The sequence below is a fragment of the Symsagittifera roscoffensis genome, chromosome 5, assembly GCF_963678635.1.
Source record: "Symsagittifera roscoffensis chromosome 5, txSymRosc1.1, whole genome shotgun sequence".
NCBI lineage: Eukaryota > Metazoa > Xenacoelomorpha > Acoela > Convolutidae > Symsagittifera > Symsagittifera roscoffensis.
Window position 1 is genome coordinate 30638264 of NC_087066.1, and position 266129 is coordinate 30904392.

At 36.4% G+C, this 266129-nt stretch overlaps 6 protein-coding genes, 1 long non-coding RNA gene and 1 other non-coding gene across 14 annotated transcripts; 5 read left to right on the forward strand and 3 right to left on the reverse strand.

Annotated features, from left to right (window-relative positions):
* Positions 1-8691: 8691 nt before the first annotated feature.
* Positions 8692-9654, forward strand: LOC134846694 (short-chain dehydrogenase/reductase family 16C member 6-like). The gene has a single exon (XM_063864080.1). The coding sequence runs from the start codon at positions 8692-8694 to the stop codon at positions 9652-9654; it is 963 nt and encodes a 320-aa protein (XP_063720150.1).
* A 23423-nt stretch (positions 9655-33077) lies between these two features.
* Positions 33078-70212, reverse strand: LOC134846047 (PR domain zinc finger protein 5-like). Of its 2 annotated transcripts, XM_063863224.1 has the most exons (5): positions 69989-70212; positions 66938-67216; positions 57184-57426; positions 36303-36677; positions 33078-34344 (listed from the first exon to the last, which is right to left on the reverse strand). In XM_063863224.1, exons 1-5 carry the CDS (start codon positions 70175-70177, stop codon positions 33205-33207), a joined length of 2226 nt encoding a protein of 741 aa, XP_063719294.1. In that variant the 5' UTR covers positions 70178-70212; the 3' UTR covers positions 33078-33204. The 2 variants fall into 2 exon arrangements, with proteins under 2 accessions (XP_063719294.1, XP_063719295.1); XM_063863225.1 differs by lacking the exon at positions 57184-57426.
* On the forward strand, positions 35632-35738 carry LOC134847038 (U6 spliceosomal RNA). Its single transcript, XR_010162852.1, has one exon. It is a non-coding gene; the product is annotated as a U6 spliceosomal RNA (small nuclear RNA).
* An 8113-nt stretch (positions 70213-78325) lies between the features above and the next one.
* LOC134845893 (uncharacterized) lies at positions 78326-87083 on the reverse strand. Its single transcript, XR_010162767.1, has 2 exons — positions 87005-87083; positions 78326-79127 (listed from the first exon to the last, which is right to left on the reverse strand). It is a non-coding gene; the product is annotated as an uncharacterized LOC134845893 (long non-coding RNA).
* Positions 81835-140806, forward strand: LOC134845892 (eukaryotic initiation factor 4A-III). The gene is made up of 7 exons (XM_063863014.1): positions 81835-81858; positions 136067-136219; positions 137325-137517; positions 138104-138370; positions 139172-139399; positions 139716-139971; positions 140435-140806. The coding sequence occupies exons 2-7, from the start codon at positions 136074-136076 to the stop codon at positions 140545-140547; spliced, it is 1203 nt and encodes a 400-aa protein (XP_063719084.1). The 5' UTR covers positions 81835-81858; positions 136067-136073; the 3' UTR covers positions 140548-140806.
* Positions 140807-140949: 143 nt separating this feature from the next.
* On the forward strand, positions 140950-150301 carry LOC134846696 (eukaryotic initiation factor 4A-III-like). Its single transcript, XM_063864081.1, has 3 exons — positions 140950-141172; positions 149320-149466; positions 149930-150301. The coding sequence occupies exons 1-3, from the start codon at positions 140950-140952 to the stop codon at positions 150040-150042; spliced, it is 483 nt and encodes a 160-aa protein (XP_063720151.1). The 3' UTR covers positions 150043-150301.
* A 7948-nt stretch (positions 150302-158249) lies between these two features.
* LOC134846149 (putative complexin-1) lies at positions 158250-176611 on the forward strand. The gene is made up of 3 exons (XM_063863378.1): positions 158250-159673; positions 172182-172357; positions 175733-176611. The coding sequence occupies exons 1-3, from the start codon at positions 159643-159645 to the stop codon at positions 175943-175945; spliced, it is 420 nt and encodes a 139-aa protein (XP_063719448.1). The 5' UTR covers positions 158250-159642; the 3' UTR covers positions 175946-176611.
* A 20956-nt stretch (positions 176612-197567) lies between these two features.
* LOC134846925 (potassium voltage-gated channel subfamily H member 1-like) lies at positions 197568-258223 on the reverse strand. 6 transcript variants are annotated; one of them, XM_063864363.1, is made up of 16 exons: positions 257059-258223; positions 243050-243280; positions 242266-242394; positions 240215-240447; positions 239602-239658; positions 231229-231258; positions 230042-230155; positions 227913-228036; positions 222320-222495; positions 221437-221662; positions 204735-204984; positions 204271-204400; positions 203759-204011; positions 203254-203450; positions 199177-199423; positions 197568-198936 (listed from the first exon to the last, which is right to left on the reverse strand). In XM_063864363.1, the coding sequence occupies exons 1-16, from the start codon at positions 257135-257137 to the stop codon at positions 197747-197749; spliced, it is 3666 nt and encodes a 1221-aa protein (XP_063720433.1). In that variant the 5' UTR covers positions 257138-258223; the 3' UTR covers positions 197568-197746. The 6 variants fall into 6 exon arrangements, with proteins under 6 accessions (XP_063720433.1, XP_063720432.1, XP_063720436.1 ...); XM_063864362.1 differs by having other exon boundaries at positions 239602-239661; XM_063864366.1 differs by lacking the exon at positions 239602-239658.
* Between the last annotated feature and the right edge of the window lie 7906 nt (positions 258224-266129).

Consider the following 266129-nt stretch of genomic DNA (forward strand, 5'->3'; position numbering starts at 1 on the left):
TTGAGGTCAAACTTTCCACTTTTCACAGTTCCTCCTTCATTCGATATTTCACATCTGTAGGCCGCAGTTCCAATGTCAGTCAGATCTGGAACTACCATCGTCGCAGTTCCGTCTTCGAGGTACGTTATCTTATGTATCTCATCGTCCTCAACTTCTTCGTTGTTCACAAACCACTTAACAGCAGGTCTCGGATACCCAGCGACCTTGCAACTGAAGGTTCCGGTGGTCTTCTCAATCTTCGGCTTCAGTGGAATCTCGAAGGTCGGCGGAATTATGTCTTCCCCACTAGCAGTTTTCTTCGCACCCCCCAAATTGATGTTGATCTTCCTGCTCACAGTTCCAAGTCGGTTAGTCAGCTCGCACATGTACACCGAACTCCCAAACTCGGAGATTTTTTCAACAGTTAGCGAAATTTCACCCGTTTCTTCGTTGGCGTCGATTTTGAACCGATCGTTGCTAGAGTCGATGAATTCGTCATTGATGAACCATTTGATTTCCGGCCACGGGTTCCCACTGATCGCAGCCGAGAACACCGCGGTGCCCGAGTCAATTTTTCCCGCAAGGGTTTTCTCGAACACGGGTTTTACAAACGCCATTCTTTGTGAACGACGTCAAAACCTAAACAAAGCGAACAAAAATGCCGTCTGCTAAAAAAAACAGTCGCAATCGGAACAATAAGCGTACACCACTTTGTTATTGGTGCTCTATATTGGCATTTCCATACGAAAATTAAAATTCCAAATAAACGCTGTCAAGTTAGCGTTCAGAGTGAATGATACCAATATTTTTATAAAAAGGTGAGCAAAACAATTATGAAAAATATTGGATTTAAATTATCTGCACCATTATAAAATTCACAAATGGCAATCAAAATAAATGTTGGAAAAAGTTCATCTTCAAAGAACCAAGATGGGGAAACAAAGCCGACATAAAATGACCAGACAGGGGGTATAAAAAATGTTTGTTAAAAACTACTATTTTGACCGCCGAAAATTGACTGAATAAAAAAACCGCACCAAGCTTAAATATTCCGTTCTCTTCGAATGTCGGAACAATAATTGAAACTGGTTTTCATTTGATTTTTGAAATTTAATTTTTATCGAAAGTTTATCTAGTAAAAACTATTAGAGACCACTTAAATATTAGTAAGATGATACAGGACGATGCCCTGAATTACTACGAGCAGTCTTGTTACTAAAGTAGACACAGCATTTAAATTTCTATTTAGACTTTTAGGAAAGTGAGCTACTCGGAAGCAGGAATCTAATTGGCTGTATTTATATTTCTTCTTCGAATGTCGCCAATTTGCAAAACAGAAATTATAAAAACCTCTGATGAGGGTTTTAGGGTTATACCAACGCTTCCAGAAGTGACATATTTATATATTATTTTTTCGGCCTGAAAGCTTCCCAAGTTTTTAAACGAAGCAGAGTAGAGCTTCAAACCACCTGTAATAAATCACAACTATGACATGTCAAGCTAGCCAAAAAGAAAACTAGATAAAAATCCTTCAGTAGAAAAAAAACTGATCCGAACAAAAATTGAAAAAAGTACCAAAAGTACTCTTCTCTTGTATAAAACTAATTTCGGGGCGAAAAATTCAAAAAAGACAATTATCTTAGCATTGATATTATCTTAGCAGAAGCTTAGCATTGAACAGTATTTATGAATCAGTAACTAAGCCCACATAACAATGATAGACGTTTTTTCAGTCGAAAAACTTCAAATCTCAAAAATTTCAATATCCAAAAGCGACGAAGAAAAAAATTTATCGCCAATCAATCGATGCAATAGGAGGTAATCAAGCCAATCAGAAATTAGCTGACACCATTCAAGCTGAGTAAACACTTTTAGCTACAAAACAAAAGGGAGATAATGAAAATTCAGTTGGTATGCAGCCACCTACATACAAATTGCAAGTTGTATGGGAGTGAGTTCGAAATGCAAATATCCTCAATATGTATATGTTTACCTGATATTGCTGCTGGAAAAAATTCAGTGACTTTGTTAATGTTCTGATTTGATGACACTAACGTAATTAAGAAGATATCGCCTCTCGGAATTCGAATGTAAAAATGCATTTACCAGCAACGATTTTTGTCAACTAATAGGTGTTTCATCCTAGAAATGGCCAAAATTTCAAACTTCGCCATGTTATGTCGTTATATATGCGTCCTTCGAAGACATATGATGCTGAAACAGCGACGCGAATTATTTATACTGCACTCAAAATCGTTTCAAATTGAAAGAAGAGTTCTCGCATCAGGTCAGCGCCCTGTTTGTTCCAATTACCCTTCAGCGTCGACGACAAGCTTTTGCCTTTTAAAAATTTGCTGAAGAAGGTGCAAAAAGAAAGTTAAAAAAAAAACATTTATTTTTTGAATTGCTTCAAAGTTTTATTTCTTAAGTTTGTTCCTCTAAAAGCTATGCTGAGTACAAAATGAGATAACTTGCCTCTGATAACGCACTGGTAAGAGCCAACTGCTGGCCTCAATTCAATAAAAGATTATTTGATTTGCCGCTTACGCTTATATAGATCGAAATATATTGCGCATTAATTATCACAAATTGAATTACTATAGCCAAAGTAGTCCCAAGTTTAATCCCTCAAAACATAAAAACAACGAATCGCCAGTGAGATGCTTCGCTAATTTTAAGCTATCGACGTCAATATTTCTCAGATGGTTTTTTTCAAAAACTGCCAAAAATGGCCTGTTAAAAAGTCGATGTCTTGAGAAAAAATTAGGTTTTCAAACGAAGCAATAAGAGGACATCAAATCGACATAAAAAAGCCGAAACCTATTAAGCCTAAAAAACGGAAAAGATGGAAGTTTTAAAAAATTGAGCTGGTAAATTTACAACCAACATAAAAATTAAGTTTCGATTGAGCCAGATAATGCTCAAAAACTGTATGTTGCAATAAAAAAAACCCAAGACGCTTTTCATAACCAAAAAGAAAATCAAAGAGAGACAAACTTCGCAAAACATCAAAAAGACAAAAAATGGAAAATATGAAACGTTGCGACTTTGAGACTTACGTTAGAAAAGTTGCATCGTATTATCACACTATGCTCCGGTAGTGCAAGCATGGAGCGAGCTGTAAAAACTTAGTTTCACCAAGAAATGTCTCCTTTACAATTTCTGGCTACAGAAATAACACCAGGAACGAGAACGCAGAATGCCTTTAACTATGTCTGAGCTCAAGTATATATATCCATCGTGAAATGAAACATAGTTAATATTCTTGAGCTCAGAAGCAAAAAATATATTTTTGAATCTAAATTTTGACCAAACAAGCTGCACTATGGAAGATGATGCATTAAACGGCGGCCAACTTGAGAATCATATTTATTTAAAGTTAATGAGTTCATTGGTATTGATAAAACCTGGCAAAAAATTGGTGATCGGAAAGCTCTCTGTTATGCTTAAAAAAGCTTACAATGTCTCTGTTATGCTTAGAATTTACACCTTGTTTACATTTTCAAGAAACACTCTATTAGAACCATGTAAAAATATTCCAGTAAATTGAAAAATTCAGGAAAAGAGACACATGAAAAGATTTCAAAAAAAAACAAGATAAAGGTCTGATTTCTTGTTTTACCTTTCAACTTTAGAATATCAAGTTACATATATATGGATTTACAGCTTCGTGAAGCTTCAGATCAATCTATGATTGACGTCTGACCAAATTTGAGAGAACTCGATCAATATTCTAAATTTTTTCATTTCTCTGGAAAATCGTAAAATTAAAGTTCACTTTCATAGCAAGAAGTCGATCACGTTTGTTCACGCAAAATCCGCTATCGTAGTTGGAGAACGCAATAATCCTTCCTTTTCACAAATGAATTTGAATTGAACGTAAAAGGAAATCGAAACTCAAAAGATCAACAAATCTTCACAACCTATTGAAGTATCTTCACTACGTTCACTGACACTTGACACAAAAAAAAATAAGAAAAAAAGTACATGGAAAGTGTCGAAAAAATTTATCTACCTAAAATTCATTTTGTCTTGAACGATGTTCAGTTTGAGGAAAACATATCAAGAAACCTTATAACCAGTAAATAAGCATTCTGAATCATTACCCGAGCGACAAATGAGCCGGTTTAATACAAGTTGACGCCCTATGAGGTGGAAACCAAATGATGTCTTGAAAAGTTAAAGCTATAAGTTTGAAAGTAGAAGTTTCAACGCACTTCCGGAAACACACAGAAGCGTATAATCCTGCCAAAATCCGATATGAGGTGACTGGACATTTATCGATACCGTTCAAGGCTTTCAGTGAGAGCCTAAAAAATGCTAGAATTAATAGAAAAATCCATGATTTGGAAAGTAAGCTCACAGACGATACTCAGACAGTTCAAGCTTTCCCAGACCAAACTTTTCATTTCCATACGCATACCTATCATAAGAAAATTCTGGTACTCAAACCCGGAAACTAATGATCCCACGGCACAAGCTTTACTCCTATACCAAGAGGAAAGAGACCTGGAAACTGTTGAGGTTTCGTAATAAAACAATATCAATTTCATACAGATTTCTAAAAGTTAACTTTGGGAAAAAGCATAGTTCCCGAATTTACATAAACTCGAAAAAAAAATACAATTAAAAACTCGAATTTCTCGTCAGAGAACATTGACGGCAGGCGACAAATGATAACACTTCAAGAAGTGACAATTCGTCATAATGCTTAAATAGGCTACGCAATTTTTTTTTGAAAAATTAATTTCAAAAAGCACAGCAACCAAACGTCCGTCTTTGGCGGCCGCGAAACTCAGTATGGATCATTTTACGGAACTCCTAGGGAAAGAATCCTGATTAAGTTTCATTGCGACGAATGATCACTTCTCTAACTGCGACGTGTCCAAAATTCTAGATTAAAGGCTTACTTTTGAAGAGTCTTAGTTCAAAAAAAAGTAGTCCATCGCGAGAAAGGGGAAAGGGTGACCTCTACCTCTCTTAATTCAGGAAAAGAAAGCAACATTAACCAAAGTCTGAGGAAAAATTTATAATACTTCCCTTTCCGACAAGCGAACCCTGAAAATGTTCGCATTGTCAGCTATTTAAACTAAATTTATGCTTTAAATTTGCTTTAAAAAAATATTTATCATGAGAAACTACCTTACCTTTCTGTATTATTTCCCATAATATACCTACTTTATCCAAATAAAGTATAAACTCAACCGGCAAAGTTTTTTACGATTTCGTCTATTAGGAGGAAGTTTTTAGGATAGAAACGCACTTACCTTTCTGTTGTCAGCCGTACCCGAATATTAAAATATGTAGACAACTTACCCTAACGATGTTTGCAAAGAACCAAATGATAGACAATGATCTTTCAGTAAAGTACGCCTCAAGTACGGCTTTTGTTTACTTATTTGATTCAGTATTGTTTGCCAAGATCTTTGTCCTGTTCAGGAAAATTGGCGCAAAATAACTTTCCCGGCTAAGCGTGGAGAACAATTAAGGCACCCAGAATATATTTAACTGAATACTGATACCATACTAGAAGGGAACAGAGAAAGCACGTACTTACCAGTTTATAAACAAATTCACAACACTTACACTGCAAAATGGCAGAATATACCCCGCGGTTGACCAGTGCCGCCGTGGGCTAAATATAACTACAGGCTGATCTTTAAAATGTACAAGGACTCTTTGTAGATCTAATCTTTAACTCAAACTTGTAGATTTCATCAACTTCACCACAAAACTTGGAACAAAATAAAAATAACTATTGGAACCCAGATGTATATTTTTTCACAAAGAAATTATAATTTCTATATGACAAAACCTTAAGTTTTTTGCCCACCCAACTTTAAGCCCATTGAGCTTCGCTTTAATAAAAATCCGGAAGTTTCACGAGCCAACCAGACAAGTGAGATAACATTTCAGCCAACTTACCTTCTAACCGAATATTGGTCTCAGTGGGATATAAATTTGATTCTAATGTGAACACTTTCCTCAAATTATCGATCAATTCTGACCCACCAACTATCAAGCTCTGTGTTTCGGGGAACTTATAGGTGCTTAATCTGCAAATCTAGACGTCTTAAATTTCTGAAAATACAATCTTTTTATAGCTCCTAGTTGACCCTCGGGAGAAATATTTTGTATACAGGCCTATCAAAGATACAAAATCGACTTTTATATAAAATTCCCTTTTATAGCAATTGATACAAAAAGTTTCTCCAAACTTAAACAGAATTAGATAAACACATATTTAAACTCAGAGAATTAAACCCAGTCAGGACGTCTTGAGCTTGCTACCGACAACCGCGTCGTATAAACTTCTGTATATGGTATAGCCCAAGCTTATAATACTCAACCCAAACAAATGAATTCATTTTTGTATTCCTTAGTTCCCTCGAAAGATAAGAAGCCTTACCAAGTATCAGGCACTCTGAATAATGGGAAGTACCTTCTAAAGCTAAACTGCCTTCTGTTATACACACTCCAACAAAATTTAGCAATAAAACTTAAAAACAGCATTCTTTTATACTCCGACAAAATTTAGCAATGAAACTTAAGAACGCCCATTCTACAGTTTACAGTTTCTCCCATGAAAAGCTCCACGTCACTGTTTCTTCAAACAATCCCACGAATTATTTAAAGACTTCGACCTAAACATGTACTCTTAGTGGAACCCAGTTGTGCCAACACTATTACACCGCACTGATAACAACTCATGCAAACGCATTTTCACTCTGGGATTGTTGATAAATTTTATGAGAAGTTAGGAGGGTACAATTGTAAACCGTACCAGGAGCCCTGTGCTGCTAAACATGCTCTTAATATCAACAACACATATACCATGGCTATGAAAGTGAACTAACTGGTCGAGGGAAAAACTCAGGTATTTCAGGCACAACAGAGAGCACCCAAATAACTCAGAGCTGAGTTGTTTCCACCTTAATATAAAACTTGCTAATCAGAAGAGTTTCAACAGATCAACGCTTAAGGGCTGAGGGTTTGTCGAATTGTCCAAGTATACATCTCAATTGATTTCTTATATGAGCTGCAGTGATTGAATAAAGGGGGCAGATCTATTAATTTTGCGGGACAGTGGCGTATTTGAAAATCAGCCAGTAATTAAAAATCAAAATCGAATTATAATTTCTCGTAAACAATGATACTGCCAAAAAACTTTAAGAAAACGCGTCGACCTGTTCTTCAAGTCGATTTAATTCATTTTCGAAGCTTTCCTTTAACCTATTTTGATAAAATATATGAGCCGCAGCCATATAGCGAAATTTGCTATTTGCCGTTTTGAGCACTTCTTAAAGGATCTAACTAAAAAATCACATTGTTCAGCACCTTCAAAAATAGTTCAAAATTCACTTGCGTACCGGTACCTTATCTTGTACACCCAGGTTGACCTCCATGCACAAAACGAAACGCTTCCATTGACTTTAATGAAAAAGTGTTTCTGGTATAACGTTGAGTGAAATTTAATTCATCAATTCTCATAGCAAATCTTTAAACGTAATTCACCTGTGCAATGCTTGCCACTTAAACTATGGGTTTTCTTGCAAAAGAGAGAGAAAACCTTGGTTATTGTCTTTCCGAACATAACGTAAGCCGAAGCGAAATTCTTTAATGGAGAAATGCTTGTTATACAATTTTCATTTAAAGAAAAATGGTGATCATACAACTTCCATATACGAGAAATTGCTTATCGTAGAGTTTATTTACAATTTTCCATACGTATGGAGTTGTACGAAAATGTATGATGAGCCTCTTTCCTTCATGTGGAAATTATATAACAAGCATTTTTGGTCAACCCGGATATCTAACCTCGTTTACATCGTAACTTTTTTTCCTATTCAAGTTTACTAGACTAAGTTTTAAAAAGTTTAAAAATTAAACTTGCATTCACATTAACATTTGAAAGCTTGCAAAAAAAACACAACCAATGCCCTTAAAAACATCCCTTTGGCAAATAGTTTGATCTTTTTCACGAAATATGCAACGCTCAACCATGTTATTTGAGCACCGTGGCTGAATTCGAAATAAATGATGATAAACAGTTCGTAAAAACAGTTCGTAAAAATATATAGGAAAAAAAATCGAATTGTTTTATGATGCGGTATCAAAAATGATCCTGTGCATTATTTACAAAAAGAGCTACTTATTTGAAGTTCAACATTTATTTCGACTTCAGTGCTTCAGAAAATTTCACTGGCTTTGATCATAGGAGGTCTCAATTAAAAGTAAAACTAATTAAATTAGTCAAAAAAAAATTCCAAACTTACACGTGCAATGGAAATGAATTGCAAAGGAAACGTAGAAGTCACTTAGTTCATTTTCGACATTTTTGCTTTGGGAAACCACATTGGGAAAACCACATAGCCCTTGGCACTTCTCGTATTCTTGTGCAAATAAAAACAAAGATTCACGGTCGTAAGATTATATTATCCTACTCGAGGATAACCCACACATAAATTTATATCACACACAATAATTATATGCATAGGTTAGAAAATCACAATTGATCTTCTTAATAAAAAACCCAAAACCTACACAAATCCAGAATCTCCGCCATTTTCTTGAAAACTAGGAGTGCAGAAATCGCTCCAAATAGAATTGCCCACATGTAGTAATTTTTTGAATGAACTTAATGAATGCCTTCAAAATCACCTAAAACTAGAAGTCAGAAGCATTCCTATACATTAAAATTTTACTTACAACATGCTATCGATAATTCTGCTATTTACTAAAATAGTTTACGTTCTTGGCTACATTCTCTATGAATACATTGTGAAAACTTTCCGTCTGGTTTACAAAAGACCACCTAGGCATAAATGCTTCCAAGGACAGACTGTTTTGATAACTGGTGCCGGTGGAGGTTTGGGGCGACTTATGTCCATAAAGTTCGCCCAACTAGGAGCTTATGTTATAGGGTGGGACGTAAACCACGAAGGTCTACTCAAAACCGAACAACAAGTTAACATCAATATTGAAAAAAGTTTGCATTTTATTAGCGACAGCTTTTTCCAATTTCAATGTTTTGACATTTCGGACAGGACTCTTGTGTACGAACACGCTCGTTCAATTGGAAAAGTTGACATTTTAGTAAATAACGCAGGGATACTATCTAATAATAATTTCATTTTGGACAAGAAAGACTTAGAAATCATAAAGACGTTTGATGTTAATGCTCTCGCTCATTTCTGGACTGTGAAAGCATTTCTGCCGAGAATGATGGATGAACAAAATGGTCACATAGTGACAATATCTAGCGTTGCCGGAATGATTGGTACACCTCGTCTCTCAGATTACTCGGCAAGCAAGTTTGCAACTATAGGATTTCACGAAGCTCTTGATTTGGAGCTCAGAGCACAAGGCTACGCGAACAAAATTCACACAACTTTAGTTTGTCCTTATGTCCTAAACACCGGATTGTTCATGGGCGCGACCAAAAATAGCGTGGATTTGTTCATGCCCATTTTGGAACCGGAAGTTGCAGTTGACCGAATTATCATAGCTGTTTATAACAAACAAAGCAAAGTTGTGATGCCTGTTTTTGGGTCTTTCGTCTCAGCTTTGAAACTATTGATGCCTTGGGAGTCTTGGACGAAAGGAATTGAATTGTTTGGTATCCACAGAGTTTTCGCCAACATAACCCGACGGAATCTCACCCTAGTTGTTTGAACTCAATATTATTTTCAGTATAGTTAATAGCAGGGCGCGGGAAATAAGTAACATTCACAAGTACTTTTTAATATTTTTTGGTGCCCAGAAAGTGAAAAAAAGTACGTACAAAAACCTTCAATTTTGTGTTATAAACGTATAAACTAACACTTTTGCACCTTTTTCATTTGCATTTTCTAATCACGCAGTTTCTGCTTCAAAATACTGAAAATTGTTTCAACTTTTTATTTTATCCGCGCATGAGTTTTTCATCATCAGCTTCAGTTTTTGGTTCAAAATTTTAAGGCTCTTAACATTTTTTCCGCTCTCTGGTTATTAATTTTAATCGGTAAAAATTATTATAGAATGGACAATCAGTTTAATTCGTCTGCTTTTGTTTCAACTAATTCAAACAGAGGAAATTGATATCTAAACTCAGAGGAGAATAAGATCTCCGCATCACTTGCTTATATTTTTGAGAAATTTAAACGCCCAATTTCAAGTTAAGAGTTCAGTTAATTTTGAAAATTTCAATCAAGCAATAAACTCTAAAAAAGAAAATAACAGAAGAAATAATTTATTCCTCCTGATCATATTCATAAACACCATCAATTTAAAAAAAAACATTAACTATAAATCAAATGAAGCTATCTTATGCAAAATCTGAGAAAGAAATAGGTTGACAAACAATTTAAAAGCACCCATCGAGAGCCTATCTCATCAATAATGATTATAAACATTTCAATTTTTTCAAAAACGAGAGAAGAAAAATCCAAACCAAATTTCTTAAGAGCTGAGCAGAATCACTCAGTTTACACAGTTACCGGTTTGAACTGCTACAAAACGAGACAAAAATTATTCAAAATTTTGAAAATTTGCAATAATTCAACAGCAAGACGCGAATGGCTAATCAAATGCCCACTTCAGATTGGCACTTCTAATCCACCAATTAGTAAATTTCAATCAAACAGATGAAAAAATTTTATCCATTTAAATTTTTTTACAACTCTCGGGAAAACTTCATTTCTCAAAAATTGCGAACGCTTCGAGGTTCAATTTTAAGGTCGAACACATTGATTTTCCGAGCTCTCCCAGAGCAATAAAAAGACCCTTTTTTGCCAAATTTGCTGCGCCGCAGGTCCAGTTTTTAAAAAACAGTCCAAAAAAGCGTTTTTAGGCAGTTTTAGAGAAAAATTTACAACAAAAAATCGCGTTTTTGGAGCGCGCGCTTACAACTAAAATTTATTCAAAATAGGCGCCAAAGCCGCCTGTAGGAACACTTGAGTTTTCCTCAAAAAAAATGGATATCTCAAGATAGCACAAAGGGGGACAAATTTAAGTACAAGGGGGATTATGCTTTAGCGGTATTTATCCTAAAACTGCAAGTCAGCAGAACTTTGATACTTTCAACTAGTAAGCACGTCTTCATTAATCAATCGCCTTGCAAATAGCAATGAATCCTTCAAATAATTCAAACGTATTTTAGGTAGAACCGGGGTAGAAGTATGATAGTAGTCCCAGGAAAAAATAGAATGAAAGATCGGGGAAAAGAAAAAAGAAAGGGGAAGAAAAGAAGTCAGGACTAAGTAAAGATAGCTGTTTTCATTCATATTGTTCCGCAGCTAGAATAATGACATCGCAGAATGTTCTAGAACTTTTTACTAATCTCTGCTGTTTTGATTTCTCTCCCTTTTCTAATTAAATCCACACTTATTTTGGTTGAATGGAAACGTGTTTTACATCATATGAAAGCTATTAACCTGACTAATTTACTGAACATGTTAAAAAGAGCAAGGAAAGAACTGATTTTATATTAACTAAGCAAAAACGACTCAGCTTTTTTCAGTTTTGTAACAGAAAACATAAAAACAGGCCTAAATAACTTGGTTTTCGTTCCGGTCGAGCTTAATAAAATGTATCTAAAACATATCAAATCACATCACTACGGACACTACAGAGCCAAAAGAGAGTTGAATGCCTTCTTAAAGTCTTAGTTTTTAACAATTTGATTTTTCCTTCGAATTTGAACTTTGAATTTGATCTGATCAACCGAAGCAAAAACCAAAAACGTTCACACCCCCCAGTTCTGAATGCAAGTAGATTTGCAACCCAAAATAAGCATAAAGGAAAGCAAAAAGCCTTCTCTAAACAAGAGAAAACTAAAAACTGATCTGAAAAGGTAGTAAAGCAAGTTAAATTCAAACTTCGTATCAATTCAAAATTAACAACAATGCCAAATGACGCCAAATCGAAAGAAACTTGGATCACAGATCTACGAAAATTCGCCAATGGCACGCCTTTTACAAGAGGGCAAACTCCTCGGCCCTTGACGTGGGCGGGCGCTGAAGTAGAAAAAACTAAGAACTGCGCTCTGTCCTCGGGAATCACAACTTCTCGCAATATGGAGCCAAGAAGATGCGCTTGCGGATATCACAGTCCCCGACTAAAAATGTGCCGACAGCTTCCACATCCGCTACAGGTAATAAACCCGTTCTTAGTGACTCTAAACTGAGCGAAAACTTGCGTGATCGTCTGCCAAAAGGTTCGCTTGATACCATTGATCCTATAGATCAAGAATGGATAGGAAAATCGCTTTTCACTCAAGAAAAAAAACTCGTCAGCTCGATTAATTTGTGGTGGTATCCACCTCAGCCAAGGCATCGGGGTTTCCTCTAGCCGGAATATTATTTCGGTAGACACCTTTTCCTCTGGGCACCTTACCAAATGTGGCAAGTGCAGTTCAAGTGTCCAAGGTGCCCCAAGAAATTAGCAGGAAAAGGGCTATATAACAGAGTGCGGACTGTGCTAGACCTGAAAAGCGCGTACTATTTAGCGAGTGAGTACCTTGAGTGCACCGATTGCAAAGGAACTTTCCAGACATGGGATCATCGTTTGGTTTCCCAGCTAGCAGACCATGTGGCAGCTCGTTTTCCCTGCATACTGACACATACGTTTGCATGTGACAAATCAATTGTCATTGCAATGCGAAGTCGAACACTTGGCAAATCAAATGCGAGCGTTAGGAGGAGAATTGAAGAATACCATAACGAAGGCTCCATAAAAGGACACCTACAGTATCTGGGCGACTATGAAAGCTATCGATCCCATCGAAAGGAACTTCGTTTAGACATCGCCGAGTGCCGACCACCGCCTCCTCGACAAATGGTTGCTAGTCCTAAATGGCTTCTGGCGACATACGTCCGGGATATGTATGTGAGTCTAGGTTTGAAAAGCAAACTTGCTGATGTCTACGGAGAAATCCTGAAGATGGATTCAACCAAAAAACTCGCAAAAAAGCTAAGCGGAAAATGCAAGCAATCAGCTGCTTGGGTTACTAACATTGGAAATGAACACGGACAGGTACTAATTTCAGTCTTTACTGAATCAGAATCGACGGATGGTCTTCATTAAATGGCCAAAGGGTTGACTCAGAGATACCAGAAGGCCAAAGTAGAGCAACCAAAAGTCTTGTATGTTGACCGAGGATGCTGTACATCAACCAGCATGCCAAGCTCCATCAAACAGTTGTTCTCAAATCTGCCCAATCTGGTGGTAAGAATGGACATCTACTACCATTTCATGCGGAGGATTGCAAGTGGATGTACCAGTGAAAACCACCCACTATATGGGTGCTCCATGGCGAGCTTATCATTCTCGATTTACGAGTGGAACCCGAGTGATCTGGATGCCATCTATAAAGCGAAGAAGGAAGATTTTGTACAGAATGGCGGAACAAACGCGGACAACTATGACCCGGAAAAGCATGTGACGAAACAAGAATTGGCGCGACACTGCCGACTCACTACTAGGAACTCAGAGGAAATGAAAAAGGTCATATCACAGCTACTAGAAACTTTCAAAAGCGCAAGAGACTCATTAGGTGCTCCGCTTCTACGTCCTGAAATCGATGCAATTTGGAGAGCAATAAAAAACATTGCAATTGCATTAGTGACCCTGAGAGTGTTAAGTTGTATCGGATTGTGCGAACACTACAAAAAGGCGACACGCAGCTTCCTGTCTACAGGTGTGCGAGAGGTTCAAAACTTGCTAGACTCTACTGATATAGAAAATGTTTTAAACAGCGATTCCGATTCATAAACTGTAATTTTTTCATTATTGTTTGATCTTTTGTTTAATCTTTTGTTACATGTTATGTTTCATTTTTCTTTCATCTTTTGTTTCATGTTATGTTTGATCGTTGTTTCATCTTTTGTTTCACGTTATGTTTCATCTTTTGTTTCATGTTATGTTTCATCTTTGTTTCATCTCGAGTCGTAAATGTTTCATGATATAATTCATACAATGTTTCATCTTTGTTTCATCTCGAGTGGTAATTGTTTCATGTTATGTTTCATGCAATGCTTCATCTTTCGTCTTGCAAATAGCAATGAATCCTTCAAATAATTCAAACGTATTTTAGGTAGAACCGGGGTAGAAGTATGATAGTAGTCCCAGGAAAAAATAGAATGAAAGATGGGGGAAAAGAAAAAAGAAAGGGGGAAGAAAAGAAGTCAGGACTAAATAAAGATTGCTGTTTTCATTCATATTGTTCCGCAGCTAGAATAATGACATCGCAGAATGTTCTAGAACTTTTTACTAATCTCTGCTGTTTTGATTTCTCTCCCTTTTCTAATTAAATCCACACTTATTTTGGTTGAATGGAAACGTGTTTTACATCATATGAAAGCTATTAACCTGCCTAATTTACTGAACATGTTAAAAAGAGCAAGGAAAGAACTAATTTTATATTAACTAAGCAAAAAAGACTCAGCTTTTTTCAGTTTTGTAACAAAAAACATAAAAACAGGCCTAAATAACTTGGTTTTCGTTCCGGTCGAGCTTAAAATGTATCTAAAACATATCAAATCACATCACTACGTACATTACAGAGCCAAAAGAGAGTTGAATGCCTTCTTTAAGTCTTAGTTTTTAACAATTTGATTTTTCCTTCGAATTTGAACTTTGAATTTGATCTGATCAACCGAAGCAAAAACCAAAAACGTTCACACCCCCCAGTTCTGAATGCAAGTAGATTTGCGACCCAAAATTAGCATAAAGGAAAGCAAAAAGCCTTCTCTAAACTGGAGAAAACTAAAAATTGATCTGAAAAGGTAGTAAAGCAGGTTAAATTCAAAGTTCAAATCAATTCAAAGTTAACAACAATGCCAAATGACGCCAAATCGAAAGAAACGTGGATCACAGATCTACGAAAATTCGCCAATGGCACGCCTTTTACTAGAGGGCAAACTCCTCGGCCCTTCTACTTCAGCGCCCGACGTGGGCGGGCGCTGAAGTAGAAAAAAACTAAGAAATGCGCTCTGTCCTCGGGAATCACAACGTCTCGCAATATGGAGCCAAGAAGATGCGTTTGCGGATATCACAGTCCCCGACTAAAAATGTGCCGACAGCTTCCACATCCGCTACAGGTAATAAACCCGTTCTTAGTGACTCTAAACTGAGCGAAAACTTGCGTGATCGTCTGCCAAAAGGTTGGCTTGATACCATTAATCCTATAGATCAAGAATGGATAGGAAAATCGCTTTTCACTCAAGAAAAAAAACTCGTCAGCTCGATTAATTTGTGGTGGTATCCACCTCAGCCAAGGCATCGGGGTTTCCCCCAGCCGGAATATTATTTCGGTAGACGCCTTTTCCTCTGGGCACCTTACCTAATGTGGCAAGTGCAGTTCAAGTGTCCAAGGTGCCCCAAGAAATTAGCAGGAAAAGGGCTATATAACAGAGTGCGGACTGTGCTAGACCTGAAAAGCGCGTACTATTTAGCGAGTGAGTACCTTGAGTGCACCGATTGCAAAGGAACTTTCCCGACATGGGATCATCGTTTGGTTTCCCAGCTAGCAGACCATGTGGCAGCTCGTTTTCCCTGCATACTGACACATACGTTTGCATGTGACAAATCAATTGTCATTGCAATGCGAAGTCGAACACTGGGCAAATCAAATGCGAGCGTTATGAGGAGAATTGGAGAATACCATAACGAAGGCTCCATAAAAGGACACCTACAGTATCTGGGCGACTATGAAAGCTATCGATCCCATCGAAAGGAACTTCGTTTAGACGTCGCCGAGTGCCGACCACCGCCTCCTCGTCAAATGGTTGCTAGTCCTAAATAGCTTCTGGCGACATACGTCCGGGATATGTATGTGCGTCTAGAAGGTTTGAAAAGCAAACTTACTGATGTCTACGGAGAAATCCTGAAGATGGATTCAACCAAAAAACTCGCAAAAAAGCTAAGCGGAAAATGCAAGCAATCAGCTGCTTGGGTTACTAACATTGGAAATGAACACGGACAGGTACTAATTTCAGTCTTTACTGAATCGGAATCGACGGGTGGTCTTCATGAAACGGCCAAAGGGTTGACTCAGAGATACCATAAGGCCAAAGTAGAGCAACCAAAAGTCTTGTATGTTGACCGAGGATGCTGTACATCAACCAGCATACCAAGCTCCATCAAACAGTTGTTCTCAAATCTGCCCAACCTGGTGGTAAGAATGGACATCTACTACCATTTCATGCGGAGGATTGCAAGTGGATGTACCATTGAAAACCACCCACTATATGGGTGCTCCATGGCGAGCTTATCATTCTCGTTTTACGAGTGGGACCCGAGTGATCTGGATGCCCTCTATAAAGCGAAGAAGGAAGATTTTGTACAGAATGGCGGAACAAACGCGGACAACTATGACCCGTAAAATCATGTGACGAAACAAGAATTGGCGCGACACTGCCGACGCACTACTAGGAACTCAGAGGAAATGAAGGAGGTCATATCACAGCTACTAGAAACTTTCAAAAGCGCAAGAGACTCATTAGGTGCTCCGCTTCCACGTCCTGAAATCGATGCAATTTGGAAAGAGCAAGTGAAACATTGCAATTGCATTAGTGACCCTGAGAGTGTTAAGTTGTATCGGATTGTGCGAACACTACAAAAAGGCGACACGCAGCTTCCTGTCTACAGGTGTGCGAGAGGTTCAAAACTTGCTAGACTCTACTGATATAGAAAATGTTTTAAACAGCGATTCCGATTCATAAACTGTAATTTTTTCATTATTGTTTGATCTTTTGTTTCATCTTTTGTTTCATGTTATGTTTTATTTTTCGTTCATCTTTTGTTTCATGTTATGTTTGATCGTTGTTTCATCTTTTGTTTCATGTTATGTTTCATCTTTTGTTTCATGTTATGTTTCATCTTTGTTTCATCTCGAGTGGTAAATGTTTCATGATATAATTCATGCAATGTTTCATCTTTGTTTCATCTCGAGTCGTAATTGTTTCATGTTATGTTTCATACAATGCTTCACCTTTCGTGGTAATTGTTTCATTTTAACGAAATTTAGTTTCATCTTTCTTGTTGTTTCATCACAGAGAAGAACTTTCTGCCTTAAAAATTTAGGCCGGGGGAAGAACTTCTCTGTTTTAGGGGGAACAATGGGGGAAAAGAAAAAAGAAAGATGGAAGAAAATTAGTCAGGACTAAGTAAAGATTGCTGTTTTCATTCATATTGATTCGCAGCTAGAATAATGACATCGCAGAATGTTCTAGAACTTTTTACTAATCTCTGCTGTTTTGATTTCTCTCCCTTTTCTAATTAAATCCACACTTATTTTGGTTGAATGGAAACGTGTTTTACATCATATGAAGGCTATTAACCTGCCTAATTTACTGAACATGTTAAAAAGAGCAAGGAAAGAACTAATTTTATATTAACTAAGCAAAAAAGACTCAGCTTTTTTCAGTTTCACAAAAAACATAAAAACAGGCCTAAATAACTTGGTTTTCGTTCCGGTCGAGCTTAAAATGTATCTAAAACATATCAAATCACATCACTACGTACATTACAGAGCCAAAAGAGAGTTGAATGCCTTCTCAAAGTCTAAGTTTTTAACAATTTGATTTTTCCTTCGAATTTGATCTGATCAACCGAAGCAAAAACCAAAAACGTTCACACCCCCCCCCCCCCCAGTTCTGAATGCAAGTAGATTTGCGACCCAAAATTAGCATAAAGGAAAGCAAAAAGCCTTCTCTAAACAGGAGAAAACTTAAATTTGATCTGAAAAGGTAGTAAAGCAGGTTAAATTCAAAGTTCAAATCAATTCAAAGTTAACAACAATGCTAAATGACGCCAAATCGTAAAAACTTTACTCACAGATCTACGAAAATTCGCCAATGGCACGCTTTTTACTAAAGGGCAAACTCCTCGGCCCTTCTACTTCAGCGCCCGACGTGGGCGGGCGCTGAAGTAGAAAAACTAAGAAATGGGCTCTGTCCTCGGGAATCACAACTTCTCGCAATATGGAGCCAAGAAGATGCGTTTGCGGATATCACAGTCCCCGAATAAAAATGTGCCGACAGCTTCCACATCCGCTACAGGTAATAAACCCGTTCTTAGTGACTCTAAACTGAGCGAAAACTTGCGTGATCGTCTGCCAAAAGGTTGGCTTGATACCATTGATCCTATAGATCAAGATTGGATAGGAAAACCCTTTTTCACTCAAGAAAAAAAACTCGTCAGCTCGATTAATTTGTAATGGTATCAACCTCAGCCGAGGCATCGGGGTTTCCCCCAGCCGGAATATTATTTCGGTAGACGCCTTTTCCTCTGGGCACCTTACCAAATGTGGCAAGTGCAGTTCAAGTGTCCAAGGTGTTCCAAGAAATTAGCAGGAAAGGGGCTATATAACAGAGTGCGGACTGTGCTAGAACTGAAAAGCGCGCACTATTTAGCGAGTGAGTACCTTGAGTGCACCGATTGCAAGGGAACTTTCCAGACATGGGATCATCGTTTGGTTTCCCAGCTAGCAGACCATGTGGCAGCTCGTTTTACCTGCATACTGACACATACGTTTGCATGTGACAAATCAATTGTCATTGCAATGCGAAGTCGAACACTTAACAAATCAAATGCGAGCGTTATGAGGAGAATTGAAGAATACCATAACGAAGGCTCCATAAAAGGACACCTACAGTATCTGGGCGACTATGAAAGCTATCGATCCCATCGAAAGGAACTTCGTTTAGATGTCGCCGAGTGAAAACCACCGCCTCCTCGTCAAATGGTTGCTAGTCCTAAATGGCTTCTGGCGACATACGTCCGGGATATGTATGTGCGTCTAGAAGGTTTGAAAAGCAAACTTACTGATGTCTACGGAGAAATCCCGAAGATGGATTCAACCGAAAAAACTCGCTAAAAAGCTCAGCGTAAACTGTGATTTTTTCATTATTGTTTCATCTTTTGTTTCATGTTCTGTTTCATCTTTTGTTTCACGTTATGTTTCATCTTTTGTTTCATGTTATGTTTCATCTTTTGTTTCATGTTATGTTTCATCTTTGTTTCATCTCGAGTGGTAATTGTTTCATGATATGTTTCATACAATGTTTCATCTTTGTTTCATCTCGAGTGGTAATTGTTTCATGTTATGTTTCATCCAATGCTTCATCTTTCGTGGTAATTGTTTCATTTTAACGAAATTTAGTTTAATCTTTCTTGTTGTTTCATCTCAGAGAAGAACTTTCTGCCTTAAAAATTTAGGCCGGGGGAAGAACTTCTCTGTTTTAGGGGGAACAATGGGGGAAAAGAAAAAAGAAAGGGGGAAGAAAAGAAGTCAGGACTAAGTAAAGATTGCTGTTTTCATTCATATTGTTCCGCAGCTAGAATAATGACATCGCAGAATGTTCTAGAATTTTTGACTAATCTCTTCTGTTTTGATTTCGCTCCCTTTTCTAATTAAATCCACACTTATTTAGGTTGAATGGAAACGTGTTTTACATCATCTGAAAGCTATTAACATGATTAATTTACTGAACAAGTTAAAAAGAGCAAGGAAAGAATTAATTTTATAATAACTAAGCAAAAAAGACTCAGCTTTTTTCAGTTTTGTAACAGAAAACAAAGAAACAGGCCTAAATAACTTGGTTTTCGCTCCGGTCGAGCTTAACAAACTGTATCTAAAACATATCAAATCACATGATTACGGACATTTAGCGAGTGAGTACCTTGAGTGCACCGATTGCAAAGGAACTTTCCAGACATGGGATCATCGTTTGGTTTCCCAGCTAGCAGACCATGTGGCAGCTCGTTTTCCCTGCATACTGACACATACGTTTGCATGTGACAAATCAATTGTCATTGCAATGCGAAGTCGAACACTTGGCAAATCAAATGCGAGCGTTATGAGGAGAATTGAAGAATACCATAACGAAGGCTCCATAAAAGGACACCTACAGTATCTGGGCGACTATGAAAGCTATCGATCCCATCGAAAGGAATTTCGTTTAGACGTCGCCGAGTGCCGACCACCGCCTCCTCGTCAAATGGTTGCTAGTCCTAAATGGCTTCTGGCGACATACGTCCGGGATATGTATGTGCGTCTAGAAGGTTTGAAAAGCAAACTTACTGATGTCTACGGAGAAATCCCGAAGGTGGATTCAACAAAAAAAACTCGCAAAAAAGCTCAGCGTAAACTGTAATTTTTTCATTATTGTTACATCTTTTGTTTCATGTTCTGTTTCATCTTTGTTTCATCTTTTGTTTCATGTTATGTTTCATCTTTTGTTTCATGTTAAGTTTCATCTTTTGTTTCATGTTATGTTTCATCTTTGTTTCATCTCGAGTGGTAATTGTTTCATGATATGTTTCATACAAAGTTTCATCTCGAGTGGTAATTGTTTCATGTTATGTTTCATGCGATCCTTCATGTTTCGTGGTAATTGTTTCATTTTAACGAAATTTAGTTTAATCTTACTTGTTGTTTCATCACAGAGAAGAACTTTCTGCCTTAAAAATTTAGGCCGGGGGAAGAACTTCTCTGTTTTAGGGGGAACAATGGGGGAAAAGAAAAAAGAAAGGGGGAAGAAAAGAAGTTAGGACTAAGTAAAGATTGCTGTTTTCATTCATATTGTTCCGCAGCTAGAATAATGACATCGCAGAATGTTCTAGAATTTTTGACGAATCTCTTCTGTTTTGATTTCGCTCCCTTTTCTAATTAAATCCACACTTATTTTGGTTGAATGGAAACGTGTTTTACATCATCTGAAAGCTATTAACCTGATTAATTTACTAAACAAGTTAAAAAGAGCAAGGAAAGAATTAATTTTATATAAACTAAGCAAAAAAGACTCAGCTTTTTCCAGTTTTGTAACAGAAAACAAAGAAAAAGGCCTAAATAACTTGGTTTTTGCTCCGGTCGAGCTTAATAAACTGTATCTAAAACATATCAAATCACATCATTACGGACATTACAGAGCCAAAAGAGTGTTGAATGCCTTTTAAAAGTCTTAGTTTTCAACAATTTGATTTTTCTTCGAATTTGAACTTTGAATTTGATCTGATCAACCGAAACAAAAACCAAAAACGTTCACACCCCCCCCCCCAGTTCTGAATGCAAGTAGAATTGCGACCCGAAATTAGCATAAAAGAAAGCAAAAAGACTTCTCTAAACAGAGAAAACTAAAAATTGATCTGAATAGGTAGTAAAGCAAGTTAAATTGAAACTTCGTATCAATTCAAAATTAACAACAATGCCAAATGACGCCAAATCGAAAGAAACTTGGATCACAGATCTACGAAAATTCGCCAATGGCACGCCTTTTATTAGAGGGCAAACTCCTCGGCCCTTGACGTGGGCGGGCGCTGAAGTAAAAAAAACTAAGAAATGCGCTCTGTCATCGGGAATCACAACTTCTCGCAATATGGAGCCAAGAAGATGCGTTTGCTGGTATCACAGTACCCCGACTAAAAAATTGCCGACAGCTTCCACATCCGCTACAGGTAATAAACACGTTCTTAGTGACTCTAAACTGAGCTTAAACTCGCGTGATTGTCTGCCAAAAGGTTGGCTTGCTACCATTGATCCTATAGATCAAGAATGGATAGGAAAATCGCTTTTCACTCATGAAAAAAAAACTCGTCAGGTTGCTTAATTTGTAATGGTATCAACTTCAGCCGAGGCATCGGGGTTTCCCCCAGCCGGAATATTTTTTCGGTAGACGCCTTTTCCTCTGGGCACCTTACCGAAAGTGGCAAGTGCAGTTCAAGTGTCCAAGGAGCCCCAAGAAAATAGCAGGAAACGGGCCATATAACAGAGTGCGGACTGTGCTAGACCTGAAAAGCGCGTATTATTTAGCGAGTGAGTACCTTGAGTGCACCGATTGCAAAGGAACATTCCAGACATGGGATCATCGTTTGGTTTCCCAGCTAGCAAACCATATGGCAGCTCGTTTTCTCTGCATACTGACACATAAGTTTGCATGTGACAAATCAATTGTCATTGCAATGCGAAGTCGAACACTTGGCAACTCAAGTGCGAGCGTTATGAGGCGAATTGAAGAATAGCATTGAAGAATACCCTAAATGGACACCTACAGTATCTGGGCGACTATGAAAGCTATCGATCCCATCGAAAGGAACTTCGTTTAGACGTCGCCGAGTGCCGACCACCGCCTCCTCGTCAAATGGTTGCTAGTCCTAAATGGCTTCTGGCGACATACGTCCGGGATTGTATGTGCGTCTAGAAGGTTTGAAAAGCAAACTTACTGATGTCTACGGAGAAATTTTGAAGATGGATTCAACCAAAAAAACTCGCAAAAAAACTCAGCGGAAAATGCAAGCAATCAGCTGCTTGGGTTACTAACGTTGGAAATGAACACGGACAAGTACTCATTTCAGTCTTTACTGAATCGGAATCGACGGATGGTCTTCATGAAATGGCCAAAGGGTTGACTCAGAGATACCAGAAGGCCAAAGTAGAGCCACCAAACGTCTTGTATGTTGACCGAGGATGCTGTACATCAACCAGCATGCCAAGCTCCATCAAACAGTTGTTCTCAAATCTGCCCAATCTGGTGCTAAGAATGGACATCTACCATTTCATGCGGAGGATTGCAGGTGGATGTACCAGTGAAAGCCACCCTCTATATGGGTGCTTCTTGGCGAGCTTATCATTCTCGATTTACGAGTGGGACCCGAGTGATCTGGATGCCCTCTATAAAGCGAAGAAGGAAGATTTTGTACAGAATGGCGGAACAAACGCGGACAACTATGACCCGGAAAAAGCATGTGACGAAACAAGAATTGGCGCGACACTGCCGACGCACTACTAGGAACTCAGAGGAAATGAAAGAGGTCATATCACAGCTACTAGAAACTTTCAAAAGCGCAAGAGACTCATTAGGTGCTCCGCTTCCACGTCCTGAAATTGATACAATTTGGAAAGAGCAAGTGAAACATTGTAATTGCATTAGTGACCCTGAGAGTGTTAAGTTGCATCTGATTGTGCGAACACTACAAAAAGGCGACACGCAGCTTCCTATCTACAGGTGTGCGAGAAGTTCAAAGCTTGCTAGACTCTATTGATATAGAAAATGTTTTCAACAGCGATTCCGATTCATAAACTGTAATTTTTTCATTATTCTTTCATCTTTTGTTTCATGTTCTGTTTCATCTTTTGTTTCATGCTATGTTTCATCTTTTGTTTCATGTTGTGTTTCATCTTTTGTTTCGTTTTATGTTTCATCTTTGTTTCATCTCGAGTGGTAATTGTTTCATGATAAGTTTCATGCAAAGTTTCATCTTTGTTTCATCTCGAGTGGTAATTGTTTCATGTTATGTTTCATGCAATGTTTCATGTTGCGTGGTAATTGTTTCATTTTAACGAAATTTAGTTTAATCTTACTTGTTGTTTCATCACAGAGAAGAACTTTCTGCCTTAAAAATTTAGGCCGGGGGAAGAACTTCTCTGTTTTAGGGGGAACAATGGGGGAAAAGAAAAAAGAAAGGGGGAAGAAAAGAAGTTAGGACTAAGTAAAGATTGCTGTTTTCATTCATATTGTTCCGCAGCTAGAATAATGACATCGCAGAATGTTCTAGAATTTTTGACGAATCTCTTCTGTTTTGATTTCGCTCCCTTTTCTAATTAAATCCACACTTATTTTGGTTGAATGGAAACGTGTTTTACATCATCTGAAAGCTATTAACCTGATTAATTTACAAAACAAGTTAAAAAGGGAAAGGAAAGAATTAATTTTATATAAACTAAGCAAAAAAGACTCAGCTTTTTCCAGTTTTGTAACAGAAAACAAAGAAACAGGCCTAAATAACTTGGTTTTTGCTCCGGTCGAGCTTAATAAACTGTATCTAAAACATATCAAATCACATCATTACGGACATTACAGAGCCAAAAGAGTGTTGAATGCCTTTTAAAAGTCTTAGTTTTCAACAATTTGATTTTTCTTCGAATTTGAACTTTGAATTTGATCTGATCAACCGAAACAAAAACCAAAAACGTTCACACCCCCCCCCAGTTCTGAATGCAAGTAGAATTGCGACCCGAAATTAGCATAAAAGAAAGCAAAAAGACTTCTCTAAACAGAGAAAACTAAAAATTGATCTGAATAGGTAGTAAAGCAAGTTAAATTGAAACTTCGTATCAATTCAAAATTAACAACAATGCCAAATGACGCCAAATCGAAAGAAACTTGGATCACAGATCTACGAAAATTCGCCAATGGCACGCCTTTTACTAGAGGGCAAACTCCTCGGCCCTTGACGTGGGCGGGCGCTGAAGTAAAAAAAACTAAGAAATGCGCTCTGTCATCGGGAATCACAACTTCTCGCAATATGGAGCCAAGAAGATGCGTTTGCTGGTATCACAGTACCCCGACTAAAAAAATGCCGACAGCTTCCACATCCGCTACAGGTAATAAACACGTTCTTAGTGACTCTAAACTGAGCTTAAACTCGCGTGATTGTCTGCCAAAAGGTTGGCTTGCTACCATTGATCCTATAGATCAAGAATGGATAGGAAAATCGCTTTTCACTCATGAAAAAAAAACTCGTCAGGTTGCTTAATTTGTAATGGTATCAACTTCAGCCGAGGCATCGGGGTTTCCCCCAGCCGGAATATTTTTTCGGTAGACGCCTTTTCCTCTGGGCACCTTACCGAAAGTGGCAAGTGCAGTTCAAGTGTCCAAGGAGCCCCAAGAAAATAGCAGGAAACGGGCCATATAACAGAGTGCGGACTGTGCTAGACCTGAAAAGCGCGTATTATTTAGCGAGTGAGTACCTTGAGTGCACCGATTGCAAAGGAACATTCCAGACATGGGATCATCGTTTGGTTTCCCAGCTAGCAAACCATATGGCAGCTCGTTTTCTCTGCATACTGACACATAAGTTTGCATGTGACAAATCAATTGTCATTGCAATGCGAAGTCGAACACTTGGCAACTCAAGTGCGAGCGTTATGAGGCGAATTGAAGAATAGCATTGAAGAATACCCTAAATGGACACCTACAGTATCTGGGCGACTATGAAAGCTATCGATCCCATCGAAAGGAACTTCGTTTAGACGTCGCCGAGTGCCGACCACCGCCTCCTCGTCAAATGGTTGCTAGTCCTAAATGGCTTCTGGCGACATACGTCCGGGATTGTATGTGCGTCTAGAAGGTTTGAAAAGCAAACTTACTGATGTCTACGGAGAAATCTTGAAGATGGATTCAACCAAAAAAACTCGCAAAAAAACTCAGCGGAAAATGCAAGCAATCAGCTGCTTGGGTTACTAACGTTGGAAATGAACACGGACAAGTACTCATTTCAGTCTTTACTGAATCGGAATCGACGGATGGTCTTCATGAAATGGCCAAAGGGTTGACTCAGAGATACCAGAAGGCCAAAGTAGAGCCACCAAACGTCTTGTATGTTGACCGAGGATGCTGTACATCAACCAGCATGCCAAGCTCCATCAAACAGTTGTTCTCAAATCTGCCCAATCTGGTGCTAAGAATGGACATCTACCATTTCATGCGGAGGATTGCAGGTGGATGTACCAGAGAAAGCCACCCTCTATATGGGTGCTTCTTGGTGAGCTTATCATTCTCGATTTACGAGTGGGACCCGAGTGATCTGGATGCCCTCTATAAAGCGAAGAAGGAAGATTTTGTACAGAATGGCGGAACAAACGCGGACAACTATGACCCGGAAAAAGCATGTGACGAAACAAGAATTGGCGCGACACTGCCGACGCACTACTAGGAACTCAGAGGAAATGAAAGAGGTCATATCACAGCTACTAGAAACTTTCAAAAGCGCAAGAGACTCATTAGGTGCTCCGCTTCCACGTCCTGAAATTGATACAATTTGGAAAGAGCAAGTGAAACATTGTAATTGCATTAGTGACCCTGAGAGTGTTAAATTGCATCTGATTGTGCGAACACTACAAAAAGGCGACACGCAGCTTCCTATCTACAGGTGTGCGAGAAGTTCAAAGCTTGCTAGACTCTATTGATATAGAAAATGTTTTCAACAGCGATTCCGATTCATTAACTGTAATTTTTTCATTATTCTTTCATCTTTTGTTTCATGTTCTGTTTCATCTTTTGTTTCATGCTATGTTTCATCTTTTGTTTCATGTTGTGTTTCATCTTTTGTTTCGTGTTATGTTTCATCTTTGTTTCATCTCGAGTGGTAATTGTTTCATGATAAGTTTCATGCAAAGTTTCATCTTTGTTTCATCTCGAGTGGTAATTGTTTCATGTTATGTTTCATGCAATGTTTCATCTTGCGTGGTAATTGTTTCATCTTAACGAAATTTAGTTTCATCTTTCTTGTTGTTTCATCACAGAGAAGAACTGTCTGCCTTAAAAATTTAGGCCGGGGGAAGAACTTCCCTGTTTTAGGGGGGAAGAAAGGGGGAAAAGAAAAAAGGAAAGGGGGAAGAAAAGAAGTCAGGACTAAGTAAAGATTGCTGTTTTCATTCATATTGTTCCGCAGCTAGAATAATGACATCGCAGAATGTTCTAGAACTTTTTACTAATCTCTGCTGTTTTGATTTCTCTCCCTTTTCTAATTAAATCCACACTTATTTTGGTTGAATGGAAACGTGTTTTACATCATATGAAAGCTATTAACCTGCCTAATTTACTGAACATGTTAAAAAGAGCAAGGAAAGAACTAATTTTACATTAACTAAGCAAAAAAATGTATCTAAAACATATCAAATCACATCACTACGTACATTACAGAGCCAAAAGAGAGTTGAATGCCTTCTTAAAGTCTTAGTTTTTAACAATATGATTTTTCCTTCGAATTTGAACTTTGAATTTGATCTGATCAACCGAAGCAAAAGCCAAAAACGTTCACACCCCCCAGTTCTGAATGCATGTAGATTTGCGACCCAAAATTAGCATAAAGGAAAGCAAAAAGCCTTCTCTAAACAGGAGAAAACTAAAAATTGATCTGAAAAGGTAGTAAAGCAGGTTAAATTCAAAGTTCAAATCAATTCAAAGTTAACAACAATGCCAAATGACGCCAAATCGAAAGAAACGTGGATCACAGATCTACGAAAATTCGCCAATGGCACGCCTTTTACTAGAGGGCAAACTCCTCGGCCCTTCTACTTCAGCGCCCGACGTGGGCGGGCGCTGAAGTAGAAAAAACTAAGGAATGCGCTCTGTCCTCGGGAATCACAACGTCTCGCAATATGGAGCCAAGAAGATGCGTTTGCGGATATCACAGTCCCCGACTAAAAATGTGCCGACAGCTTCCACATCCGCTACAGGTAATAAACCCGTTCTTAGTGACTCTAAACTGAGCGAAAACTTGCGTGATCGTCTGCCAAAAGGTTCGCTTGATACCATTGATCCTATAGATCAAGAATGGATAGGAAAATCGCTTTTCACTCAAGAAAAAAAACTCGTCAGCTCGATTAATTTGTGGTGGTATCCACCTCAGCCAATGCATCGGGGTTTCCGCCAGCCGGTATATTATTTCGGTAGACGCCTTTTCCTCTGGGCGCCTTACCAAATGTGGCAAGTGCAGTTCAAGTGTCCAAGGTGCCCCAAGAAACTAGCAGGAAAAGGGCTATATAACAGAGTGCGGACTGTGCTAGACCTGAAAAGCGCGTACTATTTAGCGAGTGAGTACCTTGAGAGCACCGATTGCAAAGGAACTCTCCAGACATGGGATCATCGTTTGGTTTCCCAGCTAGCAAACCATGTGGCAGCTCGTTTTCCCTGCATACTGACAAATTAAGTTTGCATGTGACAAATCAATTGTCATTGCAATGCGAAGTCGAACACTTGGCAACTCAAATGCGAGCGTTATGAGGAGAATTGAAGAATACCATAACGACGGCTCCCTAAAAGGACACCTACAGTATCTGGGCGACTATGAAAGCTATCGATCCCATCGAAAGGAACTTCGTTTAGACGTCGCCGAGTGCCGACCACCGCCTCCTCTTCAAATGGTTGCTGGTCCTAAATGGCTTCTGGCGACATACGTCCGGGATATGTATGTGCGTCTAGAAGGTTTGAAAAGCAAACTTACTGATGTCTAGGGAGAAATCCTGAAGATGGATTCAACCAAAAAACTCGCAAAAAAGCTAAGCGGAAAATGCAAGCAATCAGCTGCTTGGGTTACTAACATTGGAAATGAACACGGACAGGTACTAATTTCAGTCTTTACTGAACCAGAATCGACGGATGGTCTTCATTAAATGGCCAAAGGGTTGACTCAGAGATACCAGAAGGCCAAAGTAGAGCAACCAAAAGTCTTGTATGTTGACCGAGGATGCTGTACATCAACCAGCATGCCAAGCTCCATCAAACAGTTGTTCTCAAATCTGCCCAATCTGGTGCTAAGAATGGACATCTACCATTTCATGCGGAGGATTGCAGGTGGATGTACCAGTGAAAGCCACCCTCTATATGGGTGCTTCTTGGCGAGCTTATCATTCTCGATTTACGAGTGGGACCCGAGTGATCTGAATGCCCTCTATAAAGCGAAGAAGGAAGATTTTGTACAGAATGGCGGAACAAACGCGGACAACTATGACCCGGAAAAAGCATGTGACGAAACAAGAATTGGCGCGACACTGCCGACGCACTACTAGGAACTCAGAGGAAATGAAAGAGGTCATATCACAGCTACTAGAAACTTTCAAAAGCGCAAGAGACTCATTAGGTGCTCCGCTTCCACGTCCTGAAATTGATACAATTTGGAAGGAGCAAGTGAAACATTGTAATTGCATTAGTGACCCTGAGAGTGTTAAGTTGCATCTGATTGTGCGAACACTACAAAAAGGCGACACGCAGCTTCCTATCTACAGGTGTGCGAGAAGTTCAAAGCTTGCTAGACTCTATTGATATAGAAAATGTTTTCAACAGCGATTCCGATTCATAAACTGTAATTTTTTCATTATTCTTTCGTCTTTTGTTTCATGTTCTGTTTCATCTTTTGTTTCATGCTATGTTTCATCTTTTGTTTCATGTTGTGTTTCATCTTTTGTTTCGTGTTATGTTTCATCTTTGTTTCATCTCGAGTGGTAATTGTTTCATGATAAGTTTCATGCAAAGTTTCATCTTTGTTTCATCTCGAGTGGTAATTGTTTCATGTTATGTTTCATGCAATGTTTCATCTTGCGTGGTAATTGTTTCATCTTAACGAAATTTAGTTTCATCTTTCTTGTTGTTTCATCACAGAGAAGAACTGTCTGCCTTAAAAATTTAGGCCGGGGGAAGAACTTCCCTGTTTTAGGGGGGAAGAAAGGGGGAAAAGAAAAAAGGAAAGGGGGAAGAAAAGAAGTCAGGACTAAGTAAAGATTGCTGTTTTCATTCATATTGTTCCGCAGCTAGAATAATGACATCGCAGAATGTTCTAGAACTTTTTACTAATCTCTGCTGTTTTGATTTCTCTCCCTTTTCTAATTAAATCCACACTTATTTTGGTTGAATGGAAACGTGTTTTACATCATATGAAAGCTATTAACCTGCCTAATTTACTGAACATGTTAAAAAGAGCAAGGAAAGAACTAATTTTACATTAACTAAGCAAAAAAATGTATCTAAAACATATCAAATCACATCACTACGTACATTACAGAGCCAAAAGAGAGTTGAATGCCTTCTTAAAGTCTTAGTTTTTAACAATATGATTTTTCCTTCGAATTTGAACTTTGAATTTGATCTGATCAACCGAAGCAAAAACCAAAAACGTTCACACCCCCCAGTTCTGAATGCATGTAGATTTGCGACCCAAAATTAGCATAAAGGAAAGCAAAAAGCCTTCTCTAAACAGGAGAAAACTAAAAATTGATCTGAAAAGGTAGTAAAGCAGGTTAAATTCAAAGTTCAAATCAATTCAAAGTTAACAACAATGCCAAATGACGCCAAATCGAAAGAAACGTGGATCACAGATCTACGAAAATTCGCCAATGGCACGCCTTTTACTAGAGGGCAAACTCCTCGGCCCTTCTACTTCAGCGCCCGACGTGGGCGGGCGCTGAAGTAGAAAAAACTAAGAAATGCGCTCTGTCCTCGGGAATCACAACGTCTCGCAATATGGAGCCAAGAAGATGCGTTTGCGGATATCACAGTCCCCGACTAAAAATGTGCCGACAGCTTCCACATCCGCTACAGGTAATAAACCCGTTCTTAGTGACTCTAAACTGAGCGAAAACTTGCGTGATCGTCTGCCAAAAGGTTCGCTTGATACCATTGATCCTATAGATCAAGAATGGATAGGAAAATCGCTTTTCACTCAAGAAAAAAAAACTCGTCAGCTCGATTAATTTGTGGTGGTATCCACCTCAGCCAATGCATCGGGGTTTCCGCCAGCCGGTATATTATTTCGGTAGACGCCTTTTCCTCTGGGCGCCTTACCAAATGTGGCAAGTGCAGTTCAAGTGTCCAAGGTGCCCCAAGAAACTAGCAGGAAAAGGGCTATATAACAGAGTGCGGACTGTGCTAGACCTGAAAAGCGCGTACTATTTAGCGAGTGAGTACCTTGAGAGCACCGATTGCAAAGGAACTCCCCAGACATGGGATCATCGTTTGGTTTCCCAGCTAGCAAACCATGTGGCAGCTCGTTTTCCCTGCATACTAACAAATTAAGTTTGCATGTGACAAATCAATTGTCATTGCAATGCGAAGTCAAACACTTGGCAACTCAAATGCGAGCGTTATGAGGAGAATTGAAGAATACCATAACGACGGCTCCCTAAAAGGACACCTACAGTATCTGGGCGACTATGAAAGCTATCGATCCCATCGAAAGGAACTTCGTTTAGACGTCGCCGAGTGCCGACCACCGCCTCCTCTTCAAATGGTTGCTGGTCCTAAATGGCTTCTGGCGACATACGTCCGGGATATGTATGTGCGTCTAGAAGGTTTGAAAAGCAAACTTACTGATGTCTAGGGAGAAATCCTGAAGATGGATTCAACCAAAAAACTCGCAAAAAAGCTAAGCGGAAAATGCAAGCAATCAGCTGCTTGGGTTACTAACATTGGAAATGAACACGGACAGGTACTAATTTCAGTCTTTACTGAATCAGAATCGACGGATGGTCTTCATTAAATGGCCAAAGGGTTGACTCAGAGATACCAGAAGGCCAAAGTAGAGCAACCAAAAGTCTTGTATGTTGACCGAGGATGCTGTACATCAACCAGCATGCCAAGCTCCATCAAACAGTTGTTCTCAAATCTGCCCAATCTGGTGGTAAGAATGGACATCTACTACCATTTCATGCGGAGGATTGCACTATGTGGGTGCTTCTTGGTGAGCTTATAATTCTCGATTTACGAGTGGGACCCGAGTGATCTGGATGCCCTCTATAAAGCGAAGAAGGAAGATTTTGTACAGAATGGCGGAACAAACGCGGACAACTATGACCCGGAAAAGCATGTGACGAAACAAGAATAGGCGCGACACTGCCGACGCACTTCTAGGAACTCAGAGGAAATGAAAGAGGTCATATCACAGCTACTGGAAACTTTCAAAAGCGCAAGAGACTCATTAGGTGCTCCGCTTCTACGTCCTGAAATCGATGCAATTTGGAAAGAGCAAGTGAAACATTGCAATTGCATTAGTGACCCTGATAGTGTTAAGCTGTATCGGATTGTGCGAACACTACAAAAAGGCGACACGCAGCTTTCTGTCTACAGATGTGCGAGAAGTTCAAAGCTTGCTAGACTCTATTGATATAGAAATTGTTTTCAACAGCGATTCCGATTCATAAACTGTAATTTTTTCATTATTCTTTCATCTTTTGTTTCATGTTCTGTTTCATCTTTTGTTTCATGTTATGTTTCATCTTTTGTTTCATGTTATGTTTCATCTTTTGTTTCGTGTTATGTTTCATCTTTGTTTCATCTCGAGTGGTAATTGTTTCATGATATGTTTCATGCAATGTTTCATCTTTGTTTCATCTCGAGTGGTAATTGTTTCATGTTATGTTTCATGCAATGTTTCATCTTGCGCGGTAATTGTTTCATCTTAACGAAATTTAGTTTCATCTTTCTTGTTGTTTCATCACAGAGAAGAACTGTCTGTCTTAAAAATTTTATTTTTTTATGGAGCGTTAAATAAAGCTTCCAAAACTAATTTTCTTTTAAATAAAACCAAGTTTTGTAGTCAAAATGGCTGAAACTTGTGTAATTCGCACGTTACTCGATCGCTTTCCTTTCTTTAAATTTGACCAAACCTACGAAACTGTGAACCAATTTTTCTCGATTTCTATGTCGTTGAAATTACGACTGAAAGTGCTTCACTATGATATATCACTCAACACGGTGTGGGGGGTTGTTTGTGTTACCTGATTTAGCGTGGATAACAAAAAAAACACCCGAAATCTAAGTTCCTCTTATTTTCAAATGTCGGAACGAAAAATGAATACAAATTCGCGACATTTAAAAAAATTGCAAAGAAACCTTAGTGTTTTCTCATGTAATTAATAATCTACTTGAGAAATTTATTAAAGTAAACCGACTTGGCAGTTTTTTATTTTGAAAAAATTATTCCACTAGAGGTTATTTTTGTTAAAATGGTTCAGATATGCTGCCACTTAAGAGAGATATAGCACCACTACACGAAATTTTTCTGTAAGTTCATCAAAAAAAATGATATAACTATCTCGAGCCTGATACATATTTACTAAATTTGTTTTAAAATTTTTTCAGCAGCCTTGATATATTTTTTGTCGTTTTTTGTAATCCTGCTATTTTCAGTTTGAATTTCCTTGGTAATAATTCCAAAGTTCACTCAAATCATTCCTCAAATCATTTCTACTAAAAAAAGTTGCATTTTATTCTTAAATAACTTTTGTTGTGGGCAAATAAAAATTAGTTGGTTTTCCTTAACCAGTTTATACGATAGCAAAGAAATGCTATCAATGGCCAAGACCAAAACGATGCAGAACAAACTGTTTCCATATATGGCCTTTAAAGTACCCATTTTAATCGATCAACCTTGTTTTTTATCTATCAAATTGAAAGAGACCTTTAAAAAATGCTTGAAAATTGGCAAATTAAAATAAAGCTAGCTGGCAAGAGCGTTTGGCGTCTTTCAGAAAAATTCAAAAAACCAAAAAGCAGACCTGCAAAAGTTTGATGATTATTTTTTCACATAACGCTACTGCTTTTCCGCAAAGTTTTCGCTTCAGCCCAATTAAAGCAGTTATCACTACCTATTTCTCGCAAATCAGACATATTTAAACTTGGACATCTTTCAGTTGCAACACACAAAATATAACATTTCAGTGAACAAAATATAACATTTGAAAGTCGAACTTCAAATAACGTGGCATATGACATGCAGTTTATGAACCTGAGCGTAATGAGTCTGCAAGAAGTGCCAAGTTGAAAATGCTTCAAAGCAAATTTTACACACGGCATGACTTGGCCGACTGAAATTAGTTTCACCAGAAGTCGAAGAATCAAAGGTCAAGAGGTCATCTAACCCATTGATAGAATAAGACTGAGCGTTGATATCGGATGCACAAGATGTTGTATAACCAGGCGCTGCACGTCTAGCAAATTGATTTTGGAAGCTAATCGCAGAAGATTTAGACGATGTTTGCGATCCCAATGTTTGAAGCAGAGATACCACATCCTGATTCGGATCCAAAAATTCTTTTGGCTCCTCGACTGATGTCGTGACCTCCACTTCATCTTCAACCAAATTGTCGTCCAGAAGTATCGGCTCGTTTTGTAAATTACTGTTCGTTTCCGCAACGTCATGGATTCCATTTTGTGAGAATTCATCAACGTTCATGTTATCAACTGCTTTTTCATGAGGTGTAGTAAACTTCCTCTTTTTTAACGGAGATACATCAGCCTGAAGTGAATTTATTTCATCCAATGCGTTTCCGATTTGATGCCATGATGAGGACCTAATTTTATGAATATGGTGGTAGTGATTCAGCAGCGCAATTCGTGTCCTGAATTTTTTGGTGCACAGAATACAATTTTCTGTCAATATCCGCTTACTTCTTCTTTTTCCTGGTTCAAAAAAATCATGCAAATAATCTTGAGACAAGTCTCGATGACATTTTTCCATGTGATTCCGCAAATGACCTTTCGTCGTGTACTGTTTTGAGCATACATGGCATAGAATCTCTTCAGAAATTTTACTATCAGCTGTTTTTGTAAAGTCTTCCTTGTTCACACTTTCTAGCTGGTCCTCATTTTGTTCTGAGTCATCGATTTGCAGTTCGCTCAGCTCCTCGACATCTAGATTCTTGTCATGTTCTGTTTTGTAGTGTCTCTTAATAGCACCAACCGTCTTCACAATCTGACCGCAATCTTCACATTTGAATCTGGCAAAGGATCCCTGGATGTATGGCTTCAAGGCGTCCACCTGGTCCGCTTCATCCAATTCGGACTCTGATGCAGGAACTATCTTTGCACCTTCGGACACCTTGTCCTCGATCTATAACAAAAACTAATTCCGTTGAAAGCTTGATCTCAAGTCTTCTCATATTGAACATATATGGCCATAGCTTAAATTTTATAAGTATGTTCAAGTCACAGACACTACTACAACTTAGAGACTTAGAGGTCCGCACGATAGGAGACACACAAATATGACTGAAGAGGATGCTGTGCGGTACTACTATGAAAGAGTGGTCCCTTGAAAATAACCAGGTCTTGAGAATAAGACACCTAGAGCTCTCAAATCGTTTAATAATTATGATTACGCCTTTCAGAAAGATATCTGGCAGTTTATTTTCAAACAAATTTCATGTTTTGTTACCTCTTAAAACCTCCCCCTCAACATTTTAAGGTTGAAAATTTAAAAAAAAAAACGCCAATAGTGGGTTTTGATGTCAAATAAGTCAACCCAATTATATGGTTGTTGAACCGTAAAATAAAGTAAAGCGAGCAAATTTCAATGTATAAACAATAGTGATTACAATTTTCAATCTGAAAAGTTTCTGGCTGAACATATTTAGCAAGATTTTTGAAATGAATAATTTATACACAAACTTGTTTTCAAAATTATAACATGCGAAATGCATGCGGGACCTGTCTATCATAGTTGCTTTTTCGAGGGACCACTCTATCATAGTTAGTACCTGCTGTGCACCTAAAAGTAGAAGAAAATATAGCTAACATGTTCTAGAAATAAATTGATCCGAAAACCGTTAAATGTTCTCCTCAACAGAGGAGCGGTCTTGACTGTAATGAATCAGAAGTTTGGTCATAAAGACAGACATACAGTACAGTAGTAGACATGAGTTTTACGTTTCACCCTCGGTAAAATTGCTGCAAACGATTTTTATAATTGTCTGTCGTCTGACGACATTCGACCGCGTGACATAGGTCTCTCTCTGAATGAGGATTCGAATTATTTATCACGGATTACAATAGCCTATATACTGTAGAAACAAAGCATTGCATTTTGCTTTGAAAGAAAAGGCATTAAATATGTATATAAATTCCGCGCTTTAAGTAAGACTAACAATATTTATAGAGATAGTCACAGGCCTTTATAATTTTGTATGCCTCGATTGATAAATTATTCTTTTCAACATCGCCTTATACCATGAGCTTCGTCTTACGGGAAAGGCAACTGTCTGAAAATACTGTTATATAATTAGACTCAATCGATGTGAACTCAAAACAATATGTTAAATTAAACCCAATTCAAATATTATAGCTGTTTTGTCTCTAATACAACCACGCTTAGTCAGTCTTTTGCAACTTACAATCTGACGTGCTAGCCTCGGCAGCACATATACTAAAATTGGAACGATACAGAGAAGATTAGCATGGCCCCTGCGCAAGGATGACACGCAAAATCGTGAAGCGTTCCATATTTTTCCACAATTTATGGTCTGAGATGGATCAGAATACAACAATGATATGTCGCCAACAAGCAAAAAAAAGAAAGTAAAATGTTGAATTCCACATTTAACGCAAGTAAACAAGCACACGTACGCGTGAACGTTCTCAAACATTTTATTTAATATTTTTTTCATAATATCTATCGAATTCCAGGTAAAAGCGAAATATTCAAAAACAGCACTAAAAATGTTTCGAAATTTTTAATTGCATGCTCGATAGTTTGAAGGGCTCCAATATCATTCAGGCCTCTACTATACAAGTAATCATAGTTGGTTCCCTGAAAAAAAAGTGCGTATGAAAGACAGGTCCCGGCGTATTTTTTCAAAATTGGAAAACTCAGTTAAATAAATGCATGCTGTTTCCAAAGAATTTGAGAATGAAAAATCACATTTTGTATAGACATAACTAAGTAATGACGCAAGCTAACTATCAACACATCGCTCATTCCCCTCCCGAGCCATATCACACCTCCATTCGACATCAACGATTTTTATTGCGTCCTCATTGATCAGTATAGTTGAAAATGAAATTTAACTGTACCTTGTGGCTAGCAGCGACATGCTCCTTCAAAGCCTTCCATGTCGTGAATCCCTCGCCACAAACACGACATTCACGTGTATTTACGGGAAAACACGTGATCGAATGTTTGCTCAGGAACACTTTACTAGCGAAGTCTGCATTGCACAGTTGGCATCTGAATCTCTTTTTGTTCGTTTTGGTCTCTTTTTGAGGTCTAACCTCCCTTTCAATCGATCTAGCTCTTTGCTGCATTGGCGTTGATGACGATGATGCAGAAGCTATGGAGATTGCTGAGGGTTCTTCAATAATTGCACTATCAGGCATAGTTTGATCTATACTGGACATCATGTACTGGTACTGTTTAAGGCTGTCTGGAACATCATCCTCTGCGATACGCTAAAACCAAAATAAATTTTTTAGTGCGTTCTTTTGATTTTTGATAAATAACACTAGCAAGAGCGTCTCCATTAAAATGATTTCAGACAAGCTATTCAAAAATGGAACAATTGAATAACTTAAATTGGTTCACAATAGTTTTTCAAGCAATGAAACTTCGAAAGAAATCAAATTTTTCCATAGAGCGAATAGGTTCGCAAAGGCTTCGGTTTTTCAAAGCAAGCTACTGAAGCGATGAAACTTTGATATATGTCAAGCTATTTCTCAGAGCAAAGAAATTACTAAAAGTATAATTTTTCCAGCAAATATTCAAACAATGAAACAGAAACTTTTCCAATCATTTCAATGCAGAATCGGTTCACAAACAATTTATTCAAAGCAATCCAAAAAACTGATTAAACCCCAAAATATTTCAGGTTATTTCATCGAGCGAATCGGTTCGAAAAAACTACAACATTTCTAAGATAGCTATTCAATCGATCAAACTACTTTGAAATTTATAAAGTTAATTCATAGAGGAAATCGGTTTTCAAAAACAAAAATTTCAGTGAGCATTTCAAGTAAAGAAACTTTTCATTTCAAAAAACGAATCGGTTCGCGAATAGCTAAATTTTTTCTAAGCAAGCTATTCAAGCGATGAAAGTTGGAATAATTTCAATTTTTTTCATAGAGTGAATCAGTTTCCGATTTTTTTAATGCTTTTTTGAAAGCATCGTTAGATCTTCCATATCATCTAAGCTACAAGCTTTCAGGAAATGAGGTTTTGGCATTGGAATCACAAACAAAAACTACAAACTCGCTCGCATTCAAGCACGGCTACAAAATTTTGAATTTTGAATGTTTTGGAACTTTTTGAAAAATTCAAAATCCTCAATGTCTCCTAAGCTACAAGCTTCAGAAAGGCCAAGCTTAGACACAAACTCTAGTTTAGACACAAACTCTAAACTTCATCCCGTTAGCATGCAATCACGAGTACAAAATTTTAAATCTATAACTTTTTTTTGTATTTTTTCGTTCTAAGAATTTTTTGAAAGATTATTTAAAGATTATTTAAAGATTATTTAACGATTATGTAGTATTGAGAAATACTACACAGACAAAAGACCATTGTCTTAAATGTTTATTCTAAATTGGAGCGTGCCATTTAAATTAAAGCCTCTTTTCACTAAATCAGATATTGACTGATTTACTCTTATTAGGACTATAAAATCTTGTTTTGAAAAATCCACTCCTTTTTAAATACTTGTCCAATTTTTCTCATTTTTTCATGCTCAATATTTTAAAAGGGCGGCGATTATTAATACGTCCCTTTTAACTTAACTTGAAACAAACTGGATAAATATTCAGCAGTCTTGCCGGCTGCACTGATATTCTCCTTGCTTTGATTAAGCAGAGGTGCACCTGCAATATGATGCATCAGAGAGAATAATATGAATTTTTAATAAGACAAACTGAAGGCTGCGGTTTTTATCAAAGGGGACTAATAAGTTAAAGATATTTGATTTGAAAAAATCAAATAAAAACTAGTTGAAAATTCCCTTATTAGAAAGGGAGAACAAAAGAGCAGGTGAAACCTGAATAATTAAAGATTGAATCAGCCGCCGGTTTATGCTTACGAGCAAAAGGACTGGCCTGAAATCTTCAGTGTTTCATTTTGCTCAGTCAGCAGCAAGTTAGATATCTTCAGTTAATCCTTTTCAAAAAATAAATAATTTTTCTTTTCTGCATTTACAGTAAAATTAAACTAGTCTTTTTTCACAAATAAAACAGAGAATAAATTCTCATTTCAAGTTCGATAAAATTATAAAACGAGATACTCGAGATAACCCCATCTGAGGAAGTCTGGACTACAAGTACCCAAAGGACTACGGCAAGACGAAACTGACAACCAAACCAGAAGTGCCAAGTGGACAACATCAAGGCAACCCAAGAAATACTACTCAGTCATCGACCTTAGTAAGAAGATAAAATATTGATGAACAAAATAAGATTAACTCAACCTCCCCTCATAGGTATATTTCTTTAAGCTGTTCGATTCGCTTATATAATCTAATTACCCAGTGCTCTGTATTTAACCAACTAATTAATTCATACCTTTTCTAACTATTGTTTCTACTCTACTTTTTGTCAAGACAATTTGACGATTTAAGGTGACACTTATAACTTAGGATAAAATTACTAAGCATTCAACCAGCAATGAGCGCTTAGTAAAACTGGTGCGACCGCAGCAGAGAACTAATCCTTAAGAAAATCCTTTTCCAACAAACTAGAAACAGCTTTTAAAATTCCAAAAAAATATATTATTATTAGGATCTGTGAGTATTTGTCAGATTAGTTTCCAACCTCAAAAAGCCAGAGACAATGGGTATGTTTCGATAGAAACACAATTTCATTGTCTTCTACTTGACAGATATTCCTAGTAGGGTTCTTGCGAAAGCATCCCCTGCGCTAGCAGTCGCCCACGATATCCCTCCATCTCGAGGTCTATTAGACGGCTTTCTAACTGACATTAGCTCATGAACTTAACTATTATCTATTATTATAATAATATATAAAATTTCTGAAAGAATCGTTCTCTGCCTAAGTCCGCTAGTAAGATATACCCATTTTGTCCAGTAATCCACTAAATTTTTGCCGAAACTTCAGTTTAAAGTTATCATCACTAAAATTAACGAAATTCTGTATTAAACTAAAGTGCTCAAAAACTTATTAAATAACTTCAATTATTTTTTTGAGGGGGTTAAGTGGTCATATGTGCGATCTAAGAGTACCCTAAATTGTATGATAAATTGAATTCTTCATCACATTATCTCAAACCATCCACGCTTGTTGCTATTTATTCTAATCCTTCATCATTTCTCGAGGCTTATCCTCATTTTTTCTTAAACTAATTTTAATTCTATCCACCTTAACATAACTTAAACTTAAATCATCCATCAGTAAAACTACCAATTACTGAAACTAAGGAAGAAAATAACAAAAACCACGAAGGAAGGAACGGATTTGGGTGTTCTTTAATAAACTATTAGTTTTTTTAACACAGTTTAAATATACACCTAATAAACAATAAGATTACGCACTAAAACCAATCTTAAACGTTAACCACATAACACCAAACACCAAGTTTTAGTTTCAGCACAAAAATATCAGGTTTCACAACAAAAACTAAGTTTAAAACACTGACACATCCACTTTATATTGATAAAATAGGTTTCATATGATAGCATAAGCACTAAAAAATTGATTTTTACCAGCCAAAATTTTTGGTTTCAGTCTAGGTTTCAGTTATAGGGTCAAACGTTTCAGTTAAAATAAGTATAGTTTCCGGTCAAAATTTTAAGTTTCTGTAAACAGATTCGGGTAAAACAGCAAAAGTTGAACTAGTCAAACCCAAATTTGGATACCATAAGTCAAAAACCTGGTCTTAAATGGTACGTTTTTGTTAGTTTCAGGTTTCAGAACACAAAAATTGAGTTTTTGGTCTCAAAATTGAGCTCCGAACGCCGAATTTTGACTTTCTAGAGAAAACTAACGGTGTTAAAACCCACCAAACCAATTTTAAATTTTGGTTCCTAAGGCTGAAACGTACGTTTCAAAATTGGTGTTTTTGGTTTCAGAACCAAAAATCTTGCTTCCCAAGTGAAATTTTTGTGAAATATTGAAAGATAATAGGAATCCTTAATAATGCACTAACAAATTTTTGAACTCAAAAAACTTCTAGAAGGTGTTAGTTTGAGCCCTCAAACTTATAGTTTCAGAAAACTAAAATCGTCGTTTTAGGCTAAAATTTTCATCTTTTTGGCAATTTTATTGCTGGAATAGAAATATATTAGAGAGACCAACCTAAATTTTTAATCTCAAAACTCTAAAACCAAGTGTTCAAACCATAGTTTCAGTTCTAGAAATCATAGTTTCAGCCCCAAAAACTTAGGTTTCCGTATACAAAATTTTAATTTTGAGGTTGCAAACCTGTTCCAAATTCTAATTTTACACTAGACCAGCTATCAAAAACCACCTTTTTATTTTCATGCATCGAGTTTGAGAGAGTTTAAGAGTTTTAGGTTTGAGATTTCAAAAACTAGATTTAAGATATCAAAAGATTCGGTTTTCTCGAATTTTTTTGCAAGATAAAGCATAAACTAGGTATACTAAAGCTTCTAGACAATTTTAAGATTAAAAAACTCAACTTCAGCTACCATAGTTTCAGGTTTCAGATTATTGTTTCAGTCAAAAAATTTTTAATAAAAAAAATTAAGTAGTGAGCTAATAATAGCCCAAAAAGGCATATAGTTATATTTTTAACCATACCAAAAGCATCAATTAATCTTATCTTGAAGAAAGTTTCAGGTTTCAGTTAAGGTTTCAGCGAATAAAAACTTGAAAAACTTAGAAAAAATTTTAGATTTTTTTCCAAATTTTTTTTTTTTATTCTTATTTTTTTATTAATAACCTTTGTTAATATTCAATGATTCCTAGGAGGTTTTCATTACACTGAAACAAACTAATCAAATAGTACAACTTAGCTTAAGAAAAAGAAAACATCGTAAAAATTAATGTCAACACATTTTAAAATTGACGTCAGTACAATAAATTTAAAACTCAAATTAGGAAATAAAATCTCTAACATCATATGGTATATCACTAACACGGAAAAAGATCATATTAGTATACTAGCAAAACACCCTAACGACGATAAACACGAATTATACGTCTTTTTTCGACGATACACTCCAGAAATTGACACAATTCTTCAGCAAATAAAAATACCAAATAATATAATTTATATACCGCAAGAACGATTAATTGCTTCACTCCCGATTGCTTTTTGATATCATAATATACCTAAGCACAAAACTACTTGCATTTTGATCAATTTTTTATTAAACACAAATTTTTCCTTAACAAAAATTAAAAACATAACAAGTTCATTCCAAATTGATTTGAAAAATTTAAATATTCTTTATATTGTTTATCATTCCCTAAATAAATATTTATGTCCCTAAAATGATGTAAAATGCTATGACCAACTTTTATCCAGTAAATACAACAGCATTTAATTTAAAACTAAAATTAAAAAATAAATCCACAAAAATTATTTGGTATATCACCAATATCCAAAAAGATCAAATCACAATTTTGTCCAAACACCCACACAAAAATATTCACGAATTAACCATTCTTTCCAGCAGCAATACCCCAGAGATAACTTCTATTTTAAAAAAGCTTAAACAGTCCCATAGCACTATTGATCTATCTAACAAAAATTCGTATTTATTGAACCCAGCAAACTTCCTTGTAACTTAAATACAATTATTTCAGTCCGTACAATTGATCAGTACACAACACATCCAAACCCTTTATATATTGTTAACAAAACATTGCGTGAATTAAACAAAGATGGCAAACGTAGTAGCATACCCAGATTTAGCTCTCGAAAAGTTTACCGGCTTAGATCCGAATGAAGATGCAAGAGATTTTCTTGATATAGTAGAGAAAAAGATAGCATTTTCCCTAGGCACTAGACCAGGAGATGCAGGTGACGAACAAGACGCATATGATAACAGACAAAGAGCCTTATTTGGTTCAATATTAAGAGGTCCAGCCGCTCAATGGTATCAGGGATTAGCAGCAAACTTACCTTGGAATGATATAAGAGATCAATTCATAGATAGATTCACTGATGATAAAGATAAGTATAGGAGACGAATAGAAGCAGAAAACATAAAAAGACAACCTGATGAATTCATTAAAAGCTACATACATAGATTAAGCACCGCAGTAGACCGTCGATGGCATAATCCAACTTTTAATGATGATCAAAGAACAGCAAAGAAAATGATATTCTTTGTACGCGGCTTAAGCCCGCCAGGCTTGAAACAAAAGGCTCATCAATTCCTAATTGAGAATCCACCCGCAACATGGCAACAATTAAAAGATCATATTGCAGTAAGTAGTGAGTTTACTGGAACAGCCTCAAGTAAAGTTGATAATAAGTTGGAGATAGAAGGAATAAAGATCATAAAATAAATGCAGCCTATAATCCAAATGAACCCAGAAATAAACAAAACCATACCCGATTTTGTAAATGGTGTCGTAGGTCAGGTCATACTATCAGTGTTTGTTTTAAATATAGAGACCACAAAGATCAAAACAGAAAACCACTTCAGTATCGTGAAAAATTCTCAGACAATTATAATAGGAGATCTAGGCCTCGAGAAGAAAATAGTTATAACAATCGATACAATGGCTATAACCAGCGAAATAACATAACAGACCATATTCTCCGTATCCTAGACAGTTCAATATTAGAACAAATAGTTTCGATAGATCTCGATCTCAAAGTTTTGGATCAAGAGATAGAAATTTCAATAATAGATTTAACGATCAAAATAACCCAAATCGTTATAATACTTACAACACAACCTCAAATAACTATAATCAAAATAGGAACAGAAGCAATTCTATACCCGATCGAAAAAGAAGATCATTTTCACAAGACAATTATAGAGCGCAATACCAAAACAGACCTCACGAACATAAATTCCCATCCTACAATAATCAATCAAGATCCCTAGGTGATTCAAAACCAACCTCCAGAGAAAATAGTCGAGACAGAAACCCTAAAGTACAATTTAGTGAGAATAAAATCCATGGCTATTACAGCGATGACGAAGGCGAGGAACTTACTTTAAACTAGAACAGTCTCCGCAAGATAAAAAGTCACAAATGTATATTAATCTATATCAACATCCCGTCGGAGACAAAAATAAAAATAACGGCCTTGAAACCCAATTTTTAGTAGATACTGGAGCAACTTGTTCACTGTTAAATTATGATACCTATTTAGAATACGCAAAAATACAAAAGTTGACACTTACTAAAGCACAATCCAAAACATTTGCTGTTAATGGACAAAAACTCAAACTCTTAGGATATACAAATTTTAACGCTAGTTTTGACAGTAAAGGTGATTATTTTGTAAAAATTCGAGCATGGGTTGCGGCCAAGGACGGATGTAAACTTAATATATTAGGTATGGATTTCCTCTCTAATTCAACTAAATCGATCGATTTTTCAACAGCAAAACTAGAACTTAAATTGTACCCAGGAGTATCAGTCGCTATAAGCAATATAAAAAGCAAAAGCTATCCATTTATAAGTAGTTATCAGAATGTACTTTTGGACCAAACTATAACTTTAGCACCAAAATCAACTCGTGTCATTTCCATATCCCCAGCTGACAAAGTTTTTAAAAAAGGAACATCGTTCAAACTTGATAAAGACCTACAACAAAAAGGAATATACACTTATAACACATATTGTAATCATGACGAGAAAACGTTACCTATAATGTTAAACAATCCTAAAGAATCGAAGGTCATTATATCCAAAGGTTCAATTGGACAAACTTTCGAGGACATTGAAACTGATTCAAAAACAATCTACAGCGTCGCAGACAATATAGCTTTTATGGAAGTTTTGTTCAACAAAAACGAACATCTTGATCATATTTTTCATGTAAGCGAGCAATCAAAAGATCAACTGTTTTTCAAAAATGCATCAATTGGTGAAAATCGTAAAAATTCAAAAAGGAAAAACAAGGAAATTTTTAAACAAAAAGAACTGGATTATACTAATAAATACGAACTAGAAACAGATTTCAGCAAGGAATTGAAGGACCTGAAACCCAAATCTGAAATAAACTCTCAAACACATTTTACAAATATACAAATTCATGAAATCCAAAAAAAATTTGACAAGACAAAACAAGAGTTTCTAAAAAAATTTGACTTTACTCACTCTGATATAGACCAATATCAATTACAAGACCTAATGAATATGCTATTACAAAATAAAGACGTATATTCACAACATAAATACGACGTAGGACTAATAAAGCAAAAATTCCATGTAAAGCTTTTACCAAACTCTGTATTGACTAAACAAAGACCATCAAGAGTTTCATTGCATTACCAAGAAAAACTGAATGACTTACTAGACCAACTATAAAAATCAGGAATAATTAGAGAAATGGGAAGTAATAGAATGGGATCAGAATTTATAAATCCAATTATAATACTTCCAAAAGGGAACATAGTCAAGCTCGTTATCGATGCGAGATACCTGAACTCAATAACTGACTTAAGTCGTTATTCATGGCCATTAGAACCAATAGGATCGCTCATCACTAAGCTAAAGGAAATTTCTTCACCACGAGTGATTTATGCTCAGCATACAATCAAGTACCTTTCACAGAAGAAACACAACAATTAACAAGCTTTGTAATTGGATCAAAACAATATACTTTTAAACGAGGTTTTTACGGATAATGTGGTCTACCAAATTTCTTCAGTAGAATAATGACAATACATTTTGCACCCTTAAAAAAAGAAATCAAGCAGTAACCTATATAGACGATACAATAATGCAAGCACAAACTGTAGAAGAAATGTTCGACATCATTGCTACATACCATGACTTATTAAGAAAATCAGGACTAAAAGCTCAACCAGAAAAAACAAATTTTTTTTTGAGAAGAGTACAGTTTTTAGGACATGTAATAAGTAAAAATGGCATACAACCAGTCAAGAAAAAGGTAGATGATCTCAAAGCATTGAAATCGCCAGAGAACAAAAGAGATGTAATGAGAGTGTTAGGTTGTTTAGGATTCTATAGTATGTATATAAAGAATTTACATGTAGACTCAAAACTTTTCTATGATTTGATACGGAATGATACAGTTTTTAAATGGACACAAGATCATGAAAAACTATTTAACGAAATAAAAGAAAGAATTAGCGCAGATACAATTTTAGCAATACCAGACACAAGATATCCTTCCCATGTACACGTAGACTCATCATCAATAGGAATAGGTTCAATATTGGTACAAGAATTCCCAGAAGGAAAACGTATAATATCCTTTAATTCAAGAGTATATAACAAAGAGGAACAAAAAATGTCAACAACAGCTAGAGAGCTTTGCGGTGTTGTATCAGCTCTACAAACATACGAACACTATTTATTAGGTTCACCACATCCAATAGATCTCTACACTGATCACGAAGCTTTGATTTACCTTTGGGGAAGAAGAGGTAAACTTTCCCATAGATATTTTAGATACCAATTGGTTATATCACAATTCCAAAATTTGAAAATTATTTGGACCGAAGGAAAAAACCTAGCATTCCCGGATATTTTAAGCAGAAATGTAACAACTAAAGATTTAGACAAACACCAATTAAAACATAAGAAAATTCCCAAAGACATTCTATTCTACGACGAAAATGGCTACGAAGAAAAATACTTCATAGTACATGATACCGAAAAAGGACCCAGCGACGAATTTTTTCCTGTCAATAAGCAAAATAAGAACGGTGTAACTAGATTCAAAATAAACAACGACAAATTAATCAAAATACCCAAGGAAACGAAAAAAGAACAAATTTGCTCACCAACTGATATAAGTTCTTGCTTTATACAAGGTTCAGCTATCAACCAAGTTAGAATGATTCAAAACAAAATACCAAATAATAATGCAAATGACGAAGAATCAGATCATAACTACTCTGAATTGTCCTTCGAATTAAACACTAACCCAACCCAATTTGGGGATTATATGTCAAATTACGATATTTAAGTCCAGTCCGACGTCCTACACTTTGAAACGATTGATGAACAAGATGAAATCTTTCAAGAATGTTTGCTAAACGATGAAATTGCACTATGTGAACAATTAACCAATAAACTAGAAAACAAAAAAATTGCAACCAAACTGCCTAACGAAACACTTACAAACAAGGATAACCTTACTCAGATTTTCACTAGTTTCAACAACCTAGGAAAAAATATAGATTTAAACACGGAACTTATTACCAGAGAACAAGACACCGATGCAGTCATAAAAATCGTAAAAGAATTAGTGAGAAACAAAAACAAAGACTCAAAAAATATACATTATAGACAATCGAAAGCTTTATCTTCATATCTAAATAAATTTGAAACATTATTATTATTAGGAAATATTCTTTGCATCGAACAAACACCAGATAATCCTGAAGTGAAAGAAATTAAAATTTGTGTACCTATGTCACTTTTTATAAGAACATTTGAATTGGCCCATACAGATCAATTAGCAGGTCATGTAGGAAAAGACAAAACCATTGCGAAAATAAAACAATTTTTCTTTTGGCCAGGCATGTATAAATGGATAACCCAGTTAATAGCAGGATGTCTTGACTGTCAAAAAAATAAACACAAACGTCACGATCTTAACCAAGCACCGTTAGAACAATGGACGGATACAGTACCTTTCCCGTTTCATACTGTACACATAGATCATAAGGGACCAATTAATCCTACATCAAACGGAAAGAAACACAGTTTAGTTGTGGTAGATTCATTTTCTCGATTCCTCCAAGTATATCCAGTAGCTAACACTACCGCACTTGAAACAAAAAAAACTTTAGAAAAATTTATTCTCACATTTGGTATTCCACAAAAACTAGTTTATGATAAAGGAACAGCTTTCATGAACGAAGATTTTACTAGTTGGCTTCATGAACTAGGAATAACACATGCTCCCAGAACCGCATATTCACCATGGACAAATGGTAAAGTGGAAATACAAAACAAACATCTAGGAACACATTTTAGAATTTTCTTTGATCAAGCAAAGGGAAATTGGAGTGATCTAGCTGCGAAATTCGCTTTCGCTCATAACACTACTATCAACGCAAGTACTGGATTAATACCATACGAAATTGTTTTCGGACAAAAACCTCAAATACCAATCTCTTTAAAACTAGGATTACTCCGAAATTCAGAATTGACGTGCAACTCTGAATTCTGTGCTAGTCTCCCATTACACAGACATTCTTTACAAACATCATCAAATAAAGCTATACAACCATTATTAAAACCAAAAATTAACACTTCACTACTTATCCGAGAGAACCAATTTAAATACATCTATAATACAGCTTACAAGAAAAGTCTTGAAAACAACGCCAAAATCCACAAATATCGAAATAAATATAAATTAGGAAAACCCTTAGAAATAGGTCAAAAAGTACTGATGGAAAACCATTCCATAGAAGATGGCAAATCAAAAAATTACAAGAACTACGATCAGGCCCATATACGGTAACAAATAAAGTAACGAATGTAAATTATGAAATACAATTAGATTCAGATCAAACTATAAAAAAGACAGCTCATAGAAACCATCTAAATGAACACTTTCCCATTGAAGAAAAAGCAAAGGAACTGGTGAATGACTATGTTTTAAAAGACCAGTCCTACAAACCATTCTATGAAAATCTAATAAAATTGTCAATACACCACTCACCAACAAATCATTTCAAAACCCAATGGGTTCATCAGAATATTTACCTGTCGAAACACACCATAGACGAGAAAAAAATATAGAACTACATGAAACTGAGCAAGAAAAAACCTTAACGAATATTGACTCAGGATTTCAAGAGCACAACACAGAAACTATACAAATGCCACATACACCAGGATTAGCTCAGAGAAGGCTAACCTCAACACCTCTTTATCCAAACGATAGGAATGGTAATAATTTCGATGAATTGTCATATATACCATCTACATCAAGCCAAAACCTCCAAAACGGACAGACATCTGTTCAAACGGGCTCGACAAATGAAAGAATTCAGAGACATCGGCGACAACCTAGCTTCTACCAAGCAGAATTCAACTAAAAAATCTCTAATAATCTTCACTAGCTAAAAAACTCATTTTGTAATCTCCGGGCCATCAATTTGGATACGGAAGATTATTCAAACTATGACCCCACACGTAATGGTCAATCAAACTAGTCAATTTTTTTTAAAAAAACAATGGTTTCTTCCAATAAAAACCAACCAAAAAATTTACTATTGCTAATTTTTAGCAACTTCGCGATAATGATGAAATTTACTACTCTACTTTCAACATTTATACCTCTTGTCATTCTACAGAATGATGATTTGGAAAACGTATCGAATTCTCTCAAAGTTACTCACTATGACTGTTCTAGCATGCAGGAAAATAAAATGTATGCTTTAAATCAAGTGGCCCCATGTAAAGTTAGCCAAGAAAAACTTTACACTACCGATAGCAAAATTAGCGTATATCAACGGTCTTATAGAACATACGTGAACGCAGTTATGTGTAAAATTAAAACATTTCCCATTCGTTATAATTGCGGAATGTGGGCACATTCTTCCATCGTTCACAATATGAACATGATAACCTATGAAATTAATATACCACCAGAAGATTGCGAAAAAGCAGCAAAGAACAACAAAATTACAGTGAATGAAGATGGATACACCCATGAACTAATTATAAAAATGGATGAAAGTATTTTACAACACAGAAATGAAGGAACATCATTAGAAGGCGACAGTTCGACAGCATGCAAGAATAGGGGACAAATCAAACACTATAGCTACGAAACGCACATGCAAAAAGTTCAACTCAAAGTAATTTTAGAAACAAAACAAGTACAAAATCCTTACGGTATCCCATTACCATGCACAGTACTCGAAGGCGGATGCGAATCAACATCATTAGACCCTTATGCTTACACTTGGGACATGCCCGAAAATTGCGTAGTCACAAAATTGTTTTCTCAAAAAGCGAAAATGGTCAAGTACGCTAATAAGTTGGACCACCCTCAATATCATATACTGAGTGAGGGATCAGCACCCAACGGCTTAGACCTCAAAATTCGCATTTACAACAAGCAGCAAGAAGTCTGCAGCAGGCCAGGAGCATTATATAAAACAAATTTTGAGTCCTTGTTTATTTCTTATTCAGGCGGTTTTGATATGAACACTGGTAAATCCAGCAACATACGACACGATGATAGAAATTACTATCAAATGCAAATAAATGAGAACGATCAAATAAGAGTGAAACCTTTGAACTATCCTCTGGTATCAGGTAATTTTTCATTCCTCCATGATGAACGTAACAATAAAAATCGGGATCCTCTTTGGCGCCATGTAGGTACCGATGAAATTGATAACGAACTTCATCTGGGTGCAAAGTTAGATTACATAATGTATTTTAATGCTAAACAACTCAGACATTCTGAAATGACATTATTACAGAATCAATGTGAACTCGAAAGAACACAAATTCTAACAATAATGATGTTAGCTTTACAAAATACCAGGCTTGCAGGATATATGTTAACCGGCAATCGCTCTATGTTTTTGGACACCGATGGAGCAGTTGGCTGGCTGTATCACTGCCCTAAAAAAGTTTCACCTCTTAAAGTTCTCGAAAAATGCTTTGATCGAATACCGATCTTTTACAATGAGCGAACAATGTTTGTCGACCCTATTACCCGCCAAACTTTTCCTTTTGCCAACGAAATACACTGCGTTGGTGGCTACAAAAATGCCTTTCAACTTGATTTAGATGATAAATTATCTTGGTACCAATTAATGCCGGCTCCAATACCTTTCAAGACTCCTTTAATGTTCGCTCCACAAGATATAGGCCATATTACGGAATTTCCCGTATACGATTCGCGACGCGCAGGCATGTGTACCCCAAAACAATTAAAAGCTTTTTGGGATAACATTATTCATAACACAGCATCAACATCTATCTCAAAAAAATTACAAGAACTGTTCTCCAAAATGGACACATGGATTATGCAAATAACCGCTGCAATGGGTTTAAACCAGAAAATTTATCTAGATTCTCTGCTCTCACCAGGATTTTTTATGAATAGTTTCATCGGAACATTCGGTTTTGTTGCTTTTTTCTTAGAGAAAATCGGAATTTATTTTGCCTGTTTTCTTTTTTTCAAATTCCTGCTAGAAATAATAGTAACAATTATTAAAGCTTTGGAAATTAATAAGTTAACAAATCGTACTATGAGCTTCTGGAAGATAATATTAAGTGCAACGTATAACCTTTTCGTTCTATCAGTTTTTACTTCCATTTTCTCAAACGAAAACTCCAATCTTGAATCATCAGATTCGCGAAACTCAAGACTAAAACAAATACGGCAACAAAATCGTAATCAAAATATTTACCAAGAAAGCACTGCTTCAATACCTATGGTAGAGCGAAATGAGCCTGCAGTACCCTTAATGTCACCAGATTCGCGAAACGAACCTGGTTTATACCCAGACCTAAATAACCAAAATGAACATTTAGTACGGACCAATGTAATAGGAACAATCTCTAGCTTAACAATCCCTCATCCAACCACCAATAACAACACTATAACGCCAATCTAAGCAACAATTTTCTATTTCAGAATGCCCGCAAGAAAACTGTGCATCCCCATAGACTAAATGCTAGTCGATATTTTAGACAGACAAGTTCCTTTACTGATTCAATTTCCCACACTTACAAATTAACTGTTTACACGAATAGCAGCTGTTGACTTACCTCAATTAGAAACCAATAATTTTATACGCCTCATGCTAATTGTTTATCCAGGAAAAGTGATTCATGAAGCTGTCATTGAATCATCGAATCCCAAATATAATTATATTTGTTCGTTTCTTCAAAGTAACGAATCTGCTATCATAAAAATTACTTCAGAAGGAGTTCATTTTTGTGTATGAAATACCACGATACAAAGAATTTACTTGAACACAAACATTTAAATGTTGGTAGGAATTTTGGATCGAGACATTCGTTTATTAATTCAACTCCCAGGTTATGCAAACAAACTACCAGCATTAATAGCATCAGCAAGATTACCAAAAACCAAACCAAATGATTGTATTCACCTTATGATAATAACTTATCCTGAGGAAACTGTTCAAGAAATTGAAATTGACTCTTCAAACAAAAAATATGATTATATTTGTTCTTTACTGGAAGGAAATAGCTCAGCAGTCGTCATTACCGATTTCGAAGGAATTCACTTCTGTGTATAAGTATTAAACCAGAAACAACAAAATTGAATGGATACTTTCCAAATATAAAATTTGGAGAAAAGTAAATGTTCCTTGACACACTAAATCAAAATTTCTGCTTAATCATATCTTGTCCTCAGTTCCCAAAGAAATTCTATTCCCGAGTCACAACAGCAATTTTACCATCCGTAGAAATTGATAACAATTTACACTTAATTATCAACGACTTTCACCATAATCAACATTACGATATTATCCTAAAGCAAACCAATCCTAGATACAAAGATATTATTCACATCTTAAAGTATAAAAATTCAGCCATATTCGAAACTGCTTGTGAAGAAATTATTTTTTGTGAGTAAAATAATTGAACATAAACTCATGTTATTTAAACACAACAATCGTCACGTACTCCTTTACCAAATAGAAAAATCCTTCGACGCTTGAAACGGTTCATATTGTCCAAAACTCATCTTATATTTCGATTATTGTAATACTTGGGAAGACGGAACAATTGAAGTCTTCCACAACTCGCCATATTGGAACTTTTTTCTAGTTTTGTCGAATACATGCTTAAGTCATCTGCCAAAAGACATCAGCGATTTCCATTCAAATGATCTCACTAACCTCTCGTAATCTGTTTATCCGGTTACCAAACCTACGTTACTCACTCATTGGAGTAGAAAAACACTCTGAAAACTTTTTTCTTTTACATGTGAGTAAGGTTAACTCCAGTATAGCAACTACAATAACAGTTCCAGGAAATCACCCTAATTTCCTTGAACTAAGTCATTTTCTTGCTTTTGACACAAATGCAGAATTTTTTCTAAATCCACCTATTTTCTCTAATTAAAAAAAATTATGTTTAATATCAACGACCAACCAGTTTCAGTTATTCATATAAAGAAAACATTTGAATTACAACCACATTTACAAGTTTACATGATAGCTAATGTTCGATACATCGAAACAGGTACTTTTGAGGAACTTAGTATTTACCCCGCTTCCCGATATGGGCCATTCTTTCTTTTTGTATCTGATCACCCAGAGTCTTGTCCGACCAATATTGAATGTGAACATTGTACCTAGAATGATAATTTTTTACGAAGGAACCTTTGTCCAAATTAAAGTTCCAACGCTCCTTCATTCTAGCAGAAAATTTCAAAATAATCCCCATTTTTATAATTCATTTCGAAACGCTTCATAATGGCGAACTACACAGCACCATTATTAAACCAAGCAATAAATACTGGCATTTAATACTATGTCTTGCAAATAGCCTAACATTTCCCATTCCCTGCGATCTAGACCAGATTGAATGAGCAGTGAGAATGACAACTGAATGTCCTATATGTTTGGAAATTTGCGATCAAATGAAAAAATTACACGGAAATTTATCTCCACAACCACCACATTTAGTTTGCGTTAATTGTTATAATAAACTCAAGCTAAGAGCTAGTACACCATTCGCAAAATTTCCTTGCCCCATTTGCAGGCAGATTATTCATGTAATTAATATGACAGAATACGATGTCTGTAATATCTGCAACCAATTAGTGTTATCCAGAAACAAACGAAAGGGTGAACATATGATAGTTAAGCACCCTTATATTACTGTATGCAATAACTGCATTGAGAAATGCAAAAACATCTGCCCTATCTGTTTTTCCAAAATTGCCTTTGATGAGTTTTGGGCATAACTTCTTTTTATACAATGGCAAACGAATGCCCCGTTTGTCTAGAATTGAAAACAACCCTTCAATTAAGAAAACTTCACAAAAGAAAGTATCCACAACCCTTTCATTTTATTTGTAATGAATGCTACATGACTCTCAAAACCAAAACTAACTTAATTTTTGACAAATTCTTATGCCCAATATGCCGCCAGGATGTTCACGTACTAAATTTTGAACAAATTAACAAATGTCTGACTTGTAAAGGCAATAAAAAAATGAATAAACAATTATGCTGTTTGTTTAGGAAGTCGCAAAATGTTCTGCTTGGTAATGGACATTGATTTTGTCCTTGGTTATAATCTCCTCGTCCAAGTTGACGGTTACCAAGCGCGCACAAACCGTATTTATATTCATCCCGATCAACAGCAGTTGGATATTTTTTGCACACGTTATAGTCCTGGCTTCCACGATGAAGAAAAATTTACTGTCAAAAGCAGCAGTAGATTTTTTAATATTATCTTAAATGCATTCAACAATGACGAAGATGTTATCGACATAAATTTCCAAACCTCCAATCGACTTATTTTTTAAATCTTTCCTTCTTTAAAAAAATGATTCAGATAACTTTACCAGCTTTTATATGTAAAATTTTTCAAGCTTGTTATTTTTATTTCCAAAGTTTTCTTTATGTTTCTCAACCCATACTACAGTACTTCCGAAAAACCATTGAACAACCCACTCTTGAAAGCCCAATTTGCTACTTACCAAAATCCAAATTCAAGAAACAACATCATAACGAGCCACATCATACACCACACTTTATCTGTATAGACTGTCATGACCAAATTGTAGCCCATTTTTCTAAATATGGACAGATTTTATGCCCCATTTGCCCAGTCCCAAATTATACCCAATCACTTTCATATTACTCCCCTTGTTGTTCATGCGATAGTATGGTTAAAAGCGCAAATTGGCGAAGTACCCAGACCCAAATTATGGCAAGCTATCAACATCTTACTATTTGCCATCAAGGTATCACTATTTGTACAAGATGCCTCCCTAATACTGCAAAATTTTGTCCCTTATGCCACATCCCTTGTGATTTTTCCGACCCCTGGAATTAATTCTCCACACTATCTGATGTCATTATACAATTCCTCTACACTTCTACATTTGGTAAGGCCTCAACCCTTCAGTAATTCGCTCACAATTTATATATCTTTATAAACAACAACAAACACAAAATACCCTTTAACCATGCTATATTATATACTATTTACCCCCCCCCCCCCCCCGGTTTTTTCTAGTCCCTTCTACCTATAAAAGGGGACCCCATGGTAAGCCTGTGGATGACCCCAGGTGGACATACATTTAAGATTAGGGGTTAATTAATGCCCAAATTTCCATTTTTTGCCTTAACTACATTTGCATTTTTGCTTTAAGTTTCATATCTGAGCTTAACTCAGTGTTGTAAAGTGCTTTATTCCTGTGGTTAATAAACACCATGATCGTTTTTCTTCATTTGTTTTCCGTGGTGGGTTTGTGTGAAACCACAAGATTATATGTTCCACCTTTTATATATATACAATTTTACACTTTGTCCTTCATTGTTCAAAACAGTTGATAATTAGCCTGAATATCCGAATGTAATTCGGGATTTTGAATATTTGGTCATTTTATATTGATGTTTAGCAAAATGGAATATGACCCAATTTTAAACTGGAACTGCAGAAATGCAGACCCAGCACCAGAGGAGTTCAAAAGAAAGCTGCCTCTCAGGAAGAAACAACGGAAACCTGTAGCAGTTCAATCTTTGTCAATGGACGACGGGTTAAATAAGAACCCTCGCAATTTTCCCAGTTTAACCCAAAGATTGGAGCTGCAGAAGTGCAGAGAAACCAAATTGGATACGGAAAATCCAAAATATAGAACGAGTTTAAAGTACTCAATAAAGAAAAATTATAACAGATGGAAACTACCATCGTTCATTGAAGTCGTCAACTCAACGACAATGGAAAAGGCGATGATGCCTATCGATTTCATAACCCAGCCAGAAGTGGTTATAAAGAACGAAAACAACTTCTGGAAATTAAAGAAGAGGGAGGAACACGGCTACATCCTCAAGGCAGGAGGCACGCAAGTCACCATCCCGTTTGAGGGAATAACTGCTTTTCTGAACCATAAAAAAAACAGACAGGAAGAACAGGACGACATTCAAGAACTTACGGACGGAATGAGCAGACTACGAATCAAGAACAAAATCAAAAAGAAGAAAATCGTGAAGTTGCAACAAAAACTCGAGGCTTCACAGAGGAAGATAGCGATCCTCAGATCATACAACGTGGAGCTAGAAGCCGGAAGGAAGCTCTAGATAAAACCTAACTTATCTTTATAACTTTTTCATTTGATGTTCTCTTTAAATTTTATAACTATAGTATTTAACCATTAAAGTGTTTAAATTTTCACCATGGTAACTGTAAGAATCGAACAGCTTAATTTTCTAAAAAAAGGGGTGAGTTGTAGTATTGAGAAATACTACACAGACAAAAGACCATTGTCTTAATTGTTTATTCTAAATTGGAACGTGCCATTTAAATTAAAGCCTCTTTTCACTAAATCAGATATTGACTGATTTACTCTTATTAGGACTATAAAATCTTGTTTTGAAAAATCCACTCCTTTTTAAATACTTGTCCAATTTTTCTCATTTTTTCATGCTCAATATTTTAAAAGGGCGGCGATTTTTAATACGTCCCTTTTAACTTAACTTGAAACAAACTGGATAAATATTCAGCAGTCTTGCCGGCTGCACTGATATTCTCCTTGCTTTGATTAAGCAGAGGTGCACCTGCAATATGATGCATCAGAGAGAGTAATATGAATTTTTAATAAGACAAACTGAAGGCTGCGGTTTTTATCAAAGGGGACTAATAAGTTAAAGATATTTGATTTGAAAAAATCAAATAAAAACTAGTTGAAAATTCCCTTATTAGAAAGGGAGAACAAAGGAGCAGGTGAAACCTGAATAATTAAAGATTGAATCAGCCGCCGGTTTATGCTTACGAGCAAAAGGACTGGCCTGAAATCTTCAGTGTTTCATTTTGCTCAGTCAGCAGCAAGTTAGATATCTTCAGTTAGACATTTTCAAAAAATAAATAATTTTTCTTTTCTGCATTTACAGTAAAATTAAACTAGTCTTTTTTCACAAATAAAACAGAGAATAAATTCTCATTTCAAGTTCGATAAAATTATAAAACGAGATACTCGAGATAACCCCATCTGAGGAAGTCTGGACTACAAGTACCCAAAGGACTACGGCAAGACGAAACTGACAACCAAACCAGAAGTGCCAAGTGGACAACATCAAGGCAACCCAAGAAATACTACTCAGTCATCGACCTTAGTAAGAAGATAAAATATTGATGAACAAAATAAGATTAACTCAACCTCCCCTCATAGGTATATTTCTTTAAGCTGTTCGATTCGCTTATATAATCTAATTACCCAGTGCTCTGTATTTAACTAACTAATTAATTCATACCTTTTCTAACTATTGTTTCTACTCTACTTTTTGTCAAGACAATTTGACGATTTAAGGTGAGACTTATAACTTAGGATAAAATTACTAAGCATTCAACCAGCAATGAGCGGTTAGTAAAATTATGAAAAATTATTTAAAGATTTTGAAAAATACACTATCTCCTGCGTTTAAATAAGAGATTGCAATCAAACAGAACCAAATCACCAAGTAAACAGCTTTTTTGTATAAAAATCTTTGAAGTATAACTATATCTCGCCTGAAATCGAAAACATTCTATCGCACACTAGTCTCGATTCACAAACCTCTTGATTGAACTTTGTAGACATTAGATCACACTCACTTATTAGCTCATTTCGAAAAACAATTACAAGGACTGAAAAACTCACAGGCGCATGTTTCAATCCTCTCCTTCTACTTCTGTCTCCAGTTCTGCTGACGGTGAACAAAGACTTGTGTGCTTGTTTGTGATGATGCGTGAGGTTAGTGTGACTGGAGAATGTCTTCAGACACACCACACACTCTGCCCTCTCTTTCCTCCTGCTTCCCAAAAGTGAGCAGTGCCTCGCGTGCATCACCGCCTGCCACTTGATGTCAAATAGCTGCCCACAATCATCACTCACACAAGCGTACTGTAAATTATAACTTTACTTCACAAGTAAAAACAGAATTATCGCATTGTAAAAAAAACTACGCAAATTGATATCAATGAAAATCATTATCTGACGGGGGAGGAAGGTATCGGCGGAATATTGCAGGGGCGAAGCGGAGCTTCAAACCACCTGCGATGCAAAACATTGAGTTTTCAGGCATAGAGAGACGCCATATTTCAACTTTTTGCGTTTTGCAAGACTTAATACGGTTCTGTCTGAGACGCAGTTCCAACCAAAAAAAAAATCATTTGAAAAATAAATTCGAGTGAGATAAAAAGATCATTAGGGTAAAAAGTAAAAAGCACTCTTTTGCTAAAGTATGTTAACGAACTAAATCACTATTTCGGATCATTCAAGACTTTGGGATCAATTCATAGCTTTCTTACAACTATAACCAAATTGAGAAGACAAAATGAAAACAAAATGCTAATTTTAGAAAGAACGTTTTACAAATTTTTGATAAAACCGAAACAGCTAGCGCTTTTTGTTTTATTGAGAAAACGAGTTTGAAACAATGTCGGAGGGTGGGAGGTTAGGTTAATTTTCGAAGCATGCGTGAGATTCCTCAAGTGTGCTAGAAACGTTTTGCTGAGTGCTTGTATTTCCTTTGTGTTTCCTTCGGTGGCAATAAAGAGCAAATCGCAAACAAGGCAAGCTCGCTCGAATAAATTCTCAGATGACAATAAGCCTCGTGATTTCGTTATTAGATGATCTTGAGAAATTATAGGAAGCGGCTCAGATAAATTACAGGCAAGATGATCATTAAGCATACTGTACATTTTTTGTCGATCTGATCCTTCTGCCGAAGATTTCCGATATCGAGAGGAGGACACAACTTCATCCATTAATTGTTTAGAAACACGTTCAACAAGTGTTATATCGGACACAAATGAAGTATTTTCAATAGCTTCGCTTTCTCTAACGATTTCCGTTGTTTACTTCTATTCAAGGTTTGAGCCCTCTTCACTGGATCACTAAGTCGACTTTTTGCTGTAAAGGTCGACTTAGTGATCCAGTGAAGCTGTACATTTTTTGTCGATCTGATCCTTCTGCCGAAGATTTCCGATATCGAGAGGAGGACACAACTTCATCCGTTAATTGTTTAGAAACACGTTCAACAAGTGTTATATCGGACACAAATGAAGTATTTTCAATAGCTTCGCTTTCTCTAACGATTTCCGTTGTTTACTTCTATTCAAGGTTTGAGCCCTCTTCACTGGATCACTAAGTCGACTTTTTGCTGTAACCAAATTCGTAAGTCGTTTTGCCGGATTGGATAGACGATTCTTCGCTCTTTTTAAGCTTTGCAATCGCAAAGTTGGAATACTGTAACGTCATCTGGCTGTCTGTAAGTTCCTTAATTTCTTTGCTGGATCTTGAAGACGTTGCTTTGCTCGGCTAAGATTATTCAATCTGTGCGCTGGATCCAAGACTCGCTGTTTTGCTCGCTGTAAATTTGCAGATCGTGCAGCTGGTTCCAAGACTCGCTGCAAATTTGCAGATCGTGCAGCTGGCTCCAAGACTCGCTGTTTTACTCGGTGCAAATTCAAAGCTCTTTTTACTGGATTCAAAAGTCGTTGTTTACATCTATCCATACTTATTGATCGGTTTTCTGGATCCAAGAGTCGCTGTCTTGCTCGATGCAAATTCGCTAATCGGTTCGATGGGTCTGAAACACGATTTTTAGATCTCAATAGATTGTTCCTTCGAATAATAGGATCTTGCAATCGTGTAATGACATTACGAAGATTTCGCAATCTGGTTGCATTTCATGAAACACAGTTTCCACTTTCGAAGCTCGAAAAATGGTAGATGCGAGATCGAACTCAATAACACGTTTGCAACATTTTTACCTATTTGATGTTGAAGGATTGCAATTCGTTGCTTTTTGTTTTAGGTTCTATAAATGCTAACAGAGGTGAGGTCATCATCTTCACTAGCCAGGGTGTCAACTTCTTCCTCCGGAAATTTCCGTAACTTGGCAAGAGGTAAATCATCGTCAGAATCACAAACTGCGCCTAGTGTAACAAATGAAGGTCCAGAAGGATTACTGTCATTTTTGACTGTGATGATCGGCTCGTAAGGATCATGTTTGTGAATGATGTAGATGTTGGCCACTCCAGTTTGACCAAGAGGAGGTGAAAACAGCAACCAAGAAGACGTGGCATATGAATACACATTAACAGTAACAGCCGTGTTAAAACTAAAAACCATTATTTCCAAACATGTGCCGAACACTCCCAATTGTATCATTTTAGTGAACTGCAAATACTCTTGCACAGAATTGAAGATTCGCCCCGAAGGTAAAATCATGTGATCTTCAATTCCAGGAACAGACGGCATAATGTCACATAAAAACGATCTCAATTGAGGATCACTACTACAACTTCCAGAAACAGCCGCACACAAAGATGAAAATAAACAATTTCCAACAGGTGGCACACGAAACAGTTTAAAAGGTAAACTTAAAGGTACGTTAATTGGAGACTGCTCGTAAAGGTAATTGAGCTAAAATACTTCTTTGCAAAGACACGCAGTTAACGGATGGAATAACGTCGTTGTAGGGGGAATTGAATACAAAGACGGCGGAGCGTCAGGTGCGGTAGATAGGGCAGTGCAGCTCACTAAGTGATCTAAGTGATTCTTACAAAATCGTGAATCGTTTGTAACAAACAGGTTGCAACCTCTTTTTACGCACTTTTTTTAATTCTTCCTTTTTGGCATTTAATATATCTGAAACCTCAAACAACATCAACGGTGAAAAACTTGCACGGCTACACAAACACTTTATTACACACATATATACAAAACAAAAAAAAATACTTGGAATAAAAAAGTTTTATTTCAGAAGACTACGAATCTTCGCTTTCCCCATGATCTTTAAAAATATCGCCGACATCTTCTTGCAACGTCTCAGCTTCGCAGCTTTCTGAGGAAATCGAAAAATTCCGAAAAACGGCCAAAAAACCGAAAAAATGACTTTTCCCAATTCAATAGCTCTTTCTGTAGGAAAATTAGGGACCAGCCGCTTGTGAATGGGAGTTGCCTACAACCTAAGCAATCAATTGAACCCTTAATCCCAAATCTGGACGGGTAGTTTTTGAGGAAATCGAAAAAGTCCGAAAAATGGACAAAAAAGTCAAAAACGAGACTTTTTCTTAGTCTATAGCTTCTCCCCTAGGCAAATTAGAGACCAACCGCTTGTGCAGGGGAGTTTTTTTACAACCTGGTCCATCTTTTGAACCCTTAATCTCAAATCTGGACGGGTAGTTTTTGTGTAAATCGAAAAAGTCCGAAAAAATGGACCGAAAAGTCAAAAAAGTGACGTTTATTAAGACTATAGCCTTTCCCCTAGGCAAATTAGGGACCAACCGCTTGTGCAGGGGAGTTTCTTACAAACTGGTTTATCGTTTGAACCCTTAATCTTAAATCTGGACGGGTAGTTTTTGTGGAAATCGAAAAAGTCCGAAAAAATGGACCAAAAAGTCAAAAAAGTGACTTTTATTAGGTCTATAGCCCTTCCCCCAGGCAAATTAGGGACCAACCGCTTGTGCGGGGGGATTTCTCACAACCTGGTCTGTCGAATAAACCCTTAATCTGAAATCTGGACGGGTAGTGTTTGAGGAAATCGAAAAAGTCCGAAAAAAAACATGCAAAAAGTGAAAAAAGTGCCGAGTTGTGGGGCTTTTCTAACACCAAAGGGAGCGGGATAAGCCGACAGGGATAACAGACAACAAATTCAAGTAGTTCTTGACCACTGAAAAAGACCTAAGTTAAGACATTTGATCCGATACTGGTTCAAACATAGCCAGGAGACAGTAAAAAATGTCAATGAACGCAAGTAAACAGACAACTGACTTTTTCAAAGAAAAAACTGCAAAAACTATTCAAGAACAAATTTTCAAAATTGAAAGTCAATCACGCTTTTGTGACCTTTACACTTTCGCTGTTCGATAGCAGAATTTGCCTACCTTTTAACAAAAAAAATGAATTGAACTGAAGAATTTTCCTGAAGAAAAAAGAAAGCACTAAGACCTATAAAAGAGTCTGAACTAAGTTCATCGACTCTTAGCAATCAGACGTTTAAAAGAGAAGGGCGGTTTTGTTTACCTTTTATTTTATTAGACCAAATTGATTTTCGGAGTAATTCCAGCACACGATAAAGACCCATTTTAACAAAACTTTCGGTGGCGCGGGCAAATTTTGAGAAAAATAGGTCAAAAATTCCGTTTTTGGACGCTTTTTCAAAAAATCGGACCAAAAAATTGCGTTTTTTTGGCGTGGCTTTGTTTTGAAATTCGTATATATCGGCTCCAAAGGCGACTTCAGAAAAACTAAGTTCGTCGGTCGAAAAACGAAGTTCGTCGGAATGATAAAGGGGACCCTTTGATTGGTGAGGAGGTGTGAATCCCTAAGGGAAAGGAGTGGACGCCGTCGACCCCCTAAGTCCGTCCTGCAAAAAAAGAGGAGCCAGCGAGATATGGTGGTTTGACTGGTGATCTCTTGCTTGTCTGGATTTTTGGAGGCAGCTCATTACTTTATGATCTAGGGAAGAAGACCACTTATTCAAAGAACTAGTATTGTAAAAAAGGAGTGAATTTGCGTCCACGCTCAAAAGATACGACCAAGGTGCGGGAAATTATAAAAGGTATAGATCGTGGTAAATCAGTAATAATCTGACACGACGCAGTTTACAATTCAATCTCTGATCATCCCCGAGACCCGCGTGAACCACTAACCGGAGAAGAACTCGAGTCCTCCGAGATTAAAGCTTGACACCAGATATCTGGCATATTTTATTGTGAAAGAGAGAAGACCCTTGAGATTAGTTAAAGACCCTTGAGATTCCCGTGGTGCATATACATTGAAGTTATAACAAACAGAATTCAGAACTTATTGCGAAATACAGAGCTTTTCATCATGAATCCTACCTAGAAGTTAAAACACTGGACATTATGAGAAATTAACAAGTGAACTGGAGAGCAATTAATTTCAAATAGAAAAAAACAGAAAACTTCACAAAAGCAGCGAAATAGATTATAAAAATGGAAAATCATGGTACAGCTACTACTGCACGACAAACTAAATTGCCTACATTGCTTTTTCGCAGAGTAACCCGTCATAACCTGTCAATGAGAACTAAAGTACAAAAAACTAGGTATGAAATTGTAAATGAAGTAAAAGCGAATATATACTGTTGAAACTAAAGCTTCAACATTGAAGTTATAACAAACAGAATTCAGAACTTATTGCGAAATACAGAGCTTTTCATCACGAATCCTACCTGGAAGTTAAAACACTGGACATTATCAGAAAATAACAAGTGATCTGGAGCACTTAATTTGAAGAAGGAAAAAACAGAAAACTTCACAAAAGCAGCGAAAAGCAGCTCAGAAGCGAAAACTCGAGGAATCTTCGAATTAATTAGTTTCCTTCTGTTTCTTCTTCCCTGAAGATAAAAACAGTTTGTGTGACAGAATTGGGCTGAATTGCCCAGGTCACTGGACTAAATTGCCCAGGTGTAGAGCATGAAAAGAATGCCTTCATTTTCTCATTTATTTTTCTTCTCCCTTATTTATTTGTATCATTCTGGAGATAAAATTTAACAAATAGATTATAAAATTGGAAAATCATGGTACAGCTAGTACTGCACGACAAAATGAATTGCCTACATTGCTTTTTCGCAAGAAACCCGTCAACTCCTGTCAATGAGAACTCAAGTACAAAAAACTAGGTATGAAATTGTGAATGAAGTAAAAGCGAATATAGACTGTTGAAACTAAAGCTTGCCTGAAGTTGGCGGAAGCTGCGTAACTGCAATGCTAGAATAGAAAGATGAAAATCAGATCAATTGGTATGCAAGAAGACCCAAGCGAGGGCTTTAATAAAACGATGTAAAATAAGTTGAAAATAGCAAACGCAATAAGCGCAGAAGTTTCCCAGACAGATTTGTCAATAGCTCACCGGTTTCCATCTAAGGGAAACGGACCCAAGCCTATAATTGCTCGATTCTCCAGAGTGGCCGAAAAAAATCAAGAAAATAAAATCTATAGCTCAACATGAAAGTCTAAAGAACGTGCGAAAATTCGAAGACTTGTCAATTCCGAGGGTGAGCTTCTTCCACATGATGAAAAAATATGATCGAATTGGAGAAGTTTGGACTTGAGATGGTGTTATTAATTACATTATTAGTAGACAAAAAACACATTTTGTGTGACGGAGGAGGTTTTCTCAAATACAACATCATTCTTGATGTGATGAGTTGTTTTGGTTAAAAAATTTTTTTTCAGGAGCCAGTCAACCTGATCACATATGAATCTTCTGTGTCAAAACCATGTCATAAAGATCCAGTTTCAACAAGAGAACACAGAAAACTTAAGTATAGAATCATGCTGCCAAATGATCGCTCTGCAAAAAACCTTGAAGATTTGGAAGTACTTCTAAGTAGCCTCGAAGTTCCAATGAACATACTTTGCTTAACAGAAATATGGTTGAAGGAAAATGATAATAATGAAATCTATAAAATAAGCGAATTTCACTCCACTCTCGCAAACAACAGATTGACAAGAGGAGGCGGTACAATCATGAACTTCAATATGTTAATACCATAGAAGCAAAAAATTTCAAATTTTGGATAGCACCGCTACTCATGTTTGAAAATTTTGATTTAAATAACAACAAATATAGAGACATGTCATTTCTGACAAATGAAAGGAAATTTTACACTTTTTTGTCCATTTTAAAAGGAAAGCTACAAAAAATCAAATTTAGTAAACGATAATGATGCGAACTTGGCCTATAAATTGGCTGTTTCCTAATGAATAGAATTAAATTATTTGCCCCAATTAGAAAACCAATATTAAAAGCGAAAGTGCCATGGTTTCAAAAAACACCTACAATGCTATATCAAAAAGAAACATTTGGTATAAATACTGGAAACGTGATAAGGGAAAACGAAACTTAACTTCATTTTGCAACTTAAGAAAGGCGGATATCCTCATTAAGAGTAAAAAATACTATTTTATCATAAATTTAACAAATGTAAAGGAGACTTGAGGCAAGTTTTCAAATTATTAAATGATTTAAATCAATATTGCAGCACTAAGTATTTGCCGGGAAACAGTATCGGAGCCAACTCTAATGTCCGCTGCTCTTAATGATTAGTTTGCAACAATAGGTTCGAATCTTGCCGAAAGTATCACGAATACTTATTATCAATACAATAAAACCGAACATAGCAGCCACTCAATGTATTTGTGCAGCTGCTCCTTTCAAGAAATAATAAATGTGATAATAAGCTTGAAACCAAAACATACCGCCGGTATTGATGAAATAAGTAATATGCTCACGATAGAACGCTGTTATATAATTGCTCCTTGCCTAACGTATCTTACAAATCTTTCATTTATCAGTGGTGTTTTCCCCCGATTCTCTGAAAAATGCTAAAATTTTTGCTTTACAAAAAAATAATAGTAAACTGGATCTGAATAACTCTCACCCCAGTTCACTTCTATGTAGTTCTAGCAAATTTATTTAAAAGGTAACGCACTCAAGATTGTTTAATTACCTAGCAAAGTTAAGAGTACTCTATGAACGACAATTCGGTTACGGGAAAAAATTTGCTACAATTGATGCTCTAGCTGAAATAACAGAAAAAATCAGATTAGGAGTAGATAAAATATTAAATGCAGATTTTTCATAGATCTGAAAAAAACTTTGGTAACACTCAACCACAAATTTCTGCTAAAAATTAGATAGTATTAGGATAAGAGGTATATGCAACAATTGTTTAGAAAATTGTCTATCAGAAAGATATCAGTGTTTTTTGGTAAATAGTTGTCAATCTGATTGGTTGCCTGTTAAAGCGGGATAAAACAACTCTAATAAGTTTTGAAAGAAATCGAACTGCTTCCAATCTCCTTGTTGAGCTTCAAAATGATACATTTCATCCTAAATTTTTGTGCAAAAAATGTCGGTCTTATTGTAAACCAGAAACTTACCTTAATCGGTCATATAAAAAAAATCAAATCGGAACTAGGTCATTATTGCAATATTATACCGAAAATGGGACACTACGCATCGAAAACTGTTTTTATTGAAACATTATGTTTAAAGATGATAAAACCAATCCTTCAATAGGGCTTACTTGTGTGTGGAGGAACAAAGTATGCAACACTTAAAGTGCCAACGTAAAGTTAAAAGAATGATTTATTTCAAAAAAAAATGAAACCATTACCAAATCTTAGGACAACAAAATTTTAACAGTTCAAAAAATGTTTGTAAATGATCTGATTCAGCTTTGCATTCGATCTTTAAACTTCCAACATCCTATTGTTTTGATTAATTGTTTATTTTCAAAGAAATCTTATTCATATTACACACGGAAGTCAAGAAGGCCACTTATATGCATCCTTTTTGCAAGAATAAAAGAAGATCATACTCATTAACAAATAGAGGTGCCAGGCTGTTGAACATTTTGAGTGATTATAGTCTATAACCAGAAAACCTCGAAAACATGTCGGAAAAAGATCACTGCAAACTTGCCATTAATTTCAGAGACAATTGCATTCTTGGAAACATTGAAATGATTAAAAAATAATTTCAATAAACTTTCGTCATATTATTTCAATAATCATAAAAAAGGACTACGCAATGCTTTTTGCTTCACGAGATAAGGCGTTTTTTTCCATCTCATTTTTCAAATAAAATAATTATCAATAACACTAATATTATTATGAATTAAACTTGTTTTCTTAATCGTAAACAGGGTAGAAAATTAGTGGGCGTTGAATTTGCCCTTGATCTATCCTCTCCAATCGTTGTCTTGAAATGATAAAGTTGATATTGTTAAATTGTTGCAAAATGAATTTTGTTTTTTACTTAATTCAAGATTGATTAAAACTGTATTGATGAGTGATTTGGAGAAATTAACTCTTTCAAAAAACAAGTCGAAACGTCCGTTTTTAGGCACTTTTTGGTAAACATTGACGAACAAATCCCAATTTTTTCGGAGCGCGCTCCCCCTCAAAATTAATATATGTTGGCGCTGCGCCGAAGGCGCCTTAAGAAAATTTTTAGGGTCCTTCAACCAAACAAGGATATCTGAAAGTGAATGCAAGTGGCAATAATTTCAGTCAGTGAAAATAGGTCAAGCTATTTAAAATACCCATCATGTTCAAAAAATTTTTGAGAGTATAAGTTGAAGGCAGAAATTTAAAATGAGGCGAAGCTGCACTTCGCAAAGAGGGCACAAAAAAAGGGCAAGATAGTACCCAAAATAATTCTATATAAATAGAATTATCAATTTAGCAAACAATTAACCTTAGAGGCTACGGGATTCAAACCCTGGTCGATCACCCTAGAGTCACTTGGCTTCTCAACCAATTAAGCATGAGTTCCTATTTGCTACAATGTACAGTTTATATTTGTGAAACAATCAAGCAGCAAACCACGAAAGACTCAGTTAAAACAGAGGCGCCTCAGAACTCACCTTTAAAACATTCGGTTCCACTTCGACCACTTTAATGGATGAACTATATGCATCCTGTGGCAGACTTGACTCGGACCCAGTCTTCCTTTCATCTGCGTTGGACTCTTTCAAAACATCTGAAACTTCGGTTTGCTCTTTGGGTTTCTTTGACTCCATTAGGTTTAAAATTTCAGAAGTTTTGAACCATTCAGCTTCATGTTTCAATTTCACTTTTTCTTCTTCACTTAGCTTTTGGTACAGCCGTTTAATTGCAGTAATGTTTTGTATACCTTCTCGTCTCTAAAATACGGTTATACTTTTAATTCGATACACTAGAAATTCATACAAAATCACCTGATGGTTTTCCGATGTATGACATGATTCCCTAACTTAAGTTTCTGACAACGAAACCCAGGGTAATGATTAGAACAGTACTGGCGTAATATGGCAGCAAAGAAACCAAAAAATGGATCTGCAGCTACAATCTGTGATGCTTATCTTTTGTTAAACTCGAGATTGTGATAGCTGTTTTTTTTTTAAGTTATAGTATCAAAACAAACACGTTAATAACAAGTTTTAGAGAAAACAGCTCTTAAATTTGAAATTGTATCAAGATAGCTAATACTTCAATTTAAATAACCCAAATTGCAGCCATAAAATATCTTGTTTCAAGTAGCCCAAAAGTAACATACATTCATTATGTTGTGTCCAGATAATGAAATTTTAACCTTAAAATATTAGAAATGGCTTCAAATTACAACATTTATTTTTGCAAAAATAATATAAGAAAACGTTTTTTGATAAAAAAAATTCAAAACTACCTATTCAATTTGAAATTTTTGGTGCCGGAAATGCTCCAAATGACGCTTCAACAAATCGTTTTCCAAACGATAAATTTAGGTTTCACTCTCTTTTTTGACTTAACTCGCTCTTGGACTAAAAAAAACGTTCGGTTCTTCTCAGCTTTCTTTTGTCAATCATACCACGACTGAAAGCTTTTTAGTACGATATTTTCATCGAATTCACATGACATTTATTCGCTGCTACTGATTTATCGTGAAACTTAAAACTTTGTTGCTCCACCTTCGTGATCGGATGAACATACACTGGCAGCTAAATCGAAAGGAACATCTAATGAATGACATTAAGCCGACAATAAACCTAAAAATCATCGTGTTCTCAAAATAACTTATCCTACAAATTAAACACTATGCATCAATTGTAACAGCTGCACATTAGCCAAAGCACAGGTGAATCACAAATCAATGTTTTTGACATGAAACAAGGATAGCCGGCTGGTGCGCAATGAGCAGAACATTTTCCGACCAAATTGTTTTACGATAAAAAACTCAAAGACCAAGAAAGATTTTATCAGACTAGTTCTTTTTTCGACAGAGAACTTCTTTGCAGTCTATTTTTAAGAATCCTGATCACGACGAATAGGGCTTTAATATAATACTTGATTTGATCCCTTACAAGCGCCACTTGAGGTAGACGAAATTGGCTGGAGCAAATTCATGAAACGGACCTTAATAAATCATTCCTTACCACTCTACGACAGTGGTTAGAACAAAAAGGACAACCGGTTGCTGAAAAAGTAGCCGTGAAAGTTGAAAGTAGCCCAATTCCAACCACGGTTATTTCACAGAAGAATATAAAACACGAAGAAAATTGGTATTTGTTCTCACAAACCCAATTTTCTTTATTAAATATCATATTAAAATTATTGACCGTGGTGCTGAGGATTGGTGCATATCTCTACATCGTAATTACAAAGAGTCTCGATTCAGCAGCCTCATAGAACTTTGAGACGCTTTCTAGATAGTGCTAATAGTAACACTAAAACAATGAACACCAATCTGAAAAACTTTATCTACGGCAAAACGCTATTTATATTGGATGGACAAGAGTGCGCTAAACGAGACACAAAATCTAACACTCATCTTTTGACCAAGAGTTATATTCTTTAACCATAATGCCAAGTGAGCTTAGAAATGCAGTTATTTTCGCTTTGATAGTTCGAAAGATCTGTAGATTTAAACCGTGCTTTGAAATTTTCACGCTTGAACTGAATTTGATTTCACGCGCTTTTTCAAAAGTAAGCATTGCTTTGATCAGTTTGTTCAAATGCGGCATCTTGGTTTTAATTTTTTTGATTAACCTATTGCTATGTTTTAAAGCAGTTGGGATATTTTACTTTGCGTGCACTTCTTTGTCCTGGGTTTTTGTGTCTGCTGGTTTATTTTAGAGTGGGATACTTTGGCGTGGGATAAAAAAGTAAAGGATAATTTGCCATGAAACCGGTTTTCCACAAGGGCTATGCTGAGCTTCGCAAGAAATGAAATACTATGATTAAAATTATATATCAGAACCGCTTTCGTTAACTCAACGAGTTAAGTTATCTGAAAATACAGATCAAGAATGGACAGCCATTTCAAAATCTTAATCTTCCACGAATTGGATGAAGTTAAAGAAAAGTGCGAACAAGATGAGAAACTGCGAACATTTAAAAATTTTCAACAAGTTGTCCCAATGTCGAGACAACGGTTTGAAGTGATTAAGTTTTAGTCTTATTTCGAGCAAAAAGTTGATTTCAGTTAAAAGAAAACTGGTTCTGGAATCTTCATTTAGCGCTCGCTTCCTCGGCAATAAAAGATTTTAAAATTTCTTCTTAACGATTGCAAACAATTAGAAAAAAAATATTTTGATTTTTTCTTTCATTTTTGTTTGCCATTCATTTTTTTAATGGTAGTTTTATCGATTATGTCCAAACACGACACTAATTTGAAAAGAAACAAATTTTGTTCTTTTCTTTCATGAATGTGGTCGGAAAATTGTGCGCCGATTGCACAGCAACCGGCTATCCCTGCTTTTTTGTGGCACCTTCTTTTTTAGAAAAAAAATTGTTACCACACTCCGTAGTTGGCACGAACATTGTTGTGCTATTTAACAAAAGAAAATGCAAGCTGTCCAAGAATACCAGCAAACACACATTACTGGCCATTTTGAAACTTTTACAACTTTCTGAAACTAATGGGATGCTCTTTAGAAGCCATTGTTAACTCAACCTACCTTCTTAATAACAAATAGTGACCAAGATGTGAATTTGGGCCGCTTTAATTTTTCCTTATCTGGACCAGTTGAGCACAACAGTGATTCGATATCTTCATTTGTACACTCATCTCGTCGAGCAGTTTGATTTGCTGCCTGATCAGATGGTGAAACGTCACTCGGCTCTGATCTCAAACATTCGACCTCCATGTTGGTAGATGTATACAGGTTAAACCATTTTGTCTCCTCTAAAATTAGGAGGTAGCACAACTATAACTTTAGTCTTATGACTAAAATACTAATTGTATCAAAGCCCATCGAAGGGCTTCTTTATTTAGTAATCCTACATCTTGAATTGTACAGTATACAAAATTCCGTTAATATATACACAGGGGCGAAGCGATACGAAAACAGGAAAACCAGGAAATAATTTCAAAAAAAAACTGATTTAAACTCAATTCGAAAAATTTGAAACAAATCACCAAATTTAAAAATCACTACCAAAAAATCTATTGGATCTAATCAGACAAAATCAAGAAAAAAATGAGAAATGTGCGTATACAAACAAACTTTTTCGCCCAGAGCATTTAAATATTTCCCAACAAAAATCGTAGAAAAAAAGTTCACAAAATCTTATATTTAAAAATCGGCTACAGGCCAAAAAAAACGCCCTATTAAAATTTCATATTGAAGTTTCAGAAAAGTTCGGCAAAAAGATAACGCATTTTTAGCCAGAGCAAAAAAATGCTTATTTTTTCAACAACAAAACTAAACCTCGTCAATCCAGATGCAATAAAGGAAAAACATAGAAAAATTGTCAACGTCAAATATCCAGCAATGACGAAAAAGTAAGCGATAAAAAAGTATCGAACAAACCGATAAAAACGGATGCAAACAAGATGGAGACATAACCAATGATTGAATTCGCCAAAAAAGCTGAAATGATGCAAACTGCAAACGTGCATTGGACAAAGCAGGAATGCCACTCTACACCAGCTGAGAAGTTACGCCTGCTGATAAAACTTCATTAGGACGTGCATGTAATAAACATGGATCCAGCCCGTAGTAGAAAAACTAACTTAGCTCCAAAATTTATCGGAAAACTTTCAACACAGAGGCGAAGCTGCGCTACGCAAACACTTGCGAGAACACGACCAAAAGGCAGCTCTATCGAGTTAAATAAGAAAAAGTAGAAATAGTAGAAATGAGCCTCGAATTAGCAAAAACTCGGCTACGAGTAGGACTCGAATCTACGACCTACTGCAATTAAAAAACTTTGAGTCTCACGCACTTTACCCTCACGCTTAACAACTGACAAACACTAATCACGAATAAAGCAGCTATATATGCTAACAAATCGCCAATGCGATTCAGCACCAAATACAAATAGACTCAATTTTGCAATTAATAATTGGGAATATAACAAACTGAAGGCATCCACGCTAACTTTGCATGTAACGAATTGCAAAGCATAAAACCACATTAAGTATAAATTATGCATTTGGAAAAACTGCTGGATATATTGAGTTAGAAAATTTCTGAAATCGAGTTTTTATTATTGTGAAGTTGTTTGAAACAAGTAACTTTTTTCGGTTTATTTGATTAATTAAAAATGCATCAATTGTGTTAACTTATTACTATTCAAATTTCATAGCACATGCTATCAAGAAGCCTTAAGGTGCCCCACCATTATTGGGGTGCCGCAAAAATATTTGCGACTTAGGTTGGAAAAAAGAGAAGTTTCGTACTAATACACTAGCTTAGCAAGTGTAAAAAAACTGAATAGCTTTCATCAGATTGTCATAACTTAGCCCAAGAAAGCTCGGAAAAACCCTATAAAAGTTTTCTACTCCGTCCAATATGATTGTACTTTGCAATAAATATTGATGATTACAGCATTGGATACAAACTACATGGCACTACATAAAAAATCTGGACAGCAGTAACTGCTACTGCTTGAAGGCTATTAAACTAAGAACAAAGATTTCTCAAATGTAAACACAAGCACAGCAAAAGACAGTCGAAAAAAGCCAAAAACCGCAAGTAAATAAAAAAATATTGGCTTGATTTTTGAAGAAAAAATTTGAAAGAAAAAACGGATAGCTTTAAAGCTCTTTGAATTTAATTTCTATTTGAATTTAATTTCTAGATAAGATTATGCACGACACTTTTTTGAAAAAAATTAATCCAATTTGAGACAACTGAATTAATCCAGTTTTTTGTAGCCTTTACACTTTTGCTGTAAATTCTGAAAAAGAAAAATTCCGAAACAGAAAAAAAAAATCACCACGACCTATATAAGAGCCTGCAACACGTTTATTAACTCTTTAAAATAAATTGCCAAAAAATAGGATTCAGAACTTCGACCAAAAGCACAATACAAAAAACAGTAGTCTTCGATGAGCAATATACCTTTTGTGTTGCTTGGAAATAAAGCCGAACGAGTAACAGCCGAAAAAAAAGCCTGAAGAAAATTCATTATACACACAATAAAGCCGTTTACAAATTAAACGAAACAAAGTAATCAGTCTTCAGGCGCTCATAATCTAAAATCAAATGAAACATTGAAATGTCGACTGTAGCATGAAAACATAAGCATCTTCAAAAAACGAATCTTTCTTCATTTTTTATTTTTGAAATGGGAGCACGAATTGGAATTTTCAAAAAATACTTTCAACATTCCAGGATATAATCAATACAAACTGACAGTATATTATTTTTTATTTTTAAAATGGGAGGATGAATTGGAATTTTCAAAAAAAAACTTTCATCATTTATCAATGCAAACTGACAGTTGGAAAAACGTAATGAAATCAAGCAGAAAAAAAACTGACTGGTTTTTTGAAAAAAAAAATCATTTTTCTCGAACTTAAAAAAACAGATGGCCTTAGAGTCCTTTGAAATTCATAAATAAAATATAATAGGTGTTTTTTTGGATAAAATTAAGCCAATTTGAGAAAAGTAGATCAATAGGTTAATATTTAATTGAGCTGGGAAATCTAAAAATTAAATTCCACTTTCGAAACTAAAAGTCAATCAAAATTTTCGTGACTTTTAAACTTTCGCTGTTCGATATTGGAGTTTGGCTCCGTTTTAATTTAAAAAATTAAAACTGAGACTGAACTAATTTCAAAGCTTTTCCTGAAAAAAAAGCACCACGACGTATAGAATTCGAGGCCAGCAAAATGGAGCACTGATCTAGAAAAGAAATCATAAATCAAACCGCGAAAAATCAAAACTGAGCGTGAACAATTTTAAGACAAAAAAATCACCGAAACCTGCATAAAAGTATTCACTGCGTTCATTGCTCTTAATTAGAAAAAAAACATTTAAAGTAAATTAGATAAAATTTACCTTAATAAATGCGACGCCGAATGAGAGCAAAATCTGACAAAACGTATTGTAATGTTGCCTGCCGAACGTACACAATAAAAAGAATACCTTCATGTATTACCAGCATCAAACCCAAGAAGACAGTTTCCATTTCTAATTTTCTTGATTCTGTTTGCAAATTGCTTATGGTAAAAAGTCGGTGACATATTACAATAGGTGGCAGGTTCAATTTAAATAGCTGGATCGCTTTTTGTTACATTTCGCAATATTTAAAATTTGTTTCAAAGCCAAACTTTCTGGCAAAAGAAAGGTAAAATGACTATATTATGCCTTATAGTTCTCAAATTTATTATATGCACTATACTTGTAACATATCACCAAAAAGTCAAGTACCCGATTACTCAACCCTTGCTAAATGCAACGGCCAAAATACATCTGCGATTCATGTTTTTACAGACGATAAATGACGAGCGAAAACAAGAAAAGGGCCAGGTCTAAATCCTCTATGAAGTTATCAAAAAGTCAATTAAGGACCTATCATTGAGTTGTTAACAGTTCTCAATTGGGTCGGAATTCATAGTGGGGTTCTTGAAGGGTTTTGGCAGAAATCCTAGCAAAAACAGTCGGCATAATCATACGCCCAACCCATCGTGAGAAATGATTCACATACACTACTGCTCGGCAGCTAAAAAAATGTTGTTGCCTCTCACCTGTTCATATTTAATCACATAGATTTAGTCTCAGTTTTTTGTGCTGAAGGCATTACAAACCACAAATACACCTAAACGTTAACACTAAGAAAGCAAAACAAAAAATAAATTAAAGATAGTTCAACATACAAAAAAAATTAACTAGGGACTATATTTGCAAGCCAATCATCAGTTTCATCGCCTTGTTTTGATTCAGTTTTTACTAATTTGGTATTTTTCTTTGCCCAAAATTCTGAGAACGATTCTTTTCCTTGAAAACCGACAGCTGATGGTTTTATTGGCTCCTTTGAAAACATAACTGCAAAACAAGGATCCAGATGCTTGCTATTTTTTCCCGTGGAATCAACCTCGCTTTCTCTGTAAACAAAATTCTGTTGGTACAAATCAGGAAACTCCTTCCTTAATATTTCAGCACAAACTACAGTTTTAGACAGCTGGGAGTGTTTTGACACAATTTTCAGCTTGTTCTTCTTCTCAGTCGTTAAAATATTTCTCGCTTCTTCAGTCACCATTTTCACTTTACTGTTTTTCTTCACAAATAGCACCTGAATATTCAACGACATTTTGTACACGCATTCGCCGTCTGAAAAATTCAAAAATTAGTTGACTGTCTTGCAAATCTAAATTACAAATCTGCAAGCAGGCTACACTAAATACTCAGTAGTTTAAAAACACATTTTTTCTAACCATTTCACTACATACTAATTATCCACATGATTTCTACCTACCCACTACTTAAGTAGTTCTAAATATTAGGGCTTTATCTTAAAATGTTCAACGCTTTTTAGACGTCTGACACCCGCAATGAATTATTGAATTTATTATAAGTTTTATAAGGTTTGCTTATCACAAGCGCAATCAAGCCAGAAAAAAAATACAACATTTCTAACTGTACATAACTATCGAGCCAGTTGGCACAATTTTATTTAGAAAAAAAAAACGAAAAAAGACAGAAAAAACATCTTCTCTCGACATCAAGTAATAAGCTCCACACCAGGAAGCTCCAAATAAAATTGAAAAATAGCTATTTAGCACATACTTATAGGCCAATAAGTACCCTTCACGCTCTGTCATGTGTTATTGAAAAAAAAACACCCTCAATAATACGTCTTGAGCAAAATTTAAATCCAGTCTGAAAAAAGAGATCATAGTTTTAAATGTACACAAAATATCAGAACCGCTGTATCTGAAGAAGCATTCGATAATCTTAAAAATGATACATCTGGCATACGCCTTGCGACAAATCAGGCACAAAAAAAAACTGACTCCAAGCAAAAACTACAGCATATTTCAAACTTTCCACGCCTACTATAATCGTGAAAACGAAGCTCACTCAAATAATTCAACCCAAGTGGTTTACATGAAATTATGTTCTGAGTTGAAAACGCTTCCTAACTGCAAGCACAAGCATCGCACGCCAGCATAAAAATCGCTTGCTAATTGCGAGCATGATCGGTGCTCATTAATCGACAGATAATTTTTTTTTCAAGAAGTAGAAAAACACAGAAAAATGCAAATAAAAACCTTTTCAAAAAATTAACACTCAAATTTCTAGAAAAACCTTTTAACTCGACTGTCCCCCACCAATGTGGCTTTAGAAGAGGCATTTAGAATTTTAGAAAAGCTGAACCCGAGCCGACAAATAAACAGACGGACGATACTCAGAAAAAGCACAAAATTTATAGTTTGCAAAAAAACAGGTCCTGACCGGCTGATAATCTTAAGCAGGTTGTTACCTCCACGCGAGATGCTCTATTGTTGAACAGATAATGAAGCTCAATTTATTATGAAGCAAGTTGAAACACCTGTAACGCGCGATATCTTGTGAACAATGTTGTTTACGGGAAAAAAATCTAGTACCCGGTTGCACTACACTTGCTAATCGCAGGGGTTATTAATATACGACTACCGCAAAATGGAGTTTGAACTGAGCATGTGGGTTGAAACAACTCGATATGTGCGGAATGAGTGGCTTCAACTGGAAATAATACTGGAAAAAAAACGCTTATGAAAAATTTCAAATAATAGAAAATCTAACAAAAAGTTCAAAAATGGGAACCAGATTTTAACACAAATTGCTACAACCTAACAATGCATCACAAAGTAAGACAGTTATCGTAACTAATAGTCAAATACTCAATAGAAGAACATGATTATCAAAAAAAATCGGCTGTTGAAATACCTTTTTTACATCCACAGAATGTAACAACAAGACTTAACTTGATATTTCAAAACCAATATCAATTCAAGCCTCCTACAATGAAACTGAGTAATCAGAGGCAAAAAAGGCTCCATCCTGCATTGGAAACAACCACAGATGCATAAATGAAAGAAGAATACGTAAACTGATACACCCGTTCTCTAGGGTCCTATGTACTAAGATTGTCTATGGGTTTCCCATGTATTACGATTGGTTATAGGTTCCCTCTGAATCGAAATTGGCTATTAGTGCAAAAGACCGACACCACCACTCGATCTTTCTAATGATAAAGGTAGTGTTTTTTCATCAAAAAAAAATATTTCTACAGTGAATTCATCCCTACTATTGGTTAGGGGCTCACAAAAACAACATAAAACAATCTTTTATTATTTTTTCTGTTATTCTTTCAGTTCTTATAGTTTGCAGTTATTCTCTTCAGGTCAACCATTTTCAGAAAATTGTTATCTACAAATTTCAGTTGTTAATTTTTTCTTTAGTTCTCTTCGGCTATTTCCTCTTTCTCAGCTCTATCAACTACTTCAGCAAAAATTAATCTATTTCTGCTTAATTCATGCTCTCTTCCTCTTATCTCGCCTAGTTAATTTCTTTCTTAGCACCACTTACTCCACTTTAGCAGAATTTCATCTTCAACTGTTTCTTCTAAAAATTACGCTCTCTCAAAAATGACCCCAATTTAACCTCAAAAAAAGTATGCAAAAAATGTCTGGGTTGTTCAAAGCGCTATTACAGTCGACGCAGCAGCCTAGTAGTTAGGACGGGGCACATATGCAGACGGCTTGCTCCTGGCCGGTCTGAAGGACCCAAAAGAATTAAATGAGGGTCTCGATAACACCCGACTGATTTTCGACGAAATTGAGGATAGATTTATAGCAAAAGAAGATGATTGTGATGCAGAGAAGACGACAACGCCCGAGGACAAAGCAATAAGAGAGTTGGTAGAAAACTGCTCGGCAGAGCAGCTGGACACTCTAATGGGAGGCATGAAGGATTGATGAAGAAAGAGTGTCAGCTGTTTGCACAGGAGGTAGATGTGCACAGAACTTGCCGTCACAGAATCGTCAGCGTTATTATTATTTTTTGTTGACTCTGACACTTCCCCGACTTCTCATTTTCCAATCAAAATTATTTTTTCTAAGTATACAAAGATGCGCAAAGAATAAAGACGAGTAGCGATTTTCAACACGCCATTCTCGAAAGAATGTACATGTGCTCAATCCGTTAGCGAGTAAATTTGGACGATGAGCTGGAGAAGAATTTGAAGAAAACAAGATCACGTATGCCAAAACTCCAAGGGGTCAGCAGCTCAGTCACTTGTTTCGGCTAGTCGAGAAGTTTCCCGTTTTTAAAAGTGAATAATGGCTTCAAGCCTTCAGAAATGCTCAACAAGTTGTCAATTAAATAAGCGGTATTGGAGATCAATTCTGAGTTGTCGTCGGGCAATGACGAAGATAGCAGCCGCAATGAGAAGATATGAGTTGTCAAAAAAACTATGAAAAAACTAATGGACTCAACAAACTTCTCGGCCCCAAAACTGAGTGCTCTTGTTTTTTATTTATCCTCAAACGATGCTTCATGTAGTAATAGTACACGCCAAACTTATTATAAGGCGATAAAATATTTAGTTTTTGTTTCTCTCAGTTTTTGTCACGCAAATGTAACCAAAATTTGTCAGGATAATTAACACCTTTATTAACTTAAACTTTGCTCTCATTACTCAAGAAGCAGCTTGAATTGTAAAGACCAGAAACAAAATTGAGTTCAGAGCATTCGGGCATGCGGTTTCGATCTTTGGTTTAAAGGGAGAGAAAATATGTAATTGCTAGAGCAATACAATACGTGCAGATAAAACCTAGTTTAGGGACTTTGAGACTTGCGAATCCACCGCACTTATATTACATGCACCCAAAAATGTGGCACCCAGGACTAGCTTGAATACATCTCGAACCTGTTACATGAGGGGCAAATAATGGGGCCGAGATTGGAGTTAATGCCGAAAAAGATACCGATTCAAACAGGAAAAAGACAGGCCGGCCTCAAACGCACCTACAAAAACCAATCAGCAAGCAATCGTCGCTAACCCTCAGTTAGGGAAACTACTTTCTAAATATTTTCCCGATTTGACAAATAATTGAAAAACAAACATAATTAGGATAATATGGAAAATTTTCAGGCCATTCACTACTTCTTGCGGGTCTCTGGATCAAATATATTTCACCTGTATTAACCTTTAATGAGTCTTTAAATAAATATGTCCAAATGCCGCATCAGCAAGAATCGTATATTCCTCCTTTAACATATTGGTTATTCAGCATTCTCTCAAACTTGCTTGGCTTCGTCGTATCGCCACTCTGAACATGCCCCTCCTTTAATATATTTCCCACATCATCAACTAAGAGAAACTTCCTATAATCGTCATCTGCGCACCAAACTAATTTGAATGCTATTCTAGACTTAAATTGTATGTGAGCGACGTCTTGAGGTCCCTCTTTGTTATTATTGCCAATTATACACGTAGACCAACTGCCACCCTCTCCCTTTGACGGATCAGATTCAGCAACAATAAGCGCCCCTAAGGCGTTTTGAGTTGAAATCCCAATGACCTTGCCATCTGCATTCGAATTGCTTTGAACACTAGACAGCATAGTGGTCAAATCACAATGATTCGCATCATTAAACGAATGACTGGTGCTCGGACCTTCTTTCAGCCCGCCGCATGACAAAATTTTCGATCGAATTTCGGTCCAAGATTTGTCTGTCAGGTCGCTGTCTGCCATTGACTTGACACAGGCAACACAATTCATAAGCCTTTCGCAAGCAGTGCCTGGATACTTATCGTCCAAAATCTGGCCATCTTTGACTTCATGATCGTATGGATACGTCGATTCTTCTGCTGAACCTTAAAGACAACATTGTTGAGTCCAGAACAAACCAAGTATCGATACTGCAAAAGCAGGGTAGTTTAGTCACATTATTATAGAAAAATTCTTAATAAACAATTTCTGCCCCTTCAATTTACAGCATTTGCACTTGATTTTGAACCTTTCACAGATGGCCGACTTTATATCCTTGCCTTTTCGAGGAACCAAAATATCATACTTGTGCACTAAGATCTTTTATCGCCAAAACTCTGTTATCACTAGGATCTGTTATCGCTGTTATACGCAAATAGCAACTATTGTGCAAAAAAAATACCAGTTTATTCTATATGCTGTCGAATTAAAACACATAACTCATTTTAAAAAAACAGAGATCTAAAATGAAGCACACCTTCAATTTCAAAACAATTAACTCAAACGAAAAACAGATATTAATCATCTAAACAATTATAGAAGTTATATCTTTCTTCTATCATTATGTTAAAATGCCAAAACTCTATGGTAAAGAGATGATAAAAAAACTACTCCAAGATACTTGACGAATTGTTTTCCTTCTATTATTTCATTTTCAGAAGAAGAATAAATTCATTCAAGTCAAAACAAATTGATATAACTAAATAAACAATTTAAAGCAATATCTACCTACTTCAAAGGGGTAAATAACGAGATCAGCTGATCTGCTCTAAGCCTACCCTGGCAACTGTAGATCCAAACAAAATTCGGGGGTTGAGAAATTAGACGATAAGCAAATTAGACGGAGGTACTTAAAAGGAAATTAGACGGTTTTGCAAAACTGCAATTGTGAGAAAATAGACGAAAGTGAGAGAAATTAACTTTGTTTGCACACAAATAGCGTTAGAAAAATAAAATTGTTTGTAGACAACAGTTCAATTTCGGTGGTCAAAAACTTTACAGGTCAATCATGCATAATTTATTCAATTAAAAACTCTCCTGTAATATTCAGATTTGACATTTTATGTTCATTTAAACTAATTGTTTTGATAGGTATTGACATTTTATGTTCTTTTTGTATTTGTGAAACTTGACTCTTATGAAAAATTTTTGTTGGCCCTTTCCCTTTCGTCTAAAATGCCAGATCTGTAAAAAATAAATTCCGTCTAATTTCGTTTTTGTAGCATCCGTCTAATTTGCTTATCGTCTAATTTCCTAGGCCCCCAAAATTTAATTTGAAAGTAGTTAATAATGATAATTGAAATAACGATTATTATTTACACAGAGGCGAAGCGGAGCTTCACAACACTTGCAATGCTAAAAACACATTGCGCTACAAAATAGTGAATGAAAAAAGACAAGCCAAAAAAGTTAATGAAAACTGTTGGAAAAAAATATTCGACAGATTTGAAGAAAAATAACTTGAAAAAAATTGAAAAAATTACAGCTACCTAAACTTCATATTTGTATCGGATTACGTTCAGAAACAACCCTTAAAAAAGGAAATCATTTACCGAGCGACAAAAAAGGCGACAAACTTTGGGTAGAACCTGTTGAGTCGAAAAAAAACTGTTGTCATTAAAAATTTCATAAAAATTAAAAGTTTTTACAACCCATCCACACTGAAACAAATAATCCCCAGCGTTTTTCTGCCTTCGAAGTTACGCAAAATAAGCTGACAAAGTCGAAGCAACATACACTGAAACTGCTTGAATGTTTATTTAAAAAAAACGAAAAAATCATACATTGTAAACTTACAAATTTGCGAAGTTTCAGTTTAGTAAAAACCGCTTAAATTGGAAAAAATCCATGCTTTAAAAAGTGCACCAATGGAAACCCAACCGAATAGAAATGCCGTTTAAAAAACGGAACATGAAACGACATAAACTTGGACGAAAACCACGAACCGGAAAGAAAAATTGAGAAACTTTTTTGAAAAGATAATTACAACCTGAAACTTGATAAGATAATTACAAGCTAAAATTACAAAATTTGAAAAGATAATTACAACCTGAAACTAAAACCTGAAACCATAACATCCTCTAGAAGAGGAGATCTTCTAGAAGTGTGGACAAGGTTGTTTACGGGAAAAAAAGTCTAGTACCGAGATTGCCTGCTTTTCTGTATATATTGTACTGTTTATAGCATTCAATTTTAGTGAATTTTTCTTAAGTACGCGATGAAATTTCAACAATTTTGCAGCTGAATCAAAGTGGTGTCCAGATTTTTTTTGGTAAAAAGCATTGCATTGTCAGCGTAAAGAACATTTTACCAGTATTTTGGTAGTCGTTGATTCATATCATTCATGTATAAATCAAAAAAGCGGATTACCGTGAAACCTATCGAAGAAATTTCTGTGTTGTTAACAATTTATTTTTGTTGCCAGTTGCTTACACCATACCATGTCTATTGAACTATATTCGAATCGAAAATTATCGAGTTAAATCTTCAATTCACCAAGTTTAACCAACTATTTGTTTGCACAAAATGTTTTGAACATTTTCAACATTAACCCAGCAAATATATTAACTTATCTATTTATGGTTCTTTTGCATCATCTTATTTAAGGATTGGGGCTAGAATGGCTCTTTTAAGATTGAGTTCAACATTCTATACATAAAAAAGGATCAAAAAAGAAATAAAAGGGTTTCAATTTGGCTTATTTCTCATTCTTTCAGTGCCCAGGCTGGTATCTCAAGAGGGCCCTGGCTAATTTCTATGGCTTGAAATTCCTGGTTTACTTCCCTTGAGAAGCCTAATTGTTGTGATAGCCTAATTGTTGTGATAAACTTATTAAATAGTTTGAGATGGGATGGGCTGGTGATCACCTGGCTGGACGTTGCACACTTCCTGACCTGCCCGAAGTGGACCACTGGTCTTTAGGTAGCGTGCCATCCACGATCTGGTCTCCTGGTGTGGAACCCGTATCCCGATCTTGACTCTGGCTCTCCCCTTCTGCCTTCGTTATCTCTACGTCTGGGTGAGACCCCTCCTACGTTAGGCATGCAATTGTTTGCCTCTTTCTTCTCGACCGTGTTTCTGGTTTTAGCTTTCAACCGTGTGCAGAACGTTCACTCCCCTGTTGGATCTACTCACATGCTGCTGCTGGCTCGCGAGAAACCTGATCCACAATCACGACAAGAACTGCGGTCACGCAAGTTTAAACTCAACTCAAAGCTGTCGTTTTATAACATTTCTATGCTCCTTCTTTTATGCGCTGGTGATATTGAAAGTAATCCTGGCCCGGCTGTCGACCCTACTCAGTTGTTCAGATTTGTTAACGCCGCGGAGATCTTAGTCGGGTCGTCTGTGGCTATCTCGGACCTAACCTCCGGTATCTATGATGCTTCTATCCTCAAAGTTGACAACGATCGCTTCTTTGCTCACTTTCGTGGTTGGAATAAAAGCTATGGCTCCTGGATCAACCTTGATCAAATTTTCCGGCTCCCTGATGGTTATGTTCCGATAGACCGGAATTCTCGCGGTCCTATTTGCCTTCTCGCGCCTCCTGTCTCCAGTCCTATCTCTGTCGCTTTAACGAGTTCTCCTTCTCGGGATGCTCCTGTTAGCTCTGGCCTCTCTCAAGGGATGTCAATTATGACGATCTCGGCTGAGCTCGCCGAAAGCGCTGTGCCGGATCTTTCTGACGTCATGTCTTCCAGAGTTGACACTGTCCAGTTCGTTCCGATTTCTCTTCGTAACGAGTGGTCTGAGGTTGTTGGTCACGCCCTTGACAACTGCGCCACCGCTCCGGACAATCTGAAAAACTGGACTCGGTTGCTCATGCTCCCCAAATGTATCTTGAAAGCCCCTCGCCGCGGAGGCAAGTCTCACGCCGCTAATAACTGCAGAGACATTCGCCAAAGAATCAAGTCCTGGAAGGAGGGCAATATTTCGGACCTCTGGTCTAACGCTACCAAAGGACCTAAAGAGCGAACGAAGAAAAACAGCAAACCTTCTCCTGACTTTAATGTCCGCAGAGCCAAAGAGCTAGCAGGCCTCGGTCAGTTCGGCAGAGCAGCTAAAGCCCTGTGTTCCGATGGCCTCGTGTCCAAAAGTGACGAGTCGCTTAAGGACCTTCGCAGTCTTCATCCTTCCGCTGACCCTCCTGTCTTTTCTGGCCGGGATGAATCCCCTCTTGCCTACCAATTCGAATCTGAGTTCGTTCATAAGTCTCTCAAAAGTTTCCCGAGCGGCACTGCTGCCGGTCCTTCGCGCTGGTTTCCTGAGCACTTTGTTCACGCCGTTGAGTGCCCCACTCCTCAGACTGCTGCCAGAACGTTAGAGTCTCTCAACAGGGTTGTTAATATCCTCGCTGCCGGGCAAGCCCCTTCTAGTCTCTCTCCGTGGCTGTGCAGTGCGAATCTCTTTGCCACCGCTAAACCCAAGGGTGGTGTCCGGCCTATTGCGGTCGGCGAAGTGCTCCGAAGGCTCACTGCTAAATGCCTTGCTAAAGCCGCCAACGCTGAAGCTCGTGATTTTCCGTGTCCTCGCCAGCTTGGAGTCGCTACCAGCGGTGGCTCGGAAGCCATCGTCCACGCTACTAAAATGACAGTCAAAAAGTGCTCGGAACATGGTCACCAAGGCGTCTTAACAGTGGATTTTGAGAACGCTTTCAACACGCTAGACCGCACCGAGATCCTCCTTCAAGTTCGCAACCGTCTTCCCGGTCTCTCCGCCTTTGTTGAGTTTACCTACGGTCACCACAGTCATCTGCTGTTCGAGGATGTCATTCTCAACAGCGAGAAAGGAGTTCAACAGGGGGATCCGCTAGGTCCTCTCTTTTTTGCGGTCACCCTCCACTCTCTAGTCGAATCTCTCAAGTCGGAAGTCCCCGGTCTCACCCTCAACTGCTGGTACCTTGATGATGGTATTTGTGCCGGCGACGAAGACTCCTTGCTCAAGGCTCTCGAACTCATCACTTCCAACGGCTTGCATCTCGGCCTCAAAGTCAAGCACAGTAAGTGTGAGTTGTGGGCCCCTGTGGAGTTCTCCTCCATCCCCGTCTCTATCCCGAGAGCAGCGTCTAATGGCTTCGAGCTTCTTGGCGCCCCCATTGGTGATACTGAGTTCTCAGTTAAAGTCCTGGACAAACGCATCACGAAGGCCACCAAATGTCTTGAAAAGTTACCTCTTCTTGATGACCCCCAGCTCTCACTTGGCATCACTCGCAATTGCCTTGCTGCTCCCAAGCTGACGTACTCTCTTCGCACTCAGCCGCCCTTTCAGCCTGTCGCAGCTTCCCTGCAAGTTTTTGATAAACTCCTCCGCGATGCTCTTTCTGTCATAGTTGGCTCACCTGTTCCTGATCTTGCCTGGTCCCAGTCTTCCCTGCCTATCAAAGATGGCGGACTTGGCGTCCGGCAAGCTCGCGACCAACACATCCCTGCCTTCCTAGGGTCTTCGTGTCAGTCAGCTCATTTGGTCTCGTTTCTTACCGAATGCGACATCACTGATACGCCGGAGTTCCTGCGTGCCTCGAACGACTTCCGTGAACAGTCTGGAAGCGTTAACACTCCCGGTTTTACTCAAGAAGCTTTCCAAGAGAAACTCGATAAGGCCACCTACAACGCTTTCTTCTCGTCTCTTCCCGCGAGCAAGCTCGTCTTCAGTCGCTCTCCCTGCCTTACGCCGGCGCTTGGCTTACTGCAGTCCCCATTAAAGGTCTTGGCCTGCACCTGCTACCTGCTGAGTTCCAAGCTGCTGTCAGATACCGCCTTGGTCTTCCTGTGTTCGCGTCTGCTCGTAGGTGCCCCGCGTGTCCGTCTGGCATTCTGGACGTCCTCGGGGACCACGCTGTCGCTTGTGGGGGGAGTGGTGGCCGGATCTCCCGTCACGACAGACTACGGGACATTATTTTCAATGCTACTTCGGCTGCCTCTTTAGCCCCCATCAAGGAGCAACGGAACCTCATCCCTGGAGAACGGTCCAAACCCGGCGATATTTTAATCCCTACTTGGAGCGCTGGTCGCCCAGCTGCTTTCGACGTCACCGTGACATCCCCGCTGCAGTTATCTCTTCTCTCTCGTGCGGCGGAGACCCCCGGGGCGTCCCTGGAAGTTGCTGAGGACCGCAAATTTTCGAAACACGAGAATAACTGTGAGGAACAAGGAATCAGTTTTTTCCCGTTAGCAGTCGAAACGCTCGGGGGTTGGTCCGCTTTAGCTATCACAACCCTCAAGTCAGTTGCTATCCTCGCTGATGCCAGACGTTCTGGTTCACGTGACGCTCGTGTTGCCCCAGTTCGCCTTCTCCAGAGCCTCTCAGTGTGCCTCATGAGAGGAAAAGCCACTATGATTGTCAGCCGGGCCATCTAGTCGTGTGCAGTTTATTACGTTTTTTGCATTCCCAATTCTGGTGCTCCTTTGTTCCTTTGCTGTTAGCGCAAATTAGTTTTAGTTTTCTTCATTAATTTAAATATTTGCTATTTAAAAAAATATTCTTAACATTCCTGCGATGCAACAAATTTGAAATCAAATAGTTTCAGTTCAGCTTTTTTGGAATTATCGAACATCAAATCGAATAGTTTGAGTTCAGCTTTTTTACGCATTCTTATGAGTCCATTTGCTTTGTTAAAAAATCCGGTCACGTCCTCAGATTAAATTATCAAATGCAGGCTTTCGTCTTTTCAAGGCTGAAGTTTGGGATTTGACACGACATTGTATTATACTCGAAGAGACAAGTACGTATACTCGAAGAGACCGTTACGGATTACTGAAAACTGTTATCCAGTGGGGTATGTGTGCGTGGTGTTCGGTGTTTTCCGTTAAGTATAGTCCACCCTTTCAATTTGATTTATTCAAAGAGAAATGACATTTTAAAACGGATGTCTTGCTCAGGGTACAGTTTTTTTCTCTTCTAGCTGGGTAAAATTTCGTTTCTCCTCTGCTTTTGTTTATTTTTTCCCAATGTTTCTATATTGACGAGCAACGGAGAACCAATGACCGTGCGGCAACTAAGGCGACAAAAACTGGCTCGAACATCGTTAAGTCGAAAACAAAACTAGTCAACAAACAATTTCGAGCTAAATTTTAATACAAAACTTTTACGACCCATCCCTTCTAAAACAGGCAAAAGCCTTTAAAAAATACCCTTGAAACTAAGCAGTATACGCACTCAGCCGATGTTACATCAGTCAAACCCGTTTAACCGAAAAAAAGAACAAAATTATTCGGAAGAAGAGACGGTACATTACAATCTGCAGAAAAACTTTCAATTAGAGTAAAAATATTAAAAACAAGCATTGGACAAAATGGTTTGAAAAGCGGAGAAGACAATACAAATTGCAATTAGAAAAAACGGAGAATCAGCCGACCAAAATTAATAAGAAACCACAAATCCGAAAAAAAACGAAAGTTTCTATGAATATATTTTAAAACTCAATTACTGGCTCAAATGAACTAAGAGAAAACTCTTTAAAGTCAAACAAATTTCCAGAAAAATTATGTTTGATCAAGAAAATTTCAAGACCTTCAGTTAGATAAACACTTGCATTTTCAAAGATTACAGCAAAGATTATCTCTCTTAACAAGTAATTTTACGAGGTAAAGCGGCGTGTGTACCTAACTATAGGAGGACTGCTTGTTACGTTCGATTACATTTTTTGCCAATGAACAATAATTCGGTGAACAGTGATACTACGCAGTCAGTGAAAACGACAAAAAACTTTGGGAGAATTGTTTTGTAAACAAAAATAGCCCTACTGGTGGTTAGAATGCTTTTAGTTATTTCAATTCTCTCCAAATTCCGAGTCCAGAGTAAAATTGCTGAAAAAAAACAAATAAAAACAAAAAACACTTTAATTGCACATCGAAATTAATTTCATATTGTTGTTACTTTTTCAGTTAACCAGGAGGCGACCAGTAATACAAACCCAGTAATACAAACCCAAAAGCTCGACCAGTAATACAAACCCAATGGCAAATCGCACGAAAAACTAACGTACATAATTGAAGCACAGTGCTGCTCAGAGCCATAGCGCAAAAGAACAGATGTGTCTTCAGCTTCATTTCGTCCTGAAAAATGTTATTTTAAGAGATACTCGCAGCATGATAACTCAAATTACCTAAGAGTCACTTACAAAGCTCCACTCGCCCAAGTCCTGGTTAACTGAAAAAGTAACAACAATTTGAGAAGTGCCCATGACAACCTTCGAAAATTTTATCAGTGGAGCGATGAGAGCTATGAATGTTGAAATTTAGTCCAGTAGCCATGAATGGTGAAATTATTCCAGTAGCCATGAATGGTGAAATTATTCCAGTAGCCATGCAATATGATACTTTCCAATTTTTTTGTAAATCAAAGGATCGGAATTTTTATGGTAAATGAAGCTGCTACACTAGTCCTTTATCATTTCACCCAGTCAAATATCCTTGTAATTTCAAACATTAGAAAGTACGAAAAAAAAACTAATGGAATCTTAAACCCTATCGAATCTTGAACCTCATACACGTGATGTTCAGATATGACATATAATCGGTGATGGAAAAAAAATGTGGGGGCATTTTATTACATATACCTGTAGCATTGACCCGAAAATTAAGAGACGATTTAAATTTGTTTAATAGCAAAAAATAATGAGTCAGTGTGGGTTGAACGCAAATCTAATTTTAATGGTGCCAGTAAGGAAAAATGTTAATAAATTTATATTGTTATAGAAGAAATTTTTGCTAAAAAGTAAATTTCAAACGTTTTCGCAACTATGTGCATCGTCAGGATTTTTACAATAAACTACTCTAAATGACGATAAAACATCAATTTACAAATGTTATTTACAATAAATCACATACAATTTGGTTCTAAACCATCATGATAAAAAATTAGCCAATCACAGTTGACCTCTAAATTACTATTAAGATTAAAATACTTTTAACCTCTAAAATTAATTAAACTTTTTAAAATTAATTTGTCTGGAAGTTTCTGAGTCATAATTTCGATTTAGACATGTACGTTTTGAATAAAAAACCAAAAATATTTTGGGACTAAATTTTCAGTGTCCTAAATTAATGTCCCCCGTTCAGTGTCCCAAAAACGATCTAATACCGGACTTTTTGAAGTTTAGGGTCCCCGAGAACGGGTTTTTTTCGGACCAAGCTGTGCATAATTTTCAATTGAAACTACTAAGGACTGAAACTTCTAGGGCAAATGAGGATAGGAAAAGGTACGAAGAGATGCTAAGGAAAGCAAGATCACTGGTGCAAAAAGAAATTGACAAACAGTGGTGGGCATCCATTTTCCGATTCGTGAGGCGTCAAGTTGAGGCAAGGTTAAAGACAACATCAGTAAACCATAGAAAAAAGTTAGAAAAACTGTCCGAGAGACAACATAAACCTCTTGGGGGGAGAAATCAGCGATCAGTTAAGGTACTTGATAAAATTGAACTGCCTGAATGGGTATATGAAGTGCTATCAATGGGCCCCAAGCATCCAATTAGAGACAAATTTAACGAAACACATTTTTTGGCGGATATAGACATTTTCCTCTCACAATTGAAAAATCAAAAAACATCTCGTGAAACGTTATGTGAATTAGAAGCCCTGGCAAAGGCATATGCAAAAAACGTACGGCAAACCCCAAGAGACAAAGCCGTTGAAAAAACGAGGAAATATCTCAAAGATAATGGGTTGCTGGCTGTGCCTTTTGATAAGGGGGTTGGTTTTTGCATAATGAGGAAACAAACATATGAATCAAAGCTGGAATCCTTGTTGCAATCTGCTCAGTTTGTGAAAAAAGTTGCAATCACTGATGAGGAGATACTGAAAATTGAGAAGGAACTTAACAAAGAATTACTAGCCATGAACAAAAGAGACGAGATAAGTGATCATTTATATTCTAAGATGATATCAACAGGGGGGCAACCCGCCCGTTTGTACGGTTTAGCTAAGGTACACAAGGATGAGATACCCCTACGTCCTGTACTATCACTTCCCGGCAGCTCGTATGAGAATCTTAACAAAATGCTTGCAAAGTTTTTTGACAACATCGATGGAGCAAATATAGAAACCAATACTAAAGAGGCTAGAGAAAAAATAGAAAACATTGCTCTAGATCCGGATGAAACCATAATATCTCTTCATGTGAAATGTTTGTACACCAACGTTCCCCTGAAGGAGGCAATTGAAATTGCTTTACAGAAGCTGTACAGCTAGGAGTCTCCTCCTGAAATTCAAAAAGCAACCATGAAAAGGCTTTTGAATATGGCGGTCAGCAAAGTATATTACAATTGTAATGATTCATGGTATGTACAAGTTGATGGTTTAGCAATGGGCGCGTCCCTCGCTGTAATTCTGGCAAACTTATGGCTGAAAGAATACGAATTTGCTCTACGACAACAAATACCGGTGGGAACGGGGGTACAGCAAATTAATGACAGAAACGGCTTGTGCCCATGTTGCAGCAGGAAAGTCACATATAGATCAAAGGGGGTTGAATGCGAGAGTTGCCAAAACTGGTATCATATAAAATGCGGAAAAATATCCGATGAGGTATACGCATCAATAACCGAGATAGTCTGGTACTGTAAAAGCTGCTGCCAAGCTAAGAACAAGGAGAAGGATACTCCCCAGGTGAAATTGTTCCTCAGGTATGTGGATGACATTGTTAGAACAGTCAGAGGGGAGCCGAGTTGTCTTCTCGATGCCGCCAATTCTCTTCATCCAAATTTGCAGTTCACTCTAGAGAAAACTAATTCGGAGGGGAATTTGCCGTTCCTGGATTTGAACATAAATGTATCGCAGGGTAGGCGTGTAACTTGCAGTTGGTATCAAAAACCAACAAATACAGGGACTATACTGAACTATAGAAGCTGCGCCCCAACTCAGTATAAGCGTAGTGTTATCCAAGGCACTGTACACAGGGTTTTTAGGAGTACATCTAGCTGGGAGCAATTTGATAAGGCTATGGTAACTAATAGGGCGCAATGGCTGACAAATAAGTACCCTGAAAATTGACCCACAAAGGTGGCTTCAGACGCCTTGTGCAAGATCATCGAGGGTAAGGGCAAGCCCCTGGATTGTGACAGGGGTTTGTCAGTTCAATCACCAAAGGATGTGAAGCCCGCAATGCTGATGGTGCAATATAGAGGTAACCAGAGCCAATATTTTGCTAACAGGTTACGAAAATTAACTAACGTTCAAGTGGTTTCCACCACAAGAAAACTGCAATCATGTTTACCATCACTGAAGTCAGCATTTTCTAATGACCTCAAGTCAAGAGTGGTTTATAAACTGTCATGTAGTGGATGCACTTCCACCTATGTCGGACAAACTGTTCGACATTTGACCACTAGAATTGAGGAACATAAGAAAACAGAATCACCGGTAGGCATCCACCTTCAGCAATGCCAACTTGAGGGAAATAGCGCAGATCTTAGTTGGGAAATTATAGATAGGTCAAACAACCAAACAAAATTGCTAACACTAGAGGCAATACATATCAGGAAAAAGAAACCGGGCTTGAACACGCGCGATGAGTTTAGGAGCAGGGAGTTAACACTGAAAATTTAGTCCCAAAATATTTTTGGTTTTTTATTCAAAACGTACATGTCTAAATCGAGAATATATTGTTATAACCCAAACAAAATTTTATTAAGTTTCTGGAACAACTTACTTTGAACATTGATAATGAACTTTTTGTCTCTAACCAAATATTTTCAACAGGCATAAACTATTTGAACAAATCGGAGAACGAAAAATTGGATTGAATCTACATTCCATATGGATTGAAGGTTTGTTGTTCAAATGATGCTACACGAGCCAGTGCTTCGTCAAAAACTCATACTGATTATCTAATCGGTGACTTCGAAACAAACAAAAATGAATTTATCTTGGATACACCTTACAAAACAGACTATTTTGTTTCATTTATTTTGACAAACTTTAAATGTGAGAAAAACATGCTAAAATTTATTTTTAACTCAATAACAAAATTACCGAAAACTTGAGTTCTGATAAACTCTTTCCTGGTTTCAATTATATCAATGTACAGCCGCACAAAACATGATTTCAGGGCTGTTCAATTGAGAAGACGTTTTTGATAAAAAATAAATTTCAAACAATTTCGCAATTATGTGCATCGTCAGGATTTTCACATCAAATTAATCTAAATGACAATAAAACATCAATTTACAAATGTTATTCACTATAATTCACATAAATTTTCATTCTAAACCATCATGTTAAAAAGTTAGCCGATCGCACTTGACCTCTTAAATTATCATTTAGATTAAAATGCTTTTAACCTCTAAAATTATTTAAACAATTGTTTTTTTCAATTTATTTATCTGGAATTTTCTGAACCATAATTTCTTTTTAGACATGAACGTTTTAAATAAAAAACCAAAAAATTTTTGGACTAAATTTTCAGTGTTAACTCCTTGCTCTTATACTCATCGCGCGTGTTCAAGCCCGGTTTCTCTTCCGTGATATCTATTGCCTCTACAGTTAAAAAAATTGTTTGGTTGTGTGACCTATCAATGATTTCCCAACTAAGATCTGCGCTATTTCCATCAAGACTGCATGGCTGAAGGTGGAGGCCTACCGGTGAGCATGCTCTCTTATGTTCCCCAATTCTGAGAATGCGTTAAAATTCTAAGTTCAAGCAATTGGTTTCGCACATTGTTGTGCATCTTCAGGTTTTAAAATTCTAAACTATGTGTAAATAATGATCAAAGAAAATATTGAATCAATCACAACATTACAATTGTTGTTGAAATCATGTAACAACTTTTACGTAACAATTTTAAGCAATTAGTCACAAATTTCTGAGAGTTTTCACCTTTTTCCATTTTACAATTTCGTTTTGTCGCTAATTTCATGCTAACATGTAAGTTATTTCAAAAAAAATTTTGTTTTAGCCAGAATTTTTTTGATTCTGGAACTATAGCCTGAGTGTCATCTCCCTACTTCTAAACTCAACGCGCGTGTTAATTTCAGGTGTCTGTCTTTCGTAATGTGCAGCGCCTCTTATTAAAGTAACTTAATGCTGCTGGACTCCTGGTCGATTATCTTCCATTCAAACTCCGACTTACTACTCTCACTACCACACTGCCTCAATTCTAGTGGTCAAATGTCGAACAGTTTGTCCGACATAGGTTGATGTGCATCCACTACATGACAATTTATAAACCGTTCTTGACTTGAGGTCATTAGAAAACGCTGACTTCAGTGAGGGTAACCACGGTTCTAGTTTTCCTGTGTTGAAAACCCTTTGAGCATTTGTTAAATTTCGTAATTTACTTGCAAAATATTGGCTTCTGTTACCTCTATATTGCAGCATCAGCATTGGTGGCTTCACAGCCTTTGGTGATTGGGTTGACAAACTCCTCTCACTATCCACGGGCTTGCCCTTACCCTCGATGATTTTGCACAATGCATTTGCCGCCACCTTTGTGGACCAATTTTCAGGGTACGGATTTGTCAGCCATTGCGCGCTATTAGTTTCCATAGACTTATCGAATTGCTGCCAAAAAGATGTACTCCTAAAAAACTCTGTGTACAGTGCCTTAGATAACACTACGCTTATACTGAGTTGGGGTCAGATTCTATAGGTCAGCATGGCCCCAGTGTCTGTTGATTTTTGATACCATTTGCAGGTTACAACCCTATTCTGCGATACATTTTTGCTGAAATCCAGGAACGGCAATTTTACCTCTAAATTACTTTCCTCTAAAATGAATTGTAGATTCGGATGAAGAAAATTGGCGGCATCGCGAACACAACTCGGATCATCTCTGACTGTTCTAACAATGTCATCCACATACATGAGGAACAATTTTACTTGTGGAGTATCCTTCTACTTGTTCTTAGCGCGGCAGCAGCTTTCACAGAACCAAACTATCTCGGTTATTGATGCGTACACATCATCAGAAATTTTACCGCATTTTAGATGATAGCAGTTTCGGCAACACTCGCAGTTGCCGAAACTGGTATCATCTAAAATGCGGAAAAATATCTGATGAGGTATACGCATCAATAACCGAGATAGTCTGGTACTGTGAAAGCTGCTGCCAAGCTAAGAACAAGGAGAAGGATACTCCCCAGGTGAAATTATTCCTCAGGTATGTGGATGACATTGTTAGAACAGTCAGAGGGGAGCCGAGTTGTCTTCTCGATGCCGCCAATTCTCTTCATCCAAATTTGCAGTTCACTCTAGAGAAAACTAATTCGGAGGGGAATTTGCCGTTCCTGGATTTGAACATAAATGTATCGCAGGGTAGGCGTGTAACTTGCAGTTGGTATCAAAAACCAACAAATACATGGACTATACTGAACTATAGAAGCTGCGCCCCAACTCAGTATAAGCGTAGTGTTATCCAAGGCACTGTACACAGGGTTTTTAGGAGTACATCTAGCTGGGAGCAATTTGATAAGGCTATGGTAACTAATAGGGCGCAATGGCTGACAAATCAGTACCCTGAAAATTGACCCACATAGGTGGCTTCAGACGCCTTGTGCAAGATCATCGAGGGTAAGGGCAAGCCCCTGGATTGTGACAGGGGTTTTTCAGTTCAATCACCAAAGGATGTGAAGCCCCCAATGCTGATGGTGCAATATAGAGGTAACCAGAGCCAATATTTTGCTAACAGGTTACGAAAATTAACTAACGTTCAAGTGGTTTCCACCACAAGAAAACTGCAATCATGTTTACCATCACTGAAGTCAGCATTTTCTAATGACCTCAAGTCAAGAGTGGTTTATAAACTGTCATGTAGTGGATGCACTTCCACCTATGTCGGACAAACTGTTCGACATTTGACCACTAGAATTGAGGAACATAAGAAAACAGAATCACCGGTAGGCATCCACCTTCAGCAATGCCAACTTGAGGGAAATAGCGCAGATCTTAGTTGGGAAATTATAGATAGGTCAAACAACCAAACAAAATTGCTAACACTAGAGGCAATACATATCAGGAAAAAGAAACCGGGCTTGAACACGCGCGATGAGTTTAGGAGCAGGGAGTTAACACTGAAAATTTAGTCCCAAAATATTTTTGGTTTTTTATTCAAAACGTACATGTCTAAATCGAGAATATATTGTTATAACCCAAACAAAATTTTATTAAGTTTCTGGAACAACTTACTTTGAACATTGATAATGAACTTTTTGTCTCTAACCAAATATTTTCAACAGGCATAAACTATTTGAACAAATCGGAGAACGAAAAATTGGATTGAATCTACATTCCATATGGATTGAAGGTTTGTTGTTCAAATGATGCTACACGAGCCAGTGCTTCGTCAAAAACTCATACTGATTATCTAATCGGTGACTTCGAAACAAACAAAAATGAATTTATCTTGGATACACCTTACAAAACAGACTATTTTGTTTCATTTATTTTGACAAACTTTAAATGTGAGAAAAACATGCTAAAATTTATTTTTAACTCAATAACAAAGTTACCGAAAACTTGAGTTCTGATAAACTCTTTCCTGGTTTCAATTATATCAATGTACAGCCGCACAAAACATGATTTCAGGGCTGTTCAATTGAGAAGAAGTTTTTGATAAAAAATAAATTTCAAAAAATTTCGCAATTATGTGCATCGTCAGGATTTTCACATCAAATTAATCTAAATGACAATAAAACATCAATTTACAAATGTTATTCATTATAATTCACATAAATTTTCATTTTAAACCATCATGTTAAAAAGTTAGCCGATCGCACTTGACCTCTTAAATTATCATTCAGATTAAAATGCTTTTAACCTCTAAAATTATTTAAACAATTGTTTTTTTCAATTTATTTATCTGGAATTTTCTGAACCATAATTTCTTTTTAGACATGAACGCTTTAAATAAAAAACCAAAAAATTTTTGGACTAAATTTTCAGTGTTAACTCCCTGCTCTTATACTCATCGCGCGTGTTCAAGCCCGGTTTCTCTTCCGTGATATCTATTGCCTCTACAGTTAAAAAATTTGTTTGGTTGTGTGACCTATCAATGATTTCCCAACTAAGATCTGCGCTATTTCCATCAAGACTGCATGGCTGAAGGTGGAGGCCTACCGGTGAGCATGCTCTCTTATGTTCCCCAATTCTGAGAATGCGTTAAAATTCTAAGTTCAAGCAATTGGTTTCGCACATTGTTGTGCATCTTCAGGTTTTAAAATTCTAAACTATGTGTAAATAATGATCAAAGAAAATATTGAATCAATCACAACATTACAATTGTTGTTGAAATCATGTAACAACTTTTACGTAACAATTTTAAGCAATTAGTCACAAATTTCTGAGAGTTTTCACCTTTTTCCATTTTACAATTTCGTTTTGTCGCTAATTTCATGCTAACAAGTAAGTTATTTCAAAAAGAATTTTGTTTTAGCCAGAATTTTTTTGATTCTGGAACTATAGCCTCAGTGTCAGCTCCCTACTTCTAAACTCAACGCGCGTCTTAATTTCAGGTGTCTGTCTTTCGTAATGTGCAGCGCCTCTAATTAAAGTAACTTAATGCTGCTCGACTCCTGGTCGATTATCTTCCATTCAAACTCCGACTTACTACTCTCACTACCACACTGCCTCAATTCTAGTGGTCAAATGTCGAACAGTTTGTCCGACATAGGTTGATGTGCATCCACTACATGACAATTTATAAACCGTTCTTGACTTGAGGTCATTAGAAAACGCTGACTTCAGTGAGGGTAAGCACGGTTCTAGTTTTCCTTTGTTGAAAACCCTTTCAGCATTTGTTAAATTTCGTAATTTACTTGCAAAATATTGGCTTCTGTTACCTCTATATTGCAGCATCAGCATTGGTGGCTTCACAGCCTTTGGTGATTGGGTTGACAAACTCCTCTCACTATCCACGGGCTTGCCCTTACCCTCGATGATTTTGCACAATGCATTTGCCGCCACCTTTGTGGACCAATTTTCAGGGTACGGATTTGTCAGCCATTGCGCGCTATTAGTTTCCATAGACTTATCGAATTGCTGCCAAAAAGATGTACTCCTAAAAACTCTGTGTACAGTGCCTTAGATAACACTACGCTTATACTGAGTTGGGGTCAGATTCTATAGGTCAGCATGGCCCCAGTGTCTGTTGATTTTTGATACCATTTGCAGGTTACAACCCTATTCTGCGATACATTTATGCTGAAATCCAGGAACGGCAATTTTACCTCTAAATTACTTTCCTCTAAAATGAATTGTAGATTCGGATGAAGAAAATTGGCGGCATCGCGAACACAACTCGGATCATCTCTGACTGTTCTAACAATGTCATCCACATACATGAGGAACAATTTTACTTGTGGAGTATCCTTCTACTTGTTCTTAGCGCGGCAGCAGCTTTCACAGAACCAAACTATCTCGGTTATTGATGCGTACACATCATCAGAAATTTTACCGCATTTTAGATGATAGCAGTTTCGGCAACACTCGCATTCAACCCCCTTTGATCTAAATGTTACTTTCCTGCGGCAGCATAAGCAAAACCGTTTTTTTTTTCATTCATTGGCTGTATCTCACTTCTCACAGGTTTTTCTTGTCTTAGAGCAAACTCGTGTTCCTTCAGCCATAGGTTTGTCAGAATTACTAAGAGAGAATAACCCTTTGCTAGACCTTCAACCTGCACATACCATGAACCATTACACTTGAAATATACTTGGCTGGACGCCATATTCAAAAGCCTTTTCATGGTTGCTCTGTGAATTTCAGAAAGAGATTTCTGGCTGTACAGCTTCTGTAAGGCCATTTCAACAAGGAGAATTTTAGTGTACAAACTTTTTACATCAAGAGATAATATGGTTTCATGCGGATCTAGAGAAATGTTTAAATTGTTTTTCTGGCATCTTTAGCATTGATTTCTACATTGGCTCCATCGATATTGTCAAAAAATTTTGCAAGCGTTTAGTTAAATTCTCATACGAGCTGCCCGGGATTGATAGTACTGGTCGTAGGGGTGTCTCAGCCTTGTGTACCCATGCTAAACTGTACAAACGGGCGGGTTGTCCCCCTGTTGAACTCAACTTAGAATATAATTGATTACTAATTTCCTCATCACTGGTTGACTCTTGTTTCAAAAACTGAGCAGATTGCAACAACAATCCCAGCTTTGATTGATACGTTTCTTTCCTCATTATGCAAAAATCAACCCTGTTATCAAAAGGCACAACCAGCAAACCATTATCTTTGATTTATTTCCTACGGCTTTGTCACTTGGGGCCTGCCTTATTTTTTTGCATATGCCTTTGCCGCGGCTTCTATTTCACATGAAGTTTCACCAGATGTTTTTTGGTTTTTAAATTGTGAGAGGAAAATGTCCATATCAGCCAAGATGTGCGTTTCGTTAAATTTGTCTCTAATGGCATGTTTCGGTCCCATCGACAACACTTCATGTACCCATCCAGGCAGTTCTATGTTATCAAGCACGTTAACTGATTGCTCATTTTGCCCCAAAGAGGTTTAACTTGTCTCTCGGACCGTTTTTTATTTTTTTTCTATGGTTTTCTGATGTTGTCCTTAAGCTGGCCCAACTTGACGAAAGGAAGTGGAAAACTGATGCCCACCACTGTTCGTCGATTTCTTTTTGCACCAGCGATCTGGCTTTCACAAGCATCTCCTCATATCTTTTCCTGTCCTCATTTGCCCTAGAAGTTTCAGTCCCAAGTAATTTTAGTTAAAAATTATGCACGGCTTGGTCCGAAAAAAAACCGTTCTCGGGGACCCTGAACTTCAAAAAGTCCGGTATTAGATCATTTTTTAGACATTTTCTCAGAAACTTCAGTCCATGTACAGATACTTGAATTTTTTAAAGAATTTTATATAGTCTAACACAATTTTCCAGGTTAATATTCTTTTAAACATTTGTAGGAGCCAAACAGCAGGAAAAAATACTGTGAACATTGTTTTGCAGGCCACGGGTAATGAAACTCACAAGGCACCAAGCAAAACAAATCACACTCTACTCACCCCTGTCTTTGAAATGCAGACATTTCCTCTGCTTTCAGCTTCTGCTCCCGTCTTGATTTTGCCTTCACCCGTCTTGCTTTTGCCAAACCTTCCTAGAGCTGCTCCGGGTCGTTTTGTTTGCTCTTGGAGAGTAGCCGCTTTGTTGCTGGACAATGAGCACTCCTGTGCCGAGTAGCTGACTGAACAAGTCGGGAGCTCCTTCTCTTATGCAATAGACGATCGCCAATATCTGCTGCCTCTTCGACTTCAAATAGTTGGTCAGCTCCTCGACACCGGCTGAGCGATAATTGTTGGTTCTATGGCTGCTAATGGTGTTATTCACCAGGTCGTACCACACAACCACTTTTTTCCCCTTCAATGGACTGTCTTCCAGTAATCTTCGGAGTTTCTTTCCTTGGTTCAGCAAATTGTTATTCAGGGATAGGCCAGGATTTGCTGTAACAAGGCTCTCGTATCGCTCTTTCTCACATCTGTTGAGGGTGTTGATGCTGTGAACAGGGAGCTAGTTGCTACAATATGAAGCAATTCGGTAGCTCAAATAAAAATCGGCCATACTCTACATATCGATAAAAAAGAACTATAAAAATTCCCGAGACGTTAAAATTTTAAAGACACTGGCCCTTTAATGGGAAAACAGTTGGAATTTTGAGGTATTCGCTTTTTGGCTTATCGCAAATTTACAAATAAAATTGAAGAAATTTTTTGATAAAAATTTAGTATCTTACGCGCTTCAGCAAAATGCCCCAAGCAATAAGAAACTTGTTTATTGATTCAAGCAAAAATGTGCTGAAATTGGATTGATTCGATACAAAAAGCATAGAAAAACTGAGAGTGAAACAAAAATTACCTCTGGCTTACCAGAACGAAAATTCATTGTAAAATTGGCAAAAACATTGTCTTTGTCGTACCCAAACAGCAGAAATGGTGAAGATAAACAAGAAAAATTTTCGCAATTATGCAATTCGTTTCTTAGCACAAGTAACAGTAGTACGCTGATGTCACATATGAGTTTAAAAGAAAAAGGCCCCATAACCATTTGATTAAGGGTCAGGGGAAAATTCACTTGTGTTTTTGTACCTCATACTGTCGGAGACAATTTAGATTACTTAAGACATGGAAGTTCAAAAGCATGGTACAGGTTAAAGGATACTACCAAAAATACCCCAATGCCAGAAATAAGCAACTCTCTATGGCTAGGTCACTAAATATCTATAACATGCGGACGCCGTTAGAAGCAGGGTTGGAAACTTAAGTATATACCTTTATTTTTTATTGGACAGTTGAGTTTTGATCCATTTCAGATGAATCAACCTAGAACCCGTCCTACCTAAATTTAAATTAACAAAATTCACTATAATGTAACTATGACAACTCAATATTTTTGAAAAATATTAATTTTATCTAAAATAGTTTTTCAGTTCGGACCATTAGGCCGCTCACTAGTAATCTTACCAATCGAGATATTCTCTGCTCCAGTAAAAGCAATCTGATAGCCACTCTCGGTGCTCACTATCGTGATCAAGACTGCTCAACTCGAATAGATTACTAAGAATTCAAATTGCCATATTTGATAATAAAACTAATTTATATTTTGATAATAAAACTAATATATAAAGTTTTTGGTTTTATTATCAAAATATGCTGGGGGAAGACCTGAGACATGCATAACCGTGCGTTTCAGGGCCTGAAACGCACGTTTATGCATGTCTCAGGTCTTCCCCCAGCATATTTTGATAATAAAACTAATTTATAAAGTTTTTGGTTTTATTGTCAAAATATGCTGGGGGAAGACCTGAGACATGCATAAACGTGCGTTTCAGGGCCTGAAACGCACGTTTATGCATGTCTCAGGTCTTCCCCCAGCATATTTTGATAATAAAACTAATTTATAAAGTTTTGGTTTTATTATCAAAATATGCTGGGGGAAGACCTGAGACATGCATAAACGTGCGTTTCAGGCCCTGGATCAAAACTCAACTGGGGGAAGACAGTTGAGTTTTGATCCATTTCAGATGAATCAACCTAGAACCCGTCCTACCTAAATTTAAATTAACAAAATTCACGATAATGTAACTATGACAACTCAATATTTTTTGAAAATTATTAATTTTATCTAAAATAGTTTTTCAGTTCGGACCATTAGGCCGCTCACTAGTAATCTTACCAATCGAGATATTCTCTGCTCCAGTAAAAGCAATCTGATAGCCACTCTCGGTGCTCACTATCGTGATCAAGACTGCTCAACTCGAATAGATTACTAAGAATTCAAATTGCGAATAGCAAATTGGTTGTAGTTCCAATTTTTGGTCCACTTTTTGCGATTCTTTTGATTTTTGACTTCTCATTTCAGTTGCCGCAATACAGAATCCTTTTCACCCCGAAAAGAAGATGAAAAAGAGGACATGACCGACTGGCACATACTCTCCGGACTCAAGATCGATGTCCCTATCGCAGGTCATCGTAATGTCAGTGAGCCTCATGAAGACTCTTCTCAAGATACAGTTCCAGTAGTCAATACCAGAAGTTTGCATCTGAGAGAACTTTATCTACATCCCCAAAATCACAGCCAAACAACATTGTCATTCTACAGCTAAACAGTAATCAAATTTGGCATCCGATTCCACTCAGTGTCTCAGCTAAAAAAATTTTTTCAATCGACCCAGTCAGAAAATGTTCATGCAAACGTTTATATACATATAGATATAATACATTAGAAATCAATAAATCACAGGTTAAAATCTCGTTCTTCTTCAATAGGATTTGGATTCAGCTGAGTTCAAACTCGAGGCCAAGTCTCTTAATTTTATCCAAGACTCAAAAAATTTCCCCTATGACCTGATTTAACTTGTCTCCTCTGCCTTCGAGGTAACAGACGCAGACGTACTCGACATCGTGATCTGCCTTGAGAAAATCTCTTTATCGTAGACTTGATCACTATTTCTTCCCATGTCTTCAGCTGATCTTAAGCCCGCATCCACTTTCTCTGTTTCAGCAGCCTCTTGAGATGGTTCGACAGCTTATTCGCCTTGTACTTCCTCTTCAAGCAAATGGAGGGCTGTAGCCACAAGCTCACGTTCTTCGCTTGATCCTCTAGTATAGACCCCTCGCCTTCACGTTATCCATCAAAACCTTGCCAGCCCGTTTCCAGCTAGTGGGTACTCCCTTACGATGGTTAAGCAGCGGTCTCTTAAGAGCCTGTGGTCCAATTTCCCCTAGACAGTGGTCATACTCTTTCTGGTGCTTTTCTTGTGATTTTTTGTCAAAACTTACAAGCAAGAGATTAGTGTCGTCCTTAACTGCGAGAAAAACCGTATTTGATTCCAGAAGCACTTCACCCCCATCGTTATGTCGAATACCTTGCAAGAAGTCTCCTACAACAGTCGATTGCATGTATTGCTTCTACTGTAGGCGCTTTTTGTCTCCCGAAAATCTATCACTTTTTTCTCGATATATCGCAGTACCAGCATCGAGCTCAATACGAAGACAGTTATCTTCAGTAACCCTACCGCATGAATCTCTTCCAGATCCCACATCAGGCAGAGGTTGCTCTTCTCGCGGTACCAAGTAATCTCCCGACAAACTTTGACCTTATTTTTGATAAACTTTAATTGTGAGAAAAACATGCCAAAATTTACTTTTCATTTCAATAACAAAAATTACAGAAAACTAGAGTTTTGACTAATTCTTCCCTGTTTTCAATTATATCAAATTACAGACGCACAAAACATGATTACAAGGCTGTTCAATTTAGAATCATAAGCTCTTCAGCAAAAATGCCCCAAAAGAAAAAAAAATTGTTCGTAATTCAAGCAAAAATTGTGCTGAAATTGGATTGATTCAATAGAGAAAGCCTAGAACACCTGAGAGTGAAACAAAAATTACCTCTGGCTTACCAGAACAAAAACTCATTGTAAAATTGGCAAAAACATTGTCTTTGTCGTACCTAAACAGCAGAAATGGTAAAGAGAAACAAGAAAAACTTCCGCATTTATGCATTTCTTTTCTCAGCACAAGTAACAGTAGTCCGCTGATGTCACACATGAGTTTAAGAGAAAAAGGCCCCATAACCAGTTGCTTAAGGGTCAGGGAAAAATTTTCTTGCGTTTTTGCACCCCATCCTTTCGGAGCCAATTCAGATTGCTTACGAAATGGAACTTCAAAACTATGTTGTAGGTTGAAGGCTACTATCAAAATGCCCCAATTCCAGAAATAAGCAAATACACATGGCTAGGTCACTAAATACATATAACACGCGAACGCCGTTAGACACAGGGTTGGAAACTTAACAAAGACCTTTATTTTCTATTGGACAGTTGAGTTTTGATCCATATAGATGGATCAGCCTAAAACCCGCCTTATCTCAAACTTACTCTACAACATACATTTTTGAAATTACATTCAGTACTCACAAATTGATTACAATTCTGCAAATGCTTATATAATGTAACTAGGATAACTCAAGGTTTTGAGTGGTTTTTCAGTTTGGACCATTAGGTCGCTCACTAGTCGTCCTCCCTAATCAAGATTTTCTCTGCTCCAGTGATAGCACTTTTTCTATCCACTTTGATCCAGTTACTGCACCCCACATCTTACTAAGAAGTCGATGCGAGTGATGTGACATTCTCGCTTACCGCACACACTTGGTTACTGAAAAGGCTTTGTCGATCATTACCTTCTGACTAACTATTTCCGTCAATGACAAGTGCAAAGGATAGTTAATCCCACAAATGTTTACCATAACTGACCCCTCCAAGGTTTTCGCATTCATCGGCAGACTGTATGCTTCGCTCACCATAAATCCCATCTCTGCTTCCAGGCCCACCTTCCATCCCTTGATATGCTTCTGGATCATCTGCAGCACTCCTGGCTAGGATTCCGCATTCATTGCCTTAACCGAATGGTGTTCAGACTCTAGAATCTTCAAGGACTCCTGACTACACAATCTAGAGAAGAATACCAGTGTCGTCGCCAAGTTCATTGATTTACTCGCGTTCATTGATTTAATCACTTTCTACTTCTTTCGGACATCGCCAAACTACGTGAATAAGTCCCTCCACTAGAAACATTGATTTCTTACGCAAGATCGTCCATCACATGAGTGTCCTCCTCCTCCAGTGGCTAGATCAAGACAAGTGCCCGGCTCCATATTCTGTCCATATCATTTTGTCATCATCTTATATCATCTTACGTTTTGGCTTCAGACTCTTCTTGATGAAGAAATATGAAATTGTGTATTACGTTCAGGTTCTCAAAATCCTCATCCTTCCCGGTAACATCCTTATCCACTCTGTGGTGTGCTCATTCAAGCTTGCTTGAGGATGGGGACACCAAGAAGGTCTCAACAGTTTCTGGTCTCCCAAGTTCGTGATCAAGACATTCTCTTCGCTACCGAGCCTCAATTCAACCCTCTTTTCTGAGCATGGCTCACAGTTAATTTGGGGTTAATTCTCAAGGAGCAAGCTCAAGCTTGGCTTCTCCCTCTCTAGTGTATCAATTCCATTTAAATTCTCCGTCCAAAACTTCAGCAACTCCGTGAATTCAATGTTTAAGCACGCCGCACCTGCTTTTCTACTCAAAAAAGGGTTATAAGATATCCTCATAAACTCCAGAGACATACTGATATCATCACTAATTGGAGGGTTTGAAGTATTCTTCAGCTTGTCTCATAGAACGATGCACATCAAGGATACTGTCGAACATCTCTTTGGAGAACCTCCTAGTCTCATCAATCTTCGCCTGGTTCTTGATAGATTGCCTAAAATCATCGTACTTCTCAATGCCTGCGTTCTGGTAAACATTCAGGATGATGCTCGAGACTCTATTTGCCAATGATCATTTCTTAGTTGCCCTCTGATAACAGGCTGGGATTACTGCATCAGGTATTACCGACATGATTCATTTCAAGAAACACGGGGCATCTTTCTCTCTTTGCTAAGATCAGTCCAGAAACGTCTCAAGCGACATACTGCGCCATCATTCGAAAAACAAATAAACGTTTTTTTTGCTCCGCTTCAACTTACCGCAAGAAATAGTTCTTCCCGTGAAATTCCAAACCTTTCTAAATAAATAGTAAGTGTCTCTAAATCCACTAAATAAAGTCACAACGCAAATTTATAAATGCAAAAAATTCTTTAATCTTCAAAATCAACTTAATGTTTTCTCTTCAGTTTCAATTGCAAACTTAGTTGCTTTGTTTCTCGTTTGAGTTTTTCTCACATAAACGATTCTGAGTTTTAACATCTCCTCCTTTGTTGCTTTTTTGTGTACTTCCTTGTTCACTCTTTCTTTACGTCGTTTAGAACTTCTAAAACTTCTAAATTCTTCTAATTTTTCTTCTTTTTGCATCTTGTTTTTCGGCTATTTGTCAATGTTACATCTCCTACTCCTGCGACATTGACTCCGCACTTTCAGTCTCACTGTCTTGCATCACGTCGTTAGCTATTCTTACGCTGTTGGAGGCAGTCCTCCAACACTTCTGCTCTTCTACTCTTTGTCTACAACAAGGTAGAGGATTAACGTTAGTTTCTCTGTTTCGGCAGAAGCTGTTGTGGATGCACAACGTTACGTTTCTCTCCTAGATTTCCTTCAAAATTTCTCCTCTTTCTCTCCCTTCACACTCACTGGTTCTATACGTCCTCTTTACTGCGGTGGTAGACAAAGAGTAGAAGAGCAGAAGTGTTGGAGGACTGCCTCCAACAGCGTAAGAAAAGCTACCGACGTGTTGCAAGACAGTGAGACTGAAAGTGCGGAGTCAATGTCGCAGGAGTAGGAGATGGAACATTGACAAATAGCCGAAAAACAAGATGCAAAAAGAAGAAAAATTAGAAGAATTTAGAAGTTTTGGAACTTCTAAACGACTTAAACAAAGAGTGAACAAGTAAGTACACAAAAAAGCAACAAAGGAGGAGATGTTAAAACTCAGAATCGTTTATGTGAGAAAAACTCAAATGAGAAACAAAGCAACTAAGTTTGCAATTGAAACTGAAGAGAAAACATTAAGTTGATTTTGAAGATTAAAGAATTTTTTGCATTTATAAATTTGCGTTGTGACTTTATTTAGTGGATTTAGAGACACTTACTATTTATTTAGAAAGGTTTGGAATTTCACGGGAAGAACTATTTCTTAAGTTAAGTTGAAGCGGAGCAAAAAAAACGTTTATTTGTTTTTCGAATGATGGCGCAGTATGTCGCTTGAGACGTTTCTGGACTAATCTTAGCAAAGAGGAAAGATGCCCCGTGTTTTTTAGACGAATCATGTCGGTAATACCTGATGCAGTAATCCCAGCCTGTTATCAGAGGGCAACTAAGAAATGATCATTGGCAAATAGAGTCTCGAGCATCATCCTGAATGTTTACCAGAACGCAGGCATTGAGAAGTACGATGATTTTAGGCAATCTATCAAGAACCAGGCGAAGATTGGTGAGACTAGGAGGTTCTCCAAAAAGATGTTCGAGAGTATCCTTGATGTGCATCATTCTATGAGACAGGCTGAAGAATACTTCAAACCCTCCAAACGGTGATGATATCAGTATGTCTCTGTAGTCATGAGGATATCTTATAACCCTTTCTTGAGTAGAGAAGCAGGTGCGGCGTGCATAAACATTGAATTCACGGAGTTGCTGAAGTTTTGGACGGAAAATTTAAATGGAATTGATACACTAGAGAGGGAGAAGCCAAGCATGAGCTTGCTCCTTGAGAATTAACCCCAAATTAACTGTGAGCCATGCTCAGAAAAGAGGGTTGAATTGAGGCTCGGTAGCGAAGAGAATGTCTTGATCACGAACTTGGATCAGGATGAGGATTTGGAGAACCTGAACGTAATACACAATTTCATATTTCTTCATCAAGAAGAGTCTGAAGCCAAAACGTAAGATGATATAAGATGATGACAAAATGATATGGACAGAATATGGAGCCGGGCACTTGTCTTGATCTAGCCACTGGAGGAGGAGGACACTCATGTGATGGACGATCTTGCGTAAGAAATCAATGTTTCTAGAAGAGGGACTTATGCACGTAGTTTGGCGATGACCGAAAGAAGGAGAAAGTGATTAAATCAAGGAACGCGAGTAAATCAATGAACTTGGCGACGACACTGGTATTCTTCTCTAGATTGTGTAGTCAGGAGTCCTTGAAGATTCTAGAGTCTGAACACCATTCGGTTAAGGCAATGAATGCGGAATCCTAGCCAGGATTGCTGCAGATGATCCAGAAGCATATCAAGGGATGGAAGGTGGGCCTGGAAGCAGAGATGGGATTTACGGTGAGCGAAGCACACAGTCTGCCGATGAATGTGAAAACCTTGGAGGGGTCATATATGGTAAATTTTTGTGTGATTAACTATCCTTTGCACTTGTCATTGACGGAAGTGGTTAGTCAGAGAGTAATGATCGACAAAGCCTTTTCAGTAACCAAGTGTGTGCGGTAAGCGAGAATGTCAATTCACTCGCATCAATTTTTTAGTAAGATGTGGGGTGCAGTACCTGGATCAATCCAATTTCAGCACAATTTTTGCTTGAAAAAAGAACAATTTTTTTCTTTTCGGGCATTTTGCTTAAGAGCTTAAGAGTCTAAATTGAACAGCCTTGTAATCATGTTTAGTGGTTCTGTACTTTGATACAATTGAAAACAAGGAAGAAGTAGTCAAAACTCGAGTTTTCGTAATTTTTGTTATTGAAATGAAAAAAAATTTTGGCATGTCTTTCTCACAATTAAGGTTTATCAAAAATAAAGTCACAGTTTGTCGGGAGATTACTTGGTAACGCGAGAAGAGCAACCTCTACCTGATACGGGATCTGGAAGAAATTCATGCGGTAGGGTTACTGGACCACCAAAAGAAGATAACTGTCTTCGTATTGAGCACGATGCTGGTACTGCGATATATCGAGAAAAAAAGTGATAGATTTTCGGGAGACAAAAAGCGCCTACAGTAGAAGCAATACATGCAATCGACTGTTGTAGGAGACTTCTGGCAAGGTATTCGACATAACGATGGGGGTGAAGCGCTTTTGGAATCAAATACGGTTTTTCTCGTAGTTAAGGACGACACTAATCTCTTGCTTGTAAGTTTTGACAAAAAATCACAAGAAAAGACCCAGAAAGAGTATGACCACTGTCTAGGGGAAATTGGACCACAGGCTCATAAGAGACCGCTGCTTAACCATCGTAAGGGAGTACCCACTAGATGGAAACGGGCTGGCAAGGTTTTGTTGGATAACGTGAAGGCGAGGGAGTCTATAATAGAGGATCAAGCGAAGAACGTGAGCTTGTGGCTACAGACCTCCATTTGCTTGAAGAGGGAATACAAGGCGAATAAGCTGCCGAACCATCTCAAGAGGCTGCCGAAACAGACAGAGTGGATGCGGGCTTACGAGCAGCTGAAGACATGGGAAGGAATAGTGATCAAGTCTATGATGAAGAGAAGTTCTCAAGGCAAATCACGATGTCGAGTACGTCTGGGCCCGTTACCTCGAAGGCAGAGGGGACAAGTTAAATCAGGTCATAGGGGAAATTTCTTAAGTCTTGGATAAAATTAAGAGCTGAAACCAAGTCCTATTGAAGAAGAACGAGATTTTAACCTGTGATTTATTGATATCTAATGTATTAAATCTATATGTATATAAACATCTGCATAAAAATTTTCTGACAGGGTCGATTGAAAAAAAAATTTAAGCTGAGACACTGAGTGGAATCGGATGCCAAATTTGATGCATTTACCAATGGAGAGACTGGCTCTACGGACCGATTTGGTGTGGTCAGGACAAAAAGCAAGACCACAAATGGATCAAACCAGTCAAAAGACTTGGTGACCATGACGATTTTGGAATTGCGATCTGGGAAGAACAGATATATGTAACCGGCCATGTAACCCACCAGCGGATCCAGAAGCGGATTATGAAGAGAAGTCGAGGCAGAGAATTAAGACTCGAGTCTCGAACAGCACCAAGCTGCCTGGAACCGATAGGGAGACACCACCACTTGTGATGCCCTTAGTGGAAAACGGAGAATCAATTGAGAAAGCCTTGATCAACATAATGGACAGCATAGGTGAACAAAATGAACAGATGTCCTTAAGAGTGAGTGAACTAGAGAGAGTTAGGAGAAGCGAAAAACGCTTGAAGAAGAGAACGGATGAACACTTTGCCAAAAACTTGTCGCGAATGGCGAGAGAAGCTGAGCAGAGAGAGTTATGGTTGGGAGATGACACGGAGAAGTTGAGAGTTCAGCAAAAGCAGATTCTTGGGACCCTTGACACGAAGATAGACTTGTCGATGGAGGGGCGAACTCAGGCTATCATGGATAGGTTAGATGGGCTCCTAGGAAACACGAGTGGATCAAAGAATGGGGATAAAAACTCAGGAGAACCCAGCAGGCAGCCGAGAGTGAGTTTCAATGAACAACCCAATAGAAGAAAGATATATGGATCCACTAGAGGAAGGGGCAGTTCACCCATCTATGCCACAGGAAACAATAGGCCACGGGGCCCAAACCTCAGAGGAAGTTCAACTGGCAGCAGAGCGACATCAAACGAACCACCGACGCACGACACAAATGCGACTGGGAGAAGTGATTCCATGAACTGGAATCAAGTGAATCAAGGAAGAAGCCATCCCAGCGACTCGAACAGAAGGGAAAACCCACAGCCTCTATCAGGGGGCAATGATGCTTAAGCGGGGCTTTTAAGGGACGCGAAATCAATGGCCACAGCCTTTGAACCTCTGAGCAGGTCCTTGGAAACATTCCTTACGAGGTTATCTAGAACCAGTGAACGCAGTGAAAAGTCCAAAAGGGTTTTTAAGAAACCAAGATGCTATAAAGATGACTTTGATGGCTGTACTGACACCACACCTGGATAGAGGTAATGAAACTGCATTTTGAAGAGGAGGACCTGACAGAAAGACAAGAATGCAGTGCGCTTACGAGTAACATGAAGGGACAGCCCAAAAAGCAATACCCTGCTGAGACACTGCTGAGAAGATCTTTGAAGTCTTGTAAAACCGTTTTGGCTCAGGGGTACAAGGACAGCAAGCGGTGATGCGCTTCGAAAAATGGAGGCAACTTGAAGACGAGACAATAGACAATATACTAGACGATTTGGAGATGCTTAGAAGGCGTAGCCAATCAGATGAATCAAATAGAAGGATGAACCCAGCAGTGGCCTCAAAATTCATCGATGCTGTGAAAAAATGATGAGCTTCGAAAGATGTAAGCGACACATTACACACCACTTTTGACCAATGCGCCAACACGAGAAGAGTTGAGACTCAAGTCAAAGGAATATCTTTTACTGAAGGCTCCATCGAGATCTGGCTATTACAAAAACAATTATGGCAATTTTAACAATGGACCAGCTAACCAAGGTAACAATTGGCACAAGTCAAAGGACGACATGGACAAGAGACGCTCTTGTGCAAATTGCAGTTCGACGGACCATCATGGGTCAGCATGCCCAACCTACATACAGAAGGTTGTTGGTTCCTGGTGGTAGAGAACTTAGACGAATCAGACCAATTCATCTTGGGCCGTGATTTTGTCCGGATTTTTGATGTGATGATTGACTTGAACAGGATTAGAAACCCGGACCGGAAGTATGTTAAGAAACCGATTAATAGAATAATAACTGATGAAAACAAGGTGCCATTTTTTTGGATAGAAAATTAAAACTACAGCCGGGACAAGCCCTAATAGCAATTTTTAGGTTGAGAAGGAACACACTGGACACCACGGTTTCGATCCAGCGTGGAAAAAAAATTTGTTTACACTTTGCCGATGAAGACCGACTATGAGGAGACACAAAACTTGAAGAGATAAAACGTGAAGAACTGCCCAAATCAAGCTGATAAAGATTTAAATTTTGAAGAGAATTGATGAATTTAAAAGTTTTAATAATCAGTTTTCAATAAAATCCGAAACGCATGACGTTTTGTCGAGCTGCTCGAATTTTCTGGAACGCCCCTCGTCATAAGAACTAGAATCCGACACACCGGTTTTGCCGGAGATGGAAAGCTTGAGAGGGAAAATAGGTGAGGGAGATTTTGAATCAATGAGGGCGGTTTTAAATCGAAACGCGGACGTATTTTCAAAACATAAGGCCAATATTGGTTGTTGCAACTTCGTCGAACACAAAATAGAATTAGAGAAAGGCACCATTACTCATAGGGAAGGCGGAAAACGAATGACGCCTCATAAATCGGAAGCGTGCCGAGCTGGAACAGAAACAAGCCAATCAGGCGGAAATCAAGGAAGGGTTCTCGTTTCTGGACAAAGAAACTTATGAAGCGCTTCCCTTGACGAGATGGTTCGACAAATCTGGACATCCAATTCCGGGACACCTCGAGTTACTGGTGGAAAAGGCAGACGAAATGAAAATCTTATCAAAGAAGGACCCGGTGCCTTTGGGTCTGTTGCTACGTTCGAACCTGGTCCAACAGGTCGAACTCTCTCGTATGAACATAAACAGCCTCTCCTTGCTGGATAAAACGATGCAGGTCACTCCGCAAGTCATGCGGATACTGGATGAATTGTTGGAGAGAGAATTGTTCAGCAACTAGTGTCCTCGATACCCCAAAACGTCTTGACGAGCACATAGTTTAAACGAAAAGAACAGATGAGAGGGACACAAAGGAAAACGGTTACCTTTGAGGATCAGGATCAGAAAGGTGAAGAAGCTGAACAAAACCTGGGGCAAGAAGGTTTGTCCGGGGAGAAGGAGGCTGATGAGGACAGACGATTTAATCAACAAGACCCGGGACAAGAAAGTTTGTCCGGGGAGTCAGGTGTTCAAGGTGAGGAACAAGAACTGGAAGATAAAATTCTGTCCGGGGAGTTCAGATGGTTGATCAGAACGCATAAAATTGATCCCGAAGAAGAAACATGCTCAGTGGCAGATTTTTCCGTTGACGACAGCTCGAGGAATTCAGGGATTGACACTTACTCAGACAAGAACTCGAGCACAGGATCGGAGTTGTCAGAGCTAGCGATCCACACGTTACTAGTGAAGACTCGAGCATGAGACCTGGACAGAGAGGTATATCAAGACCCTGACAGTGATCGCTACCTGCTACCTAGCGAAACAGTTTTTGACAACGCAGATGATCTAGAAATAATAGCGGTTTCTAAGCAATCGATGAGCTTGTTGCCGCAAAAAGAAGTAGTCCAGACTGATCATCAACCGTTCAGACAAAAGGCAGAGCCATAGGCGAAAATTTGGTGCGTGAAGATGGAAGATGACAAGCATCAGCCCGTGGAAATGAATAGTCAATTGAGGGTCATGAAGACATATTTGAATGCGAGATACAGACTTTCGGACCTACTGAGAGCGCAAAGAAATGACCGCATGACGGGCAACTTGAAAAGGTGGATCGAAAAAGGAGCACCAGATAAAGGTGACCTGGAGGAGGACAATAACCGCATTCTGAGACAGTACTTTATGCAAAAGGAGGGAAGGTTATATCTGAACAAAGACGGGATCAAGTCCTGTACAAATAAAACGCGATAGTGTTGTTGAACTCTATCAGAGAGAACTTTTACTCAGGTCGCATGATCAGATGAGCCATCAGGGAATTGACAAAGTATACCAGAGGATTCTGAAGCGCTTTGAATGGCCTGGGATGAAGAAGGCATGCGAGAACTGGGTAACAGCATGTCTGTGATGTCAACAGGTCAAGGACCCAAAGAAATTGCGATTTCCCTTGCAGTCGATCGAGTAATCTGAATTCAACGAGGTGGTGCAGATTGACCACCAGAATATATGTATGACAGACAGTGGATACAATCAGGTCCTGGTTATGATAGACCACTTCACGAAATACACCGGAGTAAGTCCACACATGATGTTGACTGGACACGGGAAGTCTTTGTCCTTGACGTTCTTTTACCCAGAGTATGAGGGAAAGAAAACATCACCACATGTCTACGTAAGGGATGTGATTAGACGTCAACAAGAACTAAACGACTTGTGCAGACGGAACACTCAGCAGGCAGCGGAAAAGGTTCGATAAAAAAGTAGCTGGTGAAAAAGTCTACTCGGTTCATGATTACGGAAGTGCATCAGGAGGGACGGTTTTACGGACTGAGAACCGGCCGAGCCTCGTACTACGAAAATTTTAAGCACACAACCCATCCACGGAAAACTGGTGTATACCTGCAGACATGGATGAAGGGGATTATCTGATGATGGAGCCTGCCTGCGAGGTCAATGAGAAGGGAACCAGGGGAAATATTGATGGGAATGAGATCGTAGAGGAAGGATCAAGTCCACCACTGGACCTGGATTCCAATGAGGTGATTGAAGCAGACGAAGAAACCTTACCCTTTCGCACAAGAGGACTGGCAAGACCCCGAATAGATGAAGGTCCCCAAGAATTTGGAATCAGACTTTCCGTTTACAATACAGACACGACAGAGTGACAGGACAAGACTCAGGAAGAAATACAATCCTTACGCAGATGACTTCGTAGTGGATCTGGAAGAAATAATCGTGTCACAAGACATCGACATAATCGACGACCGCGACGAGGAGTGGATCGATTACCGGTCTAAACCCGAGGTAGAAATCGACGACGAGCAACAGAAATCGTACTAACAAAACTTGACGAACATGCCTGTCTTGGAAAGGCTGAACGAAATGACGTCGGACCCAAAGATGACCAGTGTCACTATTCAAGAGGTAGACCGTGAGAGCATGAAACACATAAAAACCGAAAGGGATGGCAATCACTCATTCCTGCATCCAACCTCAATTTCATATCCGGTATGCGGTCAACGGGGACGTCGATGGTTATTTTTGTCAGAGGAGTGGGGATAGGACTTACCCACACTGAAAAATTATTCATAAAAAAATTCAGAATAGCAAGAGAGACAGGTGATCTAGAAGCAGAAATAAGCGAGGACCCTAAGAAACCTGACATAGGGAGAGTAGTTGAGTCATATTTTAACTTGCCAAATGAGTACTCAAGTAGCATAAAATTGACAGATAGCGATTTTATATTTACAAATGGAACATGTGCGATAGCAATCACAGCGGACATGAGTTTTAGGACAGCGTTAGCAGCAGATTTTGAGAAAAAATATAAAAAAAAAGAATTCCTTTGAAAGCAAAGACCAGGAATAGGCGGCGTAGCAGCCTTGCTTCTGGCGGCTTTGCAGTACCAGGAAAGTATTTATTCTTTTTGGTGACGAGGGCGACGGAGAAGCGGCATGTGCATCCGGAAAATTTGGTCTTGTCCTTGACGAGACTGAGAGACTTCCTTGTGGAAGGGGAAGTACAGGAAATCTTGCTTCCAGTATACGACCCGAGCCGAGGACGATTGCATCCACGGGAGCTATATGCACTGATATACATAATCTTTTCTGATACTAACATACAAGAATACTTACATAAGAAATATTATTTGAGTATAGGTTGAGTTTAGGTTGCATGCAAGAGGTGTCATACTATGTGTTTTGTGTGTGATGTGTTGTGTGTGATATGTTGTGTGTCATGTGTTATGTTAATATGACCCAGTGTACGAAGGGATTAGCAACCATGAATAATCGAATGACGATCTTAGGAACAGATCCAAAGTTTGGACTGTTCATTCTTTGGTCGAATTCCAAATTTTTAGCAGTAATTTGATTTTAATACATTTTAAGCTCGAAATGTTTTTATCTGACTGTTATAAATCAATTTTAATTCAAATTTAGAGTAACGTTGACAAGTTTGATATTCAAGACCCTTTTATCTAGATCCTGATTGATCATTTAAAGCAAGAAGAAACGACGAATGAGAAGAAACACTCTCAACCTTTGTGCCCCCGACCTAGAAACACGTCTGGGAGCGGTCCCAGCCGTGACCTACAGACCGCAAAGCTCCAGCGAGCCAGGGCAAAGAACAGACATACTGGCCGATTGGGAGAAGCGCCAGTAAGAAGAACTATTCATCCACGGCGAAGATTGGGACCTGTCAACCCGACTACGGAGAGAACAGGTACCTCGAGAACGGAAGCCAGATCGGAAACTAGATCGGAAACCAGATCGGAGAATAGATCGGAGACTACGAGTACCAGCCGAGAAGAACGGCGAACAGGCAGAAGCTCTTTGATGTGGTCGAGGCCCATACCTTCCCCCTGGTATGTCTATAAACAGGACCTGATGAAATTGAACCTTCAGACGGTAAGATTTGCAGCCGATGCCATAGGGATGCTGAATGGAGCGAGGCTATCCGTCAACGGACTGTACTCAATCGCAGGTGTGGACTGGTTGATAGCAGCTGGCCTTAACTTCAGCTACACGACCGCCTTAAGATTCGCTACGACCGCCTTGAAATCGAGAAGAAAGACCTGGACGATTCTTGACAACGAGGGCACCAATAGGACAACATGTGAAAATGTTTTAGCAATTACGAGCACCCCCATATCACGTGAAAGAAATAGCGTACACAAAACAGGTGCCTTAAGCAGGCGATGTTCAGAGATATGGTGGGGTGAAGATGATTCGGAAGGACGAGACTATCTTTGCGGCGTATGATAAAGTGGAAATGGGAAAAGCAAAAATTTTGCTAGTCGCGAACTCAAACTTCGCGCATACCTCCAAGTCTCTGTTTTGGCCTGATGTTATAATGCTGGCAGCAGTCAACCTGGACCTAATGCAGTCGGTGTCAATGGCAATCGGGATACAACGACAAAAAGAAATGAAACCGATCACCTGCATAAACGACCATCTATACAGTACGGCTTTCCTGAGCAGACTCAGAGAACCTACAATGGCAGAGGATGCAATATGGCCAGGGAATCTATGGGTGAAACAAAAGATACACTGAAAGAAGGTGCATTCCCGAAGATAACACCGAAAGCTGTGTTTGCACTGTCTCCGGGATATGCACATCTCCCGGATGGACTGAAGTTTGTATTTGCGATGGTGGCGTTGCTCTCGTATCTGCCCCGAATCGCGGAATAGAAGTGGAGAATTTGAGACCATCTAGGGTGGAATTGCCGATAGTGTGGTCTGAAATCTCGAATGCAATGCGAGGATTCAAGGACCATTCATCGCACGTGTTAGTATTAGATGAAGTACTGGGGTTGGAACTGTCCAACTTCAGCCGACAACTCAAACTGAGACCAGGAATTGCCGATGACCATCGAGTAATAGTAGCGTTGTCTAACGACTTATGGTTCCGAGGAATGGAAATAAAAGAGGAAGAAGAAAGAAGGAAGAACTCCAAGGAGACGAGAGCTCACTTGGAAGCGACGGTCTTACGAACAAAACCAGAGGCTAACAAGTGGCTGCACTTGAACCCTCGGATAGCCGCATTGGGCACGGACGCTTTCGAGAGAGGACCACTGATGATCAAGAAGATCAAGCCTACCTGGTGAAAGAGGTGAACCTGGACGAAAATGCTGAAGAGAATTCAGCCGAATTTGTGAACAGAGTAAGCCAAGTTACCCTGAAAGCTTTCTGAACACAGATTGTGAAGGGAGAAGAAGGCTTTGACCAGACTGACAGCATGCTGGAAGGGTTGGGAGCAGGATGGACCGCGTCCTTTCTGGCAAAAGTCTACCCCTCGCTCTCTCGATACCTGACCAGAGAGTTCCTCCGAGCAGTCACAGAGTTATCAATCGTGGAAATACTAGCCCTGTTCGTGACGTTTGGAGCGGAGAACTTTGTGCTTTGTGAGAGGACCACTGGTAATGCTCATTGAAGGAGTACAGAACTTGCGGTTAGATGGACTTCTGACGCTAATTGCGATAACGCGCGGGTACTTGGGAGAATTGATGAATCTGACCCGCTACCCTGAGCAAATGAGAGAGAACGTGAGGAGGTTTCACGTGAAGCGGCCCACTGATTCCTGGACCAAGATGAAAGATCTGCGACATACTCTTATCCAGTACCTCCTGCAGCAGAATCGCTTTGGAACAGGAGAGGATGAGACAATTCAAAAGGAAGGAGACGTGCGACGTCACGCTGGGGGCATGTACCTGTTAACTGACCAGAGCCTGGCCATGAGGACCGTTACCTTAGCACTGATCAGTGGAGCCACGGAGTTGGTGACGGCCATATACGGTCCTGCAGTCACGTTTGCGTTCCCCGACGTTAAGGGGCATACAGAAGGTCGGTGTTGCACCTGAACCTCATATCAGCAGTGTACGTTAATGCACTTAACTGGTGTGAACAGCACGCACTACGAGAAATGATGAAAGAGGACTTGTTGATCGCAAAAAAATCAGAGCCGGAGATGACTGTCAAAAATTTTGATGATCACTTCCGTGATCGTATGGTAGAAGTGGATAAAGGGCACATCGAAGTATTCCCGAAGCTCCGGAATATAAGGCCTTACAATAAGACGAACGGCGAGATTACAAGAATTACGCACGGAAAATTGGGATAATTGATGAATCTAACCCGCTACCCTGAGTCAAGTGCAGTCAAGGAAATTCTCGACTGCATCATTTCACAAATTGAGAGAAGAAACGAAAAGCTGGGGCGACTACAAGAAACTGTCAGAAGAGATCCCCGAAATTCCCTTGATTAGAAGGATGTTGGTCGGAGCAGACTCCGTAGTACAAACCCCTAGGTTGATAAATTTCGAAACCTACGAAAGGAGAGTAGCAAAGTTCTCCGAGATGTTGGACCCGTGCTTCTTGGGCAGAAACGCTGCCGTGCTGCAGTATACGCAGTTTAGCTAAGCGGATGAAATGACGAGGAGACGGATGAATAATGGAGCAATTCCGAAACATGGACTATTTGACGAAGATTGGGTGAAACTGGATCTGGCACCAATGATCATGAGAGGCAAGGCGGACGTGCAAGAAGCCTCACTAATCTTGAAGAGTGTGTAACCGGAGTTAATGATGAGCGGGAAACTACAAATTAGAACTATGCTAGCACCCTTTGGCTGCGAAGAAGTCAAGGTAATGCACGGAGAGGAAGAAGATCGATCAGCTGGCAGACTAAATGTACCGAAGTTTCCAAATGGAACAAGAAATGAAGAGCAAGGGTCCTCGAGTTCAGGACAGAATTCGAAGCGAGACGATGGGCAGGGAGGAAGCCATTGATCGGAAGAGCCTATGCAACAGGATCCTAATCAGGCTGAGAAAGAGAATGACAAGGCTTCCACAGGCAGGATGACCAGCCTGGACTTCAACTTCCTCAGCGACTTTGAAAATGGCACAGACACGTTAGAAGGAACGACTGAGCCAGCAGACGAGGGAACTTCCACGCTGGAACCTCCATCGGCCTTCATGGAAATGAACCGGAATTTGCTGGAGAGCAGCTCTCCGAGCAATTCTAAAAATTCTGCAAAAAAAAGACTTTTCATTGAATCTCCGCGGAGAAGAAGAATAGAAGGCACTGCCATAGTACCTTTCTTGGGAACGTTGCCCGAAGAAGAGTGGGAATTTCATCACAGAGACCACGAGAATAGAACGGGATGTAGTATGGATAGAGTTGCCTTCATGGAAGAGCTCTACGCGGTAGTTCAGATTTACGGTACTCAATCTATGCTGAAAACAGGTCTCAACAAACCACTAATGCGGGAAATACTCGACAAACTCGACGAGTGTGAAAGAAGATCCGTCTGGGAGGAAGGCCCGACTCGAGAGAAAGCTCAAGGAGCAGCAAGAGCAGGCAACTGGGAGCCCCACCGATGGAAGGAGACGAGGAGGAGTCATCCACACCCCAGAGCTCGGTAGTGTCCTCGGTGGTGGTGGTGGACAACAAGAGGACAGAGAGACCGGGAGAGACTAGCAAAGCCCGATATCTAGAAAGAATCAAGGATCTGGACCTAGAGGATCTGGCATGTAGACAAGAGTTGGCGGAGGTTCTGGGGCTTAAGAATGTGTCGCACGAAGACTTGAGCAGGCATCACTGTGTGGATTGGCTAAAGGCCCATGAAGCGCATTTCTCGAGAGCCAAGACACAGGAAACTGCAGATCTAACGGGAATACCACAGAAATCGATAATGGGCCCAGTCAATTACAGGCCCCTCAAGCAGCTAGGGAGTCTGAGTCTAATCGTGGAACCTCCCATTCATCGAACGGGTATAGCCAGGATCAAGGTGGCAATTCCTGCACAACTAAGGATGGTCGAAAAACTCCTTGAGCCGAAGAGCATGGGGATTCCGGACACCGGATACCTGGGCGCAAAGCTCGCCAAAGACCCGATGTATGGTAGATCCTGTGGGAATTCACAGCTAGCAAAAACCTTGGAAGTGTACAATCGATCAGATCCCAGAGCAGCGAGAGCAATCATCGTGGCCGGATTGGACTTTGAGGGGACGTCATCGAAGTTATTTTGGCCAGAAACACTAGTGTACCTGCTGCCTGGAGCGGAATTGAACCAGATGCTGACCATGGTGGTGGCTATAAAATGGAGACCCCGTGCGAGCCAGATCTGTTGCTATTCGGGGGGGGGGGGGATGAATGACCACCTGCATGCGGCAGGACTTCTAGAGCATTTGAAAGGCGCGGAACCAACCCCCAAGAAGATCTGGAAAGCAATTCAGACGCTGTTCGCAGCAATGAATGAGGTGGAGGAGTTGGTAGCTTCTCGATTTGGACCAAAAGCTAGATTAGTGTTCACGTCATCGCCAGGCTACGCGAGCATGCCACCAGCATTACAGTTCGTGTATGCAGTTTTAATCTTGATAGCAGAGGGCAAGGCGTGGCGGATGCTTATGGCCGCTCCGAATCGCGAGTTGGAGCCAACAAACTTGAGACTTCTTAAGTCTGAACTGGCAGCGGCATGGGCGGATATATCTCATGCTCTGAGGGATTCTAAGAGTTAGCAGACATCTTGATTGTGCTGGATGAGGTTTGCTGCCTTGAGGTGTCGAATCACGCCAGACAGCTGAAGTTCAATCCGGAGACTGGGGACTATCGTCCTGTGATAACCCAGCTAACAGCCAGCTGTGGTTCGGGAGCATGGATCTGACGATCACGAGCTCCACCAGCAGTGCGAGAGGACCAAATAATGAAAAGATGTTGCCGCAGCCGAGAAACAATTAGAGTCGATAGGATATCGCTTAACACAGGAAAAAAGGAGATGGCCGTTTCGGACCCCGAGGCTTGAGAATGCGACGGACAAGACGAGGGAGAGTGCTCCACCCCTCGTCAAACAAATATGGAGTTTTCTTGAGGAGCAGCTAGAGGTGGCAGAAGAGAGGGAGATGTGGGTGGGAAGATTTGTCACAGCAGCTAATGAAGTCGCTGTTGAAGGTTTCTGGACGAATCATGTAAAGGCCGAGTTGAAGATCAGGAGGGACCACAAAATCTTGAGATTCTTGAGTTCATGCTGGGAAAAGAATATCTGAAAGAAGTTTTCTACGCAGGAAACACCATCTTTGAAGCGTTCGAGCAGGAGCTCTTGAGTATGCCCATCAACCTCTTGCTGGCTTTGTATCTGGTGTACCCCAGGTACCTGTTCAATATGGGGCCGGCGTACATGTTCAGTAGGGGCGTGGGAACACTGCGGATTGATGGGTATCTGATGCTGATACTCTTGACGCATGGGGAATCGACGGTGTTTCATCTGTTGATGAAGTATGGTGAACCCCTGTCGGTAAGGAAGGCTCACCCGAGTAGGGAGGCCTATTCGTACATGTGTGCTGCCGGACTGAACACATTGCTTGTGGAGTACCTGCTGATGCAAAATCGATACGTGACGGGCGAGGAAAGAAACCCCAAGACTAGAGAAGAGTTGAGAGAGGCGAATGGGGGCATACCCCTCCTGAGTGATTTGTGTTTGGCCATGAGATCTGACCCACTGGGGATGAGCAGAGGCTTGGGGGAAGTAGTGACCTGCGTCTACGGGCCAGCAGTGACGTATGCGTTCCGGGATCCACTTGTGGTGGCGTATCGACACTCGGTGATGCATATGAGCCTGATGGGACAGCACTCAACTGGTGCAGACAAGAAGACTTGCGAGCGCAGATGAGTGAGACTGTGCTTTTTGGAAATGTAAAGGATCCAGAGCTGGTGGTATACAGTTTCAGGGGACAACTGCAGTGCAGAATGGGAGGAACGCGAGGGTCCCATCGAGGTGTATCCCATGTTTTGGAACCTGAGTCCAGTGACGAGGGACAGGAGATAAGTCTTGAGAATCCCAGCGTGGACGAGGAGTTTCGAATTCACGAAGAAGGAATTGGAAATGATACTAGAGCGGGATGTCTTACCCGCTGCAGTCCCCGAGTTCCCGGCGGTGAGAAGAATAACCCTGGGAATGAAAAGCCCCCTGGTAGTCCCTTTCCTTCACGCGAGAGCCGCAGTAGAAAGACAACAGAGAGAATTCACGAATGGTTGGGATCCTTTGTTCATTGGATACTCGGCAGCGGTGTTTTTCCTTACGTGTGAAAATAAGATAAAATCGTGGACTACAAAAACGAAGAAGATGCGAGGCTTGATGCCCCCTAAATTTGAAATTCGAGATGACTTGAGAACATTTGAGGAGGCTGGACTCGAGAACAAACTGCCAATTTATGCCGATGGAAAGATGATCGTGGAGGATGGGCAGGTGGCTCTGAAGGACGATATGATGATTGCCACGAGAAAGTACCGAGCGCCTTATGGTATGGAGGAGTTGGAGTTAAATGGTATGGAGGAGAGGAGTTCCCGTCTTGGAGGCAAGAAGGGAAAAAGCTGAATGCGGCAGGAACCCTGTAAGTATCCCTCACGGAGTATAATACAGCAGACCCGACAACACCTTCACCACCGTCTTTGGGAACCCCAGGAGACAGAAGGAACCTTCCAGTGGAGAAAAGATTCACTGCCGCGATAGAGAGGAACCAGCCAGAGTCAGGAGAGGGGGAGAGCATGGACGAAACTCTCAGCGAAGCTGGAGAGGAAATGGAGGTGGGAAATACGCCAGACGGAGGAGGGGCAACGAGCAGAAAATTCAGCCTCGGCACCACCCGTGAGCCACTACAAGAACTGAGTGGGGCCGACTGGGCAAACACGGCCATCCCAATTTTGGGATTTCCCCGGAACAATCTTGAGCTGTCGCTAACGAGTGAACCATCCATCATGGGTATGGTGCTCCTAGCCGACGAAGCAAGGGAGGAGAACACCTTTCAAGGCATCAAATACATGTTATTGAGCACGTTGGACGAAGAGGCGTGGCGAAGTTTCCTGGATGAGTTCAACCAGAGAGTGGAAAACAAAGTTGGAGTAGATTACTTCAAGGAAGAGCTGTGGAACACAGTAGTAAAGTTTGGAGAGCCAGTCCTGATCGCCACTAGACTGGACGAGAAAGGGAGGAAAGGGCTGCTAGAGAAAATGATTGGCCTAAGGAAGCAGAAGCAGGACGCCGGGGCCAACCCATGTAAAGATAGCTCTACTCTAAACATAAAAACTGACGTTAAAAAAATAAGTGTTGAGGTGGATGATAAAAGTAAGACTAGTAAGATGATTAAAAATACTAATATTCCTAAGGCTAGAGAAGGGGGAGGCAAGAGTCGGAAAAGAAGGACCTAGACAAAGAAGTGGAGTCAGTGATGGTGGTGACAACGCCCCCGAGTAAGGGAATAAGTTCTAGGAAAAGGAAAAGGGGGACGGATGAGGCGAGTCCTTCGGTGGATGCGGTTTCAGAGAGGAATCTAAAAGAGACAGGACCTATGATTCTAGCGCGAGGGAAAACTGCGGCCTACAAGAGCAGCTGAGCACCTAGGAAGCTAGCCGAGGTGCTGAGGGAAATGGAAGCCTCGGCGACTCCGGGAACTGTGGATGACTTCAACCCCAGAAGACAAACACGAAGAGGAGTTCGACTATTGGACAAAGGTGGGAAGTGGACACCCGCAAGAAGTGGCTTTTGTCGCAACACCAGGCCATTGGGAAGCAAGTGACGTGCAATCCTCTCAAGAGAAATGCGACGAGAAATACCGCTCGGCCTTGATGGATAGCTCTAGAGAACACGAAAGAACTGAAAAGTTGCCTAAAGAAGCTTGATCGTGGGGTGTCCTGCAAGCGGCGGCCTTGGGCTACCCAGCAAAAGGCCGTAGTTAACAAGCTAAAGTTGGGAAACCAGTTGGAGCAATCTTGGGAGAACCTGCTGCTTGAGTTTTTTGAAGATGCGATGAGAGCACCGTCATCGGCGTTGCCATTGATGGCGAAACCTTTTGTCCACATATCAGGACAGTTAATGTTCACGTGGAGTTTTACGGGAGTGGCATTGGAGTCGTTGACGTCGCACGATAAAATTAAGCTGGGCGGAAAGAGTCTTCAGGTGTACCAAATGCTGGTCGAGACAACCAAATATTTCTCGAGACAACTCGGGAATAAGCCGAGCGGGAAGAAAAGTTGCCAATTGTTTCTTGAGATGGATTATGTCAGTGATATCCGACACTACTGTACAAATGTGCCACCAAAAAGCGAAAGGAAGTAAAACCATGGAAAGGAGGTTCTCCACTGTTATCTTTAACGTGTATCATAGTACTCGAATCGAAAAAGAAGAAATCTCAAGGCATTCTTTAGAGAGTCATGGTAAACTTGATGAAATACGAAGGTTCTACAACAACAAATTCGAGGAGGGGCATGACGTACATCGTAACTTAGCCCGAGCAGAAGGATATGCGAAAGCCACAAAACGTGGAGAACATCAATATGTGTCTTGAGTGATGGGGATAGCTTACAACCCCTTCTTAGACTCGGAGGCCGGAAACGCTTTCATGAATTTTGAGGTGCCGGATTTGTTGAATTTCCGGACGTAGAAAATAATCGAGATCGATCCGACGGAAAGGGAAAGGCCAAGCCTGGGTCTGTTACTTGAGAAGATGCCAGAGGTAATTAGCGTGCCGCGCTCGCACAAGAGAGTGGAACTAGAGATGGGAAATGAAAACGACATGTTGGTCACGAATTTGGGGACTGTTTGGAAGTTGCTGAGACCCTCTTGGTGCCCTCATCCCCACGCGATTCTGATTGAAAAAATCACGGAGCGAGTGAGATTGTCACCAGCAAAGGATGAAGATTTGGGGATCTGAATGTGGTGCACAAACTAATCTTACCTCATCGAAACGAGTCGGGGGAAACGACGAGCAAGCAAAAAAACTGATGAAGAAAATGGAACCGGGTAGTTGTCTGGACCTGGTGTGCGGAGGCGGACAACATTCCTGTGATGGACGATCCTGCGTCAGAAAACAATCGTTTCAGAAGGAAGGACTAGCCACCTGGTTTAGTGACATCACAGAGAAGGAGAAAGTGAGGTGCAGATAGTGGCTGAGTGCTATGCGAGCACCACGGTGAATATAGCGACGGCATTGGGATTCTTCTCGAGGATGTGCAGCTTGCAATCACTGGAGATGCTAGAACCCGAACACCAACTAGTGACGGCGTTGAGCGTGAAGTCACAGCCTGGACTGTTGCAGATGGTCCAAAAGCACATCAGAGGATGGAAGATTGGTCTTGAGGAGGAGATGGGGTTTCCCGTGAGTGAAGCCTACAGTTTGCCAATGAATGCGAAATCTCTGGTGGGATCGGTAATGGTCAATCTGTGTGGAAGCCACTACCCATCACATATGGCGATGGTGGAGACATCTAGTCAGAGGGTGTTAATTGACAAAGCCTTCTCGGTACCCAAGTGTGTACGCTTGGCTCGAATGTCGCATCACACGCACAGACTGTTGAGGCAGATCCTGGGAGCTGTGCCGGAGGATCAAAGGGAGAACTTGAGTGAGGTCTGGGGAAGAACTCTTGAGCTTGGAAAGCGAAAACACGAGTGATATGGAGAGACAGAAAACGATCGGGAAAGCGATGAATAGTGCCCCAGCCATGGAGGAAAACGACGTAACACATGAGAAGATGATGAAGTTTCAACCTCTGTTGGAAACTTCGGGAGAACGCAACCTTCGGAGTATCAAGTATCAACCTGACACATGGGGAATGCCCATGCCACTGCCTGGCACAGACAGTGTGGTATCCGGAGCATTCCAACCTCTGCTTGATTTGAGACGTGGAAGAAAATCGGTCTGTCGGGTTACCTGACGATCAACAGAAGGTCACCCTTTCCGAAGTGAGCTCGATGCTGGCGTTGCGATGGATCGAAGAAAATGTGACGAATTATCGAGAGTCGAGGGCACCAACAGCGGAATCAATACATGCCATTGATTACAACCGGAGGCTTGTGTTGTTTGAGACTGCGTGCAAAGTATTCTTTGTACCTATGGAGGTGAGGCACGTGTGGAGTAGCATGAGATTCTTCCCAGGGTTTTGAGAGACGTTGACGTCTTGGTTATACGCGGTGACGAAGGATCACATGAAGAAACATCAGAAGGAGTATCGGCAGTTCCTGGACGAGATAGTACCAGAAGCTTTGAAGAGACCCTTGTTAACCCATCGTAATGCAATAACCATTGGTTGGAAAAAAGTTGGTAGAGTGTCTCGAGACGACACCAAAGCGAGGGAGTCGATATTGGAGGAGGACTTGGCGAAGAACATGAGCCTGAGTTTGCACAATTCATTTCGCAGGAAAAAGTGAAGGGTCTGCCGAATCAGGCGAAAAGTCTACAGGAGCGACCCAGTACCCCAAAGACAAGGAGCACAAACTGAAGAGGGTGTTCAGGGATTGGTTCTTGAGTCGTGACTAGCACAAATAAAAAGGGACTTGAGTGTGAATTCGATGAAATCTGAGGGCACGGAAAAGAAATTTTAATAAAAAAAATTATTGTTTTTAGTATATTAAGACTACTATATAAATCAAAATGCTGCATGACAATTTTTTGAATGGGTAAAACAAATAAAATTTTACTCGTTAGTTTACAGAGCGGAAATTCAGGGTGCAGGTGTAAGCAGATTTTGATTGCTGTTTAGCGATAATGTGACATTTTTGCATGGTTGTGAATTTTGGGGTGTAGATAAAGTTACATCTGCTGCAAACTTCTGTAAATGACCACTGGCACTGTATCTTGAGACGCACTCAACATTCTGGGTTATGAATGGTTATCTCAGTTGGTCATATTTGGAAGTTTGACCTTGAGAAAATGTCTTGTCTTGATTTTGGGGTGAATTGCAATTTTTTAAAAATTCGAATTGAGCATGTCATGCTCAAGTTTCTCGCGACAACTGAAAATATCAGAAAAATAAGATCAGAAGATTCGAACTACAGCCGCGGGAAAGCAGTCAAAAATAGCAGCGGGAAATTGCTATTCGCAATTTCCAACACATAATTTAAACAAGGGTAGAGCTGTCTTATTCGTGGAAGGAGACAGAAAGTAATCACGAAGGAAGGGAGAGTAAATTCAAATGAACCTTCGGTGGAAAGGTGGACAACTGAAGTCTCCCAATGGTCCGGACCCAAAACTTATTTCTTGAGCTAAAACTAATTAATTACAAACTTATTTACCCATCAATTCTAGAGTTGCTTCATTGTTTAGTTACTCAATTCTAGAGGTCCTGTCGGTATGTGAGTACCAGATTTAATTTTCTTGAGTGTGTTTTTTTTGTTATGTTGAGTTGAGAGAGTTTTTAGGTTGATCCATCTGAAATGCATCAAAGGTCCAATGTCTAATAAAAAGTAACCATACGTAAGGTTCCGACCCTGTTTTTAACGGCGTTTGCGTACTTTAGGTATTTTGAGACCTGAGTATGGGGGCGTTCTTAGTTTCTAGAGTGGGGGGGGGGGGGGTGGGGGGTTTGTAGTAGCCTTTAAGCTGTAACAAGGGTTTTAGTCTCATGGCGCAAGTGAACCGAATTGGCTCCGACCGCTTGAGGTAGAAAAACACAAGAGATAGTGTCCCTGATTCTTGAGCCAATGGTTATAGGGCCTATTTTTCTTTAAAATCATATGTTACTTAACTAAGCGACTGTTACAATTAAAGAATTTGTTGCATTAATAAATTTGCGTTGTGATTTTAGTTAGTGGCTATAGAGACACTTAATGTTTATTTAGAAAGGCTTGAGTGGAGAATATATTAAATATTCCAGCCTGCATGATTGTTTTTAATCAACTAAGACGCCGATCACTTTGCGGTGATTTGAAAGGCTTGGGTAACCTCTTGAAGAGGGAGATTATTTCATTGTTTCTTCCAACCACCGAGTTCCCTAATTTTAAAATTCAGGACCAATAACAACTAAATTTCCAAAGGGAAGAAGCATAGTAGGATATTTTTAGTTTGTTGGTTGGCAGGACCGTCCTGCGTCTCAGCCTTTCTTAAACCTAGGAGAAAAAGTTTTAAATCGGGACATAGACATTGGAAGTCAGAAAAAATGTTTTATCCTAAGTCATATCCTCGAAAGTGCAGATTGAAGAAAGAATTTGGAAGGCTATAATAGTGTAGTACGAAGCCATTTGTATTTTGCAGTGAATAGATATGACGTGGATGAAAATGATTTCATGCATTTTGTAAATTCTGTTCGATGATACTGTACCATTTTGATAAACACTACGAGACTCAATGAGGATATTGACCGGGCTGTCCGGGGATTATGTGACATTCGACCAGAATGTACGAAAATGCAAAGGCAAAATTCGAATTTTTATTTTGACATCGGAGTGGGAAGATTAGCGGTTTTAAAGATTTAGTGGTGTTACCCGTGCATTTAAACGAATGTGGAAGGGTTAATTTGGACTTTCAGGTAACTTTTTTAAAATTCGTTCGCAACGAAAGACGCGTGACAACGTCGAAATTTTGCACACAAATATAACGAAGAATAAGAGAAGAACAGTAATCTCAACAGAACAAGAGAGTTCGTGGAGTAAAGCAGTTATCAGAAACTGTGTGAAACTGATCGAGATTAACAAAAAACAACTTTTACAAAGACCATTCCGAGTTATAACGATTGTGCCGCTACAATCGGTACAACGCGAATCCCGAAAACAAGGAAGGGTGTTGGGACGGCGTGTCCAGCCCTCCTGAAAGAAATAAGAGCGTTATTTACCCGGATTCCAGAATCCGAGGGGTCTCGGGAGGAGAACTCAAACTGTTATTTATAAATTTTTAGCTTCCTGTAGATGCTTTGAGTTGAATTCAATTAATATCTAAATTCCTTTTCACATTATGAGAAGCTAGGATTTAAAGAAAAGGGTTGATCGATCTTCGATGGAGATGATGATTTTTATCTACTGAACAGAAACAATGGTAATATAATAAATAAGTAGTAGCCCTAATTTTAGGAGTGACCTCGTGGTCTGGGGATACTGAGACACAGCCATGAGCTCACTATTTCTGCATGTAGTTAAGTTAATTAGAGCGTTCCGATCGAAGCCGGAAACAGTAACGTTTTTTGTCGACCCGATGTTAGAAAGACCACCAAGAGAACTGGCTTTGGCAGAGACGGTGAAAAGCAAGTAGAGCTGTTTTTAGACGCTAGCCAGTCGTTTTAGAACCTAGCTTTATTTTCCGTCGATATGCAATTTCGGGCGAATGTTACAGGCTTTGTTGGTTTACTTTTTAAAGCATGGCTTTTGTTCCAATGTAAACAGTTTTAACTAAAACTGAATTTCACAAATTTTTAGATTTACTGTCTGATTTCGATTTTTTTGTCATTTTTTTGAAAATATTTAAACAGTTTTGAGTTAATGTTATATCGACTTAGTCAACTTTTTTGCGTTATTTGGAGGGCAAAATATATCCGTTTGGGATTATTTTTTAATTGGATAGGTGGGTCGTGAACACTTCAGTTTTTTTCGCATTTTCAATGACAACAGTGTTGTTTTCGACTAACAGTTTTCGACCCAAAGGTTCCCGCCTTTGTTGCCGCTCGATAAATGATTTCTTCCTTTAAAGGGCTGTTCATAAACTTCATCCGATACGAATATGAATTTTTTGTTGCGGTAGTTTGTATCGCATATTTGTATCGCAAGTGGTGCGAAGCTCAGCTTCGCCTCTATGTTAATAAGTCATAATCGCTATGATTAATTATCCCTGTATGCCGATTAATTCCTAATATGAAATGTGAAATAAATTTACTCTGGCCTCTTTGAATTTATTTCAAATTTGCAATAAAGTTCTTGTTTTCTACAGACTAGGTTGTTTGCTTGCCATGTTTTTTACCGATGAATTCCCCAAATTCTACAGGTTATTGATGTTTTTCAGATGGTTTTTGACATAGGAGAATATACAATAGATGACTGGTCATTAGGAGGACTTGAGACCAGCATCGGTGTAAGGAGCAACCGCCAATGTAACAAGAGATTGAATGTTGTTTTTGATGTTGGTGTTGCGAGGAACTGTGCTATGAAATGTGATGCACTCTTTGTCAGTCATGGTCATATGGACCATTGCGCCTCTCTGACCAATGCACTAGGAAAGAAAGTAGTCGGGTCGAAAAGTGAGCAATGACATAAGGCTAGCAGTTACTTGATGATTATTGTTTTTGACTCGCTTGCAGAGAACTATGAAACTTTAAGATTTAAGTCGGTAAACTTTTGCTGAATAAAATTTCAAGAAAAATGCACGAGGAGGTTGAGGCGTGGAATGTGAATAAACCGTGGAATGTGAACAAAACCGTGGAATGTGAACAAAACCGTGGAATGTTATTTAAAATAGAAGTTAGTAGGAATAGGAGAAAGCAACCTAATAAATGGTGAATTCTTATTTGTACCAAGATTCATTTGTACCAAAATGAAAAATCGGTCCCATTTGTACCAAAATTATTCAACTCGATTTCTGATCGGTCGAATTGTGAGCCAACGAATTATTAGATTAATTTTCTCTTGTTTTAAAAGAAGATAACTAAACAGCAGAATAGTGACTGCCGCAGTCGCTCCAACGTGTAGTGAGCTTACCATTAGAGGGTAGGACTCGAAAATTGGAGCCGGTTATTGCCGCGAAGTTATCGCCGCAATAGCTTAAAATAGTCGGCTTACTAGTCTTTGGCCAATTAAATATTTTTTGGCAGTAACGTGATTGATTTTTATTTTGGTACAAATGGGACTGATTTATGGAGGAAACACGATGAAAGTTTTGGAGGAAATTAAAACTTGGTGCTCCACAAATAACTTCATACTCAACGAGGGAAAAACAAAACTGATGACTGTCAAACCGAATGACATTAGTTTAGTACCACAAGCTTTTGATGGTATTGAGCAAGTGGAAGAGCTTAAAATTCTCGGAGTATTATTTGATAGCAGGCTTACGTTTTCATCGCACATCAAAAGTTTATGCAAAAAAGTAACCAGCAGTATATACCTTTTGTACAGACTAAAGACATTTGGTATGAACATCTCTGCCCTTGATATTTTATACAAAATTTTGGTGCAGAGTAAAATTACTTACGCATTACCGGTATGGGCATGTGCCAATTCGACCGAATTGGCCGATGTGGACAAAGTTCAGCGCAGGGCTCTTAAACTTGGTGTTACTTCTACATTTACTCCAATTTTCGAGCTCATAGAGAACCATGACAACAAACTATTACAGTCAAGTTCAAAACAAGACCATATTATTCATTCAAAATTGCCAAAACGAGAAACTTATGCAGAAAACAGACTTAGAGAAAAAGCAGTTGCAGCACACGAAAAATTAGAAAAACATTTCAAGATTTTTCCAGCCAGAGCCTTAAGAAACAAAAACTTTCTATAAACTTTTGTTTGCTTTTGTTCTATCACGTGTAAGATAGATGTGTTTCTATCTTAATTTAATTTATTCTTCTTATTCTTATTCTTATTTTGGTACTTGTGAATACCCACCCTAATGAATTGGGCTGAGATGATGATATACGATATCAATAATTGTTTAGAGCTCATGCAAATTTCGCTACTTGTCTTGCATAGGAAATTATCTCTGACTAGATTATAAAAATTTAGCGGTAGTCAATAAACAAAAGTGGTTATGACTTCATTGACTGGAATCCTCAATAGAACTCTGAACAGCCTAATAGAAAACAACAAAAGTACAATACCTTCGCAATGCATGCAGAATGATCTTCCCACACTTAATACTGTGCAAAACAAAGTCCGAAAACGATGGATCCTTATGTAAAACAATAATAAGGCGACTTAAGCAATGGCAGAACGGAGACCTGGATGACCTATATTACGCAGGAAAAGCGCTGCAAATGCGCTTGACAAAAGAAAAAAGACGAAAAACTTAAACCGAAGTACAGCAAATCAACAAACTAATAAATACCGGAAAATATCAAGCGCAACAGCAAAATAAGAGGGCAATAGCAGAGCTATCAGACACATCTAAAAGCGTTCTTTCGCTCAACGAGATCGTCTAAGGTAAAGCAATAGAACACTCTTGTTCAGAAGAATCCACCATCTGAACCACTTGATTATAACTAAATTACATCAGTCTCAAATGAAACAATCCCTTTACATTCATCGATATTTGATCAGATAACACAATTCGGGCCACATTCACTTGAGATTTCAATGACAATAGCTAAAATTACCAAAAAAAAATTTGGCTACCGAAGAACTAAACCCTGAACTAACGGAACCAAAAAACACAATGTAGATTAATACTTTTAGATAAGAACCCAGGAGTAAGAACCATAGGCATAGGAAATTTATGCGTAGGATAATAGGACGAACAATAACCAAATGCCTAAAAACAAACTCATGTCGTCAGGTTCAAACTGCCATCTCTGTCCAGGACAAGAATGTGGCATTCAAAATGCGATCCACACGCTAAGAGATCAATACAGCAAAACCTCCGCCGATGCTGTTTTAACTCCGCCGATGCCGATAACGCTTTCAACTCATTAAATTGAAAGCTGAAAGCTGGCGTTGAAAAACATCGAAAGTACCTGCCCAACCCTTTGAACTCATACTCCAATCCATCTTAAGTGTTCGTTGAAAAAACCATCTACTCTCGAAGGGACAACCCAAACGGATCAACTGGCAATGGCTATGTTCGGTCTAGCCATATTACCCCTCGTAAAACTTTTCTCCGTGGACAACGTAACCCAGAAATGGTAAGCAGACTACGGTAACGCAGCCGGTAAATTATGCAATCTACGAACCGTCTTAGATAAAATTGTATAACAAAGTAATTTATTTGGCTACCATGTTTAAGGTTCCAAATACCAGCTCATATTCACAGATAAAAAACTCGGTAAAGCCGAGAAAATCCTGAAAATACAGGAATCTCTATAAAAGCAGGCGCCCGAGTGCTTGGTTTTGTTATAGAAACAGATTCTGAATGTAAACAGTTCCTCGAGTTTCAACAGAATGAGCAAAACAAAATTTTGGAATGAAATTGCTAAAACCTCCCCCCTCCCCCCAAAACGTTTGCCTGCTATAATGAAGGGGGTCAAGGAAAGCTTCATTTTTAAGTAGGACAACGCCTAAGACTATGGAAAACTTAGAAACATGTGAAATTTTTATCAAAGAACAACTAATACCTAACCTAATCGGTAAAGACACATTAAACCCCCAGTTCCCTGATTTATCTTCCTTACCCCTTAAAATGGGCGGCCTTAACATCAAGCTGCTATCCGACCATGAAAACTATATAGACTGGTCTAAGCAAACATCACTAGTACTGGAATCTCAAAATCCATTCAAAACTGACAGAACAAATCAAAAGAACACCATATAAACTCCTTAATTAAATTTGATAAATACGCAATCGACCTGGCCTCTGAAAAAGAGGCCTCTAACTAGCTCAATGCTTTACCACTAAGATGATAAATTTTCAACCTAAATAAATCAGACGTCAGAGATGGTATTGACTTAAGATAAAGATGGAAACCGACCAAAACCCCACTCACATGCGCATGTGGTGCAAATTTCAACTGACTCATGCTCTACACTGTGCAAAGGGACACTGTGCAAAGGGTGGTTACTCACACATAAGGCACAATGAAATCAGACACACATTCGCCAACCTCATGAACGAGGTTTGCCTGACGTCGAGATTGAGCCGAAACTTCTGCCGTTGCAAGGCGAAAGCTTTGTCAATAATTCAACTACAACTGAAGATGAGGAACGACTTGATTTTAAAGCAAACGGATTCTGGGGTTCACCATTTAGCCGCGCTGTCTTTGATGTGAAAATCTTCCACCCCCAAGCCGAAACATTGCGAAAACTGCATAATGACGCATACAAATATCACTAAACGCTGAAGAGCTCCAAATATGAGCAAAGAATTTTAACCGTAGAGCAGAGGAGCTTCTCTCCGCTGATTTTCGGATGCACTTGTGGCTCTGATCCGACAGCCACGCGGACAGCAACGAATAGCCGAATAATTAAGTGAAAAAGACAAGAAAGCTACCGGAATCGATAAACTACATAAGAACTAAAATAAGCTTCGTACTCCTCAGGAGCTTTATGATTGATAGACTTGGTTGATAAAATGATACAGTTGCTGATATTTATGCATTTTTATAACGGTGGTCTGGCTCCATTCAGCTTTTGCAGTGACCGTAACTAAACGGAAGGGTCCCTTTTGTAATTTACCTTTTTTCATCTCTATACTTATCAATTTCTGGTTTTCAGCTCCGGCTGCCACAAGTTCGGGCGTACAAATCAAGTCTGCGCAAATTTTACTAGAGGCCAGGGAGTCTATTGTAACATACCCCAAGGGCTGTAACGTAGTGTTACACGCCTATGTTAGGTATTTATTTGTTGAATAGATTAAGGTCAATGCTACATAATATACATAGAAAATTTGCCAAAATGTTTTTATCTATTGTAAACAAAAGAGAGCTCTAATTGAGAGAGGAGTGCAAAAATAGAGAACGCCATAATAACTACGAGCTCCGAAACTAGTAGTTGAAATTTTAAAACTCACTTTTATTCAAGCTTAGTGTAGACTCTCAAAAAGGGGTAACCATCACGAAGCGTATCCCTGAGTTGAAGTTACCGTGACATTCAATCAAACACGATATCAGTCAAGTAAAATACAATACATCTAAAATATTTTCGTGTTCTAATCGACAATAGCCAGCATTGGCATATAATAAGGAATGTCTACCAATAGCCCTCAGGATGAGCGTTTAACCATATAGTCGCTTCTGATCTGCCACATTGAGGTTGCTTGGCTCCATAACAGAAGCAAGGGGAGCAGTAGTTTAACTTCACTTTTACTGGCAGTCGAATTCAATGGCATAAAGAATCTCCCTGCACTGTAAGACGCGATAGGACATATGTTTCTTCATCGATAATATCCTTTCCGCGAACACATTTGTGTTTTACGCTTGCGAGAAAGATTACTTGAAGTTGACTAATACTGCAAGATTTAGATCAGCCAAGCCATAAATTTAAAGGCGTTAGACTCGGTTAAATACAATATCTCAAATTCAACTGCATAATCCATCAGTTTTTAGGCCGAAAAACCTGAAATAGTTTGATGCCCCACTTGTAAGCTGTGGATCAGCGGCATGGAAAACATATGAAAACGATCTAAAAGTTATAGAAATTGCACAGAGGAAAGCAATGAGCGGCCGTGACTGAGTTAGTAAGGCGCGATGCTTTCAACACGTGGGTCACGAGTTCGAATCCTCCTTCGGTCCCGGTCAGAGGTTTCAATATTAATAATAATACGAATTTATGCATTTACTAAAAGTCAGTTTAAGTTAAGTACATTTGTCTGCAGTTTTGACAGAAATACAGGATTGTTTGTTTGCAGGGATCGTTAATCGAATAACGTGAGAACGGCTAACGTGAAGTAGATGACTCCCCAGGCCAGAAAGCAGACCCTGCAAGGGGTAGGCTGGGGGAAAATTAAAAGTGAAAGGCAATAACATTGCTTCGTCTGAAATTCCATCCTTAATCGCGAAGTTCACCTTCAACTGTTTTTTTCGAATACATTTATGACACAACTGACCTCCTGTGTAAAAATTCATGACGGTCACAGAAAACTGACAAAGAGACATGCTATTTGCTTAGGCCTAGGTTTTAAATGTATCGGTTCTTAAAGTTTCTTGTAAAAATCAGAATAATTTTTTTTAATGAGCGTGCAGTTTGACGATTGTCTGATCGGTCATTTGAAATTCGTTATCATGGGCTGTGAAAACAAAAAAAATCCTAAGACTTCATACTGTATATTTTTCAAAGAGAAGTGCAGTCAAAGCAATCCCTGTTCTTGGAGGGTTATTTACACTTATACAAGCTGTAAAATAAATATTAGAAAACGAAACTTTTGATTTGATTCAAAACGTGAGCGGACAGTAACATCCATTGTGACAAAAGTATTGCGATGCGAATTTCCAATTATTGGATTAGAAGCTCATTTTTTGAACAATTCTCTGCAGTTTTGAACTGGACAGCCCTGAGCTGGGAATCATGAGCTGGTGTTTTGCTACTTTCTCTCTCGGCCTCGGATGAGATTGGATTTTTTCACTGTCGTTTATTCTCCCGGGTGGGCCTTTCTCTCAAAACATAATGAAATGTTTCAGATGACGATTCGATCGACCCCAATTTGAACGTATTTGCACCCAACTTCATATCTCAGGACTTGCAGGAAGCAGTTTCGAATAATCTTAAGATTGGTTGCTCAAGTTACTTCATGGATTCCTTCAAGATGACTTCGACCAAACTGGGAGGGAAATTTTCATTTTGTGACGGTACTTATTTTCATGTTTTCCAGAAAATGTGATTTTCATTGAAACTCTTAAATCTGTTCTCAGATCTTGCCTTAATCTTTTTTTAACAAATGGATTATTTTAAACTCTTTAAAATAACAGTTTTTATGTTACTGTCAAAATGTTGATAATAACGATGAATTGATCTTCTGTAAATTAACATTCGTCAGATTTGTTGACCGGAAAGTTATTGCCAACATTTTTTTTTATTAATGGACGTTTTTGTTTCCAAAAAGGCGCTTAAATACTAAAAAAAACGAAGTTAAGTCGATTAAAACACTTTTTTTCCCGCTTAAATTTTTACCGCTTAAATTTAGTAATTGTAACATTTTAAGCTATCAAAATAAACTTTTGTAAGCCTGCCCGCTCACTCGAAATTAGACGAAAAATCAAAAATTTGAAACCGGGTTTTCTCGACACCGGGTAAGTTTTTTTTACGGAAAGTTTTTCAATGTCGTTCGAATCACGACAAAGGGCTTCAAATGATATATCACTCAGCTCTCTCCGATGATTTTTTTTTATTATTAGCTGCTTTTGCGTGGAAAACAAAAAAGGAAAAAACTAACACACCCGAATGCTAAGTTCTCCTCATTTTTCAAATGGTCGGCACAAAAAGACGGGGAGGGACCTGGTATTGTGATGTGGTAAGTTGTGACATTATTTGGCCCAGAGCATTTCCTGTTTTTGGCCTCTCATAAAATGCACAGCATTTAGTACTTTCTTGTTTTTCCCCTTTTTATTGTATCCGTTACAGGATGATTCTTGGTTTAGATTCTCGGTGGCATATGGAACCATTCAGATGCACCCACTTAGTACCCTGCTACGGATACTTGCTGTTCTTCGACAACGAGCCCGAAGTAGCATACACAGGCGATACAACCTTTTCTCTTTTCTATCTACCTGAAAACAAAAAGATTCTTTCTGTCAATGTTCTCATCATGGAGGTATCCGGCTGGGATCTGAACAATGATGCGGACGTGGAAAAGGTACATCAAAGTGGACATATCCATATACGGGATGTAGTTCAGCATGTAGAGATGTTTGAACACGTCAAGACAATTGTTGCGTTTCATGTTCAGCCCAAGTATTCACCCGAGTTCGTGAAATCAATTGTTGATCAGTTACCAGAAGAGTTGAAAAAGAAAATTCATGTTTGTTTGAGTGCTCTAAATAACTATTATAAAAGGTAGTTATTAGTTCGAGTCATTTTTTAGACGATTTGGAAAGTCAACTACGATGAATTAAACGGGAGCCTTGGAGCTTACCTGATGTTTGTTCGATTTTTCGTTTCTTTATTCAAATGCCGCTCGGGTTTGATTTTTCCCCATATATTATACGAATGTGATGCGTAATCTAACTACAGTCAACCTCAGTTTTCTATCAAAAAAGTTTATATCGTTGTTTGTGCCTAAACACTTTAATATCAGTGCTAACTTGACTGCTTTTATTCTAGATCACTAAAATGTACATTGATATAACAACTTAGTTAGATCAATCCTTAATTTCGTTGATGAATAACCTTCTTGAAAAGAAGAGTTGCCAATAAGCGTTGTTTTCTATAATTGTAAGCAAAATGTTCTACTTGAACCGATTGAGCAAGTAGACAAGTTGTGTACAAATTATGTTGTGCGTGTAAATGTAGGGTGTGTTTTTTTCTTTCAGATTGAATGGCAGGAAAGAACAACCTGTTGGATGTGGACGATGTGAATGTGGGCTATGAGACCTCTGAGGGAATCAAGGTCATCAAGGCGTTCGAAGAGATGAAACTGAAGAGTGACCTCCTGAGAGGAGTGTACGCTTACGGATTTGAAAGGTCACTTTTGCTGCATGAAATAATAATTCCTATCATTACTCTGCACTACTTAATCGTCGATACCCCTCCCCCGCGCGCACCCCGCATCACAAATTGATTTCTTCATAGACCACCTCCCCTAAAACATTGACCCCTCCATTGGGGGGGGGGGTCTGAATTGACCCCACCGGAATTTTTTATGACATAGATAATGGACTCAAGGTCTTAGATAAATATGCGCTTTTTAAGAGCTCCAAATCAAAAAAACTGTTTTTCCACTCAAAAACTGGTCGCCTTGATTAAATAACTGATTTTTTAAGTTCAAGAACATTTTAAGTTCAAGAACGTTTTGGCTCAATTTTACCATTTATTTATCTAAATTTGCGGTTCCTTTCTGATAATTTTGAACCCCTGCAATGAAAAACGATATTTTTATTCCAAAAAATGCTCAACTCTGGTAACTTTCGACCCCGCCAATTACGTAGAGCAGAGTATTATGCTCTGATACATTCAGGGGCGGATCTAGGATTTTCTCGAGGGGGGGGGGGGGCGGATTTTCAAAAAATTTTCGAAATTTTTGACGACCTTTTTTTTAGGTCGATCAGATTGACTTTCCGAGCTCTCCCAAAGCAGTAAAAACACCTTGTTTTGGCCAAACTTTCTGCGCCGCAGGCAATTTTTTGAAAAAACATGTCAAAAAAGCCGTTTTTGGGCACTTTTTGGAAAATTTTGACAAGAAAAACGCATTTTTTTGGCGCGCGCTCCCCCTCAAAAATAGTATATATTGGCGCCAGCGCCAAAGTCGCCTTTAGAAAAATTTTAGGGTCAGTCGGCCAAAAATGGATTTCTTAAAAAGTACCAAAGGGGGGACCCTTTGGGTTGGCAGGGGTTCGAATCCCTGAGGGAGGGGGCGTCCGCCCCCCCCCCCCCCCTAAATCCGCCCCTGGATACATTGTTCTCATTTAAAATTTTGTCACTGGTGTCTGGATTCGAGAATTTTAGTGTACGTTTATGGTTTTGTCTAAGCTGAATTTAAGGAGCTAAGAACCCCTGGGATGTAATCGTATTACTGGGAAAAGTTGGGTTTTGAGAAAAAACCGAATATGTTTTAGTCATTTGATTTTAGACCATCAGCAATCCAGCAAAGAGCAATTGTTCCAATTGTACAAGGGCGAGACGTAATCGCCCAATCTCAGAGTGGAACAGGGAAGACAGCCACCTTTTCTATCTCCATTTTACAGGCCATTGACATCAATAACAGACAGACACAGGCACTCGTGCTGTCACCTACCAGAGAACTCGCAGTACAGATCCAAAAGGTTTCAAAATCTGGATATACTTTACAATCTCTCCCCCGTGTGATATCTACTAAAGATTCGATCTATAAAAAACAATAAATAAGCTTCTGACCTTTCTTTTGAGAAACACGGCTTAATTAATCTACTTAACAATCTCCCCCTTTTCTTGAAAGGCGAGGATTGTTAAGTAGATCCGAAAGTAATAGGTGAAACTAACTAATATCGATTCATGTGTGTATTTTGTTTCTAGTGTATTTAGTTGTTTTACATCGCTCAAAGTTCGATTTTACCTACCAATCCCCCTTAGAATATAAATAAGTGGTATCTTAGCTATTTGTCTTACTAAGGGAAATTTTTATCGAAAGATGCCATAGGCCGAGGGTTGAAAATTAGAAAACGTTATTTATAGACCCGCACGCACAGTACCACTCGTGTCTAATGTAGACTTGTTTATTCTATGGTTCAAATTGTCTGTTACGAATTGTGTCCTCCTACAATTACTTTCCATCCCTGTCATTAGTTGTTAGTTTAGTAGGCTTCGGCAGGTGTTTGGATTTTCGTATCGAAGAAAACTCCTAGAAAGCTACTTTTCGTGTGTACTGTGTAGGTTGTTCTGGCGTTGGGAGACATAATGAATGTGCAATGTCACGCCTGCATCGGAGGAACCAACATAGGCGAGGACATCCGCAAGTTGGACTTCGGAGTACACGTTGTGAGTGGGACCCCAGGAAGAGTGTTTGACATGATCAAGAGGAGGAATCTGGAGACGAAGAATATCAAGATGTTGGTTTTGGATGAAGCAGATGAGATGTTGTCGAAGGGATTCAAAGATCAGATCTATGACGTGTACAGATACTTACCACCAGCAACCCAAGTAAGTTTTCGCATTGAGTACAACTTAACTGGAGCTTATTGAGTTCTCTATTTACACAAGCGCAGATTAATATCATATTGCGAGGTCCATTTTTTCCCATCTTTGGTGGCTTTTTGCAGCAAGAGCATTAGATCTTGTTAAGAGTCATTGTTTTTCAGGAAAAAAGTCTTAAAAATAGTTCTTCCTCAGTTTTGATTTTCCGCATAAGACTTTTCATTTCTTTTTATTTTTTCTTCGGTTCATTTGTTAAAAGGAAAGCAAACTCCACTATCGAACTTCAATAGTGTAAAAGTCTCGAAAAGTGGATAGTTTGAAAAGTGGATTTTACTTTTCAGATTTTCCAAGGAAATAAAAACGTTTACCTATTGATCCAGTTTTCTCAACTTGGGGCAATTTTATCAAAAAGTGTCAATTAGAAATAGTTCTAAAAATTCAAAGAGCTACTTTTTTGAATCCGAGGTTTTTTCAAAAATCAAATCAGATTTTTTCGTTCCTTGACTCTTTTCCAACTGTCTGTTGGCTATGTTTCTTTGAATTTAGAATGTTGAAGTTTTTTGTATCTAGTTTATTCGGGGCTAGTGCAGGAAACTTGTCAAGGGCCCATGGAGCAGATGATAGGACAAGCGTTTCCGAATCTCGAAGTCGGTTCGATTCCGGCACAGATCAAGATTTTTATTTGTTTTGTCTTTTCCGTTTCTCTTTTTGATCTCTTTCAGGGCTATTTTCCGGAACAGGTTATCTGATTTTTACTGATGTTGGCTGTTGTGTACGATTTGAAAGAGTGTAATTCTTGATTTTCAGGTTGTGCTCATCAGTGCGACACTGCCCAATGAGATTCTGGAGATGACTCAGAAGTTCATGACGGAGCCCATCCGCATCCTGGTCAAAAGGGACGAACTCACGCTGGAGGGTATCAAGCAGTTCTTTGTGGCAGTAGAGAGGGAGGAGTGGAAGTTCGACACCCTCTGCGACCTCTACGACACTCTCACAATCACACAGGCTGTTATCTTCTGCAACACCAGGAAGAAGGTGTTGTCTTATTGTCTTCGTGTCTATGTTTACTAATTCTAATTCTCGTAATTCATTCCTTTGCTAATCAGCATCTTTAGCAAACGTTTTGCGGCTAAGATTTTATAACTTAGGATTCTGGAAATGCCTTATATTAAATCTTCAATAGGAGACTTATTCCTTGAAAAGTATTCGCCAAAAAGCTTGAATCAAAAGAGAAGTAATTCTTCATTTAAATAAGAAATTTATTATATAACAAAAAACTTTACAACAGTTTATTGTTTAGTAAGTTTCAATCACAATACAGCGAATAAAAAGTAATTGCTGTAATTTTAAGGTAGAGTGGCTGGCTGAGAAGATGCGAGAGAGTAACTTCACAGTGAGTAACATGCATGGAGACATGCCTCAGAAGGAGAGAAATGAGATCATGAAGGAGTTCAGAGCAGGCCATACAAGAGTGCTCATCACCACAGATGTGTGGGCCAGGGGAGTGGATGTGCCCCAGGTGTCCCTCGTCATCAACTACGATCTACCCAACAACAGGGAGTTGTACATACACAGAATAGGAAGGTCGGGTCGATTCGGACGAAAAGGTCAGTCTAACTTGATTTTGCTTACTTTTTTATAATCTAATCAGGTAATTCATTCAACAGTCGCTATTTCATTGAGATAAATTGCTTATTTTTATTTAATACACAATTTTTGAACGAAACAAAGCAAAGTTTATTTTAAATTTTAATACATGCTAAGTTTTCGTTAGAAATGCGGCAGGTTTCAGTTTTTGGCCAATCTTTTTACGACTGAAAACCGTACAACCAGCTATTAAGCTCTGAATCAATAACCATGGTTTGGCGTTAGATAAATCAAGCGACGCTCAGGCAACGGAACACGAGATCCAAACAACCAGTTGAAACTCAGTCTTGCAACTGGAAAGTTTTAGGGCTAGGGTTTTTTAAAACAAAAGCCTAAAAAAGGCTTCGAGGATTGACTTAGTTTGTTGCATATTTGATTTTTTTCAACTACAATTTTGTTTATACAATTTTCTTATTTATACAGGTGTTGCAATCAACTTCGTCAAGTCAGACGATATCCGAATTTTGAGAGACATCGAGCAGTATTACGCCACGCAGATCGACGAAATGCCAATGAATGTACAGGACCTCATATAAACAACCCCATCGCTCTTCGAAAAAAAATTGGATATGATCTTCAAGCCATTGAGAGCAACATTGGATTAGGAAGGACAAATGAAAACGAAGCTGCTAGAAATGAAATAAGAACTGGCGGTAAACTTATTGAATGTTTCAATTTGATCATGTTTCTGGAATCTTAGTGACTCATATTTTATTTCATGTTTGAATGTTGATACCCGTTCTGTTAGATATTAAATTAAGTTCAACTTGAAGTCAATTTATATGTTATGTGATCTTTTCAATCTAATATGAAGCTGGTTTGTTTTTGACGTTTTTGATGACCAGCAGCATAATTTTTCAGGCAGAAGTGCGAAAATCCGAAATTTTTATGAGAGCAAAGGAGTTTACTCCGCAAAACCGTCCAATGGACTATATATCATGAAAGTAGCGCTGAGCGTCAAAAGCCCCGAGTCAAAAGCCCCCGCGACAAAAGCCCCCCGTCAAAAGCCCCCGAGTCAAAAGCCCCCGGCGCAAAGGTTACATGTACATGAACACCTACATGCAAAAGCACGAGGGGCTTTGGACTCGGGGGCTTTTGTCGCGGCGGCTTTTGACTCGGGGGCTTTTGTCGCTCAGCCGAAAGTAGTACTCGAGATATGCGGTTTATAAACTGCATAAACGGCAAACTTTGAGTGACCTTTTCCGCTCATGAATCAATAGGTTTTAGTGATTTTTGATTGTTTTTCAGGAGACTCTGAATTGTTCACGTTCAATTTGAATTTTCCACGGTTTGACTTTTGATTACTTCTCAAATTCACTTTCGAAAGTAAAATTTAGTTTTCAGATTTCCGAGCAGAATAAAAATTAAACTCTTGATCCATTTTTCTCAAATTTGGTGTAATTCATCAAAACAAAGTAACAATCATAAATTGCTCTTGAAAATCAAAGAGTTTTAAGGGCATGTTTCTCTGTTTTTCAATAGTTTGGAAGTTTTCAAAAAATTAGATAGTATTTTTTTTCTATTTCATTGCGCCCATAACTGTTTTCCAACTGTCTGTTGGCTATGTTTGAAAACATTCAATTGGCCTATGACTTAAATTTCAAGTCATACATGCCAATTCAGCAAAACGAACCATGTCCGATTTCAGTATTTTAGATTTCGTTTTTCTTTTTTTGTATTTTTGTTTCGATGCTAATTTAGTATTCTATTCAGTATTTGATTCTAAACACAAATTTTTGAGAATGGGATTATCATGCAATGTTTTCGTATCGCAAGTGGTGGGAAGTTTCACTTAGCTGTTTGTTGATTTTATCAAGACCAGTTGAAAAGTATTGATGCCCTGAGCTCCAAATCAGCAAGATATCATTCAACTAACTGTTGGTTAAGTTTTACTATCTCAAACGCAAAAACTAGCAAAATTTGCATTGAATGCATATATTTGCATAAATTTGCATTGATGTATCAGCTTTGCTCAATGTCTTTACTTGGCAGTAGTATACTAACGTTGAATCAGTCTTAAAAAGACACGGATCAAACTAGCATGAATCAAGAACTTACTGTTCGCCTATTTGTTGGATTGAGCACAAAAATTTTCCTCAAGAACAATTTTAGTCAGACTCTTGCATTGAGAACTATTCATTTCGAAAGAGTTGTTTGTCGCAAACCATACGTTTCAGAGAATTTTCTAAGAATTTTGAAAAACGAGTTTAGGGAGTTTTTGTTCCGATTTTTGATACGAAAGTATCGGAATATTTGTGCTCGGGGTAGGTTTTTTTTCTTCAGACAAATTTCGACTTTTTAACTAGCCATTTTTGACGGAATTTTTTTAAATAAAATTCGAAAGGTATTGTTGTCCTGCGCTTAAATTTGAAAAGATATTTCACCTGTGATCATTTTTCGTAAAGTTACGGGGGTTTAAAGATTGCCATTTTGGCCAATTTGGGACAATTAACGCGCGATATATTTTGCGCTTTTAACGCTTAAGCGGGGAGTTGATCCGTCTTAGAAATCGTTCCAAATTGGTTGAAAGAAGCTTATTTGCCATAATTGATTTAATACAAGGAGCAAAATCTATCCTTTTGTACTTAATATGGCGTGTGGGAGGATCATTTTCATTAAAAAAAAATCAAATTTTAGAAAAAAAATTTTTCATTTTGCTTTATTTCATTCAATTTCTTGAATGTTATTACTGCTCCATAATTATTAAAAGGCGGTCGGAACATTCAGGGCTTCGCCCTGGTACGAGCAGTCTTGTTTACATTTTGAGTTCACTTTTTGCTTTGCAATTTTAAAAACCTGCAATAAAGAAACTCGTTGTTTTTTTCATTTCAGCGAGTTTTGAACTTAATTAGGGTCAAACTACGTAAAAACGCATCATCTGAAATCCCAGCAGCACTGATTTGTTGTAGATGAAAAATATATAGCTTTTTACTGAAAACAATATAAGTGCTTGCAACTAATTCATCATTGAGACAGAAATAACTCACTGTCGAAAAACTTCTCTATAGAACAACACTGAGTTAGTGCTAAAAATGTCGTAAAACTAAGTTAACTGATTCAATGGAATGCGCTCTATATTTAGGCCATTTTGCAATAATACTAGTCAGTAAGAAAACAAACAAGACTGCTCGTATCAGGGCGAAGCCCTGAATATTCCGACTGCCTTTTAAGGTTTATGGAGCAGCAGTAATAACATAAAATAATTAAATGAAATAAAATAAAATGAATTTTTTTTTCTCTAAAATTTGAAATTTTTTATGAAAATCATCCACCCACACGCCATATAAAGTACAAAAAGAGAGATTTCGTTCCTTGTAACAAATCAATTATGGCAAATAAGCTTCGTTCAACCAATTTGGAACGATTTATAAGACGGATTAAATCTCGGCTTACGCGTTAATAGCGCGAACTATATCGCGCGTTAATTGTTCCAAATTGGTCAAAATGGCAATCTTTAAATCCTCATAACTTTACGAAAAGTGATCACAGGTGAAATATCTTTTCAAATTTAAGCTCAGGGCAACAATATTTTTCGAATGATGTAAAAAAAATTCCGTCAAAAATGTCTAAATAAAAAGTCGAAATTTGTCTGAAGAAGAAAAAACCGACCCCGAGCACAAATATTCCGTTACTTTCGTATCGAAAGTCGGAACAATAATATAATTTCTAATCACAATCGAGATGAGAGAACAAACTTGCGAGTGAAATTATTATTAGCTTTTAATTTCTTCCTTGAGTCTGATTAGTTAATATAGTTTTTGCCTACTTACTGACCAGTATGAATACGCATTCATCTAAATACTGCTACGTAACCTGATTCAACGATGACTATCTATGAAAAATCAAGAATACCCTGGAAAAATCTAGAACGCGCTCGGGATAGTTCTATTTTAACGAAGTCGATGTTATTAATAAAATTTGGCTGAAATTTGGTGATATCAATATATTTTTAAAGGAAAACTTTCCATTAGTTGTATCAAATAGCAGAAAATTACTAGTTAGAGGCACAATGGTTCAACTAGACAACAAGTTAGCTTAATCGAACAGCTTTCCAATAGTTTACCTGAATCTGCTGCCATCCTAGCCGGAATAGGAGGAAAAAAGTGATAACTGTTGTTGCCTATGTGCCACCTCATTTTTATAAAATCCAAGTTTTGAACTTTAGATAGATAATTGAAAATACTGGCACAAAAAAAGTTAATAATTCACCTATTGGGTGATCTAATACGTGTTTGTTTTGAACAAATAATTGTCAGCGGGCATATATAAAATCAATTATAGCTAAATAATTCAACCTTTTGAACAAATCATCAATTACAGTATGCGATTCATCCGAAAATTGTTTAGACAGTTTTCTAACCAAATGTTTAAAAAGCGCAGTAATTGAAGGGCTGGAGCATGAGAGTTTCTACGACCATTATTCAGTTATTTTGCGCAAACTGATTTTCCATCAAAAACTTAAGGTCTTAAGATATTATTGTTCTGACTTTCGATACGAAAGTAACGGAATATTTGTGCTCGGGGTGGGTTTTTTTCTTCAGACGAATTTCGACTTTTTAACTAGCCATTTTTGACGGAATGTTTTTATATCCTTTAAAAAGTATTGTTGTCCTGATCTCAAATCTGAAAAGATATTTCACCTGTGATCATTTTTCGTAAAGTTATAGAGATTTAAAGATTGCCATTTTGGCCAATTTGGTACAATTAACGCGCGATATATTTCGCGCTATTAACGCGTAAGCGGAGAGTTAATCCGTCTTATAAATCGTTCCAAATTGGTTATAAGAAGCTTATTTGTCGTAATTGATTTGTTACAAGGAGCGAAATTAATCGTTTTGTACTTTATATGGCTTGTGGGGGGATGATTTTCATTAAAATATCAAATTTTAGAAATTTTATTTTTCCATTTTGTTTTATTTCATTAATTTTTTTAATGTTATTACTGCTCCATAAACCTTAAAAGGCAGTCGGAACATTCAGGGCTTCGCCCTGATACGAGCACTTTTGTTGGTTTCAAAACCTAGTCATTTAATATTTTATATATTTTTTTCTGAGAATGCTCTAATCGATATCATAGTTTTCGTTCAAACTTTTGAGCGGAGCAAAAATCCACAAATTCAGAAATATACTTTCATCTTTGTAGTCTATCAAATTTGAGTTTTTGGGTTCATTATATTTTTTTGTTCAAAGAGTTTTTTTGTTGTTTAGTTTATCGAATTGAAATTTTTTTTTGCATTTTGTTTTATTTCAATTTTTTATCAATGATTTTACTGCTCCATAAACCTTAAAAGGCAGTCAAAACATTCAGGGCTTTGCCCTCATACGAGCAGTCTTGTTTGTTTTCTGACTGACTAGTATTATTGCAAAATTGTCTAAATATAGAGCGCTTTCCATTAAATCAGTTAACTTATTTGTACGACTTTTTAAAAAAACGTGATATAACAGTGAGTATGCTTATCTTGATATGCCTTTTCGATGAAGAAAAAACAATTCACGAAAAAATTTACTTAACTTGAAAGAAAAGATAGAAACATCCAAACTTGTAAAAAAAAAGACGCTATTTTTGAAGCATTAGCAAAATTGAGTGATGATATCAGGCTAAGAATTGATAAAAAAATATAAAATGTAGCTTTTTTGTGGATATAAAGAAAACCTTCGATATAAAAGATCTAAAACTCCTTCTGACAAAAAAATTAAGAAACGGATTTCGTGGAAACGGTTGAGATTGGTTCACAGTTACCTATCCAATAGACAGCAACGCATTCAAGTGGATTTTTAGAAAACTGGTGTACCACAAAGTTCGCTTCAAGTTCCACTTTTTTCCTAATTTACATCTAGATAATTCAAAATTGAATTCCATCTTTATTGTTCCGACTTTCGATACGAAAGTAACAGAATATTTGTGCTCGGGGTGGGTTTTTTTTTCTTCAGACAAATTTCGACTTTTTAACTAGCCATTTTTGACGGAATTTTTTAAATATCATTCGAAAGGTATTGTTGTCCTGAGCTCAAACTTGAAAAGATATTTCACCTGTGATCATTTTTCGTAAAGTTACGGGTGTTTAAAGATTGCCATTTCGGCCAATTTGGGACAATTAACGCGCGATATATTTCGCGCTATTAACCCGTAAGCGGAGAGTTATTTCGTCTTAGAAATCGATCCAAATTGGTTACAAGAAGCTTATTTGCCATAATTGCTTTGTTACAAGGAGCAAAATTTATCCTTTTGTATTTTATATGGCGTGTGGGGGGATGATTTTCATAAAAAATTTCAAATTTTAGAAAGAAAAATTTTCATTTTGTTTTATTTCATTGAATTTTTTAAGGTTATTACTGCTCCATAAACCTTAAAAGGCAGTCGAAACATTCAGGGCTTCGCCCTGATACGAGCAGTCTTGTTTTTTTGTCGATGACACATATATCGAAATGTTTCGAAATGATTTGACAAATATTTTGAAATGATTATGTGCAAATAAAACAAGACTGCTCGTATCAGGGCGAAGCCCTGAATGTTCCGACTGCCTATTAAGGTTTATGGAGCAGTAAAAGCATTAAAAAATTATAAGTAGTAAAAAAAAAATGAAAAAGTTTTATCTAAAATTTGAAATTTTTTAAGAAAATCATCCCCCCACACGCCATATAAAGTACAAAAGGATAGATTTCGTTACTTGTAACACATCAATTTTGGCAAATAAGCTTCGTTAAACCAATTTGGAACGATATCTAAGACGGATTAACTCTCCGCTTACGCGTTAATAGCGCGAAAATATCGTTGGTTAATGTCCCAAATTGGTCAAAATGGCAATCTTTAAACCCCCGTAACTTTACGAAAAATGATCACAGGTGAAGTATCTTTTCAAATTTGAGCTCAAGACAACAATACCTTTACAATGATATAAAAAAATGCCGTCAAAAATGGCTAGTTAAAAAGTCGAAATTTGTCTGAAGAAAAAAAAACCCACCCCGAGCACAAATATTCCATTACTTTCGTATCGAAAGTCGGAACAACAAGGCTGAGTTCCGATAAAACAATACTAACAAGTTTTGATAAAAATCAAAACTTTTCAAAGCTTTACTTGGATTTTCTTAGTAAAACTTTTGAAGGTAAGTACTATTGTGAAAATTTTGGCGCTGCAATATTTTATCAACCACATGTCAAGCCAGTGATTCAATATGGCTCATTTATGTATGGATGGTGGAACGAGTTTTCTCTTTCAAATCAAAAACCAATGCTCTAACAGAAACTAATGATCTACTTCAAACGAAATTATGATAGTATTTCTCAAATCTCATTAAATATTAAAATCCTGACAGTTCGTGAACTCTGAGTTTATGACCTGTTAAAATTTTGTTTTCTTTCAAACTGTTTTGTTAATACTTATCTATTGGTATATAAATCAGTGCAACGATGCGACCGGCATATCCTGACAAGGTTACAGTTCTACACTAAAAGAATACACCACCAAGTATTCCTATACCTATTCCTATAATCAAAAACTTTATATTTTAAGAGAAAAACAAAACAAAATGCAACCAGCGGCCAATTTTTACCATATTTTCCGATTAGAGATGCACTTCTAGCCTGAAACTATGACCCTCCAAATCTTTCTAGTTTTTGAGAAATTGCAATTGTTTTCAAAATGTACAAAGAGAACATCTTAGAATTTTTTTAATTAGCTGAAACTTGTGCACAAACTGCTTCAAAGCCTTCCAGTTCTGGACTGGAACTTTGATACTTACTTGATTTTTACAGATCGTTTTTATCAGGTTTTACTTGTTGGTTTCAAAACCTAGTCATTTAATATTTTATATATTTTTTTCTGAGAATGCTCTAATCGATATCATAGTTTTCGTTCAAACTTTTGAGCGGAGCAAAAATCCACAAATTCAGAAATATACTTTCATCTTGGTAGTCTATTTGAGTTTTTGGGTACATTAATTTTTTTCTTTCAAAGAGTTTATTTTTGTTGTTGTGTTTATCGAATTGATAATGTTTGATTAAGTTATTTAAAACGGGAAGAATCTGAGTTGAAACTCAATGTGTCTTGTCTTATATCTATCCAATATTTAATTTGATGATATTTTGTATTGTTTCTAAAAGTATAACCATAACTTTGGAGAAAAGAAATTCTGAATTTATGTTTCACTTTCAGTTAGAAATAATTAATGAACGCTTTGGTATTCAGTTCATGCGCAGATGGTAAAATCAAGTCAAGTGGCGCATAGAATACTTAAAAATTGATGAACTATTCATTGTTTAGTCACCGCGTTTCTATGTTAATTTTTTTTTTGAAGCTTTGCACGAAAATTTTATTTCATCGCATCTTTTTTATGAAGTTTTACATACCATACAACTTGTTCAGAGCCATCGAAGGACCTGACTTGGAAAAATTTATGAGTATTAAAATTACATGCGTGCGTTTTGCTATCCTAACCGTCTGACCTGACTGAAAAAACTCGTCTTACTTTTCCCCTCATTCTCTAAATACATTATTCGTCTTTCCCTCTTTTCTCCCTTGGTTGTTTTTTTTCTTTTCCCCAGAGTTCGTTTGAATTCAGGCACATTTTTGTTTGTCCTACTGCAGTGCATTGCGTAGGTATGGCTCGGTAGTTGATGCTATGCGTAACGCTGCAAATTGAGCGATTTTCCTTTTTGTGGCTCTGTTTGTCTATTCTACCTTTCTCTCTTTTTTCTTAAGCGCGGAACAAAATAGAAAAAATGTCTGCATTACTTTTTAATCCAAGCAACAGCATAGAGAGATTTCCACCTTCGATTTTGCAATCTGAATTTTATTGCTTTGTTCTTCCCCTGTAGAGGTTCTACCAGCACAGCAGTAAAATGCAAAATGCATCAAAATAGACGCCATCTCACCGCTATGCTCAAAATCGGCATACCGATCTTACAATTCCAATTCAATAATACTTTAAAGGGGTACCTTGCGTATAATCCATAAGAGCGTACCAACAAGTATATATCAAAACTGGCCGAGTGAGCTTTTCCAGGTAATTTTCAACTTCAAATTAGTGTATACAAAAGAACAAAACTGACTTAAACCCACTTTAAAAAACTATATGAGAAAGTTTTACAGTCATTTTTTGTTTTTGGTGTTTAAGCTCGCTTGCTTATAATAGCATCAGCGTTACACCATGCCTTTGATTGGGAATAGTTTATCCCCTTTTTTACGTCAAAAGTGAAAGAAAGTAAAAACATGTAACTCTATTTGCATATTTGAGCAGATATATTTTCACAGCCGCCACGTCATTACAATTTTTATTTAAACAGCCTTATTGCGCTTATAACTGAGCAGGCCATACAAGAGTGCTCATCACCACAGATGTGTGGGCCAGGGGAGTGGATGTGCCCCAGGTGTCCCTCGTCATCAACTACGATCTACCCAACAACAGGGAGTTGTACATACACAGAATAGGAAGGTCGGGTCGATTCGGACGAAAAGGTCAGTCTAACTTGATTTTGCTTACTTTTTTATAATCTAATGAGGTAAGTCATTGAACAGTTTGCTATTTCATTGAGATAAATTGCTTATTTTTTTTAATACACAATTTTTGATCGAAACAAAGCAAAGTTTATTTTAAATTTTAATACATGCTAAGTTTTCGTTAGAAATGCGGCAGGTTTCAGTTTTTGGCCAATCTTTTTACGACTGAAAACCGTACAACCAGCTATTAAGCTCTGAATCAATAACCATGGTTTGGCGTTAGATAAATCAAGCGACGCTCAGGCAACGGAACACGAGATCCAAACAACCAGTTGAAACTCAGTCTTGCAACTGGAAAGTTTTAGGGCTAGGGTTTTTTAAAACAAAAGCCTAAAAAAGGCTTCGAGGATTGACTTAGTTTGTTGCATATTTGATTTTTTTCAACTACAATTTTGTTTATACAATTTTCTTATTTATACAGGTGTTGCAATCAACTTCGTCAAGTCAGACGATATCCGAATTTTGAGAGACATCGAGCAGTATTACGCCACGCAGATCGACGAAATGCCAATGAATGTACAGGACCTCATATAAACAACCCCATCGCTCTTCGAAAAAAAATTGGATATGATCTTCAAGCCATTGAGAGCAACATTGGATTAGGAAGGACAAATGAAAACGAAGCTGCTAGAAATGAAATAAGAACTGGCGGTAAACTTATTGAATGTTTCAATTTGATCATGTTTCTGGAATCTTAGTGACTCATATTTTATTTCATGTTTGAATGTTGATACCCGTTCTGTTAGATATTAAATTAAGTTCAACTTGAAGTCAATTTATATGTTATGTGATCTTTTCAATCTAATATGAAGCTGGTTTGTTTTTGACGTTTTTGATGACCAGCAGCATAATTTTTCAGGCAGAAGTGCGAAAATCCGAAATTTTTATGAGAGCAAAGGAGTTTACTCCGCAAAACCGTCCAATGGACTATATATCATGAAAGTAGCGCTGAGCGTCAAAAGCCCCGAGTCAAAAGCCCCCGCGACAAAAGCCCCCCGTCAAAAGCCCCCGGCGCAAAGGTTACATGTACATGAACACCTACATGCAAAAGCACGAGGGGCTTTGGACTCGGGGGCTTTTGTCGCGGCGGCTTTTGACTCGGGGGCTTTTGTCGCTCAGCCGAAAGTAGTACTCGAGATATGCGGTTTATAAACTGCATAAACGGCAAACTTTGAGTGACCTTTTCCGCTCATGAATCAATAGGTTTTAGTGATTTTTGATTGTTTTTCAGGAGACTCTGAATTGTTCACGTTCAATTTGAATTTTCCACGGTTTGACTTTTGATTACTTCTCAAATTCACTTTCGAAAGTAAAATTTAGTTTTCAGATTTCCGAGCAGAATAAAAATTAAACTCTTGATCCATTTTTCTCAAATTTGGTGTAATTCATCAAAACAAAGTAACAATCATAAATTGCTCTTGAAAATCAAAGAGTTTTAAGGGCATGTTTCTCTGTTTTTCAATAGTTTGGAAGTTTTCAAAAAATTAGATAGTATTTTTTTTCTATTTCATTGCGCCCATAACTGTTTTCCAACTGTCTGTTGGCTATGTTTGAAAACATTCAATTGGCCTATGACTTAAATTTCAAGTCATACATGCCTATTCAGCAAAACGAACCATGTCCGATTTCAGTATTTTAGATTTCGTTTTTCTTTTTTTGTATTTTTGTTTCGATGCTAATTTAGTATTCTATTCAGTATTTGATTCTAAACACAAATTTTTGAGAATGGGATTATCATGCAATGTTTTCGTATCGCAAGTGGTGGGAAGTTTCACTTAGCTGTTTGTTGATTTTATCAAGACCAGTTGAAAAGTATTGATGCCCTGAGCTCCAAATCAGCAAGATATCATTCAACTAACTGTTGGTTAAGTTTTACTATCTCAAACGCAAAAACTAGCAAAATTTGCATTGAATGCATATATTTGCATAAATTTGCATTGATGTATCAGCTTTGCTCAATGTCTTTACTTGGCAGTAGTATACTAACGTTGAATCAGTCTTAAAAAGACACGGATCAAACTAGCATGAATCAAGAACTTACTGTTCGCCTATTTGTTGGATTGAGCACAAAAATTTTCCTCAAGAACAATTTTAGTCAGACTCTTGCATTGAGAACTATTCATTTCGAAAGAGTTGTTTGTCGCAAACCATACGTTTCAGAGAATTTTCTAAGAATTTTGAAAAACGAGTTTAGGGAGTTTTTGTTCCGATTTTTGATACGAAAGTATCGGAATATTTGTGCTCGGGGTAGGTTTTTTTTCTTCAGACAAATTTCGACTTTTTAACTAGCCATTTTTGACGGAATTTTTTTAAATAAAATTCGAAAGGTATTGTTGTCCTGCGCTTAAATTTGAAAAGATATTTCACCTGTGATCATTTTTCGTAAAGTTACGGGGGTTTAAAGATTGCCATTTTGGCCAATTTGGGACAATTAACGCGCGATATATTTTGCGCTTTTAACGCTTAAGCGGGGAGTTGATCCGTCTTAGAAATCGTTCCAAATTGGTTGAAAGAAGCTTATTTGCCATAATTGATTTAATACAAGGAGCAAAATCTATCCTTTTGTACTTAATATGGCGTGTGGGAGGATCATTTTCATTAAAAAAAAATCAAATTTTAGAAAAAAAATTTTTCATTTTGCTTTATTTCATTCAATTTCTTGAATGTTATTACTGCTCCATAATTATTAAAAGGCGGTCGGAACATTCAGGGCTTCGCCCTGGTACGAGCAGTCTTGTTTACATTTTGAGTTCACTTTTTGCTTTGCAATTTTAAAAACCTGCAATAAAGAAACTCGTTGTTTTTTTCATTTCAGCGAGTTTTGAACTTAATTAGGGTCAAACTACGTAAAAACGCATCATCTGAAATCCCAGCAGCACTGATTTGTTGTAGATGAAAAATATATAGCTTTTTACTGAAAACAATATAAGTGCTTGCAACTAATTCATCATTGAGACAGAAATAACTCACTGTCGAAAAACTTCTCTATAGAACAACACTGAGTTAGTGCTAAAAATGTCGTAAAACTAAGTTAACTGATTCAATGGAATGCGCTCTATATTTAGGCCATTTTGCAATAATACTAGTCAGTAAGAAAACAAACAAGACTGCTCGTATCAGGGCGAAGCCCTGAATATTCCGACTGCCTTTTAAGGTTTATGGAGCAGCAGTAATAACATAAAATAATTAAATGAAATAAAATAAAATGAATTTTTTTTTCTCTAAAATTTGAAATTTTTTATGAAAATCATCCACCCACACGCCATATAAAGTACAAAAAGAGAGATTTCGTTCCTTGTAACAAATCAATTATGGCAAATAAGCTTCGTTCAACCAATTTGGAACGATTTATAAGACGGATTAAATCTCGGCTTACGCGTTAATAGCGCGAACTATATCGCGCGTTAATTGTTCCAAATTGGTCAAAATGGCAATCTTTAAATCCTCATAACTTTACGAAAAGTGATCACAGGTGAAATATCTTTTCAAATTTAAGCTCAGGGCAACAATATTTTTCGAATGATGTAAAAAAAATTCCGTCAAAAATGTCTAAATAAAAAGTCGAAATTTGTCTGAAGAAGAAAAAACCGACCCCGAGCACAAATATTCCGTTACTTTCGTATCGAAAGTCGGAACAATAATATAATTTCTAATCACAATCGAGATGAGAGAACAAACTTGCGAGTGAAATTATTATTAGCTTTTAATTTCTTCCTTGAGTCTGATTAGTTAATATAGTTTTTGCCTACTTACTGACCAGTATGAATACGCATTCATCTAAATACTGCTACGTAACCTGATTCAACGATGACTATCTATGAAAAATCAAGAATACCCTGGAAAAATCTAGAACGCGCTCGGGATAGTTCTATTTTAACGAAGTCGATGTTATTAATAAAATTTGGCTGAAATTTGGTGATATCAATATATTTTTAAAGGAAAACTTTCCATTAGTTGTATCAAATAGCAGAAAATTACTAGTTAGAGGCACAATGGTTCAACTAGACAACAAGTTAGCTTAATCGAACAGCTTTCCAATAGTTTACCTGAATCTGCTGCCATCCTAGCCGGAATAGGAGGAAAAAAGTGATAACTGTTGTTGCCTATGTGCCACCTCATTTTTATAAAATCCAAGTTTTGAACTTTAGATAGATAATTGAAAATACTGGCACAAAAAAAGTTAATAATTCACCTATTGGGTGATCTAATACGTGTTTGTTTTGAACAAATAATTGTCAGCGGGCATATATAAAATCAATTATAGCTAAATAATTCAACCTTTTGAACAAATCATCAATTACAGTATGCGATTCATCCGAAAATTGTTTAGACAGTTTTCTAACCAAATGTTTAAAAAGCGCAGTAATTGAAGGGCTGGAGCATGAGAGTTTCTACGACCATTATTCAGTTATTTTGCGCAAACTGATTTTCCATCAAAAACTTAAGGTCTTAAGATATTATTGTTCTGACTTTCGATACGAAAGTAACGGAATATTTGTGCTCGGGGTGGGTTTTTTTCTTCAGACGAATTTCGACTTTTTAACTAGCCATTTTTGACGGAATGTTTTTATATCCTTTAAAAAGTATTGTTGTCCTGATCTCAAATCTGAAAAGATATTTCACCTGTGATCATTTTTCGTAAAGTTATAGAGATTTAAAGATTGCCATTTTGGCCAATTTGGTACAATTAACGCGCGATATATTTCGCGCTATTAACGCGTAAGCGGAGAGTTAATCCGTCTTATAAATCGTTCCAAATTGGTTATAAGAAGCTTATTTGTCGTAATTGATTTGTTACAAGGAGCGAAATTAATCGTTTTGTACTTTATATGGCTTGTGGGGGGATGATTTTCATTAAAATATCAAATTTTAGAAATTTTATTTTTCCATTTTGTTTTATTTCATTAATTTTTTTAATGTTATTACTGCTCCATAAACCTTAAAAGGCAGTCGGAACATTCAGGGCTTCGCCCTGATACGAGCACTTTTGTTGGTTTCAAAACCTAGTCATTTAATATTTTATATATTTTTTTCTGAGAATGCTCTAATCGATATCATAGTTTTCGTTCAAACTTTTGAGCGGAGCAAAAATCCACAAATTCAGAAATATACTTTCATCTTTGTAGTCTATCAAATTTGAGTTTTTGGGTTCATTATATTTTTTTGTTCAAAGAGTTTTTTTGTTGTTTAGTTTATCGAATTGAAATTTTTTTTTGCATTTTGTTTTATTTCAATTTTTTATCAATGATTTTACTGCTCCATAAACCTTAAAAGGCAGTCAAAACATTCAGGGCTTTGCCCTCATACGAGCAGTCTTGTTTGTTTTCTGACTGACTAGTATTATTGCAAAATTGTCTAAATATAGAGCGCTTTCCATTAAATCAGTTAACTTATTTGTACGACTTTTTAAAAAAACGTGATATAACAGTGAGTATGCTTATCTTGATATGCCTTTTCGATGAAGAAAAAACAATTCACGAAAAAATTTACTTAACTTGAAAGAAAAGATAGAAACATCCAAACTTGTAAAAAAAAAGACGCTATTTTTGAAGCATTAGCAAAATTGAGTGATGATATCAGGCTAAGAATTGATAAAAAAATATAAAATGTAGCTTTTTTGTGGATATAAAGAAAACCTTCGATATAAAAGATCTAAAACTCCTTCTGACAAAAAAATTAAGAAACGGATTTCGTGGAAACGGTTGAGATTGGTTCACAGTTACCTATCCAATAGACAGCAACGCATTCAAGTGGATTTTTAGAAAACTGGTGTACCACAAAGTTCGCTTCAAGTTCCACTTTTTTCCTAATTTACATCTAGATAATTCAAAATTGAATTCCATCTTTATTGTTCCGACTTTCGATACGAAAGTAACAGAATATTTGTGCTCGGGGTGGGTTTTTTTTTCTTCAGACAAATTTCGACTTTTTAACTAGCCATTTTTGACGGAATTTTTTAAATATCATTCGAAAGGTATTGTTGTCCTGAGCTCAAACTTGAAAAGATATTTCACCTGTGATCATTTTTCGTAAAGTTACGGGTGTTTAAAGATTGCCATTTCGGCCAATTTGGGACAATTAACGCGCGATATATTTCGCGCTATTAACCCGTAAGCGGAGAGTTATTTCGTCTTAGAAATCGATCCAAATTGGTTACAAGAAGCTTATTTGCCATAATTGCTTTGTTACAAGGAGCAAAATTTATCCTTTTGTATTTTATATGGCGTGTGGGGGGATGATTTTCATAAAAAATTTCAAATTTTAGAAAGAAAAATTTTCATTTTGTTTTATTTCATTGAATTTTTTAAGGTTATTACTGCTCCATAAACCTTAAAAGGCAGTCGAAACATTCAGGGCTTCGCCCTGATACGAGCAGTCTTGTTTTTTTGTCGATGACACATATATCGAAATGTTTCGAAATGATTTGACAAATATTTTGAAATGATTATGTGCAAATAAAACAAGACTGCTCGTATCAGGGCGAAGCCCTGAATGTTCCGACTGCCTATTAAGGTTTATGGAGCAGTAAAAGCATTAAAAAATTATAAGTAGTAAAAAAAAAATGAAAAAGTTTTATCTAAAATTTGAAATTTTTTAAGAAAATCATCCCCCCACACGCCATATAAAGTACAAAAGGATAGATTTCGTTACTTGTAACACATCAATTTTGGCAAATAAGCTTCGTTAAACCAATTTGGAACGATATCTAAGACGGATTAACTCTCCGCTTACGCGTTAATAGCGCGAAAATATCGTTGGTTAATGTCCCAAATTGGTCAAAATGGCAATCTTTAAACCCCCGTAACTTTACGAAAAATGATCACAGGTGAAGTATCTTTTCAAATTTGAGCTCAAGACAACAATACCTTTACAATGATATAAAAAAATGCCGTCAAAAATGGCTAGTTAAAAAGTCGAAATTTGTCTGAAGAAAAAAAAACCCACCCCGAGCACAAATATTCCATTACTTTCGTATCGAAAGTCGGAACAACAAGGCTGAGTTCCGATAAAACAATACTAACAAGTTTTGATAAAAATCAAAACTTTTCAAAGCTTTACTTGGATTTTCTTAGTAAAACTTTTGAAGGTAAGTACTATTGTGAAAATTTTGGCGCTGCAATATTTTATCAACCACATGTCAAGCCAGTGATTCAATATGGCTCATTTATGTATGGATGGTGGAACGAGTTTTCTCTTTCAAATCAAAAACCAATGCTCTAACAGAAACTAATGATCTACTTCAAACGAAATTATGATAGTATTTCTCAAATCTCATTAAATATTAAAATCCTGACAGTTCGTGAACTCTGAGTTTATGACCTGTTAAAATTTTGTTTTCTTTCAAACTGTTTTGTTAATACTTATCTATTGGTATATAAATCAGTGCAACGATGCGACCGGCATATCCTGACAAGGTTACAGTTCTACACTAAAAGAATACACCACCAAGTATTCCTATACCTATTCCTATAATCAAAAACTTTATATTTTAAGAGAAAAACAAAACAAAATGCAACCAGCGGCCAATTTTTACCATATTTTCCGATTAGAGATGCACTTCTAGCCTGAAACTATGACCCTCCAAATCTTTCTAGTTTTTGAGAAATTGCAATTGTTTTCAAAATGTACAAAGAGAACATCTTAGAATTTTTTTAATTAGCTGAAACTTGTGCACAAACTGCTTCAAAGCCTTCCAGTTCTGGACTGGAACTTTGATACTTACTTGATTTTTACAGATCGTTTTTATCAGGTTTTACTTGTTGGTTTCAAAACCTAGTCATTTAATATTTTATATATTTTTTTCTGAGAATGCTCTAATCGATATCATAGTTTTCGTTCAAACTTTTGAGCGGAGCAAAAATCCACAAATTCAGAAATATACTTTCATCTTGGTAGTCTATTTGAGTTTTTGGGTACATTAATTTTTTTCTTTCAAAGAGTTTATTTTTGTTGTTGTGTTTATCGAATTGATAATGTTTGATTAAGTTATTTAAAACGGGAAGAATCTGAGTTGAAACTCAATGTGTCTTGTCTTATATCTATCCAATATTTAATTTGATGATATTTTGTATTGTTTCTAAAAGTATAACCATAACTTTGGAGAAAAGAAATTCTGAATTTATGTTTCACTTTCAGTTAGAAATAATTAATGAACGCTTTGGTATTCAGTTCATGCGCAGATGGTAAAATCAAGTCAAGTGGCGCATAGAATACTTAAAAATTGATGAACTATTCATTGTTTAGTCACCGCGTTTCTATGTTAATTTTTTTTTTGAAGCTTTGCACGAAAATTTTATTTCATCGCATCTTTTTTATGAAGTTTTACATACCATACAACTTGTTCAGAGCCATCGAAGGACCTGACTTGGAAAAATTTATGAGTATTAAAATTACATGCGTGCGTTTTGCTATCCTAACCGTCTGACCTGACTGAAAAAACTCGTCTTACTTTTCCCCTCATTCTCTAAATACATTATTCGTCTTTCCCTCTTTTCTCCCTTGGTTGTTTTTTTTCTTTTCCCCAGAGTTCGTTTGAATTCAGGCACATTTTTGTTTGTCCTACTGCAGTGCATTGCGTAGGTATGGCTCGGTAGTTGATGCTATGCGTAACGCTGCAAATTGAGCGATTTTCCTTTTTGTGGCTCTGTTTGTCTATTCTACCTTTCTCTCTTTTTTCTTAAGCGCGGAACAAAATAGAAAAAATGTCTGCATTACTTTTTAATCCAAGCAACAGCATAGAGAGATTTCCACCTTCGATTTTGCAATCTGAATTTTATTGCTTTGTTCTTCCCCTGTAGAGGTTCTACCAGCACAGCAGTAAAATGCAAAATGCATCAAAATAGACGCCATCTCACCGCTATGCTCAAAATCGGCATACCGATCTTACAATTCCAATTCAATAATACTTTAAAGGGGTACCTTGCGTATAATCCATAAGAGCGTACCAACAAGTATATATCAAAACTGGCCGAGTGAGCTTTTCCAGGTAATTTTCAACTTCAAATTAGTGTATACAAAAGAACAAAACTGACTTAAACCCACTTTAAAAAACTATATGAGAAAGTTTTACAGTCATTTTTTGTTTTTGGTGTTTAAGCTCGCTTGCTTATAATAGCATCAGCGTTACACCATGCCTTTGATTGGGAATAGTTTATCCCCTTTTTTACGTCAAAAGTGAAAGAAAGTAAAAACATGTAACTCTATTTGCATATTTGAGCAGATATATTTTCACAGCCGCCACGTCATTACAATTTTTATTTAAACAGCCTTATTGCGCTTATAACTGCAAAATCACTTCAGAACCGGTAGGCAGATACACGCACATACCTTAGAATCGATTACCATCACGATCACATCACGTGGTTGCATTTAAGAAGTCTGTCCGAGAAATCGAACAGTTGCAAATTCCAAGCTTTCTAGAAGAGCCCAGTTTCTCCAAGGATTACTTCCTGTTTTCCACAACTGATCCTTATTTGCCTGGCGAAGTGAACGAAAAAAGAATTCACTGTGCCTTACAAACAGGAGCAAAAAAGACACCACGGAGCAGCACATTGAAAAGATATTGATAAAAAATTCACCTCCCCCGTGTTGTAAAATAGCAGTAAAAGGAAAAGCGGGAAAAGTATCTGCATTATACTGACCATTCGTCAAAGCCACATAGATCGCCTCTTAGCATATACCCCCAAAACTGAACGCAACTCAATTCTACTTTCGATTGGACCATTATACTTCATCTAATTTAATTTTCCTACGCGTGGTTTTCAGCAAAATACGAGCTAGTAAACTATAGATGGTGTTATAAAAATCGATTACTTTGTTATAAATTTCTTATTTTTTTCGCAATATATTGTTGCTATACATTCTTGAGTTAACTTGACTCCAATATCTCAATTTCAGACCGGCAAGACTGCGTGCTTTCTCCTCTCTCATTTCCTGGGTTAATTTCCGAGGCTTGTCATATATAAGAGATAACAGCAAGAAGTCTTCTATGTTTGCTGGGGAAAAATAAGATTATCGGGGTTTCATTAATTTCAAAAGACGCCTCTCCTTATCTCAATATCAAATATTGAAGTTCCCTTTTGAGCTTTCTCTTTTCACGCTGCTGGGAACACAGAGTAGCCAGACTGAGTCAAGATGAATTTCGTCGTGAAGCAAATGGTCGGAGGTAAATAGTCTTTTGTTTTCATTGAAAACCGTTTGTAAGCCAAACAATTAAATTTTAAATTCAGGCCGCCGATAAATCATCTAAACATTTAGCGTCAATTTTAGCAGATGGAAGATAAACAATTACAGAAGGTAATATCTGTTGGGCAAATTCACCAAGTATAATCAGTGGCGCACCGAGCTCCCTCAATTATGGATGCCAAATTTGTCCAAAGGGTTCCACTAAAGGTTCCAATAAACACTAAGTATCTTTTAAGGACGCTTTTGGTGCCCATGCATACTAAACTTGAGCGGTGAGCGCGCCAAAAAAGACCAAAAAATTCCAATTTTGGCATACTTTTTCAGTTTTTCATTTTTTTGGACAATTTAGGGTTTTTATTGGGTTTTAGAGGAGCTCCGAAAATCACTTTCGTTGACCTTTAAAAGTTCGAGTAAATTTCCAGTTTTTTTTGAAAAGGAGCGCCAAATTTTTCTTACAATTTTCGCAAAAGTATGCAATTTATTTAACAAAATTTTGCCCCGAAATTAATCATTTTTTGTTTTTCTGCCAATAAAAAATTACACTAGAACTACCGGATCAAATGCTGACTCAACTATATCAAAGTAGCCTCTTATGTAGCCCAACAATATTTCAAAAGGGTATATTCTAGATCTAACATTAAGGGAGCGTTTTTGGAGAACTAACGCACCAAAAATCTAAATTTAAGATTATCAGCTCTACAATGAGGCAGTGTCTTTTTGTTATGATTTGCTATGGCTAAGAGTTTTTTTGCAAAATTTTGTTGTTTTGATTAGATTTTTGTTAAGGTTTTGCCGATTGGGAAAATGTTCAGCCCCAAAATTAATCTTTTTTCTTAATATACCTTATTAAGCTTCATCTTAGCCGATTATTAGATCATTTTTGTTTTTGGTATTTCACTATCTGTCATATTTCGTCTCAAGTGTTTGGCAAACACTTCATTGCAAACCCTAAACAATCCTCGTTAGCTGAGTTATGATACTCAACATATTACATGGTGGCATAAAGTCATAGGTTTTTCAGATTTTGCATGTTGCTTACAGAGCCCAAAAGATGTATAAAATGATGAAAAACTGTGGCCTGAAAAATTGAAAACCAAAACTTGTGAGCAAAAACAGTGATAGTTTTTTTTTCATCAATTAGAACTCTTAACAGGAAAAAAGGCTGATTTATTTAGAGAAATATTTTGACAGGTTTTGTTTCAATGAACGTACATTACAACAAAATTGCACATATCAGAGTTCAGGGTAAAATCTCGGAAGTTCTGACTGCCAGTATACCAAATAAATTCAGTATACCAAATAAATTCAGAACTGATGATTTTTTTTAAAAAAAATTTCGACTTGATTGTTTTGTCTTCGAAAGTTTTTGGCGGGTGTTGCACAGTAGTTTTGATTGTGATTGTTTCTAGTAGAAATGTTTTGAAAGTTTTGAAATATCGTGTTTTTTTACACTTACTGGCGTCTTTCTTTTTATTTGTGATTTTTTTTGTTGTGGTTTAGCTACCTTACCGTTGCGTTTTAGTTGCATATTTGTCAACAGTGACCTAATTGGACTAATTTTCAAGCTTTTAATGTTTTTAAATGTTCTGCAATTTCTTTTTGTAGTATTTGTTTCAAACTTTTGTGTTCAAGTTTTTTGTAATTTCAATGTATAATTTTTCCGCTCATTTTGATCTTTGTTTTTAGCAAGCAATCGAAAGTTCTTTTCGAAAGTTCTACCCTGGTGCTTTTGGTGGAAATGCAGTTTGTTTGGTTCCAAAGATTTTAGAAAAGTTCTTTCATGAACGTTGCAGTTTTTGGATTATGAGTGTTGGACCGAAACCTCACTTTTTTGTATCCTTCTATCTAATAATTATCGGAGAGAAATAAATAGAATTTGTGTAGCCGGAATCCACTATAATACACTATAAGAATTGCAAAAAAGATTTTCAGCCGATGATTTCTTCAGCATAATTTGTTTCATGATTTCTTTCGTAACAGCCAGGTTATCTTTCGAACTTTGACATATCGTTATGAATCGCAAGTGGTGCAAAGCTCCATTTTTGCCTCTATGTGACAACTATAGTATTCGTTTTACTTCTCGATCTCGAGCAAAAAATACCAATGGAATTTGGGAAAGTCTTAATCGAAAAGTTTTATTGGTCAGCTAAATAAAATCATTTTAAAACTTTTTTCAAAATAAACATTCATCGAGTTATTCTAAACAAAACTCATTTCTGAAAAATTTTGAGTCTAATATAGCTGAAATAGATTTCGCCATTCAGTTGAGAACTCATCTGACGGTGTTTTTGTTATAGTTTGATTGGCTTTATTTTTGTATAATCGAGGTTTTATAAAAAAAAAATTTTCCCAGTAAATTACAACATTACCAGGTCAAACTGTGCGCTGGATAGTCGCACAATTTTCTATCTGTTTCTTCCTGGATTCCAGGGACAATCCCTTAAACATGCTCACAACATTATCAGGCCAAACTCTGCACAAGATAGTCGCACAATTTTTGCATCTGTTTCTTCCTGGATTCCAGGGACAAGTCCTTAAACATGTTCAAAAGTGCAAGTAGATTCCGTTTACAAAATTTCCTAGGATTCCACGTACACATACCTGTAATGTAAATTTTGTCGGTATTTTAGTTTTGTTGCAGATTCCGCAATGAGCGAACATCGGTAGTTGTTCCAGATTCCGCAAATGTAATTGGATTTCGCATTTGTAAATGGATTCCGAAATTGTATGCGGATTATGCTCACAATTTGTGCATTCCGCTTGCAGTTTGCGGATTCCACTTACGGTTGCGGATTCGACGACAAAATAATTATACTAAACCCACATGCTATGATTGCAATGATTTGTTTACGGATTTCAAAAACTAATCCGGATTTCGCAAACTTTGTTGCGGACTCCACATCTTTTTTTGCGGGTTCCCAAAAAATGCTCTGTTTGAGCAATCATGAGCAATACAGTGATTAAGTTTTTTGTCGGTAGAATCCAAAACAGCAATGAAGATTCCGATTCCGCAACAACTCTGATTTTGGCATGTTGCAGAATCCGCTTACAATGCAAAACGCACAGTTTGGCCTCGTAATGACCAATAATATGGGCGAGTTTGATAAAGGTAAAAAAAATGATGAAAATTGATTTAGAAACTGATTTCATCGTAAACGCATGATCTCTTATTAAAATGTTTGGATGTGATTTTTGAATGAAAATGAGAAAAAGAGCGGTATGCATAAATTAACACGATGAGTTTTATCATTTCAAGAGCGAAAGTCATATGTCAGCTTTCTCAACTTGCTCTTTATTTATCAACCGTTGAAAATCAAAATTAAAAGAAGACTTTTTATCAGAACAAATGTTGATTTGAAAACGTTTAATTTTTTGGATTCTGTCTTTTTACTCTCGGGAAAGCGAGTGTCTTGTAATCGGGAAGCTAGACATTTTTCCTTTTAACAATTTTTCTTTTTTATAATTAACTTTTTTTATGAATTTTCGTAAATTGGGGCTTCTTTCGCATTTGGCCTAGAGATAGCACCACTGCCTTTGCAGACTAAGGTCTTCGGTTCAAATCCCGACGACCGTGTTTTTTTCAGTATTCATGACATTTAAAAATTCTTTCATCTGCTTTTTCGGCTTAGTTGCCCCATCAGTGATTTTTTATGCCATGTAAGCAAGAATCACGGTAAGTGCAAGTGTTTGGCCACATCACGGATCGGCACGTTACGGATTTTTTTGTCCTGTAAGCAAGTATCATGGTAGTTGGAACTAGTGTCTGCTCAAAAATTGTCGGCTTTGTTTTCGCTTCGTAAGTTTTGCTTCTTTGCTAATTAAACAATAAAAAAGTCGTCTTAATTGCCTAAATGTTCTGTTTGATCAAGTATCTTGAAATAGTATGGTATTGGTTTTTTGTTTTTGAGACGCTTTGGATTTTTTTCACTTTGTGCTAAAAATTTAAATTTTCTGAAAAACGACTTTAAAAAAAACATCAAAAGAAGGAGCGTCTACTCTTCTCTGTGCCTGCATACTACCCTAGTCTTTTTTGCTTCACCTCTCTCAGAGGCATATCTTTTCTCTGTGCCTGCATACTACCCTAGTCTTTTTTGCTTTACCTCTCTTAGAGGCATATCTTAGAGGTTAGTTTAAATGGATAGAATGGTTTTACAAAACTCCCAAATTGACCAAATTTTCTACACATAAAATTATGACCGTATGAGTAGTCAAACTTTGTTTTTTTAAACCGTTTTTGAACTTTTTTGTCTTTCATCGAAAATTTGTATCTGAGTTCAGCCCAAAGAACGGGTTGTGGGTTGTCAAATACGCGACTCAGTCCAAATTTTTTTTACACTAGAATTAATGGCCCGTGGAAAATTCAAATTACCCTCCCAATTTTATCGAAATTAGCGTGAATATCGTGAATATTAACAAGTTGCGTGAATATCTTTTGTATACGCAATTACGCCCAATGTTTTAGGCAGAAAAATATGATTCCAGAAAATGTCAAACTTTTAATTTGTTGATCGGTTTTTGGACTCTTCTCGATAACTATCTTGCCACATCTGATATCGTAGATTTAATCAAAACAACATGTTATTGTAGGCCTTTTGATTTTACTTGAAAACTACCGTGCCAATTTTCAGCATGGAAAAGGCTCATTAAGAAACCCTGTTTCTCTACTTAACGGCCACGAACTGCTTTTGCAGAAAAAAGTTATGGATTTCAAGAACTTCTGACCGTTTTGAAATTTCTGACAAAATACTTTATCAAATCTGATATAAAAGTTTCAATCAAAAGAATGAGAGTTTTTCCTACAGAAGCAGCGTTTTTTTTGTCGTTGGAAAAATTCCAATTTTTTGAAAATTTTCAGTCTTGTCACTTATTTAAGTAGAGAAAATCAGGTTTTTGGGCAAGTTATTTTTGTAAAAATATGCATTTCATCCTGCATCAGTATAAAAAACTCAAAAATGTCAAACACATACAATCAATTTTAGCGCGGACCCTAATTGTCTATTATCGATACATAAGAAAGTTTGAGTTCATTTACTTTTTTAAAACATTTTCGTGTTTTTTTTTATTCTTATGTTTTTTTTATGTGTTTGAGTTGCGATAGTCAGCAAAACTTTCTGAACTTTGATGAAGAATTTTATCAGGCTGAGCTATTTTGTTCACGCATTTTTTGCGCTCACTGCTTGTCTCTGTTTTTTGTTTAGTTTTGCGTTGAAAACTTCATTTCTTTGACGCTCATTTCTTTGAAATTTTGAATGGAAGTATTTCGTTGATGTGTTTATAGAAAGAAAACTACTGACTCTGCGATAGCGAGTGCATTGCAACTGGGTAGATTTTTTTCCGTAAATAAATTTGTTTATTGTTCTCATCTCCTGGACTTATCTCTTGCTGGTCCCCTCTGTATAAAATGATGAAAAAAAAACATACATTTTTTTTCAATATCTGCTTTATTCAAAAATATTTTTTATGTTGACTGTAATTTTACCAATTCAAATTTTTAATCTTTCAACATGCTTTTTTTCTGTTTTTTTTTTCAGCTCAAAAGGTTTTGGATTATTTCATATCGGCTTAGTAAACTTGCTCTGCGTCGCTTGATAACCGAAAAATTTTTCCGCGTGCGTGTGTATTTTGAAGACTAGGTTCAGTTTTGAATTTTCAAATTTTAAAAGTTTCTGCTTTGTTTTGCTAATTTTTTCCGATACTAATTTTTTTTAGTGTCTTGGATTTATTGAATCTTCTTAGTAGCTTTCTTATTTTGTATCACTGGTGGTGACGGTCTGATATAAATTTTTTCTTCAGTTTAGTCTGGTTTTCCAATTATTTAATTTTCCAAGTGCGTTCGAATTATTCAAATGATTACATGCGCGCTCGCCCCGATATTTTTTTTTCTTTACAACTGAAATAACTTGGCAGTAGAGATTCTAGTTTTATTAAAATACATTTTTGTTTTTGAAATTTTTTTTACAGTTTGTTGTTGTCGAACAGTTTTGCTGAACTCAGCTTCACGAAAAAGTTGAAAATGATTGTAAAACGATCAGATGTCGAAAATTTGTTGCAATTGAAAATTAAATTGTAATCAGTTATATATTTGTTGTTGTAATTGTTGCCATTGGAACTAACATTGAAATCAGTCATAGATTTGCTGTAGCTAGGAGATGAACATATATTAAGGTCATGCAATTGATCAAAAAAGCAATCCGCGGATAAGTTTTTTTTAGATGGAAACTGATGCCATTTTTGGCGTTATTGTATCAAGAAGGGTTACAATTGCCAGAGCAAGTGTTCTGTAATCAGGAGTTATCTTTTTTCCCGTAAGCAACTTTTCTTACAAAATTTCAATGTGCTTTCCTACTGAATCTTAAGAACTTACAAGGGTTTTTGTTTTTGGCGCAGAGGTCAAACCATGTTTTTTTTAATATGTATGCAATTGAAAAAAATTTTCTGTAACAATTGATTTGTCGTTTTTTTTTGCGCTGTTTTCTTTGTATATGTTTACCCTTAAGGGTATTGCAACCGGGTACTTGATTTTTTCCAGTAAATAACTTTGGTTAAATAATGGTCAATTTCAGAATCGTAAATTTCAAGATCTGCTCAATTTCTTGAAAATTCAATTAAAACTACCTTTATTTAGATAATAAATAGGTGTAGTCCGATTCCGGTTTCAGTTTTTTTCAAATACTTTTCTTTAGAAAAGGTTTCAAGAATTTTTTGCGGATTCGTCGTTTTCGGCCTAGTTTCCATCGGTTGATTTCCCTTTTTCTGTAAGTTGTCTTCTTACCACGTCTGATTTAATTAATTTTGTTTTTTTGAAGTTTTTTTGGACTAAATGGTTTCGGTTGATGTTGCATCGGCCTAGTCAAGTTAAATTTTCTAATTTTGACGGTACAAAAAGCCTTTTTGACAAAATCGGGTGCTATAAAAATATATGGAATGGGTTTTTAATTTTCGCTTTTGTAAGACGCTTCCAATTTTTTTAAATCACATTTCAACAAAAATTTTGGACAAGTAGAAAACTACTCTACCGAAATTCAAAAAAGTGTATCAATAAAGAAAAGAGCATTTATTACCTGCATAGTGCCTGCATAGTTCCCTTGTCTTTTTGTACTTTACCTTACTGTCTACAGCCTTCAAAAAGTCTGTAGGGGAATGCTTGACCCATATTTCCGATTTTTTTTCCGTTTTCTCAAAACTACTCTCTCAAGTCTGCGATTTTGGGTTCAATGGATAGAACGAGTTTTGGAAAGCTCACCTGCATAGCAAATACGCTCAATTTTTTTCTTTAAAAATTTATGGCCTTCGGAAAAGTCAATAATAGAAATTTATAGCCTTTGGAAAGTCAATAAATCATTTGAAAAGTCAAATATGTTTACACAAAAAAAGTATGAATCACGGAACAGTCAAATTTTTTTATTTCTGTTTATTTTTTGGAAACTTTTTTACTTTTCCCAAAAACTACCTTTTCAATTCTTAAGTTAGGTTTTCGGGTGCAACCGAGAGACCCGGTTTTGGTAATATTCCTTGTTTAATTGGCCACGACCTTCTCATCGATGATAAAAGTGATAAATTTCGGAAAGTCAAGTTTTTGAACTTTCGACCGTTTTTTTTAAAACTTTTTGATTTTCATAGAAACTATATTATCAAATTTGACATGAATGGTTCAATCGTAAAAACTGGTTGCGAGAAATTTCCCACCGAAGCAGCGCATCCTTATTTTTTTGTAAGTAAAATTTTATGTATTTGGGAAGATAATAATGTCTTAAAAACTTTCACTCTTCTCACTTATTTTAGTAGAGAACCAAGCAAGGTTTCGGGCAAATAAGTAAAGTCCAATTTTTGAAACTATCCATTTCATCCGGAATAGGTAAAACAATTACCAAAATTTTCAAAAAGCTCTTTTCAAGTTTTACTAGGCCCCCTAGTTTTCTTTTATTGAGTATTTGAACATTCATTAATTCTTTTTTTTTTCGGTTTATTATCTTTTTCTTATGTATCTGTTGTTTGGTAGGTGTTGCAAAGCTAAGCTTTGCCTCTTTGTTAAAGTTTCAATTTCTTTTAAAAATTTAATTAGCAAGTAAACTAGCAATATGCAATTATAAACCAACAATTATGTCATAAAAAAAGAGACAGAAAGGCCAGCATATTTTTGAAAAGTACTCTCGATAGCACTTAAGTTAACTTAAAGCTATTATTCACAGCGCGGGACAAACTTGTTAGATACAAAAATTGGTGAAATTTGATTTAATGCATGTCAGCCGTTTGATACAGTGCATTTAATGCATGTCAGCCATAGTTTTTTTTTGAAGAAAAATGATGCAAAATGTATTATTGTCGATTTACTTTGCTGTGAGCTCAAACATTATTAAGAATTCGTTCTCAGAAAAAAATCACAACTTTTAATGCTATTTTTTTTCCAGTGTCCAGTGTAGGGCGTGTCGGTTGTAATTTAGTTGAAATGATTTCTTCTTCTGATGTTGAACTCAGTTTTTTTGTACTTTGATTGGTATGAATTGTTCCGGTTGTCAGACATAGTCAGACAAACAAAAACTGTTGATAAAAATATCAAACCGTTGATGAGAGGGTAACTTGATTAATTCTGCTATAGTGTAGCAGTTATTGTTCCGACTTTCGATACAAAAGTAACGAAATATTTTTGCTCGGGGTTTTTTTTTTTCTTCAGACAATTTTTCTTCAGACAATTATTGACGGAATTTTTAAATATCATTCGAAAGGTATTGTTGTCTTGAGCTCAGACTTGAAAAGATATTTCACCTGTGATCATTTTTCTGAAAGTTATGGGGGTTTAAAGGTTGCCATTTTGGCCAGTTTGGGACAATTAACGCGCGATATAATTCGCGATATTAACGCGTAATTGTAGAGTTAATCCGTCTTAGAAATCGTTCCAAATTGGTTTAACGAAGCTTATTTGCCTTAGTTGATTTGTTACAAGTAGCGAAATCTATCTTTTTGTAATTTATATGGCGTGTGGGGGGGGATGATTTTTATTGAAAATTTTCAAATTTTAGAAAAAAAAGTTTCATTTTGTTTTATTACTTTTAATTTTCTAATGTTCTTACTGCTCCATAAATCTAATAGGCAGTCGGAACATTCAGGGATTTGCCCTGATACGAGCAGTCTTGTTATATATCAATCCTGCAACTCCTTTTCCTCATATAATCGTTCGATATTTAAAAAAATATATATGCATGAATTTTTCCTTGGAGTCGGAAATCTCTGTGCTACTTGAGCAGTAAATGACTCATTACCTGTGAGTTTTTTGAATTCTTTTGGTCAACTGAGCAATGTTAAATCAGATACAAAGCGACTCGCATGAGAATGAATACTCTAGTTTTGCGACTTTCCTTTGAAATGTCTAGGAATATTTTTTTCTACTAGATTTGAAGTTTTTCAAAAATCAATAAACACAAATTTGAAACAATTTTTCGGCTTTGTTGAATTTTTACCTCAGTGTAAGTGTCAATGTGACTAATTTTACGCTCACTTCCGCCTTTTTTAATTCAACTATCTTTCCACAATTTAGTTTCGAATGCCTTTTTAGAAATCACCGCGTATGATATAATCCTTAATAAAAAACTGGAAAACAATCACCCATCAGTTATTTTAAATCAGCAGTTTTTAAATTTTTATAATATAAAGAAAATGTTTTTTTTTCTATTCCGAGTGTTGCCATCAATATGTATCAAACGAGAGTTGAAACAATTACTTTCTCTGCAACATATCGAATTTTCTAGTTAAATAAATTTTTTGTTCACAATTTTTGGGTGAACACAGAATTATATATTGCTCATTTGTTTTTTAAGCTACATATCTATTTTAAATTTGAGCACTCGCTTTTTTTTCTAACTGTCGTTTTTACTATTCATAACTGCTTTTTTTATTAGTCTAGAACAGCTATTTCTGCAATTCTGATTGTGAATGCAAAAGAGTTGATATTTTGTAGAGCTTTGATAATTCCAAAATTTTTTGCGTAAAGAAGTCATCAAACATTTTTGGTCAATTCCGTCATGAAAAAGTTTAAATTAATAGATTTATTGCATCAAAATTAGTCATATTATAGTTTATCTAAATCAGGGCTCAGATTTTAAACGAATTTTTAATCTATATATATATTTTTTCTATGTCACCATAAAGCTTCGATGGCTCGATATGATCATCATCGAGAAGCATTCAAATTTTTATATTATTTGACTGAAATTGATATGGAATTTTGATTATTGTTTAGTTTTTTGATACGAAATTAACGGAATATTTGTGTTCGGGGTAGGTTTTTTTCTTCCGACAAATTTCGACTTTTAACTTGCCATTTTTAACGGAATTTTTTTTATATCATTCAAAAGGTATTGTTTTCCTGAGCTTAAATGTGAAAAGATATTTCACCTGTGATCATTTTTTGTAAAGTTATGGGGTTTAAAGATTGCCATTTTGGCCAATTTGGGACAATTAACGCGCGATATATTTCGCTCGCGCTATTAACGCGTAAGCGAAGATTTAATCCGTCTTAAAATCGTTCCAAATTGTTGAAAGAAGCTTATTTGCCATAATAGATTTGTTACAAAGAGAGAAATCTACTCTTTTGTCCTTTATATGGGGAGTGGGGGATGTTTTCATAAAAAATTTCAAATTTTAGAATTTGTTTTTCATTTTTATTGTTCCGACTTTCGATACGAAAGTAACGGAATATTTGTGCTCGGGGTGGGTTTTTTTTCTTCAGACAAATTTCGACTTTTTAACTAGCCATTTTTGGCGGAATTTTTTTATATCATTCAAAAGGTATTGTTGTCCTGAGCTTAAATTTGAAAAGATATTTCACCTGTGATCATTTTTCGTAAAATTATGAGGGTTTAAAGATTACAGTTTTGGCTAATTTGGGACAATTAACGCGCGATATATTTCGCGCTATTAACGCGTAAGCGGAGATTTAATCCGGCCTAAAAATCGTTCCAAACTGGTTGAAAGAAGCTTATTTGCCATAATTGATTTGTTACAAGGAGTGAAATCTATTCTTTTGTAGTTTATATGGCGTGTGCGGGGATGATTTTCATGGAAAAAGTTTCAAATTTTGGATTTTTTTTTCATATTTTACGTTTAATTTGTTAAGGATATTTATGTTATTACTGCTCCATAAACCTTAAAAGGCAGTCGGAACATTCAGGGCTTCGCCCTGATACGAGCAGTCTTGTTTTTTTTACATTTAATTTTCTTGTTACTACTGCTCCATAAACCTTAAAAGGCAGTCGGAACATTCAGGGCTTTGCCCTGATACGAGCAGTCTTGTTATTTTTTCTTAATGTTTGTTCTTTACTGAGTTGTTGTTATGTCTAAAATAGATTTTGCGGACAAATAGTATTCGATGTAGATTAAGGTTATCCCTAAAATAGTACTTTTTTGTCATTTAATGTCTATTGTATATATTTTTGGTATGCGTTTTGGGGTCCTTTGATCAGGTATGAATTGAATGGTTTTTTCAAATTCAACCAAATTTAATTCAAAAACCATTTCCCATTTCTCATTTACCTGTCTGCTAAAAATGCTTAATTAACTTCTAAAATTAAACAAGAAAATTTATCAAAAAGAGCACGAAGACGACATTATAATTAGCATCTATTTCAGAACTTAAATGAAAGCACTCAAACCATTTGGCCATCGTTATTTATAGGTGCAAGATAATTTTTAAAAAGACAAAACATTACTAAAATCTATTTGAAAGCGCTGTAAAAGTTATGAGAGTTTAAAATCTTTAAATTAAGCGATTTGTTGCAGAAAATTATGGAAAGTATACCAATGTCAATTCAACTTGCTTTGAGCTCGAGAAGCTTTAAAAATTCGGTTTCAGCCTTAAATCAGGAGTATTACTATCTTGAAATTTTGTCCCAGCTCAGCGCTACAAAATCAAGCCCTCAGTTTTGTTCCAGTTTCTTTTTTAAGAAAGTCACCAAAAAAGATGTTTGCAGTGACTTGTAGCGTAGAAACTTTGAATGATGGATAGGATATTGAACGTGAAAAGTGCGAGTAATCATACATTGGAGTGGCATATATTGAAATGTAATGAAAAGAGGACTTTCAAACTATTGCTCTGGATGTTAATAACGGTGCTCGAGGTGGCAGGTATCTGGCAGCTGGTTGAGATGAGAGAGTTTTGCTTCTTTGCTGGATTGTTTGAATGTATTCGAATCCCTGCTACCCAAAACAATCAAACAAACAAACGGGGTTGCGCTATTTACTCAATCAAATTAGTGACTTTCTACTTTTTGTGATAATTTGGTCATAATATTAATGACAACTCTTTATTCATTCCATCCGCACCCTATGGTGTGCATAGCAACGAATATCCACTCACTGTGAAGGACTTATTCAATAAAAGGCTAGCCATATGCGACTTTAGCCTCAAATTTATCGCATTTTGCAATTGAAGGAGTCGGGAGGGGGGGGGGGGGGGGGAAGGAGATCTTATAAATGATGTCCTTCTTATGTTATAGACCAGATGAAGAACCTGACTGGGGGCGGGGGCGATGAGCCGAAGGAGGCGGCGGGAGGGGGTGAGGTGGATCCGGAGGTGGAGGAGGAGCGACAGAGGATAGAGGAGGAGAGACGACTCAAACACGAGAGATTCGAGGCCGAGAGGTGCAAAATGCGACAGGATATTAGAGACAAGGTCAGTTCTTGTTATATTATAACTAATTAACTCTGTCTAGAGCGTGGATGAAGCTATGGAAAAAACAACACGAATCGATGAATGTTGCCTAACGATTAATGTTGCCTAATCAATGACGTGTTGCTTGTAGATCCCATATTGCGAAAACTTAAGAAAACTGTCGAGAGATTATAGCGTGTTTTTGTTCCGACTATCCGTAGGCGGACGTTTCTGTCACGCTATTTTAGAGAATCGAAGGTTAACTCGTGAAGCATCGAAATTGGCGTCATGTTAATGTCTCTTCAGTCTGTTATCACACACCGGAATGCTTTTGAAAGTTAATTGGTGTCACGTAAAATTTTATTCTTTGTACAAAATGAACTCCTGGATTTCTTTTTTAAAATTGCTCTAAGGTCGTGGCATAATCGAGATGTCGATACAAACGTTTTGCGCAACTATATTTTAATAAGATTTAACTTAGATCTTGTGACATATGGATGCACACAAAAAATTAAGCATCATCCACCAAACAAGAGTGAATCTATCGGTAGCAAAGTTTTTTATAGACATTTTAAACATGAAATCGATTTCTTGCAGTAGGAGGAAGCTTAAAAAAGGCAGCGGCAAGTGATTTAAAGATTTTTTGTTTTCAAACTTGGAAAAGGTGATAAAAATAATTAATAAAGTTATACAAATTTGAAGAGTTTAGCGCATGCTCAACTTCATTTTTTTTTTTGCAAAAAGTTGCGACTACTGTAAAAGCTTGCAGTAAGATACGAATATACTAACAAACGTCCCCTTTGGTATCTACTAAAGAATTGCCACACCTATAAATAAAGGCAGTAAAAAGCATACACTAGAGCTTTGTATTTAAAATTCGAATGTTGCTCTACAGGATATTCGATAGCTGAGGTATTCGGTATCTATAGCTGGGTATATTTCTGAGCAATTTCAAATCTCGCAAGATGTTTGCAAGGAATCAAGCGTGGCAGCGTGTTAAAGCCTTTTCAATCCTGATTCCGATTCTTAAAAAGTTAATTAAAAAACTGCTCATTATCTGAATAATCATGCTTTTCAGACCGAGTTTCTGATATTCAGAGTATAGAATATTTACTCCCTCAATGGCACAAATTGTACTATAATTTGAATTTTTTGAAATTGAAGCTCAAGCTCTATTTCTGCTAGTGAAAAAGTCTGAGAAGATTTGAAAAAAATTGAATTTTTTGACTTTGAAACAATTCAGGAAAAGTTTTGAAATTTCTCAAAAAGTGGTTTAGTGTTGTGCAATTTTTCGATAAAAACTTAGCGTAACAATTTTTTTGATGAAAGTTGTTTGTTTTTTATGGGAAGAAAATCATGGTCGTATGATTATGTTTATTTTGCACGGCAACCGAGTAATTTAGTTAATATCTTTTGTTTTGTTTTGTTTTGCTACTGCACTTGTTTTCATGGTCAAAAGGCGACATATTGAATTTTTAAAAGCTCTTTTTTATGCAAAACCAAAATACCAAAGTTTGAAAATTATGATTGAACGTGTCTAAGTTCTGTGAGGTTTTTTTTGATATTTTCAGTTAAATTTAAATTATATTAAATTCATTTGATTAATTGTTTTATCATTCTTGTGGCTCTTGACTCATCTGCGTTTGTGTATATACTTCCTGGCAATCACCTAGCTGAACTACATTATACCTGTATTTCGTTTAACGACTACCAGTAAAATTTTCAAAATTTCATCTAACTGTGAACTGAGTTATTAAGAAAGTTTTTTTATTTAGGTGAGAAAATTTGAACACTTCGTTTAAATGTAGCTTGCCTTTAAATCTTTATTTCAGATCTATTATTTTACACTAGCAGTCAACGATGTGTGATACTACAAACCTTCTTTTTTTCTAAACATTAAAAGTGTTCACTCATTTAGAAAGTTCACTGTCGCATTGGAAACTGCGTAGCATCTGTCCTCTGCTTCATGTTAGTAGTGCTTGATACTTTATAGGCGTTTGGGTTTAGCGTCTAAGACTCAGATTTTCTAGGTCGCAGGTTCGAACTCGAAACGTAGCCGAATTTTTTTAAATTCCAGGCTTATTTACAATTATTCTTATTGCACTTAAATAGCTGCTTTTTGGTCGTGTTTTTGCTAGTATTTGCAAAGCAAAGCTTCGCTTCTGTGTTTTATGATGCGTTTGAAAAAACGGTTCTTTTTTAGATCAAACTTATCTGTTTTTAGGATGAAATTACTAATAACCATATTGAAAAGTAATTGCCAGAGAGAAATTTCCGCAAAACTTTCGATTGTTTATCCTAAACCCACGATATTGTAAACATTTTTTTGCTTTTTTGTTTTCTAGTTCAATTTTGAATTGAAAAAAGTAGGTGTTTTTTGTACTTGTTTTTGTGAAAAATGGTTTTTTTTGAGGTTTAGCTTTTTGTTTTAAGCAATTTGCCATTTCATCAAAACGGCCTAATTTTTAGCTTGCAAGCCGAATATCATTGATTAAGTTATGAGTACAGTGTCATCGGTGTACAAGATTGCCCTTGTGTCGTCGTCCATCGCTGATAAAAAAGAGATCCAAACATTTTTTTATTTCTGGATAGATTTTTTTAGAGTTTTACGGTTGACTTGTTATTTCTTTTTCATTTAAACCTTTTTATTCCAACTTTTTTCATTGAATTTTTCATCTCAAGCCAGGGACGGTTCGAGGAGGCGGATTTTCAAAAATTTTCAAAAATATTTTCGATCCTTTTTTTAGGTCGTCTAAATTGATTTTTCGAGCTCTTTCAATGCGCCGCAGGCAAAACTTTGAAAAAAAAAACAGGCCAAAAAAGGCGTTTGGGGTCTGTCAGCCAAAAATGGCTATCTCAAAATAGTACAAAGGGTCGGCAGGGGGTCGAATCCCTGAAAAGAAGGGCGTGTCCAACCTCACACCCCCGCCCCCTCCCCCCATAAATCTGCCTCTGTCTCAAACTATAGATTAGTTTTTTTTGCATAATTGAAAATCATTTGAATATACGATTGAAGCCCCGATTAGCAAAATTCAATTTATTTAGAGTTTTGTTCAAGCGATCATGAACGACCAGTTTTTCTCATAAATGCTCAAATAGACATTTTGTCATTTTTAATTTTGCTATATCATTTTTAATTTTGCTATATCTCCTCTGTCATTTTTAATTTTGCTATATCTCCTCTCAAGGACGTTACAACTGAAAAATAGGTACAATTGGAGCCAAATCAAGCTTTGTTCTCTAAATTATAAGCAATGACACTTTATTTCAATGTTTCGCAGTTTCAAAAAAGTGTTCTTTTTTGTAATCAATTATAATTTTTCGTCATTTCAAAAATCAATTAGCAAAAGAGAACAAAAAGCCTTGCTTGTTGTGTTAACTGTTTCTTTCTTTCAGTACAACATCAAGAAGAAGGACGACCCCGCCCTAGCTCCCCCTGCACCGGGTAGGGTGGGGAGGGGTCAGTTCTCGCCTATGCCAGTGAAGGACGAGGACGATGTGGATTTGACGATGGAGAATCTGAATGCGGAGAACGTGGGCAAGAAGGCCAACTTCCTGTTCAAAACTGCCAAAACTTCAGTCATGGGCATGTTCGGAGGGGGCGAGTGAAGTGAAGTGAAGTGGAGCTGAAGCGAAGAAGGAGTGAACAAACTATACTACAGAATCATGATGGGGGGCTGTAGGTGGTATTTCAGTCTCTGGGAAATTCCGAATTCTTAAAAATTACGCATTCACTAGTCTACGAAAGTAAAATGAAGCCATTAAGCTAGAAGAACAAGTGTTTAGCTTAAATTCCATTTAAAATGGAGAAAAAATTACTCGAAATTTCGAAATTATTAAGCTCATTTAAATATAATCAGTCAAAATTTAAGATCTTTGTTGGAATTTGCCGAAGACTGAATCACAGTCTAAAAACGGGAGACTGAAAAGATGTGAAGAAAACTTAAAATCAAAATTACCAAAAATTTCACTTGAAGCTGTATATCTCGCAGTTGTAATGCAAATTCTAAATAAACTCTTAACCTGTAGCCGCACAAACCGAACTGTATATTTTATATTTTTCCGGTATATTTTGACAATTGACCTGAAAGTGCTAAAATTGCGAATTCGGTATCATTTTTAGATATTTAGTTTACTTGATGTTGGAATTGCTGCTGAAAAAAAATTAAAAATAAGTTTCACAACAGCATTTCCATATTGTAGTTTGTTTCAAATTGTATGTTTGCTTTGGATGATTTCTGCATATTCGATATGAGTTTACTAGTCTGAAAAAGGTTTTGCCACTGGAGAAGAAAGCTTTCAAAGAGCTTTACTGGCGGGGTACGCCACGAAAGGTGGCAGGGCGCCCCGCAAAAACAGTACTCACTCACAGCAGACAGAGGAAGTAAAAACGTCTATAGGCCAATTCAGAATTGGCTAGAAAGAGTTAAACGAAGGGGATAACGTCTAAAGAGCAGTTGAACTGTCGTTCAGTTTTAAAGACAAAATGAGACAACCCGGGTTGACAAAAAATGCTTATCATACATTTTTCATATTTGAAAAAATGCTTATCATACTCTTTCACACAATTTCATAGAGCAAAAGTATATGTATGAAAATAGCAAAATAAGTATTTTTTCCATATATGAACTTGTATGATAAAATTTTTTTCCATACTATGAAATTGTATGATAAGCATTTGTTCCATAAATGAAAATATAAAAAATTTTTGTTTCGAAATTTCGTGTTTCAACCGAAACACTAACCAAGGATTTTTGTCTAAGAAATATCAATATCAACCGATTCTAAATCGTTATATAGAAATAGTTCTAACCATTTTCATCCACTTTTTTTTATACTCATTTTATACAGATTTGTACAGATTATTTTCAAATTTTCTCGACTATCATCATTGAGAACACAAAATTTTCATACTCGTCCAACTCTTCTCGCAAGACGCTAGACGGTCTTGTAATGATATAATGAAGTATTGAGATAAAATATGCCTTTTTTTGGGTTGATGTTCGGCCTGAAAAAACTATGAGTATAACTAATAAGTAAACTCTTTGCACCAAAAATGTCTTGTTTTAAGCATGTTACTTGCGTAAGAAACTAATTAAACTGCGGCTAGAACGTTGATAATGAAATCTCATTTGAGAAAAAAAGCATACTTTTTTTATTCAATACTGAGGGAATCCTTAGGTTTGCGAAATTTGTAAAAGATTCTCTGAATTTCCTACAACTCTAGGAAACCTTGCTCTCTGTTATTTGCCCTGACGAAAATTTTTCTATAGTAGGAAATTCTGCTCAAGCTTCGAAACTTTAAAGAATAGTTATATTTAATCAAATTTGTTAAAATTTTCATGGAATTCACAACCTTAAAAAATCTATTTGAATCGATATAAATTAATTTATTTAGGCAAAATTACCGTAAAAATCCGTTGAAAGTGATTCGAAATCGAATTACGTATCTAAATGGGATACTTAAAATCAATTTTCAATCAATGCAGTATTTGATCTGTATCAAATTTGGTTTGAATTGATTCCATTTCAAGTTTGTCAGTGCGAGTGGTGTAATTAGTTGATTACACAGGTAAAAATCTCATGTCTATTTGCTTTGTGAACGTCTAATTGTGAAAAAACCTCCTGGTTGATGACTGATCTAAATGACTTACTTTTTGAATTGATGCAGAAATCTTTAGTGAGGTTGCTTTTCGGGACAATAATGCTCAAAGAAAAAAGCTCAAGCATAGCAGGCTACAGCTTTAGACAAACGATTAATCTCTAGCACTGCTTATAACATAAAATATGAAATAATTTCAACTAATATTTTCCATTTTTTATCCAAATGTCTATTAATATCTTTTTTTTTTGTATTGCGTTGGATTATTTTCATCTCATCTTTCGATACAATTCGGTAGAGAAAGCGCAAACTGGAAATCAGTGAGTTCAAAGGTCACTATTTTTTCCTTAATGGACTATTAGAAGTAAATTTCGTTTCCTTTGGTTCACGCTACTAGTCAAATTGCAGAAAAGCCAATATTTAAGGTGCTGAATTTATGCAGACTTAATTTCAAACTTATTTTTCAGGATGTCAGTGAGTGCAGAAGAAAAATGCTTCCACACTCTCCCATTATAATTCTTCATACTTCGAAAGTCTACAGGAAAAAACTTATGGCCAACAAGGCAGTGAAGTCTAAACTTTTCGATTTAAAAGCTCAAAACGAGAGGGGAGGAAGCAGACGAGGTAGCGTTTGAGCGAAAATCATTTATTTTTGGCTGAACGCTTAAAAAATTGCCTTAATCTAAAAGAGATCCGACAAAAAATTACGAGAAAATTGAACTATTAGTTTTTGCTTGTAGACTTCATTAAATTCTTAAAATTTTAGTTTTAGTTTTTATGATTCCTACTTTTTCATTAATACGAGTTTGTTTTTTTTTGCATAGTTCAAATCAGCAAGTTTGCTTAGTTCAAATTATGCAAAAACAAAAAGTAAAATAATCTGACTGAAAAAAATATATATATTGTATTAGAAGCAAAACACAAGCTATCTAATTCACAAAATTCATAAAAACCAGTGCTACATGTCATCACTTTAAATTCTATGATGTTTATATTTCCATCACTGAATGTGAATTTTTAGCAAGCTGTTCAAAAACAAAAGGTGAAGTGTGCTGAAAAATAACATGACTAAAATAATATTAGAAAAAAACATAACCTTTACATGTAGATTCAGTACGAATAACAAAATTGTATGAGAAATCAAATAACTTACAGAGAAATTTTTTCCTCCCCGTCCTTTTCCTCCACAGTAAAATGACTCCAATCGGGAAAATTAGGTGGAAAAAATGAAAAGTAGAAATCACTGACTTCTATGTCCATTATTTCTATTATTGCACATTAATGGACTTTTACCAACAAACGTCATTCTTTTTTCCTCACCCCTTCTACTCAAATTGCAAAATGGCAAATTTCAACTTGCTGAACTTATGTCTGCTTACTTTCGTACTCATTTTGCAGGTGTCAGTGAGTGAAGAATAAAAATGCATCAGCATTCTCAAATATAATTGTTGACGAACGTTTATTAGACATTTAAATAGCCAAGAAAGACTTGAATTTCATTTTTTTTTGTTTTACAACATTGTAAAGTGAGAAGGGAGAAAGAATAATGAGATAAACTTAAGCGAAAAACACTTTCAACAAATCCTCGATTTGAAAGAGATTCGACAAAAAAGCATGCAAACTAATCGATCGTACATTATGTGTTAGTGGCATTTGATAGCTTTTTTAAATCTTCATTTTAAATTTTACAACGTTTACACTTTCACATCAAAAGTGAATATCCTTGCAAAAAGAAAAAATTGCTCTCTTCAAATTGTTCAAAAACAATAAGGATGGTGCTCTGGCTAAAAATAAATTATTTTTTTTTACACAGACAAAACCTAAGCTGTTAATTTTTCGAAATTCAGAAGCACAAATGCTAGATGTAGCCTAAAAAACGAAAGGGAAAAATGCTTGAGAAATCAAAACAAAGAGCGTTTTTTCTTTTTCCCCACCTGACTTAAGCATCAGTTTCACGATTTGACGAGGGGTTTTACAATTTTAAAAAAGAAAACCAATTATACTTTTATTGGGTAATTGGTTCGCATACAAAGTTTTGTAACAATCGGAAAAAATTAGGGAGTGGGAAAAAAGAACAAGACTGCTCGTAGTAGGGTGAAGCCCTAAGTTTTTCGACTGCTTTTTAAACTGTATGAAATATAAATTTTTTGGAGACTTCTTGTAACCTATCATCCGCACGCTAAGTAAATTACGACGTGATAGATTTTGCAGAGAGCGAATTATCACAAAGACCAAATAGCATGCCTCAATGCAATAAGGAACAATTTCTAAGACAGATTAGGTCTCCGCTTACGCGTTATTAGCACGAAATTTTGAGCATTATTTAACCCAAACTGACCAAATGAGCAAAATTTAAATTTCCGAATCTTCACAAAAAAATAATAACGACTGAAATGTCTTATTTTCTGAAATGTCTTATTTTCTGAAATGTCTTAAATTTGAGCTCTGGACAAAAATAACTTTCGGATGATAAAAAAAATTAAGTCAAAAACTGCTGGCTAAAAAGTTGGAAATTGTCAGGTTAAAACAATCACATGTGCACAAGTATTCCGTCACTTTCTTCAAAACTCGGAAAAAGAAAACTTTTCTAGTATACTTCATTGAACATTCGAATTACTCAAAAAAATTTAACACATTTTCACAGGGTTTGTATGAATAGGGAAAACCGTTGACTTCAAAGCAACTATTTAAAACAAAAGCTGAGTACAAGAAACAGTTCAAGATGTTGATCTTTTATTAGGAACAGAGAGCAAAAAGAAAGAAGTGAATCAACTGGTGATTGTGCGTCGGAGTATAAATCGGGAAACGTTTCGGAGGAACAACTATCAGTACAAAGCATATACAATTTATGACACAGTGGTCCTTACAAAGTTCCTTGAGAATAAAACACCTATGGCTCTGAAATCCTTTAATTATCATGATTTAGCAATTTTATGTTTAGTTATATTGTAAAACCTCCTCCCTCGCCATTTAAAGTTAGAAGTTTAAAAAAACCTCTAATTTACAGTTTTGAAGACAAGTAAATCAGCAGAGTTTTGCTTCCCAAACAGTAAAATAGGTTGAAGCGAGCATATTTCTTGATATAAACAATATAGCTAACTCGATTTTTAATCTGAAAAGTTTGTGTCTCAACTTTTTTCGCGAGATTTTTGAAATGAATAATTTATACATAAATAAGATTTCAAATTACTACACCTGTTTATCACAGTTGCTTTTCGAGGGACCATTCTATCATAGTAGTACCTTAAAGTATTACGATCACATACAAAAAAAGTGTTTTCATCATACGATTGAGTTTGAATCTCTTCTGCTATCATAAGCAAACTATTATTTTCTATTACTCTGGTTTTGTCGATTTATAAACCAATTGTTTCCAAATCGGATTATGGTGGGGAAGACCTGGGACATGCATAAACGTACGTTGTAACACGTTTATGAAGGGAGTAGCGTAAGCTATCATCAATTAACACGTTTGCATACTATTCTGTAGGCCATTTTTTGCATGCAATCATGCAATCGGTCTCATCATGGGGGTTTAAAAATTTGGACGACAAGCAAATTAGACGATCAGAAAAAATTTAAAACATCTTTTGGCTGAGAAGATAATGGTTGTTCAAACCGAATTCAGTTTAATAGTTTGACAGCTGTATTACTTATGCAATTCAAAATTGTAATTTAGTCTTTCGATTTAATTTTCAGAATTTTAAATTTTGAGAGCAAGAATCTTGTAGTCGGAAAGCAAAATTTATTTTTCGCGTATCAAAATTATTGCAGCGACAAACGGTTGTTTAAGAATGAGTAAATTAATGAGATTTGAGTGATAGAGCCAAAAGTATTTAAGATTGAATATACACCATGAATCACCCGCACAAAGTTGCTCAAACCCTTCACTAAAGGTTATGTTTCATCAGCTAATTCTAACAAAAAGCTTTCAGCTTTAACCGAATAAGAAAGATCAAATCCAGTTCAGTTACGATAACTCACCAAAACCCCACCTTTCAATTAGGCGGTTCCTAATGGAATGTCTCGGAAAATTGCAGTTTTGCATTATCGCAAGTTTTTTTTCGTCAAAGCGTCTGCAAGCTAGTTTGCTGTTGATGAAAACGTTACTGTCACCTTCTGGCAAAATACTTCGTCTTTCCATGGCTCATTGAAAGGTTATTAAGGGCAATAATACCTTGATTATCATTCAAAACTTCCTACGGCCTTTTACATAATATGCCTATGTCGGTAAGTACGCCCTGTAAATGAATTTTTTTCTTTACTGTTTCGAATACAGCGTTGTGTTCTGCTTCGGCTGTTGAAGTCGATACACAACGCTGGAGTCTGCTAGATCAACTTATTACACTTGACTTGTCCCTAAGCTTAAAACAGTATTCTGAGTAACTTCTTTTTTCTATATTTCCAGCCCAGTCCTTATACAAATAGCTAACAAGATTCAAAGCCTAATCCCTCCTATATACTAAAGGTAAATTTTTGTTCCTAGCAGATATCTTGGAGAATTTTTCCCGGCTTTCCAATGCTTTTCACCTGGGTTTTCCACAAAAGAACTTAACAGTTTTGCTGCTAAGCAAATATCGGGTCTACTTGAAGAAGCTAAGTAATTTAGATAACCAACAAGTCCTCAATAGTCATAACTTTCCATATTTTCTTCTTCTGTGCCACCGTCTAAAGGACAATCTTCTTTTGCCAGTTTATCGTTTTCACCAATAGGGGTCATTTTGCTTCGGTCATCTTAAATCTTGATAACAATTTTTCAACATATTTCTCCTGTCCTATCCCAATTTCGCTTTTGAATAATCAATTTTCAATCATAAGAACATTTTAAGATCACTTATCCGACTTATCTCAAATGTGTCACAGATACGTTTTCAAACCAGCTGCAGAAACTTTTGTCTGCTCCACAAACCACTATATCATCAACCCACAAACAAATTAAACCTTCTATCTCTACCTCATTTCTCCTAACAAGCAAGCAGTCATCAAAAACTGAATTTTCAAAGCGAACTCAAGATAGCCTTTTGAAGTCCTATGCCAGTTTCTACCGGACTGCTTTAGTCCAAAAGGATTTTTCTTCAGAAGACGAACTAGTGGTTTTTCTTTTTCATCAAACTTCTCGAACCCTTCAGGTTGCTTCATAAAAATGTCTTCATCTTCATCTGACAAACAAGCACGCACCAAAAACTGAACTGTCAAAGCTAACTCCTCAAGATAGCTTTTTAGAGTCCTATGCCAGTTTCTACCGGACTGCTTTAGATCATAAAGACTTTTCCTCAGAAGACAAACTAGTGGTTTTCCTTCTTCATCAATTTTCTCTAATCCTTCAGGTTGCTTCCTAAAATTATTTTCAACTATTTTGGCATTCAAGTATGCAGTTTTCACGTCTAACTATCTCAACTCATGCTTATTTTGCACTGCTAAGCTTAGAACTAATCTTATGGTCGACCCCTTAGTTGAAGGAAAATACATTTTGTGAAAATCCATTTCCTCAGCTTGTCTGAAACTTTTAGCACCAAATCTAGCCTTAAAGCTGGAATTTTCACCCTTAGATTGATATCAATTTGCCTTCTGCTGCCTATAGCAAATTGCCTCCGCTGGCCTTCAAAGCAAATTGCCTTCTGCTGCCTATAGGCTTCTCTCATCTATTTCAAACTATTTCCCAAACTTAGTTTTTCCTTAATGAATTAAACTCTTTTTGTATTGCTTCTTGCCAGTAAGGGTCTGCTAATACTTCCATAGCATTTTTTGGTAATTTTTCGAGGTTTTCTCAAAAATTTTTTACATCACCTATTTTTTTTCATTTCTTACTATCTTTTTCTCAAAATAGATTTTAGATTCGTCAAAACTACTTTTCTACACTTTTGTTTTTTGAATTATCCTTCAATCTCAATTCCTATCAGATAAGCTCTACAATTTTCCGATGTCACCGAGAAAATTCTCTTCTTAGAATTTTTGTCTAGCTTTTTGCGAATCTGTTTTTTCATACTTAAGGTTGGGTTTATCTCCATACACAGACGCGTAGGGTGTTTGGCCTATAGCAGAAAAAGAGCCTATGTTTTTGTGATTGATAGCCATATTAAGAGCATAAGGCCGATAAGTTTTCAATAAATTGGTATCAAAAATTAGGCAGTGAGCCATTGGAGTAATTGCCACACACTCTTTCTATCCTTCCGTTCTCTTGAGGGAAATAAGGAGCAGACGTTTCCAGGTCTAATTTCTGTTTTCTACAAACTCGCCTAATTTTCTGACCAATGTACTCTCCTGCGCCATCTGAAATTAAAGTGTGAGGGAATCCTACGTTTACTATGAACCTTTCTATTTTTTCTGTTGCCTCATCTCCGTTCTTAATGAAATAAGCTTTTAGATATCTAGAAGAGCTAACCACGAAACCTATAGCATATCTATGACCAACCTCTGCTATTGGGTGGATAGGACCTAAAACATCTATGTGAACAGAATCTAGTGTCCTGGTTGCCCTGGTGTAGCAGTCTTTCGGGATTGGCTTCTTTTTTGCTTTATTCAAGTCACAACTTTCAAAATTCTCAATTTTAAAATCACTTATCTTCATGCCTTGAACATGTTGCTCAAAACGACTTGTCTCTTTGTAGTTATTATGAGCCATCCTACAATGCCACTCTTTTAATGTGCTAACTACTAATTAGTCGCCTTTTTTTACAAAAGTTTTCCACAAAAAGAGACCACTTTCCTTTCTTAATAGGTAAACTGAACAATTTCCTTGGTGAACAAATGAGCTCGCAACAAAAACAATTTCTGCTCCTGCTTTCTTCACTTTTGATACACTCATCAAATTTCTTGAAATTTCAGGAACGTACAAAGTATCCTTCAGCTCAATCATCTAAAACTCGTCTTTCTCACATTTCATTCTAAATTTAACTTCACCTTTCCGTAAAACTTTTGACTGGGAAAAACATGCATTGCTAACCGATTTTTTGAACTTCTCATCTAAGCTAAAAAATATCTCTCAATCCTTAATCATATTACTGGTGGCTCCAGAGTCTACAAATAAGTCCTCACCCGGAGACGCTCCGTTCAGAAAACTACAACGAGCTGATGTTTTTGTTTAGTCTTACTAATGAGTTCTTTCTTTGGTTGCCAAAAGTATGCAATATGTCCAAACTCCTTGAACTCATAGTACTAAAATTTTCAAGCTCTGTCTTCACTATCTCGTCTGCTTCCTAAGTTTTCTCTGCACTCTTCCCACGCATGTTCTCTTTTATATCATTTAAAACAAACTCTGTTCTCGCTACCAAAAGCATGCTCTTTTTCAATGTATCTCGCTATCAAAATTCACTAAATCTCTTTTCATCTCATCTAAACTTTTCGTATCTCTACTAAACTTGACTATAATAGAAAAAGTCTCAAATTGTTTTGGGGGGCCCCTTCAAGAGAATTATAATTATTATTTTTTCATTCACTTTTTTGTTTACGTTTTCTAAGTTCTACTGAATCTTCTCTGCTCTAATTAAATAATCTATCACTGTCTTATTGCTAGTCTTTTTTCAAGTTGTAAGTTCGGAGATTAGTGTTTGCAGCCTAGGGCTTTCAAAATTCATGAACTTCTTTCGTAACACTCCCAAGCTTTGCTACCATTGCCTTTGTAAGGTCCTTAAAACAAAACCGATTTTTTATCTAGAGCCTGCTCAAGTTCGTACCAGTTATGCAACTGTTTTTAATCAAAAAATCTTTTTCAGAGTTAAGTTTCAAGTGAAAAAATTGTTCCCCGGATTGTTCTTCAAAGTCGGAAAAATCTTCTTCTTTTCCCGAAAAAACTATTCTATCATTTTTTAAAATTTTTTTCCTAATCCAGGATTATAATTCCTACTTAAGTCTTCCACAAAGATTAAGCTCCAATCAAAATTTAAAATGCAAAGTATTGCCCCAGGTTAAATTTAATGACCCCGTGTTCTTTTACATCAAAATCAATTATTATATTTATCAAATTCGCCCGCTTATATAACTATGCAAGTAAATTTGATTACCTAAACATGATTCGGAGCCTAACGGATTGGGTACCGAATAATGCATCAGCAAATTAGCAAAAGTAAGGTCCCGCCTCAGGTTTCATAGCAGCTAAATTATATGTAAGCAATATAGAAGCTCGTCTTATTATTCTGAGTTGTCAGTTGGGTTCTTTTCCTTTTTGAGACAATGTTTTCCTTGGATTGATTTTTTGTCAGGTTTGAGCAACAACAACCGCGTAGGAACGAGCTTGTCCCTCCTCAAATCTTGAGTATAAATCAGCAAATAAAACATGTAAATTATTAGTTTGTTTCAGTTTTCTTTCGCTATCACTTTTCGTGTAGTGCTTCTTCCACCGCTGTGCTCACTCAGTGCCCCTTCGTGTAGCCTTTGACTGTCTTCTCTTCTTGTTGTGTTTCTCTCCTGTTATCGTCAGAGCTGTCTATCTCTAGAAGTTGTGCTGCCCTGCTTCTGTCGTCAGAGTTGTCTGTCTCTACTAGTTGTGTTGCCCTGCTTCCATCTTTCCACTTCTCTTTCTGATCATTCGTCTATCTCCAAGTAGCATTGGCCTGCTTTTATTCTCGCAGTTCTCTATATGATCAATTGTCTATTCCAAGTTGTTTTTTCACTGTTACAACTCCACTGCAAATCTCAGTTTTTTCTGAATCGTTTGAACAATCGGTCAATCTTGGTTCCTGACATCCAACTCTTGATTGGGCGTCTGGGACAAAATTTTATCAAGGTTATTGCAGCGACAAACGGTTGATTAAAGAGGAGTGAATTAGTGAGATTTGAGTGATAGATCCGGTAGTAATTCAGATCAAATATATATGGTAAATCACCCCACAAAGTTGCTCGAACTTTTGACCAAAGGTCATGTTCCACCAGCTAATTTTAACAAAAATCAGGAAGTGATCTCTCAGTTTGAACCGAATAAGAAAGAGCAATTTCATTTCAGATACAAAAAATCACCAATATTGCTTAAGTAGTTTTCCAAACAAATTTGACTTACTTTTCTTACTTCCTTCATGATTGAACCTTACCCATTTCGAGGTTTAGTCCTACTTAGGATTAAAGTAAGATTTAATAGGTACTTGGCCTGCCACCCTAATAGGTACTTGGCCTTAATCTTACTTGGCCTGCCACCCTAAAATTTTGGGTATGAGTGCCGGTCGGATTTCGTTTGTCTGCTCAATTTCCGCTGATTTTGTTGCTGCAACTCTTTCTCATACTTTATGCAGCTCATACCTTTTCTCATACTTTATGCAGCTTTCATCATAGTTGCAAGTAGTATTATTTGTACTATCATGGAATGAATGTAAAACTTTTTGTAATTCAGTTTTTCGTCGCAATTGGTGTCTGCTCAAAATTTATCAGCTTTCCTCCCTTTTCGTAGGTCTTGCTCCATTGAATTTATAATCAAACAGTTTGATTGGCATGTTTGCCAAAAAGTCGCAAAAGTAGTTTTCACTGAGACATGCGGCATTTTTTGTAGACCTAGTTTTTGTCATTGTAACTTTCCACTTCTTATTTTTTCATGCTAGTGTTTGTGTTTTCTATGGTCCGCTTCGCTTCTGTGTTTAAAACGAATGAAAAACGTTAGAAATCTTATCATTTAATTAAAAATTCAAACCTGTCCACTTAGTATGGTAGTGCGAGTTAATTTTAGCGAATCAGCAGTTTTTCTGATTTTAGAAAAAAAACCCGGGATTTTAAAGAGCGAAATTGCAAATCATACAAATCACTACACTTAGTCTTTGGAAAAAGCAAGTCATACATAATTCTTTAGAGTTTCCTATAATCAGGTTAATATTCGTCTGTGTCGGCATGATTTTTGTTGTACTGCCATTAAAAAAGGAAAATTTGGTAAAAATTGCAAATCATGCAGTTTACATATATGTAACCTGTTACGTTGTTAACTTTTTTTGGTGCGCATTACGTAGCTCTGAATTCTCAAAAGCTGATTTAGTTGGAGATTTTTTCTTGACAATTTTTTTAGTCTAATTCTACAAAAACGCGAACGGTGAAAATAAAAAAAACTGATATTTTTTTGCTTCTGATCGGGGTTTGAACCTGATTATCTGGCATGTAAGAAAAAAATATATATATGTGTGTTTTGTGCTATGAGTGCAGTAAAAAAGCAATAACTTTTTTCAAATTTTAATTTATTCGTCTTCCCAGTAATTTCCCCGTTGTCCCGCGAAAGATTGAGACTTCTCCAAGATAACCAATATTAGAAAATTATTTTCCGAATTTATTTTTTCTCCAGGTTGGAAAGCAAGTTTCAAAGAAACACAAACAACCGAGATCAAAAAGATTGCGGAAATGGCGAATACCAAGGGGGTCAAGGTTGCGGGAGTCGGTCAGTGTTTTTTGTGTTTCACGGGTTCGACCATGTTTTTAACTTTTCTCAATAAGTGTACTACTATTTTTTCATGAAACATTACGTTTTGTCAGAGTCATTCACGGCGTTTTGTCATAGCGCTAACCATCTGGGCCACTGGATTTTGTTTTTCTTCGAAAGTTATTTTTTTTCAAGAGAGGATGAGAGAACAAGTTCATTTTATTTTGTTGGTCTGCAGCAGTTTCCGCTCAAACCTTGCTAGACCCCCGCGGAGTTTGCTGAAGTTAGCAATAAGGAGTAGCAATTTTTCAGTGAAAAGAGACTATTTGAAAACAAAATAAAACTACTTTATGAGGCAGACTACTTACTTGTATCGGAGGAGAAAAACTCACAATTAGATTTTTTTCTGATGCTTTCCTGCTCCTTAGCACATTGCTTCTTCCAATTGCTTGAACGCAATTACCGTGCGGGAGCTTTAGGTAAGTGAGTAAAAAAGTCAAATAGATCGTAGCTAAAATTTAACGGAAAACCTCATGGATTTATCCGCGAAACTCAAATTTTCTATTCCAGATTTTTCATTAATTGTTTTACCACAGAGCTGTAATTGCATGCCTGAGACTGGCCGTTGAGAATGAACATGAAGACGACAAATGAACAGTTTTTTATTACAGTCATAAAAACAAAGTGGACAAAAAAGGAAAGAAAATTTTTCTCTGTTCATCTTTTACCACGATACATTTGTGCCCAAAACAATCAGATTGTCCAATAGAGACTTTCAGTGAAGGCCGCATGTCTCTCTTTTTATTTTTTTTTGAAAACTTTTCATCCTGTCTCTATTAAAAGAGATTAAAATTTTAGAACCATTTTTCCTCCCTGATTGGGCTCAAACAAGCTATCTCATCCGTAAGAACCATCCTCGTAGTTCTCCGCGCATCATCCATTATGGTATAATCAATTCCAAATAAACTCGTAAGTTTACTCTATTTAATTTCAATGTGTTCATTAAAAAAATGATAAAAACTGAGACTGGGCATTTACTTGAGCAATCAAGATGTCCAGATGGAGTTAATTTACCAAGCCAGATACACTGGAAAAATAACTTTTCAATTACAAATTTTACGTTAGCAGATCGGCGTCCAAAATGTGCTTCTCGGATGCGTCGATTTTAAACTTTCAGTTTCACTAACGGGGGCCTGCTCCCGGGCGCGTAACAATAACAACGCACAGCCTGGCTACCAAGTTGTCTTGAAAAATATTTTTGTCTTGAAAAATATTTTTCGCCCATTCAATGTGAAATAATTTTAATTCAGTAAACATGCTACGCTTTATTAGAGTTTTGGTAACTAACTTTTTTCATAACTCGACTCAGTTGGAAATTTTCAAACTCCCACCACAAAACAGAAAATGGTGGCGTTTGAAATTTGTGTTCATTTTTTAGCTCAACATAACAACATCTTTGGACGCTCAAAAACTACTTCTGTCGGTGTCGGTAGGTTCAAACTCCAAAATAGCAATTTTGATTGATATTGAGTACCTGGAATTAAAACATAGATAAAACTCTCCCGGTGACAACTTTGGGTAGATTTACGAGGATTTGAATACTAAAACCTTTGCCGTTTTCTTTCGTTGCCTATTATGAGAGAAAGCAATTACTTTGTACCAGTCGATACGTCTGGTGAATCTACTCCTTAAATACTTTGGAAGGAAGGCAGTTGAAACATCGCTTGAATTATTTTTTTTTACAAACAGTTATGTCTCACTCAAGCCTGAAAATTTTCAAACATTTTTTTCACCGTTTTTAAAAGAAAGAGACTTTTTTTTGCTCAAGAAGATGTTCAAAAACAGAAACAGAAGAAGAAAAGTACGTTTTCTAAAAATTTTTGCAGAAAGTTTTTTGGATTAAGAAAAATCCGGAGAAATCAATAAAAGAAAACTTCAAACCGTTTTTTGCTAGAGCAAAACTGAACTTTCACGGTTCAATTTTCAATGTACACTATTATATGCCTAATATAAGCTACACACCTACAGGCCTACAGCCTAGACACCTTCAGGCTACACACCTACAATCTTTTTCAGACATACATGATTCAATAAGCTATGCCAAATGACCCCTTTCAATAAATTTTTGTGGCAAACAATTTTGAGTTGAATTTTGAAAAAATGAAATTAAACCTACCCAATAAAACGAAACTTACCCAAAGACAAATATCTTCTCTTTTTTCAGTGGTCGAAGCAAAAACTGAAACCATTCATTCCTAAAAAAGAAACAGCAAATTTTTGTGTCGTTGGAATTTAAAAAATCAAATTAGTTTCATTATATTATGCCTGATAACAGGTACAATATTCAATATTTGCAATTAAACTCCGCAAACTGATCTGGATTCCGCAATTTTAGATATTTGAACTAATATAGAAAGCAGCAATATGTTTTAACTTTTTATATCCGGTTTCACGTTAGTACTAAGATAAAACAGTTGTATATTTTTGCTAATACACGTTGTCACTTTTTTGGTAGCCAGTTTCACGAGATTCGGGCAAAAACTTAGCCGTGTAAGGAACCATTACAACAGTATGGCACGTTTTGTTTTTACAATCTAACGAGAATCGACATCAATTTATTATGATCTTAAAATTTTTGAATTTGAGTTCAAATTTAAAGCGTTATTTCCCTGTGACACTTTTTCGTAAAATTATTGGGGTTTGAAAATAGCCAATTTGGAATAACTAACGTGCGATAAATTTTGTGCTATCAAAGCTAGCAAGTGGCGATTTAATCTTACTCAATAAAGAGTTCAAATTGAATTGAGGCAAGCTTTTTGGTCTCATAAGCACGTTACTAGACGCTGAATGCATTATTTTTTTCCACTGAAGTGTGGTGGAAAACTGAAGAAAAAACCTGAAATGATTTCATTTTTTTTTGGAAGTTTTCATCAAGTCTTGTAAAAAAACCATTTTTTCCATGATTTTAAAAGAGAGTCGGAATGTTATGGCCAGAAGTCAAAAAGCCTTGGACCACGCCAGGAAGAAGAGGACACACAGCGACATCATGCTAGACCTAAGCCTTCTACCATGATGTTCAAAAGTACCCCTATTCTCCTTGTACGAGTTGGTGGACATGTGGAATTGAACATCATTGGAGGAATTTTGGACGTAAAATGTACAAGGAGAATACGGGTACTTTCGAAGATCATGCCAGAAGGCTTAGGAGCAGGATTGTATCAAGAAGTATGGCGCTATATGTCTAGCGAACTTGTCAAAGCAGTAACGGGGCTGTCAATAGCGGTGATTCTTTATTATTCTAGGAAATTGGAGCAGAATCCCTCGAGAAGAGACCTGCAGTCCCGCTTACAGAAGGGGTTCAAAAAATGAGGTTTGATGGCCTCTTGGCACTGATAGCAATGAAATATAGCCGGTTAATTGAATTGATCACTTTGACCCTATAACTGTACAAATGTGGTCGAATTACTGAATTTTAACACTCACGTGATTAAATACAGACAACAAAATATGAAAAGAGCTCAATAAAGAGCTTATAGAGGAATTCTGCTAAAGGCAAACTAAGTTTTTGGCATCAAGGCAAAGCCCTGCTTGTCCCGGTTGCCCTTTAAGGTCCAAAGAAAACGCAATCTAATAGGAAATAAAAATAACGAAACTTCTTTCAAATGAAAAAAAAAATTGAATTTTTTCAGAATAAAAAAATCCCCCCTCGCATACTGTGTAAAAAAAAATGTTTTAGTTAGCATCTAGCAACCTGTTTACAGTTCTAAAAGTTTCGCCTCAAATCAAACAGAAGCGATTTATTGCGTGCATTTAAAGCCGCTCAGGCGTAAAAAAAAGAACGAAGGGAGTTGTCGAAAAATACTTGTCCTACAATTTCATACTACGAAAAAAAGTCAGTAAAACAATTTCATACAATTTCATAGACCAACGGAAAAATGTATGAAAATAGCCAGATAATCATTTTCTCAATTATGAAGTTTTATAACAAGGTTTTTTGCCACACTCTGGAATTAAGATCACCGTGCCAATATTTTCATCACAAAAACTGTGTGAAAGTAGCAAAATCGATATGTAAGCTGTGAAATTGTATTATGAATATCTTTTCCACACTCTGTGAAACTGTATGACAGGCCTTTTTTCTTTAATTAAAATTGTGCAAAAAAATTGATTCAAAACTTTGTGTTTTTATTCAAAAACACAAAAACCAAAGTTTTCTATCAAAAGAAAACCAGAGTGTTAGTGGCAGTTACCGCGCAGATAAACTGCATTTGGCGAATTTACCATGCAACTAATTATAACATTCTCAGTTAGAGTTATTTAAAAAAGGTAACTTTAACTATATGACTGAAAAACTTTTACTTTGAAAGTTTTGGTGGCTGAGAAAAATTATATCATTTATTCTACAAATTTATGTTTACCTTACGATTTGAAAAAAGAGAAAACATTACTTTTTTTCATACTACTTTTTCTCATTTTTGATTTGAATTTGTTTTTTGAGTCGAAACGAAGATTGATATCCTTTGACTTATTCACATTTAATTTTATTAACGAAAAGTTTAATTAGGAGCTTGTAAACCTGACAAAGTTGCAAAGACTGTGACCGGTCAGTTAGCAGCAATACCGTAGTCTGTGTCATACATACGGCGTAGTGTCCGTATTCGGGGTCATGGTGCTAATCTTGCAGTCTAAGTTACCACTGCTAATTGACACCTGTCGATGATAGTGAATGATTCACGGTTTGGCTTGACACGCTCTCACTCTCTCGCCTTAGCGGTTGAAAGGTTACGTTGATACCTATCATTTATTTATTAAACCCATTTGTATTTAATTAAATGTCCAATTACTATATTCAATTTACTTTTGTTATGGAAAGTTTTTACTTGTTTTAGTTCAGTGTTTCTAGTAATATCTCATGGCGCAGCTAGCAGTCGCATAATGTGATGACAGAACAGAATCAAACTTCAACTTTCCAATATTTCCACAACAAAAGCTGTGAAATTGTATTATGAAAATACCTTCCACACTCTGTGAAATTGTATGATAGGCATATTTCCTTAAATAAAAATGTGCATTAAAAATTAAATCAAAATTATGTGTTTTTATCCAAAAACACAATAATTATAGTTTTCTATCAAAAGAAAACCAGGTTGCTAGTGGCAGTTACTGCGCAGGTAAACTGCATTTGGCAAATTCACCATGTGTATTGTCAGTTAGAGTTATATATAAAACGAGGCCTCTTTATTTATATGGCTGAAAATTTTTACTTAGAAAGTTTTGGTGGTTGAGAAAAAGTATATTTTTGTTCTACAAATTTATGTTTATTTTACAATTTGAAAAAAGTACTTGCTTGTATTTTTCAAAAGTTTTGAGTAGAAAACTCAACCAATTTTTGTTATAGACACAAAATATAACGAAATTATAACACGAATTTTCGCAAAAGTTTAATTGAACAAAAATACAAGTTTGCTATCAAAAAAATGATAAATAATAAATTGCAACAAAATTTTGTTTCTTTTTTGGGAAAAGTGCATATCATACAATTTTCATAGACAAAACTGTTTCATGAAATTTTTTTTTGTTCAAAATTTTGTTTTGATGCCGAATATGCTCTCATTTGCTCGAGTTAAAAGATTAGAGAAACTGACACTAATTAGTAATTTTTGAATTCCGAACCAAACTAAAGTAAATTTCAAAACAATACCATTGAAAAAAACTGCTTATTATACAATTTTTAAATATGAAAATTGCTTGATAAGCATATTATCTATAAATTTTGTGTAGGAAATTGTATGAAGAGCATTTTTTTGTTGATATCTCAAACGGGGAAAATATAACGCATGAGAGTTATCAACCCAACATATTCTTATTCTTAGGAAATTTATTAACTAAAAAAATTTAAAAAAGAAAACATTGAATTTTTAAAATTAATCTCCAAAAATATTTCACCCACGTGCTGTGTAAATTACCATACCATATAAGCATTTTAACTGAAAGTTCCATATAAATTGCCACAGAAAAATTGATCGGAACGATTTCTTAGACGGATTAAAGCGCCGCTAAGACGTGAATAGGACAAAAAAATCGCTCGTTAATTGGCCCAAGTTGGCCGATTTAGTCAAGTTTTTCGAGTGTTTACAGGTCCCGATTACATTGCGCTGACGCGGTCTCCGTAAATATTTGCACTCCCGGAGGAAACTCTTGGTGCGAAAAATTTTTCAAAAAAAAATTGAAACGGTGGCAAATTCCAACTCATGATTAAAAAATCACCGGATTTTTATCAGAGTTTTGGTTGATACAATGAATGACTTTTGAGAAGGTGACAAGTCAATACAAGGCATTGCAGAAAATTCCGGAAAAAAAACGATAAAATTTAAAGAAACTCTCTGAAATTGAGTAAAAAAGACAAAATTTTCTTTTCAAATTGTAATATTTTGAGGTAATTTTGGGCGTAAACAACTCTACTTTTTTCTCAAACAACGTCTGGACTTAACTAAAAAAACCGCCCTAAATATACAAAAAATGATAACAATTGAGAAGTCACGTCAAAGTCTAAGCTGAAAATCATAAAAATAACTTTTTATAAATAAAGTTCATCGTAAATAAGTCAGGCATTTCATTCTTAGTTTCGATTCATTAAACAACTCAAAACTTTCTGACCAATCTTTTTCATATTCAATTTGAAATTGTTTATTGAGTCGAAACTAAGATTGATATCCTTTGACATATTCACGATTAAATTTACTGATGTATAGTTTTGTTATGAGTTTTGTAAACGTGACAAAAGCGCATAGACTGTGACCAGTCAATACGCAGCAATACCGTAGTCTGTGTTATACATACGGCGTAGTATCCGTATTCAAGGTCACGGTGCTAATCTTGCAGTCTAAATTACCACTGCTAATTGACACCTGTCAATGATTGTGAATGATTCACGGTTTAGCTTGACACGCCCTCACTCTCTCGTCTGAGCGGTTGAAAGATTACGGCTGATAATATCAATTAATTATTAAACCATTTTGTAACTAATTCAATATCCAGTTTTTTTATACAATTTGATATTTTTATAGAGAGTATTAACTTAGTTTGGTTCAGTACTTCTAGGGATATCTCATGGCGCAGCCATCAGTAAACAATCTGATAACCTGTATTATTGGGAGAACCTGTATTCTGGGTAAAAGTATTTGCAGAACCCCCGTTTCCGTGGGGAACATGGATAGGCCAGTTATATCTGGCAAAATCTCTCACAGAAGGTTGTGACGCTAACGTTCTACTATCAGATCCAGATCCTGTTTTTGATGATCTACCACCAAATACAGAATAAATACAAGCTTCAGAAACACCGGAAGAAACGAATACAAAAATCGAATAATAGAACAGCACGAAACGCAGAAGTCACGGAGAGAAATTCTGAAAGGAGAAGACAAGGACCAAAATCGGCTCAATCCTGTATTACCACAAAGCGGATAACCGGGTAAATTCAGGCTCTTTTTACCCCCGGAGCCGAAAGGAAGAAAATATTTCTCCAGCACAGCAAATTCCCACACAAACCTGAAAACAATAAATTTCAAATTTTTTTTAACTTGTGCGAGTTACTTTTCAGGAGAGAGAAAAACTTTATTGTAGAAAGAATGCAACTTTACAACGCGCAGAAGTTTTGTATCTTCGATTATCCGGGCAAGCGGCAAAATGCGGTTGAATTTAAATTCTTGAAAAGGAAGTAATACGTGATATTTTTATTGCCAAGATTTTTGCATTAGACCAGGCAACACCGTTGATGACACCCTAAAAGCAGCGCTACTACACGAAAAAGGATACGCTACGGCTAACGTGTTGCAAAGGCAAAACAGATTCGGAGGTGAGAATTCGAATCAAAAATTTTTCCAGGTGAAACAAGAGCCCACTATGTCCATCCAATCGAAGAAAAACTTTCAAAGTAGGATGAACCGAGCACCGATAGTTCCTCAAAACCATGTTATTTTAGTATTGTATTTATGGTCACTGTGCTAATCTTGCAGTCCAAGTTACCACTGCTAAATGACACCTGTCAATGATAGTGACGGATTCACGGTTTAGCTTGACACGATCTCACTCTCTCGCCTTAGCGGTTGAAAGATTACGGTTGATATTATCATTTATTTATTTAACCAATTTGTAACTACTTCAAAATCCAATTTCTATACAATTTCTATATACAACTTTTGTTATGGAAAGTCTTAACTTAGTTTAGTTCAGTACTTCTAGGGATATCTCAGGCTGTAAACATAGATCAACCGATGACCTAGAATGCGGTCTGTATCGTATGATACTCCCTTTGGAATTTCAAACATTTAAACAGGGTACTTATTGTCAAAATTAGTGTAAGTTCAGAAATTAATTTTCTGTTTTGTCTCCTTTCTTCCTTGCTTTTGCATTTGTTTTGGCTTGGTGATGGCTCATTTCACAGTTGAATTTCCGTCTTTTGCGAACGCCAAGGATTCGCAAGCCAGCTTTGGCGAGACAGGCTGAGATAATTCTCCTGGTACCAATTGGTCCTCTACCATCTTCACTGCATGTCTGATTGGGCTTCCGAAAAACCTTGTCTCTTACTCCTATTGGATGCCCTGGTAGACAACAGTGACTCTTGTGGAATCTCGATTGGAGGAGATTCTTGTTGAGCGGAGTTTTCGCAGGGTACCCTGTGGGTCTCTTTCTGACCTTTTAGACTTAGATGGGCACCAAATGGCTGGCTACTGCTGGAGCATAAGCTAGAATAGAATATCTTCGGGCTTCGTATGACCTAAAAGCGTCAATTTTTTTTGTAAATGGCATGAAAAACTTTATTCAAAAACGCTTATTGAAGAAGTTGAAATTCCGTCTGAGGAAAAACAACACTCCCGTGCGCAAATTTTTTTTTCGAAGTCCGCACAAAAAGTTTTCAATGGAATGAATAACCGTGTTTTCTGAAGTAATTAATGTAGTAATGAAAGTTCGTTCTGAAACTTTTCAAATTACCTTACTTAGAACTCTTGATGGTACTGAAAATTTGTAGTATTTTTGTCATAAACATTCATTAAGTAACCAAAAAACGCCTGCTTGGGGTATTTTGCTTCATTTTAACGGTCTCTTTATCCATCTGTACAAAACATCGAACACCTTGTTGCACATGAGTAGAGTATTCTCACTGGGTCTAGTGTTTTACGGAGGCAGTCGATAAATCTGTACAAGAATTTAGTACATGACGCAGATAAACCAATAATCCGAAAAAAAAACTTTGAAAAAAATAGCGGTCAGACTAATCTCAACACATCTATTGGCGCTTGAAAACATTTCTTTTCAAAGATTTTTGATCTATCTATTTTACTAGCATTGGAAATAACGCGATAAAAAATTATGAATTGTTTTATTGCTGATTTATAGACAAAATAAACTTCCAATAAAAATGATTGATTTATGTTACTATGATCATTTACAAAGTGAAAATGTTAGCAAATCTGTCGCTTATAGCTTAAAACTCCGGAATTTTGGATAATGTGACTGGCTTTTCCTCGACGTCTATAAAACTGAAAGAAGTCTCTTCAATTGAAAAAAGATTGGAAGGCGAGTCGGTTCTAGGTTCGTTGACTCTGCTCGGGTTTTCACCCGACTCAGTTGCTGGTCGCAATTCACTAGGCGTGAAAATGACGTCGCCGAACTTTCGATCCTCAAATTGGTCTTCGGTTTCATGTTGGCTCGAGCCTGAAAGCGTATCTTGTGGAATCGAGAGCTGAACTGGCTTCATAGGCTCTGGAGGGCGGTTCGATCCCGTGCCATGCCATGTTTCGTCCCCATTTTCAACCTGGTCATTCTGGTCGGAAGCTCTCGGAACTTTTGGACTTTCGGTTTCGACTTTTTGCTTGACAAGAACTTTTTTGGCTGACTTGCGTTCGGATGATGACGAATCTTGTGACAGATTACTCGACTTTGATTGGTTCAGAACTTCATTTGGAACAATGGAATCACGGGACAATAAGACTTCATCACCGTCGGGCGCGCTTTCGACCGTTGCTTGTGCCGTTATTGTTTCGTTCGGTTTTTGACTTTGGCCGAGATTCAAATTGACGCGCAGTTGTCGTTTGGCGCTCCTGATATTGTCGGCAACTTGCATAATTTGGTCATCTAGCTTCTTTAGCTTAGTTTGCATCGACAATGCCTCCATAATCATATCTGATCTAATGTCTAGTAAGCTTTTAACCAAAGGATCACATTCGCCGAACGATTTCAACTTTTCTTGTAAATTACGTGGGTTGTAAGTGATAATTTCAGCTGAAATTTCTTCTTCGCCGCCTATTCGCACTGTTTTTTGTCCCGAACTTGAGGCTACTTTTCCTGCGTTTCCAGATTTGGTTAAGGTTGCACTTTTTTCGTCATCAGTGTCCAAAGAGCTTTCACGTTTGTTCGCAATTTTATCCCACATACTTTTCTTCTTATTTTTTGACAAGTGGTTTACAGGGGAGGAGTTTTCCTCGGCGTGGAGTTTGCTGCCGCTGATTTTCCTCTGCGAAGGAATGACCTTGAAAATGCTGCTGTTGTTGCTGGCTGTGAGGAGGTGTGAACTGTGGCCTATGGAGTGGCTCTTGTTGTCCCTCTTCTTGAGAGCTGATGCCAGCGAGGGTCGTCTGGAATCGCTTATTTTGTGGTTAACGGAAGGAAGCGCACCTGTTGAATAGAAAACACAGAGTAAAAATTAATCAACTCAAAACTTCTTTTTCACATAAACATTTCAGTTTGAGCCAATTTTTGATTCAACAGATTTGTATTATAATTGTTTCCTTTTTCATTTGGAAATTCCTGTTTTTTGTTTGAGCCAATCAATTGAATTAGAGCTCCTTAAAGCCAAGATGAAAATTTCATATTTGTGATTGCTGAAAACATTCAGTTTGAACAGAAAACAGGTACCATTCTGCTTTGGAATATGTCTCTCAGACGATGTATGTCCATGACCCCCTACATCTGAGGCAGAGGTTGGGGTGGGGGAGGGAGTGGCCGAGGGCAAGATGTTGATGGAGTCCTCATTGGGCACCTTGCCCCTGAATCGGGAGAACAACTTCCTCACGGGGTGGTCCGCGGGTAGATCCACCGCCGTCTCCTTCCTAGCCGCCATCTCCTGCTCCTTGCGAAGATCTGCAATAGTCTTGAAGCGAACCTGCAATCAGAAACAGACCGCATAAATACATTCTGCTCTGTAGACATGGATCGAAACCGGGCATGTTTAGCTTCTGTCCTTTAGGGATGTTAGATCTGTGCCCATCGTTAAGACCTACTCTTCTTTTTCAGTTTTTCGAAATTTTGGATATTTGCTGTTCCTTTAAACAATGTGAATACTTTTGGGCAATTCTACGCACTGCATGAGTAAATTAGGTTTAAAAAGCTGTTGGGTGTTCTAATTTATGCAATATTCGATTATGAATTAATTTTCTGATTCTGCGCATGAATGAAACTTTAAAAAAAAGCAAAATAAACTAATGGCGTCTGCATGAGTTCAAACCCACGCGTTTTTAATTTCAGTCAATAAAAAAACTAAGAAACATGTAAAATTAGACGGTAAACCTAATCATATTAGCTCAAAACAAGTAAAAAGGCAACAACAAAAGATAAAGACTGCTTGAAGCAGATTCGTTTGATTGACATGTATTAGTACTCAAGTCCGCAATCAAATGATTAAAAAAATGTTTAATCAGACTAAAAAGCCTCAAATTCTAAAACGCCATTGAAAACAGTTTGACGTCTTTTTGACAATGAATCTTAACAAAATGATTCAAAAAGGTTTTTTTTTGTGAAAAAAAAAAACAGATTTGAGCTAATTGAGCTAAAAAGATTCGAGCAAAAAAGATTTGAGCTGAAAAAGATTTATTGAATTCTTTAAACCCAGGGGCAGATCTAGGATTTTCTTGAGGGGGGGGGGGCGGATTTTCAAAATTTTTTTTTTAATTTTGTCCACCTTTTTTTAGGTCGACCAAATTGATTTTCCGAGTTCTCTCAAAGCGGTAAAAAGACCGTTTTGGTAAAATTTTCTGCGCCGCAGGCAAAGTTTTGAAATACAGGCAAAAAAAGCGTTTTCAGGCACTTTTTGAAAATTTTGACCAAAAAACGCGTTTTTTTTTTGTCGCGCGTTTCCCCCTCGAAATTAGTTTTTATTGGCACCGAAGGGGCCTTTAGAAAAATTTTAGGAAATGTCACCAAAAAAGGATATCTCAAAATAGTACAAAGGAAGACCCAAAGCCAATCCCCCCCCCCCCCCCTAAATCCTCCCACCCAAAGCTCCCCCCCCCCCCCAAAATCCTCCCCTGTTTAAATCAGATTCTAATAAACAAAGTTTCAGCTTCTTGTTAGCAAAACTAACACGATTAAAAACTATTTTCGTATCAATAGAAAATGGCAACACTATTCATGAATTAATATTCAAATGAATCTGAAAAGGCTGCGAATGACAAGAATTGGTTGGTTGATGTCTTTTTTTCGAAGGATGTCCTTTAACTGGGTGACATGCAGTAACTTAGACAGAACACAAATTAGCTTAGATGTCAGTAATGAAACAAAATTTGATCATTATTTTTTTTGCAAAACTGGCATGTGGGGTGAAAAGCAAAGGCTACCAAAACTTGCCTAAGACAAAATTTCGCAAAAACAAAAAGACTGTATAATGCCGTTGCGTATCAAAATATTTTTTATAAAGCATTAATTCGAATATTATAAAATCTTTTGGAAATCATTAATTTTATATATATTTTATCTGGAAAACTCCTTCAGAAAAAAAGAACCAAATGAATTTTATAAAACAATTGTGCAGTTGGATATTTCAAGCTAATTCACGCGTTTGCAAGACAAAAATGCCATTTTTTTAAATACTAACAATGCCAAACAACTGTGCTCTGAATATGTTTTTTTTCACGCTGTTCAAATTTCAGCTTTTTTGTGGAAATCATCCCCCCACATGCCATATAAAGTACAACGTGATAGATTTTGCTCCTAGTAACAAACCAACTATGGCAAATAAGCTTCCTTCGACCAATCTGTAACGATTTCAAAGACGGATTTAATCTCCGCTTACGCGTTTATCGCGAGAAATATATCGCGCGTTAAATGTCCAAAATGCCAATCGTTAAACCCCCATATCTATACGAAAAATGATCACCGGTAAAATATCTTTTCAAATTTAAGCTCAAGACAACAAAAATTACTGAATGATATTAAAAAATTTTGTCAAAAATATCTAGTTAAAAAGTCGAAACTTGTCTGAAGAAAAAACCCACCCCGAGCATAAATATTCCGTTACTTTTGTAACGAAAGTCGGAAAAAAACTCGATATAGTAGGCAGCGACCTGGGCACCAAAATCAATTCGTGGTTTTGTAGCTGGTTTGTGTCTAATTTCATTCAAGAAAAATCAGTGTGTATGGCTGCAATGAGTTATCAATTATGTTTTGCTGTAGCTCTCAATGAGCTATTATTACGACTTTCGAAGAAAATGACAGAATATTTGTGCCCTGAGCGTTTTTTTTCTCAAGACAAAATTCGACTTTTAAATAGCAATTTTGACAATTGTTTTATACCATTCGAAAAATACTGTTGTCCTCAGTTCAATTAAAATAGAATTGACTGTGATAACTTTTCCTAAAAGTATAGAGGTTAAGAGATGGTCAGTTTGATCAATTTTGGACAAAAACGCGCGATATATCTCGTGCTTTAAACATGTGAGCGGAGATCTAATCCGGGTTAGAAATTGTACCAAGTTTTGAAAATTTCATCATTTATTTCAATTTAATTACTCCATAGAAGTTAAAACGCAGTCGGAACACTCACGGCTTCCCCCTGATATGAGTTTTGTTTATGATTTGGTAGAGTTGCTTACACTGTTAAATTATACTGCTGAATTAGGGATGATCATGGTCGCGAACCAATCTGTTTGAATTTTTTTTTTTGATAAAACAAAGCCAAGTTGAGAAAACATGATTTTTTCCGGTCCCGAATCTAAATCTTGAGTGTCAGTTTTGACAAATAGCTGTACGTTATTTGGTTAAAAAAATGACGGCAATAATTTTTTAGGGGCGTTTTTGATACAGTCTGCTAGATCTTGTGAGAAAATAGTTCAGGCGAAAAATATTTTTATTCTGTCCTAAGCGATGAAAAGGACCATTTTCTCTATTGCTGATATTCAAAAAAGCAAGCTAAGAATTTTTTTCATTTAATGAGCAAGTTTTCAATAAATACACTTAATTTTTGGTTTTAATTTTGAAAAGGATATCCATCTGAGCTAAAATATTTTAACGCGAGGGTTTTTATATCAAAATCAGGTTAACTAGTTATTTAAAAGACTATTTCCAATTTCATAGAAAACATCCACCCATCAAAGTCAAATAAGCTTTATCTTCAGCAAAGCTCTGAATGTTTCCTTTGTCTTCTCAATAGTCTCGAATAACTTCAGGTAAATTGGTGAAGAAAACCTGATATATTTTAATTTTTTGACAGCCAAAAACCAATACGATGTGGTATACTCGAGTCGTGTCGAAAATTATAATCACAATTAGCTTGCCCCAATATGAAACAACTTTGAGCGCGAGATAATTCGACGCGCAAAAGTAAGAGTTAGCCTTTCAACCTCATAGATAAAATCTATGGAAACCCAAAACTTGCTAAAAACTCTAATAAGAAGTTTCGAAATTGGTATGAACTAAAAAGTTAACCAAAACAGGTATTCCGTAACTTTCTTTAAAACTTGGAACCAAAAGAACATCTCAAACTAAATAAGTGATAATTCACTTCGTTAGCAGCACTCAAAAATTTTTCGTGCACGCGCGCCACTTTTTAAGATTAATATACCGCGCACTTTAATTCAGAATGTGAACTGGGCTTGTGGCCAGCAAATGCATTTAAATTGCATTCAAGTTCAAAAATGTAAATGAAAAAGCAAAATGTTGTCGGATAAAGTTTTCGTGCATTCGGTCCTTCGCACATGAGGGGGGACTTCTGTTACCTACCCTGTGTCTGAGGTTGAATGCGAGCACTAGGTTGCGGGAGAAAGAGGTAGCGAATGACTCATAGAAGCGGAGGATCTCGACCAGTGCCTCCCTGGATATGATGTGCAGATCAGTGTAGGTGAGAGCCCGCACATTCACAGCACTCTGGCCCACATTCGACTCCAGCCAGAACTTGTCCCCAATCACATCCCCTTTGCCTGCAAAGTTACAATCGATGCTCAAAAATATTTAGTAGCTCAATTCAAAATCTGTAGCCAATTTGAACCAACGTCAAACGAAGTTTATGAATAGCTTATACCAGAAGCTTATGAATAGTTTTCGAAAAACTTTTATTAGGAGCCTGCGAGAAAAGAAGAGCGTCTATTAGACAATAAATAGAAATTTTAGTTGACTTTAAAATCCAATTTGAATTTTTTTGGTGACGTCAATTTTCAGGGAACTTCGTGCGAATTCCAGGAGTCTTGGAGTGAATTGAAAAAGACTGAATTTATGCTACAGGACTAACCCAGTATGGCCACGACCTCATCGTCTTGTATGACTTCTAGTGACCCACTGGCAATGAAGCACAGTTCCTCTATGCTCTCCCCAGTGTGGAACAGGAGGTCGCCCGGGGCACTGTGGTGCATCTCGAAGTTGATGGCCAGTGCCCGCAGACACCCCTCCGAGGCCAGGCGGAAGGCGGGGTGCTCCCGCAGAATGTGTCTGTTCAGGTGGATACTCAGGTCTGCTCGCATGTCTTTGGGTGTGTAATTCATCACCTGCACACCAAATCAATCAAGTTGTATTTTAGAGGCAACATTTTTTGAAAATAAGGATTGTTTGCTGAGGTTATGGAAAAAAATTGGCCTAAACTATAAAATTATCAATTCAATTTTTGAGAAAATTAGGTGAAACACTAGAGTTCTTTCAGTTTTTGACCTGGCAGATCGTTTTTTTGTCCTACTGTTATTTCTAGATAAACAAAATAGTAAAATTATATTAAAAAAAGCAATCGGCCCAAGCGGGTCTCGAACTGACTTTGTCGGTGTTGACTCCTTTGGTCATGGCCCAGGTGGACACTACATAGTCCATGACTCTCTCTGCCAGATCCTTGGGCACCTGGTACAACTTCATGAACTCGCGAATGTCATTCAACATCTCGTGGTACCTGAATTAGGGACATTGTTCCGAGCCAAAGCAAGACTAAAACGCTATTCATTAGCAAAAAGACAACTTTACAAGGCACAACTCGTAACGCTTTTTGGAACTTTTAACGTCATTAGCCTCATTTTCAAAATTTCATATATGAGCGAGGTCTTTTTTTTGGATATCGGAGCGGGTGTGCGTTCCATGGAAAATTTCGCTTGCTTCTCAATTTGACCATTCCTATTTTCCCGGTTCAATTACTAGTTTCCTCTAATTGTGTTGATAACAAATGAATAATGATTAATGATAACAAATAAATAATAAATTGTTTAAAATCTGCTCCAGTTTGTTCTGACCTTGTGGACTGTGAGCTCATCTGCTGGAACATGGTGGTGACATTACCAAATATGGTAGCGTACAGGAGAGACCCGACGAACATGAGTATGATGCAGAATATCTTCTCCGAGTTGGTGTTGCCGGCTATGTTTCCGAACCCGATGGAGGTCATGCTGCTCATGGTGAAGTAGAGGGAGGAGACGTAGGATGTGAACACTATCGAGGAGTTGAGCGAGGCTGACCCATCCCACCTACTCTGGTTACCCCCGGCTGCACAAAAACACAACAAGTACAACACACTATTTTTGGCAGATAATAATTTTCAAGCTCTCTCCAGCTTGAACTTGGTCAAAAAACTGATTTTCCGTTCAAATTGATTCTAAAACCAACTTGCAAAAAGAAGAATAGAGCAAATCGCTGAAAAAAATTTCCTTGAACACTTAAAAAAGACTTATGCTCAAAGAAGTCATCTTTGTTTTGCTGTCTATAACAAATGTTTTTTTTTTGTTATACAGACCAGTCATAAATGTTCAAGTCTCCTATGCTGGATAAATAGAGACTTGTGGGTTTGCGGTAATTTTTTTCAAAAGTTTTTGAAAAAAAAACGGTTTTAAACTGTTTTGATGATAACTTTATGTTTCAAGATTGCAATTTAAAAATACATAGCTTTAGAGGCTTGATCCTTCCTGTTTAAAAAGATAGCTTTAGAGGCTTGCTTCTGCTCTCCCGATTGAAAAAACGTGTCGTATGATAGCCGAAAATTTTTAATGTGAAGATTTTAATAAAAGTTCTGTCCTCATGTCCGTAGCGGATTCTTCGCAGCTTAAGTAGAATGGGAAAACAAAAGTGAGAAATATAACTGCCATTAATGAATAATTTGCATCAACTGCAGGTTCAAAAAATAAAAGATAATTTGCTTTTATTTTTTTCCAACGTGGTCATGAAATAAATCCACAAATCTCTTTTGAAAATCCATCTGCCAATTTGAAAATTAAATATTGGATCAAATCGAATTATATGTTCGTTAATTTGCACTTCGTTTTAAATACTTTTTATAAAAAATGAAGAAAATTGCAGGTTACTTCTTTGTTGTATTTTTTGGCTCACTTCTAGTTCTAATTTTTGTTCAAGATATTATAGCTGTTATTCAAAAAGCAAAAGTTATAAGTTCGTCAATTCAATTTTTGGAAATACCGAATCAAATCTACCAGGAGAGCATTGTGACCATACGAGCTTTTGATTTGTGTACCAATTTATCTGTTCCGCTTCTGAAATATTGTGAATGTCGAATAATATCTTTCAAAAACAGCAGTTTTAACGAACAATGTTTCGCAAAAAATATCACCATTCCTCATCCATACGAGCACATTAATGGGTCCATGCTCATTTTCTACAGGCATGTAACTATGATTCTGAACGCAAGAAGTCAAGCCCGAGCTGATTATCTCAATTTAACTTGCACAACTGAAAATGTTGTTTTCATTCAGCATATAACGGTTCCAGTAACTTGGGAGGAACTTGTAGATCTGTTTTTGCTAAACGACCGTGAAGAGGCTATAGAACAATATCTGTTTTACGCACAACTGTTTGAAGACAGACCGAACGACTTGGTGTCAGGTGGACACAGGTATTAGCTATTTGTTGAGTCATTTTGAAATTACCCGCTAAAACCTGGAACTAGCCACAAGACCAAAGTTTTGTGGTATTTGTTTGAATTTATAAAGCATAAACTGGGGGTGTTTCAGCAAATCTATAAACCTTCTGGATGTTTTTCAGCCATATCGTTGCTATGCTCATGCATTTCTGTGTCTATAACTGTTATAGAAAGTTGCAAAATGTTGGAACAGACAAGATTAATTAAAAAGAAAAAATGACCTATTTCAGAAGTTTTGCACACTAAAGCTAATTTTTCAGACCGAAATATGTCTCAAGGTCACGTAAAATTCCGAACTTCTTTGCAAAAGTTGCTCAAAACTAGCAGATTGCTCTTTCTTATTATTTGTATCTGTTCCAGCTTTTGCTACTAATTATATAATTAGTATAATTAGTAGAAAAAGGTTCGGACAGACAAAAATAATTAAAAAGAGCAAATTAACTTTTTCAGACAACTTTTGCATGCAAAAACGAATTTTTCAGACAGAAAAGAATGTCTCAATGTCAGCAAAAATTCATATTTGAATGCAAAATTTGTTCAAAATTGGCAGATTGCTCTTTTTAATCGTTTCTGTCTGTCCGAACTTTTTGCAACTATCAATAGCACAAAGTTCGGACAGACAGATTTAATTAAATGAGCAATCAGTTCTTTTCGATCGCCAATTATCGATGATTATGCTAGCTTATTTTTTTAAATACTGCGATGAACATCCAGTTTTTACTATAATTAGTAGCAAAAAGTTCGGACAGACAGAATTAATTAAAGTGAGCAATCAGTGCTTTTTGACGTTTTTTTGCATGCAAAATCTGAAGACGAACAACCTTGAATTTTTTGTCAGGCCAAATTCAAGATGCGAGATCTTCGGATATCCGAAGATTATGCTAGCCTAATTTTTAAATACTGCAATGAACATCCAGGTTTTACTATAGAACAGTTAGCAAAGTTAGTTAAAAAACGAAACACAGAAAAAAAAAACAGATTAGGCTGCACCAAAAAAACAAACGGCAATGAAGATGATCAAATCATTTAAAATTTTGAAACTAATCGCAGAAAAACGATAGCCACCCTGAGCAGTAATTTTCCTGTTTCAAGGTTTACTATTCGACGCTTCGGATGCAATTGCCCGCCGTGGTTATAATTTTCGAGCAAAACTCTGCTTTATTAACTTTCGACGTTATGTTTATTTCAGTGTTAATTTCCGTTGATGTCTAGACAGTTGCTCTTTTTAATTAAGTCTGTCTGTCCGAACTTTTTGCAACTCTCTATATAAAACAGTTGGCAAAATTAGTTCGAACATCGAAATCTAAAGTTATTTTCAACAATAAGAAACAGATTAGGCCACCCCCCCCCCCCCCAAAGAAACTGAAGTGAAGATGATCAAATCATTCAAAATTTGGAAACTAATTGCAGAGAAACATGAGCCACCCTGAGTAATAATTTTTTCTGTTTCAATGTTTACTATTCGATGCTTCGGTTGCAATTGCCCGCCGTGGTTATTGTTTTGAGCAAACTCTGCTCTATGAACTCGACGCAATGCTTATTGTTCCGACTTTAGATACGAAAGTTACGAAATATTTGTGCTCGGGGTGGGTTTTTTTTTCTTCAGACAAATTTCGACTTTTCAACTAGCCATTTTTGACGGAACTTTTTTTATATCATTCGAAAGGTATTGTTGTCCTGAGCTCAAATTCGAAAAGATATTTTACCTGTGATCATTTTTCGTAATGTTACGCGGGTTTAAAGATTGCCATTTTTGCCAATTTGGAACAGTTAACGCGCGATATATTTCGCGCTATTCACGCGTAAGCGTAGAGTTAATCCGTCTTAGAAATCGTTCCAAATTGGTTAAAGAAGCTTATTTACCATAATTGGTTTGTTACAAGGAGCAAAATCTATCCTTTTGTACTTTATATGGCGATGATAGAATTGGCGATAAAAAATTTCACATTTTAGGAAAAAAGTTTTCTTTTGTTTTATTTCATTGAATTGTTTAATGTTAGTACTGCTCCATAAACCTTAAAAGGCAGTCGGAACATTCAGGGCTTCGCCCTGATACGAGCAGTCTTGTTTTAAGTTTTAGTTTCGGTTGATGTCTAATCAGTTGCTCTTTTTAATTAACTGTGTCTGTCCGAGCTTTTTGCAATTCTCTATAACAAACTTTTTCGACTACAACTTATCTTCGAAATAATTTTGACCTTCAAACTGAAACAGCATATCTACGAACATTCAAGAAGCCATATCTTTGATATGCTAATTTTTTTTGTGAACCTATTTTTTTTAAACAAAAAATATTCGACCACGTTTCATCTTTGAAATATAGTTAATAGCAAATTGCAACATCTTTTCAGTCAACGAATCTTAACGAAGTTAATTAGCCTAAAACTAATCATTTTGTCGTCTAATTTTAGCTTTTTCCTGATTTTCATACGTTAATACGGTTTTCGAAAACCTAACAAGACTGCCCGTATCAGGGCGAAGCCCTGAATGTTCCGACCGTCTATTCAGGTTTATGGAGCAGTAATAACATTAAAAAATAAAAAAATGAAATTTTTTTTCTAAAATTTGAAATTTTTAAATAAAAATCATCACCCCACACGCCATATAAAGTACAAAAACGCCATATAAAGTACAAAAGGATAGATTTCGCTACTTGTAACACATCATTTTTGGCAAATAAGCTTCGTTAAATCAATTTGGAACGATTTCTAAGACGGATTAAATCTCGCTTACGCGTTAATAGCGCGAAATATATCGCGCGTTAATTGTCCCAAATTGGCCAAAATGGCAACCTTTAAACCCACATAACTTTAGTCCCACAAATTTGAGCTCAGTATAACAATATCTTTCGAATGATATAAAAAAATGCCGTCAAAAATGGCTAGTTAAAAGGTCGAAACTTGTCTGAAGAAAAAAAACCCACCCCGAGCATAAATATTCCGTTACTTTTGTTACGAAAGTCGGAACAATTAACCTAAATTGCAATAGTTTTGACCAATTAAACTGTTCAAGGTCACCGATATTGCCCACAGTTTGGCTTTAGTTGTAATTTTGTTCTTCAAAAGGAAACAATTCGAAATAGACCTTTCAATTATTGCTCTCACTGTCTCAAGGCCAGAATTATTACGGTAATTTAACTGTCCAATAAGTTTGTGAAGATCTAAAATCTGCTTTAATTCGAAGTAATTACGAAGTTGTTTTTTGAATAAGTTTAAGAAAATCAGGCTTTTCTTTTTTTATGTTCGTAGAGCTCTGACAACTTTCTCTGAGAAGCATTTTGCCGATAAAAATGGAATTGTGGGACCTTTAGGTCGTCTCATTTACTCAGAAACGTCGTCGACATTCGGTGGAAACGGACTGATAACCGAGATGATATTCACTTACTCTTCAACGACTTACGAGTTGATTTCAGTTTTGCACAACTACAACTATATGGGAATTCTGAGAATAATTGCTACTTTTCTTCTGACGTCAGAAAAAATCTACTCTATGTACAGACGGTTTGTGGCTACTTAATAGAAACTCGCATCCATGAAAGGGGATGTTCCGATGAAAAGAATGTCCAAATTGCAGAAAAAAAACCGATTAGTCAGAACTTATAAGAACTTATAGATAGTGTACTTTTTTCTTCAATTACACGTCTTTATTTTTCGTATTTAGTCACGAAAATAGCACGCGAACTTAAAGTTTGATTAATACTGAGTTCCGGTATATAGAAAAGATAATGTAAATATCAGAAGAAGTAAATATAGATAGAATAAATAGTGTACATTTTTTTCTTCTATTACACTTTTTGTTCCGACTTTCGATACGAAAGTAACGGAATATTTGTGCTCGGGGTGGGTTTTTTTTTCTTCAGACAAATTTCGACTTTTTAACTAGCCATTTTTGATGGAATTTTTTGATATCATTCAAAAGTTATTGTTGTCTTGAGCTTAAATTTGTAAAGATATTTCACCTGTGATATTTTTTCGTAAAGTTATGGGGGTTTAAAGATTGGCATTTTGGCCAATTTGGGACAATTAACGCGCGATATATTTCGCCGAAGATTTAATCCGCCTTAGATATTGTTCCAAATTGGTTGAAAGAAGCTTATTTGCCATAATTTATTTGTTACAAGGAGCGAAATCTATCCTTTAGTACTTTAGATGGCTTGTGGGGGGATGGTTTTCATTAAAAAAATTCAAATTTCAAAAAAAAATTTTCATTTTGTTTTTTCACCTTTAACTTTTTAATGTTATTACTGCCCCATAAACCTTAAAAAAGGCAGTCGGAAGTTTCAGGGCTTCAGGGCTTTTAAGTAATAACATTAAAAAATAAAAAAATGAAATTTTTTTTCTAAATTTTGAAATTTTTAATGAAAATCATCCCCCCACACGCCATATAAAGTAGAAAAGTGAAGACTTCGCTCTTGGTAATAAATCAATTAGAGCAAATAAGTTTCCTTCAACAAATTTGGATCGGTTTCCTAGACGGATGAACTCTCCGCCTACGCGTTAATAGCGCGAAATATATGGACACTTTTTGATAAAAAAATAACTCAATGTAAGAAAACTAGATCAATAGGTAAAATTTGTATTTCACAAGGAAAATCGGATGATCAAATTGCAATTTCGAAATTAGAAGGAACACAATTTAGGACTTTTCACGAAACTAAGTTCATTGACTCTTAATAAATATTTACAAAACGATACAAACAAGCAAAAGCCGCTAAGTCGCAAAAAACCACAAAAATGTCGAAAAATATCGAAAATTACCAAGAAAAAGGCTAGTTTTGAAACAAAACATGCTAAGACTACACAATTTTAAATTAGCATGGGAAGAAAATTTACCAAGCGTTAACAAGCCAAAAACACCTAAGATCAGCAAGAAAATCAGCAACAAAACTTAAGACTGATAAAAAGTTTTCTTAAGACCCACTCACCCTCAAATCTCACACAAAACTATATTTGCTCGCCAATGAAACAATATGAGGCCACTAAGCCGAAATTCAAAAAAAATTATGACAAATACTTATCAAATCCCCCTCACATTCGAAACACACACACGCACTTGCTAGTTTTTTCGCTCGTCAAAGACGCAATAAAAGGCATTTCAGTCAATTTCATATAGACCGAAGACAATCAAGCGAAAAACGAAACAAAAAAGCCGAAAAACTCTTGTAAGGAAAAATGATAAATTCTATTAATGATTTATTACCAAGAGCGAAGTCTTCACTTTTCTACTTTATATGGCGTGTGGGGGGATGATTTTCATTAAAAATTTCAAAATTTAGAAAAAAAATTTACTTTTTATTTTATTACATTTAATTTTTTTAAAGGTTTTTAGTGCTCCATAAAACCTTAAAAGGCAGTCGTAAACATTCAGGGCTTTTCCCTGATACGAGCAGTCTTGTTGTTCCGACTTTCGATACGAAAGTAACGGAAGATTTGTGCTCGGGGTGGGTTTTTTTCTTCAGACAATTTTCGACTTTTTGACTAGCCATATTTGACAAAATTTTTTTATATCATTCGAAAGGTATTGTTGTCTTGAGCTCAAATTTGAAAAGATATTTCACCTGTGATTTTTTTTCGTAAAGTTACGGTGGTTTAAAGATTGCCATTTTGACCAATTTGGGACAATTAACGCGCGATATAATTAGCGCTATTAACGCGTAAGCGTAGAGTTAATCCGTCTTAGAAATCGTTCCAAATTGGTTAAAGAAGCTTATTTACCATAATTGGTTTGTTACAAGGAGCAAAATCTATCCTTTTGTACTTTATATGGCGTGTGGGGGGATGATTTTCATAAAAAAATTTCAAATTCAGAAAAAAAAAATTTAATTTTTTTTTACTTCATTGAATTTTTTAATGTTATTACGGCTCCAAAAACCTTAAAAGGCAGTCGGAACCTTCAGGGCTTCGCCCTGATACGAGCAGTCTTGTTTTTTTTTGTATTTGAATAAAAAGTATTTTAGCGATTGTTTAAAAAATAGAGTTTGAGAATCTTATATTTTTCCGGATGGTATTATTATCGGGTGGCAAGGCAGTCATTTTTGATATGCAAGCAAAATGTATATGATTTAGTATTGCGCTTTAACCGTTAATATTTCAATCATACAACGGTAAAAACGTTCAAATGGATAGTCTTGACCTACTGTAAAACGCATTGATTTTTTTTTGAATTTCAGTTTTCCCCAGTTCTGTAATAACTCCTGGCCTTATTTTTTTTTATGTAATATGGCAGTTGAATGTCTTTTTTGTGCATGGTGAAGTTGTTTTTGTTTTATACAAAGTTGATAGTTTCAAAAATTACTTAATTCAATTGCTCTTTCCTTTATCGTTTATTATCTGAAAAATTTTTATTCATCAATTTATTGAGTTTAAATTGAGAAGTTAATTGTAGATTTAAAAGCTAACTGATTTAATTTGAGTTTATTTTTAGTTTCAGTTAAAAAAAAATTGTCGGAGCATCTTTCAATCTGCAATTTTAGGTCTTCTTCTGTCCCGGTCTGATTCTCCGCTGGCAACATGAATTAGTAGGCTGAGAACAACTTCAATTTCTGATTTGTTTGTACAATACTGTTTCAGTCACTTAGGTAACATGAATTCGTGCACCCGCACCACTTGCGAATTTTAGCCAAAAGAATTCTTCTTTTTCAAAATAAAATTAGTATATACATTTTTAACCTTGAAGACTATTTATTTGTACCTATCTTGAAGTTTATTTTGTCCCTACTTGTTATGGAAATCAAATGGAACCTAGATCACTTTTTTCTGAAAAAAAACACTGAAAATAAATTATTTCGATGAATTTGTAGTTTTTCAATTTTAATTTTTTTTCTGAAGTGTTTATCACGGGGGCCGGAGAAATGTTTTCTACAAATCATTCTTTTTTTGATTTCTTTATGTAAGTATTTGACAATTGTTTTTCAATAGCTAAATTTTGAGCCGATGCATTTTGGGACTGCTGAAAGCTTAGGGCTTTCGTTTACACTCCTTAGACACAAGAAAAATCAGCTTACTGCGCAATCGAACACTCTTTGTTTTTGTTTGCAAAAGTTTCGATTGTGTTTAGATTATGTTAGGTTTTGTATACAAAGTTTTTCATGCTTTTGTTGGCTTGTAAACCGTATTATACTAATTTGAATTAATTTTGTATTTTGATTCGCAAAGTTTATAAAATAAACATTTTTTCAACACAATTTTTATTGTCTCGTTTTTCAAACCTAAAATACCGATTATTCAAGCGGGTAAGAGATGGGCGAAAATCAACTTCCAAAATCCAGGACACATTCATTGAAAAGAAACATTGAAACTAGCAATACGATCAATCTAATCGAATTAGGCCCAGTCCAGTAGAACTCCATGATGAATCACCAACGGTATCGACCACAGAGATCAAACAGGAAGGCCTCCGAGAACAATTTCGACATGAACAAGCGGAACCGATAAGAGCGAATAAATGAATTACGATCAGCATCCAACTTTGATATCCATACCATTTATTCAAGCGCGGAAAAGGGAGCACCAGGACCGGAACCGCAGATAAGCGAAAACATCCAGCGCCTAACTGAAAAAAAGTGCAAAAATGGCCGGAAAAAGTTAAAATCATTTATATTTTTTTTTTAAATTCGGATGACTGGAGTACTTGACTAGCTGGATAAGGCAACTTATATTATAGTACTCAGCTACCTGGATAGCCCTAACTCGTCCTTGTCTGCAAAAGTCTGAATTCATTCAACAGTGCTACACGATCTAATGTTTCAAGGCCAAACTAGCTTATTTTGATCGAAGCACTTTCACACTTCCTTTTGGTTCTTTATCACTCGACCTATTTTGTGAATGCGGTTAGATATTTGTATCTTCTTGAACAAAACTCTCTATCCAAAAGTGAATTTCGATTACTGGTTTTGCTTACGGTTAGATGTTGAATGTCGTTAGATATTTGTATGATCTTGAACAAAATTTTCTATCCTGAATTGACTGTCAATTACTGGTTTTGCTTACAGTTACTTTTCCTAAAAGCAACTTATTATTAAGGAAGTGCACCCTAGGTCTTATTTTGGATAAGCGCCATAAATCTTTCACTGCACCTGCCTAACGTTCTAGGACAATTTTTAACTGACACTAGGTTGTGAATATTTAACTTATTATCTTTTTTTCTTGTAGTCTAAACTAACGTATGTATCAATTCTTTAAGCGTACATATCATCAATCAACCTTAATAAATCTAAAATCCAGTCGTCATAACGCATAGAAAAGAGTTCAAAAATTTATTTTAACATCAAATTGTTTTTAAAAGATGGAAAGTGAGGCATAGGGAATGAGCAGGGGGCCTGTATGGTAATTGCAGTATTCTAAAATGAACAATGAGTTGATCAAACTTTTTTCAAACATATACTCGAATTATTCATTTTGCTTTTATTCATTTAAACTGTTCAACTTTTTAAAGCTTGTCTTCCGTTCTCCCTATCTTATTTTCTTATAGCTTACAATCAAGACCACAACGCAGGATCTAATTTAACTCTAAGGCCAGGGAAGAAACTGGTAAAAAAAATATAAAGGAAAGCTCAGATTTATGTTTTTTTGCAAAGACTGCAGGGTTTTTCAAGAAGTTTTTAAAACAAACCTTAGAAAATATCAACTCGTTGGAAACTACTTTTTCAAAGAAGGCATACGCACAATCTCGTTTGACTTTGAACGCCAACGTTTCATTTAGAAAGCCTTGAACGCCAAAGTCTTTCTAATTTAAATAAATTCACCTCCAAGAAGTTGAAAAACTTGGCACTAATAGGTAAGTTTAAAAAAAAAACAAGTTCCAGATTTAAAAATTTGAAGTTTTTGGGTCGGATTTGATGTTATTGGGAGAACTAACTCGGTCAATACCCACCTTAACCGTTTAAAAACTTGGTTTTTCATAACTGAAACCTATGTTTCAGGTTATTAATTTTACATTTTGGTCGCCGATATTACTGGTTTTGTGTCATTTTTTTGAAAAAGATATCAAAAATGAATTTTGAACATATTTGAAGTTTTTAGAGCAATTTTACACTTAAAAAGAACTCTAGTCCTAATTTTTTTAAAACGCTATCATCAAAACTATATCATTTATGTTAGTTCTAGAACTTTTATAACAGTTTAAATCAGGTCAAAAATTACTAAATATTATTTAAAGAGTTTTACGGCTAAGAAATGGAATATCAACGTCATTCCTCCAAGTTTCAGATTTATTTTTGCTCATTTAAGACCATTAATCCACGAAGGAAAAGACTTTGAAAAAGTTGTATCTTGCGAGTTGAAAAATTCGGTTTTCAGCAGGTTTGATTCTACAAAGAATAACGCTGGACTTCACCGCGTCCATATGTTTTGGGTGAAAAAAGTCAAAAGCAAAACTTCAGAAAAAATTCCATTCTTATTTTTAATTAAGCGATTTTTATAGCTAACCTAAGCTGATTAAACATTTTAAGAAACATTTTTTTTCACTATTAACCGAGTTCGTTCCTGTATTTTTTTTTATTCAAATAAAATAAATATTAGCCTATTAAAGTCGTAAATTAAAATGTCAAATTTTATAATGTCACTGTTACTGCATTAAAGTTGAAATTTAAAGTGGGAGATAAACTTAGATGGGATACTTAGTAAATCTCACTAACAACCTAAAATACCATTTCAACTGTTTGTCTACGCACCCAAATGGCGACACACGCACGCAAATGACTCACTTAAATGACTTTGTCCTAGATACACAGCAAAAAAACTAAGTTTTTCAAAAATGACTTTTCCTGATGTCGAAATCGATATGTCCAAAAAAATATTGTATTCGTCAGCTCCTGTAAACGTCCAAATAAAACTCATACAATTTTTGAGTTTACCAACAGTATCACCAGGTAAAGATAAAACATTCTGAAGCATTATACAAAAAACATAAGCTTGTAATCAACTAATGATCACTTTTTTTATATAAAATAAACCAATTTGCGAAGACCGGACCAATAGGTATAGTTTATATTTCGCTTGGAAACCTAACAATAAAATTCCGTTTCAAAATTAGAAGTCGATCATGTTTTTTTGACCGAGTTTTCAGTGAAAACTTAGATATTGACCGATTTCTGGATGAACTGATTTGCACCTTATCTCGTTTTTTTCATGAATTCCAATCTAATCTGCGATCTAAATAAATCAAAATAAATCAAATTTTGACTGGGAAAGACGAACAAAACTGCTCATTTAGGGCAAAGGCCTGAATGTTTTGACTGTCTTTCAACGTTTTTGAAAAAAAATCCAAAAAATTTGAATCTTTTTAAAAACTTATAAAAAAATCCTCTAATCGCACGTTATACCAAGTAAAAAAAGATGTAGTTGCCACCTAGTAAAATATCTTTAACTCTAAAATCCTGCCTCAATTCAGTTTGGAACAATTGTTCCTCTAACAAAATTTTTGATTTCAATTTCACGAGTGATGCAAGAGTGATGCAAAAAGTGCTTCGCTTTCGAACTATAAAAATTTCAAGATTTTCTTCATTTGTTTTGGCCACCTTCTTCTGTTTTTTGTAAAAGATTGCTCTAAAAATCCTTAATCCTTAACCGTCGCCTGCATCAGTGCACAAACTATTATTTTGAACTTCTTGGGAATTTCGATTGATTTTTGTTTTCCGGATGGTTTTAATGCAACCGTTACAGCATTGCAATCATAACAATTATGGCATAATGCAGATTTTAAAAAATGATTTCCATTGGCAGCTAAACTTTTCGCTGTAAAAAATTTGGTATTTTTTTAGTCGTTTCTAACACATTTTGCTATCAAATTTAACAAATTTTTACGTTAAATGATGGAAACAGTATATTTTAGAAAATTAGAGGTCCCTGATTAAAATAATGCGTAAAGGCAAAACGGCTGTTCAGCTTCCAATTGCGTCTTAAAGAGAAGGCAGATGGAAAGATGAAAGAACTAATTGCAAAAACAAATAAAAATTAACTACAAAAGTGAAGAGTGACCTTTAAGTAAAAAGCAATACGTGAAAAAAGTTTTATTGAAAGGTAAATCAGGTGCGTAATTCCAATATCGATAATTATTTTACATTCTTAACGAATTGAAAAGAGAACCTTTGAAAAATCACCTGGTTTGATGAAATTTTCATCACAGAGCAACTTTTTTTATCATCTTCCCTTCATTGGCACTTCTTTTCAAAAGCTTAAGTGAAAACGAACATTTTTTTTGGGTTATTTGTGTGTTTTGTTTCTTGGATCATTTTTGACTCTAGTTATTGTTCAAAATATTCTTACTTTCATTGAGGAAGCTAAGAAACTTTTTCAAGCAGTGTTCAACCTTGAATTACATTATTCCTTTTCCATATACGGATGTTAATGGGTCTATGCAAATTTTCCACTATCCAGTTGCTCTTATTCCCAACCCGAGAAATTATGCTGAAAGACATTTCCTGAATTTAACTTGCAAAAATGAAAACCGAATTTTGTTCAATCACCAAACGGTTTCTGTGTCTTTGGAAGATGTTGAAAACCTACTTTCGGCAGCAAGTCTCGTTGAGTCGACTAAAATTTATAAGACATACTTTGGGCTTAGACCTACTGATCTTTTGACAGGCGGTCATAGGTAAATAGTGCATGCAAATTGAACCAATTCTGAATAATACATTTTTGGAGTCACATTTTTTGGAGTTTTGACACGTTATACAGAGTAAACTAGCTTTTTGAAGTAAAGCGGTAACAACATTACGATGAATATTTCATTTTCAAAACTCTAGATAGACTTCAGAAACTCAAGACTTCATTCTTCAAAACTCCAGTTGACTTTTTTTGTTCAAGTTTAGATAAAGATAAAAATAGTAGTTTTTGTGCGCTAAAAATAGTTGTTGTACTGGAAGCGAACCAAAAATTGAATGGAAAAAATGCTGCCAATCACTTTTCAGAAAAATTTTTACACCCAAAATGACTTACTGGTAAGGCTTTTCCCTCTGTTTAATTTCTGACAGTATGTCAAAACTTTCGGATACCTTTGTTCCATATTCACACACTCCAAGCATGCTATTCAATTGCACGTGTCTCGTCGACAATTTTTCTTGCTGCATATCTTATATATATTTTAGAATAATTAATAAGTTTTTAAATTTTAAAAATTTTAAGTAATTTGTATTATTGGGACATTTATAGGGCTTTGATGACTTAGGGGAGCGGCGGTGAAGTGGTTACACCTCCGCCTCTCAATCGGAAGGTCGGATGTACGAGGTCCACCATGATCCGTGCTCGTTGCTTGAGGGTGAAGCAACATTACCCAGCCCAAAAAAATAACCAAAAAAATTGCATGTAGTTCTTAAACAGGGGCGCAACAGCGGTTTGCCGTGATGAGCTGTACAGCTCTTGTTTTGGTCCTTTCCCATGTGGATAAATGGTCTTAATTTTAATCTTACTCCGAGAAACTTTTTGCAGACAAATACGGATTTGTAGGAACCTTAGGTCGGTTCATCTAGTCACAAACGTCCTCGACATTCAGCGGAGACTCACAGATAGCTGAAATGATATCAATTTTTTTTCTTCAAATCTATTATCTTTTTTTTCTGTATGAATGTTACTTAGATTGAACAATCAGGTCCATATGAGACAATACTTAATAGAAAGTTCTCAGCGGCGCTTCAACAGGTTGAATTACCTTCTGCGCTTGCTCAAGTTGGTGCTCTCTCAATGATAAGTTCTCTATATTGTTGGATTATTGCACTACTTGAAACAAATTTATTATATTTTATTATTATATTCCTTTACTCTTCGTCCATTTACGAGCTTATTTCGGTTTTGGATAACGTCAATTATATGGGGGTTCTCAGAAGACTGGCTGCTACTTTTCTCTTGACGTCGGAAAGAATGTACTCGATGTACAAGCGGTTTGTGGCAAAGAATTGGAACGAATCGTGACAATATATGGTTTACGATGATTTTTAACTTCAACTATTTCATTTCGTGAGTTTTTCGTTTTAGCTAGCAATCCAAAAACTAGTTTGAATGAGAATAAGCCTTTTCCAGTAATGTTTTTTTAACGTTTCTTGATTTTCGGTTGATTGCACTCAGACTGAGGCATGCTATTTATTTATAATTCGTCCTTATACGATCGCTGAAATGATCATTGTCAGACTGAACCTTTGCGGATAATCCGGATGATTGCGCAAATGCTCAACATAAAGTCGCGACGTAAAATCCGGCCAGTCATGATGTAAACTCAAAACAGTCGTGACATTAACTTCAGCCGATCACATAAAATAGTGTTATAAGCAGTGTTAAAATAACTTAATACGGTTGCTAACAGGGGCGGATCTAGGAATTTCTCGAGGGGGGGGGGCGGATTTTAAAAAAATTTCGAAAATTTTGACGACCTTTTTTTTTAGGTCGATCAAATTGATTTTCCGAGCTCTACTAAAGCACAAAAGACGCTGTTTTGGCCAAATTTTCTGCGCCGCAGGCAAATTTTGAAAAAACAGGTCACAAAAGCCGTTTATGGGCACTTTTTGGGAAGTTTTGACAAAAAAATCGCGTTTTTTTTTTGGCGCGCGCTCCCCCTCAAAGTTAGTATATATTGGCGCCAAAGGCGCCTTTAGAAAAATTTAAAGGTCGGTCGGCCAAAAATAAATTTCTTAAAAAGTACCAAAGGAGGGACCTTTTGGGTCGGCAGGGGGTCGAATACCTGAGGAAGAGAAAGCGTCCCCCCCCCCCCTAAATCCGCCCCTGGTTGCTAACATTATTTCTGAAAAATTTTCAATGCTACAGTTTGTTTCAATTTTTCAAGTTGAATTTTGTGCTCACAGAAAAAAAAATAAATAGTGTTTGATTTGTCTAAATCCATTTAAATTTGTCTAAAACCCCGTTACATATGAGCTGTATGGTCTAAAAATATCCACAGGTTCCATATGTTAAAAAATTTCGTAGCCAAGGAAAAGATAGAAAGGCTAAAAAAAGTATGTCCAAATACTGAGCATGATGATCTTTCTTGTAAAATTGTCCATTTTCTATCCGAGTTGAGTTGCCAGTAATAATTTTCAATGAAAAATTGCAAGCATCAACTTCAAAAAATTTTCCCGGATGATTTTGTTGCTAATTTACTAAATCAGCGATTATTTATTGAAAAATATAATATCTTATTATAAACTACTGCAAACTCATCGTTGAAATATATATATTTTATCAAAGCGATTTTATCATAAACATAAATAACCCATAGAAAAAAAACAATTGAGGACAAAATCCACTTTCAATTTCGAAAATTTTGTTGAGTGTCTTGTTTTATGCTAAAAATGGTTTTCTAGCTCAATTTTTTTTGAAAGGTTTCAAAAAATACTCTTTTTTTTTGGGAACTCGGCAATCGTAATGGATTCTGCGGACGTTGAAGTCTTTGAAAAGTTTAAGAAAATCCGAGTTTCAGTGGAATTTTAAAAATTTCGAACGAAACTTCCAGCTCTGAAATTTGCAAAAAGCAAAAAACTAAAAACTTTTTAATAATAAATTCCTAAATCATTAAAGAATCATTGCTAACTCAGCACTCACATTTGCTATAACTGCGAAGAATTAAAAACTCTTCGGTTTTTATTCGCTAAAAAGTTTGTTCTTTCCAGCTATGAACCAGTGCTAATTCAGCTGTGAAATTTGCTATTTGGGTAAATATTTAGCCCTAAATCATCAATGGTGACCAATATTTTTTCAATTTTTTCTATTTTTCATTGGAAACATGAAATATATATTTTTATTGCCGTTTTTTTCCAAGTTCAGGAAAAAAGAGACGAAGAGAGTCAGGGTAGAACCTTTTGCCCTCGATCACCCACAAAAAAAAATTTTTTGTAAAAAAAAAAGCTTCGTGAATGTTCAATGAATGTTTGACATTTGCAAATTAAATATATTAGAATTGTTGCCAAAATATTCTGCGCTATTGAACGGCAGCCGGGTTTCTTATCTTTTGCCGGGTTTCTTATCCCCCGCTTGGCCGATCTTCTTTGAAATTTGCTAGCATGTTAAGAATACTACACTCAAAGTAGCGAGCGCAGTCCTAATTGACTACTTGGTTATATCACAACTGGTTAGATGGTTAGAACTCACGCATGGTTAGATCCCTCATCTCGTTGATCCAGTTGTACTCCAGATGCTGCTCGGATATGCCGATGGAGTACCAGACTAGGGCGAACCAGTGGGCGAAGAGGAGGAAGATGGAGAGGAACATGAGGAGTTGTCCGCCCGCGTACTCCATGTAGTGGTCCAGTCGTCTGATCACTCGCACTAGTCTGAGAAGACGCACTAATTTGATCAGGCGCAGCTGAGTGAAGATCTGAAATATCTCACGTTTTTTTTTTACTCAATCAGCCCGGAGGCCTAACCCTGAAGTTAATTATTTAGGTTGATAAGAGTGCAAATCTCTTACAAGTCACAGATGAAATAACTCACACAGAATTTTGCTGCGATAAGCACAAATAAGACGGCTTATGGTCCTTAATTCGTTCATAGTATATGTCAATTTTTTTGAAGTCAAATTAATACCCTAGTCTTTTGAAGTAAATTTCTAACACATTTGACGTTTTCATGAATTCGTTATAAATGTAATATTGCAAGTAAAATATGTAAGATATTCTCGCAATGTTTCGCAAATCTGCGGTAGTTAATGGCGATATCGATACGTGTTTGTTGGTGATGAAATGGTTCAAAACTACAGTAAAGACACAAAGTGGATTTTGTCCTCTTTTTGTAGTCTTTTTAAAATTATTTTTGTGTTTGAGATAATTTGCTTTAGCTTGAATTATCTATCAGCACAGCACTGTATTACGATGTTTAAGAAGAAGAAGAAAATTTATAAAGCTATAAAGCTATAAACAATTAAATACTATTTCTCTTTTTTAACAAATACTTCTGTTAGACAGCCAACAAGCCCATTTGGGTTGAGCACGGCTGCCGTTTAGACAAAATCGACATTTCCAGTAGTAGTACATACCGCCTTCTCGTTGGTGTCGATCTGCTCTATTATCATGTCTATCATCTCCAGGGGCACTGAGGAGATGAGGTCTAGGGCGAACCAACCCTTGATGTAATTGTTCCTGATCCTCTTCGAGTCACTCACCACCTCACCCCCTATGTGCACATACGTGGTCCGGAACGAAATCACTATGTCTAAAACAAACAGAATAAACGTTTTTTCCTGTTCTTTTTTGGTCTCAAAGTCATGGATGAGCTTATGGTAGCGCAAGTCTTTGACCTAGCTGTAGCATTTGTTTTTTATTGGCGTTAATGAAAGTTATCAGCTTAGGCTTCAAAATAAGATAATTTAAACGTATAAATTGTGACTGCTTTACTTGTCTCAATTCCACATATTTTTGTCAAAAAGGGCCTCAATTGACAAACTGAAAAGTTTTTTTGAGTACCTTGGACAAGTGTTTTAACGAATCTATCATCTACTGAATAGTACCACTGATTGCTTTAGATACATAAATTTTAATTTAATTTAACGAAATAACCAAAATTGTTATTTTTGCAGACTGATTTTTAGTAGACTGAACACAATTAACAAGACAAATTGCTGTTTTTAAAGTCGGGAATGGCATGTAGCAACCACTTTCTCTGCTGTGCTTACATTCGGCACGTATGTTATATTGCGCGTAAATCAGTAGTTGCAGCTTCTTGTTCCGATTTTCGAAGAAAATGGAATATTTATGCTCGGTGTGGTTTTTTTTCAGTCAATTTTTGAAATAATAATTTTCGACAAAATTTTTTTTATACCCCATTGAAGATATCGACTTCCTGAAATCAATTTTAAAAAGATATTTTAGCTTCAATTGTTTTTATAAAGTTCTGGTGGTTTGAAACTTGCCAAAATGCCCATGTTCTGAACTAAATTATGCGCGCTTTGAGGAATTTATTCATATTACTGAGAGCATAACTCGAATTATTTTTGCATTGCGAATTATCCTATACATCAAAATCGTTCCAAATTGAATTGAAGGCTAATCAAATCGGTCGTATTAATTTGCTACTGCTCAATATTTCACAGTTTGATATTTTCCAATTTTTATGGGCCTTCAATAATTAGGGCTTGACCCTGATATACGAGCAGTCTTGCTTAGATTAATCATTTATTGAAAATAATAGAAATTCGTTAACAAAGCCTGAAATATTTCCCCTAGTTAGGGAAGTTCAACAACAGATTAAACGTTTATTGTTCCGGCTTTCGTAACGAAAGTAACGGAATATTTGTGCTTGGGGTTGTTTTTTTAAGACAAATTTCGACTTTTCAACTAGCTATATCTGTTGGAATTTTTTAAATATCATTCAAAAGATATTGTTGCTCTGAGCTCAAATTAAAAAAATATATTTTACAAATGATCGTTTTCCGTAAATTATGGGAGTTGAAAGATTGCCACTTTAGCCAATTTGGGGAAACTGATGCGCTATTGATTAAGCGGTGATCTAATACGTCTTGAAATCGTTCCAAATTGTTTGAATGAAGCTCATGTGCCATAATTGATTTGTTAATAGGAGCGGAAATTATCATTTTGTAATTTATATGGCGTGTGGGAGGATGATTTTTAAGTGATCCATTGACCGTAAAAAGCAGTCGGAACATTCAGGGCTCCGCGCTGATACGAGCAGTCTTGCTTACAACTGTCAACAAAAAATGCGTCAGTTGTATAAAATTTTTGTGTTTTATAATTCCTACAAATTATTCTTTAAATTAGGCATATTAAACGTTGGATTTATTTTTTTGGACTTTTGTTTGAATTCATACTTGGATTTGGTTCAGGTCTTCATATCGCACAGATAATGTGTTGTTGGAAAAATGCATGTCCAGGCTTTCCCGACTTTATGTTCAAACTTTCATTTTCTTAAGTTCAGGTTTTGGTGACTTTATGCTTCATGTAAAATTTTTTGCAAAATTAGTTTCAATTTTCAAGCTTTCTGCCGTTAAGTTTTCATATATTTGGATTTTTGCAGATATATAACCTGAATTCAGACTTTGGGTCTGGGTTTAGACATGATGCAAATTTCAAATGTTCTGGGTAAGCCGCGGCCTTCAACCCGGGAGCTACAAAGTTAACAAGACTGCTCGCATCAGATAAAAAACCTTGAATGATCTGACTGTTTTTTAATGTCTATGAAGCAGTGTTTGCTTAAAAAATTTTTTGACATTTTTAGAAAAAAAAATTCAAAATTTTTGAGTTATTTTCTACATCATCCCCCACATGTCATATAAAGTACAAAGTGATTATTTTTGTTCCTAGTAAAGTAAAAACTAAGACAAATAGCCTGTTTCAAATCAATTGCAACAATTTTTTTGAGGCTTAAAAGTCCGCTTACGCGTTGAAAGCGCGAGATATATCGCTCGTTAATTGTCCCTAATTGGCCAGATTGGCAATGTCTAAACCCCCATATTTTTACAAAAGAAGATCATTGGTCGAAATTTGTCGAAAACGCGCGATATATTCCGAGCTATTAACGCGTAAACGAGATTTAATCCGTCTTAGAAATGGATCCAAATTGGCTCAAGGTAGCTTATATGCCTTAACTGATTTGTTAATAGGAGCAAAATCTATCACTTAGTACTTATTACGACGTGTGGGGTGATGATTTAAAAAAAAAAACCAAATTTTTGAAGAAAAAAAAATTTCATTTTTTTATTCACATTTAATTTTTTTAATGTTTTTACTGCTCCATAAAACTTAAAAAACAGTCGTAATATTCAGGGCTCCACCCTGATACTAGCAGTCTTGCTTACATCTGTCAACAAAAAATGCGTCAGTTGTATATAATTTTTGTGTTTCATAATTCCTACAAATTATTCATTAAATTAGGCAAATTAAACGTTGGATATATTTTTTTGGGTTTCTGTTTGAAATCATGCGTGGATTCGGTCCAGGTCTTCATATCGCACAGATAATGTGTTGTTGGAAAAATGCAAGTCCAGGTTTTCCCGACTTTATGTTCAAACTTTCGCTTTCTTAAGTTCAGATTTTGGTGACTTTATGCTTCATGTAAAATTTTTTGCAAAATTAGTTCCAATTTCAAGATTTCTGCCCTTAAGTTTTCATATGATTGGATTTTTGCTGATATATAACTTGAATTCAGATTTTCGCGACTCAAAATCTGGTCGCGACTATGCAATTTGGGTCTGGGTTTAGTTATGATGCAATTTTCAAATGTTCAGGGTATGTCGCGGCTTTCAACCCGGGAGCTACAATGTTAACAAGACTGCTCGTATCAGATAAAAATCTTGGTTGATCCGACTGTTTTTTAATGTCTATGAAGTAAGGTTTGCTTTAAAAATTTTTTGACATTTTTAGAAAAAAAAATTCAAAATTTTTGAGTTATTTTCTACTTCATCCCCCACATGTCATATAAAGTACAAAGTGATAGGTTTTGCTCCTAGCAAAGTAAAAACTAAGACAAATAGCCTGTTTCAAATCATTTGCAACAATTTTTTTGAGGCTTAAATATCCGCTTAATTGTTGAAAGCGCGAGATATATCGCTCGTTAATTGTCCCTAATTGGCCAAAACGGCAATGTCTAAACCCCCATATTTTTACGAAAGAAAGTCATAGGTAAATTTTTTTTTCCAAATTTGAGCTCAAATTAACTATACTTTTTGAATAAAATCGAAAATCGTCAAAAATGGCTAGTTAAAAAGTCGAAATTTGTCGAAAACCCGCGATATATTTCGAGCTATTAACGCGTAAACGAGATTTAATCCGTCTTAGAAATCGTTCCAAATTGCTTCAAGGAAGCTTATATGCCTTTACTGATTGGTTAGTAGGAGCAAAGTCTATCACTTAGTACTTATTATGACGTGTGGGGTGATGATTTAAAAAAATCAAATTTTAGAAAAAAAAATTTCATTTTTTTATTTACATTTATTTTTTTAAATGTTTTTACTGCTCCATAAAACTTAAAAAGCAGTCAGAATATTCAGGACTCCACCCTGATACGAGCAGTCTTGCTTACATCTGTCAACAAAAAATGCGTCAGTTGTATATAATTTTTGTGTTTCATAATTCCTACAAATTATTCATTAAATTAGGCATATTAAACGTTGGATATATTTTTTTGGACATCTGTTTGAAATCATGCATGGATTCGGTTCAGGTCTTTATATCGCACAGATAATGTGTTGTTGGAAAAATGCATGTCGAGGCTTTCTCGACTTTATGTTCAAACTTTCGCTTTCTTAAGTTCAGATTTTGGTGACTTTATGCTTCATGTAAAACGTTTTGCAAAATTAGTTTCAATTTTCAAGATTTCTGCCCTTAAGTTTTCATATAATTGGATTTTTGCTGATATATAACCTGAATTCAGATTTTTGCGACCCAAAATCTGGTCGCGACTATGCAATTTGGGTCTGGGTTTAGACATGATGCAATTTTCAAATGTTCAGGGTAAGTCGCGGCTTTCAACCCGGGAGCTACAATGTTAACAAGACTGCTCGTATCAGATAAAAATCTTGGTTGATCCGACTGTTTCTTAATGTCTATGAAGTAAGGTTTGCTTTAAAAAATTTTTGACATTTTTAGAAAAAAAAATTCAAAATTTTTGAGTTATTTTCTACTTCATCCCCCACATGTCATATAAAGTACAAAGTGATAGGTTTTGCTCCTAGTAAAGTAAAAACTAAGACAAATAGCCTGTTTCAAATCATTTGCAACAATTTTTTTGAGGCTTAAATATCCGCTTAAGCGTTGAAAGCGCGAGATATATCGCTCGTTAATTGTCCCTAATTGGCCAAAATGGCAATGTCTAAACACCCATATTTTTACGAAAGAAGATCATAGGTGAATTATTTTCCAAATTTGAGCTTAGATTAACTATACCTTTTGAATAAATTAGAAAATTGTCAAAAATGGCCAGTTAAAAAGTCGAAATTTGTCTGAAGAAAAAAAACCCACCCGAGCACAAATATTCCGTTACGTTTGTTATCAAAATCGAAACAATAATTGTCTAAGCAAGAAACATCGATTTTAACGAAATAATTGGTTCATAACACAAATAAAGATTTGCTCACAATTCCTTCGCGGTCTCTTGTAACAAGTTTGTACCAAAGGGAGGATCTGGGACTTTTTTGAGAGGGGGAGAAATTTGTTATTTTTTTTAAGTTGACCTATTTAATTTTTGGACCTCTCCAAAAACACCATAAAGACACTCTTTCGCAGAAAGTTTCTGGGCCGCAGGCAAGTTTTAGAAGAAGAAATGGACCAAAATAGCCTTTTTCAGATTTTTTAGCAAGGTTTTAGCGCATTTTAAAACTTTTAGGGTCGGCCCCAAATGGATCTTAATAGTGCTAAACTATTGGCCCTTTGAGTAGCGAGGGGGTCAAATTCCTGAGGGGAAGAGGGCGCCCAAACCGAAACCTCATTACGCCCTTTCCTTAACAGGCCCCTGATTTCCAGCCTATAACTTTACACGCCCTTCAACGTTTGACCTTGTTCAAAATTCACACCATGTATTGATTACCCTCTCCCCGTATGAAATAGGGAGGAGGGCGGGTTTGTGGATGTTAGCATTAATATCCCAAACTGTGGATGTGTTGTGAATATAAGACTAGCCTATGATGAATGCAGTGTCCACACACAAGTCTATGATGCCGACGAACACATCCTCCTGGGCCACCTCGTACACTATCTCAAATGGCACCATGATTGCAGTGTACACTGTCAGCATGAACAGAACCTGAACAGACAGACTCACAAGTTACAACACGAGCAAAGACTGCAAACCAATCTGTTTTTGAGGTAATGAATGAAGCAGGTGATAGTCTTACACGATACACGAGAGATAATCAATCGCCAGAGGCAGATTTAGGGGGCGGGGGGGGGGGGGGGGGGAGGACGCTTTCTCTTCGGGATTCGACCCCCTGCCGAATCAAAGGGTCGTCCCTTTGTACTATTTTAAGATATCAATTTTTGGTGACGGACTCTAAAATTTTTCTGAAGGCGCCATTCGCGCCAATATATTACAAACTTGAGGGGGAGCGCGCGCCGAAAAAACGCAGTTTATTGGTCAAAATTGTCCAAAAAAGTGCCTAAAAAATGCTTTTTTGGCCTGTTTTTTTTAAGTTTTACCTGGGGTGCAGGAAAATTTGGCCACAACAGGAACTCTTTTTAGTGCTTTGGGAGAGCTCGGGAAATCAATTTGCTCGACCAAAAAAAAGGTCGACAAAATTTTCAAACATTTTTTGAAAATCCGCCCCCTCCCTCGAGAAAATCCTAGATCCGCCCATGTCAATCGCCTTTGCTTGAGTTTCGGGTTATTTACAAAAACAAAAATTACTCAATTTTTGAGTACTAATTCTTAGAACAAAAAAAATTAAGCAAGGAAATTACTATTTTTAGGTAACAATTAAGTCAAAGTGACTGAAAGAAAACTGTTTAAAGAAGTTTTTGCAGCAAAATTAGTTGCGAAAAACTCAAAATCCAATCAGCTGAGCGAGAAAGAAAATCGGAAAAAAAAATCTTTTGTTTTCTTTAATTACACCAGTCTGTGAGTCATGGTGGATTGGAATATTTTTGCAGGGATGATGGGAACAAAAACTCTTTGAGAATCCCACTTTCTAGGGCGGCGGACAAATAGTCATTCTGTTCGTAAAACACGGACAAGACGGACTTGATCGCCCAAAATTCAATGCACCACTCAGACATCTTTCTGCAGATTAAGTCCATGCAAGTTATGAACACTACTGCCTTTTAAAAAGATTGATTCAAGCCGTGATGAAAGGGTTTCATTAGAAGCCCTGCCTGCCCTGGTATTGGTACTTCATTCTTTTACCATCTTCTGCGCTGGTTTCCTCTTTGACACCGCGAGATAAATTAACTGGTATTCCTTCCTGATTTATCCATGTCATTCTGAAAAGCCAGGAAACAAAATACGTTACAAGCGGGCATGATTAAAAAACTTAATCATGTATGTGTTCTTGAATCCATCATTGAAGCCTTATACGGTACATGAAAGTAATTTTGTGATGTACTCAGGTCAGAAGAGAAAATTATATGGTTCTCAAAGACAACAGGAAGGCATTGAAGACCCCACCTTTAATTTTGGGGTAGCGCACGCCTAAAACTGCATTTATAAATTTCAAATTAGATAATTGTCAATTTTTTCAAAATGGTGTAGGATCGTCAGCAATGGACGCTTTCTCATGTTAGGTGAACATTTCTTCGGTAGTTTGAACAGTTTCCAACCGATAATGTCATCATTTTCTTAGTGCTTAAGTATTCAATTTTCGCCTCACTTTGCACATGTCTTTGCAAAGGTGCTTTCGGTTTGGATAAGTAATTAGACAGGTTCATATAGTAGAAACGTCATTAACCAATCAGAATCGAAATAGAGAACAAATGTACGCAAGAACAATAAACAAATATTAATTTAGTATGTTTGTTTTCTTTTCTCATCTCGATTCTGCTTGGTTTATGACATGTCTGCTTTAAGACTTGTCTGCTTTTTGACCGCACTACAAAGGCCTCGTTCATCCAATTATATGAGTTCATTATGTAACGTGGCGTTGTGGCGCATCGGTATTGATGGTGCCGAGCAATTATATGATTGCGGGTTCAAATCGCACGCGCGTTGCAATTTACAAGGTGAGCTTTTGTAAAGTAGCCAGAGCTTAGTTAACCTTAAATACTTAACCTTCTGGTTAGGGCTCTAGCTGGTTAACTAAAAATGATGCCTGACTTACCCAGTCCCACGTCTGTTTGAATGTGGATGTGTGAAGAATGGTATAAGGCGGTGTCTTGGGTGCTTCCAACATGTACCTCGGGTACTCTATCTCCTCCAGCTGCGAAGTGAACGTCTGAACAGATTACATCATCACATACAAGAATGTTCTAGAACTTAAAGTTTTCTGAACAAATCAAAAAAAATTTAAAAGAAACTTTTTTAATCAAAGGAACTTTGACGCAATCATGATTAGCTTTTTTTCGCAGCTTGGAGTAGAATATATTTTTGCCAGATTTTTAGTTGTTCAGTTTCTATCATAAAAACCATTGTGTCAAATTTGAAGTTTACTCAAAACAATTTTTTTTTGTCATTGGATTCAAAATTTTCCTTTGGACAAAAAATATTGTTCGATATGACGTTGAAACATGAAATAATAACATAAAAACAAATAAAATATAAAAACGCAAAAAAAATGATTTTCCTGATTTTGAATGGTTTTCTATCCTAATTTAAGTTTTGACATTAAGAAGGACTTATAACTGTATTTCGATGACATGAATGTACCAGCCTAAACTTGAGACTGATTGAAATCTTATGTGTTTTTGATTGATTGGGTAATTTCGGGTGATTTTGAAGCTAGAAAGTAGGCCGGTTTTAGACAATTCGATAATCAATTATGGGCTTATGTTCACAATTTTAATGGTTTCTCCTTAAGAGTATTTTTCCTTGCTGTCGATTTTGCGTCGCATTTATTGTAAATAAATGTACATAATAAATGTACTTTGTATTGCAAAAAATTATTAATTATTTTAGATAATGTTTTGATCATTGAAATAAATCTTTGCTTGCTAAATTGACCATGATTTTTTTATGGTTAGCTAAAACTAGGGTATCTAGGAAACTAATGTCTTGTTTTTTTTAGGCCGCACCTTTGCAATTTTGCTTTTCAAAATTGAATTAAAAATCAGCGTTGTTTTAATGGGATCATTCCACCTTCTAAACATAATAACTCAAAAATTATAGATTGCGCTTCTGCGTGCAATGAAAAACATCTTATACACAAAAAGTTAATATGAAGGTCAAATAATATGGCGCCTTTTTGGATATATACAAACGCACTAACCATGAACAGCTAAAATGACCAAATTATCTTAATTCTTCTACATTGGATTTGAAAATGAATTTGATTTGGTTGAAATTTCTCACTTTCATCTCCTGATAGTAAAATCGTTTGTCCTGAAAAAAAAGTACAGTTTGCTATAGTACAAAACTTGTGAAATTCTTCTAAATTCTTCTACTTGTCACTTAAACATGTTTGATGGTAATGATATTGGGTAATCAAAGCCTTTTATTTTAAGTCAAGTATTATTCTATGCCAAAAAGTTTTTTACTAAGTGAAAAATATAGTCTGTCTCCTCTCAATGATGTCTTTCCTCTTTTCTTTCCAACAATCTCTTCTCATGTTTGCAACAAGGAACGATGAGCTGAATATGAACAACAAACGGATATCCTCAATTTGTTTAAACTTCCAGCCCTTCGAACTGAAAGGGTGTCGAGTCCCCCCTCATGGATTCGACCCCTTAACCAATCAAAGGATTCCCTCTTTGGTATTATTTTTATGACATCCATTTTTGGCTGACCAATCGTTAAACTTCTCTGAAGGCTCCTTTGGCGCCAATATATGATAATTTTGAAAAGGAACGGCATTTTTGAAATTTTTGTCTAAATACGGCCTTTATAATTTTCTTAGAGCGCTCGAAAAATCATTTTGGTCAACCTAAAAATAAATCGACAAACTTTTGAGTTGAAATTGCACATTTGAATAGACAATTAATGTCTAAAGCTTTTCAAAATCAGCAGAAAACAAAAAAAGTGCGCATATCCGGGCGAAATCCGGACTGTTCCAATTGCCTTTTAGTGCCCTGATGGAAAATTTTTTGATTAGGAGATTGAAGATAAAAAAAATGAAAAAAAAAAGGATTTTTTGAATTTTTATCTTGTTTATAGATAAGAAACTGACACACAAAATTCTATCGAGCATAGTTGAAAAGGGCCTAGTTGAACCAAGTCGAGCACAATTGTTGCGTCACTTTTCTGAAAAATTAAGAAAAAACAAGAAAGCTTGTATCAAAGTAAATTCCTGGATGTTTACAAGGTCATTCGACGTTTAGGCTGTAGATTTTAAAGAGAAAAATTAAATCTCGTCGAATATTTCCAAAAATAAAACAACTGAAAACGTACTGAAAAAATTCAGCACACATAAAAATTCATATTATGTCCCCACAGCGGAATGATATTCAATATGAAACACAGTTATCAGCGGAGTGTTTTTCTAAGAAATACACAATTCTAAGAAACAGCTAAGATCACTGTACGAAATTGTAAATAACATTGTAAGTTAAATTGAATGTTAAATAACAATGTTAAATAGCTTCCCAACCCTGATAAAAAAGATTGACACTTAATTCAGTTTTGGAATGCTTTCTGGGAGGGCTTAAATCGACCCATATGCGCTAACTATGTCAAGTTTGCTAAAATGGCAATTTTCAAATCCTTTTTTACTTTTTAAGAAAAATACCAAAGATGAAATATCACTTTAGTTTTGAACTCAGTCTTTCAGAATATATAAAAAACTCAGACAAAAATGCTAGAAAAAAAACATTAGAAAATTTTTCCGGAGAAACAGCCATCCAGAGCACAAACATTCCGTCCTTTTTGACAAAAATCGGCACAAAAAATTTTAATATATTCTCATGGGTGGAGCTGTAGAAGCGCGCATCAGTTGAGAAAAGCTGAGCAAAGGCGCAAAGGTTTTTCAAGTTAAGTAGAAAGTTAGAATTTGTTATACTAGTAACAACTTTTTTTTCAGAAAAATCTTACAAAATTGATTTGATTAAATTTCGATTCAAATATTTTTTGCATTCTTCAATCTGGCAATGACTTAAATTTCATCTAGCGATCGGTTGCTGTATTCATCAGCTAAAAGTTCAACATTTGGAAGGTTTCAGTATGCCCAAGGAAATTTCTTTCGGCGTCAAGTGTGTAATCATAATCAAGCAGATTGAACTGTAATTTAACTGATTCCAAAGTGATAATGACAAAACTTGTCATTGTTGAGACATCTGATCCAATTTAGGTTTTAGATTCAAAAGTTAGCGAAAAGTCAAAAGAAATCATAAAAAGTTCATCTAAAGAAGTCAATTCGAAGATTACTTTTTGTCTTTTTCAGATATCAAATATTTAAGTAAACTGATTCAATGACGTTTTTGGTTGTAATTTTGAAAAAAAATCATGATTCATTTCAGAAGCTTCAAATGCAAACTTTTTTGTCTCTTGGTATAATTTTCCATGCACTCTTTGGCCGTTTTGTAGATGAAATTAGTCTTGATGAATTAAGGTTGAATTTTTTCTTTAAAATTTTTGAATTAGCAAATCGTCAAAAGTCAACTTCAAATGTTTTTCCAGATCACAAAATGTTGATAAATTGTTTCGGGCAGATAAACTACAGAAATTTGGTTTTCTTCGTATTTTTGGCGTAGTTCAGGGGTCTAATTGGCAAGACTAATCATCTCTATCTCTATGTTATGCATCTTTATGCACCCGAATTTTACAAACAAATATTTGAACTATAAAGCTGATTGTTGTTAGAACGTTTTGTCTGATTTTTTATCTCGATTTTTCTGATCTTTTTGCCCGAAAAGTATTTTTTTAATATAACTTCCAATTAAGTCGCCAAAATCTGTTTGAATACGCCAAACAAACGTCTCGCTCCAAAAGAACGCCTGGAAAGAGCTTTTTGGTTCATCGAAAATTGTTTGTAGTAAAAATCATGTTGATTAGTTAAAATAGCAATAAAGTTAACAATTCACAAAATTTTGAAAACTTTGGAAAAGGATAAAGTAATAGATCTACATTAAAGTATGAACAAAATGAAGTCGATTAAGTCGAAAGGCTCTTGTTCTTTTCCCCACCTCACACTAGCATCAATTACAAGTTAATTATGAAGACCAAATATGTTTGCCATGGCCTTACTAGTCCGTATGCTAATTTTCACAAGAATCGAACAATGCGAACAATTTTTTCATTTGTAAAAATTTGCAAGTGGGAGGAAAAAGAGCCGGTCGAATTACGAATTAGACTATTTTACTAATCGTTGAGCGGTTAATTCAAAACAGTCTACTACTCTATAAGTTCTTGGAGCTTTTGGCCATTTGCACGTGCGTCGTTAGAAATGGAACCCAAATCAACCAAGAAGATTCACACTGGGAATGTCAACGACTGAGAAAAGTCAGCTGCGATTTGAAATTGAGCTTGGATTTAGAACAGCTTAGAACGCAAATCATCAATCCGTTACTTAACCGAACCTTTTGTTTTTGCAACAGAGACTTAAGAAGACGGAGACATCTATTGAAAAGCAAAAGCCTATAGACTTCAATCAAACAGTTTCAAAAATGGTATTACGTCAACGGCGGTTCCTTCTAGAACCTTCTGGAAAGGTCCAATTATTACTAGCACCTGTGCTACTGTTCCTCCTCGTTAGTGTCGGATGGTGTGATGACTACTGCGACTCCATGTCGGGTGAGCCGACTGAGGAATGCGCGGCCGAGTTGTCGTGTTATGGGTGCACAGTGCCAGTGCTCAATCTGGATAAGGTACCGTAATTATTTCAGATTTAGGCTCTTTCTCTATTTTGCGAAAGAGCCCTTGTTTAGTGCAAATCTGCCAGATTACAATTTCCCTAAGTAGCTCAAAGGGGAAATGGGGTGAGTTTTGAAGTGTTATGCTTGTTGTTCAGGAACTGCAGACTACGTTTGAGCAGTGTGTGCACAGTGAGTCCAATGGTGGCAAACTGGCCAAGTGCTACAAGTCAGACAGCAAGGCTTGTGCTGTGGTCAAGATGTACAATAAAGATCCGGTAGGAGATACTTTCTTTTTAAAGTCCTCTTGCTTCTATTGTCCTCTTAAAACATACCCCGCGTAACAATAGCACAACAATTTATAAAAAACACCCTCTTCTCACATGAACAATTTTCAGATGTTTTGAACTTTTGAATAAACTCAAAAAAAACATAATTCAATTGGACATAGGCTAAGTTCATAGGCTAAAAAGAACAAAGAGAAGGCTCATGAGCAGGCGCGGATCTAGGAATTTCTCGAGGGGGGGATTTAAAAAACAAATTTGTCGACCTTTTTTTAGGTCGACCAAATTGATTTTCTGAGCTCTCCCAAACCACAACCAATATAAAAACCTTAATTTGATCAGTTTGGCTTTTTTCCGGTTCCCCCCTTTCAAAATAACGAGTTTTATATTTGTTTTACGTGTTATTACGGCTAAATGCGTGAAGTTACGCTGTAAAGTTTGAAGAACAAATCCGTTCAGAATTGTCGATTTGTTCACCACGCCAAATTTCATTGCATTGTGACAACGTTAAATAGACTTTTCAAAATTGAATTTGAAAGGTGGGGGACTGGAAAAGAGCCGAAAATTTAGACCATAAAATTGCGTTATTATAATTGGCTCTACCTTTTGTTTGATTGGTAGTCGATCAAGCCCTACTACCTGCGGGGCTGTGTGGGAGAAGAGGACGACCACTACCGACAAGTGTGTGTCTCCTCCAGCCAGGTTCTCCTCAGACGCTTCTGCTACAACACCCTTCGCAACATCTTCGGGGTGAACCTTCCCACTGGCAAACAGGACGCAGACATGGCAGACTGGAGTTGCACTAGCATCTGTTGCACGTGCGATGGGTGCAACAAGGTACGCCATTATCAATTACACTCGAATCGGAGCCCTCATTTTAAAAACCCATTTACCAGGTATTCAAAGGAATTTTTTGAATAATCTAAATAAATCTCTAAAATTTCAAATGCAGTGCTTTTTTCTCACCAATGTAACCATCAACGGAAGAATAGAACAAAGAAATCTTCCATAACTATCAGCTAGTGTTGAACTTGTTATGTTTTTGTTTCTCTAGAATTTTGCCAAACTGGACACTTCGGACGCACAATGTGAGGCCACTATGCAAAACAACACTGTGAATGATGTGAGAGAGTGGTATAGGAGTAGTATGGACCAGACACCCCAACAGACCAAAGCAGGAAACACTTCACCCCCTCACCCCCTTATGACTCAGCTCAAATGGAAGATATTGACCATGGCTAGTGCAGTAGTTCTATTTAGGACATAAAGTCATTATTTCCTTTTGAAAACGTTCAAAAACCTAATTAGACCAGCGCTCATACAAAACATTGTATAAACAAGAGAATGCTTTAATATTTGTAAGTATTTGAATTTCAAAAAAGTATTTTTTTATAAGTTCTCTACAAAAAGTGCTCTGAAAATCTAAAATAGCTTTTATAGTCATTTCATGCTTTTATTAGTTTTATTTAATAGTGAAATCTCTCTCATATACACCCTTTTCAATTCCATTGCGTTGTAAAACTAAATTAAAATTGATGAACCCATAGATTTTATATTCAACATTTGGCTTTGTTTGTAGCCTCCCCTCAACTTCAATACAACCCTCCCAATTTGTTTTTTTTTGCTTCTCGTGTTTCAAAGAATTAATCATTGCTATCCAGTTCGTAATTTATATCGAGTACTTTTTTGTCCTATCCCGTATGTTGTTCACATTCAATTATGTAAAGTTAATGGGTCGGAGGGGTAGCACTGAGCAGAATGGTCCCAAACTAGACTATTTTTACCTGGCTATTAAGTGTTTGCCGTGAATAATATTTCAGTGAAACATTTAAAATCGAGTTCCACTTCCAGCTAAAAAATGCTAACTTGATTGCTACGGCATAGTCGAAATTTTTCATACGACTTTTGAAAAAATATATGTTTGGCGCGGCTTTTTTTTCAGATTAATTTTGACATTAATGAAAATTAATTTTTTAAAAGAAACTTTTTCACCGGTAAAATGTTTAAAATTGGTAATGCGACAACTCGCAATAAAAGACAACTCGCTCTAAAAGACGATCGCAATATATTCACAGCCGCAGTCGCGCCAACGTGTTGCGAGCTTACCAACAGAGGATAGGACATTATACAAAATTTAGAGACGGTTAAGACACCAGTGACCTTCAACCGAGAATGTAAAGTTTCCAATTAGCTTCACAAGTTTGCGAGTTGTCGCTTTCCTTTAATTTTCTTTTGTTGAGATTTGTCGGTACCTTAAAAATGTTGATGTTTTCCAAATCAGAATAAAAACTTTTTACTTGTGACCGTTTGTAAAAAGCTACGAGGATTTGAAATTTTTTTGTTTGATTATTTTGGAGTAATTAATGCGCGCTATTTAAGAGTTTTCTATTAATGCGTGGCGTTACGGCGAATTGAATTAGTTATGTAGACTGAGGCAACATAACTGATCCAAATATAAAAACTTTTCCAAAAAATACGCGTTTTGTGGGAGTACGCCCTCATTTAATTTAGTGTTTATAAGCGTCGAAAATGCCAGAAGAAAAAATTTGTAGTTGTTCAACTAAAACTAGATATTTTAGAATTGCACCAAAGGGGTACATTTAGGAAAAATTTGGAAGCAAGAAACGAGTAGAAATGGTTGCTCACCTTCTCGCTTTATTTTTCAACTGAAATGTTTGGTAAAAAATTGTTTTAGAGGGTCCTAGAGGGTTTTAGAGGAGCTCTCAAAATCATTTTGATCGACCAGATCTATTTAACTATGTCTCCCCTGTGTTTTTGTTTTCAGAATTTCCACCCCTATAAACAAAAAATGTAAGACAGCACAAAAAAGTTTGCTACATTCTGATTGGCCAAAAATCTGATCAATTTATCGTACTTTACAAACTCCTTCCCCTTTTTTTGCAAAGGGGGAAAGATGTGAATTAGATCCGGTCGACCCAGAGAACGCATGTTTTTCCTCAAATTAACCATGTCCAGTCCAATGTAAGAAATATATCGCTTTGTTCTTGACATGGCTCATGGTGAGAAGTTTTAGCAGCACAACTAAATTAAAAATGTTTCAACTTTATTTAAATTTCGATCTAGAGAAACTACAAGAAATCTTAAAGCAAATGAAAAAAATCAGGTACTTGCCCTATTACGAGCGCCCTCAGAGAGTTTTATGGGGTATAATTAAATTTAATGGATTATATCAGAAAACAACGTAATCCTCAGGTCATGAAATTGATATTCGTGACCCATTTCAAAATGAGAATGGATATTTAAGGGGTTTTATATTATAATCTATCGTAATTTAAAAGAATCCAATTTTGTTTTTAATATAATCGACTTTTTTCTTCATAAAAATCTATGAAAATTGACTATTTTTTGTAGATGTGAAATGTTTATTCTAGTTTTGCAGCGCTCTGCAAAATTAGAAGTCGAACGAAGATTTTATCTCCGTGTACGCCACCCCCAACATCAGAGATATGGACCTATTTTAACGCATGGATTACTATCTACTGCAACGTGTGTTGAGCCAAGAAAAAATCCTGATTCTATTTGATTCATTATAATCGATTAAAAATAAGGATTATATGGATTCGACAAAATACACGATTAATATCCTTTTTCAATCGATTATTTGATTCTTTTTGGGCAACCTAGAGATTGATAGTCAAAAACCAATATCATCAATTTTTATCCATGATGTTTTTTGCACAATTACTGCACGCAATTTAGGGCAAAATGTGCAAATTGCTTGAGCTTTATTGTGAGAGTTGCGTATTGATTTCGTGGTTTCCAATTATATTTTTTCTTCTTCTCTTGGACATGTTCTGCTGTTGAATCATTCTTCTCTCAGTCCACCCTTTCTCAAGATCTATCATATGATATATTTTATATCAAAGCCACTCAACTCCTAAATCAGTTTCCATTGGAGGAGACAAAGGCAGTTTGATTATTTTGATGTCTGAAAATCAGACCGAAAAAAATTTTCTACCTCATGAAGTTTTACACTGTTTATCGTCTAGCAGTTATGAATTATTTGGTAAACCCATCTGGTGATAAAACCATAAATCAAACCAAGTCTACTAATGACCCGTTTATTAACACATGAGACCTTATTCAGATGTTAACCAATAAATAAACAAAGATGTGCAAAAATGAATAAAAAGACATTAATGACCAATTTAAACGAGAAAAAATGAAGGTCACTTTGTATTTATACTTCAGAGGTCATTTTTTTGATTAAATGACGTAAGCTTACTTTTTGAACTCATTGACCGTTGAAACAATTAGTATAAACTATAATGCGCAGATTGAGGACATGAAAATGAAGCCATTTTAGATAAAAACATTTAAGCATAGCACATTTAAGCGCGTCAACGATGACCAAAAAATATGTCTTAACACTAAGTATTCATTTTTTGTTGCAAACTGCAACTTCTTATAGCTTTATGTTCGAAAAGTGAACTTCTCATTGTTTTTTGTTATCAATAACTACAATGGCTTAATGATCAAAAATAGTTTTTTGGTCATTATAGGCGAGCAACAACACCGAATTATGACCCATAGCCATTTTTTTGCTAGTAAGTCGTAATATGCTATCTATTGTAAGCCATGTAAACATTCAGTATGTGTGGACATTCAACACATTTAAACATGAAGCGTCTTCTCACCTTTTCCTGACTTATGGACCGACTGCGACTGGAGAAAGTGGCCATTCTCTTCCATTTCTGCTTTAATTTAAGAGACAGGACTCAATTTTGCCGAAAAGTTTATGAAATTTCACAAAGAAAACTCCGTGTTTTTTTTGTCCTAATTTGGATCAAACTTTAACCGATAGAAGCAGACTTCAATTATTTTTCCCATGCAGAAAATTTTTGAGTAAAAACTAAATGTTCAAAGATGGAGCGGATCAGGGTGACCACATGGAATTTCATTAGACCAAAAAGTGACCTGTTAACCAGAAAAATGACCAAATAATGACCTTAAAAAATGACCTTTACTCACCATCAAAAACCAAATGACTTCAAAAATACGCTACTCTGAGCAATATTTCTATCACTCAATATATTATAAATAAAAGGAAGGAAATCATTTGAAAATAATGACCTGTCAAAAAAAATAATGACTACATACTGACTAATAATGACTAATCGTTGAATAATGACCATGTGGTCACCCTGGAGCTGAGTTTTTCCAAAACAAAAACTCAATAATTTTCTAAATTGAGCAACTGATTAGGTCACGCTTGTCATGACATAATAAATTAGGAGTGTGTGTTCTTACATTGGAGGGTTTGTTGAAGCTGGCACTGTTGCTTAGTTGGCTACTACTGTAGTTGGAGTGGTTGTGGTTGTTGTTCAGACTGTGGCTGAGGTCGTTCTGGTTACCCCCTGTCGTCGTTCCGAAGGAGGGCGAGGGGGCGGCACTGTTCATACTGCTGTCTGGAGTGAAACTGGACAATCCAGAGGGTGTCTTCCGCGTGACTGTTCTGGCTAGTCGGGCAAAACGACCCAGACCTGAATTAATCCAAACCAAAATATAAAATAGAACAAATTCAGAAGTTCTTAAGGCAATCAAAATGAATTGATTGCTAGCGTGGTTAGAGCAGTTTTCATGAACTCAAGAGCGAAAAAAAAGCCTTCAGCTGCTTCAGAAATTTTGTGAAAATGAAAGATCAAATTCAAATTATCCATTCACTATTGAATTTCTTAGACATTTTCTGCAAGCGTCACTGCTCACATTGTGCAAATCGTGTCATAATTTTGTCAAATTAGATCTTTTATAACTCAATCGAAAAATTACAAAAACCATTAGATCATCTCTTGTATAAAAATTTTTATATGGAAAAGTATGCTCGCATCATGAAAAGTTTTTAACGCTTCCAACTGCCCTCAAGTTGCCTGAAGTAGTTTTTTTGTTTCAGATATTGGTAACATTTCATAATAAAGAAAAGTTTTGAAGATTTTCACGTTTTTAAAAATCGTCTCACATACATTTAAGAGTAAAAAATCATGTTCGCGTATTATAAGAGACTATTTAGACCAATTATCGAGCTTTAGTCCGGAAAAATATGAAAATGAACAAAAAACAGTCAGATACAAAGCATTCCGAAAAACAGTCCCAAGTAATAATTATTTTAGCAAGACGGCAGGCCGAGAATTATCTTTTGATCACCAAATAGAAAAAAAATAGAATAAAAACAAAATGACCGCTGCAGTCGCGCCAACGTGTTGCGAGTTTGTCAACAGAGGGTAGGACTCTATACAAAATTAAGAGCCAATTATTGCCGCCAAGCGGCAACACGCGCGTAGAGCGCTCACCGGGACTGTTTTGTATAGGACTTTTTTCTGGGACTGTTTTCTATATGCACCATTTTTTCAATGTTTTTTGAAAGTTGTTTTAAAATCAATCAAATTGTTTGATTTCAAGACCTTTTAAAAGTTGGATGGACTTAAACAAAAATTCCGTAAAGACATCATCGAAAACTTTTATTTTAGGACAGTCATAGAGAGTTGAAATGTTTCAGCCTTGGAAAAAGAAAGAAAAGAAAATTTTTTTGATTAGATAATTTGAAAAATAAGTTACTGGGGTTTAGAGAAAACCAATATGACTAGCTTGGGATAATAAACGGACGATAATGACTTTCGTGCTAATAACGCGCGAGGGAAGCGATTTATTTCTTCTTAGAAGTCGTGACAAATTGAATTGAAGCTTGCTATTTACTCTATCAAATATTTGCTAGATGCAAATTATTCAATTTTACTTCATGTAGGGGTGATAGTTTTTTTTAAAAAAAAATAATTTTATTTTTTTTTAAATTTCATTTTATAAAAATGAACACTACTACACAAACCTTAATAGGCAGTCGAAACATTCAGGGCTTCGCTCTGATATGATCAGTTTTGTTTTGATTTTTAATCACCACTATTTTTTTTTGCAAATGACCTACAGTTTGTCAGACATGAGTTTTTTTACAACTGTTCTCAATATTTTTGGTTCTTTTATCATTTTCAAAACTGCTTTTTAACCGATCATTCTTGCTTTTTTTCAAATTCCATCACTCAATTTGTTTATGAAAAACAACATTTTTTATGGAAAACAACAAAACGGACGAAACGGTGATCAAATGAATTACCAATAAAGTAGTAGAATTGTTCTCTATAATTGAGATTTTTGTTATTAAAACCAATTCAAAATTTGGTCAAAGTTTGAAAGTTTGTTTTGTTTCAGCCAAAAGTGAAATTTCATATCTACTATGATCGGAACTTTTTTTCAAACAAACGACTAGAAGAGAAATAACTTTACTAAAATGCTATAATTTGTTTTACACCGGCCTTTAGTGATGTCTTCGTTCTCGAGTAGTTTGACAGAGGTGATGTCCTTGGCAGTACACACAAACAACACCACCTTCTCCCTCTCGTTGTAGATGGGGGATATGTAATACAGGATCCACACTGGGCTCCCTGCAAAACACAAATGAACAGAAGACGAAAAATTTGGCCAAAGCAGGACTAAACCGTGCTTAGGGAGAGCTCGAATAATCAATTCGGTCGACCTATAAAAAAGGTCGACAAAATTTTCAATTTTTTTTGAAAATCCGCCCCCCTCGAGAAAATCCTAGATCCGCCCCTGTATATAACATACATACATAAATCAGCTGCCAGAAATTTTTCTGTGCTTTCTGATTAAGAACAGTTGGAAACTCTCATTGGCTCTTCTTATAAAATCCAAAATGTATCTGAAACCCTGCACATGACATTTTTGGTAGATTTGATCAGCAAATAACATTCATTCAAGACCAAAACTTCAGATTTTTGAATGGCAACAGAAATATAGTTTTTTTTCTGTGTGACCGAAGCATTATGTTACCACAGATACTTAGCGCATTTTTGGCTAATTGATGTTCACGCATTGAAATTGGGTGCAATTTAAAACTATCCCACCAACGGTTAAGGAGGAGGATACTTAATTAATTCTGAATTGGGTTTAACAACTAATCAGAGTCAAGTATAGTCGAGTATTGCACATTAAAGCTGGGGATCTTAATTTGGTTTTTATGGAGGGGGGGGGGGGGGAGGGGGTTATGTTGTGTTAAATTGATATAAAGTATGTACTGACTGTTGCGCTTGTATAGCAGCAGTTCTACGCTGTCTTTCGTCTGTGATTCGAAGATGGCATTTAGCCGAGTGGTGGCCTTGTCGTCAGTCATTTCCCCGAACAGGAACGAACAGCAGGCACTCTTCAACATGATCTCGGCTCTGTCGTAGCCGAACAGTCGGGCGAAGGCCTCTGTGCAATAGACTACAGGGTAGTTCACAATACGTCCGTTTGCGATGATGAAGTGACTATCTAAAACATAACCGTTTGCTCTGATGTTTTGTGCGTGACAAAAACAGCCAGGCCCAAGTTAATTTTGACCAACTGGGTTTAGAACTACTGAAGAATAGCAAAAAATACCATATAAGAAATTTTGGAGCAGCAAACAAAAAAAGACAAAATTGAGCCTTAAATATGGCCTGGTAAAAAATTTTTGAAAATGACAAAATTGAGCCTTTAATTTTAGGAATGTTGAACTTTAACTCAAATGACTTTTTGTGACCATCAGAGAAATATTATTGAACCTTTATTATAAGAGCTGTTCAATTTTTATGATTTTTGCGTCATCAAGAAATCATTGTTTTTCTGCAATCATTACGGCAGAGCAACAATTCATCTATTACGACAACAATTCATCTATAAATTTAAAAACTATTTTTAAATATTTTTTTTTCATATTTTCAAAAATTGGCAATTAGTTTGCAGCAATTTTTTCAAAGGTTATGAGTTTTTAAGCCTTCAAAAATATTAGTTGTGAAGCGCACAAAAAATCTTTTAAAATCGGAATAAAAATAGTGAACAATGTTTCAAAGGTGACGGACCATCGTGCCGAAGTTTCTGGATGCCAAAAATACAAGAAATATTGTTTTGTTCCGACAATTTTAGCAATTGACGGACAATTTTTGCTCGTTTTTTATCTCCGAACAAATTCCGACTTTTAGTTTTGCATCGGTTGTCGTATGGTTTCAACACAGCCTGCAAAACTGTATGTACTGAGCTAAAAAAGAAAAAAAATTAGCGTTATCTTATTTTGAGAAAATTGGAAGGTGGGTATGAAAAATGCCAAACTAGCAAATTTGGATAATTAAAGCGCAATATATCTCGTGCTAATAATTTTTACTTTAGACCGCTTCAGCGCCCGTACCCAACGGAGGCTGTTTTTTTTATCGAAAAATTATATAAATTATCTAGCCAAATTCCCTTGTATTTTTTTGCACGGAAGTAATCTATTTCTTTTTTTTAGTTAAGAAATGAACAATTTCTGCAAAAAAATAACCAGAAATAAGTTCATTGCTCAACCCTAACGAGATAAACATGCATCGGGTATACACAATAGCCATAGTAATACATTGCAAAATAACATTTGTTTTAACAAGTGTTGCCTTGCATTAGATTTCTAAACGTATTATTATTTATCATGTCATAGCGTTTTTATAATGACAGGGCGGGTGTTCGAGCCCTGCCAGGAGACTTTTTCTAGCTAGTAATAGCCTAGGTTTAGCTAAATTCGGAGAAAAATAAGATGCGAAGTAAAGAATTTCAACAGAATCGGCTTTTTTCAAGCTTTAAAAAAATTTTGACCAGAAACTCGGATAAGATATAAATTTTTTCAGGTCAGAAATAATAAGAAAAAAAGTACGTGGGCGGACTCTTTTTGTCAATGTTTTCATGCAACTTTTCTCTATTTTTCATAACGAAAGTATATCTATAGACATTGAAGAATCGTACGAACATTTAGAAGTTTTTCATGATACGAGCAGTCGTGTTCTCATTTAAGATAAATTAACAAGAAATTGTTTCAGGGTATTAGATGATTATCGTCTCAATCTAGGGTGCAAATTAGAATCACTTCCACTTCTACATTACAAAACTTTTGTCTAATAAAAACAAAAGTGAAGGTTAAGCAGCAAAATGGTCAAGCATCAGCCGAAGGAGGAATTAATTCATAAGTTTTCGTGAGCTCCGATGCCCCTTAGTTTGAAAAGATGCCACCAAGAAAGTAGAAAAATGCGTAAATTACGAAAAAAAATCTTATTACGAACCGAAGAACTTTTTAGAGAAAAATTTGTCAATCAACTAATGAGATGCCAAAGTTGGCAAGAGCAATAAAACTTTCACGCATTGCTTTGAAAAATTATCTCTCCAACTGTTTAATGACCATTGAGAGGTAAACAAAGTAGAAGCCCATTTTTCAAGAACTGATTTCTTTTGGCTTATTTTTAGAGTATCGTTTTCTTTACCGTCTTCTTTCCTCCATATAATAATTTAAAAAAGTATCTTAAAATGATGCCGCTTCGAAAACAAAAACGTAAAAAATTACTACTGTGGTCTCTCGAGATATTTCATTACGTATATGATTCCTGATAACCTTTGCTAAGATGGGTAGAGTGGCAATTACGTTTCATGCATGAGAAGGCCAGCCTACTTTAAGAGTAATAGGACTCTCAAAGGAAGAGATTATAGCGGAGGGCACACAAATAAATTGTGAAATTACACAGAGGGTTGTTTCTACCAACAGTCATAACCCAAAAAGAAATGAATCCGATTTGATTTTGATGACCTCAAAGCTGATTAAGAAGCAAGTTCATTCAACAGATATCAGATGCCCATTTTGAATGAATTGAATGAATTTTGACCTCAAACTAATTCTGAAAAGGTGCTTGGTTAAAAACTTCGCAGCGTAAAACCATAGCGCAAGTGGATATGGAGGTGTTCCTCATTCCTACTTGTTTAAAACTGGCTAATATGGCTTCTTTAGCAGATATACCACAAGGATTCCAGCATGTGATGGACTCTTGTTGGGCAACTGGATGACAAACTCATTGCAAGGGGGGTACAAATAAAAGATCAATGACGTTATTTTGCTATTGGCCTACGAATGAAGTGTGGGGATTTCCGTGTAAGCCTGGGGGCAGCCCTAGAGAAGCGACATGGACAGGAATGGACTCCAATCTCCGATGCTTTTCATTTTCGCAACGAAGCTGAGAACAGAAACATTATAAGCACATGATTTAATGGTAGCTTCTTGCGGTTGCATGGCGGTAACCCTCTGCCTATTCTACCTTTCCGGTCCAATGGCAACTGTTGTGTTGATTAGTTCCTGGACTTCCCGATGCAGCTAATAACGTCGAGAACGACTGCTATGGTTATATTCAGTAGCAGATTTACGGTCGCGGAGATACCCCCCCCCCTCGGAGATACCCCCCCCCCCTAAAGCGTCCTTTCGAGGTGCCTCTAAAATGGTTTCTAAAGGTGTCTCTTTGACCAGGGAGTGCGCGTTGAAAAAAGAATATTTTGGAGAGAAGCCTTCAAAAATTGCCTAAATTTTTGTTTCTGGCCCGTTTTTCTTTCAAAAATTGCTAAGATTACCCTGCTAGAGCACCAGTTAAGGTCTTGCTTTTAGTACGTTTTCCAGGAGTCTGTAAGAAAACATCTTTTCAAAAAAGCTGACAAACATTCAAGTAGGATTTTGAAAGTTAGAGTCGACTTTCAAAACTTAAAACCTTACAAACTAAAACACTTCGTATTGAAACCGGGGTAACTTAACACATGTTGAAGTAGTTGAACTGAACTTTACCCTCGGTAGCCAGGGATGAATGGTCATAATAGATTCTAGCGCTAGCATGCAGCCCAGAAACGGCAAGCATGTAGCAAGCTTAATACACGCGTGACGTCATTTTGTAAACGTTATGGCGGTTATGCCTCAAGGTCAACGACCAGCCGAAGACCTTTAGTACCAACGGTAAACGCATGGTTCAATTGTCTTATGTACCATATGATTGTTCAGTTTTTTAAATGTTTTTTTTTTAACTCCTTGGCTCCAAACTTTTGATTGTCTAATTTTACATATCACAAAAACCCGTTGACATGTGGGCTACTCATCGCTCCTCGCTCCTTGCAGGCTAATGCAGACCTATTTGCTTTGCATACTGAACGTTGCAAAGCCGTTCGTCACTAAATAAAACTGACGACTTTGTCAGGAGGGAAAAACAAAGAAAAAAGCCCTAATTTGGCCATTCAAACTAATTTACGCTTCCAAGAAATAACTCTTTGATGCTCACCATGTAAATGACAATAACTTAAGCGGGGCGAAATGTTTATACCTTTACCAGTTTTTTGAAAACAAACTCATGTCGAGCTGAAAGACAGTCTGGGGTTTAGGGTTTGTATTGATTGGAGCAACTTTGTCATTGACTTTTGATTGTATCATTAATGAAACTCGCAGTTTGCACTCATTTTCTAAGAGTATCTCAATTAGTGGAAGAGATTAATTGGAGCGAAAAACACTGCTTGCTTGTAGTTTTTCATCATAAATTGATTTTTTTTGTTGCTCACAATTACTAAAAAGGACGTTCAATTTGCAATATAAACCTTACATCAATTAAGTGTCTTCAATTAAAAGATTGGCTTGTGTTTGGTTCAATTTGTTTTGAAAACTTGGAAAATTAAAATTGAATTTCGAAAAACGCTGTGGTTTTTGTTCCGACTTTCGAAGAAAGGAGGAATATATTTACCCGGGGACGTTTTTTTTAAATTTAGACCAATGTTCGCAAAGTTGACTGCGTATGGGCATCGATACGGAAATCTTGTGATTGTAGGCGAGTAAGCTTGCACTTGCTTAAAGTGCGGCTATGCTGCTAGAATAATACTTTGATAGTTTGTTTCAATACGCGAATTATTTATGCATGGCAAATTATTCGCACTCATAATCGTTCGAAATAGAATTGAGGCAAACTAATTGGTTTTGTTAATTCTGTAAGCGACTCAAAATTCAAAAGATTGTTATTATCAGCCTAAAATTTGTACTTAGTCAATATTTCAAATACCAAAAACAATTCGAGACGAATTAATGGGCACTCGCTTTGCCCTGATACGAGCAGTCTTGTTCTCGTATACGTTCTCACTGTTTAAAACAAACGTTGTCGATACAACTTAGTCTGCCGTAGTAACAAAAAAACGGGCAGGCAGCCGGAGTGCAATTACCGTTCCGACTTTCGATACGAAAGTAACGGAATATTTGTGCTCGGGATGGTTTTTTTTCTTCAGACAAATTTCGAGTTTTACAGCCATTTTTGACGGAATTTTTTTATATGATTCGAAAGGTATTCTTGTCCTGAGCTCAAATTTGAAAAAAAAAATTATTTCACCCGTGATAAATTTTCGTAAAGTTACGGGGTTTTAAAGATTGCCATTTTGGCCAATTTGGGACAATTGACGCGCGATATATTTCGCGCTATTAACGCGTAAGCGGAGAGTTAATCAGTCTTAGAAATCGTTCCAAGTTGGTTGAAAGAAGCTTATTTGCCATTTATTGCAAAATATACCCTTTTGTACTTTATATGGCGTGTGAGGGGATGATTTTCATAAAAAATTTCACTTTTTAGAAAAGAAATTTTTTTCTTTTGTTTTATTTCATTGAATTTCTTAATGTTATTACTGCTCCATAAACCTTATAAAGCAGTCGGAACATTCAAGGCTTCGCCCTGATACAAGCAGTCTTGTTTCAATTCTATAGCAGCCGTAATTTTGCGATTTCGAGAAGAAAATGTTCGATAAAATCAGCTGCAATTTTTTTGTTCAGACTTTTGAAGAAATTGGAACTCTTATGCTAGAGTTGTTTTTTATGCAGTCAATTGTCCGCAATCAAACTAATGATTTTTAACATAGTTTTTTCTACCAACTTAAAGATATCCAAACTGAAATGAGGCTAGCTAATCGGTCGTATTTTTGTTCCAAATTTGGAAAAAAAGCTGAGTAATTGCGCATGGGGTGGTTCTCATTTTCTAAGAGTATCTCAATTAGTGGAAGAGATTAATTGGAGCGAAAAACACTGCTTGCTTGTAGTTTTTCATCATCAATTGATTTTTTTTGTTGCTCACAATTACTAAAAAGGACGTTCAATTTGCAATATAAACCTTACATCAATTAAGTGTCTTCAATTAAAAGATTGGCTTGTGTTTGGTTCAATTTGTTTTGAAAACTTGGAAAATTAAAATTGAATTTCGAAAAACGCTGTGGTTTTTGTTCCGACTTTCGAAGAAAGGAGGAATATATTTACCCGGGGACGTTTTTTTTAAATTTAGACCAATGTTCGCAAAGTTGACTGCGTATGGGCATCGATACGGAAATCTTGTGATTGTAGGCGAGTAAGCTTGCACTTGCTTAAAGTGCGGCTATGCTGCTAGAATAATACTTTGATAGTTTGTTTCAAAACGCGAATTATTTATGCATGGCAAATTATTCGCACTCATAATTGTTCGAAATAGAATTGAGGCAAACTAATTGGTTTTGTTAATTCTGTAAGCGACTCAAAATTCAAAAGATTGTTATTATCAGCCTAAAATTTGTACTTAGTCAATATTTCAAATACCAAAAACAATTCGAGACGAATTAATGGGCACTCGCTTTGCCCTGATACGAGCAGTCTTGTTCTCGTATACGTTCTCACTGTTTAAAACAAACGTTGTCGATACAACTTAGTCTGCCGTAGTAACAAAAAAACGGGCAGGCAGCCGGAGTGCAATTACCGTTCCGACTTTCGATACGAAAGTAACGGAATCTTTGTGCTCGGGATGGTTTTTTTTCTTCAGACAAATTTCGAGTTTTACAGCCATTTTTGACGGAATTTTTTTATATGATTCGAAAGGTATTCTTGTCCTGAGCTCAAATTTGAAAAAAAAAAATTATTTCACCCGTGATAAATTTTCGTAAAGTTACGGGGGTTTAAAGATTGCCATTTTGGCCAATTTGGGACAATTGACGCGCGATATATTTCGCGCTATTAACGCGTAAGCGGAGAGTTAATCAGTCTTAGAAATCGTTCCAAGTTGGTTGAAAGAAGCTTATTTGCCATTTATTGCAAAATATACCCTTTTGTACTTTATATGGCGTGTGAGGGGATGATTTTCATAAAAAATTTCACTTTTTAGAAAAGAAATTTTTTTCTTTTGTTTTATTTCATTGAATTTTTTAATGTTATTACTGCTCCATAAACCTTAAAAAGCAGTCGGAACATTCAAGGCTTCGCCCTGATACAAGCAGTCTTGTTTCAATTCTATAGCAGCCGTAATTTTGCGATTTCGAGAAGAAAATGTTCGATAAAATCAGCTGCAATTTTTTTGTTCAGACTTTTGAAGAAATTAGAACTCTTATGCTAGAGTTGTTTTTTATGCAGTCAATTGTCCGCAATCAAACTAATGATTTTTAACATAGTTTTTTCTACCAACTTAAAGATATCCAAACTGAAATGAGGCTAGCTAATCGGTCGTATTTTTGTTCCAAATTTGGAAAAAAAGCTGAGTAATTGCGCATGGGGTGGTTTTTCATTTCAATAAAAATTTCAATTGAAATAAAATTTTCTCACGACAGTTTTTTTATACACCAATAAAGGTATCGACTCAATTGTAAAAACATATTTTGCCATGCTCTGAACTAATTTATGCGCACTGTGAAGACTTTATTTATGATGCCGAAAGTCTGATGCTATTTATTTATGCGCGGCGTTTCATACCGCTGAACTAATTTGTTCCATAATGAATTGAGGCAAGCTAATCGGTCGCATTAAATAGTTGCACTTATGATATTGTCCAAAAATTAAGATCTAAAAAAAAACGATTTTTACCAACAGCTATTTGATACCGATCAAGGGGCAGTCGGAACATTCAGGGCTTTACTTTGATCTACGAGCAGTCTTGTTTTTGTTTCGCGAGCAGTTTTAAATTTACATTTTTTCTGCCCTAGCTTTACCGTTTATGGGGGCGAGCAACAGTGCCGAAATACAACAGGGTCAAAAAGGCCAAATAGCTTAACAGTGCTGAAAATCATCAATTTTTTGCACTGTTGAACATTTTTTCATTTTTGGACCTGTTGTACTTAGTCACTGTTATACTGCCCCCGATTCAATTTCACGCTGTTTTATAATTTCATAGGACAAATGCTTCATAAAATTGAAAATTTGTTTGAGTGATCAAAGCGTTTATTTGTTCAATAATGAGTTTCAGCAATCAGAAAAGAGTATTTTATACGCAGCGCTCAGCATTTTTTTTAGAATGAACGCTGGAGTCGATGATCTTAACTTAGTCTATTGGGGGATGTTAACTTGATCCCGTTGACAAATTTCATTGTAGATCATAGTTGATTTCAACTTTTGTAATTGTTGCCTTGAAACTAGGCAAAAAATGGACGAGTCTGAAAAAATCGCTCCTGTCGCATTCAAGGCAGTTTTAAACACTCGATTTCTATTTATTCAATGCGCTTTCATCATCAAGGTCAAAATTAAAAAAATAAATAAATTTCGGCGTTAAATTTGACGTTAAACTTTGTATAGTCAAGATAAAGTCAAGACAAGGTCGAGAACGAAAACGACAAACCTGTTTTACGAATTTTGAACCTGCTTTACGAAGTTTGTCATTTCTCAATACGTTGAGTAGCGGTACACTAAAAGTCTCACTGCGTGTGGACGTTTATTTACCGGAATAAATATGCTCCTAAATGGGAAAGCTTGCAAGAAACTACTCCTATAAAACTGTTCAATTAATTCTCACGGAAGTAGTTATCAAACTAACAAGACTTCTCGTATCAGGGCGAAGCCCTGAATGTTCCGACTGCCTTTTAAGGTTTATGGAGCATCAGTAATAACATAAAAAGTAAATGAAATAAAATGAAATGAAAATTTTTTTTTCTAAAATTTGAAATTTTTTATGAAAATCATCCCCCCACACGCCATTTAAAGTACAAAAAGACCAATTTTGTTCCTTGTAACAAATCAATTATGGCGAATAAGCTTCGTTCAACCAATTTAAAACGATTTATAAGACGGATTAAATCTCCGCTTACGCGTTAATAGCGCGAATTATATCGCGCGTTAATTGTCCCAATTTGGTCAAAATGGCCAAAATGGCAATCTTTAAACCCTCATAACTTTACGAAAAATGATCACAGGTGAAATATCTTTTCACATTTGAGCTCATGACAACAATGGCTTTCATGGTGTCTAACGACGTTTGAATTGATCTGCTCTTTTTAAATTGCCTTTTTTGACACTCAAATACATCTAAATCAATTTAAACTCCCACACAAGAGTGCGCGTATAACAGGGCAAAGCCCTAAAATGTTCCGCTTGTCCCTTAGTCCATATCTGAAATAATTTCGGCAAAAACTATTTTAAAAACTATAAATTTTGGACAATATCAAAGCTCAGTTGTAAAAAAAAATAAGATGTAAGAAATTAAGACCACCGATTAGCCAGCCTCAATTCAATTTAAAACGATTTTGTTGTGCGGGATAATTCGCCATGCATAAATAATTCGCGTTACGCTTTCAGCATTATAAATAATATCCTCGAAGCGCGCATAAAATAATCAAGAGCATAGCCAAAATGACAATTTTCAAACTCCCAGAAGTTTGCAAAAATAATTTTAGGTAAAATATCCTTTTGAAATTGTTTTCAGGAAGTCGATATCTTCAATAGAGTATAAAATCTTTTTGTTAATAACTATTATTTCGATCATCACAAATTGACGGATTGAAAAACCACTCTAAGCAGAACTATTTTGTTTTCTTCGAAAGTCGTAACAACAAGAAATTGGCGCATACTTATTATACGAAGAAAGTAACGGAATATTTGTGCTCGAGGTGGGTTTTTTTTCTTCAGACAAATTTCGACTTTTTAACTAGCCTTGAACCAATTTGGAACGATTTCTAAGACGGATTAAATCTCGTTTACGCGTTAATAGCTCGAAATATATCGCGCGTTAATTGTCCCAAATTGGCCAAAATGGCAATGTTTAAACCCCCATAACTATACAAAAAATGATCACAGCTGAAATATCTTTTCAAATTTGTGCTCAAGACAACAATGCTTTTTGAATGATATAAAAAATCCGTCAAAAATGGCTAGTTAAAAAGTCAAATTTGTCTGAAAAAAAAAACCCACCCCGAGCACAAATATTCCGTCACTTTCGTATCGAAAGTCGGAATAAAAATAATAACAAAAAAACTAGAACACACGAATAAAAAAATCCTCTCCACTTTTAATAGTCGGAGCAATGAGGAGCTAAAAGGCAAAAACTTGTAAATGAAATCGAATAATATTGATTTAATCTGGATTAAGTTTTGATTTAATTTATAATTGCTTAACCCTTCTTTTTGCAACAGTTACCTTTTTATACTAAATTTGAACCTATGCGCCTAATCATGAAGAGAACTGTTTATCAGCGAGGTACCATAAGAATTAAAACATCTTTGTCTTTCACAGTCATTATTTCATAAGTTAAATAATTTTTCTCCCGGTGGAATTTAATTGTAACATGCAAAATATAACCTAAAATAATAAGCTAAAATAATATACAGAAAATGAGTAATGCTAATGTGAGCATCAAAAAACAGTTTTTATTGTTCCGACTTTAGAAACGAAAGTAACGGAATATTTGTGCTCGAGGTGGGTTTTTTTTTCTTCAGACAAATTTCGACTTTTTAACTAGCCTTGAACCAATTTGGAACGATTTCTAAGACGGATTAAATCTCGTTTACGCGTTAATAGCTCGAAATATATCGCGCGTTAATTGTCCCAAATTGGCCAAAATGGCAATGTTTAAACCCCCATAACTATACAAAAAATGATCACAGCTGAAATATCTTTTCAAATTTGTGCTCAAGACAACAATGCTTTTTGAATGATATAAAAAATCCGTCAAAAATGGCTAGTTAAAAAGTCAAATTTGTCTGAAAAAAAAAACCCACCCCGAGCACAAATATTCCGTCACTTTCGTATCGAAAGTCGGAATAAAAATAATAACAAAAAAACTAGAACACACGAATAAAAAAATCCTCTCCACTTTTAATAGTCGGAGCAATGAGGAGCTAAAAGGCAAAAACTTGTAAATGAAATCGAATAATATTGATTTAATCTGGATTAAGTTTTGATTTAATTTATAATTGCTTAACCCTTCTTTTTGCAACAGTTACCTTTTTATACTAAATTTGAACCTATGCGCCTAATCATGAAGAGAACTGTTTATCAGCGAGGTACCATAAGAATTAAAACATCTTTGTCTTTCACAGTCATTATTTCATAAGTTAAATAATTTTTCTCCCGGTGGAATTTAATTGTAACATGCAAAATATAACCTAAAATAATAAGCTAAAATAATATACAGAAAATGAGTAATGCTAATGTGAGCATCAAAAAACAGTTTTTATTGTTCCGACTTTAGAAACGAAAGTAACGGAATATTTGTGCTCGGGGTGGGTTTTTTTTTCTTCAAACAAATTTCGACTTTTTAACTAGCCTTTTTTGACGGAATTTTTTTAAACCATTCAAAAAGTATTGTTGCCCTGAGCTTAAATTTGAATTGATATTTTACCTGTGATCATTTTTCGTAAAGTTATGGGGGTTTAAAGATTGCCATTTTGGCCAATTTGGGACAATTAACGCGCGATATACTTCGAGCTATTAACGCGTAAACGAGATTTAATCCGTCTTGGAAATCGTTCCAAATTTGTTCAAGGAAGCTTATATGCCCTAATTGATTTGTTAATAGGAGCAAAATCTATCACTTAGTACTTATTATGACGTGTGGGGTGATTATTATTTTTTTTAAATCAAATTTTAGAAAAAAAAATTCATTTTATAATTTATAAAATTTATAAAATTGACGTGCTAAACTGTTTTCTTTTTTGAGCTAGCTTTTTCATTCCAAAAAAAGTCCTTAGCTGCTACGCGATAAGTTTTTTTTATCTTTTGTGTTACTTAAAAAGTTTTTTTCCCTTGCGCTATACAATAAAAAATTAATTCTTTGTAGCCCCTCAAACGTAGACTTTGAAACGAATACTTAAAGGCTGTCAAAAAGAATTCGTCGGCAAAGAGTTTTATGAAGAGACTTTCTTCAAATGTAAAATGACGGAAAAGAATCTCTGAAATTATTTTACTCCAAAGTAGTAAATAGATAAATGCTCTATTAAAGCTTTTGTACCAAACCGCTATGCCGCCACAGGTGACGTATTCTCAATCAAACTGCTCTCCGATCCAAAAAAGAGAACTTGTTTATCAGTGCAAATCATTGATAAACTTGAGTGCCCCGTAAAGTCTGACGAATCAGCCATCTTTTTGAGAAATTCAGAAATTGATTTAAAAAATTCTTTTTTATTGCGTTTTCATTTTTAAAAAAAAATAACCTCGACATGTTATGTAAAATTCAAGTTCAGAGTGGCGTAACTGCTGCCTAGCAACCAAACTTTGCCTCAAATCAAAATGGAAGGATTTTTGAGCCGGTTTAAATTGCAGCTTACAATAAACCAAAGAAAATTATCGCGCGTTACTTGTAACAAATTAACCAAATTGACATACTTCAAACTCTTATAATTTTACAAAAAAATATCACAGGTGAAACATTGCTTTAAGTTTGAGCTCAATACATCAATAGTTTTCACATGGTATAGAAAACGTTAGGATTTTTCCACTCCAATCCCACATTTGAATTTTACCTTTGAAAAACTTTTCATGATTGTTAGAATGAATGAAACTTGGAATGGTGAACCAACTTGTGAACGGATTTTTTCTTTAAAATTTACATTGTAACTTGACGTCTCCAGTCTTAAAAAAGTTAAAACAGCTAAAAATTAGCGAGTTCGAAATGTCAGGGAAAGTTGAAAAGAGCGAGGGAAAGTGCCCTTCAAAAATAGCTATATTAAATTTGTCTAAAAAACTACTCGGTTTTTAAAAAATCCATTAATTTTGAGAAAATAGGAACAAAAATTTAATATGGAAACTTTCTTCAAGGAAAACATCTCATTTTATACAATGAACTTATAAAACCTTTTTTTCATAAAAGGAGCCGCAAAAAAATGAAGAGAGTGGGAAGGAACTGAAGCATACGTGCACTGGAGATTTATAGATAAAAAATGATTATATCGGACTTTCAAAGTCTCTAAAATTCGAAAACAATAAATTATACTTGATTAGAAATGAGTTATATGATTTTTGTTTGTTTTTCATAGCAATAAGTTTTTTTTATTGATTATAATTGAATAAAAATTAAATTCATTTTCTTTTTATCGAAAAAATAGTCGTCCATATTTTATCTCCTGTTGACTGCTATTTACACTTTATAATGATTTAAAACTTTAGTTTGTTAGCTTGTCTCATTTTTTTTCAAGTTGTGTTAAATCTAATTGCGTTTTTGTAAAAATGTTCTCTTTTTTGTCAAATCACCGACGCCCCTTATTTATACCCACTTGCCTCTCTATGGGGGGTGGTTAGTATGGTGGGAGATATTTGTAGGGGGGCTGGGGGATAGTGAAATTGAAAATAGTTACGGGTGTCGAACGAGAAAACTGAACGCTGGGGATGAACGGGTTTGTTTGGTTTCGAGTTTTACTGCAAAAAGAAGAGTAAACAGTTTAACTCAAAGACAAAGTTTTAAAAATATAAAAGCTGATGTAGTTTTGACAAAAATGAAATGACTTGTAAAAAAATTCAAAAAAGAGATAACCTTTAACGCTCATTCAAATCAAGCTAACACCTCTCCCTCACTCTTGCGTATATAATTTTCTATCTTCCCAGTTTTGAGAAAACGTAAATCACCTAACGCTCTTTCAAGAGTTTTTTTATAACTTTAGAAAGCTAAATTGAATCTGTTATTGTTACGAGTATTATAATTTGAAAAAATCACAAATTATGTCGTTGAAGAACCAAACTCCGTTGTTTAAGCCACTTGCACTTTGCAATAACAGAGCGTAACTTACCCTTGGAAAATGAATTTGAAAATGAGCTGCAAATGCCAAACTCTCAAAATTAAAAAAAAAAGACCTAAACATATTGCGAAATATTCTTAGGTTTCATTGTTGGAGTTATTGTACATTTCTTAAAATCTGTTTAGCAAAAAATCTGCATACATTCATAAAAAACAAAATGGAAAGTTTTTACTACACTTTTAAAAGGTTAACCAGAATTTGGTTATAATTCATTTCCCAATTTTCGTCTTTGATCTTAAAAGCGACCAGCATGCAAGTAATTGCCAATTCGAACTTACTTTGTGATGTGGCTTTTCTGCAGATGTTTTCTAGGAACGTGTTTTGCGGTGCCAATAGACCCCTCTTAGTCACAGACATCCTGACCAACAAGATACTAGCACCGAACAGGAAAATTCCAATATCACCAAGTTGCGTAATTGGTAAATGACGTAACACGTCCTAGACTGAATTTACAAGATGTCACAGGGCGTCTAGGTTGGCAAATGCAATGTCATCATAATTTTTAATCAAGAAGATGATTATAAAGTGGACGGTTTTTTAAATAGGTTCTTACAATAGAACACGTCTGACAGAAACGGTAATGGTAAAGGCAATGGTAATGGTTGTTTAAACATGCCATGTGGTTAGTACAAAAACGTCAGCAAACCGCGAGGAGGTAAACCAAATCCTTTCATTGTTTGTTGTTTTCTTTGTTGTTTTTGTTGTCGCGATCACTTGAGAGTGAAGGTGAAATGCTATCAGGTTTCCGCCGGACTTAGGAGCAGTATTACCATGCGTACCATTTAAAAGCAGTGTCACCATGCGCAGTTTTGCTGATAGAAAACGCTAAAACATCGAAATTTGACACCTTAGGCGAATCAAGGATAGTTTTTTCTCCAGGCATATTTTGTTTCAGTTTTCCACGGAAGTCAAATATGAAAGTAAGTAAATAAGTTGTTCGGTTAGAGGTAAGCCATAGGTGGTATATAATTCAACGTATTTGTCGCATGAAAACGAACTAATTATTTATTTTTCCTTTTTCAGGACAAAAAAATTGTTTTAAGAAGTACTTTTTCTGCAATTCACTCATAAAGGTGACGCCTGAAAATTTATATTTTTAGGCGTTGATTGTTTTCCAGTAGTCATTATCAGTCAATCAACATTTAAGCAAAATAAAAGTAAACGTGATGTTAAACTGATTTTCATCTTGATAAAAATTAATTCCCAGAAGTAAGGCGCTGTTGGTCGATAAAAATTATCTGCCAATAAAGTAAAGCTACCAGCAAAATGCAGTTGGCGTAATAAGTCGCATTTTGCGGTAGTTATATTTCAGACCAACATTTGCTAGGGAATAATTGTTCGTTCATACTGCATCGATATTGGCGTGAAAACTTGATCGATCAAAAAATAAAGGTTATGAATTTTCAGGTAAAAAGAAGTTGCCGGCCGCCATTTGTGAAGAGATGAGCTAAAATGACAGTTCATTAATTTGCTAGATTACGTCTTAGTTGACGCGCTGGAGCGTAGCGGTGACACCGATCATTTCACACACAGGTGGCGGGCGGGGGTGATTAGCAGAGAAAAATGATCAATTTGGAAATTAAATGATTATCCATCAAAAATGCCAAATCGCCCCAATGGCAGGTTAGATATAGTTCTGCATAACAAATTTAGGATTGCAAATAAAAACATTTAAAGGTTTAAGCAACAGTAGCATACACAATCCACTCAAATTCAGTGTTTTTAAAAAAAACCGCAAATAGGTTGAAAGCTCATCGTGAAAAATGTTGTAAATTGTTCCAACCACGTACAGTCTAACGTCGGTTTGGGCGTTTTTTTTTTCGTGTAATTAATTACCGAAACAAATTACACAATCGCAAGGACTCCGTGTGATGCATCACTTCAAAAACCATTTCAGTCGTGATTCTGACATCAAATGAAAAATTCCACTATCGATAGTTTAATAGTTTTAGCTCTTAACACTTTATTGATCGCCGATGGTATGACTGGTGGTGATAGTCAATTAATTAATTGCTAAAATTTCAAATATTTTACGCCTTTAAGCTTGAATTGAATAGTTTTATAAAGCTCAATTTCAACCCTATTTAATATTTTTCCCATGATTTGGATAGAAAATTTCTTTACTTTTGATGAAAAATATACCTATAATTTTCAGCTAGTTACATGTTATACTTTAAGAAAATAGATGAACAGGTTTGACCTTTTTTGAGCAAGTTTCCATTGGTCTTAAGATAGCCAGACAACTAATCAAGTCTTTTGTCTAAAGAACCCGACAAGAAATTTCGAGCTGCTAAAAAATCCACATGGCCTAAAATCAAAGCCATTTCTTATTCTCGACCACGTCTTCTGTAACGCCCACCTCACAAAGCAATAAAACCTCACATAATCCCAGGAGTTAATATTCATAGACTGAAATAGCCGTTGTATTTTAATATATGGCTTTGCAGGACGAGCAAGCTTTTTTGCAACAAAAAACAAAGTTGAGTTCAATCTCTGACTAAATTGATCAACTTATGAATGATCTCTTATATGTGGGGGGGGGGGGGGGGGCGACAGATTTTCAGAAATGTTTCATAAATTTGATGAATTTTTTTTTAGGTTGATCAAATTAATTTTCTGAGCACTTTCAAAGCGCTACAAAGACCCTGTTTTGGCCAATATTTTTATTAAAATTTCTATGCCGTAGGCAATATTTTCAAAAAAACAGGCCGAAAAAGACGTTTTAGGCACTTTTTGAAAAATTTGATCAAAAATGGCGTTTTTTCGGCGCACGCTCCCCCCTCAAATTTAGTATATACTGGCGCCAAAGGCTTCCGTTGAAAAATATAAGGTACGTCATCAAAAATGGATATTACAAAAAACTTTGGGTTGGTAGTGAGTCGAATCCTTGATATATGACGACAGCAAAAGAAATCAGGTTTTCGTTATTTGTAAAGGAAAAATGAATTGGAATTAACTGCAAGAAAATTGACAGTGCTTTGGTTTTAAGCTAAAAAGCGAGGCTTGAATTTCAATTGATTTACCTGATTTTGCTGATAATTTAGGGGAAAATTGGCTCAGCATTTTGTGAGAAATAGCAAAAAAAAAAGAAACAGAAGACAATCTTGAACCGCTCATCAATCTTGAGACTGAACTAAACAACATGTCTTCTCTTGTAGGAGATAATCTTTCAGAAATTATTGTTGATGATATAGAATTGTTAACTAATGGTTAGCTTAGAGCAGAACTGAGCAAGATAATTTGATAACCAAGCTCTAACAACTATAAAATTTTATGGTTCATAAAGGAAAACAAAACACGGATGGAGCTACAACACGGATTCAAAAACATTTCATTAATTTTTTTCTTAAACTGTGATCTTTAAAACGCCAGCATGATTTTCTAAAATGTAATTTAGAACGCTTAGACTCGTTAGCCACAGCAGTAGGTCTATGTGAAGCATGGTTACATGGTGACGATCATTTAGATTTATACTAACAAGTTGGTTACCAAAAAAATTTTAACATGCAACAGACGGGGCTATTGCGGCGTTTGTGATAAAAAGCGCTCACTTAGATACACACAGTATCAAAAGTGAATTAGAAAAAATGGTTAATTCTTCGAGTGAAAAAACGGACAAACATTTAAAATGTTTTTTTTATAGCGACCAACATCAATAATTTATGGTAATTTTTACATGAGCTGAAACTTCTGTTTATTGATATAAATGCTGTCGAGAAAAGCACCTTTTTATGCGGGATACTTAACTTAGATATTCCTGATCAGCATTCAAAGTCAGGGTTTATTTAGTTTAGTTGCTTTTTGGACTTTTGGACTTTCAGTTCAAAACTCATAAACTCATCTGATATATAAGCTCGTACCAACTCTTAAAATAAACTAGAGCTGAAACAATGTCAGTTGAGAAAAAACAGAAAATTTTATGTAAATGCTAGAAGTAAAAATCTTCTTTTTTTCGTTGTTTAACTCAATTTTTGACGTTCTTGATAAACTTTCATTGCTGAGAAACTATCAGAACAGAAAAAATGAAAACTGAAAACTTTTGCAAAAACGAGACTGGCGATAAAAAAAAGTCAGAAAAACGTAAAAATTTTTTTAATTGCAGTATTAAGTTCAATTGTCTAAGCTGTCCGTCTCATCAGACAGATCAACAAGGGTTACTACGATAAAACTAGATAAATATTTGTAATTTCATATCACTGTTCTCTGCTTTTAATGGTTTTTGCGGGAAACAAAAGATTTTTCCACTAGATTTGACTGAGTTCAACCAGTTTTTTGTTGCCATTGTGTAAACTGCTAGACATGCAAGGTTATCAGAACAGTATTTGTTTTACGCTTACTCAAAACGACTCCTCTATTTGTTTCTAATTCGCATATCATGATGAATTAATTAAAGTTTAAAAATCACCTGAAAAGATATCATCTAGTGGTACATATGGCATACGTAACAAATTCGATTAGACTATTTGCTGAGGTAATTATCTATCCAATAACCGATTTTTTTCATCAAATGTTGGTTTATGGAAAATTTCTAGATGGGTGCAAAAAAGCAGCCCTTTGATACAAAGGGGGCTATAACAATTTAAGAACAAAAAATTTGCTTTCCTTATTAAACAAAGTCATCGAAAAATTGCTTTTCAAAAGTTTCTTGAAAATGAATAACAAGTTTAAAACTCTAGCAGTAAAAATTTCGCAGTCAGAAAAAACTTCATTTAACAACAAAATCTTTACTGCAACAAAAATTGCGCGATCTTGCTAGTGTTTGAAAAACCTAGATTCGGCTTGTTTTATAGGTTTTCAATTAACGATTGTCACCACCGCTTCAAAGTTTTTTTGAAAAAAATAAGAGGGCTGTGGCTTTCGTGGCGCCTGCTACTGTCTTATAAAGTTTTCTTGAATTTATCGATACCATTTGGTAATTCGAATTCAAAGATTTTGAATAAGTTGTAGATAAAATACGGTGTTACACCGGTCTCTGTACTTGGACCGATTCTATTTTTAATATGAACAAATGACATTCCCATCTAATAAAAAAGTTACTTTTCGCGGTTAACAAAACCTGTTTTTGCGCCTACAAAATTTGGAGCGCAGTACAAAAATTCAAAGAAAAACTTGAAATTGTAGACGTGCAAAGCCAACAAAGTAAAAATTATTTTAGAAAAATCAGTTATGTAATTGGGTCACAAAACACAAAAAATGCGAAAAATCTATCGTACAAAATAAACTAGGGAGGAGATTTCAGATTTTTGAGAGTCATTATAGAAAATTGTTTGACTTTTTATCAGCCTGATGATATTGCTTGCAAAAAGTTTCAACTCCTGAGACTATTTGGTCGATATTTATAAAAACCTATTAGTTTAGGCAAAAAACTTACAAATTAGTTGTTTTTTGTTTCTTTGAATTGCTGCATTAATATGAAAAGACAAACTTGGAAAAAATTAGGATTTGTTCTTTTTCATCAAAAATAATTTAGATTTGCTACGAGCAATTGAAATGATGAGGAGTTTTATCTTCCGTCGGATCATGGTCGGCCTCGAACTAGTAACCGTTGGACAGATTTATCCAACCCGGGTTACATAATCCTTAAAATATCTTTCGGGGAAGTTTTTTTAGTCATTTGATTGATAGTTGGTTTTAAAATATACAAAAGATTTAGATAAAAAACAAAACTTACAGATTAGTTATTTAAGGTTTCTTTGAAAAATGAGCTGCAGTTATAAAAACATAAACTTGGAAAAAATAGAGATTTTTTCTTTTCTATCAAAAATAATTATGTTTTGCTGCGACCAATTGAAATGGGGAGGAGTTTTGTCTTCCGTCTTGGTTCAGTTTTTAAAATTGAGTCCACAAATAATGATTGGAACATAATTGGTTTATATATCATACAAAAGCCACTTAAGTTGTTGTTCAAACAATATTTAAAAAAATTGCAAACGTTTTCCTGAAAATTGGAACATGGCAAGCTAGTCATTATAGCTCATTAGTTTTCTTTATATGCAAAAAACGGCCTTGAGTTGCTATAAAAAGCTTTTTCTCAAAAAAAATTTTTTGAGTCTGGGTTGTAGGGAATTCAGAAAAACGGACTATTGTTAGACGGGCTGAATAGTTTTCAATACATCCTTTGCAAATTGCAGAAACCACAATTATAGTTACTATGATTATTTGTTGGCCCTTGCCGATGTTTTTAAAACTTTTTTTTCTCATTCAGCTCAGTTGTCCTTTTCATCAAAAAGCTTTCTTCAAGTTGAAGCGCAATGAAACATTGGAATTGTTTCAGATAAAAAAATTATGAAGTTGCTTTTCTGATCCATCTAAATAGGTCAAAATGAAGTAAAGATGGATCATTTGTCTACCGGATGAGAACACAATAAAGCAATTAATAAATAGTGTAGAAAGTGAAAAGACGCATTTTTCTGCTTATTGTTGCTAGTAAAATAACACGCCGTGTGAGGTTGAACTGGTTTCCTTGCACTTAACTTTGCAATTTTCTTTTTTAAAAAATACTCCGTTTGTTATAAAGCTCAAAGGGCCATATAGCAAGCAGCAAGGTGATTGAATACGGATAGAAACGGATGAAAACAGAATTGATGGAAAATTTCATCTACTTTTTGTTGTTTAATTATGTAATATTTTGATTAATTTTACACAGACCTGTTTAGGGTGATTTTTTGCATATGCATTCAGGTGCTTAAGTAACGCTCCTAGATAACTAATAGTGACATTTTATATAAACATCTTTTCAATCATGATATGGATGGTGATAAAAATAGATAGAGAATTTATCTCATTATCAAAAAAACGGCTCTTATGTGTTTGCATTTTAAGTGTTCTTCTTCAGCTGGTAACTACGAGTACAATTTAATTATTTTTTCAGTTTTTAAACCTGTTTCACATTTTTAAGCTACTTGCTTTTCATTAAGGATCTTAAGCTAAAACTATATCCGAAAATATTCCGAATCACTTGCACAGGAACTGTTATTATTTTTAATAGTTTTTAATAATTTCACGCTTCAAAAAAATGTTCTGAGCTGTTTAAATAAGAAAAACCAAACGTCGAGTTTGAAGTTGACCGGTAAAAGTTGGGGGTTAAAGTAAAATTAATTAGCCAGGAAATAGAAATTTGCATCCAATTTTTCTAAAAACTCTTTAGAGCCTTTGGATCCAAGCCTTTTTTTTCTCAGCCAACAAAACGACCATAATGCCCAGAAAAACTATAATACAACTTGTAACAAACCAAACTGAAAAGATTGAATGAAATGTTCAATTTGATTTACAACTATCGAAAATTGAAATTTTCAACAACAAAAAATGGTGATCACAGAATAGCCCAAATACCACTTCTAATAAACTGCCGCCTAAAAGCATTCGCTAAATTAGCGGTGGAAACATATTTCCGGTGTTATAAAGTAAAGGTCTGAATTAATTACAGAGAGTTGTGTTTACTTTATGAACCAAATAATCGATGGCTTGAATTTATAAAAAAACTACTGCACAAATAGCTTGAAATTTTTTCCGATTCCTGAAATTGTATCAAGTGCAAATGATTCCGCATTTTTAGTTTGGCGTTTGAAAAAAAAACGTTTCATCGACTGACGAAATTTATTCTAAACAATTTCAAAGTAGAGATCGGGAAAGATGTTTTTTTTTCTTAACCGAGGGATGCAAAATAATTTTAGAAAAAAAAAGGTTTTTCGTTTTATACATAAACCATGATTAATCGCCAAAACGTATCACAAAAAAAAATTTTGCGGCTTAAAATGAGATTACATCACGACTTTTAAACACTATCGCTATTAATTTCTTGATTTTATTGCAACTAATTTTAGGACGCAAATATTCAGCAGATCATATCGCAAAAAAATTGAACTGAATCACCAGTAATTTGCAGACAGAGCTTAAGACCATATCCCGGTTATTTTTCAAATTAAATTGCGATCAAATTTCAGACCATATTGCGAATAGATATCAAAATAAAATGAGACTACATTCCAGAAAAATAACGCAAAAAATTTTGAAACGGTATCTTGAAAATGTTTAGAACAATATTTGCTACTAATTCCAGACAATATTGCAATTAATTTTTAGAATATACCATGATTAAAACGCTGAAAATATCTCAATTTTTGGAACTGTATTTCCAATAAATTTTTACATTAAAGTTTTTACATTATCTTGCAACTAACTTCCAGATTTTATCCTGACAAACTTTGAGACTTGGTCACGAATACTTTTTAGACTAAAATGTTACAAAGTTTGAGACTTTATCAGAACTAATTTTTAAAGTATATTTTGCGACTAATTCCAGAAAATATCTTTTAGGCTGATATATTTTGACGGCTGATATATCGCGGCTGATTATCAAGCTAAGCTACGACTAAAAAGCAGACCATATCCCGACTATTTGTGGGTCTGCAGTACCACTAAAAACCAGGCTACTTTGCGACTAGACTATATTGAGAGCAGGGGCGGATTTAGGGGGGGGGGCGCCAATATTAACTATTTTTTGAGGGGGAGCGCGCGCCAAAAAAACGCGATTTTTTTGTCAAAATTTTTCAAAAAAAGCCCAAAAACGGCTTTTTTGACTGTTTTTCAAAAATTTGCCTGCGGCGCAGAAAATTTTGCCAAAATAGGGGCAAAACAATGCTTTGGGAGAGCTCGAAAAATCAATTTGGTCGACCTAAAAAAAAGATCGTCAAAATTTTCGAAAATTTTTTGAAAATCCGCCACCCCCCCCTCGAGAAAATCCTAGATCCTCCCCTGATTGAGAGTATATCACGTCTAGTTTTCACGCTATATCGCTGTTAGTTCCAGAGAATATCCTGCCTAATTTTGAGGTTTTATCATATAAAACTTACAGATGAAATTTCATGAAAACTCACAACTAAAATAAGCGTGAAAATTTTAGAAATCAATCACTACCAGTTTACAGATCATGCAGCCAATATTTTGAGACTATCTTGCTATAGAACTATATAGCTATATTAAATTTCACTCTATATTGCGACTATTTTCCAGATTATCACGACTATTTTTCGGACTTATGCGGCCAAAAAGTTTTGTTTTCAGACTTTATCTGCGACTAAGCAAACCTATCCAGACTCTGAATTTCCGCTGAAGGAATCAACATCTGAGCAAATATTAAAGTCTGGAAATTATTCGTTGACCTTGACCCGGGTATTTGAGCTCTACTGAAACAAATAAAATCAGGTTCGCAAGTAACTTTCATACTGATCTTTCCATGCGATGAGAGGAGAGGTGCGTTGGAGGGGCATTTTGTTTAAATTACTGTTAAAAATAGATGTGGTCCAATTCAGTCACTGAACCAAAAAAAAAACATTTTTCTTACCCGATA

Coding starts and splice junctions, on each gene's coding strand:
- LOC134846694 (XM_063864080.1), top strand. CDS start 8,692: ATGCTATCGATAATTCTGCTATTTACTAAAATAGTTTACGTTCTTGGC.
- LOC134846047 (XM_063863224.1), bottom strand. CDS start 70,177: ATGGAGGTCGAATGTTTGAGATCAGAGCCGAGTGACGTTTCACCATCT. Junction 57,427..66,937: donor TGGAACCGAATGTTTTAAAG/GTGAGTTCTGAG, acceptor TATAATTTACAG/TACGCTTGTGTGAGTGATGA. Junction 36,678..57,183: donor GAGGATTGAAACATGCGCCT/GTGAGTTTTTCA, acceptor TTTTGGTTTTAG/CGTATCGCAGAGGATGATGT.
- LOC134845892 (XM_063863014.1), top strand. CDS start 136,074: ATGGCAGGAAAGAACAACCTGTTGGATGTGGACGATGTGAATGTGGGC. Junction 137,518..138,103: donor TCGCAGTACAGATCCAAAAG/GTTTCAAAATCT, acceptor TGTACTGTGTAG/GTTGTTCTGGCGTTGGGAGA. Junction 139,400..139,715: donor TCTGCAACACCAGGAAGAAG/GTGTTGTCTTAT, acceptor TGTAATTTTAAG/GTAGAGTGGCTGGCTGAGAA.
- LOC134846696 (XM_063864081.1), top strand. CDS start 140,950: ATGAAAGTAGCGCTGAGCGTCAAAAGCCCCGAGTCAAAAGCCCCCGCG. Junction 141,173..149,319: donor AGTAGTACTCGAGATATGCG/GTTTATAAACTG, acceptor ATAACTGAGCAG/GCCATACAAGAGTGCTCATC. Junction 149,467..149,929: donor GGGTCGATTCGGACGAAAAG/GTCAGTCTAACT, acceptor TTATTTATACAG/GTGTTGCAATCAACTTCGTC.
- LOC134846149 (XM_063863378.1), top strand. CDS start 159,643: ATGAATTTCGTCGTGAAGCAAATGGTCGGAG. Junction 159,674..172,181: donor CGTGAAGCAAATGGTCGGAG/GTAAATAGTCTT, acceptor CTTATGTTATAG/ACCAGATGAAGAACCTGACT. Junction 172,358..175,732: donor GACAGGATATTAGAGACAAG/GTCAGTTCTTGT, acceptor TCTTTCTTTCAG/TACAACATCAAGAAGAAGGA.
- LOC134846925 (XM_063864362.1), bottom strand. CDS start 257,137: ATGTCTGTGACTAAGAGGGGTCTATTGGCACCGCAAAACACGTTCCTA. Junction 231,259..239,601: donor GGTCCATAAGTCAGGAAAAG/GTGAGAAGACGC, acceptor CTTTTTTTTCAG/GACAAACGATTTTACTATCA. Junction 228,037..230,041: donor TCAAACAGACGTGGGACTGG/GTAAGTCAGGCA, acceptor CTGTCTGTTCAG/GTTCTGTTCATGCTGACAGT.